Source organism: Staurois parvus, unplaced genomic scaffold (assembly GCF_062004578.1).
Source record: "Staurois parvus isolate SC_StPar_1 unplaced genomic scaffold, SC_StPar_1.0 ptg000439l, whole genome shotgun sequence".
NCBI classification, from domain to species: domain Eukaryota; kingdom Metazoa; phylum Chordata; class Amphibia; order Anura; family Ranidae; genus Staurois; species Staurois parvus.
The window spans coordinates 8,217,617-8,505,974 of NW_028318235.1; the positions used below are offsets into that span (position 1 = coordinate 8,217,617).

The following is a 288,358-nucleotide window of genomic DNA, read 5'->3' on the forward strand; positions in this document are numbered from 1 at the left end:
CTCTACAGGCGGGAGTCCAGGAGGTTGAGACACTTGTTGTGAAGTATGCCGTATTCCTCCCGGGAGGACCAACCCCTTATTCTTGTCTGCCAAGGAGATCACTTTACACGTCAAGACGCAATCACTCTGCTTGGGTTACTCAGGCCCCCTTGTGTGAACTTCTGGGAATCACAAATAAGCAATCCCATTACTCGATACTTGACTTAGCATCAATATAAGTCTTCAGCATCCCCCCCTACATCCAAAGGATTAACTTCTTGTCCATCTTCCAGATGAAAAGTAGGCAACATGATTTCTTGGCTTAAATGGAATCTTGAGGCCACCTCTGGAATAAGGTCCAGCATCTGAAGCAGAACAACTCTGTCCTCAAGGAAAGGCATATATGGTTATTTACGTCCTAGATCCACTTCAATTGGAGGTGTCAGCAGGAAGCATTAATAGTTTTAAAAAACTCTTGGACAGGTATCTTGACAAACGCAATATACAGGGATACGGGTAATGTTTTTGACATTAACACACACACCCACACAGGTTGAACTGGATGGACTGGTGTCTTTATTCAACCTTACCAACTATGTAACATGGCGACGGGAGCAGACACGCCTTAGGAGCTCCTGCGCTCCTAGCCCCAATCCACTGCCATCCGGGCCGCAGCGGACCCCAGCGGGGCCCCTAAGACACTCCCGGCCCAGCCCGACCACCAGGGAAGGCTCCTGGACTTTTTCCCGGAGCTCCGGGAATCGCGGCCTACCCGCGCACCTGAAGCCGCGGCCTCGATTTTTGCCGCGACCGGATCGCCGGACATCCACCCGGACCGTCTCTGCTCTGCCCACCGGGTCCCGCCGATCTGCCTGCCTGCCCAGGACCCTCCCCATCAGCCCTGGGTCCTCGATTACCCTGGACCACCAGGAACTGGCACGGCCTCACGGTCTCCCTGGAGCCCTCCCTACTAGCTCGGGGACCACCCCAGACCGCCCGCGTCCAGCCGCTGGCACCCTGCCGCCACCTCGGGGCACCCAGCATCCAACACCCAGCGGCCCGCACCCGGCGACCCTGCCTGGGAACTGCTTTGGGCCTCCCAGCACTCTGCGGGCTGCCCTGCACCCTGCACCAGCCGGCCCCAGACCAGGGACCTTTCCAGGACGCCGCCGCACCTCCGCTACCTGCATCGAGAGGGTAAGCCTCCCCTTTCGGGCACCTACCACTGAACTGCCCAAACCCTATCCAATTCGGCGGAGCCAAGCCTACCACGCGGCCTTACCGCTCCCACCGACGCAGGGCCCCTAGCACCCCCAGTCGCTAGCCCACAACATCCACTTGTGCTGCTCACCTCACCCATGGATGCTGAGCCCGACTGCGACTAACCCACTCTACCTCCAGACGTCGGTCCTCACCACCTCCTGCCAACGGCCCCTCTACACCGCCTAATGCCGGTTCCTTCAACACCTCCTGATGCCGGGCCCTTCAGCACCATCAGCGCCTCCCGACGCCGAGTCCTCTGCGCCTGGCCCTCAACATCCGCCTGTGCCGGCTCACTTCGTTCACGGACGCCGAGCCTACTACAGCTGCCAACGCCCAGCCTACTCCACCTCCAGACGTCGATCCATACCACCTCCTGACGACGACCCTTCCACTCCTCCTGACGTCGGGCCCTTCAGCACCCTCAGCGCCTCCCGACGCCGAGCCCTCAACACCTGGCCTCAACTTCTCCGGTCTCTGAGCCGCCAGCATCACCAGATGCTGCGCCTACTGCACCCCAGACGCCGCGCCCTACGACCCCTCGGCTCACCGAACCACCGCACCCACTGATGATGTGCCGCCACACCCACGGACACCAACCTACTTCACCCACAGACTACTACCAACCAGCTGCTATCCTTGCTGCCCTCCACTCTCCCTCTCCCCTCACAGAAGAACTCAATAGTCTCCTCCACAGCGCTACAGACGCTCTGCTTCACCATCCCGGACCTGCACCCCCTCACCTCCCACGGCATTTCGGACACTCTGCTTTGCCATCCCTGACCAGCACCCCTTCACCCCCCTGACCTTTCCAGCACCCCGCTCACCCCAACATGCCTCCCGCGCTCCTCCTCCTCGTCCTCCTCTCCTCCATCCCTAAAACCGCCTCTCTCTACCCGCCCACCCCCACTAAGCAGCTCTATATCGCCCCCTCGCTTCTCCCCTCTCCCCATTATGGCACCCACCACCTCCTCCTGCTACTCCACTTCCCCGTTGACCCACTTGCCACCACTTCCAGACCCACACGCTCCTACACCTCCCGTTCCCATGCCACCTTCCTCACCCTCCTCCTTCTCATATCAGCTGGGGACATCTCCCCGAACCCTGGCCCCCCTAGAGCCCCACCACCTCACCCCCCCCTAGAGCCCCCCCTGCTCGCGCCAGCCGACGCGACCCCCTCAACCTCATACATATACCCCTCCTCCCCATACCTATCCCCCCTCTCTTGGTTGCACTCCTGAATGCCCGTTCGGTTTGCAACAAGCTTACCGCCATCCATGACCTCTTCATCTCCCGCTCCCTAAACCTCCTAGCAGTCACCGAAACCTGGGTACAGGCCACCGACTCCACTTCCCCAGTGGCACTCACCCATGGAGGTCTCATCTGGACCCATTCGCCAAGACTGAGCGATCGCAGAGGTGGTGGTGTCGGCTTGCTTCTTTCACCACTGAGCACCTTCCAGGTCCTCCCTAACCCACCCTCTCTATCCTTCCCCTCCTTTGAGGCGCACTGCATCCGACTCTTCTCACCCACCCCCCTAAGGATCGCAGTGATCTACAGACCTCCTGGGTCCATACCCCACTTCCTGGACAACTTCGCCGCCTGGCTCCCCTTCTTCCTCTCCTCTGAGCTACCGACCATCATCCTCGGGGACTTCAACATCCCCATCAACGACAACAACCCGGCCACTTCCCAATTCCTCCACCTAACCTCCTCCTTCGCGCTCACACAGCACATGCAATCCTCCACCCACATCAGAGGGAACACCCTGGATCTCGTCTTCTCCCACCTCTGTACCCTCAACCAGTTCTCTAACACCCCCTTCCCTCTCTCTGACCACCACCTCATCACGTTCTCCATCTCCCCTTCCCCCAACTCCCCCTCCCAAAAACGCCAAACCATTACCAGCCGCAATCTCCGCAACCTGAACCCGGCCCCCCTCCACTCAGCCGCTGACCGCCTTCACGACAGCATCCTCCCACTGTCATGTCCTGACATAGCCACCACCTTGTACAACGACTCACTGTCAGCTGCCCTAGACTCTCTGGCACCCCTAACCACACGCATCATCAAACCCAGGCCGCTTCAACCATGGCAGAATGACAGCACGAAACGCCTCAAACGTCGCAGTCGCGCACTGGAGAGACTGTGGCGCAAAACCAGCTCCCCTCACGCATTCTCCCTCTACAAACCTGCCTTCCTCACTTACACCTCCTCCCTCCACGCTGCCAAGCAGGCCTACTTTGTTAACCTAATCAACACCCTCTCCTCCTGCCCTCGCCGGCTCTTCTCCACCTTCAACTCCCTGCTCTCTCCCCCCCCCCCCCTCCACTCAGTTCCTCACTCACCGCCCACGAGATTGCCACCCATTTCCGTAACAAGTTTGACGCTATCCGCAAGGACATTGTCGACTCGCAATCTACCTCCCCACCTATCCTCCCCACCCCTGTCACCCCTTCTTTTCCTCCCTCCTCTGCCCTCACAACCGCACTGCCCTCCACCTCTCCCGAGGCCCTGCCCACCGTAACCCCCCCTGCACTGCACTCCCTCAGCCCTGTCACTACTGAGGAAGTCGCCAAGGTCCTCTCAGAAGCCCGCCTCACTACCTGCCCCCTGGACCCTATCCCCTCTCAACTCCTCCGGTCACCCCCCTCTTCCCTCATCCGCTCCCTCACCCACATCTTCAATCTCTCCCTCTCTACTGGCGCATTCCCCTCCCCCCTAAAGCACGCACATATCACCCCCATCCTCAAAAAGCCCTCCCTGGATCCCGCGGACCCCAACAACCTCAGACCCATCTCCCTGCTGCCACTCACCTCCAAGCTCCTTGAGCGCATAGTCTATGATCGCCTAAGCGCCCACCTTATTGACAATAACCTCCTTGACCCATTACAGTCCGGCTTCCGTCCCCTACACTCCACCGAAACTCCCTCCTCAAAATCACTAACGACCTACTAAACGCCAAAGCCAAGGGCGACTACTCTGTCCTCCTTCTCCTGGACCTCTCTGCGGCCTTCGACACAGTCGACCACCCCCTCCTCCTTAATAAACTACTCTCCCTTGGCATCAGAGATACCGCTCTCTCCTGGTTCTCATCCTACCTATCCCGACGCTCCTTCAGCGTCACCTACAATGGTGCCACCTCTTCCTCCCTCCCCCTCTCTGTTGGGGTCCCTCAAGGCTCTGTCCTTGGACTCCTTCTCTTCTCCATCTACACCTCCTCCCTGGGCACACTCATACACTCCCATGGCTTCAATTATCACCTCTATGCTGACGACACCCAAATTTAGCTCTCCACCCCTCTCCTCACCCCCACTATCTCCGCCCGCATCACTCACCTCCTAAACGACATCTCAGACTGGATGTCGCTCCATTTCCTCAAGCTTAACCTCTCCAAAACCGAACTCCTCGTCTTTCCCCCTGCCCACACCCCCCCCCAGCCTATCCATCACCACCACCAACACCACTATCACTCCCTCCCCGCAAGCCAAAGTCCTTGGCGTCATTCTTGACTCGAACCTCTCCTTCCTCCCTCATGTCAAATCACTTGCAAACACCTGCAGGCTCCATCTCCGCAATATTGCCAAGATACGTGCCTTCCTCACCCCAGACACCACCAAACTTCTTGTACACTCCCTCATCATCTCACGCCTTGACTACTGCAACTCTCTTCTCACTGGCCTACCCAAGTGCAGGCTCTCCCCGCTCCAGACCATCCTGAACTGAGCGGCCAGACTCATCCACCTCACCACCCGCTCCACCTCTGCCACCCCCCTCTGCCTCTCCCTCCACTGGCTCCCGATTGCCCAACGCATCAAATTTCAACTTCTAATCCTGACCTACAAAGCCGTTCATAACACTGCCCCTGACTACCTCACCAACCTGATCCCCAAGTACCACCCTACCCGTACCCTTCGCTCCTCACAGGACCTCCTTCTATCCTGCTCCCTGGTCTCCTCCTCCCATGCACGACTGCAGGACTTCTCCAGGTCCTCCCCTATCCTCTGGAACTCACTGCCCCAATCCATCCGACTGTCGCCTTCCCTCCCCACATTCAGGCGCTCCCTCAAAACCCATCTTTTCAGGGAAGCCTACCCCACCCTCACCTAACGGCCTTTCTCCCTCATTCCTCCCACCACTTCATCCCCCTCAGCCACTTCATTCCCCTCAGCCACTTCCTATTGTTCCACTACCCCCTCCCTCCTAGATTGTAAGCTTGAAAGAGTAGGGCCCTCTTACCCCTCGTACGCTGTCTGTCTTTGTTGTACTGTGCCATGTATTGTCCCCCCTATTGTACAGAGCTGAGCAAACCCTTTGGCGCTATATAAACTCGATGTAATAATAATAATAATAATGTAACTATATAACTTGGAAACTCCCCTGGCTGATGCTACCTCTACTAGGAAAGCCATCTTTAACGTCAAATCCCATAGCAACACATCCCTTGTGAACTTTGGAGCAGACAAGTAGTTGAGTACTATTATGAGGTCCCATGTTGGAAACATGGGGGCTCTGGAAGGCCTTAGTTTTACTACATCCTTAAAGAATTGAAGAATCAATCTAGCAGAGGCCCACTGTGTCCCGGTAAAAACCGAGATAGTGAAGACTTGCCCTTTGAGCGTTCTTGTGCTCAGGCCCATGTCAAGACCTCTTTGAAGAAAACTGAAGACATGGGGCTTCCCTGGAGAAAATTCCCCTGAAGTAGCGCATTCTTGCAATTTTAGCCAGACCTTGCTGAAGGCTTTGTTCATGCTGCTCTTCCATGTTCTCATGAGTATATCTACCACTTTCAAAAAGCAATTTAAATCTGTAAACCTCCACCTCTCCAAATCTAGGCCACTAACTTGAGCTTCTCTGGAGCTGGATGGAGAACTGGAACCTTTGATGGAAGATCCGGCCTCGTGGATATCATAATATATACCAGGGGTGGTTGGGCAAGTCCAGCACAACCACTAGTATCTTGACATTCTCCTGCATCACCCTGGTTAGAAAGGGCAAGATGAGCAGTATTGGGGGGAAAAGCATAGGCTGTTTGGAAGGTCCACTTTGAGTTGAAAGCATCTACTAAGGCCATTTAGTGATGAAGATGTCTTGGGCAAAATATTGGTAGTTTTGCATTGTTCGGAGATTCAAAAAGGTCCACCTCTGGGTGAAAGGACCAGTCTATTAACCCAACAGTGTTTGCAGGCTTCATTCATACATGCAAGCAATAATAAATAAAAACAGTATTTATTTATTGATTTCTAATCACCTAATCATCATTTTTGATGAATATGTACTGTTCAGGACTTAAAATGGCGAGTCTAGACCTACTAGCCAGGCACAAATCTTACTCTCCACCAGTTGCCCCACCCAAGCTTGCCCAGGTGGGCCTCTAACCCCACCCCGACCCGCCACAACCCTGCCCCAAGCCCTGCCCCACACCACACCCCCTTAAAGCTTATGAAATTACATTTTTCTTTAGACTAAAGAGTCCAAAATATAAAAAACTGCAATTATAACATAGCTTTATTATGTCAATTTAAAAAATGTAAAAAAAATACTATTTTTGAATTTTTGCTATTAAACATATCCAGTAAAAAAATTTAAAAAATCAAATAAATTTACACCAAATTGTATTCTGCTACATGTCCCAATACTAATACTAGTAATGGCGGCGATCAGCGACCTATAGCGGGATTGCGGCGGGCATTCTGACACTGGGGGGGAACTGACTTCCACAGTGACACCAATACAGTGATCAGTGATAATAAAAAGCACTGACACTGTACTAATGGCACTGGGCAGGAAGGGGTTAACATCTGGGGCTATTAAAGGGTTAACTGTGTGCTGTGTGTGTTTTATTATGGGGCTGTGTGTGCTTTTAGAAGCCGTTGCTCCCCATCCCCAACACAAGGATGGCCACCTCCAACCTACTGGATCGCGTGCACACCCTACGACAGCCACCGATGCCCTCCTGCCTGACATGGCCTTCAGCGCTCGATTCATCACCTACCACTTCGATTCGTCACCTCCTGCTCCGAGCTGCGGCTCAGTCACCGGCCTCAGGATTTATGAATGAAGCTCGGAGAGGATGCCTTGCCCACCCGACACACGTGACTCTCGCCAGGCTGCGGGCAGGGGAGGTGGTGGTGGTGGGAGATAGCAGGAAAAGGGAAGCTGTGCACCTGAAGGCACGCACCGAGCTCTCCTCAGGGTGGGTGTCAACACACACTCGCCCCCACATTATTTTCACTCACCAAATGCGAGCAGGCGAGTGGAAATTTCAAGGCCTGCTGTATCTACACTGCTCAAAAAACTAAAGGAGCACTTTGAAAACACATCAGATCGCAATGGGAAAAAAATATCATGCTGGATATCTATACTGATATGGACTGGGTAATGTATTAGGAACGTAAGGATGCCCCATTGCTGGATATGAAAATCAACCTACAGAGGACTGAATTCGAAGGCCCCCCTGAAAAACAAAATGCAGCAAGCTAGTCTATTTTGCTGAAATTTCATTGCCGCACCTCAAAATGGTACTCAGTAGTTTATATGGCCCCCGCATGCTTGTATGCATGCCTGACAACGTCAGGGCATGCTCCTAATGAGACTACGGATGATGTCCTGGGGTATTTCCTTCCAGATCTGGCCCAGGGCATCACTGAGCGGTGTCAGATGGATTGTAACATGATTTCCCAGAGGTGTTCTATTGGATTTAGGTCAGGCGAGCATGGGGGCCATTCAATGGTATCAATTCCTTCCTCCTCCAGGAACTGCCTGCATACTCTCGCCACATTAGGCCGAGCATTGGCGTGCACCAGGAGGAGCCCAGGACCCACTGCACAATCGTGTCCAAGGATTTCATCCTGATACCTAATGGTAGTCAGGGTGCCATTGTCTAGCCTGTAGAGGTCTGTGCGTCCCTCCATGGATGTGCCTCCCCAGACCATCACTGACCCACCACCAAAATGGTCATGCTAAACGATGTTACAGGCAGCAGAACATTCTCTATGGCTTCTCCCGACCCTTTCACATCTGTCATGTGTTCAGGGTGAACCTGCTCTCATCTGTGAAAAGCACAGGGCGCCAGTGGCGGACCTGCCAATTCTGGTGTTCAATGGCAAATGCCAGTCAAGCTCTATGGTGTCGGGCAGTGAGCACAGAGCCCACTAGAGGATGTCGGGCCCTCATGAAGTCTGTTTCTGATTGTTTGGTCAGAGACTGTCACACCAGTGGCCTGCTGGAGACTGCTCCATGCTCTTGAGACTGTGCTGGGAGACACACCAAACCTTCTGGCAATGGCACGTATTGATCTGCCATCCTGGAGGAGTTGGACTGTGCAACCACTGTAGGGTCCAGGTATCACTGCTGGACTCACTGGACTCACTGCTGGTGGTGCTGTGGCTCACCTGCTCAATGGGTTGCAGTACCAGGACTTACCAGCAGTGCCTTTCAGCAGCCAGGATCTCACCTCCTGCAATCAAGCCATCACCTGAGGCTGATTGCAGGAGGTGTATTTAAACAGTAACCAGGCCTGAAATCAGTGCCTTGGTGTTTTGTTTTCCCATGAGCCTTTGTTGTCCTGTATCTGTATCCTGTCATCTACCTGCTTGATTCTCCTGCTCGATTCTGACTACGATTGAACTCTGCCTGCACCGACCCAGCTCTTCTTTCGACTATCCGTTTGCCTACTCCTCTGTACCTGATCTGCCCGATTGATCCTGACCCAGCCTGTCTGACCATTCTACCTCTCCAGCCCTGACTACGCTTTTGTTTCTGAACATATATATATTAGTTGAAGGTTTGGTTTTTGTTTGCACTGTGCATTTTTGTATACTGGTGTAGCTCACAATAAATTATATTATCCACATCACTCATGAAACCTGCTATTCCCTGTGTCAGTCCACACATCTCTGGTCATATCCGGGTTACTGACATTATCTCATGCTCCCAGTAGTAACACTGATCCTAGCCAAATGCAAAACTAGTGAAAAACAGTCAGAAAAGATGAGTAGGGAAAACAGTGTCAGTGGCCTCCACCTGTAAAACCATTCCTGTTTTGGGGGTTGTCTCATTGTTGCTCATTTAGTGCACCTGTTGTTAATTTCATTAACACCATTGCAGTTGAAACTGATTAACAACCCCCTCTGCTACTTAACTGACCAGATCAATATTTCAGCTTATTTGATTTTACTCTGATTAAAAAGTGTTCCTTTCATTTTTTTTGAGCACTGTGTATATATACAATATATATATATATATATAAATATTACTATTTACATATAATTTCTTCTTCGTTTTGCTTGTGTTTGTGGCGTCCAAAAGGACTTTGTACCAAGAATGCAATTTTAGTGTTGTTATAAGCTGGACATGGTACACAATAACATTTGTACTTTTTATTTACTGTAAAACTAAGCTATATATTTGTAAAAAAAATTGCTGTGCAAATGCCTCAAGTGTTCACACAGCTGTCACATTACATCCCAGTAACGTGTAAAATGTTTACTTCTTAAAATCAGAACTTGTGTAAAATTTTTACTTTTTTATGATCATCATCGCCATCTAATTGGAAATACCCCAATCAGGAAAATACTGCATTATGGTCTCTAGATTGCACTGACAATCATAAGAAGTAAATATATTACAGAGATTATTTCAGTGGCTGTGCAAATGCTTGAGACATTTTCACAGTGAAATCTTTATAGATAGACCCCTAATTGGTTTAAAACTAACATCAAGTAGTCAAACTAGGAAAAAGGTGTTTTTTTGTTTTGTTACTGTTTCTTTAAATTACAAATAAAATGTTTTTTACTTTATTAAATTAAATAAAAAAAAAGTGTACTACTTTAGTGTAATAATTAATGACAAAGTTATTGCTGTATCGATAGGACCATAGCATAATTGTAAAATCTGTTCTATTCCATTTAGGGTCTTGAATGTATAGGAGCATAAGTGGTTTAACAATAATAACTCAAATTATATTCTCGCTATGTATATATATATATATATATATATGTATATGCTCCATTTACAAATCCATATGCCATTTGGAAACAAAGCACTCTAAAACTTGCCATAATGCATGGCTTCGTTTCATGGTTGTATACATGTGGAAACATACAGTACATATAATTATGAATCAAGCCCCAGTCATGTAAATAAAAGTTAAAGCAATGTGCTGTAATAAATGGGGGAAATAGCTTTATATATAAGCGTATACATATTTTTTAGTGCGACATTCCTATATTCTACCCCCCCACCATTTTTTTTTGTGGTCTTTTAAATATATGTACTAAATTCCAATCCAATACACATATCATATAATTGCTTCAAAATCAAGTGAAGGACCAAAAACTACCTACATAGTCTTTACATACAGTATGTGAGATACAATATTCCTCCTGTGTCTTCTGTAGTGTTACCTCCGTGGGTGTTTCTCCCATAATTCACTTCAAAACCAAAAATTTTTAACCCTCTGCGTATTGCTATAACCCTTTCTAGTAAACTTTGCAAAAAGAAAACCAGGGATTTTTTAGTTCACATACACTGCAATACAGGTTTAAGCTGGCCAATTGCAACAAAGTAATCCCTCTCTGGTCAGTCCCTACTCTACTCTGTAAAATGCAAATGCACCAGAGGATAAAGTGTCAATATGGGGCAAACAGGCACAAGTTGGAGGAGAGCTACAGATGCAGCTTTGGTCACTGATATGGACTATGCAATTGAAATGTACTTTATTGAGGCCAGTGTGATAAGCTCAAAAAACAAGTATAAAATCAACACATAGTTTACAAATGTTCATAAACTTCCTGCAGATTCTATACATGCTAAATATGTGCCAATCATACTGATATTATCCTGTAATGATTAAAAATATGTCATTTGACTATACTTTAAATTTTAAAATGCTTACTGAGTTTATTATGTGCTAAATAATAAAAAAAAAAGGCTTAAGCAACTTCTACTATGAAATTAATTAACTGCGATCCACAGTAATCTTTTCCTTTATCCCTAACCCACAGTAGATTGCAAATATAGTACATATGGTACTGACAGGCTTTAAATTTAATGGTATCCAAGTGTGTCAGAAGGTAAAGCTTATGTTTAGACTCAGGCATCTGATAATGCTCATACTTTGTATGATTTTATAAATCAAAACAGAAAGACTTACTTGTAATGCGCCTAGCTATAGATTTCATCAATTCTAAATAAATAGCTAATATTCCCGTACTGCATGTATTCAGTTTATTAGCTTGGTATGGAAATACTTGAGAGAAATGTGTTTAAAATTCATTTGTGACTTGATTATTTTTTTCCTTTCTTGGATGTGCATCTTTAGAATTGAAAATTTAACTCTCTGGTGGTCCTTCTGTTGCATCTGAAGATTGTGGTATTGGTTTCAAGAAGCGGAGCTAGTATTGTTTGTCAGGTAAAAAATACCAAGAATACCCAGAGTTAACTGCACAGAATAAATGTACCTGCACAGAAATGGTTTATTTTACAAATCTGCTAATTATATTGTAATAGAAGGCCCTCTTTTTTGGGGTACCTGTGACTTCAGAGGGTTTTCTTAGCAAAAAGATGGAGGGAAGAGGGTACTATGAACTACACTATATTGACAAACGTATTGTGATGACTGTCTTTACACGCTGTGAGGGATTAGCTCACTAGCGGGTTGTGTTTGACCCTCTGGATGGGTCAGAACACCATAAAAAGAGGCTCAGCACGACAGCAGGTACTTGGTGAATAAGTTTTGTGCTTTTATTTACAAAGTCCAGTGAACACACAGTGCATAAAAAAAACCCAGCAAAACAAACAAAACAGAAAATAAAGCCTGGCCACACTGGGCTACTAACTACAACACACAGCTTTCCTATCTAGCGGTCTGTAGGCAGCCTACCACTGCTCAGACCCAGGGTGTGCACACAGTTCCAAAATCACAGAGATTGTTTCTCACCATAGGTTGGTTTGGTTGCTCCCCAGTCTGTCTTACACAGCCAACTGGTTCCCGGATAGAGCATTCTCCCTATGCAGCCTGGGAGTTTTAAAGAGCCCAGAGCACTTAACTCACTACCCCTGAGCTCCTTAACTCATCAGTGAGCCACACAGGATCACTACACAGCACAACAGGAGAAATAGTCTGTGTAGAGCAGGAACCTGGGACAAATATATCTCCCATCCTGAACACATCCCCTAGTTCTTCCTGACCTCCTGTCACAACGCACATGAACTTTAATGGTAACTTCATGTGCTGACCCTGCTCTGTCATTTTACATGGCTTACCACTTCGTGACTGAGTTGCTGTTGTTTCCAGTTACTTCCATTTTGTTATGATACCACCAACACTCTTTGACATATGGTATCCATGTAAAGGATTTGTAAATCTAAGAACAAAATTGAAATATTTCAGCTTACCATTCACATTCACAATCATTTGTGTCCTACATCATTCAAGCTCTATGTATGCGTACACTTTTGTTTAAAGTGCAAGCAAGTGCTTATATTGCATGCATTTGTAGTGTTAATACTTTTCACTATACTGTATGCCCAAAAATGTATGGACAGGGATCTTCAGACCTATATGAGCTTTGTGGATTTCACATTCCAAATCCATAGGTATTACTATGGAGATGGCTCCCCTTTGTGGAATATTGCAGTTTCAGTAATCCTTTAGAAGTGATTAACCCTTTGAAATATTTGTTGCAGAGGATGCCTAAAATCTGACTTTTCTAGAAATCAGTGAGCCGATCACAGAAATTTTTTTTTATGGGGATGTTTCGTACATGCACTGTGTACAGAACCCCTCGAGGTTGCCATATTGCATTGCATTTTACAGAAAATGACATCGCCTGCAGATTGCAAAGAAAAGTTAATTTTTAATAACAACCACATACAATATGGCTTGTACTGCAAATGCTATACTATTTTGTAGTTGAGAAATTGTGCAAGGAGCTACAACGATCTTGAAGTGAGCTGACTGCATGAGGGCTGGACATTTTTGATGATTTTAATAAAGTATTTTTAGCAGTGAGCACTATGATTTGCTTCTTTTCCTTTTGAGTTTGAGAGATAAATATCTCTTTGGTCAATCCTACCCATTATTGGAACTTGGCGTTGTGGTTCCTCTCATTGTATACACAAGTTGGAGCAGATTGAATAGTTCTTTTTGGGTCCTGATGACTGACAACATGTTATACTGACCTTTATAGTGAGGGCCAGTATTCCCTCTTGGGAAAGATGGAGGTTTCTTTTTTGAATCACACATATCCACACAGTTTTGATCATGGATTTTATTGCAATATTTTAATTATGTTTTCACATATTTGTATTTAGTTTTTTCAATGCAGTACATTTACACACATATTTTTTTATTTGTTATATTTTTTTTTCCATGAAAGTAAAGTTACCCTTCATGTTCCTTCCTATTTTTCACTGCAACATGTGTCCCTACTGGAAGGTTTCATCTATTTTCCTCTTCTGGCAAAGCTAATTTTTTTTGGACTTCCCACCACTTTCAATCCTGTGAGACTGGTCACCAGTACAAATAGAAAGAATGAAGAAACACATGCAGCAATAAAAACAATTAAACTGTTTTAACCCTTCCCTACTAAATCCAAAGCCAAAACAAACGTCTGCTCTTAAAGGCCGAAATCAGTTGGTATAGTAGATACCAACCAACATTCGGCCCTTCTGTTTGACAGAAACTGATTTCATAGCTGCCTCCTGTCAAATGAGCTTCTTGGAAAACCAGCAGCCGATCAGCATTCAATGAGCATTCTCAGCCAATGTGTTCTAGCCGAGGGGGTAATCGCCCTGTCAGAATACAATATCTCAGCTGGGAGATTTCTGTACTAACATCGAATTGATAGTACAGAGAACTCCTTGTGAGCTCCTCAGTCTTTTTTCATTCAGCCTGCTGGGTTGAACGAAAAAAAAACAAAAAAACCTTACAGTGTGTATCAGGCTTTAGATGCACATTAGCAGTATCCTTCAATGGAAACACCTGAACTCCATTATCTGCAGGGCCTTCCAGTGTACTTTACCTGCTGATTGTGTAGGTGTGATGGGCAGGTGGTTAACCTTTGCCCATATGTAATATACCATTGCCAATCATGTACCCTTGTAATATCCAAGAGTGTTGACTACTGGAGATATACTTTTACACATTAGCTGCTCTCCTATTATGTAGGTAAAAATGTAATATTGCCATAGTTAATGAGTTTGACAGCTACTTATTTTAAAACAATATCCCATCTTTTTAATTCAATTGGAGCAGTGGATATCTATAAATATATATTACCTTTGTTGACTTTAAGGTGAAAGTGACATGCACACATATGAACAATTGAGAGCAGTGGTATGATTAGAAAGAAGGATTTTACCAGCTCTGTCTTGTTCTTTGACAATGATTAAGCCCCTTGAAATTCTATTCAGTCCAACGTACTCCCTTAGGAAATTCTTTGCTGTTGTTTTCTGTGGATTAAAATCAATGGCATCTCTTCTGAGCTCCTTATAATCTTGTTTTGGTGCTGGTTGCTAAAGTTTAGGAAGGCTTTTCCCTTCAACACATCGCATGCCCCAGATGCAATTCCAAACTGTCTATTTGTTTTTAAAAACACATTGGTGTTTTAAAGAATAATATGTCAAAATGTCAGACATCATAATGCACAGAGTTCCAAGGGTTTATTGCAAGGTAATCCCATCCCTCCATCTTCATTAGTGCTCCAGGCTAGGATTACCTAACAGAAATACAACTTTGTGTAGGTCTCTGCCAAAAACATGTAACCTACATTTTATACTGCACTGAGATTAAGTCCCACCTACAGAAAAAGGATTAGACTGGAATGATTTCTGTAGTACCTTACCAGTAGAGGTGGTATTATGGGAGAATAGAGTAAAACGCTTAATGGATGCTTAAAGTGAACATCAGCCAGTTTTATTCTACTACTGCTGTTAAAATGTGAACTTGTCATTATTAAGTATTTAGAATTTTACAGCCTATTTATGATATTCAAATATATAAAGTATATATACTATATATACACACATACTGTGTATATACACACATATATATACAGTTGCAAGAAAAAGTATGTGAACCCCTTGGGATTACGTGGAGTTTTGCATGAATTGGGCATAAAATGTGCTCTGAACGTCATCTATGTCACAACAATAGAAGAACACAGTCTGCTGAACATAATACTACACAAACATTAGATGTTGCCATGGTTTAATTGCACATTACATGTAAACATTCACAGTGCAGGGAGAAAAAAGTATGTGAACCTTTGGATTTAATAACTGGTTGACCCTCCTTTGGCAGCAATAACCTCAACCAAACGTTTCCTGTAGTTGCAGATCAGACCTGCACAATGATCTGGAGTAATTTTGGACCACTCCTCTTCACAAAACTGTTTCAGTGTTGCAATATTCTTGGGATGTCTGGTGTGAATCGCTCTCTTAAGGTCATGCCACAGCATTTCAATCGGGTTGAGGTCAGGACTCTGACTGGGCCACTCCAGAAGGCGTATTCTGTGCTGTTGCAGCCATTGTTTTGTTGAATTACTTGTATGCTTTGGGTCATTGTCCTGTTGCATCACCCATCCTCTGCGGAGCTTCAGTTGGTGGACAGATGGTCGTACATTTTCCTGCAAAATGTCTTGATAAACTCTGGAATTCATTTTCCCATCAATGACAACAATCCGTCCAGGCCCTGAGGCCCTGTTTTAAAGTGGGGATGAGGTTTTGATGTTGGTGTGCTGTGCCTTTTTTCTCCACACATAGTGTTGTGTGTTCTTCCCAAACAACTCAATCTTGGTTTCATCTGTCCACAGTATATTTTGCCAGTAGTGCTGTGGAACATCCAGGTGCTCTTTTGCAAACTTCAAACGTGCTGCAATATTCTTTTTGGACAGCAATGGCTTCCTCCGTGGTGTCCTCCCATGTACTCCATTCTTGTTTAATGTTTTCCTTATTGTAGATGTGTCAACAAAAATGTTAGCATGTGCCAGAGATTTCTGTAGGTCTTTAGCTGACACTCTGGGATTCTTCTTTACCTCATGCAGCATTCTGCGCTGTGCTCTTGCAGTAATTTTTACAGGACAACCACGCCTAGGGAGAGTAGCAACAGTGCTAAACTTTCTCCATTTGAAGACAGTCTGTCTTACTGTGGACACATGAACATCAAGGCTTTTGGAGATACTTTTGTAACCCTTTCCAGCTTCATGCAAGTCAACAATTCTTGATCGTAGGTCTTCTGAGAGCTCTTTTCTGCGAGGCATGGTTCACATCAGACAGTGCTTCTTGAAACCAGTAAACCCAAAACAGGTGTGTGTTTTTTAAGGGCAGGACAGCTGTCAGCAACACATCCAATATCATCACACTGATTGGAGTCAAGGTTGGCTCACTCCTGGCTCCAATTAGCTCTGGGAGAAGTCATTAGGCTAGGGCCTCATATACTGTGAATGTTACATGTTATGTGCAATTAAACCATGGCAACATCTAATGTTTGTGTAGTATTATGTTCAGCAGACTGTGTTCTTCTATTGTTGTGACTTAGATGACGTTCAGAGCACATTTTATGCCCAATTCATGCAAAACTCCATGTAATCCCAAGGGATTCACATACTTTTTCTTGCAACTGTAAGGCCATTGGAATACATGGAAAACATTTTTGCATTTTTGATGCAAAAAAAGCGCACTGAATTGCATCTAGTGTGAACTAGCCCTGAAGGATAAGTTCACCTTTTAGACAAAAATAATGCACTTTTTTTGCAGATAAAAAAATTGACATTTATTATTTTGTCCAAAGGAGCCTGGAAAGCATTGCAGCAGTGATCAGTAGATCGCTGATGCCATGCAAGTCTCCTGCAGACCTGTCAGAATATCTGCTTGCCATACGGAATATACAGTCAAGCAGATATTCTGACAGGAAGCTTCAATGAATTACCGAGGCGCTCCACAGCGCTGTGATAGTTAATTGAAAACTACAAGCCAACAGGTGCTAAGGCTGTCGGGACTTGCAGTTCATTCATTCACAGAAGTCTGTGAATGAATGATGTGGCTGTGTGGGCAGAGCCCCACATGGCCACGCTGTTTTCAAATTTCACAGATAGTATGGGGAGATAGTAAGGGTAAATTCGCCTTTGGAACATGTTACATGTTCCATCCATTTTTAGTGTGAAACATATAACATATTCCAATAGTCACTGCTGCATCGGCTGCCCCCCCCCCTCCCTCTAACAGATAGTACAGGGAGAAGTCTCCCTGTACTATCTGTCAGATTTGAAAACAACATGGCCATGCGGGTCTCCACCCACAAGGCTGCTTCACTCATTCACAAAGTTCTGTGAATGAATGCCTACAAGTCCCGGCAACCTTAGTGGCTGTGGGCTTGTAGTTTTCTATGAACTACTGCGGCGCTGCGGAGCGCTGTGGTAGTTTATTGAAGCTTGCTGTCAGTATATCTGCTTGACCGTACATCTTGTACGACAAGCAGATAATCTGACAGGTCTGCAGGAGACCTGCATGGCAACAGCTTTCTACTGATCACTGGTGCAATGCTTTCCAGGCTCCTTTGGACAAAAATAATAAATGTGCAATTTTTTTACCTGCAAAAAAATGTGTGTTTATTATTTTTGCCCAAAAGGTGCACTTATTGTTTAACCTTACAAAGTTGCACTGCTACTTATTATCCCACAAGACTTGTGTTCATGACTGGCTAACCAACTGTTGCTGATACAATTAGCTACACACCCAGCCCATTTCCCATCTGTTTAAGTTTGGCTCATTCCCTCAGGCTTTGTCTGAGTAATGGCAAGTGTTTCTAGTGCCAGGACCTCCAGTGATTCAAAGGTTCCTAGTGCTTCATCATGACCCCAAGACTACTTCTGTCCCCTATACTCCTAGTGTTCTATGAGACTCCTAGTGACCTTGATATTTCTTGTGATTCTGTACCCGGGCCCCCCTTGTTCCTAGTGTTTGTTTGCAAGCATCAACAGAGCCTTTCAGTGCATTTCTGTACTCCTAGTGTCTTCCAGCCTGTCCTCATTCACTCTTCTGTGTGTTCATGTTTGTAACATGTATCTTTACACCTGTTGTGTCCTTTGAGCATTTCTTATTGTGCCTTGGTTTCTCTTGTGTGCTTTGGCCAGCATTCAGACTTCAAACCCTGCTTTTATCCCCTGTGAATTTCTGTCTGCTATTTATTAACATCTTCGGTGTCTAGTCTTGTTTCCTGTTCAGTGTCTCCCAGTGTATTTCAAGTATAGTGTCCCCCTGCACAACTACCTGTCTCTAAAGATTTTTGTTTGCCTCCTTGAAAATCACCCCTAATTGTTCTGTGAGTTTTTGTGCACCTATCCCCATTGTCTGTTTCCATGCATGCCTGCCATCTTGGATAGTACTCCCTATTGTCCTGTGATCCCCACACCTCAATGCTGCAAGGGATTCTTATTTATCAGCCCTTACTTCCCAGGAGCTTCCATGCTTCAGGAGCTCTGGAGAAGACCAGGCTATTCCTTAAGCTGGCCATACATTATTTATTTATTTTTTCATTCAACCAGTAGGTTGAATGAAGAAAAGTGACCTGATTCCTCTATCCACATCAAATTCCCATGTACTATGCTGTTCTGACAGCGGGGGGGGGGGGGGGGGGCTATTCCTGCCCTCAAACCACACTGATTGGTGTTGCCAGCTATAGCCGGTGGCACTGATCATTCAGGAAAAAACAGGCCGGCAAGTTTTTGGTAGATCAACTTCTGTACAACCAGTCTGCCTATACATCGATTGAAATTCAGCCGCTCCCTCATGAACCAGATGAATGTCTGTCTATGTATGGCTGGTTTTAGACTCTGCACCTTAGCCTGTTCAAGGGTACTTACCATTGCTGAATGTGTGTACATGCTGTGTTCTTCTCAGACATTACCAATAAGTATCCTTTCTGTCCTAAACTCCTTTTATACCACAACTGTATCCTGTGTACCTGCATTCCCTGGGACCCCTGTGCACCTCAGTGTGGCAATCTCCATTTCGATGACATCAGTTTTATTTAGAACAAGATCACAGAGTAGATTATGACTTCCACATGACTTGAAAGGTCAAAGGTTAGTTAGGGCAAAAATGGCAAATACATTATCCTGCAAGTAATCCAAGTTTTGCATTGATTTTGTCATGTCATGTCTGAGTTAAATTATCCAGTAAATGTAGGCAGAGTCTGCAACTTACTTTTGTCATATCTGAGTTAAATTATCCATTCAACGTAGGCAGAGTCTGCAACTTACTAGACCTTATTGCACTACATGTTAAAGTAAACTTGACAGGAGTATATGTGGCTAAAAGTGGCATTTACAAAAAAATAATAGGGTATTACCTATACAAATGTCTCACTAGAACATGCAAGTATCCCACACATGATTTTAAAACTTTGTATTAGACTGTGGTATGAATGTGCTTATATCAGACACTGCGTTCTTAGTGCAGCTCAGCGACTATAGCCACTAGCAATAATCACTGTGTTCTCCCTGCAGGGACGGCTCCTCCATTCTCCCGTCCCTATGGGAGAACACAATAGCTCTGCGGGAGGGATTTTCCCATTCAACACTGATTGGGCAATTTTCTTTCCTGCAACCCATGGTTTCAAAAAAGAAAATGTATTGTCTATAGCTGGCTTTATTGATCTCCCCAGACACTGTACCCATCACACAGACAGGCGCATAGCCAAGGAGTTTTGTAGTGGGGTGGGAGGAACCTGAATAAGAACTGGTTAACCATCAGGTGTGCCTTTCTTTTGAATGTCAGTGAATGGCAATGCTTGGATTCCGTAGGTGTGGCTTTGGCATCTGACTACTGCCATGCACTGCCAATTGAAATCAGGGTACCAATCCTCATCAGGCTTCACCCATACAATAGATGATATGTCTATGGAGAATAGCTCCCCATCAGGTCTGCTTCCCAACTGAATGGGGCCGTGGATGGAGCCCGGTGTCACATTCATGACAGCTTCCCAACACAGACATGCCCCAAACTAAGCACTTTTATCTCTTTGTATACCAGCTCTGAGTTGGTCTTAATGAGGGCTTTTTGAGGGATCAGAAAGTTGGGGCAGGTACTCACATCCTCCTTCCCCATTCCACCCCAAATGGTGGGTGTGGTCAGGGCTCCAAACTGAATATTGCACATGGTTCAGGAATGCATAGTGCACCGAGTATAGGGCTCAGGAATGCATATCATACAAAGCCCAGGACTCAGGAGTGGGTAACACAGGCCAGTGTATAACAAAAATTACCATAATATTTATTTATCTTTTTTTTTTTTAACAAACAGTTTTTGTTTTTTTTCCTCTATGCAAGGAGAGAGAGAGAGAGATACAGTGCATCTCTCTCCTCCATTCCTAGAGGAAAAAAAAAAACAAGGGGGGCAGGCTGTACAGTGACTGATCACTGTGATTGCCAATCAGAGCCTATCACAGCGATCATGTGACCCGGAATCGGGAGTCCCAGGTCCCGATTGTTAGAACGGGACCCGGGGCTCTCAGTGACACCCAGTTTTTGTGGTGGGAGCACACTGTGCAGAAAAAAGCTCAGTTCTGTGAGGTGTATATTTGTGTTATGTCGGCGTCAAAGGGTTTAAACTGAGACTGGCAAGTAGTAGTTGTGTATCTTTAAGCCGAGACTGGAAATTGAATTGTTAGGACTCTTCTGAAAGTGGCAGTAAACTCATTTTTTTTACTTTACCTACAGGTAAGCTTACAATAAAGCTTACCTGTGGGTAAAATGAATATCCCCTAAACGTGCACTGTTTAGGAGATATTCTCTCTTTTCTAAAGCCAGCGCATGTGCTCTGAAGGAACAGCATACCCGTGCTGTTCCTTCAGAGTTGTGTGCCGTGACCCAGGACTCCTGCGCATATGTGCAAACCCGGAAGGAAGACTGGGTGAAGATGGAAGTCTCTGCAGCAGTGACAGCGCACTGCTGGAGGGCTTAGTTTTAAGGTAAATTTTACTTAATGTGCTAGTATACAATGCATACTAGCGCATTATGACATTACCTTGCAGGGGACTTTTTTTTCTTTGTTACTACCGCTTTAAGCTCCAGGTACCTCTCTAGACAAGGAGCCTGAGAAGCATGAACTAGACTTCTCTGCACCTATAGCCATCCCAGGCAGTGAGCCTGGGAGACAAGGATCCCTGGACTCACATCCTCTCCAGGCGAAGCCTGGGAGGCAAGAAACCTTCTAAAATGTCTCCCTAGATTTTATATTCCTTTCTACAGCCTACATCACTGGCATAAACCCCTCAATGATTGGCCAAGATGTAAACAAAGCAGATAAGCATTTACAGGTAGAAGGGCAAGTCTTGTTTTTTTCAAGATCTCTGTGTGCTACCACTATTTGACACTTTCAGGTGGAACCACAGGGTACAAAAGGGGGGCACATTATCTTACACACCCAGAATTATCAGATTGTGGTGACAGTCAGAGCTCTTGATGAAATGGAGATAAGACTTCCCACCTGTTGGAAAGGTGAGTGTTTATGTGCCCTTTTCAAAAGTTAATTTTAACACTTATATTGTGGAGGGAACTGTTTCTACTTTTGACATTTTGGTAGTGAAAAATTGTTATTGTAACCTATGGTAGCTGGGGATAGGTAGCAGGTACAAAAAGCTATAGAAAACAAATAGGGGATCAGGAGCGGCCATCCCTTTAAAGGAGGACCAACCACAGTGTAACCAAACAAGAATAACGTTATTGAGATAAAAAATTATAAAATTGGTCAATACGACCTACAATCCTCCAGTCACCATTAAAACAAGGTCTGATAACGTTATTGCCTTGAATAACAAGAGCCTGGGCCCAAAACACCCAATCACACTGCCATTCATAGACTAGATAAAAATTCATGATGTTTCATAGCAAGCTGTCAGTCCAAGGAATGAGTGGAATGGAAATTGTGAATTAACACTTAACAGACTGTAACTATGGTCCTCCTGTCCATTACCTCACTCGATGAGTAATGATAACCCCTTCCCAGGGCTAATTGGTTTACCAAAGTAAGCTGCCAAGTAGTAGCCATAAGGCTAGTGAAATAATACAGATAACCACGTGTGGGTCTAAAATATATAGTATCCTGCTATTATACAGAGCATCAGCTGCATTAAATGGTCTGTCTGACGTGGTATGAGAGCAGATATCACAGCCTATAAAGATTGGCAGGACAGGCTGAAGAGACATATAACTTACCTGGATCACCACATAGCAGACCGCAGGGTAATCTTTCAGGTCAAATATGTCCAAAAGACTGCCAAAGTCCTTATGTCCATATATCAAGATTTCAAACTCTACTGTAGGCAGCTCCAATGAGCATGGAGAGCATGACTAATTGAGACATTCAGAATGTTAGTGAAGCATAACATAAGTACAGTAGGGGAGCCGCTGACAGTCAATTCATCTAGGTACTTATGTTTGGCCGTGACATGTGGGAATCCACACTCAGTCACCCAAACTGTGCCCAGAGGCTCTCACCACTTCGATGTTACAGTCGTATCTCCTTCATTGCTGTGTTCACTTCTGTTCACTCCACCACAGGATATACAAGTAATGGTTAACATCCACTTTCCCTTGGCACTCTACATGAAGATCCACGTGTGTTTTAGCTAAGCGGGATCATCCGCCATTCAATTCCGATGCAGCAGGCGGCCGCCAGTGGGGGCCGGACCCACGTCTCATTGACGCTGCCTACGTCAACACATTTCACCCACATGACCATGAGCTTCATCAGGACATATGCTCCTCCGGTCTCTCAAAGGGTCAAAGTACCATTACAGCCTATAGTGAGGGCCGAGAGAGGTCCCTTTCTTAAAAAGATAGCAATCATTGAACATATCAAAGCAATTCCTAAAATAGGAGGTACTGATCATTTTAATTGCATATAATTCTATAGTAAAGTGGTACCTCAGCCTGACCAAGACTCACCATCCATTCGAATCTTACATTTCAATTCAAAGCTGGACGAGGCATTCACAAAATAAAATTAACTTCAAAACAGGTATCCTCAAATGGAAAATTATATCCACATCCACCTTCTAAAAAGTAAATGGGGGATAAGTGGAGGAAATCAGAAATAAAATTATGGTTCAAGGAACACTTTTTAAACTCAATTCATTATTGAGTTCTTTAGATGTCATAGTCCCTAGCTTAAAGATCCAACTCTTTTGTTTTCTCAATAACACTGTATTAAAGTCTCCTCTTCTACTGGATAACCTCAGGGCATAAAAGTTTTTAACTTTCAGCCCTGTCGTTTGTCCCTCATGGTATTCAACAAAATGTTGGGTTATTGGTGTATCTTCATTCAGCCTAATGCTTTTTAGGTGTTCACCTACTCTGATACTGAGATGACATTTAGTTTTGCCTATGTAATATTTTTTACACGGACACTCAATAACATACAGTAGAGTACTCTAGTTGTTGCACAATTAATAAATTGTCTGATTTGATCATTTTTCCTCCCCTCAGAGTCGGTGAACATCTCAGTACAATCTACAAATTTACATATATTGCAATGCCCACAAGGGAACGTACTTTTTTAACTCTGGGAGATCAGTGAGACAATTCCTTCCTGATGTTTTGACAATCTCTGACTGTACCAGCATATCATTAAAGTTTTTTTCTCTTAGCAACCATGAATGGTCTTGGGCCTAAGATTGCTTCTAATTCATGTGAACGTGTAAGAATATGCCAATGACATTTTAAAATCTCCTGAACCTCATCCCATTGGGCCCCAAATTGGGTGATAATTCTCACTGGACGTTCAGTTCATGTATTCTCGACATTTGTCTCATCCCTAGATCTAAAGAGGTAATTTCTCTCCATACATGCTGTCCTTTTCTTGGCATCTCTTAGGGTGCGATGTGAATATCTCCTCTCTTTAAACTTACTATATAGGTCAATCGCTTCACTTCTATAGTCATCATTATCTGAACAATTTCTATGAATCATCATAAACTGTTCAACAGGTATGCCCTTAATAAAGGGATCTAGGGTGGTGGCTGGAAGCATGTAGGAGTGTGTTGGCTTCCGTCTGCTTCCTGAAGGTTCTTGTCATAAGTTTATTATTTTCAATCCTAAATGAAAGATCTAAGAATTATATCTCTCTAGCATCCACTACATGAGTTAGTTTGATATTCAGAGTATTACGCCCAAGTTCCTCCATAAACCTCTCAAGGTCACAGATAAGGCCATGCCACAGCATAAGGACACCATCAATGTACCTCAGCCATAGTCTCACATGGCTGAGTACATCAACGAGGGGTATGCTACATCCTCCTCCCACCACCACAAGTGGAGACATGCATATGCTGGAGCGTAGGGGGCCCCCATAGAGGTAATTCACACCACAGAATTGAAAAAAGTTATTATATAGCGCCAATTCCAACTGTTCAACAATAATCTAATTTTGGGCCCCCATACTTGGAAAATTTACATGAAGATAATGGTACACCGCAGCCACACCCCATTAATGCAGTATGGACGTGTATAGAGCCTCCATGTCAACACTTACAAGTAGTGGCCTTGCAGCCACTCTGATCTCAATTGTTTTCAAAACATCCTTGGTGTCCTTCATGTTTGAGGGTAACCTCACCACCATATCTTTATTCAAAGAGTCAATATATTTACTGACTCTCACCAGTGGTCATTTTATTGCCTGAAATATTAGATCAGCCTGGGGGATTACCAGCCAGTCTCTGGATACAGTTTGGGTGACTGAGTGTGGATTCCCACGTTTCACGGCCACAAATAAGTACCTTGATGGATTGACTGTCAGTGCAATGTGGTGATCCAGCTAAGTTATATGTCTGTTCAGCCCGTCCTGCCAATCTTTACAGGCTGTGATATCTGCTCCCATACCACATCATATTTTCCAGATGGACCATTTAATGGAGCTGATGCTCTGTATAATAGTAGGATATTATATAGTTTAGATCCACACATGATTATCTGTATTAGTATTATTATTATTAATATACAGGATTTATATACAGTTTGCTCAGCGCTTTGCAATATAAAGGGAGACAATACAGCAATGATACAGTTCAATACAAAAGGGTTAGGAGGGCTCTGCTCCTTGGAGCTTACAATCTAAGAGGGAGGGGCTGGTGGTACAAAAGGTAATAACTGTGGGGGATGAACTGATAAGAGGAATAGAAGATTCCGTTATTAGTTGAAGGCAAGATAGGCTTCCCTGAAGAGATAGGTTGTCAGAGATCGCCTAAAAGTGGGCAGAGTAGGCAATAATTGGATAGATTGGGGTAGAGAGTTCCAGAGGATGTGAGAGGCTCTGGAGAAGTCCTGGAGATGAGCATGGGATGAGGAGACGAGGGAGATAGAGAGCAGGAGGTCATGGGAGGAGCGGAGAGGATGGTTTGGGTGATATTTGGAGACAGGATTGGTGCTGTAATTTGGGTCAGAGTTATAAATGGTTTTATATGTTGTTGCTAATGCTTTGAATTTTATTCGTTTGGCAATGGGAAGCCAGTGGAGGGATTGGCAGACAGGGATGGCAGAAATGGAATGGTTAGTAAGGTGCATGAGTCTGGCAGCAACATTCATAATAGACTGAAGAGGGGATAGCCTATGATTAGGTAGGCCAATGAGAAGGGAGTTACAATAGTCAAGGCGAGAGATAACAAGGGAGTGAATAAGTTGCTTAGTAGTTTCAGAGGTTAAGATCTGGCATATCTTGGAGATGTTGCGGAGGTGACGTCTATAAGATTTGGGCAGTGATTGTATTTGGGGCTGAAAGGACAGATGGGAGTCCAAGATTACACCTAGTACCTTGGAATGAGGGTAGGGACTGATTATTATTATTATTATTATTACATCGAGTTTATACAGCGCCAAAGGGTTTGCTCAGCGCTGTACAATAGGGGGGACAATACATGGCACAGTACAACAAAAACAGACAGTGTACGAGGGGTAAGAGGGCCCTACTCTTTCAAGCTTACAATCTAGGAGGGAGGGGGTAGTGGAACAATAGGAAGTGGCTGAGGGGAATGAAGTGGCTGAGGGGGATGAAGTGGTGGGAGGAATGAGGGAGAATGGCCGTTAGGTGGGGTAGGCTTCCCTGAAGAGATGGGTTTTGAGGGAGCGCCTGAGTGTGGGGAGGGAAGGCGACAGTCGGATGGTTGTATTATTGATCTTGATGGAGAAGTCAGGGGAGGGGGCATGGGCTGGAGGGAATAGTATAAGCCGTGTTTTGGAAAGATTTAGTTTGAGGAAGTGGAGTGACATCCATGCTGATATGTCACTTAGTAGGTTAGTAATGCAAGAGGAGACTGAAGGGGTGAGATGAGGAGTAGAAAGATAGATTTGTGTGTCATAAGCATAGAGATGGTACTTAAAGCCAAGGGAGTTTATCAAGTGACCAAGGGAGAAGGTGTAGATGGAGAAGAGAAGGGGTCCAAGGACAGAACCTTGAGGGACCCCTACAGAAAGAGGGAGTGAAGAGGAGGAGGCAGAGTTATAGGTAACGTTGAAGGAGCGCTGCAATAGGTAGGAGGAGAACCAGGAGAGAGCAGAGTCTCGGAGGCCAAGCGAGTGGAGTTTTTTGAGGAGGAGGGCATGGTAAACAGTATCAAAAGACGCAGAGAGGTCAAGTAGAATACAGAGTAGTGGCCATTGGTTTTAGCAATTAGTAAATCATTAGTGAGTTTCAGTAGGGCAGTTTCAGTGGAGTGTACTGAGCGAAAGCCAGACTGTAAAGGGTCAAGAAGGTTGTTGTCAGTGAGGTAGGAGCTCAGGCGATTGTAGACTAAGTGTTCTAAGAGTTTAGAGGTAAACGGGAGCAGGGAGATGGGTCTTAAGTTGTTCAGATTGGTGGGGTCCAGCGAGGGTGTTTTAAGTATGGGAGTGATCTGTACATGCTTTGAACGGTGGGGAAGGCACGAATAGAGAGTAAGAGATTGAAGATGTGAGTGAGGGAGCATAGGACAGAAGAAGAGGGTGACTGTAGTAGTTGTGAGGGGATAGGATACAGAGGGCATGTGATGAGACGGGCTTCTGAGAAAACTTTAGTGACCTGTTCAGTAGTAGCAAGGTCAAAAGAGGAAAGTGTTGAGGGAGGTTTGGTATAAGGTATGCTAAGTGGGATAGATGTCGGTGTAGCGGAGATGCGCCTACGAATTGCATCAATCTTGTTTTTGAAATGATTTGCAATCTCATAAGCAGTGAGTTACTGGGTGGAGGTGGGGGTGGCGAAAGTAGAGAGTTAAAAGTAGAGAAGAGACGATGAGGACTGGATGACAAGGTATTAATAAGAGTGACAAAGTAGGCTTGTTTGGCAGCATGGAGGGAGGAATTGTATGTTAACCCCTTGACGCCGACGTAACACAAATATGCGGCCTCACGGACCTGGGCTTTTTTCCGTGGGGCCGCATATTTGCGTACCTGTCTTTGTGCTGGGAGCGCGCCGCTCGGCGCGCTCCCAGCACCAAGACCGCGGTGTCACTGAGAGCCCCGGGTCCCGTTCTAACGATCGGGACCCGGGACTCCCGATTCCGGGTCACGTGATCGCTGTGATAGCCTCTGATTGGCTATCACAGTGATCAATCACTGTGCAGCCCGGCCCCCTTGTTTTCTTTCTCTCTATGAATGGAGAAGAGAGATACATTGTATCTCTCGAACTCCTGACATAGAGAGATAAAAAAAAAGTTTGTAAAAAAAAAAAAAAAGATAAATAAATATTAAAAAATAAAAGAAAAAATAAAGAAAAATACCTAGATCAAAGTTTGATCTAGTTCAGTACCAGGGTTAGTGTTTGGGTCAAGGTCAGGGTCAAAGGTCAGGGTCAAGGGCAAAGGTCAGGGTCAAAGGTCAGGATTTAAAAAAAAAATTGGTATCAGTGTCAGTTAGTGTTAATGTCAATGTCAGTGACAGTGTGTTTTATGTAAAAAAAAAATTAAAAAAAAAGACAAAAACAAAATGCGCACTGTTGTTTCTGGACTGTACTACGGGTACAAACAACAAATAACATACACATATATGGTATCGCTGCGATCGTCAAGAACTGGAGAATGTATTTTGGGTTGTTCTTTGGTGGTAGGTTATGGTCGTAACAAGAAACACACAGTTAAATTTAAAAAAATGATTTTTTTTACTATTTTGGCCCAGTTTTCCTTTAATAATAAAAAAAAATTAGGAGCTATCCATGACCATTTACCACCAAATGAAAGCCCAATTTGTCCTGAAAAAAACAAGGTATAATCCACCTGGATGTACAAAGTAGTTGTGACGATATGTACGGTTTTACTAACACGTCAACGTTGCAGAATTGTGCTTAGGCATTTAGATTTGTTTTACCCTTAGGCGTGAAGGGGTTAATAAAGCAGATTTATATAGGGTGAATGCTTGCTGATATTTTACGCCACAATTGCTCCAGTACACAACTATGTCTTTTAAGATTTCTGGTGTCGTCAGTCTGCCAAGGCTGTAATGGTCGGGGCCTGATACTTCGTGTACTTAGAGGAGCAAGTGAGTCTAATGTGGATAAAAGCAAACTGTTGTAGACAGCAGTGGCAAGGTCAGGGCAGGACAGGGGAGAGATTCTGTCAGAGGTGGTCAGTTGCATAGTGGAAAAGAGAAGGGTTTAAGTTGTGAAGGTTTCTGTGGGTAATTGTTTGCTGCTTGGAGGGATAAGTGTTTGAAGATGAGGACACTGTGAAGGTGATGAGATTGTGATCAGAGAGAGGAAGGGGGGTGTTTGTGAGATTGTACAGAGTGCAAAGTAAGGAGAAAACAGGGTGTAATGCATTCCCATCAGAGTGAGTGGAAGCTGTTTATAAACAAAACAATTCTCCTCCCTGTCAGATCCTGCACTCACAGCACAGCCATGCAAAGCAGTGTGTTTACAGTAAAACACAGACAGAGTCCAGGTAGTAAAACAGCACACAGTTAACCCTTTGATCGCCCCACATGTTAACCCCTTCCTGCCCAGTGCCATTAGTACAGTGTCAGTGCTTTTTATTAGCACTGATCACTGTATGGGTGTCACTGGGGATGCCAGTGACACCAAGTCAGTTTCCCTCAGAGTTAGAATGCCCGCCGCAATCTCACAGAACTGCTATAAGTCACTGATCGCCGCCATTACTAGTAAAAAAAATCCCAGTATATATACCGCCATTTGTAAACACTCTATTTGTAGGAAAAAAGGACGTAAATTTCATTTGGATGCAGCGTTGCATGACCGCGCAATTGTCAGTTAAAGTAACGCAGTGCTGTAATACAAAAAATGGCCTGGTCAGGAAAGGGGGGTAAATCCTCAGGAGGGCAAGTGGATAAAGTGACTGTATGTTGAGATCCCCCTGAATGGGGTCATAAATCCTGGTATAGTATTAGTTTTATTTTTCAATATGAGTTAGCAGGTACAAAAGCTCTTTGGGGTGAGCACACTTGCAGACACAGTCCCCAATTCAATGGAGTAGTAGCAAACAGTAGTGCCTTTGTTTGTGCTGTTTACAAGTCCTTTTACAAGTGCTGTACAGTAAGGTAAACAGAAAAAGTAAAAAGAAAATGCAGAAAGAAAAATCCAAGTGGTGTCTCCGCACTAACTACACAATCACAAACCCTGACTATCAGGTTGTCCAAGCTTAACACCTCCACAAGCTCCACCTACACAGCTTGTTTGCTTTTCACCAACCTTCGATTCAATGGTACAAAAAATGGCCACTGCCCCAGTCTATAACTGGTCTTCACAGCAAGGAGCAAATGGAAGGGCGACGCATGTCAAACAACAAAAAATAAAAATTCCCAGCTCTAACTTGCTAGCCAGCCTGCAAACAAACAGAATTATCCTGTCTAACAGTATGCGTTAAACACAGGGGTTTAGTTAGAACACATATGCAAATACATACGTAAGCTACAGAGCCTCGTCACGGCACCCCAGTATTCTGTAGTTCTTAACTCTCTATGTATCGCCTTTCCATGTGCTCCTTGCTGTGAAGGTCAGTTATAGACTGGGGCAGCGGCCATTTTTTGTATTGTTGAATTGTTGGTGAGGGGGTGCACTGGACACCTTAGCTGCCATTGTGCTATATGCTGGGTGTCCAGTGCACTCCTGTACTTTTAAGGAGGGTGGGTCCATCTGACCTTTGTCTATCCATTAAATACATTGTTCGGAATTCGACCCATGTATGGCCTGCTTTATGCATGTATTTGCAAATGTGTGCTAACTAAACCCCCATTTTTAACGCATACTGTTAGACAGGTTAATTCAGTTTGTTTGCAGACTGGCCTGCTGGCAAGTTAGAGCTGGGAATTTTTCTTTTTTGTTGTTTTTCACCAACATTGCAGCTCTAACAGACACAACAAGGTTTATTTCCTAAAGCTGGAAAGTCCAAAATCAGGCTCACTTCTGCATAGAAACCAGTTTCCAGGTTTTATTGCCAAAGCTTAATTAACCATTTCCATACCGGGCACTTTTACTCCCTACCTGCCCAGGCCATTTTTCAGGTTTCAGCGCTCTCACGTTTTGAATGACAATTGCGCGGTCATACAACATTGTACCCAAACTAAAATTTTATCATTTTCTTCACACAACTAGAGCTTTCATTTGGTGGTATTTAATCACCGCTGTGGTTTTTATTTTTTGCTAAATTAACAAAAAGAGACCGAAAAGTTAAAAAAACAACACGTTTTTCTTTGTTTCTGTTATAAAAGTTTGCAAATAAATAATTGTTATTCATAAATGTAGGCCAAGATGTATTCTGCTACATGTCTTTGGTGAAAATAACCCAAATTAGGATGTATTTTTTAGTTTGTAGGAAAGTTATAGAGTTCACAAACTATGGTATAGATCTGAAAATTGATCAATCCTGAAGTACTGACAGCCAATCTAATTTCTTAAGGTCCAAGAATGTCAGAATAGTACAGATATCCCCCAAATGACCCCTTTTTGTAAAGTAGACAGTCCGACGTATTCTATACGAGGCATGGCGAGTTTTTTGAAGTTGTATTTTTTTGTCATAATTTTTCGGAAAATGAAAAAATAATTTTCACTATTTTTTTTTTACATACTGTCACCAGTGCAGTACAGCGTCATCATATAACTGGCATGGCGGTGATCAGGGACACTGACTGTTGACAGTATGAAAAAAAAATATATATAATTTTTTTAATTTTTTTTTTATTATTGTTAATTTTTTATTACATTTTTTTCTTTATTTTAAAGATTTTTTTTTTCATACTTCACTATGACCAAAGTAGTATAATGTTACCATAGTAACATTGTACTACTTTGGGGAAGTGATCAGTATTTGTTTTTTGTTTTTTTGTTTTTTTTTACACAATTTGCTTATAGCAAAGAATTACTTTGCTATAAGCAAGCATTTACCTGAATGACATCGATTCATTCAGGGTTTTTTTTTGTTTTTCTTTGTGCTTAGCTGTGATTTGGCCACGGCTAATGACATGTGCATGTGATCTCTGTGACCATTCACAGCTAGACACTAGTATACAATGGATGGCATGAATGAAGCCATCCATTGTATACAACTGTCATGTGTCCTGCTGTGATTGGTCACAGCAGGTCACATGGTACCGGCAACGGGGTCGGTACTCAGATCTGTCATCGGCCGTGTCCGAGGTACACGGCCAGTGACAGATCACGCGGCTCTGCAGGCGCGCAAACTGCGCATGCCCGGGAGGACGCCATATGGCGTCCACCCGGAATGCTGAAGGATTTTGCCGGCCGCCAAACGGTCATTGGCCGGGCGGCTAATGGTTAAACAAGCTGAAATTAGAAGCTGATTGGTTTCTATGCAGAATTGAGCCTGATTTTGCACTCTCCAGCCAAGTCACACCCTATTGTTCGCAATTAGAGTGGTCAGATCGGTGCAGTTCTGACTTGGAGCCACACCGATTTCTAAAGTAGTACATGTACTACTTTTGGCACGATTTGCATAGATATCTGTGTCAGATGTCTTGCAAACTGAACCTGAAATCGGCACCTCACCCGACTTTGAAATTGTGTGACTTCACTGTAAGTCGCACAATTTCAAAGTTGGGCTTGATGTGACTGGGGGGGTTAAAGTGTATGAGAGGAGCCAGGGAGATATGTAAACCACCAACAGGACCTTTCCAGGCTCCTTCTGGGACACTCTGCTACACTTGCCAGTGAATGTCCTACAAAATTCAGATTTGTGTAGTGCGTGTGTATAGTCAATGCTATAGTTTAAATCTATTAGTTGTCCTCAAATGTTGATTTACTTTTCATGGGAGCATCAGTTTTCTAGCACCCCTATGGGGTTATTTTTTTTTATCTGGTACTGATGGCTCTGTTTTCAATTACCTTTAACCTAGAAAACTGCATAAACCTCATCTAAATGTCATTGTTGCATGATGCCTTGAATGATTAATTTGCTCAAGGCCAGTTTAGTATAACAGAGCAAATTCAGTGTATTGAAATAAAAGTGACAGCTCATTGCCAACCATTTCTACTTAAAGAATGCATTCACACAGCTATCAGTAGTGACCACGGCTCAGAATGTAGTCACAGTGAATCAGAAAGTACTGCTACCAAAAGCTTGTGTCATAATGAGAACCTGCAAGTGTGTTTGGAGATTATTTCTCATAAAAAAAGGATACTTTATACCTTTATACCTTATACTTTATGTAAATAATCATTATGAGTACTTTTGCATTGTTCTATAGAGGTGAATGTTTACAGTAATTGACAATATTCACCACTTGCTGTCTGGCCATTGTAGATAAATAGCCAGGTGGCTGGCTCATGAGGGCATTTTAAAATGTCTTCCCGACTGCCCCACTTATGCGCGCCATCTGCCATGCTAAATGGCGGACTGTGATTGCTGTGTCCATCGGAGATGCGAGACTGGGGTAGAGGGTCACAAGAAAACAAAAGCTGCATATTGCAGCCAACACTCAAACAGGTATGGAAGAAACAAAATGTTTGCTCAGTGATTTTCAACAGTTTGTTTCACACATTACAGTGTCACAAGAGCAGGCAGCCAGTATTCCTGATCAACAGTCACCCCAGTAATCACGGACACTGACTGGCTGCTCTGGTGACACTGAAAGCCAATGCAACCAGCCACAGAGTTCCTGATCACTAGCAATCTCAGTACATTGTCATCATACCAGTTTAGCCATCCAATGTCCCCGATTGTTGATCAATAGCTATCCCAGTATAGTGGGATTTAGTGTGTGGTGGTTCACGAAGACCCAAGGGGTTCAGCTGCAAAAGGATGGCTAGACCCATATGGAAGAAAAATATATTTGAAATATATTTTAAAAATATTCTTCACAAATATATTGCCATATATTTGAAATGCTACAATTTTGGCCATATTAAATATATTTCAAAATATATTTCAATAAATATATAATATTATATATATATATATATATATACACACACACACATATATACTGCATGTTGAAATGCGTTTTTGTTACAAAATATATGAAAATATTTTTAAAAATACATTTCAAATATACTTTATGTCTTTAAAAATACAAATCTACATTTTTGGAATGAATTTATAAATATATGTAAAAATATATGTTAAAATGAAATTTTTGAAGATATATTTTTACATATATATGGAAATGCATTCCAAAATGTAGATTTGTATTTTTAAAGACATGCAGTATGCCCATGATGCGAGTTAGAAATATCCTATTAATTTACATATTTGCATAAAATATACATTTTATTTCTGCTTTTTCCAAAAATGTGTGGCGTTCAATCTTTTAAAGAGTCACCATGCCTCAAAACACAGGATGCTCCTTGGATTTTTGGGCTCCTCTTTGTGGTTAGGCTGAAAAAAGTCAGGAGCAATAGCAGAAAGTGTTTTGGGGTGTTATTCTAAGTATGCCAATGTTGTGAGACATATCTTAATAACTGACAGCAGTGTGTGAAAAACATAATGATAGTACTGCTATGTGTGATAGTAGTAGGTAGTTAGGAAATCAGATGCATTATGTATGCCCCTTGAAAGCCTGAAGGTGCTCCCTGGATTTTGGGCCCCTCTATAGGCAGCAAAAAAGTCTCGATCATGTGGCATTCCCATACTGAGGAAGAGCAGATTTTGTTTTGGAGTGTAATTGTAAGTATGCCTATGCCTTGAGTGAGAAATAACTTACTTTCTTAAGTTTAAAAAAAAAAAAAAACTTAAAAAAACTTACCATGTTTCTTGCTAAATACCTTAGAGTGTCTGTTTTACACACAGTGATAGTGAATAGTGTTGGGCTCAATGTTCGAACCGAACATAAGTTTGACTCGAACATAGGCCGTTCGTGTGTTCACCAAGCACTCCACGATGCATTGCATTGTGAGAGCCATGATTGACCAAAGCAATGCACCTGACCACAGTGACTTTGTTCAATCATGGCTAAGTCCACGCCCCACACTATATAAGGCTACTTACACTGCAGCCTTATGCAGTATGTTGCTGTACACTGGCGAAGACAGAGGGGAGAATATTCTCCCTGGAAAAAAAAAAATAATCACAGTAAAATTATATTAAAAAAACAGCATGTCCCCCCACCCCCACCCAATCCATACCAGGCCCTTTAGGTCTGGTAGCAAGCTTAGCAGGGATCCCACAGTAATTAGTTTTTTTTTAAGTGCGTGGGGTTCCCCCTTAAAGTCATACCAGACCCTTTAAGCCTGGTAGGACTTTTAAGGGGAAACCCACCCCAAAAAATGGTGGTCCTCCCTAAATTCCTACCAGACCCTTGATTTGAGCACAGGCCTTGAAGGGCAGGAAAGGGGGGGGGCGATCGAGTGCCTCCCTCCCTCCGGCTTACCCGGCCACGTGCCCTTGGCATGGGGACAAGGGCTTCTTCCCCACAACCCTGGCTGATGATTGTGGGGGTCTGTGGGCAGGGAGGCTCATTGGCGTCAAGGTACCCCTTTAAATAAGGGGCAACTTGATGTTGCACCCCTTGTCAATGAGTACCCCTACCCATTCACTAAAGGGTTATATTTAGAAGAAATAAAGACAGCATACTTTTGAAAAATTAATTTAATTGAACAAAAAACAAAACAACAGTTTTTGACAAGTCCTTTAAAGCGGAGCTCCACCCAAAAGGGGAAGTTCTGGGTTAAGTCTTTGTCCCCCACTCCCCATTAAGGATTGGCACCTTTGGGGAATGGGGGGGGGGGAAAGCAGGTACCCAAATTTGACAGGTACCCGCTCCCACTTCCGCTGCTATTGCCTAAGGCAATCAGAAGCGGAAGTTGTCTTCCCCCCTCCCTCCCCGTAGTCTTCTGGGACACATGACAGGTCCCAGAAGACTACGGGGCCATTCACAATGCGCAGTGGGCACCGGGCTGTGAAGCTGCAAGCCAGGTGCCCACAGTGAAGAGAAGATGGCTGGTGAAACCAGCCGTGGTGAGGACACCGCTGGACCGATTCACGGATTCCATGCAAATGTCCGTGGCTGCAGCCTGAAGTACAGCTGGCAGGCATTACGGAAGGCCCTGAACTTAGTGCGATTCCCGTTGAATCATTCCGGTATCGGAACATGAGGTTCTGGCATGGATGTAGCCCCTGCAACTCCGGCAGGAGTTCCCGGAGTGCTGACGACCGAAGATGAGGGACCCGGGTCTTGGGGTGCCGGAATGGAAGTGGTCAATGTTTGGATCCGACCTTCAAGGTGGGTATAACCCTCCTGTAGTGTTTTTACTGCCTGGGTTAGTGCCGCCAGGTGCTGACATATATCCTCCAGCGGGGAGGGTCCTCTTCCAGGCTCCAACATATTGGCCGTTTGGTACTGTTAGGATCCGCCTGGCGGTGTCTCTAGCAGCCCACAGCACGGAGTTCCTCAGGGCGTGGGGTCTAAGTCCCAATCTGCTATTCACCAGGGCCCCTGATGGTGGGGATGGACTTGGTGCAGACTGAGACCAGGTCGTGACCCCTGAGTGCGTCCGGCAATGGTAAAGAGCACCGTCAGAGGTGTGCGATAAACGGAGTCTGATGCAAAGAGGCTGGCAGACTTACTGACGGAGTGATTTGTGCGGGATGGATGATCTCTCTCTCTCTCTCTCTCTCTCTCTCTCTCTCTCTCTCTATATATATATATATATATATATATAAATAAAAAATCTGCTGATTAAATGCCACCAAAACAAAGCTCTATCTGTCTAAAAATAATGTAAAATGTATTCAGGTACAGTGTTGCATGAGTAATTGTCAGTCAAAATATCACAGTGCTGAAAACTGAAAAATGGCTTGGACAGGAAGGGAGTTTAACATGCTAGTCTTCAGTGGTTATAGTTGAACTCCAGATGGATGTAAAAACAATGATAATGCAGATATGCATTCATTAAAAATGCTAAAGTGTTTGTAAGGTAATTTTTTTTATATAACAAACATGATATACTTACCTACTCTGTGCAATGGTATTATGTAGAACCTCCACAGTGACCAGCGAACCTACTCAGCTCAATTTTCCCAGGCTTCTTTTATCTGAGCAAAAATGGTCTCAATGCTGCTGTCTCTGTTTTATTGTGGGAACACAGGTCACTATCTATAAACCGTCCAGGAAGAATAATTTTTGTACCTGCCATCACTGACTCAGGGGCGTGCATTTGCTTTGTGGACTCATCTTTTGCTCTTCAATATGAACTACCTGCGTAGGTTTCTTCCGGGTACTCCGGTTTCCTCCCACACTCCAAAGACATGCAGATAGGTTAATTGGATCCTGTCTAAATTGACCATAGTATGTGTATGTATGAATGTGAGTTAGGGACCTTTGATTTTACACTCCTTGAGGGTTAGGGACTGATGTGAATGTACAATATATATATGTAAAGTGCTACGTAAATTGACGGCGCTATATAAGTACCTGAAATAAATAAATAAATAAACTACCACTTTGTACTAAAAACAGGGGTTCTCAGTTCAACTGGCTGATGGCACGGGCATCAAGTCTGGGCCTGTGACTCAAGAGAATTTTCCCATTTTATGTAGTACTCTATCAGGGCACCCGGAGTTATTATATCTAGATGTCATACCCTAACCAATGTTCCTGGTCATCCTGAGAATGCCCTGATTAAAGGGTCATAACCTTAGTATTGACTTGGCTACCAGGCAGATGTCCTTCACATCCAGCTATTGTGAGAGACGCTGTTTCCAATTCCACTGTTCCACTCCTCAGTATTCATCCTGACTCAGAGCCTGCCCAATTAGTTCCTACTGTATACAACGAATATCTGGATGTATTTAGTAACAAGAATGCTGTTTCCCTTCTGCCTCATCGAACTTATGATTGCCCTATCGACCTGTTACCAGGAGCCAAAATTCCTTTCAGTTGAATTTACTCCCTTCCTGAACTTGAACTGGAGGGGCTTCATAAATACCAGGCCCTCTCCAGCAGGGGCTGATGTCTTTTTTGTAGTATGGACTACCGGGATCTTAATGGGGTCACTTTGAAAAACTGTTATCCTCTACCATCTATTCCTTAACCTTTTCAAAGATTGCAGGATGCATGAGTGTTTTCCAAAATGGAGTTAAGGGGCGGTTACAATTTAGTTAGAGCAGGATAAGTGGAAGACAACCTTCCGAACTTGAACTCAAACACTTTGAATACCTGGTGATGCCTTTCAGTCTCTGCAGTTCTCCAGCCACGTTTCAGCATTTTGTGTACAACATTTTCAGGGACCAGCCTGATCTATTTATCATTCTTTACTTAAATGATATTCTTATTGTTTTCTATTTCTCTGGAGGTCCACTGGGTCTATGTGAAGAAGGTGTTACAACAATTGAAGGAACACCATTTATATGCTAAACCAATAAAATGCAACCACATTTTTGGAACTTGTTATCTCCTCTGATGGAATTGCCATCAACCCACAGAAAGTGACTGCAGTATTCCCATGGATAAGAAAGCTGTACAGCGATTTGTGGGATTCAACATTTTTTACAAGAAATTTATTAAGGACATTTTGGGCATCATATCTCCTATCATGCAGCTCACCAAGCAGCATGTACCTTTTGCCTGGACTTCTGAGGCTCAAGCAGCCTTTGAAAGATTAAAGATCTTATTTACTTCTGCTCTCATTCTGAAGCATCATGATCCCACCTTACCCCATGTTCTGGAGGTAGATGCATCCTAGAATGCTTGTCGGGGTCATATTTATCTCAATGACAGGAAGCCAAATCACTTCCCTTGCCTGCTGCTTTCTTTACTAGGAAGCTCAGTTCCTCAGCTTCGAGAGGGGATTGAGAATTGCTATCCATTAAGTGGGTTCTTGAGGAATGGCGTTATCTGATGGAAGGAGCTTCACTTCCTTTGCTTACATTTACAGACCATTAAAACCTAGAATATTTAAGGACTGCTACACATTTGAGACCCCGTCAGGCCAGGTGGGCACTTTTATTTTTTTTAATACATTTCATATTACTTATTGTCCCGTTTGTCAAAGAATGACAAACCTGATGCCCTCTCACAGATGTTTCACAATGCAATCATACCTTTGGAATCTGACACTATTTTACTTGCTACAAAATTTATACTCCAGGCATAGTGGGGGGTTAATTTACTAACAGTGGAGAATGCAAAATCTGGTGCAGCTCTGCACAAAAACCAATCAGCTTAAGTCAAAGCTAAATTTAACAAGCAGAAGTTAGAAGCTGATTGGCTATCATGCACAGCTACAGTTTTAGTAAATCAACCCTATAGTGTCCCAGGTACAGGAAATGCACCTCCAACAAAGGGTGGGTCTCTGCTTATATGGTGATCAGATCTTTGTCCCGGAACAACGTCACACGATTCCTTATATGTGTCATGATCATCTGATGGCTTGTCATTTAAGGGCCTAAAAAACTTTTCATCTCAGACTCCTATCAGGTATGTGACAGTAAAATATAAACAATATTTTTCTTATATATAAATTCATTTTGTATGCATGATATATCATTTGTGTAAGCTGGATGAAAGTCCCAAGTGTAGTAGGATGTTTTCATATGATGTGAAATAAGAGATAATATAAGGATTCCAGCACACATGAATTACATACTGTGACAGGTTTCACCTGCTATATCATGGGTGTCAAACTGGTAGCCCTCCAGCTGTTGCCAAACTACAAATCCCATGAGGCATAGCAAGATTGAAAGTTACAGGCATGAATCCCAAAAGCAGAGGCATGATGGAACTTGTAGTTTTGCAACAGCTTGAGGGCCGCCAGTTTGACACCCCTATTCTATATGGATTTGCATAACACATAGAAGAATCAGACTGTAACACGCATACATACACAAACTCTCCTGCAGTCTGCCACACCCCACTGACTTGGAGTTCCTCCCATGCAATTTGGCTCATTGTGAAATAATTGCTTTCCATTGAACTCTGTCAGCTTCTGCCAATTCAGCTTTGTCCTTTGGACCTCAATGGTCTTCGGGTGTATTTTAAAGGTACACCACGGGGTTGTTGGTGGACTTCCTTGTTCCTGCTTTCTTCTAGGTTGTGGCATCCATTACATTGTGACTTTGGGTATGCGGTGGTTGGGTAGACATAGGATATGTCTGGCCAGCTGTAGTCTCTGATCACTGGCAATATCTTCTAGCATCAGCATAATACAGTGTTTCAAGGTTTCCTCATTTGTGATATGGTCTTTGTATGTGATGCTCAGAATTTACCGTGAATAACAACTATAGTGTGTAGGTGCAACTTCATAGTTGTAGCGAGTGAAACTTTACACTAGGTAGGTAAATGCTGGAACATTCCTGCTGCCTTGCTAATCCTGCAAAGGACATACAGTATTCTCTGTACCTCTTCTTAAGATATAACACATCAGAGGTAGGTAAAGTGTTTAACTTCAAGCATCAATTGCAAGCTTGTCTGTTGACTTCTCTTCAGAACTTTGGTTTTGAAGGTACTAATGCGCAGGCCAACCTTTTCTGCTTCCTGCTCTAGAAGCCTTATCATATGTTGCAGACCGTTCTTGTCTTTTATTGCAGCATTTGAGTTACTTCTCACTCTGTTAGTTCATGAACTCTATGATACAGTAATTCAATTTTTACTTGCAGCTTCTTGTGCTGCAGTTCTTTAATATTAAAGCCAATTTTTTTTGTCAGACCAGCAGCTTCATTTAGCTTTCTTGTCTAGGTCTTGTCTTGGTATTTGGCTTACTACAATTGCTTTTTTTTCTGATTTTGCCTTGTTCTGTTGGTGCTTGGCTTATTTTCTTTCATCAATTAGAGTCCAAGTCCTGTTTTGTACCTAGCTTTTTTTTATGTTTCTCAGGATGTCCAATTTCCTTCTCTGCGCCTTCCCTAAATGCTTGTTTGAAGAAGACCAATAAGCCATCTGTGTCAGCATAATCTTGTAACAGTTGGAACTGATTTCTTAGGACTGTAGGAGGTGGTGATCAGACCCACTATATGCTCCATGGAACACCCTCCTGTCAATTTTATTGTTCCTATTTACATCAGGTCTTCTTGTGGATGGTCTTATGTAGAAAGTATGTACAGTATTTCCAATGCAGAGGTTGTTATTATTACAAAAGAGCAGTAGGCACTCCCCATTTGCAGTTGGTAATTTGAGCATTTAAATTGCCATTGAGAAGCTTTGTGCTTGTAACTGAAAATTTCATCTAATGTTCTTTGCAATTGATCATAGAAAAAAATCTTGTTTACATTTCTCTGCATCTTCAGTAGGTGCGTGTAAGCAGGTTAGAACCAACTAGCTAGGTGCTGCCCCAGTAAGGGTTAATGTTTTTCCCGATTCTTTGGTATTTGGTAGGATCTTTGGGTCCGACGCACTGCTACTGTGGTTATAAAAAGGGACAGTGGGCCGAATCCTAGGGTTCCCCCCATAGGAGTCCGAGAGACTTGCTGCTGGTTCATCAGCTGTGTTCTGTGAGAAATAAAGCCATTTAGGAGCCCAAAGGATGTGAGAGCTATCCAACCTGGGGTTTGCCCTAAAGATAACGGCTACTGGGGAATGCCACTAGTGGACCTTTCTTCACATGGATTCTCCCTGTGCAGGCATACTGGGACAGCCTGATTAGAAGTAGGAACTAGGGTCTTATGAATAATGACTGTTTTAATGAAGTTCTGCTGGACTGTTTTGTCTGCTTTGGACTCTTTTATACTGTGCATTGTTTTCTACAACAAAATGTTGAAACTTTACCATTTGGCTGGTCTGAAGTCCTTGAAGGGAGTGCATTGAAAGTAACTGACCCACTTCCACAATTAGTCTACAGCTTGGATCATTAGCACATGGGGTATGAAGAGTCAGCATGTCAAGAGTCATTCTAGTGCAAGTTATACACGTGCTGCCCCATGGTCTACATGCATAAACGTTTGTATAATGGTTGTTTTAGCATGTCTAGTCAGTCCGAGGCTTCTGTTCCATCAGAGCATGGAATGCCTCTGCACAGTATCAGGCTGCCAATGTGCAGATGACATTCTTTGTGTCTGTTCTTTCTGTCACTGCTGATCCTACTGCTCCCAGACCATCTAATTTCCATGATATCCAAAATGTCCACCAGACACTGCTCTAATCAACATCTCTTTCCCTCCCTGAGCAGAGCTTTTGATTACTGCAGTGTTCAATGGGGGTTTGTCAGAGAACTGGGCTGCTACTAGTGTGTGAGGGACACAGTCTACCTGCACAGGGTTGTTCAATCCTCGTTTAAGGACTTGAGTGTCAAACGGGCCGGCCCTTCAGCTGTTGCCAAACTACAAGTCCCATGAGGCATTTCAAGATTGACAGTTACAAGCCCTCGAACCTCTCATATATTGTTTTGTTACTGTATTGTCTCATGTACTGTCCCCCACTATATTGTACAGCGCTGAGCAAACTTTTTGGCGCTACATAAACACTGTATAATAATGAATCTCAAAGGCAGAGGCATGATGGTACTTGTAGTTTTGCAACAGCTGAAGGGCCGCCAGTTTGACACCCCTGACTTAGGAGATAAGAAAGCAAAAAAGAGATATATTTTTTTACTGTATAGGCAGCCTGACTGCATTATATTAACAAATTAAGACTCAATAGAATTAAGGTTCAGTTGGGCTTTAAAATCCATTTTCAAGTAAATGCCAGAATGTGAGAAGGAGGACCAATATTTTACTGGAAGTCAATTAGGCTATGCTGCTGTGCACATGCGATAACAGATCACAATGATGATCCATCAGTGTTTAGCTGCTCATCAGTCCACAGGTTGGAGCTGTGTCCTGGACTAAACTATGCTGCTACCGTACCTATGTACCAAACAGTCTGGGACAGGCAAACGCAACCTGCATTTGGGGTGCCATTAACTTAAAGGATAAGTTCACCTTTTCGGGCAGAATTTCACTTTGCATAATAAATAAAAGCATTTTCCAATGCCATTTCTGGCCCAACCATCCCAATGTGCTTTTCTCTCACTTACCTTTTCTGCAGAAGGTTTAAAATCTTGTCAGTTTATTTAAATTTTTTAAATGATTTTCAGATTCCATCAATTCCTGTAGATCATCTCTCAGCATTCACTTCCTGTAGACCATCTCCTAGAAGCCTTCACTCCTTTGTTGCATCACAGAAGATGTGATAGGGTGGGTTCACCACTCTGGACTGCACCTCCCTCATTACAATACTACTTTCCACTCTCTTTCTATACAGTCTGATTGTACAATCTCCTTTAGATCTCCCATCAGCTATGTAGTACAAGAACTTGTTTGATTTAAAACAAATTGAATAGATTGTTCAGATGGGTCCCTCTATTCCATAGTTCTGGTAAATCTAAAGAAAATTGTACAGAGATTGCACAATCTGATTGCACAGTGTATGATCATCTTTATATAAGTACATAGGAGGGAGTGGATGGATACACTCAGTTGTCAGGCCCCATTCACATCTCTACATAGTGAAAACTCACATTCCCATATGCATTTGTTTTGGGTATTTTGGAGCATTTTTACTCGTCATGCATAGGGCAGCCCATTCACTTGAATGGGTTGCCGTACACACAACAATCGCCCAAGAGAAGCTCCAGAACTTTTTTTGGAGCAGAGCATGGTGCGTTACCGCAGTTTTTGCTGCGTTTCCCACACTTGGGGTGCCTTTAACTTGTAATGACAGCACAAACACGATGCACATGTGCAGCGTGTTTTTGAAACACATGGCAAAGCATGCATTTTCTGTGCAGTTTGCCATGTGTTCAGAAACACACAGATGTGAATGGAGCCTCATCGTTCTTGTGTAAATAAACTAATTTCACTTTCAGGCCCCATTCACACCTAGAATAGAGGGAACACATGTTTTTTGGCTCGTTTTTTTACAGACACACATAGGGCAGCTTATTGATTTCAATGGGCTGCGCTACACGTGGCAAAGTAGCTCATGGGACATTTTGGCATGGTGCGTGTTGTACATTTTTTTTACTGTGCGTTTTGCTGCATTTGTAACCAAAGATTGGGAAAGAGAGTAAACGGGAAAGAGAGAGAGAGATTGGGGGAGACCGAGCTTAACGCTGCCATTTTGGATCTCTCTGAGCTGTGGACGGAGAGCGAAAGAGGCAATACAGAAGCTGCTAGCACCTATGCAACTACAGGGGCTGCTCTTCAGCATTGTTTTGATATTCAATTATTGACAGAAACGCTCATGTTGGGGAAATAGACCCAAACAAGCTTCCAAAACGGAAGCGGGTTCCTACACCTTTCTGCATCCTCCTGGGGGCGCGGCTCCTCCTCTGACCCGCTGTTCACTTTAATGGGACGGCTGATGATGCTGCAGTGACACAACAAGGTGTGGGATGTGGCAGCAGCAGAGCTACTTAAGGTGGATTTTCTTTGATGCTGACCCTACCTGATGCCGGGTGTAAGTGATACCAAGGAGCAGTCCCTGTTAGCTGAGAGGGTTCCACTGAGAGGTCTGCAGTCCAACCGTGGGTGTACCACGCTCCATCGGAGTGCCTCATCCCCATCGGTTCCCAGATGACCACTAGTGCCCTTTTGATTATTACACGCGCAATATTATTGTGCGTCCAGTGAGTGCAAGCACACCTCTTTTTCCATACCACGGAAGTTACGAGCACTTTATTATTATTTATACAAGTCCAATAAGATGGATCGGTACCCCCAGATTCTGGAGTATTGATACACCATGTGAATGCCTCAACATTTTGCTATGGACTTATATGCGTTTATATTGTGCATTTATGTTATATACTTTGCTTTCATGAGACGATACACTGTTGTCACCTTATATCATATACCGTCTTGAATAAGACATCACATTGATTTCACCTTATAGCACACTACTTTTGCGCTCTGATTTATCACATATCACTTTATTATTCATATTTTTAGCGCTGCATTTTAAGATATTTATGTGTTAAAGGATCTAGGGGTTTTTCCTTATGCAAGCTGCTTCTGATTTTTCTATTTAAGAAGCGCTCGCTTTACTATTCCTATTTTGTAACCCATTTTTACATGTGGCAAAATGTGTGCTTGTTTCTGTGTATGTGTGCTGTTAACAATTAATGATACCAAAAGCGTAACTAGGTAATTTTAGGTATGTAAATGTGGCCATACACTCTGCAATCTGTTTGTACAATCTCTGTGCAATTTCCTTTAGAGTTACCAAAACTATATAATGGGAGGATACACCATCTATCCAATCACTCTGTATCCAATCAGGCAGGCCCTTGCACTACTTCAGGGGTGTCCTGTGGGCTGCATGCGGCCCCAGGGAGTTTAGCATGTGGCCTGAGCCCATGTGAAGGGATGCTGGGGAAGGCAGGCAAATGCACGTGTGGAAAGATGTCATGGATGCTGTGGAAAAAATAGTTGATGGGTGAAAGGTATGTGTGGATGGATATGCTAATGAGGTCCGCTGATAATCTCCTTCCTGTGTTTTACTGGCTTCTCTGTCCTAAATCTACATACCAGCAAGTAATGAAGCTTTCTAAGAAATACAGCAAGGGCTAAGGTAACACCTTATTCTCAAAATCAATTATTTTTTGGCAACAGAGGTACATTAATGGTATATTGGTACACAGGGGAGCTGGATTTTGGCAAAAAAAGGTAACTTAGCCTTTAACATTGACATCTGCTGCAGATCCAAACTGCAGTGCGATTTAAATGCTGGTTTCCTACACCGCATTCTGGTGTGAACGGGCCCTAAGAAGAAATTCACCTGTAATGTTTAAAGTGTATCTGTGGTCAAAATTTACATTGTATTTCAATTATTTCTAGCCTACTCTTATTAATCTGAATTATCTTGAACTTTGTAAACTTACTTTATAAAGATCCCCACACATTTACTTCCTTGAATTATGTGGCACGTATTCACTATGCCCTGTGCATAGGTACTGCTGTGTCACACATTTCACAGAGCTTGCCTTCTGAATTATAGAGGTGCTTAGAGGAAGAGTTTCTTTTTGGCAGGCTGTAAGGTACCATGGGATTTGTAGTCTTTGCACATATAAAGTAAACCAGAGGGAATGAGTGAAGGAAGAGCTGCAAAGCGTACAGGGAATCCAAGAAGTTACATAGTTAGTCTTTCTGAAAAAAGACAAAAGTCCATCCAATTCAACTATAAAAAAAAAAGTTATAATTCTACACCCACAGTTGATCCAGAGGAAGGCAAAAAACTCAGCAAAGCATGATCCCATTTGCTCCTGCAGGGAAATAATTCCTTCCTGATCCTTTGAGAGGCAATCGGATATTCCCTGGATCAACTTTACCTATAAATGTTAGTATCCAGTTACATTCTGTTCATCCAAGAAAGAATCCAGGCCTTTTTTAAAGCAATCCACTGAGCTGGACAGAACCAACTCTTGAGGGAGTCTATTCCACATTTTCACAGCTCTTACTGTGAAGAAACCTTTCCGTATTTGGAGATTAAATTTCTTTTCCTCCAGACATAAAGAGTGCCCCCTTGTCCTCTGTGATGACCTCAGGGTGAATAGCTCTACACCAAGTTCACTATATGAACCACTGATGTATTTATACATGTTGATAATATCCCCCCTTAATCTCCCCTTCTCAAGAGAAAATACATTCAGTTCCTCTAATCTTTCCTCATAGCTGAGCTCCTCCATGCCTCTTATCAGTTTGGTTGCCCTTCTCTGCACTTTCTCCATTTCCCCAATGTTCTATTTGTAAATTGTTGCCCAAAACTGAACTGCATATTCCAGATGAGGTTTTACTGATGATTTGTACAGGGGTAGTATGATATCTCTCTGGAGTCTATACCTCTTTTAATACAAGAGAGGATTTTGCTTTCTTTAGAAACCGCAGCTTGGCATTGCATGTCATTATTAAGCTTATGATCTACTAGAACTCCCAAATCCTGTGTTGTGGAAAGAGATATTTATCAAACAGACAGCACTCACAAAATGAAAAGAGATTTTTCAAGTAAGATTATATTGGACTATCACAAATAACTATTGTCTTTCTTACTTATAGAATGCTGTTACTATACAATGAAAGTATGTTCTGAATACAGTTAGTTTAAATTTTTCTTGAATACAGTATATTAAGGAACTCTGAGTAGGAACTCTGAGTAAATATCGCTTTTGAATCTGGCAGTTAAGACTCAGCTCCACTGAGCCCCTTCTAAAGAGTGCCTCATCTTATCTCTCCGACTTTTTGAAGTTGACTGGACTCTGAAGCTGAACAGCAGAGGTGGGAACTGCAACTTCCTAAACATCTTCTGCTAACTCTGTTCTCCCTTCTTGTTTACATCAGTAATCTGATTAGTTGTCAGTACTGACTCTTCCTCCCAAGAAGAGGTCCAAGAGCTGCTGTACAGGGGACTAAATCTAAAATTGATATTATGACAACTGAAGGTACTTAAAGCAATGTTAAACCCCAAACCAAAAATGTATTATATTGCATCTTACCAATCATTAGATGTGGCAGCTGCATCAGTTTTCTTCTCTTTTGCTTTTTTTCCCCTCTGGTTTCACTTGGTGATCAGGCCAGTAAAACACCTCCTGTATTAGTGAGATACCGCTTTGGAGGGATAAGCACAGGACACAGCAGACAGCAACACTGGCAGTCTGGGAGGAGGGTAGTGTTACATCTATTAGCAGATAAATAAACTAAACAAATTGAAGGAAATCTCCAGCTAACACATTATAATCAATTACAACCATCTTTTTTTTCCTTTTGGGATAAAGGTTTTACATGAATAAATCAAAAATTATAATTTCAATAATCCATGCCACTGTCAAAGAATATGTAAACCTAACATTTCATAGTCCTGATCTTCTCCTGCTGTACCATGTACTTGTATGAAAAGTATTATATTCTCCTTGTATTGCTTCCTTTGTGTGAAATCCCTGGTGTTCCTGCCAGTCCCTCTGCTTTCCTAATAAAAACTGGCCACATTAGGCATGATAGCACAGTGTGCTCCATTCTCTAGACTAGTGCTGGGAACTTAGTGTGCTCTCCTTCAATGATCAGACTTCTGCTGACAGCCCCCCCTCTATATTGCCATTCACTTGGAAGATCAGTGTGCTGCTGATTCTCCTCCCCCAGCTCTCATGCAGCTAAGAACAGAGGGTATGTGATCACTTATAAAAAAAAAGGGAAAAAAGGTGTAGATAATTTTTTTTTATATCTATACACAAATGTTTGCCTTTCATTTTTTTTGGATACTGGGTTGTTTTACAAAGTGAGGGTTTACAATCACTTTATGTGGTTTGTCTCATCCATGTAAACTGATACATTTTGCTGCAGAGCTTTTGCTTTTGAAAAACAAAAGATGTGTTGGATGGATCACTGGGTGAACATAGCAGAAAGAAAGCCTTATAAAGGAAACTAATACAATCACATCTTGGGCTCCTTTCAAACGGGACGGACTCTGTTTTGATCAGCAGGCGATCTGTTCATTGATCCCCTGCTGATCATAACAGAGCAGGCAGATGACAGACCTGTGTCTGCTCCGTTTATGAAGATTAAAAACAGACAGACTGGCTGACAAAGGAGGCATGGTCTAGCCTCTGAATCACATTGCTATTGTGTACAGAGTCCCAGGGTTTGAGCGCTCTACTGATAGCTTCTGACAGCTCTCTCCTCGTGGTGACACCTTAGTTGTTTGTCTGGATCCCTGCACCGCTTCCCACAGCGGGCTTGATATCCAGCGGCTTCAGCATGGATTGGACTTTTCCTTGGTGGTCCCACTTCGAGCTAACTTACTGTATGCCTGTCACCTCAGATGTTTGTGGTTGTATTTCTACTGTGTATTTCTGTTGGTTTTAATAAACTGTGCAACACCATCAGTGGCTTTGCACATCTCTTTTCCTTCTCTTCTTCTGTTTCAGTGCTCAGGTTCTCAGCCCTACAGAGAAGCCAGCCTCGCTTCAGCCTATTGTGATACCAGTGACAGACTCATTGAATATAGTTTATAACCTCCGGGATTATACTTCTATTCCTATAGGCACATAATTGTCATGCATCTTTGTTTTATATGGGTATAAAAAGCGTTTTTGTCTAACCAGTTCCCCATACACGATTCAACAGGGTAGAGCCAATTGTTTGTTGTTTTTTTCTCTTGAAAACAGACAGAGCTCACTCTGCTCTATGGAGCTGCCATGAGTAAATGGACTCAGCTACCTGTTTACACCCAACTACCTTCCAATGCGATTCGTATAGACAGAGGTGGAGGGCTCCCCTTCAGTTTTTGTTTTAGTGGACCAGATTGGGCCAGAGGTATGCAGGTGTAAGCGGACACAAGTCTGTTTACACCCCCCAGTCCATAGTGGTAATTGGGACATTCGATCAGGGCCATCTACAAACCTGACAGGCAGACCTGATCAGGCACTTCAAGTGAAAGGGGCCTAAGAATTAGTAAGCTGCAATATAATAATAATAATAATATACATTTGCTTTTGGGTTTATAGAATAATAATAATATATGTATGCTTTTGGGTTTATTATTTCTTTAATGTAGTCACATTTCAAACACATTTCATAATTTTTTTTCTGTAAATTTAGGTTTACATATTTATCACATTTATAATAAATGTATTTCATGTTTTGTATACCATGTGCCTGTTGGATACTTTGTTTTAGCACAATAATTTTATTTTATGTAGTACACAGTTAAGTACTGTACATATGTACAACCTGCAAAATGCATGCAGTTTCAAGCTAGTTTTTTCCAAATCACTTTTAACCTTAGGAGTAAGATTGATGGCTAAATAATTTTAAGGAAACAATTCTCTTCTCTGTTCAGATAACAGTGTTTGAAGTCAGGTAATGTTGCAAAGTCAAGCAGATTACCAAGCACACTCTTTTTAAAACTTGTCATGCCAGAAAAAATACGGTATGATTTAGTGAATTTTGCCCATGTAGAGTACCTTTAATACAGCTGTGCTAAGGAGATCCAGGAAATATTTTGATATGGTTTGGATTTGCACTGTCAGCCAAAGGATTCAATGCAATTTGTACACATAGATGCCATAGATGGATCAAAATGTGGTTGGTTCAGCAAAGACTAGCTGAATTTTGATCCATGTGTTGCCACTGCTGCTGATCTCTCGATAGACATCTACTGAATGGACGCTTGATTAGCAGCTGCAGACAATGGAGCATAACCTGCAGCTTAATCTGTGTATTCTGACAGTGGAGGATGCTGTCAGAATACAATAGTGCAGTGGAGAATAAAGACATTTCTGTAATTTGTCATGTGACATGTAGCTCCTGAATCCGTGATAGGTTGTCACCTTTGCAATAAGCTCAGCCATGACATTTCCTTGCTACTAAATATTCCATGGTCATCTGTTAGTGGTATTGTAACAAAGTGGAAGCAACTGGGAACAACAGAAACTCAGCCACTAAATGGTAGGCCATGTAAAACAACAGAGCAGGGTCAGTGCATGCTGAAGCTCACATAGCGCAAAAGTCACCAACTGTCTGCATAGTCAATAGCTAAAGACCTCAAAACTTTGTGTGACCTTCAGATTAGAGAGAGCTTCATGGAATGGGTTTCCATGGCTAAGTAGCTGCATCCAAGCTTTACATCACCAAGTGCAATGCAAAGCGTTGGATGCAGTGGTGTAAAGCACGGCGCCATTAGAATCTAGAGCAGTGGATATGTGTTCTCTGGAGTGACGAATCATGCTTCTGTGTCTGGCAATCTGATATATGTGTCTGGGTTTGGCAGTTGCCAGGAGAACAGTACTTGCCTGGCTGCATTGTGCCAAGTGTAAAGTTTGGTGGAGGGGGGATTATGGTGTGGGGCTGCTTTCAGAGGTTGGGCTTGGCCCCTTAGTTTCAGTGAAGGGAACTTTTAAGGCATCAGCATACCAAGACATTTTGGACTTTTTCATGCTGCCAACTTTGTGATGAACCATTTGGGGATGGCCCAACTCTACGGACTAAGACTGGGATGCCATTAAAGTTCATATGTGTGTAAAGGCAGGCATCCCAACACTTTTGGCAATATAGTGTATATATGATTTGATCATCTTCTATGCCAATAGAGATTGTGCTCTGAGCTTTCTAATCTTCCTCTATCCACTAATCTGAAGGGTGTTCTGGCCTGACTTCATTTATATAATTCCACGTGCCTTCTCTTATTAGCAGCAATTTCATCTTGAATGAAAGCTTTGTTGCAGCTGTGTTACTGGACATTTTCTTTTATTCTGTTGCAGTCTTCTTTGTGTTGCTGTATCTTGCAGTTATTTGCTGTAGATGGCTATGACTGGGAGACTGGAATTCCTATGCTTCTGAGCCCATAACCTGTTAGAGATTTTGTATATAGCCCTACAAAACCACATGTGCTTTCTGCACTGAAGCCCAGGAGAGATGAAATCTCCCATGCCTGAGTGAGATGTGGCCGAGTGAGTGAAGGGAGAAAAGCACATTCAGACTAAGCACAGTCTGTTCTGTAGGACTATGTACAGAATCTCTAAGAGTAACAGAAATTGTGTCCTTGTTATGGATGATTCTAAATACATAAAGTAAATAAATAAAACCTCATCTAAAATTTGACTTACCTATACTTGATGCAACACCGAGTCCTGAGTTATAGCTCTTTTTTACTGCAGAGTAGGAGGGTCCTTCCTCAGGTGTTTACATCACTGTATAATATATATATATATATACTTTATATATGTCTTTCTGTTCATTTTGTTTCATTTTTATTATAGCAACAAGCTATAACAAAAAGGAAACATTATTAAACATACACACACACATACAAACTGATCAAATGTATGCACACATGCTCACAAATGCTTACCCTCCTAGAATAAATAACCATGAAGAGAAGAATACTGTGGAGGCATCCTCAAGAAAAGAGAGTTCCCCCACTGGATATCCACCTCTACATATAGGGAAGGTATCTGAAAGCATAATACTGGGTTTATTAATCCCTAATAGGTCAAATATGGAAGGACGGCCCATTTACAACTTCAGTCTGCCAAGCCAGATTGCAAAGCATATTTAACCAGGGCTGCCAGATCTCAAAACAATTGGTGACATGGTACTTTTGCAAATCATTTTGAATTTAGGTAGGCGATACCTAAGAAGCCCTGCCAATAGTTTTGGGAGGAACAGTGTTTTTCATTATCAAGAGGAAATTTTTTATGGCATAACATAAAAAAAAAAGAATTAAGGGTTTTTAGTCAGGCAGAGAATTCAAGGCATCAATCAGCCACAAGAGACCAAGATCTGGTGATTTTGGACCCCTGTACCCTAGGCCAGCATCTTGAAAACCTGTCCAGTATGCAAAGACAGAGGTAAACATCCAGAATAGGTGAGTTACATCTACTGGTGACACAGAATATCTTTGGCATGCAGCAGTTGAGAGCAAACCCTATTTGTGCAGCCTTGCCGGGGTATAGTATAACCAGTGAATACATATAAAGCAAGTTTGTCGTATATAGAGAGGCCTAGTGTGTCATTGTGAGGTATTAGGCCTTACGTGATATAGAGAGGTATGAGGCAGTGTGTTTAATCAAGAGATATGTGTCAATGCATGCAACAAAGTGGTTTGAGGCACTGCATAGAAAAGAAAAGTTTTTAAGGTACATCATGTATCAGGTTAAGGCACAATTTGTAACAGAGAGAATTGAGGCACATTGTGTAAAAGAGATGTATGATGTGCTGATTGTAGAGAAGAGACTTAAATACTTTCTGATTAAGGATCATTATCCCAACAAATGGCCACATTGAACATTCATCCCCCATAGACTTCAGTGAGGTTCACTGCAAAGTTCACAAACGTTCAACAAGATTTGTGAAACTTTTATATATCATTTGAAAGATATCTTGAAAGAAAACAGTACAATAAAATATTTACAGAAAAGATCATGCAAAACAGACAATTATCAAACAATATACTGCAAACTGACAACAGATGCGTTTATATAATAAAAAAATTAAAAACCCAGTGGTGTTATTAAATACCACCAAAAGAAATCTCTATATGTGTGAAAAAATTATATTAATTCCATCTGTGTACAGTGTTGCATGACCTCCTAATTGCCAGTTAAAGTAACAGTGCTGAATAGCCAGAAATGCTCTGGTCCTGTAAGGGTAAAACTTTGCGGAGGTCAAGTGATTAAAAATACTTTACAAAGTTTGCCTAGTCTTTGGTTTTGTGCAGAACCCATTTCATTTGCACAGTATATCCAATCTGATGGACTAGATTCATGTGCATTAAATATCTCTAAGCATTCTTTCATAGTTTTGATGGTGAATGAGAACTCCTAGCTGTAATTGCAGCCATTATTTTATACCCTGAAAAAGGTGTTTACAGAAATAACATAACCAATCCAAGGGTGCCTAAGACCCATCTCCTTACTCTTATTCAGCAAACTTCTAGAATGCCTTGTCTACAACTGTCTGAGCTACTACCTCACTAACAACAACCTTCTCGGCCCCTTACAGTCTGGCTTTTACCTGCAACGCAGAAACTGTGCTCCAAAATCTTACTACAGACTTAATAACCACTGAAACCAATGAGCACTACTACTACTACTATTAAACCTCTCCACCGTTCATTTGACAGAGTTGATAACCTGATCCTCCTCAAAAAATATCCTCTCCTTTGGCCTCCAAGACTCAGCTCTTTCCTGTTTTTCATACTGCCAATCTTAAGTGTTCCTTCACCAACTCTACCCCCTCCTCTTCCTCTTTCTGTAGGAATTCCCTCAAGGCTGTGTCATTGGACCTCTTCCATTTCCTATTTGCGTCTCCTTCCTTGTCAGTTGATAAAATTGCATGACTTCCAATGCCATCTGTATGCTGAATCAACAAAAATCTATTCCTCCTCTCCTCAGCTCACCCCTTCAGTGTCTGTATGCATCACTAATTTACTAACTGACATATCAGTATGGATGTTACTCCACCTCCTCAAAACTGCACTCATAATGTTTCTTTTCAACCCCCATGTCTCCTCTCTTAACTTTTTCACCACGATCAGTAGCACAACTACCTTTCCCACCCTCTAGGTGGTTGGTATAGTCCTAAACTCTGACTTTTCCTATCAGCCTCACATACGATCCATGTACAATTTTTGCCACCCTTACCTTCATAACATTTCCAAAATATTCCAAAATATGTTACTTCTTAACTAATAGCACCACTAGGCTAATTATTCACTCACATATTATCTCTCATTTGCTGCCAGACTCACATACCTTACTAGCTAACCACTTGGTGTCCGCCACCCTGCTCTGCCAATTCCTACACTGCTTTCCAATCACCCAATATATAAAACTCAACATATTGACAAAATGCAAAGCCTTTAACAACTTTGCCCCAGCTACGTCATCAACGTCACCTCAAAACATCATCCAAGCTGTCCTCTTCACTCTTCCCAAGACCTCTTGTTCTTTAGTTCCCTTGTCAACTCCCTTTCTCTCTTTTGGTCCCTACCTTAACCCTAGCTCCTACTCTGTCTGCATTTTGGCAATCCCTGAAATCCGATCTCTTCAGGGAATCCTATCCCACCTCTACGTTTTGTTTCACTTGACCTTCCCTTTTAGATGTAAAGTTCTTGGGAACAGGATCCTCCAAACTAGGGGTGGACTGACAACTCATGGGCAATAGGGGATCATGGGGCCCCTGTGTCCTTGCCACAACTCAAAAAAGCCTATAAAAAAGGTACCAGAGGCATCTCATGGGGCTACCTACTGACCCCGGGCCCTCGGGCAGTGCCCGAGTTTCCAAATGGTCAGTGCACCCCTGCTCCAAACCCTCTTGACTTAAATTGTTTTCTAACCGTACTGTCTCCCTTTATTTTGTAAAGCACCGCACAGATTGTTGGCCCTTTATAAAACCTTTATAATATTAATACAGGGACTAAGAAGTATGCTGAAGAGGTGTTAAAGTGTTCAATGATGCTGCAGCAGACACTCCTTTAATGCCAATTTATTCTGACTATATTTACAGTGTATATATATATATAATTTTTTTTTACCATGTTATGCTCTCCGAAAGCCAACATATTATTGAACAGATTGAAATTATGATTTGGTAGACACCAAACATGATATGGATCTTATACATTTTGTCCTTAGGTAATGTGTCCCATCTGCCTCCTGTGCCCCATACTATAGACGTGTTTGGTGTTTTATTGATTGTTATTCTCTTTTACATTTGTGTAACCACTTTTTATGAATGTAACTTTAGAACAGTGGGAATTATGGAATATGAATAGATTTTTGCTCTGTTAGTTAAAAAAAAAAAAAAAGACAGATTCTGAATGTGTAATTGCTCAAAAAAACTTCAACAAACCATTTTGCTACTGGTTTACAGCAGAGCTGATTAAGGGTCTTTTGGGATTGGGGCTAATGAAAGTTTACAACATCCTGATCTGCTGTAGCTTGAGCTGTTTTAGTAGTTTTTGTGAAGGCTCTGCTTTTTTGTTAGATATGTCTTAAGCTGGCTGTGTTGTTTTGTTCAAGGGTGTTTCAATCTGATCTGTGGCTTAATAAAGTTGCCTCTTTCTCTGCTTGTGTAAATTTGTCCTAAAGCTGGTTCTAGTGGGGGATTATATGAAATGTGTCACATCTCCACCACAGACATGACCTCCAATTCTGACCAATTGAATCACTGACTGCACATTTTGGAGAAACAAGGTGTACAACTTCCCCATTCTCCACACTCATCTTGGGGCCATCAGACCTCACCTTGGGGCCATCAGATTATCCTCACAGCGAGCAGTGACACAGAATAAAAGAAGGGTTGAACAGAAAAACTTGGACATAGGAAAAGTAGGGAGGGGGTGTAGCACAGCCAGTAAAAAAGGGAGCTTGTGTGATGCAGAAGGGGAAGGTATATGATTTCTTGTGAGTATGTAAATCTCCAGTGGCTAGGAGCAACACAACTCCACATTCCCTCCAGAATTTTCAATACTGTAGGGGAGGAGGAATTGACAGTGACAAATAAAAATCTTCCCCCATAAAATAGGATAGGATTGGTTTATGTAGTGTGATGAGAATAACTTTTTCTGTGTGCTGGAATGCAGATCTTGATGGTAGTCTAGATACTAGGGAGGAAGCTATGTGTACTTAGGGGAAGATCTAATTGGCTTCTCCTCCTTCACTTCTTGCATGTGATGGAAATCAGTGACTTTGCTTTCCAAATACGTATCAGATGGATTCTGTGTTTGCTTGGCAGTTCTAGTTCACCTTATATTGGACATTAGGTTTTTTACCCTGGTTACATGTGGTTGGTCCTGAGGTTTTCTGCTCAGATGAATACTTGACCCCATTGCTGTGTGTTTTTAGAATTCCTAAATTATTAATTAAATTGTATAGTACAGAACCTCTGAATTCTGCATTCTTGTTTCAAAATAAATAACACTTGTGATAATAAAGTAGACAAAGGTAAGTTATGGGTCTGGCTGAAGTCTACACTAAGTCCTATGTCTTTCTATACACTTCCCATTACCACTATGCTGTCAACTAAGTTAATATCTTCTGATTTTTTTTTCTTTTATCCCTAAGCTTTTTGTGCCCGTTTTTCATGCCCGTTTTTCACATTGACATTTGGTACAGCAAACCTATGCTTGCAAAAACATAAAGCCTGCCATAGCTGACATCTCCCGTTGTACAGATCTAATGGCTTTAGTGCTTTTTGAAGTACTGACTTGGAACCAGTATGCAGCGTAGGAGCTCTGACTTTTCCTTTTCAATCTGTTTATTGGTTTTTAGAAGTATTTACAGAAAAGCACTTTAAGAACTTCAAGTGGCAAAAGAGATGAACAGAGGGGTTTATTTACTAAAGCTGGAGAGTGCAAAATCAGGCTCACTTCTGCATAGAAGCTTCTAACCTCAGCTTGTTCGATTAAGCTTTGGCAATAACACCTGGAAGCTGATTGGTTTCTATCCAGAAGTAAACCTGATTTTGCACACTGCAGCTTTAGTAAATAAACCCCAGAGTCACTCAACCATCTGGGATCACAGGTCTAAAAAACAAGGTGCAGAGAACCTGCATCAGATAAGTTAAATAACTTGGGTTTCTGAGAGCAATAAAAGGAGTCCTGACTTTTACTCAGCTCTGCTTGCTGCATACTTGTTCCATTGATTAACAGAGCAAGTCATGAAATCAGCATGACAGCCAGGCATCTAGAATTTTTTTTTATATGGAGGTCAGAAATGGCAGTCCTATATTTCTCTCAGTCTCGGCATGAATTTTCTTTAAGAACAATTCCAGACAACATGTGAATGTAATTGTGGAGCTGTTAATGATATCCAGCAAATGATGCATGTGTGCTAAAGTCAAAAAGTTCACAGAGTTTAATCTAAGCTCTCGGTAGTCCTCTTTATGCACATGCGCAAACTGCTGTAACAAAATCAGTGGGAATGCAGTAGAAGTGTAGTTCTTGGAGCCTGTGCTGTATGACCTCCTTGCTTATCTTGCATCATAAGTCACATTCTAGTTGGTTGCTGTGAGAAACACCTAAACGTTTTAATTGTTTACTTCAGGGATTCTGTATATGAGAGGCAACAAGGATCTTTCAGTGGTATTGCCTCATTAAAATCAAGCCTCACCAGATTATTTATAATACTAGTGCAGTACAAACAATGCCTTGACAAAAATGAAACTACAGAGAAGGTAGTTTATATTCCTTGCATGCACTTTTTGGTATTTTTTTTTTTCAGAGCCTATGTTATGTCCTGCTATTAACACCCTACACAGTCTTTGTACAGTATGTTTACTCCTTATCCTGTCATCTGTTTGTCTTAGACGCTGTGTACCTTGAGCCCCAGACCATTATTTCTCAAGTTTGCCTTGTTTTCTCCATTATGATCTCTGTATTTCTTTTGTAAAGGAGAGAATTAATTGGGTTGGAAATCCTGATGTCACTCTGTTTTAGCTGAGCACTTTAAAGCAGAACTCCACAAATATGTCATAGACCACTTAAAGGATAAGTTCACCTTTGGAACATGGTGTATGTTCCACCCATTTTTAGGGTGGAACATGTAACATGTTCCCATAGCTGCATCCATGCTCGCGGCCCCCCCCCCCTCCCTCTGACAGATAATACGGGGAGAAGTATCCCTGTACTATATGTCAAATTTGAAAACAGCGTGGCTCCGCCCACATGGCCACGTCATTCATTCATGGACTTCCGTGAATGAATGAATGAACCGACAGCCTTAGCGGTAGTTTTCATTTAACTGCCACGGTGCTGTGAAGCGCCGTGGTAGTTCATTGAAGCTTCCTGTCAGTATATCTGCTTGCTTGTACATCCTGTATGGCAAGCAGATATTCTGACAGGTCTGCAGGAGACCTGCAGAGCATCAGTGTTCTACTGATTGCTGGTGCAATGATTTCCAGGCTCCTTTACCTGCAAACAAACGTGCATTTATTATTTTTGTCCAAAAGGTGAATTTATCCTTTAAAGTTAAATTTATCAAACAAACAAAAAAAAAAAAAAAAACTGCTTTTGCTGCAATACACATCTTCAATCTGGAGCTGTCCCCTGCAGTACTGAGTTTCCCCCATGAGATGGCATCAGGCATCCACTACTCTGAGGCTGTTATGAATCCTTCTGATGCATACCTTCCTTCCTGGTTTGAGAGTTCTAATGCACTGAACAGAGCTCAAATGAGGAATGAAGAGTAAAGACCTTGCTAAAGACCTGTTTATATATATATATATATATATATATATATATATATATATATATATATATATGTATGTATGTATGTATGTATATATATATATATTTATTTATTTATTTTGGGGGGGGGGGGCTAGAGTTTAGCTTTACGTTCTCTCGGAAATGAGCCCTCTGCAGGTGAAGAGATTGCTAAGACCAAAAACCCTTTTTTGAGTACATTTGTATGGGTGCCAGGTGAGCTCTGCTATCCTTGTGGCTGTGTTTCTTGTCTAAGTACAGTTTCTGATTAATTCCTTTTTTTTGACATTTGACTTTCCCACATACATTTTCTAACATCATCCCTGGATATCCAGTACATTTTAGTCTCTGGTTACCTTACTCCAGCACTAGGAGGCTCCAAATTCCCAGTACACGCCTGCAGCCCTTTGATGGTTGCTACAATAATGTTGTGTGACATTTGTGGTTAGTTTTAAAATATGGGACAGTCTTAGCAATTGTAGGGCAATAAAGATGCATCCCATCACATGTTCACTATCAGTATATAACTTTCCCCTCTGTGAGTAAGGACTTTCTTTTTTTTTTTTTTTGTTCATCAGTGCTAGCCTCTATATTAAATGCTCATAATATTTGCCCTGACACTCTGACACAATAACTAATTTAATATTCTAATGATGACACACATTAGACTTTGGCAGGAGCAGTGATGTTCTGAATGACCTCATTTAACAACGCAGACAATTCCTTACCGTGACTCACATCTGATTTTCTTTTTACGAAGCATGAGTGTAAGGAAAAAAAAAAAAAAAGAATTTCAGGAAATGTCAGCAGACGTAAAAAGTAAAAACAGTGGGAATGACAAAAAGGGGGCAGCGGTGGAATAGTAAAGAATCCCTTCTCCAGTTCTGTAGGGCTTAGTAATTTTGGCAACCAATGTGGGCGGGGAAATGAATGGGACTACAGGCATATTTAGCTTGTCAGTTCTCAGTTGCTCAGACTTGCAAAAGGGTTTTCCATAACCTGCAAGCTGTCGGTTTCCTTTTTATATGCTTCAGTTGCTTCCATTGCACAAGCTGAAAAACCTATAGTATAGTAAAACCTCATAGACAAGCTACTTCCTTACAGCAGTACCTACAAGCAAAAAAAAATCTCCAGGAATTTACAAGATTCAAGGTGGAATTTTTTTTTTTTAAAGCGCTCAAGTGTATTCAAAAACCCTTGAAATATGATCGCTTTAGTGCTCCCATGGATATGCATGTTAATTGTGAACTCCTTGACTCGTAAGTAATATTCTTTGTATGTCTTTTAGGTAAATGCATGCACAGGTTTAACAGCAGTTTAAAGGCTATGATACTTTGACCACAGCAAAAAAAAAAATGATAGCTTTGAACTTACTATGCATTTAACAAGCATTTACTGTACATTAGATAATCTCTGCAGACAGATATAGCTATTTTTCTGTTATGAGTTACTAATTATTCGATATATTAAAAGGAATTATATTTATTTATTTCTTTAGCTCGTATATGTTGTTTTGATTTCAAAATCATTTATGTGTTCTAACTTAACGGTAAAACGTTGTGGACTGTATTAATGCTTTCCAAATAAATAAGTTAATAAACTGCCATTCTCCTATCATAAAATGGAGATAAAGATGAAAGCACCGGATACGAGATTGTACATATAAACAGTAGTGGTACAGCTCTCAGCTGTTTAAGTAAAGCTTAGAACATATGAAGGCAAATGCAGTTGTTCAACAGACTTTGTTAAATTGAAAAGGTACGTCCACATAAATCCTTCTGCCTGAGAATTGCCAGTGTTTCCGCTGTGCCTCTAAAATGCATGCTGAAGTTATTGTTTTAAGGCATAGTGAAAATATACAAAGCTATAAGATTTGCTTTTTAGTTAAGTAAAGCAAAATCACGTGTATCAACAAAACAACAACAACAACAAAAAAAAGTCAGTTAGATCCGGGTTCAATACGACTTTTCCAACTGATGTTCATATGCACAGGAGATGGAAAGGAGGTCTGCAGAAAAAACAAATGTGGAAGTTTTTGTGTGAATTCCTGATTTGACTTGCTTGAAGGAAAGCAGAAAATGTAATCTTCCTTGAGGTTCTTGGTAAGAAGGGTAAGCTGTTGCCTGCAGGAACATATTAATTGGAACAATAAATGGGGAACAGTTTTAAGTAGCATGGACATGGATGATGAGAAGCAAATAAGGCTTTTTAGGAAGCTGCTGCTTAGTCCCACTGCTGCTCACTGTTTTCACTCATTCATTCATTCTTCATTCATCCTTCACATTTGACACATAGCAGGTTCATAAATGGGCTCTGTGCACCCCTCATAATTTCCAAACACTGAAATTGGCATAGTATGTTTAATGAATGCTTTGTATGCGTGCGTCCTGTGCATATGAAATATTCTCTCTTATTAAATGCAGATATGCAAAAGTGCAATTTGTGCCATAGATGGATTAGATTACCTTATCCTTGTGTGAGGATTGTATGATTTGTGCACTGATTTGAAAATTAAATAATTTTTTTTATCATAATATACACAATTACTTAAAATGTGCATGTTTCTTACTTAGAATTCTGCAAAATATAATCCTCTGCTTTAAGGATGTAGGGCAGGTATTTTTATTTAATTTTGTTAAAATTGTTACGAGCAAGGAAGATTACAAATTATGGCAGAAAACTATTTTTAGTAGACATTTTAGTATTGTTTTATATTATAATATATATATATATTTGTGATAGTTTTGGTCTGGTGCTGGTAGCATGTTATTTGGTCTGGTGCTGGTAACATGCTATTGGGGTGCCTTTTATGAATGGTGTTTAAATTTGGAAACATTGTTGTGCAACTTGAACCAGTGTTTGGTGCTGTACGAGTTGCCTTTAAGAAACAATAATGCTTGGCTGAGGTATCATATTGTTATCATTAACACATCAGAGTCAGAGGATCTGCTATTATGAAAAGCATAAAAGAAATTTACATGTAAAGGCAAAGCATATCTGCAGCGTACCAATGAAAGCTAATGAAACCTTATGCACTTGTGCAGATTGTAGAAAAGTTGACACTTAAAGATTGCTATGCTTCTATAAAAATTGTAGTTATTGCCAAATTAATGTACATGTGAACAGACTGCAGCCATGTTGCATGTGTGTGTGTATACTGATCTATGCAGCAAGCAAAATGTTCAGTATAAACCTTACTAATCCTAGCTTACATAAAATATTTTTGCATCTGCTGCACAGCTAGCGACATAAAGGTGCATTTTCCTTTTTTTGCCTAGAAAAATGGTTTCAGACTATTTTATAAGAAACATTTTTATACAGTCTTAATGCATTAAAACATTGTTTTAACATTTGCAATGATGCAAAGGCAGGAAAATATATAGCCAGTCCTATCTAAAATAGTTTTTGTAGATCTCAGGAGTTTCATTTTGTAAGTGATTTCACTAATTAGAGTTGTGACATTGCATGCCCCTCATGTTGTACAGCCATAAACTTAGACATACCTTCCCTTCACAGTCCAGCTAAGACACAAAACAGCTCATACATGTGTTTGAAACATTATCATTGGCAAGTGTAATGTGTTAGTTAAAAATTATATTTCTGTTTTAGATTTTTCATGGTCTCAGTGAGTAAAATTGATGAACACTTAATTTGTGGTTTAAGTCTGAGAATGAATTCAACTACTCTGTCATTTGTGATTACAGATACTACAAGTATAATTCAGTGACAATCTTAGAGTAACAAATCTGCGGTTTGTGATAGGATCATTTGAATTGACGATTCTTTTTTGGGAGATAAGAGAAAATTTGAGGATTTGGCAGGAATTGCTCAACTTAACCTTAACTAAGCAATTTACATTACTGTATGGATCCATGTTTACATATTACTTGCTGAGGGACGTAGCCTACCAGGGTGTTAGAATTACTTGTTTTCTTTAACTATATACATAAAAGGAAATATAATAATGCAGGCAGTGCTTTTACGTTTTAAATTTCAGCCACCAATTTGGCCTGACTGTGATTTTGGCCAGCATCTGTGTCAATGAATACTGAAAAAGACTTTAATTTAATTTTCAGGTCAACGTTTGTACTGACTGTAAGTACAGACTGCTGGAACTACTCTCATTTCTTTCACTTTAACAAGTGGTCTGGTCTCTGCCGCTCAGTGACCAAGAAATTGTAATAAAATCAGTTTAACAAAGCAGACCTGGGGTCACATAGAATTGTACGTGTTAAAAACATCTTGTACTTGTTAAAACCATCTCCCTGTTTCTAAATTGCCTTGTTTCATCATTAGGAAACCTGCATAGAGTTCACAATACAAAAAAAGTCTTGAACAGAAGTTGGATGCTTTTTCCAAATTAAAGATATTTTTTCTTTTGGTCCAAAGTGGCACCAGATGGGATTTGCAATCGTATGTTATTTATTAGAGTCTATTGGTTTGCCGATGAGGCAAATAAGTAAAACTACTTCATAAATATGACATCCATTGATTATAGGTAAAATAATGTTTCACAATTTAATCAGCATTTCCATTGCATTCCTGACTACTGAAGTGTTAGTCTTTGACCCTGGTGTTATTTGTAATGTTGACTAAGCATTTCATTGTTTAAGATATATTGCTATGAATTCATTCTCTCTTTGTATACAAGTTCTGTGCATGTGCACAAAACACCCCATAGGAGCATATTTAATGAAGATTTTTTGCTTTTTTTAATTTCTGGCCTACAAATTTATATTCAGTGCAATTATGAAAGTCTGAACAGAATTCACTGTTAAAGTACACATGCACAGTGCTAAACTGTAGGACAATGTAATTGTTTACAACTCTTTAGCAGTTTATTTATTGAGAATCATATTAGATCAGAGCCAACAGTTGGTATCTGAAATAAGTAGAATGGAGTTTTTCAGGGGATCCTTATTCTTCTTTCCTGCTTTAGCGGAAATAAGTTGACACATATAGGTTACTTACCCAACGTGTACTATCCAGTAGATATGCATGCTGGGTAACAAAGCAGTCTGCTCATTCTATAAAGAATTACCATAAACCCTTGTGCATTAGTGCCTTTACTATGCTTAAACTTTAGAGATTTATGTGGATTAAGGTCATATAACTGAACTGGGCACTAACCTCCACCACATGTATAGTAATCATCTATAAGTGCCTTTTTACCTGGCTATTATTTCTCCTGAAAATGGACATTTTAGTGCATACAGGATCAGTGCAAAATCAGTGCACTCAACTAAATCCTTAAGGACATGACCACCCTACATTGACAGAATTTGTGTACCTAGACTAGAAAAATAATTGATCCGTGATCCACGCTTCCCCTCTTTCGGGGCGTAATTTGACTTGTGTTTCCCCCAAATGTTTGACATTGTAAGGTGCAACACTGAAGTACGGTATAAAAAAACTATATCTAAAGGTAAAAGAGATATTAAAGGCAAAGTATGCCAAAAACAAACAAACAAACAAACAAACAAACAAACAAACAACATTATGCCACATCAAGCTTTTTCTCCAGCATCCCTACACGAAAATGATTGGATCTTGCCAGCATTAGGATTAAATAAAATATAGGCGACATTTTTAAAACAGAAAACCAGTGAAAATTGTATTTAAACTAGTAAAACCTAATTACCAATTATAGTTCCCTGGATTAGTTTTAAAAAAATGGCAAAAATAAGCAAAGAAATTACCCATGACAGCTTTATAAATAGGTAAAAATAATGAATATTTCTAGTAATTGATCTGTGTTCTGCTGTGCTTGTTGTGTATTCTGCTAAGTGGGGTAAACTGGAAAAAATATGGTTTGCAATTTTTCATTAAAAAAAACACCTCCAACTAAGTAGGGTAATCTCTATTTGAAATGATCTTGTCAATGCCTTTGAACAATACAATGCCCATGCTAAACACGCAGTATCAATATTTAGAGTATGCTTTGCTAAAGGTTTACTAGGCAAGTAATCTACTTTCTCTTTAAATACCCATCTGAGGATGAGGGGAAATTACTTTTTTTACTTAATTGGGTTTCCTGTTTGAAATGCCTTAGCCAAAGTTGCAGCAATGAAGCACAATCTAACTAATTTGATTTGTACAGTTTTCATTTAGGTGTAACCTAAAAATGACTGTTAACCAGTTCTTAATACTTCCAGCGAAAGTACATCTTATACAGAATTAGGCATGTTTTTGAGTGTGCAGTACATCTAGGAGGGACAAAATGTTGACCATATAAACATATATATTTTTTGTTTGTAAATGTATTACTATGAATGTCTGCTAGGAACACATAATAAAAAGTTTAGAATGGCACAAAAGCAATGTGGATGCTTATTTTCTTATAATGTTTGGAAAAAAACTCTCATGCAGTAACAACACTGTGACCCTCCATACCTTTGCACTGTTTATAATCAGCTTTGGGGGTGATCCTTTCTCATACAAATGTTGCTCTTATATTATGCCACTCATTTACTATATAAGTATATTTTGCTGGCCCAGCAAATCTGTGCTCTTTTCAAACACCCAATTAGTTAAGGGGAAATTTAAAAAGGTAAAAACATCTTTGAACATAATTACATTTTTAAAGGGAGCAAAGGTTAGCAGGGGCTAGCTTAGCCAGCATACAAAAAACACTCCTTTAGTGAATCAGCAGCACTTGGGTGTAAATAAATGTGATTGGAGGTATGTCTTTATTAACTCCTTAGTTAACTGCCAGTTACCATCTACCTGTGAAACTCTGTTTTAATTTCAGTTTGATGAAATATGCATTTTACTGTACATCTTTTGTTAACACGCCAACAGTTTTTAACAGTTATGGAAGGATGTAAAGAAGGAAAGGTTTACTACTTAACTAACCAAACTGAGAGGCGAAATAGGATAGAAGATTTTAAAACTAATAAAATGAAGCATTCAGCATAACTAATATTACTTTGTACTGTTAGCAATATATATTTAAGAATATATAAAATAATGAAGGTGTTATGTATAGTGATTAATTTCAAGACATAGAAATGTATTAACACATGTATTTTGTATGTATTATTATATGTATTTTCTTAATTGTACTGTTTATTAACAGATAATCATACCATCAATACATTTGTCTAATTCAATGAACAGTTTATAGGGTATTTTTAGTTTAAAATTTCATAACATTGATATACACAAAAAAAAGGTTGATTTACTAAAAGTGGAGAGTGCAAAATCTGCTGCAGCTCTGCATTAAAACCAACCAGCTTCCAGTTTTTTTGTCAAAGCTTAACTGAACAAGCAGAAGTTAGAAGCTGATTGGCTACTATGCACAGTTGTCCTAAATTTAGCACTTTCCAGTCTTAGTAAATCAACCCCAAAATGTCCAACTTGCATTGCATATATAGAAGCATGATCAATAAAGTGATGATTTGCAACATGCAGTAAACTATATTGACTGCAAAGACATTTTCAGAAAGGTCTCTTTGGGTCATTGGCATTTTTATTTTGCACTTGGAGGCTTAACTTGTAAAAACTCATTGCAGAACCATACCTTAAATATGTTTTTTTATTCTATTAAAATGGACCCACCCACAGCTCCTTCCACTTGTATTCATTACTTTGCCAGCAGTGCTCCTTATGGTGGCTGTTTTTGAGATAATGGTGAAAATTTTCATCTGTAAGTAAGGCATTTTACAGGAAAAAAAAACTTTTTATGCATCAAATAAAAATGGTTGCAAACATGGGATAAGAGCAATTTACACCATTTTGTCAGCAATAAACTGACAGAGACTGGATTTCTGAATAACTTTTAAAAAATTGAAACATGATTCTCTGCATTATAGAGCTTAAAACTGATATGTCAGGTGACATCTGCGTAACATTGCTTGCACAGCGCCAGCACAGCGCCAGCAAGATTTTTACTAGCTATTGCCTGTCTGTATAGTTGTGACTTGCTACTTTTTGCATAAATATATATGGTGACTTTCTTTCAGCTGTTCTATTCCTAGCTATCCATAATGTAAAACCAAGCTATTAACATATTTTAAATTCATACTGGCAAATAGTAGGACTGCTAATGATTTTGACAGTCTAGAAAAGAGAGTATGGGTACATATTGCCCAATCCATTGTGGATCGATAATTATAAAAAGATTAGAAACTCAAAGTTTATAAGCATATTTTATGCCTTTGCAAATTGGCATAACAATTAGTGTAGGACCAGACCATACTGATATAGATTTGGCACCTTAAAACCTACATTTATGAACACATGTGCCCTCTTTATCTTCATGATGAACTTCAGGAGTCTCATTTATCAAGTCATCGGAAAGAAGAACTTAAGTTACTCCATAGCAACCAATTTTTCAGTGCAGGTTTGATAATAGGAAAAAAATGATTGGGAAAAGACAGCTTTTATTTTAGAAACTTAAGTGAGAGATAATAAAGCAGGATTTTAGTGAAGTAATATCATTTCATTTAGGAATAATATCCCCACAGGTCATTTATTTTGAGCATGATTAACTTCTCAAAAATGCAGTTTGCTTGGAACACCTGTATTTATCCTTTTAATTTCCTCGACCCATTTGACTTATTCATCATATTGAAGATAACATTTTCATTATGAAATCTTAAATATTTCTTTCTACTAAAAGTCATGCACTCAGGACATTTTAGAGATTAGGTCTAAAAATAGATCTTAGTGATGTTTTTCCAGACTTTGGATTTGGAGCAATACCATTTGGCAAGTAAAAGAGATAAAAATATTGTGTCAATGTTAAGAAATTCTGAAACATTTTTACTATCTTGGTCAAAGAAAGCATCTTCTTAAGCTAAAAATATTCTTTTATATACCTAAAATTCCTAGCATTTTTCAGTATCAAACCTCAAGAAAATGTGCTAAAATTGCAAAAGATTTGAAAGAGGATACAATCACTTCTAAAAATGGTTATCAGGAAGTTCATTTCAAATGCATTACAAATAAAAATAAAGAAGTTAAATATTAAACATAAATTCTTATTTTTATTGCAGGGTAAACTTTTACCGTGGTCTATTTAAAAATGTTTTGAAAAAGATTCACACAACATTCACTCGAGATTCACACACTTTTCAGTAGCAATTCAATTAAAAATGTGTGAGTCTTCTCTGAAAGTTGTGTAAACACATTTTTAAATCAATCCCCAAGTTTTACTTTGTTAAGCTATAAAGACCGCACGATAACAAGTAGTAAGTGCCATCTTTGGTGTTCATCCTTGAATAAATTGTTGGGGATTCTGCACTTATCTAATGACAACCTGGAAATGTAACAATATCTATGCTGGTTTCATAGATGTTAGAAAGTAACCTAGGCTGGATTTTCTGTAAATAACATTGCGACGGGTATTAGAAATAGAAAATCAGCTCACAGAAAAGAAGGTGTTCCTCCTAGTCTCATTGTTAGGGTTATAACAATGACTTTATGTGATAGCTAGTCGTTAGGAGACTGTCCAAACATAGAAAACATGTTGTAAATCCATAATATACGTACAGTATTTTGTTTGTAGAATTGTGTAATGCAAACCATGAATGGGGAACTAACTAAATTGACCAACAGAAAATGTGGCTTCTTGTCCAGCTTTGTTTTCTGGAGGCTATTTCACTTCTTCCTGTCCCCTAAGATTCTCATTAAGTATCTCAAGATCATGAGCATATAAAGCTTGGTTTAAAAACACCAGAAAATCATGCCCATGCTTGATGTGAAACCCAAGAAATTAGAATACCATCAGGTTGAAAAAAGAAACGTTTTAAACAGAACAACGTTGATGGCTGCATGGTAAAGGAACAATGCAATGCTACAAAGTTAAATTATCAACAAATATTTGGCTACACCATAAGCAACTGCATAAACCAATTGTATTTTTGCTTCTTACTATTATCCAGTATGCTCCTGGCAGTTTAAATGCTTGGTGTGGTTATAGTGAAGATTTTGTATGCAAATACGTATAGGTAAATTAGGTATTTTTTTTAAGACCATGTTCGGTTGGATGGTTAGCCGCAACCTGCGAAATTGTATGTGTGTGCATGTTGTATCTGTGTTTCTGTATTCATGACAGGCTCTATTTATGTTTATGGATGAATAGAGCTGTCATTTAGACTACATAGGGTACATGCATAAGCAGATTTCAGTGATAAAATAAAAGCATACACGCCATCGTGCCTAATATTTCTATCTGCATTTTGTTAATGACAACTCAATTTTTCCATAGACATAAATAGACACTTTACTACATGTGGAAACATGCTACAAAATGCAGTTTATCACCAAAATGAATGATGCTGGTGTTAGATGAGGATTAGGTGGTAAGCTGGTGACATCAATACATAGGAATTATACCATTATGTAGGTGAGAATCACAAATGTAACCCATTTGAACAGCCATAAGAGGATATATATCATATCATCACATTTCTATCTAGATATAAAATGATTTTACATTCCATCTTGATTCAATATCAGAGATAGGTACATTGATAGTCTAGTCACTGGTTGCCAAAAAGCGTCAATATAGATTCAGCTGTCCAGATCCATTCTTTATGGTAATTATGATAATGTAGACTGTAAATCATTTTTGTGTACTTTATTTAATATACTCGGGACCTATACAAGCTACTCAGATGGTTTCTTTTGGTTTAAGAAGTCATTGTGGACACTCACTGTAAAATTGTATGTCTACTCATAGCTTTAACTGTTATTTACTCTATAAAAAATGAATTCAGAAATTCATAAGTAAAGCTTAATATGTATATTTTACAATCTGCATTGCCAAATTGGCCCAATGAATACTTGGCACTACATAGCGACAGCTGTATTAGTAACTCTGCACTATCCTACAGGTACAGGAACAATGAGCATGCACATATGTTTCCAGAGATTATTTTTTTTCTGATTTAACTATATAACTACCGGCCATTGCTGCTTAAAAGAGCTAGTCTATGAAAAAATAGTGACAAAAGGAGTGAATAATGATGAATTGCCAGCAATTATATTTATGTATAATCCAAAATATCAACACTCATGGGTCTTGAGTAGTGAACATACAGTGTTGAAGTTTCAAAACGTTAGACAAGGCATAAACCTGAGGAAGATGAGTCTGTGGAAACACCGAAATAAAACTTTTGGATTATATGTACTTCATGCTTTGCTGAGCATACGGGCCCATTTTCTCTTGGATATGCATGCAGTGGCAACTACTGAATTTATATGGCTGCTGAAAATTAGGCATTTTGGGTTGCGTCTTAACTGTTAATAACAACCAAACATATACATACTATGCTATGCTGTAAGAAGTAAGTGAGCAGGTAGCAGGTCTGTATGTTAGTGTTCCCATATCATATAACACAGAGCTACAATATAATATTATATATGTCTAAGGAAAGTAATGAGTTACAGACCATACCATGCACCCATTGCTGTTCTCATCTTTGCGAATGTATTGTTATTTACAAAGAGCAATAGAAGACAGAGACATTTTGTATAAGAAATCCACCTCAATGCCGCTCTACAGAGGCTGTCTGCCACATCACACAAGCTGATTCAAAAGACAAAACGCCCAGGAATTGTGCTGGCTGCTTATGTGGAATGATTGCAGCAGTAGTACAGTTTTGTTTAGCTTCCAAGATAGATGATCAGTGTACAGGTTGTATTTCACATATAACAATTTTTGTGACATAAATTGTGGAATCCCAGTTGGGTAACCAGTTTATAGTCTTTCCATGAATTTTAATGTGGGCTTGTATTACAGCCAGATATAGACTTGGATTGAGGTTTTTGTTACTTAATTTTCCATACCTACGTAGTATACGTTTGTTTGATTTATAACAATGTTGCAGCCTATAAATGAATTAAAATGTAATTTGTTTTTAATATGTAATTTTCTGACCTTAGTTTTGGTCAGCTGTAATTTTAAACACATATACGGCTTCCTCTTAATTTGGCGTAATTACTTTTTCGCATCTTGCTTCCTGTGCTACATTTGTTTTTCTGACACATTTTCCATCTACCATAATTTCAAAAATCTTCCTGATTAATTTTTTGTCTACTCTTACTTTTTCTCTCTGTAGTAGACTCTTGTCGCTGTATTCAATTCCGGTAGATGTGATGATCATATTGATGACAGATGTGTGGGGTGGGACATTATACCCACCTTTAAAAGAACAGAAGTCACCATGACATCAAATAGAATTTGGTTATTTCCTAGCACTTAAGAATAAATTAGTGGATCATTAGCTGTTCATTTCAATATACTGTAATCTCATAAACAGATCCACATGGTGAAGCAATCTGTTCTTGCTCATTAAATAAAATAACATTACTCTGTCCCTCTGTCTTATTAGGAAATATGTTTGTTTTGCTTTAGTAATGTCCCATACAAAGTAGTCTTGTTTAACACATCCGTGGTGTTTAAAGACATGTGGCTGTTGTTAACTCTGTGAAAACTGTAAGAGGAAGGTGAAAAAATGAGTGAATAACAAAAAGCACATTAATAAATAGGATTCTGCATTTAAATGTCATTCACGCTATTACAGTTAAGTCAAGGTTAAGACTTTTAAATGCTAACAAAGAAGATAATATTTAGAACATAACTGTATTAGTGTATAGCTTTCTGTAAAATTGACTTAGACTTTGTATATCAAGGCAGAGATTAATATATAGCCTGCCTAGAAATCTGTCAGGTGTCGCCTTTTACTCTTCTGACTACTTTTAAATGATGAGTGGGTGCTATGGTTTACATTGTTGTTTCACTGTCCACATCCTTATGAAATTTATCTACATCTGTCGGTTCAATTTATCTTACACTTAATACTGCAGATAATACTTGTGAACATGAATGAACCATTGGGCAAAAATTTTAAACGGACTCATCTTGAGTAATCATTACTTGACATATACATTATAAAGTGCATATCTGTCAACAGCATTAAGTTCTGATTCCCAAGAGGATCAAGATGATCATTTCAGGCTTACCAGCAAGTGAGGGTAGCTCCTGATCTACATGCTTGATTAGTGACAATGAAAGCATTTAAGCTATTGGGTCAGCAAGGAAGCGAGCAGTTTTCAGTGTAAGTGATCATTAACGGCAGCCAACAAAATTCTCTTTTAGCCACATGCCCAGCAAAACTAAGGACAAATACCAATAGTAAGATATAAGTGCATCTGAAATTTTATTAAAGTAACCCAAAGTTAAATTCACAACCACAAACCTAAACACAGTGGTGTTCTCATCAAGCTTCATCTGATGCATTTTGTCAGTCCTAACTAGCTGATCACACCTTTCAAGCATTTGATACTACCTTTCTAATTTAGAAGGTTTAACCTTTTTGATGCTGAACCCCTTTTTATTAAAAAAATTAAATAATTAAGATCATATATAATATAGGATTTAGATGAAGAAATCATATACAGTATAGTACAAATATGTATATATATCAATTAGATCAGACCTATACATGTATTTGAAAAACCATCTTGTTATGTAAATTAGTTTTTACAATAACTGGGAAATCAGACAAGCTAGGTGAAGTAGTTTTGTTTAAAATGTGCCGCAGTCCAGAACTAGTACCCAGTATGGGGTCCCTCCTCAGTACTGGTAAAGGCAAATTATTTAATAAAAAAAAAAAGTATGTGAAAGTGTGAAGCCTTTAAACCTAAAGGTTTAGAAGTGTGTCTATGGAAATGTTTGACCATTCTTCCAGAAGTGCATTTGTGAGGTCAGGCACTGATGTCAGATGAGAAGGTCTGGCTCACAGTCTCCGCTCTAATTCATCCCTAAAGGATTTATATTGGGTTGAGGTTAGGACTTTGTGCAGGTCAGTCAAGTTCCTTCCCCCCCTAACTTGCTCATCCATGTCTTTATGGACCTTGCTTTGTGCACTGGTGCGCAGTCATGTTGGAACAGGAAGGGGCCATCCCCAAACTGTTCCCACAAAGTTGGGAGCATGAAATTGTCCAAAATGTCTTGGTATGCTGACGTCTTAAGAGTTCCCTTCACTGGAGCCAAGGGGCCAAACCCAACCCCTGAAAAACAAGCACACACCATTATCACCCATCCACCAAACTTTACACTTGGCACCATGCAGTCAGGCAAGTATCATTCTCCTGGCAATCACCAAACCCAGACACGTCCATCAGATTGCCAGACAGAGAAGTATGATTCATCACTCCAGAGAACTCATCTCCACTGCTCTGCAGTCCAGTGGTGGCATGCTTTACCCCACTGCATCCGACCCTTTGCATTGCACTTGGTGATGTAAGGCTTGGATGCAGCTGCTCTACCACAGAAACCCATTCCATGAAGCTCTCTACGCATTGTTGTTGTGCTAATCTGAAGGCCAAACAAAGTTTGGAGGTCTTTAGCTATTGACTCTGCAGACAGTTGGAGACTTCTGCGTACTGTGCGTTTCAGCACGTGCTGACCCCACTCTGTCATTTTACATGGCCTACCACTTTGTGGCTGACTTGCTGTTGTTCCCAGTTGCTCCCAATTTGTTATGATACCACTAACAGCTGACCGTGGAATATTTAGTAGCAAGGAAATTTCACAGATGGACTTATTGCACAGGTACCACGCTTGAATTCAATGAGCTCCTCAAAGTGACCCAATGGCAATATAGTGTATATTGATATCAACCTGATGTACACAAAAGGAAATGCACGTGAGCAGGAAGAAATTTCTGATAACTGAGTGCGTGGATAGACACATCAATTGTAATCGCCTTACTAGTTTGGTAAAGCCTATAGTCATGTTCCATGAATGAATTGCAGTCTCAGTTTGCAATATGTTTATAAAAAAACTATAGCATAACAAGTACCATTGCGTTCACTAGGGTATGAAATGTGCATGCGCTAAAAAAGAAGCAGCTACAAGAAAACTGTATGTTGCTGTACTGCAGAAATAAGACAACATATGTATGGGTGCAGTAAGGCCCCTTTCACATGGAGCAGACCCATCAGCAGACTCGCTTGCTCAGGGGGGATCTCTCCGCTGGTCCCTGCTGAGCAAGCGGATGACAGGTCTGTGTCCGCTCTGCTGCTGCAGAGCAGACACAGACACAGCCCGCTGTCCTCTATGGGTGGTCGGATGGAAAAGGACCGCCTTTCCATTTTCTGTCAGACAGCTATCTGGTCCGACAGACGAATCCCCACCCGTCTCTTTTTTGCAGATCGAATTGAAAATCGGCGGTTGTAAATGAACACGTCTGTTTACACCCACCACTCCATAGAGGAGAACATAGGTTCCGATTAGGTCTGCCTGAAAAACGGGCAGGCTGGCCCGATCGAAACCTCCATTTGAAAGAGGCCTTACACTTACATAGCCTTCCTGCAAGAGGTTTGTCAGTATTATAATGATCATGTATCAATATAAGTGCAGCACTCTACCTAATTTTCTCATCAACTAAAAACAAACACCTATATGTCTCTTCATATCACTTAAACAATCACCAACAAATAAAGACATATAGAAATGCCCTATATAAAATGTAATTCTCTATACATATATATTGATGCGTATAATGTACAAGCAATGCTCAAAAAATTAAAGCACACGCACAAAATCTGTGAAGTAACAAAAATGTGTCCTTTTATGCCCAATTTCACAGCCAATAATGATCAACCAATTCACAAATGGAAATTAACACATGAAAAACATTGTATGTATAATAAAATTCAATTAAATAAAAGAATACTATTAATCTTAGTCTCTTCCTCTCAAAAGTAAGCCTCTGAGGAAGTCCTTTGTAGGATGTAATGCATATGTGTGATATCATCACACAGGTGGGTGGAGCTGCTTGAAATCCTGTTGGGAGGGCTTGATTAGAAAGAGGTGTTTTGCATCACTGTGGATGCTGATCCTTCATAAATACCCTAGCTTGTGATACTAACTTCTTAGTAGCTGCTCACACAGAATGCCATTCAAAGCATTGTTTAACTAAAATTCCAAAATTAGCGCAGCTCTACTTTAATGTATTTAAACTGTGATTATATGATAATCCTATTGCCCAAATGATGTACAGTGCTGTAATATGTGCAATAAATCTTGTGTTCAAACAAAAGACTATTGAGTTAATATGTACACATCCAATCCAAAATAAAGTCCCTTGTGTTATAAAAGAAAAAAACTCCTTCCAACGCATTTCAGTACTTCTCCAGGGGAGTGGGATTCGGCAGCAGCATGTTACTTATATAGTTCTAGCAATAGAAGATAACTTAACACCAATTTTTTGGAGCAAAGCTCCTGTGCACTGACTTTTTTTTATTAAATTATACTGAATCATAGCATGCTCCTAAAATTGACATATTGATTTTCTCCTATATATGTTAGATACAGTATCCAGAAATAATGCATATAAAATGTGGCATAAGATTACAACCAAATATTTTCTTGTGGACTATACCCTATTTACTTTCAGCGCCATTTTCCCATAGAGAGTTGCATGTTTAATAGACTCTTTTATTAAATTTACCCTCATTTGTATGAACTAAAATATTAAAGTCACTTACGATAAATGCACAAAAATGTTTTAAAAGTGATTTTATTTGTTCAAAAAATAGTAATAAGAAGAGAGCACAAGATGTTCCATTTCATTCTTTGCTTGAGAGGAAAAGTCCATTTTAGCTGGAGGTAGTGAAAATTGAATGTGTGAAAAAGGAAGAGTCTGTGAAACCTTCCAATGCGGTGGCTTATTTGCTGGGATTTGATGCTACACCTCACAGGCTTTCTATGACCTCCTGTAATTTAAGGGGTCCATGTATGAGGGTAAGTATCCAACTGTTGTTACACGGGTGAAGGTGTTGGATATCAGAGGTGGCAGTGTCTTTGCTTTGGAGAGTAAGAGAGTAAGATGACTTTTACTATTTTTATTTAATTTTATTTTATTAAAGATATTTTTCATTCGTCAATTTCTAATCATGAATTGGTTGATCACTAAGGACTGTATATTTTGAGCATGTTGTGGTTTTTTTTTTTTGTGAACTTGGGCACAAAAGGACACATTTTTGTTACTTCACAGATTTTGTGCAAATACTATAGTTTTTATTTGCTTGGACATTATATGGATCACAAGCAGTGAGAGAAAGTTAGAAGACAGAGGTTTCAAATATACATACACCTATGCCACATGTGATGTGCTCTTTATTATCAAGCTGCAGTGGATTTACAGAAAACTTCAGTTGAGTTAGTGAACTTTCTGATTTTAGCCCAACTGCAGAATTCTTTGGATATCATTGACATTTTACTCCTTGGCTTTTCTTGTTGCCTGGATTTGCTCATCTATATATTGTAGATCCCTAGGGCCCCTAGAGTCTAATAAAAAACAACCTGCCCTCCTCTATCTCTCTGCACCCCCATGCACAAGAAACCTCATATGACATTTTTTGGGGGAACATACCTTCACAACAATGCACTAATGTGTGAATGGTGTAAATTCAGCCTTGACACATTTGAATGAATGATATGGCACAGTAGTTCTCTCCAAAGGAGCAGATCACATGGGCACCAGCTTGCATAAAACAGTGTGAACAGCTTTATGAAGCTTTTAGAAAGCTTCAAGCATCTTTTTTGATGGTTTTAAAGCCCCCTTCAGCTCCTGTTTGGAAACGTTAAACACAGATTGTAATGGAAGTGCTGACTGTGTTTTGAACGAGCTGCTAGCAGGTTTTCATCAGGCTTCAAGTAGCGCTGAAGACTCTCTGATAGTTTAAAGATAGGAAGATAGGAAGGTATATTTATTTATTTATTTCAGGTACTTACATAGCGCTGTCAGTTTACGCAGTGCTTTACATATATATATATTGTACATTCACATCAGTCCCTAACCCTCAAGGGGTGTACAATCTAAGGTCCCTAACTTACATTCATACATATTGTAGGGCCAAGTTAGACAGGAGCTAATTCACCTACCAGCATGTCTTTGGAGTGTGGGAGGAAACCGGAGTACCCGGAGGAAACCCACGCATACACAGGGAGAACATGAAAACTCCAGGCAGGAGGTGCCGTGGCTGGGATTCGAACCAACGACCCTAGTACTGCCAGGCGGAAGTGCTAACCATTTAGCCACTGTCCTGCCCATTATTAAATCTACTTGTTTTAAACTTTTTTTGACATTTTTTATTTGCTTCCTGGTCTCTGACCTAGGCTAAAATGATGTCACACATCCCTAGAGTCTTTGTGGGCATTTTTTTAATTTCATCTGGAGGAGAGGGGGAGTGGTTTTCTCAGCTGAGTGCACCACAATGCATGTCTGAGCAAAGGGCGGAGGGATTCCAGAAAGTAAATGCTACATGAATCATCTACTCTTTCTCAAGATGGATGCAGCTAGAAATACTAGAGGGCTGTTTTTTTAAAGTGATTTCTCAATAAAATAAAGCATGGAGACATGGATGTATAGGTGAATTTGGTTTGAATATTAAAAATGAATTAAATAGTGTTTTTAGTTTGAGGTGCTCAGATACAGTAAGCGGTTCAAATGCTTTGTAAATCACTGTTTTGCACTGCTCTTATACAAGTTGGAGCCAGGGTAAACTAGGTTTTTGTTTTACTCAGACTTGGGTAAAACAGCTTTAGGATTTGGAATTCAGATAAGTTTACAGTATAACTCCAACCAAAATGTATTTTCATTGTGTAGAAGGGGAAAGGCTAAAATCTTTGTCAGTATTCTAATGCAGTCTAATGTTCCCCGCTTTCTGTGTTGGTGATAACATTTTCATCAAGGCAGGGGATGAGAGAAAATCATCATTGAGGACACAGACAGAAAAGAAAGATGATGAGGTACTAACCTTACCCTAAGCTACTAAGATCAAAAAAATATATTTGTTGCTGTCTGTGGCCCTGTTGGAGATTTCATCTCCGTTCCTAAGCTGCTGTCAATGTTGTCTGTGGGATAGGAAATGAGGTGACCCTCCTCGGTAGATCTTTAGGCTGCATTAAACATTGAGTAGAGGTTGTAAACTTTCCCGAAAACTGAAAAGAAGTTTTGGGTGGAAACACACTTTAACATCCATCACCTTTGTCTAAATCAGGACCTTTCAGTATTTAGAAACATCTAAATGGACTTAACCATTTAACCCTATCGTCAGTAATAGGGAGTCAGTAATTTTTAAATACACCCTATCTTGGCCAATGATTGAATGAAATAATTTATTTCTGGTAGATAATATTCACACTTCACAAAATGCATGATGGGATCTGAGTTGTTAAAATGTACAGTAAAATTCATTTCTTTGCGGTTTGTTCATGCGGTTGCCATTGACTATAATGGCACAGATCTCATCATGCAATCTTAATTCAGTTTCACTGCACCAAAAATACAAAAGTGTGTATGGGCTTATATATATAAAATGCATATGCAAGCAACAAGCTCACCGCCATCCATGACCTCTTTATTTCCCACTCCCTCAACCTCCTAGCAGTCACCGAAACCTGGATCCAAGCCACTAACTCCACCTCCCCTGCGGCACTCTCCTATGGAGGTCTCGTCTGGTCCCATTCACCCAGACCGAGCGGCCGTAGAGGTGGTGGGGTCGGCATGCTCTTGTCACTGCTGAGCACCTTCCAGGTCCTCCCAAACCCCCCCTCTCTATCCTTCTCCTCCTTTGAGGCCCACTGCATCTGACTCTTCTCCCCCACCCCTCTGAGGATCGCAGTAATCTATCGGCCTCCTGGACCCGTATCCTGCTTCCTTGGCGACTTTTCCGCCTGGCTACCCTTCTTCCTCTCCTCTGAGTTACCCACCATCATCCTTGGAGACTTCAATATCCCTATCAATGTCAACAACCCGGCTACATCCCAACTACTCCACCTAACCTCTTCTTTTTCACTCACTCAGTGCACACAGTCCTCCACCCACACCGACGGGAACACCCTGGACCTCGTTTTCTCCCATCTCTGCACCCTCCACGACCTCACAAACACCCCTTTCCCTCTCTCTGACCACAACCTCATTACGTTCTCCATCTCCCCGTCCTCTAACACCCCCCCCATACCCCAAACCATCACCAGCCGTAACCTCCGCAACCTGAACCCGGCCCCTCTCCACTCTGCAGCTGACCGTCTGTACGACAGTATCCTCCCACTGTCATGCCCTGAGCTGGCCACTACTGCGTACAACGACTCACTATCAGCTGCCCTAGACTCCTTAGCACCCCTGACTACACGTAGCATTAGACCCCGACCACTTCAATCCTGGCAGAACGACCACACTAAAAATCTTAAATGACGCAGTTGTGCGCTGGAGCGATTATGGTGTAAAACCAGATCCCCTCGAGCTTTCTCCCTCTACAAATCCGCCTTCCTCACCTACACCTCCTCTCTCCATGCCGCCAAACAAGCCTACTTTGTTACCCTCATCAACACCCTCTCCACCTGTCCTCGCCGACTCTTCTCCACTTTCAACTCTCTACTCTCTCCCCCCCACCCAGTACCTCACTCACCGCCCACGAGATTGCCAATCACTTCCAAAACAAGATTGATGCAATCCGTAAGGACATCGCCAATGCTCAACCTACCTCCCCACCTAGCCTCCCTCCCACTATAACCCCATCAACTCTCCCCTCCTCTGACCTCACAAACGCCCTGCCCCCCACCACACCTAACATCCCGCACACCTTATCCTCCCCAACACTTGGCTCCTTCAGCACTGTTACCACTGAGGAGGTCACTAAGGTCTTCTCAGAAGCCCGCCTCACCACTTGCCCCCTTGACCCTGTCCCCACAGAACTCCTCCGCTCACCCCCCACCTCCATCCTATGCTCCCTCACCCACATCTTTAATCTCTCCCTCTCCACTGCCGCATTCCCCTCCCCCCTAAAGCACGCGCACATCACTCCCATACTCAAAAGACCCTCCCTGGACCCCACCGACCTGAACAACCTTAGACCATCTCCCTCCTGCCATTCACTTCCAAGCTCCTTGAGTGCTTGGTCTACAATCGCCTAAGCACCCACCTCACTGACAACAAGCTCTTCGATCCACTACAGTCTGACTTCCGTCCCCTACACTCCACCGAAACCGTCCTTCTCAAAATCACTAATGACCTGCTAACTGCCAAAGCTAATGGCCACTACTCAGTCCTCTTACTCCTCGACCTTTCCGCAGCCTTCAACACAGTTGACCACCCCCTCCTCCTTAATAAACTACACTCCCTCAGCATCAGAGACTCTGCTCTCTCTTGGCTCTCCTCCTATCTATCCCAACGCTCCTTCAGCGTTACCTATAACGCCACCACCTCCCCCTCTCTCCCTCTCTCTGTTGGGGTCCCCCAAGGCTCTGTCCTTGGGCCCCTTCTCTTCTCCATCTACACCTCCTCCCTCGGAAAAATGATACACTCCCAGGGCTTCGACTACCACCTCTACGCCGATGACACGCAAATTTACCTCTCCATCCCTCACCTCACCCCCTCCGCCCATATCGCACACCTACTGAACGACATATCAGACTGAATGTCGCTCCATTTCCTCAAATCGAACCTTTGCAAAACTGAGCTCCTAATTTTCCCCCCAGCTCATGCCCCCCACCCCACCCCATCCATCACGACCAACAACGCCACCATCACTCCCACCCCGCAAGCTAAAGTCCTAGGTGTCACTCTTGACTCAAACCTGTCGTTCCAACCCCATGTCCAATCATTGGCAAACTCATGCAGGCTCCATCTCCGCAACATCTCCAAAATATGTACGTTCCTAACCCCAGACAATACTAAACAACTCGTTCACTCCCTTATTATCTCACGACTCGACTACCGCAACTCCCTCCTCACCGGTCTACCTCATCACAGACTATCCCCGCTTCAGTCTATCCTGAACTCAGCGGCCAGACTCATCCACCTTACTAACCGCTCCGTATCCGCCAGCCCCTCTGCCAATCCCTCCACTGGCTTCCGATTGCCCATTGCATTAAATTCAAACTACTAACACTGACATACAAAGCCATTCATAACGCTGCCCCAAACTACCTCACCAACCCGATACCCAAATACCACCCTACCCGTAATCTTCGCTCCTCACAAGACCTCCTACTTTCTAGCTCCCTGGTCTCCACCTCCCACGCCCGACTGCAGGACTTCTCCAGGACTTCCCCCATCCTCTGGAACTCTCTGCCCCAATCCATCAGACTATCACCTTCCCTCCTCACCTTCAGGCACACCCTGAAAACCCATCTCTTCAGGGAAGCCTACCCCACCCTCACCTAATTGCTGATCTACACTCCTCCTACTACTCCATCCCCCACAGCCACTTCCTCATGTACCACTATCCCCTCCCTCCTAGATTGTAAGCTCGAAAGAGTAGGGCCCTCGAACCCCTCGTGTTTTGTCTTGTTACTGTATTGTCTCATGTATTGTCCCCCACTATAATGTACAGCACTGAGCAAACCTTTTGGCGCTATATAAATAATGTATAATAATAATATGCACCACAGCAACAAAATAACATTTCAAACTTCTGTCAAGCTGATATAACATAGATGTACGCTGCTCCAGGTGATAATTTGAAAGCTGTTTGGTTGTGCAAGTCTTCACAGGTGCTAGCTTGGCTCACCAACCATACTTCAAAGGTCAGGGATACATGGATTAGCTGCACTCTTCTCAGACTTTATCATACACTTCTCCTTAAGAACATCACATAGTGGGGTACAACAGGACAAGGCAAGATTGACGCGTTTGCGCTCCAAATGTGCTTAATCGTAACCAGGTTACAACTAAGCATTGTCAGTGCATGAAATGCATCAATCTTGCCTTGTCCTGTTGTATTACACCAGGTGATGTTCTTAATGAGAAGTGTACAATAAAGTCTGAGAAGAGTGCAGCTAATCCGTGTATCCCTGATCTTTCCTGTCAAGCTGACTTGATCTCTCACCTAGTACATGATATATTGTCCAAGGTTTAACCATTGTGTTATGGAAGACTGGCTTAATTGGTCATATATGATAGAAATCTTCTTTTGTCCAGCAATATTGGAAAAGAGTAACATATTATTAAAAACATATCATGACCGAGGATCTTATACCTGATCCCTGGGTCTACTTATTTCTTTTTACGGTTGCCAAGCCTTTAATGCCCAGATACTGGAAACAATCTGTTATGGAATGGTTAATCAAACGTATATAATAGCTCAAAAACTTTTGATTAAAAAAATGAATCACATTTTTATTTTATTTGGTCCTGGTGCAGGTGCTTTAAATTGATGGTGATGCTATGAACAGACAAAACAGCTTGCACCAATGTGACTTCAAATAACCAATATGATACTATACACCACCATAGAGTAAAAATTCACTATATAAGAAGCAGATCATGCTCACCCTGCAAAGTGAATATTGACTTTGCATTTGAATTTTCATTTAGCTTAATAAGTGGGGTGAACATTCACATTACAAAGACTATCCAATTGTGTGCAATGAAAGTTAATAAAACAGGATTTTTGCTTGTGATTAGACAATTTAAGTTAGCAGAGCTTTCACCTCAATCACTTGGCTAAGACAAAATTCCCTTACAAAGTGAAACTTCACTTTCATATGTGAACAGCCTAAATGCCCTTTAGTAAATTAATCCTATTACAATTTGAACAAATGAAAAAAAACCCATAGTAATCCAAATGACTTACTAATAATGCTTACATCCTCTAAGCACACGCAATGGAAATACATAATTAAAAGTAATCAATAAAACATCTTCTGTTGGATTTTTTTCGATAAGGTAAGAGAAGGCAACAATTCAAATCTCCCCAAAAATATACATGATGATGTATTAATATTGTCCTATAAAAATAATTAATCAAGAAATAAAAAATAGTACTTTCTTTTTTTATCAATAAATGCATGCATTAACCTATTACATCAATAAACAACATACTGTATATACTCTCATAAAATAAATGCATATTGCATTATTCATAATACATGCATCAATAAGTAGAGACTAATATATCCCTTTCAAGTTCTAGTCATTATTCATAAACCAATTTATACATATATTAGTATATTATTCTTCAAATATTTTAATAGTAAAAAGATCCGGTCCGACCATGTAGGCCCTTTACAAAATAATCTAGAGTGGGTGACTGGAGACAAAGAAAAGGCAAATTTATTAAATACCTTCTTCAGCTCTGTGTATACAAAGAGCATGGGGGAGCTCTTGTCCATAATGGACATGGTATTGACACAGCACCAGATGATCCACATTGACTCACAATTGATATGATCCAAAAATATTTAGACTGAATAAAGGTGAATAAAGCACCTGGACCAGATGGCATACACCCACGGGTCCCTAAAGAATTGAACTCTGTCATTTCAAAGCCATTGTTTCTAATTTTTAATGACTGGCATAGTACCACTGGATTGACGTAAGGTAAAAAGGGGTCAAAATCTTTACCAACGTATTTATAGACCTGTTAGTCTAACCTTTATAGTTGGGAAGATACTGGAGAGTTTAATAAAAGACCACATAGATGAGTTCTTGCTGGAAACAAATATTTTAAGCAACAGACGGCATGGATTCATGAAAGACAGAAGTTGTCCAACAAATCTGATTTATTTTTATGAGGAGGTGAGCAAAACCTTGGACAGAGGGGTGGCGGTGGACGTGGTATACTTGGATTTTGCAAAAGCGTTTGGCACAGTTCCCCACACATGGCTAATGTGTAAGGTAAAGTCTACAGGCTTGGAAAAATCAGTATGTAAATGGATAGAAAACTGGCTAAAAGATCGTATTCAGAGAGTAGTGGTAAATGATTCATACTCTGAATGGTCTAGGGTTGTCAGTGGTGTACCCTGACCTCAATGCACTGTTTAATTGGGCAACTATGTGGCAAATGAGGTTTAATGTTGATAAATGTAAGGTTATGTAATTGGGGGCTACGAATATTCATGATTCATACATACTAGGGGGAGTACAACTGGGGGAATCAATGGTGGAGAAGGATCTGGGAGTTCTGGTAGATCACAAGCTTAATAATGCAATGCCAAGCTGTGGTTTCTAAAGCGAGCAAAATCCTCTCTTGTATTAAAAGAGGTATAGACTCCAGAGAGAGAGAGATATCATATTACCCCTGCACAAATCATTAGTAAGACCTCATCTGGAATATGCAGTTCAGTTTTGGGCACCAATTCACAAAAAGAACATTGGGGAACTGGTGAAAGTACAGAGAAGGGCAACCAAACTGATAAGAAGCATGGAGGAGATCAACTATGAGGAAAGATTAGAGGAACTGAATTTATTCTCTATTAAGAAGAGAAGATTAAGTGGGGATATGATCAACATGTATAAATACATCAGTGGTTTATATAGTGAACTCGGTGTAGAGCTATTCACCCTGAGCTCATCACAGAGGACAAGGGGGCTCTCTTTACTCCTGGAGGAAAAGAAATGTAATCTCCAAATACGGAAAGGTTTCTTCACAGTGAGAGCTGTGAAAATGTGGAATAGACTCCCTCAAGAGTTGGTTCTGGCCAGCTGAGTGGGTTGCTTTAAAAAATGCCTGGATTCTTTCTTGGATACACAGAATATAACTGGTTACTAACATTTACAGGTAAAGTTGATCCAGGGAATATCCAATTGCCTTTCGGGGGATCAGGCAGGAATTTTTTCCCCTGCAGGAGCAAATTGGATCATGCTTTGCTGGGGGGTTTTTTTGCCTTCCTCTGGATCAACTGTGGGTGTAGTATAACTTTTATAACTTTTTTTTTTTTTAATGGTTGAACTGGATGGACTTTTGTCTTTTTTCAGCCAGACTATGTAATACTAAGTTCTTTTGGGCACACCTGTATATAGATCCATCATGTTTTAGCCTTAGAAGCCTCTCTGTTTGACATCTTGCAGTTACAGAAAATGTTTGTCAAGAAGATATTATGAGAATTATTTTTCAACAAACCAAAGAAGAATGTACTGTATTTTTAGCTCCATAAGACGCACTTTTTTCCCCCCAAAAAAGGGGGGAAAATGTCAGTGCGTCTTATGGAGCGAATATAAAGTGGCCGGTCCGGTATTTCTGCCGCCACCATGTCAGAATACCGGGCTGGCCGCTCAGCTGTTCTCTCCTGCAGGGCCTTACCTGTTCCTCGCTCCAGCGCTGCACAGTCTTCCCGCGCTGGCTTCTGTGACAGCCGGGTGCCCACTGCGCATGTGCTGCGCTGCGCTTTGTGAATGATCCGGTGTCTTCTGGGACACATGAAAGGTCCCAGAAGGCGCCGGGCCATTCACAAAGCGCAGCGCTTCTCGCGCATGCGCAGTGGGCACCCGGCTGTCACAGGAGCCGGCCCGGGAAGAAGAGAGAAGGACAACTCCGCGGAAGTGGGAGCGGGTACCTGTCAAATTCAGGTACCCGCTCCCCCTCCCTCCCCAAAGGTCTGCAGTCTCTGGTCATCCCCTGCACTGTCTGCAGTCTCTGGTCATCCCCTGCACTGTCTGCAGTCTCTGGTCATCCCCTGCACTGTCTGCAGTCTCTGGTCATCCCCTGCACTGTCTGCAGTCTCTGGTCATTCCCTGCACTGTCTGCAGTCTCTGGTCATTCCCTGCACTGTCTACAGTCTCTGGTCATTCCCTGCACTGTCCGCAGTCTCTGGTCATTCCCTGCACTGTCTGCAGTCTCTGGTCATTCCCTGCACTGTCTACAGTCTCTGGTCATTCCCTGCACTGTCTACAGTCTCTGGTCATTCCCTGCACTGTCTGCAGTCTCTGGTCATTCCCTGCACTGTCTGCAGTCTCTGGTCATCTCCTGTACTGTGTCTGTAGTCTCTGGTCATCTCCTGTACTGTGTCTGCAGTCTCTGGTCATCTCCTGTACTGTGTCCGCAGTCTCTGGTCATCTCCTGTGCTGTGTCCGCAGTATCTGGTCATCTCCTGTACTGTGTCCGCAGTCTCTGGTCATCTCCTGTACTGTGTCCGCAGTCTCTGGTCATTCCCTGCACTGTCTGCAGTCTCTGGTCATTCCCTGCATTGTCTGCAGTCTCTGGTCATCTCCTGTACTGTGTCCGCAGTCTCTGGTCATCTCCTGTACTGTGTCAGCAGTCTCTGGTCATCCCCTGTACTGTCTGCAGTCTCTGGTCATCTCCTGTACTGTGTCCGCAGTCTCTGGTCATCTCCTGCACTGTGTCCGCAGTCTCTGGTCATCTCCTGTAGTATGTCCGCAGTCTCTGGTCATCTCCTGCACTGTGTCCGCAGTCTCTGGTCATCCCCTGTACTGTGTCTGCAGTCCATTGGTTCAGAATATTTTTTTTTCTTGTTTTTCGCCTCTAAAACCTAGGTGCGTCTTATGGTCAGGTGCGTCTTATGGAGCGAAAAATACGGTAAATTAAAATAAAATACCAAGAACATAAAATGAAATGAAACATTATATCAGAAATTTGCTAAAAATATGTGAAGGAAATTATCCCTATTTTTTGGATATTATTTTTCTTCCTTCTGCCTTCCTGCGTATTATTGAATGTCTATTGCTCTTTGCTTTTGTTGGATCTTCCATCTGTTATGTCTAGGAATGCCACTTCTTTTAGGAAAGACCTTATTATCTCTTCCCTATTAATACCATTTGTCCATTTACTTTTTTGTAGTTCTCTGTTTTATCACATTTTCTTTTCATATGTACAACATATATATTGTTCTTTGAGAAATTAGCTGTGAAAGCTGGCTATTGGTAGGCTCTAACAATTTCAACATTTCAACAATTTTAAACATAAGAAGACCAGAACAACACTTATCTTTTGTTTTTATTGGTTTGTGTTCTGAAAATATCATAACCCTGAGGTCATTAATGCTTAGGCGCCCTATGTTATAGGTGAATCTGCTTGGTTTCGGTTTACAGACTTTTTCATTAAACACATCCAAAAGATCTGCAAATAGCGAACTGTAATGCAAACCCCATTGAAGTCAAAAGGAGGCAAATCCTGAAAATCAGTTCTCTTATTTTTCAAGGCTAGTTAGCAAAGGATTGTTAAAGGTAGGGCATGGGGAGCTGACAGTGGCCAGGGGGGACCTGTACCACTGCAAACATTTTATAAAAGATGCTGTGCAGTGGGGCTTAAAGTGAAAAATGCACAATTCTTAAAAAGAAAATGCTCGGTGAAACCTGAACAGTGGTACACATGTATGATGTACTAAAGCAAAAGTGACATTTACAAAGAAAAAAATACAATTTAAATTGCCAATAAATAACATTTCCCTGCCTCTTCTTCCTGTTTGTAAACAAAGCAGTTCAGATTCCCCTCAACATCTATACAGGACCCTTATCCTAGATGAAAAACTTGATGGGGGTCTGGTAAGGATTTTAAGGGGTGTCCCATGCAACAAAAAAAAGGAAAAAACTGCCAGAATCCATACCATACTCTTACCACGCCTTTTTCCAATTATGTAGCCTTGCTGGACAGGAATGTGTTGAACAGTGATACCAGACCTCATGCCCTTGATATTGGGTGGGTACTTTGCCAGGACCCCTGACATAGCACCTTGCCCTCATGTTGATGGGTACAAGGGCCTATTTCCAACATACTTGGCCCAGTGAGGGTGGGGGTCTGCAAGGGTGGATTAATCTTAAAAGATACCAAAAATGGATTGGATTTTTTATTTGAATTTTTTTATCTGTAAATCAATAAAATGTTACTTATGACAAGGGATATACAGTGTTCATAGGATATATGAATGTGAAAATACAAACAAGAATCCCTAAAAACAATAATGCAAGAATCATCATAACTGCTCACTAAGGTATGAAAAGTGTCTGAAAAGTGTATGAGCCATTGAAATGGAGAAATGCCAAAGAACCCAAATGCTATGAGCTTTTGAAGAACTAAATTTAAGCACAGTTGTTTATCATTACATCATAGTAAGTAGGCGCATATATAATTGTGTTTTGCGGCCACAGCATGTATGTTACCCACCGCAAAGCATACACTATTGCATTTTACTTTTGATGAATTTGTACAGAAATACTACCACACAGCTTATGGGGTATTTCTGCATAAGAGCAAATGTAGACTAAATATTAGAAAAAAAATCAGTTTTGATTCCAGACATTCCACAACTTAGCTGGTGGCCACTAAAGCTGGTACTGTTTCATTGACCGCATTTTCAAATACTGTAAATAGCCCTATGTGTGCTGTTTGTATCTGCACACAGTCCTATGAGAATTATTTGCATATAGTAAATGCTGTAAAGCTGGCCATAGGAGGATTGACATTCTGCTGGTTCAGCAGGGCCAGCTGAATTTCAATCCATCTATATCCGTTCCTGTTTCAGAAGTGTAAAATTTGTGTTCGATTGGCTTTTTTTGATCAGCTAGTTGGCTGATCAAAAAAAAAAAAAGAATCATCTATTTCCAGCTTAAAGGATAAGTTCACCTTTGGGAACATGTTACATGTTCCAACCGTTTTCAGGGAGGAATATGTAACATGTTCCCAATTCTGCAGCTGTTGCCCGATATCCTCCCCACACACACACACACACCCGTTCTGTGACAGAAGTATAGGGAGAAGATCCCCTGCAATAAATGTTCATTTATTATTTTTGGTCAAAAGGTGAACTTATCCTTTCAGAATACACTTGGATCATTCAGCTTGTGGGTCCCACAATTCAAAGAAGAACATGCATATTGTTTGGTACATTAGGTCCACTGCTGGAACCATCTGAAAAAGATTATCTTGTGCCTAGTGTTATTGGTGCACTTAAGTAGTTTGGAAATTAAACAATAAACTATCTGTGATAGTATATGTGTTACCGATCTGTTGAAAATGTTATGCCTAATGAAATATACAGGTATAGACATGACACCATAAAAAAAATCAGAAATATATATTTTATTCATTTTTTAAGACTCATGTTATTACATGGGAAAGGAGCATATGACTAGTTTTAATGTGCAGTAACCTAAACCTATAGCCACCACCCAGAATTCACTTTACTTATTAGCCCCGTACAGCACACATTCTTTGCTCTTTTAAATAAGCCAAATAATGTTTAGTTGCATATTTCTAGAATATTATTGAAAGGCATTAAACAGAATTTCTGAAACAAAAGTGATACAATACATCGTGATCTAAACTCACAGTTTTACATGTACAGACAGACCTGTAGAATTTGTAAACACAATTTCTTATGTTTTTCATTTTTCATCTTAATATATTAAATTATTGTAAAGTAAATATAGTCTATAAATTAATTACTTTTAGTTTGTTTTTTTTACACCTTTCTTATCTATTGTGGCATCTCAGCAATGTTAATCTCCTACAACCTCTTTGCATCCACATACTGTACTATCTATGATCTAAATGTATGCTAGCATTGGCCACATTGCATTTCTGATGGTATGAAAAAAAAACTTAAAAATATTTAATGTTTATATCATAGATGTTTAGCTTTATGTGTATACATGCCATGGCCCTGACAAACTATTATTATTATTATCATACATGATTTATATAGCGCTAACAGTTTGCTCAGCGCTTTACAATATAATGGGAGACAATACAGCAACAATACAGTTCAATACAAGAGGGATGGGAGGGCCCTGCTCATCAGAGCTTACAATCTAGGAGGGAGGGGCTAGTGGTACAAAAGGTAGTAACTGTGGGGGATGGACTGGTAGAAAGAGTAGAAGATTCCATTATTAGCTGAGGGCAGGATAGGCTTCCCTGAAGAGATAGGTTTTCAGAGATTGCCTAAAAGTGAGCAGAGTAGGCAATAGTCTGATAAATTGGGGTAGAGAATTCCAGAGGATGGGGGAAGCTCTGGAGAAGTCCTGGAGATGAGCATGGGAGGAGGAGACAAGGGAGCTAGAGAGCAGAAGGTCGTGGGAGGAGCAGAGAGTCTGGTTTGGGTGATATTTGGAGACAAGATCGGTGATGTAATTTGGGGCAGAGTTATAAGTGGCTTTATACGTTATTGTTAATGTTTTGAATTTTATCCGTTGGGCAATGGGAAGCCAGTTGAGGGATTGGCGGAGAGGGGTGAAGGACACTGAGTGGAGGCCAGTGGAGGGATTGGCAGAGAGGGGTGGCAGATACAGAATGGTTAGTAAGGTGGAGGAGTCTGGCAGCAGCATTCATGATAGACTGAAGCGTGGATAGCCTGCGATTAGGTTGGCCAATGAGGAGGGAGTTACAATAGTCAAGGTGAGAGATAACCAGGGAGTGAATAAGTTGCTTAGTGGTTTCCAAGGTTAGGAACAGCAGTATAGAGTCAAAATTATATTTGCTTGATAGTGCATCATTGGCCAATATAATTGCATGACCATGCAGATGAGTTCATCACTAGGACACAATTTTGTATTAGTGATAATTTAAAGACAATAAGTGAAAAATAAAATATTCTGATTATTTTTGCAGCCCACTGTTAAAACAATGTTAAAATAAGGCTATTTGGAAAATCAGTTCTAGAATTGAAAACAATTCACCAAATATATTCTAGGAAAAAGCAAAAGCATAAACATAATGCATTTCCAAATGGTGCATGCACATAGCCATAATCGCACACATTAAACACCACAGTGATTCTTCGAACAGTGAGTGAACATTAGGTGGCAACTAGGTGGGCATATGTATATTGGCTGCCATAAGGTATGATATGCATCATACTTCAGCCCTAATAAAATAATGTAAAATATGTTAAAGGTAATGATGGTGATTATTGTTATTATGTTATTATTATTATGAATAACCAAAAGATTATTATTAGCTAAACTATTGCTCACTAAAATTGTGTAAGATAAATTTCTACATATACAAAATTAATAATAATAATAATAATAATAATAATAATAATAATGCAATTAATCCAGAATTAAAAATACACAAAAATGTTGATAAAGGTATGTTATTTGGGGTCAGTCTTAATAATGTGGGTGAAGCACCCCAGATATATACACTTGGATGGAGGTTCTGATGAGAAAATATGAAAGCTAAGTATAACAGGCTCTATGACTGACTGGAAAGCAATAAAGAGTACACTGCACTATAAACATCTCTTATGGTACACAATGTACTAGATACCTTTATGGCTTCTTTGAAGCTAATGTTTAATGGTATGTGCATATTGATTTCGTAATTAAAAATTTGTCACTCACCAACAGTCTAGGAATCTGACTTCTCACTATGATAATGTACTGTATATGAGCTAACTTGAAAAATTCGTAATAGTAATTAAAATGAAAAAAAAAGGAACTAATAATTACAAAGCTATTTTGAGATAGATGACAGGAAATTAAACCATTTTATTTACAATTATACAATTACAGAAGATTTTACATTATTAAAATATAATGGTAGTACAGTACATAACAAATAGTATTTTCAAAAATATTGTCCTAATTATTTTTTATAGCTTTAGCTCAGGAACATAGTGTTAAACTATTAGCTGCAGGAGCAGCAGCAGTATTCCACGTTTTGTCCTAAAGTCATTAGTCTTCTTGATGTAAACAAATGTCCAAGGTGTTACCTCCAGTCTAGAGTGAATTGATATCTGAGGCTAAGTGAGAACTCAACAATTATAAAATGCTGCAGGCAACTTGATAATAAAAAAAAGGAAACCTGCAAGAAAGAGGAAAGGAAGAAAGACATATAAAAATGTTAGCCCTAGAGCTACAGCAAATAATGTTCATAGGAAACTTTTCTGTGATCCCGTCTTCTGTCTTTTCTGTTCAATATCTAGTCTGTTGAAACATAACCCGTAGAGTGAAAAAAAGGAGAAAAAATAGATCTTGTGTTGATTTGTGATTATTTGTAACATTTGCTGGCAGTTTTCAACAGGATTCCAGATGCAAAGCACACTTTTGATCCTTTTAAAGAGTGCTTTCCTGGGCTTTTTTTTAATCTTCCCCCCATACTGTAAAACATAGGATCTTGTTTCAAATATAATATTTTTACTGCTAATAACATTGTACTTTAATATGTATTTGATAGGGTCACTTTCAAATAGCTGACTGGTTAGCCTTATCCTGCTGTGTAGTGTCTATACACTGTAAAACAAAATTTTTTTTATGGATGTAACGAGAACGTAAGCAAGAACTGGAACTGTCCTGCATTTTTTCAACAAATAAACCAATATTGTTCTCAACTTTCATATCTGGTATATGATTGTTTTACTCTGGATATTTAAAATATGTTGGCAAAACCCATCACATATGCTTCTATCTATCCATCTGTCTATCTATCTATCTATCTATCTATCTATCTATCTATCTATCTATGATCTTGACCGCCCTTCAGATTAATGCAATTTTTTGCTTTGCAATCTAAACATAGGTATTTTGCAATGTGTAACTCTTAACTCTGGTCACTGATATGTTTGGTGCAAAGTAGATATTTGCTTCATGGTTCAGGAGAAAGATTAGTGTTTGGGGTTAAGTTATCCTTAGAATGTTAAAATGGAAGTAATGGCTACATATAAGTATACTTGAAACTACTGTTTACCCCATCTCTTACCTGTGCAAAAAAGATTTGTGTAAATACTTTGATGCAGATGCCCCTGTGTCATGGATTGCTCTAAAATGGGTCTAAATTCCAGGAGCCATGATGGCACCCATGGGCCCATCTATTGTCAGCACTCCCTCCACTCACCTGCAGCAGCCACTCCATGACATAGGGAAGCCATTGATTCAGCATCATGTGACCCGTCTGGGGCAGATTAAAATAAGGTTTTTACAAAGATCTTTCTGTTTTACCAGCAATATACACCATAGATAAGAGGAGAGGGAAATAGTAGTTTTACATTATAGTGGAATTAATGTCCGTGGTTGGAGGATTAAGTTTAAAAAAGAGGTTAAAATAACTCTAGTGCATGAGCATGATATGTATATATGCAAAATATATTGTATTAGGCTTTATTTTACACCCACTAAGCTCTGCCCAAGTTCTTCATATAAAGGAAGGGAAAGCAAGGCAAATCATATATTTGCTATATGCATAGCACCATCTAAAGGCTGAAGAAGAGAGTCACATTCTTATGGAGTAGAAGGGAAGCAGAATTTTTTTTTTACTTTTTTCGACTCAGGTTTAACTGCAGGGTTGTGCAGAGAAGAAGGAGACGCCACACAGTAAAGATGCATGTGTGAATGTTTCTGCAACTCAGGGACAGTTAAGCCTCATACACACGATGAGAATATCAGATGAAAAATACTGCTTTCAGAGTGATCGTCCGATAATCTGATTGTTAGTACACAGCTTTTGAGAGCAGACACAGCAGTTCATGCTAAATTTTCCAAAGGGACAAGCATGACATTTTTTCTCGTACAATACCAAAACAAACCAATTTCATGTAATCAGTACAGTATTTGTCCGAACAAAATCAAGTGACCATGACCACGAATTCTCAGAAACAAAAGAATACATTACAATACAATACATCACTTCTGAAATTGTATTCTGTTGTACGAGAATTTTCATAACTTTAGTAACTTCTTAATTTTGAATATGAGACTAGCATTACAAAAAAAAAAACAACAAATGATCATTCGGCCAATTTTTCTCATCATGTGTACTAGGCTTAAGAGCCATGTGGCTTCTAAAACAGTAAATGTTCATACAAAGAAGGCTGTTATGTCTTTGGAATTGCAGTGAGGATACTAGACAAGTGATAGATCTGATTGATGCAGTACTAGAGATAAACGGCAGGCTCTTTTGTTAGGTTTAGATGCTGAAAAGGCGTTTGATGACCTCAGCTGGCCTTTTCTCTTTGAGATTCTTAGATACAGTGGCTATAAAAAGTCTACACACCCCTGTTAAAATGTCAGGGTTTTGTAATGTAAAAAAAATGAGACAAAGATAATTAACTTCAGATTTTTTTCCACATTTATTGTAACCTATAAACTGTACAACTCAGCTGAACAACAAACTGAAATCTTTTAGGTGGAGGGAAGTAAAAATAAAAAAACTAAAATATTATGGTTGCATAACTGTGCACATCCTTAAACTAATACTTTGTTGAATCACCTCTTGATTTTATTACAGCGCGATGTTTGGGTATGAGTCTATCAGAATGGCACATCTTGACTTGGCAATATTTGCCCACTCTTCCTTGCAAAAACTCTCCAAATCTGTCAGATTGTGAGGGCATCTCTTGTGCACAGCCATCTTCAGATCACCCCACAGATTTCCAACCGGATTCAGGTCTGAGCTCTGACTGGGCCATTCCAAAACTTTAATCTTCTTCGGATGAAGCCACTCCTTTGTTGATTTGGATGTATGCTTTGGGCCATCGTCATGCTGAAAGATGAAGTTCCTCTTCATGTTCAGCTTTCTAGCAGAAGCCTGAAGGTTTTGGTATTTGGAACTGTTCATAATTCCCTCTACCTTGACTAAGGCCCCAGTTCCAGCTGAAGAAAAACAGCCCCAAAGCTTGATGCTGCCACCACCATGCTTCACTGTGGGTATGGTGTTCTTTTGATGATGTGCAGTTGTTTTTGCACCAAACATATCTTTTGGAATTATGGCCAAAAAGTTCAACCTTGGTTTCATCAGACCATAACACATTTTCCCACATGCTTTTGGGAGACTTCAGTTGTGTATTTTCAAAATCTAGCTGGGCTTGGATGTTTTTCTTCATAAGAAAAGGCTTCTGTCTTTGCACTCTACCCCATAGCCCAGACATATGAAGAATACGGGAGATTGTTGTCACATGTGCCACACAGCCAGTACTTGCCAGATATTCCTGCAGCTCCTTTAATGTTGCTGTAGGCCTCTTGGCAGCCTCCCAGATCAGTTTTCTTCTCCTCTTTTCATCAATTTTGGAGGGATGTCCAGTTCTTGGTAATGTCACTGTTGCACCATATTTTCTCCACTTGATGATGACTGTCTTCACTGTGTTCCATGGTATATCTAATGCCTTGGAAATTATTTTGTACCTTTCTCCTGACTGATACATGTTAACAATGAGATCCCTCTGATGCTTTGGAAGCTCTCTGTGGACCATGGTTTTTGCTGTAGGATGTGACTAAGAACATGTCAGGAAAGACCTACTAGAACAGCTTAACTTTATTTGGGGTTAATCAGAGGCACTTTAAATGATAATAGGTGTGTACTGACTTCTATTTAACATGATTTTGAATATGATTGATCAAGCTACATCCCCAGTTATAAGAGGGTGTGCACACTCATGCAACCAAATTATTTTAGTAAAAAAATTTCAGTTTGTTTTCAAATTGAGTTGTACAGTTTATAGGTCACATTAAAGGTGGAAAAAGTTCTGAAATTATTTATCTTTTTCTCATTTTTTTGCATCACAGAAACCTGACATTTAAACGGGTATATAGACTTTTTATATCCACTGTATATGGGGTTTAAAGACCCTTTTCTCCATTCAATATCCTATTTGTATTCCAACCCTACAGTACAGGTGAAAACCAATTATGCTGCCTCTTAGCCGCTCTGAATTATGATTGGGACAAGGTAGTCCTGCCCTTTTATCTTCACTTTTGTTTGAGCTATGCATGGAACCCTTGGCTGCTCATATAAGTAATAATTCTGATATCCAGAGCACTCCCGTTAGATGTAAGGAATTTAAAATCTCCCTCTTCGTGGATAACATTCTGCTTACAATAACACAAACTCATTTAACTCTCACCAATTTACATAAAGAATGTTATCTGGATATAAAATCAATCCAATGAAATTGGAGGTCCTTCCAATTAATATCCCCTGTGATGATATATCCTGTCTTTCTGCAAGTGTTTCCTACACTTGGAGGTCAACCTCTTTGAAATATTTAGGTGTGCGCCTTACTTCGATGAATGACACCTTATATAAAGAACTTCAGGAAGAAAGCTTTCAGGACCACCCTTTCCCATTGGAAAACTTCCCCCCTTTCTTTATTTGGCTGTATGGTCTCTGTCAAGATGAACATCCTTCCTAAGCTTCTTATATCTCTTCTAAACTTTACCAGTTTTGTTCCCTTCCTCTTATCTCAGAAAATTGCAATCTGACTTACTGAATTTCATCTGGGTCTACAAAAGACACAGGGTAGTGAAGTCCGTACTGCTTGCCTTGCACAGTGACAGGGGCTCAGCATTCCTGAACCTGTTAACATATTTCCATGTCACACAGTTATAAGCTATTGCCTTCTGGTCCTCTCTTTATATATATAATTGGTGTACATAGATTGAAAAAGTATGGCTGGCTCCAATCCACTCAAACAATCTGCTATGGAATGCAGAGGTGTCTGTGGTCCCTGACAGGTTTTGTCCTTCATGTCATTTCTCTGCAGATTGTGGAAGCTTTGATTCATGGATATGCACTTACGTCAGAGGCTTCGTTAATGATCTGTTTTTTTTTCCACCCCAGAGTGCTGGATAATCTGACCTCTTCAATGTCCCACCCATGGCAATGGGAGAAACTGTTTTACTTCCTCCTGTTGGTGGATCCAATTAATTGCAGTTTACTTTTGTTTCCTATTGCTAACTGCTTCCGCGCTGCCCTATAGCAGAAATACTGCTACAGGATGGAAAGTCTGTACAAAATCATGTATATATATGTGATTTTTCAAGTTTGGGTAGGGGGCACGTGTGTGCCGCGCATGCCCCCTACCCGCACCGCCATTCACAGCCTCGGCTGTCAATCACCAGGTCCCAGCTGCTGAATCTCTGCAGGCACCCGGCGATCGAGGGGAGAGAGGTTTGTAAAAACAACACAGATCTCTCCTGTCAGCTCCTGCACGCTGCTTTGTATAGCTCTGCATAATACAGCCATACAAAGCAGTGTGCTTACAGTGTAAAGCACACACACAGCGTACAGTTAACCCTTTGATCACCCCAAATGTTAACCCCTTCTGCCCAGTGTCATTAGTACAGTGTCAGTGCTTTTTATCAGCATTAATCTCTGTATTGGTGTCACTGGGTATGTCAGTGACACCAAGTCAGTTCCCGCTAGTGTCAAAATACCTGCCGCAGTCCCGCTATAGCTTGCTGATCACCACCATTACTAGTAAAAAAAAACAAAAACCAGTATATATGCCACCATTTGTAAACGCTATAACTTTCACTTAAACCAATTAATTTACACGTATTGGGATTTTGTTTTTAGCAAAGACATGTCGCAGAATACATTTTGGCCTAAATTTATGATGAAATTTGATTTTTTTAAATTTTTTAACTGGACATGTTTAACAGAAAAAAGTCAAAAATACTTTTTTTTTTCAAAATTGTTGGTCATTTTTGTTTATAGCGCAAAAAATTAAAAATGCAAAGATGTAAATTTTATTTGGATACAGAGTTGCATGACCACGCAATTAGCAGCTAAAGTAACGCAGCACCGTGTTGCAAAAAATGGCCTGGTCAGGAAGAGGGGTAAATCCTGTGAGGGAAAGTGGTTAAGAAAGATATAATCTACCGAATACAGATTTATATGGATATATGTTGATAAGACACTATGCCGTATGCATCACCCATACTCTACAGTTCTCTGAACCAACCTCATTTGAAAGATTAATGGCTGAAGGTCCCTCCAGTAAAGGTTAAATCTCTGATATTTACAAAATCTTGAAAGCATATCCCTTTCTAACATCTGGGAAACACACCTACATGTTCAAGTGGGAGAAAATCTTGGGAGAGAAACACACACTTGAAGCCTGCCAGATCGTTTGGTCCCAGGCGGCAAAGAGTTCTGTCTGCACCCTTTATAAGGAAATTTCATACAAAGTATTATATTTTTGGTAGAACATTTGCACACTATACAACCTGAAGTAAGTGACCTCTGTTGGCAATGCCAATGCAAGAAGGGCTTCCTCATTCACATTCATTTACAATGTCCATGGATCGAACCTTATTGGAAATCAGTGCATCAAATGCTACAATGCCCATTCGACTCTGTTTTCCCATTTACCCCTAAACTCTTTATGCTGGGTTTGCCTCCTCCAAATCTGTCTAACCTGAGCAAGAAACTCTTGAGGCACATCCTTACTTCAGCGAGATATCTAATAGCTCTCTGCTGGAAACAGACAAATCCTCCCTTTCAACTGGCTCTCTACCCCAGGATTAAGGATGTGGAGCTAATGGAAATGTTGACTTCCCAATTGAATGATACTCTAGACAGGCACAACAGAGTTTGGGAATTGTGGCATTTGTCTGATAATTCACTGTTCAACAGGTAAAAAGTTTTGGGCATAAAATTAGCTAATCTTACATAATTTTGGGGTGCTGAAAACGAAAATGACCCTAAAAAATGTTGATTGGCTCTAGTTTCCATGATATATTCACCCATCTAATGACGTAAGCCATTCAAAATTATGATGCAACTTCAGCTGCATATTGCGCAATTGATACTGGTGACCAATAGAAAATTGCATGTATACTGAGATGATGCAATATTAGCCTTTAATTGCATCACTTCACTGCATAAAAGCTGCAGTATCTGTAGCTGATTGTAGTTCGACAGCGTCTTTACATTTCGTTTTATGCTTATATAGGCTACTCAGTAATGCCTCGAACTTGTGTGAATAAAGCAGATAATTTCTGCTATATCTGCGGTGAAATAACTTTTATCTCACAAAAAAGGAGGATAACAGGAATGATTAAGAAAGCCTACAACTTGTATTTTGGCTGCAAGATAGGAGACCAGGACAAGAGCTGGGCACCACATATATGCTGCAATTCTTGTGGGACGGCACTGGAGCAATGGTTGAATGGAAAAAAGGCATCTATGCCTTTTGCTGTGCCAATGATTTGGAGAGAGCCAACAGATCATGTTAGTAATTGTTACTTTTGTATGGTGCCTCCAATTGTAAAAGGGCTAAATAAGAAGAAAAAGTTATCTGTGCACTATCCAAATATTCCATCGGCAATACGTCCAGTTCCTCATGGAGAGGGGCTACCAATTCCTAAAGCACCAGAATCCTTCGTGGTTGAGTCAAGTGAGGAAGAACCCGAAGCGTGTAGTCACGTGCAGTTGTAAGAGATAGCCCTTTCCTCGAATACAAGAGAAAAGCCAAGAGAAGCAAAACCGACACAAACTGAAGACAAAACTAGTGAGAATCCTAAGTATTAAAATGATTCAACTTAGCTTATGGCTATAATTTTTCTTGGTAATCCTATGCAATATATTATGCCATTTAGGCTTTGTTATGTAGTCAATATCACTTGCTTTATATTTGTGGAAAGACATCTATCTATATAATTATTGTGCATTATGTAGTCATTACGCCTATAGTAGAAAACATTCCGTTTACAGAAAAACTAGAGCCAATTGACAAATTTTATTGTTATATTTGAACTCAGAATGTGAAATTCATTAAGAAATGGATCCTTTTGTTTCCAAAACTGGCAAAAAATAAAAATTTGTTGAACAGTATAATCCACCATAATGGGTTGGTCGTCTCTTTTTTGGCTGGCTTAGTAATGGACCTGGGAGGAGGGTTCGGGTGGTGGAGTGATTTGAGCTATACTTGCTCTTTCTCTTTTTTTTTTCTCTGCTTTTTTCTTGGGAATTATTATTATTATTATTATACAGTATTTATAAAGCGCCAATAGTTCGCTCAGCGCTGTACATTACAAAGAGGGACAGAACATGTGACAGAACAGTAACAATACAATGCAAAACATGAGGGGATCGAGGGCCCTGCTCTTTCGAGCTTACAATCTAGGAGGGAGGGGATGGTGGCACAGGAGGAGAAAGCTGTGGGGGATGGAGTGGTAGGAAGAGTGGAGGTCGTCGGCAAGTTAGCAGGGGGTGGGGTAGGCTTCCCTGAAGAGGTGGGTTTTCAGGGTGCACCTAAAGGAGAGGAGAGTAGGTGGTAATCTGATGGGTTGGGGCAGGGAGTTCCAGAGGATGGGTGACACCCTGGAGAGGTCCTGCAGGTGGGCATGGGAGGAGGAGACCAGGAAACTAGAGAGAAGGAGGTCTTGTGAGGAGCGGAGTGTGCGTGCTGGGTGGTACTTGGATATTAGGTCGGTGATGTAGTTCGGAGCAGTATGGTGGATGGCTTTGTACGTCAGTGTTAGGATTTTGAATTTGATCCGTTGCACAATCAGAAGCCAGTGGAGGGATTGGCAGAGGGGGGTGGCGGAAACGGAGTGGTTGGATGAGTCTGGCTGCTGTATTCAGGATCGACTGAAGCGGGGATAGCCAGCAGCGAGGCAGGCCAGTAAGGAGGGAGTTGCAGTAATCGAGTCGTGATATGATGAGGGAGTGGATGAGCTGTTTAGTGGTTTCTGGGGTTAGAAACGTGCGTATTTTGGCGATATTGCAAATGGTCTGGAGTCTGCATGAGTTTGTTAAAGATTGGACTTGGGGCTGGAAGGATAGGTTGGAGTCCAGAATGATACCAAGTATTCTAGCCTGCGGGACGGGTTTGATGGTGGCGTTGTTGGACATGATGGAGAAGTCAATGGGGGGGGGGTGGGGTCCGGGCTGGGGGGAAGACAAGAAACGTGGTTTTGGAGAGGTTCAATTTAAGGAAGTGGAGCGACATCCAGTCTGATATGTCGCTTAATAGGTGTGTGATTTGGGCGGAGACTGAGGGGGTGAGGTGGGGGGTTGAGAGATAGATTTGTGTGTCGTCGGCATATAGGTGGTAGTTGAAGCCGTGAGAGTGTATGAGTTGGCCAAGGAAGGAGGTGTAGATGGAGAAGAGAAGGGGCCTGAGGACGAAGCCTTGAGGGGCCCCAACAGAGAGGGGGAGTGAGGGGGAGGTGGTAGCATTATAGGTAATGCTGAAAGAGCGTTGTGACAGGTAGGATGAGAGCCAGGAGAGAGCAGAATCTCTGAGGCCGAGGGAGTGTAGTTTTTTGAGGAGGAGGGGGTGGTCGACTGTGTCAAAGGCCACGGAGAGGTCAAGGAGTAGGAGCACTGAATAGTGGCCATTAGCTTTGGCGGTTAGCAGGTCGTTGGAGAGTTTGAGTAAGGCAGTTTCGGTGGAGTGTAGGGGACGGAAGCCGGACTGTAGGGGATCGAGGAGGTTGTTGTCGTTGAGGTGAGAGCTTAGGCGGGTGTAGACTAGGCGCTCGAGGAGTTTGGATGTGAATGGGGCAGGGAGATGGGTCTGAGGTTGTTCTGGTCATTGGGGTCCAGGGAGGGCTTTTTAAGTATGGGGGTGATGTGTGCATGCTTTAGAGGGGAGGGGAAAGTGCTGGAGGAGAGGGAGAGATTAAAGATGTGGGTGAGGGAGCATAGGATGGAGGGGGAAGGAGGTTGTAGGGGAGGGTCGAGGGGGCAGGTGATGAGGCGGGCATCAGAGAGGACCTTGGAGACTTCCTCGATGGTAGTAAGGTCAAAGGTGCGGAGTGTTGAGGGGGCTTCAGTATGAGGAATGTAGGGTGGGGTGGAAGTGGAGGTCAGAGCAGTGGTGGGGCCGTGGGAGAGGGGTGGTAGCTGAGTGAGGGGGAACAGGGTTGGAGGGAGTTTGAGCAGTGATGAAGTCCCTGCGGGATATGTCGAGGGAGAGGGGGGATGAGGGGGTAGCTGTGTGAGAGGGGACGGGTTGAGAGGGAGTGTGAGTTGCGGCAATGTCCTTGCGAATTGTGTCAATCTTGTTTTTGAAGTGATTGGCAATCTCAAGGGCGGTGAGTGAGGTGCTGGGTGGAGGTGGGGGTGGAGAGAGTAGAGAGTTGAAGGTGTAGAAGAGTCGGCGAGGATTGGAGGAGAGGGCCTTGATGAGGGTCAGCAAGTAGGCTTGTTTGGCTGCGTGGAGGGAGGAGGTGTAGGTGTGGAAGGCATATTTGTAGCGGGTGAAGGCTTGTTGGGATTTGGTTTTGCGCCATAGTCTCTCCAGGGCACGGCTGAGTCGTTTGAGGGTTTTGGTGTGATTAGTCTGCCAGGGCTGGAGCTGTCAGGGTTTGATGTTGCGTGTCGTTAAAGGTGCTAGTGAGTCAAGGGCTGTTGACAGCGCGTTGTTATAGGCAGTCATAGCCAAGTCGGGGCAGGACAGGGGGAGGATGCTGTCGTGGAGTTGATCAGCTGCAGAGTGGAGGGGGGCAGGGTTAAGGTTGCGGAGGTTACAGCTGGTAGTAGTGTGACATTTGGAGGGGTAGGCGTTGGAGGATGAGGAGATAGAGAAGGTAATCAGGTTGTGGTCAGAGAGAGGGAAGGGGGTGTTAGTGAGGTTGTGGGGAGCGCAGTGGTTGGAGAAGACGAGATCAAGGATATTACCGTCGGAGTGGGTGGTGGATTGTATGCACTATGCAAGTGCAAAGGAGGAGGTTAAGTGGAGGAGATGGGATGTGGCTGGGTTGTCGAGGTTGACAGGGATCCTCAAGGATGATGGTGGGTAGCTCAGAGGAGAGGAAGAAGGGTAGCCAGGTGGAAAAGTCATCCAGGAAGGGGGATATGGATCCAGGAGGCTGGTATATCACAGCAATCTTCAGGGGGGTTGGGGAGAATAGTCAGATGCAGTGGGCCTCGAAGGAGGAGAAGGATAGAGAGGGGGGGTTTGGGAGGATTCGGAAGGTGCTTTGTGGTGACAGGACCAGACCAACCCCACCACCTTTACGACCGTTGGGTCTGGGTGAGTGGGTCCAGGTGAGACCTCCGTAGGAGAGTGCAGCAGGGGAGGTAGAGTCAGTGGCCTGGATCCAGGTTTCCGTGATCGCTAGGAGGTTGAGGGAGCGGGAAACAAAGAGTTCGTGGATGGCGGGAATCTCTACTTCAATATATTTCTTATTCTGTTTCTTGTCCCCTTTTTTCTCTGTCCCTCTCTTTTTTCCTCTTTCTTCCTTCTTATTTCATCCGAGCTCTCTCTCTTTTAGCTGGTTGGTATAGTATTAGTAACAGCTTTGAATCCCATATTGCCGTCTGGCAAAGCATTATCTGCAGTGAGATATGTGGCTTTCTATATATAGTACTTTGAAATAGAGGTTGCCAGCACCTCAGCTGGCTACTAGGCTGTTTCATCTGATGTTAAATTTGTTTTTCTTATCCTTCCTGCACCACAGTATACTGGCTGTACTATGACAGATTGTGAAAGAGATGGCATTGTGTTCGCTTCATACTATTCTTTGGTATATGATGCTTATATACTAGCTATGCCTCTTTTGTTTCTCTAATGTTAATTGTTCAATAAAAAATATTATTTATAAAAAAAAGAATTTTCAGTGGGGTTTGTTAAAGAGAGAGAGTTTAGTTAAAAATAGTCATTCACCTTAAATGTAGGCGACATCCTAAGAAACTTCAATAAAGTTTCTAGAATTTATATCCTGCCTTCTGCTCTTCTTCCCCCTGTTCCCACTCCCTTTGCCACCATTACCAGCAACTATTGGCTGTCAAAATGACAGCTGGAAATTACTATGTTATACACAGCAGGAGCTGGATGTGAAAATGCAGTTTCCCCTATGTAAAATTACAGTTGTAGCTAGTCTGCACATCTTATTGAGTAATACAGTGTAGCAAAATATTGTTACACCATTTTAATTAAATCAAATGTGTGACTTTAGATCTGCATATGACATTAGTTAAAGAAACCTTACAGGAAAAAAATGTTTAAATAATTTCTATTTAACCTATTATTAACCCTTAGTTTAGCCCTAATCAGCCCTAATAAATTCTCCCTGCCATCTCCTAATAGCTATTATTTTTCTGCTGTTTCTTTTTTTTACCTTTCATACAGTATGTACATTTTTTTTTAAGTTATTATATTTTTTTTTGACAGCAGAAAAAGCAAAAAGGCATTTTTTTAAAATTACAACTTTGGCATGCTTTGTACCAGAAACATAATTTCAGTGTCACTTTACATGGGACTAAAAAAAATATTTGATTTAATTATAAAATAGTATATTTTTTATTCATAATAAAATTGCTTTTCTAATTGTACATTAAGGGACACAGGGTAAGAAGGAATTCCAAGGCAGTCGGGATATACTACCACCATTAGAAGAATTGGACAAAGAAAAACAAAAAGAGTGCTGATCAGCCAGTATAACCCCTTGTAACGTACATGTAAGATTTGAATAGCTGAGATGTGACATAAATATAAAGATTTGAGTAGCTGAGATGGGACCTGTAGAAAATATGACACTGTAGATTTAGTTTAATTCCTTGTCATTAAATAAATATTCAGTCATAGGTATTCAGAGACATGTGCTCAGCGATTAGCATCTGAAAAGACAGAGCAGCTTCCAGGCTGGAAGTGACACCTGGGTACCAATAAGATTTGTCTATAATCAGACTTTGCTACCTTCCTGAAGTTTAAAAGAAGAATGCAGACGTTTCGGCTTCATGACACCGATCTATCTGGGGAGCTTTAAAGTATATCACAGATGAAAGGAATAGATTTCATCTCTCATAAAAGGTAAAATATTAGTCGCAGAGAGATTATTATTATTATTACATCGAGTTTATATAGCGCCAAAGGGTTTGCTCAGCGCTGTACAATAGAGGGGGGGACAATACATGAAACAGTACAGCAACAACAAACAGCACACGAGGGGTTAGAGGGCCCTACTCTTTTGAGCTTACAATCTAGGAGATGAAAATACTTCCTTCTGATTGGGCACTCTGTGGGCTACATCTGCATGCAAAAACCATATTTGTGACCTATGTAGAATGCCAGAAAAATGCAGGAAATGGTTATGTGGTGCCGGATTGCGACAGCGGAACAGTGATTGGTACTGTCGCGATCAGACTGATGTGCTGGTGTCGGAAATTCAATCCCTGACTTGGTGATTCAAACCTTTCCTGGTCCAATCGACTTTGGGCATTTCAGCACCCAGAACATCCTGTGGGCTGGTACGGGAACACCCCCCAGAGTCAAATGGCCAAGGACTCATGTCCAGCCTACGTCCATATTCCTATAAATTGAGGACTTGAGGTATGGACGTTGTGATTCGTATGGAGCCAGTTCGATCAACTTACGGATTGCTGACTTTCCCTGACTTGCTCCAGTCGCAAGATAAACCTTGGTAAAAGTTTTATTTCTGTTTTTTATTCCCTTTTATTTTATAGTGAATAGTCAATTGTGTGTCTTCTTGTATTTTTTGTATTTTCTGTAACCTTTTATACTTTGAACATATTTTATGCACTGCCCACTTTGGGATATTAAATCATAAAATTAATAAGTGACTTCTGGGTATTTAAGCAGGGGCTCATATCTCCAGAGAGATTAGATTGTATTGTATTTTAGTGCCTTTGTAAGGGTAACAGATCTGCCAGATGGAGATCTGTGTGTGTGTGGTGTCCCAACAGACCGTTCTGCGGATAAACTGTAGGGTGGTGGCAAGCTACCGTTTGTGGTGTGTCTGGTGTGGGGGTGTGTGGACAGTGGAAGAGTGATTAACACAGACGTTCTAGCTGTAGGATAGCTGAAGGAATCCTAGAAGGGTGTGCCAATTGCTAGGTTGCTCCTCATCCCTTAGTGTACACCAGATTGTATGTAAGATTTGTGTCTGCCGATGTGTGTGGTTAGCCATCTGGATTGGAGTGGAGTCTCCCTCCAGTGGTGGCCAGAGGTAGTGCGGCCTGTGAAAGTGTATCACGGCCGGTCTTATATAAGTATATATATTCAAAGTTAAGTCCCCCTTATTCCCTCTTACCCCAAGTCACGGCCTCACGTGCAAGCCTCAGCTACCTAGTCACTGTGGGCATGGCATGTGAGGTGAACCGTGACACCCCTCTCACTCCTATTATGCTTTAGTTTTTGCTAGTGTTCCAGGAGAACCCATTTCACCGTTGTTTGGTTTTTATCAAGATCTTTTTTATCTTCAGTTAAGATTCCTCTTGCTGCAGTTTACTGCATCAGTTGATAATTGGCATTGCCTTGAAGGTTGTTCCCGAACTGGCATTGATGGAAGCACAAGGCCTACCTGTAATGGGATCTTCCAGTTCTGGACCCTGTTTCTTGTACTTTGCAGGCACCTAATGCTTAGTTAGCCACAGACTGCTGTACAGCAGGGCCATGATACACCAGCTGTCGAAATCCTGTTCCTAAAGGCTCTCTTTGGGAGTAAGCTAGAGGGGAAAAGACTGTCTGGCTATCTGATTGGGTCTTGAATTCTCACTTTATGGTACCTTGCTGCTCTGTCTGTTTATTCTCTGGGAGCTCCCCACTGTAGTAAATGAAGAGGGGCTTGCCTTTCTTTTTGTGGAGCCTGATAAGGCTCCCTTCTCTGCAGTATCTAATATTTTCTTCAGCTATGCCAGATTTTGTGAAATCACTGCCATAACAGCTAAAACACAATGCAGGAGATACAAACATAATTCTATACCTTGTCCTCCAGAGTTTGTCTCTGATATGCCTGCAGCTGCTTCTGCACATGCAGCTGTAACGGACAAGAAGTGCAGCATTTAATTTTTTGGTAATTTGTGCCTGAGTAGGGTCAGTCTGCTGACACTACTCCTAGATATAAAGATACAATTTTGGTTCTTGATGCACTGAGTACATGTCAGGATAACCTGCATCTGAATTCTCTAAAAATCTTAAAAGTCCCCAACCTGTCAAAGCTTTCACACAAATTACACTGTTTTGTATGATCACTGATTTACAAGCTTTTTTTGCCTCCCAAACATTTTGCTGTTACCAAGTAAATTGACATTTATTACTAAGTGGGAAATTCCCACTGTGGACCCTTCCATTTTTTTTGCCTAAAAAAGCACTGACCATTCCAGCTGAAGACAATTAAAGCGCTATTAAATCCAAAACTAAAACATGACATATTGCAGCTTACTAATCATTAGATGTGGTGGATGCATTAGTTTTCTTTTTTAGGTTTGTTTTTCCATCTGTTTATCTGGCCAGTAACACCCTTCCTGTATTAGACTACCTTCACTCTGGATGAAGGATCCACCAGGTCATTTGCTACTTTCCTCCTCCCAGGAGATTTTCTGACCTCTGTGGACACCAAGAATGCTTTCGCAGAGTTAAAAGTGTAAAATCAGGTGCACTTCTGCAGCTTCCAGGTTTTATTGCCGAAGCTTAATTGAACAAGCTGGGGTTAGAGGTTGATAGGCTATCATGCACAGATGCACCAGATTCTGAGTGAACCAATTTTAGTAAATCTCCACCTATATGTCGCCATCTTTCTAACACATCAGTGCTACCTTAATTCTGTTGTTGGCAGACAGCATTGCCTTACCTTTTGATTCGTCCACTGCATTTCAAGTATTCACCAAGGTGCTAGCCCCTGTACTTGATTTGCTGCATTCACAGGCCATTCCCATCATGGGATATCTGGACAATCTCCTGCTGAGAGAACAGTCTGCTCCAATCCTGTTAGTTAATATCCAAAAGAATATTCAACCACTACAAAGTTTCCATTGGATCTGCTCAGTCTTCAACAGGACAAACTTCTGACTACACTTTCAAGTTTGAACTCTGCAGTTTAAATTGTTTTTGTGTAAGAGTTCTGGATTTTATGGTGACTCTTATCTCATCAATAGATTGGACTGATCATATGATCATAGCAGGCACATTTTCCCACTTCTTTCACTTTGAGGAATCTATTGCAAAATCATGTGAAATGCTTAAAACTATAAGAAGACGAGGATTTGCATTAAGTATGATAAACTTGGTCACTAAAATCTCATAAAAGCTTTAACATGTTTATGTAAATTAGAAAGTAGCTTTCACATTTTTTTAAATCTGCAGATTTCATTAATTATTACCTGGTGATTCTTTCATGAAGGTCTTTGTAAAGTGACAATGCTCTGTCCCTGTCTCCAAATTTTGCTCCTGCATTGTCTACCTGTCACACAAGCTTCAGCTAGAGACTACATACTTTACAGAGGCATGGGCCACTGCGAAAGATTAGCAGAACTGAGATGCAACAAAGGTTAAAAAATGGTAAAAGCAAATATTTTATGTAAAAAAAATATACAATTTTGTATACACATTGCTTTAGCAAACTAAAAATCGTTCGGTTACATCTGCTTCTATTTAAAAAAAAAAAGTAAAAACAAATACTCTCTGCAACATAAATGCTTCAAACTCACCAGTCCCACTGCATTTGCTGCCAAACTCTGGTATCTTGAAGAAATAATCTTGCTGAAAAATCATCTGCATCCTTCACTTCTGCAAGTCTCAGATGCCTATGCTACCCACTGCACACTGTTTCCTTCTGTTGGCTGCTTCATCACTGTTGTGTCCTGCAGTAAAAAACTGGATGGCAGAAGGAACCACAAAGTACAGCAGGGAGCAGGCATCCACCATGCCTAGAAAGTCTGGCTGCGTGACTGGTAAGTATTAACCTTTTTCTTTGCATGGAGTATTTGTTTTTCCTTTTTTTAAATAGCAACATAGTTTCTTCAAGTTTGCTAAAATAAATGCTCTGAAGAAGATTGAGTGTTTTTTTTCTTCATAGGAGTTTCACTGTATGGAAATAGCGGTTCTATATGAGATTTTTTAAGTCAAAGTTTAGAGTGCTACCAAAAGATGTTAGGATAAAAAAGATAATTTTTTTATTAAGAACAGCTTCCCAAATTCTGTTTGTGCTTCAGAATATGTCTGCTCTTATATTGATTTACAAATAATTCTTAGACACCTGTGCTTAATAAATTGTTTTTTTTTTCTCTTTTAACCTCTTGTTGTAATTTATGGCTCCAAATGATATTTCTGTGTTAGTTTTAGCAAACTAATTTACAATCAAAAGTCTTAGTGTTCTGAAAATGATTTTTGAATTGTTAGCAATATATACCATATGGCATTATCTCTGATGCTTAGGTTCCTAACTTTGTGCAGGTGCATTTCTTTTAAGTATGTTATAACTGTTTCAGAGTTTTAATGGAGAGTGACATGCTGAATGTTATCATCTGAATCAGGACTTGAAAATATCTGTGATCAGATTCTTTGAAGCTTGATGTCTTCATTATACTTGCACTCTTACATCCAACTTCTACATATTTTAAACTGACACAGAGATCCCAGAAAAAATGAACTGTGCTGTACACATGGAAGTCTGTCTAGTGTTTATATTGCTCAAATCAACCTTGGAGTCCTTTGTACACAGAAGTTCTTGGTTATGATCTGGCTTACATTTGTTCCACTCTACTTGGTAGAAATGTAACTCCTTCTATGCTAAGGCCTGTTGTGACGTGGCTTCTGTGTGGTAGAAAATGGTTCAGTTTAGATCAACAAGAAATTGTTACCAGTTTATTATTATTATTTTTCACAAACTACACAACAAACCAAAGTAGTATATAAAACTATTTAATAGCGGAAAACCCGGATGACTGGCACTACAAGCACAGTTCATTATTTTTCATTCAACAGGGCATCAAAGACACCCAGACACACAAGGCTTGATTTACTAATGGGAAATGCTCAAGAGCTGGGAAAATGCATGGGGATGTTTGTGAATGCAGAAACATGATCCCTTATAAACAAGTATTTAAAAAGTTGCTGTCATTTATGATACACAGTGCTATAGAAACTAAATGGCATTCAGTTTAAGTTTACATGTACTTTAAACTGAACCACTCAGCTAAATCAAAAATGAAGCCCTAACTAATAACCTGACCTTAACATTTACCCCTTAGTCTACCCCAGTAAATGAACAATCTGACATTAAACAAAACTTAACATTTAACCTTGTGCATCCCCCCTATACAACCCTCAAACCAACCCTTAACCACCAGTGGTTTCACTCCTGTACACCCCCTATGAACCAGAGCCAGCTGTACATTTCTTCTGTGGTCCTGTTTAGTCAGCAATACTTTTCTTATAACTTAAGATAACAAATTATTTCATATATTGTTTTTAAGAACAATTAAGGTTTTCTTTTTCTGATATTGCCTTGCAAAAACATTTTATTTTTTAAGAAATCTATAAACATGCATATAAGAACAAACCTAAAAAAGTTTTCTAATTTATCAGTGTTAGTTGTAAGAAAAAAAAAATCATAGTGTTACTTTACATAAAACGTATAAATAATCAAACCACAAAAAACTTGAGAGCAGTCACTGAAAAGAAGAATAGGGTGCTACCATGTATTTCACTCTAATAAAAGTGCTATATGATAGTAAACATGAGTATTATGAATAATCTAGTTGCCATTATTTTGGGGCATGTACCTTCACTTCACAGAACCATGGAGCAAAGAAACTCTCCAAAAGTAAGGGAAAATCTCCTTTAACCTCCTTGGCGGTATTCCCGAGTGTAGCTCGGGGTAACATTTCAGTACCAAAAGCGGTAACCCCGAGCTACACTCGGGAATACCATGCGGCGCTGCTCCGGCATGTGTTCTTCACTTACCTTACCCTGCGCTCCCACGATGTGTCCCCTGCAGCGTCCCCGGCCATCTCCTCCGGCCGATGCCGGCATCCGGCTTCTGTGTCCTGTCCCTGTGACGTCGGGACGTACAGGCGCCGCCGCCGTCGGCGGCGGGAAATTTAAAAATTTTAAAAAATGTCATTTTTTTTTTTTCATTTTACACAGTAAAACATTGCTGTTTCAACCTATTTCACATACATATTGTCCCTAGTGCTTTGTCCTGTGCCCTGCCTGCATTTTGTCTGTTCTTTCTGCCTGGAAACTGAGAAATGTCCATGGCGTCCAAAAAGTGTCCCTTTAGGTCAAAAGCGGTTTAGATCAGCTAGAGAACAGCGATAGTAAATCAGAACCACTTGCAGAATTGAGTGATAATGATTCGTGGGGGAAATTCGTCATCAGAAACTGAAAACGATTTTGCGACTGAGCTCAGCAATGTGCGAACTTGGCGCTCTATTTCACATTTCAGTGTTTTTGGTTTGATTATATTATTGAATTAAATTTTTTATTATTTTTATATTATTTTTATGATTATTTATTAAATTATAATTTATGATTTTGTGTTTCAAATTTTATCATACCCGGGATGTTTACTAGACTCTTGTTCGGACAGATTTCAGTGAGTTTTTCCTAAAAATTACAGCCTACAATAAAAAAAATACATATTTCCATGCAAAAAAATGGTACCGCTTTCAGCACCAAAAATCTGAAATAATCATACCGCCAGGGAGGTTAAGTTGGTCATACACCTTCAGTTTGACTGAACAATGTTTTTTAAATTAGCCAGCAATTATGAAGTAAGAGAACCGACTTGATTATTGATTGGATTGTTTCAGTAGTTTTTCTGGTTTTGTTAGAGTGAGATTTCAATATGATACGGCAAGGTGTGAGACATTGCAACTAATGTCTTCATATGAATATGTCCCCTCTGTTTTATCGACAACTCAAAATTTGGGATTTTCTTTTACTTTATGTTCCTATAACAATACTTAGCTGGAAAAATAGAGACGGTAAATCGCTACCAGTGGGCAAACATATAGTTATAAACACTTGACAGGGATGGTAACACTTCCACAGTCTATACAAAACAGAAACGAAAAAATGTTTGCCTTTAGATACAGTATAACTGCTCTGATAAAGCACGCGCTGGTTCATGTAAATGTTAAATTTCCTCTTTGTGATGTGCATTGAAGCTGTTTTTGTCCCTTATACACATTTAACATGTATCCATAGCCAAAACCCTTATTTTCATTTTGGATAGAGTAGGAAAAGGTTAAAACTGCTGTAAATTTTTTGCCATCTGGTTCTTAGTAGTAGGATTTACCTTCAGTTCCTGTCTTGTAGATTTAACAGGAAGTGAGAGGATACCTTTCCAACATGAGGGACATCCCCTCTTAGACAGTTGAACCTAGAACAAATTCCTCTTCGTAAGATATTCCTTCTATTCCTGTCCTGGTATCATTGCACCTTTTTCAATTCACCCTCAATTTCATTTTGGGTGATGTCAGTGATCAGAAAAATTAGAGAAAGCTAGTTTCACACTCAGGAACACAGAGAGAAAAAAACAAACAAACAAAAAAAAAAGACCTTCTAATCCCTCACCCCTCTATACAAGTCTAAAAAAAATGTAACTTTAATTATACTTTAAGATTAATAAGGAATGTAACTATTAAGATATGGCCATAAAAAAGCACAAAAAATGATTGCTCGCCAAGTTATAAAAGGTGCACGTACCAAAAGATAGAGCAGCTACAAATAACAATAGGTTGTGTTTTTAGAAGGATTAAGAATACATTTTGTAATAGTTAATATAATATCTGAGTTTATTATATTATATCACATATTAACTATTACAACATGCATTTGCATGAAACAATATATGAAACTGTTTATGCAAATTGCAGTGGCTAGAGCATGCATGTATATCCATACGCAATGTATTATCTGTTGCAATTAATGCAGTATGACCCTTGTTTTACTTTTAGTGTTTATTACAAAAGTTTTGTAGTTTATTAGTACTTCATTTAATATTATTATTGCATGACATGTGAATTCAAAAGAGCTAACTGTTTTGGGATTGTCCCAAATCACATTTTCATTATAGGTATACCACCACATAGACTGAATACATTTGGACAGTGGAATATCCAACATTTGTTAGTGAATAGGACCTATGTACACTTCATATGTGGTTAATAAAAACTATTAGAGTGTAGCTTTACATTTTGTTCAATACATAGGAAATATATCACAAATAAACAGTATCCATTCATGTTTAAGGAACAGTTGTTAGAGACCAAAAATGCTGCTATATAAGGGTAATTTAACTGTATAATAGCCTAAGGCCCTATTCACACCTGAGCATATTGGAATCACAGCGAGAATCACACAATTCTTCCTGTGATTCCAGAATCACAGAAAAACCTGTGACGCTCTTGCAGTGCCATTATTTCTTAATGGCACCCCAAATGCGGTGTTATTTTGCTGCAACAAAACGCATGAAAATCATGGTAAAAACACGTAAATGCACCTGGATCAGTGCCAAAATTTGTTATATGAGCTTCTTTGGTGCATTTTTGGTGTGGAAGAAGGCCCATTTAAAATGAATAATATTGTTCCAGAAATGCACCACAAAACGCATAATAAATATGATACAGCAGCGTCGCTCATGTGTGAATGGGGCCTCATATTATGTAAGGATGCAATGTAGCACCAAAAAAAAACTGAAACAAAACTGAAAACAAAAAATAGATTGCTGTTAGGAATTAATAAACACAACCCCTATCAAATTCTGTATCTTCCCATTTGGACCTTACACAGGGCCGAGTTCTTTCCCTTCACCATTGGGCCAATCATCAATCAGCTCCGTCATGTGGTGTTAGACATATGTTTTTTGAATGTTATCCAGTAGCCCAGGCTATTTTCTCTCCTACTGTTGGCTGATTAGAAAATCAAAGGAAAGGTGAGTATATGCTGCTTGAAAGGAGGGGGTGGGAGAATGTTTTCTTCAAGCATGGTCAATGTTGGGCAGGTATGGATTAAGCCTGCTTTACAGAGACAATGCAAAAGCATTGATTGAAGTGCAAGAACAGTGCTGCTGGCTGTTGTGTGACAGCTGCATTGCCACCTACTGTATAGTTTTTGGATAAAGACTAAAGACCAAACAGTGAATAAACAACTTTAGTCTAGAGGCTACAAGCCCCAATAAAAATCTCATTGCAAACAAGCACGATACTGCATGAGCTTTGTACTTCAAAGATTTGTGACAGCTGAAGCCTTCTATGTGCAAGATTTTGTTAAGATTCAATAAAGAAGCAGTTTTTAATATCTTAAAAAATTTAAGAAATTTTAATTTTTTATAATTAGAAATACAATTATTAAAACACATGAATCCAACATTACAATTAATTTTCCACTTAAACTGAGGTATAACACAGACTTCAGCAATGTTATACTTTTTATATTGAGAGCTATTCATGTACAGTATAACATACTGTAGATCTGAATGTTTTTACCCCGACTGACTAGATTTGTCCTCTATTTGTCCTGGGTTTTATTGTCACTGAGATAGAAATTGAAGAGAAATCCAAAATGTTCCAGTTGTTTCCTGAACATGAGTTGAGGGAAAATCCTCCAATGGAGCCACCTGTAGTTGTGACAGTTCTCTGAGAAGGGAACTCTATTCATTTTTAAAAAATGTCTGCTGATTTCCTCTCATGTCTCCAGGACAGCAAACGAAGGAAAATGTCCACAGCAGGACAAATATGACAAAAAATAACCTACAGGGGAAGGTTAACACTTCCCTCCTCTATATAAAAACTACAAAAAATGAATTTAAATGCATGTTAAATGTAGGTCAAAGCACTCTGCTTTTTTTACTTGCCCATTCCTCAAGAGCTGGCATTGGTTATAGCAAAAAAAAAAAAAAAACTGGTGCAGTATTTACCCTATTCAGGCATCCTCTTCTAAGTTACATGAAAGTACCGTCTTCCATACCTGCAACATAGCTGAAGATTCAGGCTACTTTTGGCTGACTTTTCACTCTATAGTACTGAAAGTAGCATGCCAAACTCCTTCTCTTTTTAAATAATAAATTGCATAGTTCATAGCAAGCAAAAATACTTTCACATGAAAGACTTTAAGTAATTTAAACTAATACAAATGACTGAAATGCTGTTTTATTTTCTTTTCTATAGTAATTCACATGATTGTACTCATTTGAGTTTCTGGGTGCCCTGTTATAATTATGTTTAGCCTGAGCACAATGAAGCCACTCTAATCAACTTCAAATTACAACAATATGCTCCGTTAAAAGCCTTGTCAAAGCAAAATAAAAGATTCTGTATGGTACTTTCATGTCAGAAAATGAGACAGAGCTAGCAATAACATAGCTTTGCTATGAAGTATACCATCCTGCTTTATATATCCTGCAGAAAGCGTGGCTGAGCATGTGAGTAGTCTTGCATATAAATACATGAAGGTACATGTGGTACACCAACTAATATTTCAGAATTAAAGAATGCAAGGGTGCATCAAATAGCCAAATCAAATATCGATTATACTCAGTAGTAGACTCTGGCAAAGATGTGCCCTGTTCCTGAAAATGTATAATAAAATAGTTTACTTTAATCTTCAACAGCTAGTATACAGTATGCTTACTTAAAGTGTGTTTCATCATTCTGGCCTTTGCCCGGATTATTAGAGGAAGAATATTTTCTATTCCAAAGAATTATGTTTATTAGATATGTGAATCCTGGAGAAATCACAAATTGTGTGCCTACTGGCCCCAGTGGAAATCTTGTTTTGTTCTGTCCATATATGCATAATGCATTTATGTTTTAACAGGTTTAGTCTTTAAAGTGTTTCCTACTCCAACATTTAATATGTCTGTTATGTGTTAGGTTTACCCTGTACTTTTATTATAAAGTATCTTGTTCTCTTTGTATTGATTCTTTTTTTACAAAAAACCTAGAGATTCTGCCTGTCTCCCTGCTTTTCAATTTCAAACTGACCAAGCTGAAGAACATCCATCCCAGTGTTCCATCCCATCTCAGTTTTCATTTTTGCATTTTACTTTTGTAAACCAGTGGTCAGACTTGTGCTAACACACTCACCCCTGGACAGCCATGGATTGGGAAGGTCAGTGTACTGCTGTTTCTCTGCCCCCTGCTGCCATGCCCCCCTGCAGTCTCCAACCCTAGCTCTGTAAGCCATTTATACAGCTGAGAACAAAACTCATGTGATCACCTACAAAAAAGAAAAAGGGTATTTATAATGTTTTTTGTAGACATAAACTTATTGCCTTGCATTTCTATTTTACACTGAGTGTATTATTTCACAGGGTTTACATATAATTTAATAAGGGCATTTTGTCTTTTTAAATAACACTTTTTTTTTTAAAACATTGGAAAAAAATGTGTGTCACATAGAGAGCACACTAGCTTAGCATACAAGGTATGTGGGCCGGTATGCCCTTGTAAAGGGGACAGAAAGCAACTTGCCCCCTACCATGTCGATATCAGCCCACAAACCCTTAAACATTTGGTAAGGGGTGTTCAAAAGATTGGATATCCTTCCCAAAGATCTGGTGCCCATTGCTGATAAGAAGGGAGCTCTTTAGCATCCCCTTATACCTCGAAATAAAAGCTATCATGGACCATATGAAGTAACTCATTGTGCTTGTGATAAAGGATAAACAATGCACATGCTAAAATACAACTGATTGTAAGTTCATATTTTATACACTGCCTGTATTTTGACTAAAAACAAATATAAAGTCAACTGTAAATCCCAAGGAACTCCAAGAAGACATTACCCCAAACTCTTACGGATTCTCCCTCTTTTCTTGGCTGATGGTTCAGAAAAGAGGAATGGGGAGCTTTGTTTTTAAAAAAAAGAAAAGTAGGAAAAATTAAAACATTGGCTTTCCAAGTGTTAAAAAAAAAATGTTTCAGCACTTCGGAGAGCTCCAGACAGCACATTCGCCGCCTGGAGGGCTGTACCAAGGTTTTTTTTTAAAAATCTACTCCTGCATATTCAAATATAGAAATACAGAATTATTAGAGCTATTTTTTAACATTATGGACGTACTGGGGTTGATTTACTAAAAGCAAATATTTTGTTCACTTTTCAAGGGAATTTCCCCCTGGTGTGGTGAATGAGGTGAAGCTCTGCTGACTTCCATCATCCAATCATGTGCAAGCAAAAATACTTTTTTTTTCATTTCCCTTGCATGTGACTGGATATTCTTTGCAATGTAAATTTTTACCAAATTCAGTTGGCTAAGGGAAAATTCCCTTGCAAATTGGAAATTGGGTTGCAAGGTGAACAGCCTATTTAATTTTAGTAAATGAACTCCATTGAGATGTACTGAATGAAAATACAAGCCTGAGCTAAAGAAAAATATTTAACCAGCATGTACTCTTTCATTAATTTTCATGAATGTAACATAATTTATTTATTCATAACCACCATCAACTACACAGATAAAATCAGGTAACTGAATAGATCATTGTATAAACTATGTTCTTAAGATTTGTAACATCAGAGCTGACCAATAATATTCTTAGTCACTGCAACATTTCTGCAAAAATCCAGGCTTGACTGATCCCTTAAAGTTCTGTTAGAGACCATTGTACCTTTTGTTCATTTCCTACTGTCAATGCTTTGAAGTAATACCCTGGACTATATAGACAAGGGATATGGTCCAAAACCTTTTTTATCCTGTCCCATTCTCCCTCCTGATACTTTGCAGAAATATCTTTCTACCTCCACTTCTCATTGTCAGCAATAGTACATAAATCAACCATCTTAAGTCATCACACTTATACTTGTGGTAGAAATTAATACATGGAAATGTTTAACACATGAAAACACACATGAAACACATCAGCAAGAATAGCACAATAAGTTAGGATGGAGAACTCAGAACTATGTATGTTTTCTTATGTCGGAGAGAAACGGAAATTACACTACAGCACATAATAAAATACAAGCTAGAATTGACTTTTGTTCTATGGACCGTAAAAAAAACTCTTTATATTCTCCCATGCTATCACACCATCAATAGTACCTATAAAATTATAAAATAGCAGCTAGCCAGCACTCTAATGTGTTCCTCACACCATCAATAATTGCATCAAAACAAATATTGCAGCACCACTAGGTACCTATCTTCATATATTTCCCTATAATGCACTGCAATCCAACTCAAATGTGCTCCACCGCATGATCACATGTGCATAGTTGTGCCCTTCTGGTGGATGACCTTAATACAAAATGTCTAAAGGAGCTTCTGCTCCTTTGGGTGATCACCCCGCTTAACACCTCTGCTTCCTTCTTTCTATATATTAGCAATGTGCTAAAAAAAAGGGGTTAATTAAAGGGGTTAATTTGACGTATAAAGGCACTGACACTTTCAAGCCTTTTTATTGGTTTTCCTAGCTACTAGTATAGTTATATTTCCTCTATTGTTTGTTTTACCTTGTAATGATGGGCTCACGTTTTGGGTGCAGTTTGTAGTGTTATGGCTGATCAATTCCCCTATATTCATTTATTCATTCATTCACCTAGTTTGTCCCTATTCGCTTCTTGTTCTGGGTCACGCAGTGTGTAATTCATGCAGCATCGAGAATTTGGGAGTGCTAATTAGATGAAAACACATCTTTTCCAGCATGGTGATCTCTCTGCTGAATGCTCTGTCTGTTTGTGTCATATCTATACACTGCACCTGCACCAGCGCTAAACTGAAACCCAGAGTTTGAGGGATATGTAGTTTCTTCACAGTAAGTTCATTTCTGAAACTACAGACAGAGGTCATGCATTAACCCATGCAGTGCCATGCCGCACCCCTCATTTAAGCACAAATAGATAGTTCTGACATCAGAATGTGAAGATTTACTATACTAAAGGGTGTGCATACAGGGCAACAAATGACACCATGAAACTACATGATAAATGCACATCTCATTCAGGTGAAAAACACAAGGTGCAGGTAGGAAGGTTTATAATGCCTTCAAAGTTAGGGTTAAGTTCTGGGTAATGGTTCACTTTATACGTTCCAGTGCTATATATTTAATTTCTGGGCGTAATTATGGGTGTGATTACCATAAATTGACTTTTTGGGTGTGATCATTTCACTTTTCTGTGGACTTATCCTATAATGTCTGGAATGTATGAATGCTGAGCATACATACAGCTAAAAACTGCACATCTTTTCACAACTATTAATTACAACCTGCTCATAGATCGATCCTTATTGTATAGATGCAAAATGCCTTTTCTGAATTTACATCAGTCAAACAACTAATAACATAAGCATTGTAAAATGTGAGGTCTCTGATTTCTAAAATCAAGTAAAAAGATATTGGGTAAAAAAGTTCACACTGCAGCCTTGCTTTAGAGCAGCTTTAACTTTAAAATTGATGCTCTAAATTGGGGAGCAGTTCAGTTCTGGTATGCTATCTCAGATGGTGGTATTCTTAAAATACTTCCTGAAACTCATTAATTTTTGGTATGTAAAAAGGCACCATTTACTTCCATTTTCTCTTGTGAAAAAGAAACTCAATAGATAATATTTAAAATGTACAACACTCACTATATACAAAACTTTACAGCAACTTGTCATGTATCAGGCACAAGGCTTAATAGTTTCATAAACAATGGTCTAGCATTCAGTAGCTTGTTGACCTTCCAGACACATAACAATTTCTAGTACTATTCCATGGCTTTGACTATGTCATAGGCTATTATATTGTAGTGTGATAGCAGGTATTTTCTTTTCTCCTCAGTAAATGCTCATACTTAGCAGGAGTTCAAAGATAGAGAAATTCAAGGGATCTGTTTCTATTCTTTCAATGACCTTCTCCAAGGGTATTCAGCTTTGTAGATGAAGGATAGACGTGCTCCTAGAGTGTCTACGAGACTTTCTTTTGGGATTAAATAGGGGCTTATGTGCAATATGTGTACAAGACTTAAAGTTGTTACTTCCTTGACATCTTTATGTATATGCAGCATGGCATGTTTCTATTTAATTCCTAAAATGTGTTATTTATTACAGCTAAAGTATAATTCATTCTATATTTCAACAGTATGTAAGATGCTTTAAATTATACAAAATCAAACAGTAATTTGATCAATTTAGTCATTAGAGAACAGTCAGTTACCTGATTTCACAGTATTGTTCTTTTTGCATCCTCTAAAATGAATAAAAATGTGTAGGTCGTATGTCTTTATCAGGATATGATTGCCAAACAACTTCCAGGAAAATGAAAAACTTCTATTTCATTCCAATGAGCACTGTATATCTTGCATGACAGCCTCATAGCCTCACTGAAAAAGCAAATAAATCTTTTGTTGTATAATGATATGAAACTGATATATGCTGACAAAAACTTCTCTGATTCTGTACTAAGCTAGGCAACATTGACACCAGCACAAATAAACTGCATTTTAGAAACTAGATGTTAATAAGTCTAATATACTAAAGCAGTTGAGAATGCTCACCTAATAAATTCTGTGCAGATTCACTTCAATTAAAATGCAAAATGAAAATCCCTGTTAACTTATTTAATCTGCACATTACTGCAGAATTTAAGTGAATATTCACACAATTTATTGTATGAACATTCTCAACTCCTCAGCAGAAATTACTATACTCTCTAGCAGAAATAGCTGTCAGAGACACGGGACCTATTGCCTTTGGTGGAGTGTTAGTTCTGGGGGTACTCCCTCATTTCATTAAAATTCTGGCCGGGTGTGGGATGAGGTGGGGATGAAGACTTAATTGGATGATCTTTTGACCATACAATGGGTGGTTAAGGAGGACTAGAGCATGGTGCTAAGGGAGCTAGGCCATGTGTCTAGTTAGGTGGTGGACCACAAAGGTGACTGAGTTAGGCCCCTGTTTTGTACATATGATCCGTGGCTGGTGAGTACTATCGGCAATGCTTTTCTAGAGAGTGGGGTAAAGTGTAAAGAAGTATAAACTGCTAGTGAATAACAAGGCTGCTTGTGAATACCTGTATTTAATCTACTTCTACCAGCAGCATAAATGTTGCATGCCATACAAGGAGGTTTGCAATAAAGCTGCCAGTGAAGTTTTATGCTGTGTTAAGTTATGCATGTATGCTGTTATATTCCCTTGTGTTCCTATTACAATTCTTTAGGGGTACCTATAGTACAAGTATAGCAGGGCCCATAAAATTATAGGGTTTGAACACAAATGCTGATGTTCTTTATTTTTACAGTATGCTTAAAGGCCATCTAAATCTCTACTTTTTTCTTTTCAGAGAGAAAAACAGGCATTTTCAAATTAAGTTAGTATTTTAAGTGTCTTAAATTAAATGTTATTTATTTGTTTTTTTAATGGTAAAAGCAGCTGGATTTCTTATGTAGCGTGCTGTACAATTCTGCAGGGGTGAGAGGAACAAAACAGGGTTTCTACTTAATTTTCCTAAGCTCCTGCAGATATAGCGCAGAGTCCAATATAAAGAGCTGTTGGCAGAGCGGGGCATGGCTATTCATTGACAGGGTCTTTATCATTGCCAATATCTAAGTAGCTACAGAAGTAGCAATGGTGACATCTCTACAGCGATCTCACTGCCAAAAGAATAACATTGTCACTATCTTAAAAAAAGTGCCAATACAGTTTCTGGAAAGCAGAGGCTTTGCAGAATAACTATGCTGACAGTAGTATTTTCAATGTCACTTGATACTTGATGTTTAATAATTACATATTTTAAGGAAAAAGACTAAATTGACTAAATTAATGTTTTAACACAAAATATTTTCATATAACTTTATTGCTATCTAAAGTTACAAACTGTAAGTTATATAATAAAGCAAACGTTGCCTATTCTCCTTCTATTACAAATCCTACTGTAACAATTTTGTGTTTGAGCTTCCAAAACAAGTGGAAAAAGACTGGAATTTGAAATCCAAATGTATTAATTTTTAAAGAAGGGAAATACCCCTGCAATGCATCACTATTTATATAAACCAGTAGCAAACCTAGTGAATCCATCTGACAGTCATCACAGGAGTTGTGAGTATAGGCACACTAGAGATGGGTGTATCACCAGGTGCTAGAGCTGACATATCCACACTGCTTGTACCCAGCTGGTGATGATCCAAATGCTTCAGGTTGAAGTCAATGAGAGAAAAATCCTAGAAATAATTAATGGACATTTTCTAGGCTAAAAGACTTTCAAACAAATGGCATGGGGGGCTGTTTAATGTTCTGAGGAATGTATTACGGCAAAACAAAAGTTTATAAATTAGGTTAGGAAGCAGTGATTTTAATACTGCTTAAGATGAAACCTTATAATTGGAAAATTTCTTTAAATAACATGCCCGGATATGTCCCTGGTGGACTTATGAGCTTTGTTGTGAAACTACGGCTGCTGTTTCCGCACTTTTCCCTCTCTTTCTCCCTTAAACGTGGCTACTCTCCGAAAGTGGTATAAACCAGGTGGACCATTTTAATTCTTCATGGATCTAAGTCCACCTATGCCTCTTTTTGACAACCTTAAACTCCCTAGTAGTCTTGAGACTCCTGCTTTCTGTTCTTACAATAGATTGGACTGGTCTACTGCACCCATCATCTGGTGCTTTTGTCTCATGCTCCTCAAGTGCAGTTGTCCCTCTGAACTTGATCAAACAACTCCAACTCTTGGGTTTCTGTGTATCATTGTGCTCTTCCAGCCTAGTACATAGACCCTCCACTGAATTTGAGAAACTTTATCTCCTTCTGGAGATCCCTTGCCACGCTTTCTCCAATGTGTATAAAGCTCTTTTACTCCACTCTCACAGGACCTTACCTAACTTTACTACTTTATGGTCTAGGGACCTTGGATTCGAGATCTTCCCCGAGAAATGGAAAACAGCTTTCTCCATTACTCATAAGTCCTCCATCTTCTGCTTTACCGAGGAAAAAAGCTACAAATCAATCTCCAGGCGGTATAGGGGCCCTGTCTCTTTGCACCGTATTTTTCCCCAGAGCAATGTTGGTGTTTTGATCTATTTATTTTGGAGTAAACATTTCCAGTAATAAAAAGAGATTCATGATGAGTCTCTCATCCCATCCCCTAAAATTGCCCTTTTATCCATCTTACCAGGGTCATTCAGATCAAAAACAACTAGGCAGCTCATATCTAAATTCTGGAAGTCTGCTACCCCCCCCCAACCCAGTGGGTAGACATTATGAATGACATTATGTCATCTGACCTTTGACCCTGGCCTCGACCTTTGACCCTAGCTTTGACTTTTGACCCTTACATTGACCCTAAAACTAACCCCGGTACTATTTTTTCTTTATATTTTTTCAAACTTTTATTGTATTACATCTTCCTTACCTGCAAGGTACTATTTTTTCTTTATATTTTTTCCAAACTTTTATTGTATTACATATTCCTTACCTGCAAGGAGAGAAAGATACAATGTATATTTCTTTCCATTCAGAAGAGGAAGTAAACATATGGGTGGGCTGCACAGTTAGTGATCATTGTGTTAGCCAATCAGAGGCTGTCACAGCAATCAGCTAACCCAGAAATGGGAATCCTGGATCCTGATCTCAGTGAAAGCCTGGTCTCTGTACTGGGAGTGCGTTGTGCACTTACAGCACAAAGGCAGGTACACAGATAAAAAGCTACTTCTATGAGGTCGCATATCTCCGTATGGTTGGCAGGAACAGATTATGTTTTTATCGTTGCCTTCCTATTAGGGAGACTCCCTCTCTCTAGCCCTGGGCTCTGAGAAAGAGGAGATAGCCCCTTAAAACAAGTCAGCCGTTTGGAGGGTCCTCTCACATTTGGGACTTGTCTCGGTAACTAAGTTGCTTTAGACTCTGATATGCTTTTGTCATTGAAGTTGTTTGTGAGTACATATCTATTTTATTATATCAATAAAACTACCACTTAGGGAATGCACAAGGCTGTTGCGCCCTCTCTCCCTTGTTTTACAGTACTTCTTCTGGGTTCCCCTCCGACCCTTAGAGGGCAGCAAAGCCTGTGCCAGTATTGGAATTGCCAAGGATCCAAGATCTATCTATTGCCAGTACACAACTCTTGTTTTTTATAACATACAGTATTAAGGTTGGCCAGAACCAGCCCTATCCCACACTCTATAATATCTTTGGGTAAAGACTGGGCTGTTAAGAGCTACCTTGGTGTGTGATATCAAGGTTTTATTTACTTTTGGCTTTTTATTATTCAGGGATTTTTCACTTTTTTTTTAAATATCTCTGTGTGAACTTCTATATTCTCTCTCTTTTTTACTGTGAACAGAGGGGGAAGGTGTTAACCTCATGTATGTCTCTTCTGTCCATAAGGCACATTTTATGAGAAACAGCTTTGGTTCCCAGTGCTACAAAGGATAGACAAATATCTAACTGCTTGTCATTTTCAAGGAAACCTCTGAAGGAATATATATTAGCACTTCACACAAAGCAGTGACATGCAGTCAGCTAAGGAAACCCATACGATGTGGGCTTTTAGCAGACTAGTGTAATCAGACTAATGAAAGATCATTTCTAAAACATTTCTGAGAGTACAGCCCTTGCTTGTTTAACATGTTAAACTCAAGGAATACTCTTTACCACTTGCTATACATTAATAATCAGCATGTCCGCTACCACATTACTAATGCAAAAGTTGCTACGAGTTATTTCAGCTGTCCACCTCACACAAGTTTTCATACTGTCAGTTTTATTTCCACTTCGGCTACAAAACTAATTGCAGTCAAACTGATGCAATTATCCTGCAGGCAGTTTAGTTAAACGTGTTTTGCTTCCCCTGTGGACTGCCTCGCTGAAACGTTAAAAGGTGACAGCAAAGGGATAATCAGGTCTAGCTTTGACCTGAACCCTCAGCAGAGTGGGGTCCTCATGTATATTCCAATCCCTTAAATAATATAGGCTTTTTCAAGATGATAACTGCTGCAAACATTTTGACAGACATATGGTTCTACATGTCAAGACTATTATTATTTCAAGAGAATATATTCATGGCCTCAGGCTGACTGCTTGAGTTGAAAGGGGCATTTTAATGAATAGGGGCTACTTTATTACTAGACCTGCTACATTTTGATACAGAATACCAAGTAATATTGTTCTGACTCAAACCGTTGTTAATTTTTCTACTTGTCAGGGCACAAAAGTCACATCATATTTTGTTTAGGAGAATGCTCTTGTTGCAGATGGTGGGGTCAAAAGATTAATATAATACTCTAAACTACTCCACAGTAAGGCTTTCATTTTGAGGAAAGAAAAAAAAATATAGTATATGTATAGGAAAAGTTCAAGCGGGATAAAATTTATTGAGTATGAAAATATCAAAATACATACAAACATATCAGAAGTATTCCATGGTATAGGAGTTGCTAGTCCATTGTAGATTTCTTGAATTAGTCTGAGCACAGCAGATGCAATAGTCATGGATGAGTAAAGACTGTTTGGAGAGTTTCCCAAAGATTTGGGAACAGCTCTGAGAGCTTATATTTGCTTATATGAGGAAGAAACTCAAATGTGGTCATTTTTTTCTTCAGGGATTTCTAGAAGGCTCCCCTAAAAGCTTACATTTACTTGTTGCTCCATGTCTCCATGTAAATTTGAAAACAATTCAAAGTTGTCACTTACTCTAGGTAGTGAAACCAGTCCTCCAGTGAGTGGTCATACTAGCCTGAAACTGTTATACCATGGAATACTTCTGGAATGTTTGTACAGTATATATTTTGTTATTTTTGTACTCAATACATTTCTTGTGCATTAATCCTGCTTGAACTTTTCCTTAATGTGGCCGTGGGACAGCCTGATTGCTTTGCACAGTGAGATGACCAAGGTGCTGCTCACCACATCTGATTTGGGTATATATATATATATATATATATATATATATATATATATATATATATATATAATATGTGTGTACATACTGTATGTATGTATATATCACCATATAATAAATCCCTAGAAGACATGAATGGGCTGATCTGCTGTGATGTCTATGAATAAATGTTGACCTACTTCATCCCTAATTTCGAAAGTTAGTTTTTTAAGTAAAAAGAAAGCATATCCTCATGAAAAATATCCAACATCAAGTATGATATCCTTATGTCCTTTATGTAGTTCATAGTTACATAGTCTGGCTGAAAAAAGACAAAATTCCATTGAAAAAAAAAAGGTATAACCTATACCCACAGTTGATCCAGAGGAAGGCAAAAAAAAACCCAGCAAAGCACGATCCAATCTGCTCCTGCTGGGAAAAAAATTCCTTCCTGATCCTCCAAGAGGCAATCGGATATTCCCTGGATCAACTTTATCTATAAATGTTAGTATCCAGTTATATTCTGTGTATCTAAGAAACAAAGCAATCCACTGAGCTGGCCAGAACCAACTCTTGAGGGAGTCTATTCCACATTTTCACAGCTCTCACTGTGAAGAAACCTTTACGTGTTTGGAGATTAAATTTATTTTCCTTCAGACGTAAAGAGTGCCCCCTTGTCCTCTGTGTTGACCTCAGGGTGAATAGCTCTACACCGCGTTCACTGTATGAACTACTGATGTATTTATACGTGTTGATCATATCCCCCCTTAATCTCCTCTTCTCAAGAGAGAATAAATTCAGTTCCTCTAATCTTTACTCATAGCTGATCTCCTCCATGCCACGTATCAGTAATAGTAGTAGTAACTGAAAAAATAGATAACTATACATTTACTCAGACATCTACCTATTAGGGATTATCTAGTAGGAATATTGACATGCTCTCAGCAGACTGTCAGATTCTCAGTAGCAGTAGCTATATGACTTTACCACAGTAAAATTAAAGCATAACTAAAGGAAAAAGTTGTTTTAATGAGCATAGTGGAGAGGGGTTAGAACTACTGTAAGTTTTTTATTTTTGCTTCCCTATTAGGGAGGCTCACTCTCTCGAGCTGTCCTGATCACCAATGTCACCAGGAATAGAGGTAAAAAGAAAATTTGAACTGCCACTATAACAGAGGGGAAATCTTCCAATGGGGATATTTGTCCCACTTACTAGTATCTAAGAATATTTCCTTAGATACAAGCAACATGCTAATAAAAGGAAAGGGCAGAGTGACAGAGAAATGCACTCTGTAGTCTGATGCTTCTTCTTTCACTGTCCAGTTGCAATAGGGGATGGGGAGATACAAGACCTTTTGGTGTCATTTGACTATAGCAGAGAAAAATCAGATTTCATGCCCTGCCAGATATGACTGTACTGTGTGGCAGAGTTGTGTGCCCACAACTGGATGGGCAAAAATGGAAATCCTGTGACAGTTAAAACAGCCCTCTTATTTGTATTCCAACTTTGCATTTACTTATTTTCCTGGAGTTCAGCTTTAACCTTAAGAGAGAAAGTGGTATCACCCTTTAAACTGTACTCTCTGGCAGAGATGCATGAATCACAAAGGAGCTAGACAGAAATACAAATCCTTTGACAAGTAAAACAATTCACATAGGTGTTTTTTAAAGGTCTAGTTTTCTAGTTGCCTGCAGCTGAGAACCTGTATGCCACATAGGAAACTCCATCTATTTGTGAGCTGGTAGCATAAACAAGATGAGACTGTATCAAGAATTTACATTGGTGCAGAATTATTTTTTAACCCCCCTTAAATGTATGCCTCTATTTTGCAATTACTTGGTTGCTACACTATCTATCTATCTATCTATCTATCTATCTATCTATCTATCTATCTATCTATCTGTCTGTCTGTCTGTCTGTCTGTCTGTCTGTCTGTCTGTCTGTCTGTCTGTCTGTCTGTCTGTACCTATGTATCTATGTACCTCCCAATGATATGAGGCACTATTCCTCCCATCGACATCAACAATGGGGCATTATTTCTTCCACTGATACCAATGATGCAGGTACTATTCCTGCCACTATTACCAACTATGGGCACTACTTCTCCTACTGACCACCAACCCTGAGGCCATGTTTATACTCACTGTTGTTGGGCCTGAGACATTTTCTACCCCCACTGGCCACAATCCGTCCCCCCTAAAATCTGAAGAACAATAAACTGGCATTTTGTTTGAAAAGTTTGGAGACCCCTGCTCTATATTATATAGGTACTGGGACTTTCAGGTGCTATCATTATGAAGCAAAAATACACATTACAAATATTGAAAAGAATTTCTTTTATTGTAACACAAGGTAATAAAAACATTGACAAAAAATTGGTCATCCATGTTGTTATCTATAGCATGATAGGCCCCTGGGCAAAGTAATGCACTGGGGCCCCTATCAATTTGCCCCAATTTACCAATTTTCGCACCTACTCTCAAGAATTAAAGTATATACATATCACAATTTAAGAACTAATCAACCCAAAGGGCACAATACGGTAGAAGGGGGAGGCAGAAGGGCACAGTACAATGGTAGTCAGAAGGGCACAATACTGGGAACAGGAGGGTGCAGTCCAGGTTCTGGGAGGCTGCCTGGGCCATCCCGGGACAGCTTAGTAAAAAGCGTGACTGTCCCATCAAATCCAGGACAGATAACAAGTATAGTGTAATGCAAGATTATCTTGGGGTCCTCATGCATCTGGAGCCCTTGGGAAGTTCCCAGGGGTGCCCATGCATTAACCGCCTCCCACCTGCCATATAAGGAAATGACGTACGGGTGGTAGTTCTCTTGTTCTGGGAGGACGTCATATGATGTCCTCCCACTCTAACTGCGCATCACCGATCGGGACACAGTGGATCACCGATCAGTGGAAAGAGCCGATGACTTCGGCTTTGTCATGTGATCAGCTGTGTCCAATCACAGCTGATCGCATGTAAATAAGGAATTGCTGGTTATCGGCATTCCTCTCCTCACGAGCTGTCATGGTGACAGCTCATGAGGAGAGGAGAAACGGTAATCGGCATTCCTCAGAAGGGACATCTACACTGATCATCAGGGCACTGATAATCAATGTAGCCCCATCAGTGCCACCTGTCAGTGTCTATCAATGCCATCTGTCAGTGCCCATCAGTACCACATATCAGTGCCTACCAGGCCACATATCAGTGCCCATCTGAGCTGCCTTTCAGTGCCAACTATCAGTGCCAGTCAGTGCCACCTATGAGTGCTGCCGATCAGTGCCACCTTTCAGTGCCGCCTATCAATGCCCGTCAGTGCCGCATAATAGTACCAGTCAGTGCAGCCTATCAGTGTCAGTCAGTGCCATATATGAGTACTGCCTTTCAGTGTCCATCAGTGATGTCTGTCAATGCCCACCAGTGATACCTGTCAATGCCCATCAGTGCCACCTACCAGTACCTCCCCATCAGTGCCCATCAGTGCTGCCTATCAGTGCCCATCACTGCAGCCTCATTAGCACACATCAGTGAAGGAGAAAAATTACTCATTTACAAAATTTTATAACAGAAACTAAGAAAAAAATGTTTTTTTAAAAATTTTTAGTTGTTTTTGGTTTGTTTAGCAAAAAATAAAAAACCCAGAGGTGATTAAATACCACCAAAAGAAAGCTCTATCTGTCTAAAAAAATGACAAAAATTACATATGAGTACAGTGTTGCATGACCGAGCAATTGTCATTCAAAGTGCGACAGTGCTGAAAAGTGAAAATTGGCCTGGGCAGGAAGGGAGTGAAAGTGCCCAGTAGGCAAGTGGTTAAGACAGCCCTGATCTGTAAGTTATAACAGAAGCTGCTTCCACAAATCTTCATCAAGCAGTGTGCTTATGTTTAGCTTATAAGTTACAGCCACTTTAAATGCAAAGTCGGTATAATCTTTAAATTTGTTAAAACTGAATCTTAGGGTATAGCACTTACTATTGTAGACCTATTAGCTATTGAGTTTGATCTGTTGGTTAAGGTTACATCTAACATTTTTTAAACTGGCAGATCTTTTTTTATACAATAGGCAAGAGGGATACCTGTCAAATGATTTTCAAATGCAAGCATGCAAAATTATTCTTGACTGGGTGTTTGAAAACAATACAGCTTCCTTTGATCCAGATTTCATCATTTTGTTTACTAAACTGACATTTAAATCTAGCTTTTATTGCATATATGTGCAGATGTATGAATACATCAGGTTTACAACTTACACTTTCTTATAGCTTTCACTGACTTTCTGACATGCATGATGTGTTGTATGACACCAAAATGTTGCTACCAGTTGTACAGAACAGTGAGCTGTCACAAAACAGGGGACACGTGTTGCAACTGTCTCTCCTACTTCCAGGCAGGGACTAGGGTGCACTGCCACCTAGGGGCGCCTGCACACAGCACAGGCCAGCACTCTCTCTGTGTGGGATGCTGCCACGTCATGAAAGATCTTTCAGCTGAGGGGAGGGTGAGCAGAGGGAAGGAAGAAAGGACAGAGGAAGATGCTGGGTGTCTGGGGCCAGTGTAGCAGCTGATCTGCGGCTCCTTCCAGTGTTCCTCTCAGACTCAGTCCCTTGCTGTAAGCTGGCTGGTGGCTGCTGATCACTGTGGAGTTCCAGCCCTTCTCTTCCCATTCATCAGCGGAGGCGGAGCTGCTCCTCTGGAGAAAGGTAATGTCTGACTCTGATGTCTCATGTCTGTGTAAGTGTGACCCGGCCGGCCATCCATCACGTGGGCAATGTGTCAGTGAGTGATGACATCATCACAATCCAACAGGTTGCTCTTCTAGTGCCTGCTGATCTGAGTCAGTGTTAGTGGCGGTGTGTTTAGTCGGATCTGTCACCCTATGGGATTGCTCAGTTCAGCTGCCTGCTGTCACAGTGTTTTATCTCCCCCTGCTGCCTGAAGAATTCCAGTATGGGATCTGTCATAGTGTAGATCCATTGGTACTGGCGGCATCTTATGGCACTTGCAAAATAAAAGAAATTTACCATTTTAAAATAAATTTAAATGTTATTTATTTATTTTTTGTGGGGGAAGAGGGAGAGCGTAAGTAGCTGGTCTTGCCTAGGGCGCAAAATAGTCTAGCACCAGCCCTGCCTCCAGGTAGCAGTAATGTAATTTCATACAATGTATCTTAGATGCAACCTGTTAACAATCTTACCAGAAACTCATGGCTTTCACTTATTCAATTTGTAGGCAAATAGGAACCCAAACAGTGAATTGTATGTAAACTGTTTGGTTTTACTCAGTTAAAATGAGATAAAAGCTATTTCTTTCAGCTTTAGATAATTATTCTGAGTTCTCTGGAAGTGAAATAGTGTTTTAAAAAATCAGCACAAAAAATAAACATGGAGAATGAAGACTATGCAGATTTTATTTTGAAGGACACTTGGTATTCTTGCCAAATTAAATTACACTCCATATAGGGCTATTTCTTGACATGACTGTTTTATTCATAACTGTGACCTTGTCTTGTAAAATCAAGTTGTCTGAGCAGTTTAACTGCTCTTGACTTCACAAACAGAGAAGAAAGATTCCTGTGTGGCGCCTACATGGTCGCGATCTTTAATGCTGACATCTATACAGAGAAATATATATTTGTATATTGTCAGACAGCACACTGTATTAGACGACTACCAATAAAATAATTATATAAGTCCAAGAACTAAAAGATATATATGACTAGATACATTTTTAATGTAATAAGGAAAATTTGAACGATGATGCTAAAGATCCATTCTCAGGATATTTTCTAATCCATGTGTGTATACATATAATTTAAGTACCTCTGTGGGAAAACGTTTTGTGTCTAAGGAGCTGTTATCACATAAATCAGTAGAAAAAAGGATCAGCGATTTTAAACCAGCTAACTAATCAGGTAAGGATCTTCATATTCTAATTTTTGCTATAGGGCCTGTCTTGATGAGCTTTTTTTTTGCTTTAAGTGGGTTTTGCATTTTCATACAAGTCTATAGAATTGCAAAACCTTTTAAAGCAGGCAAAATCCAAGGTATAATGGCAACTGCAGGTCAAATGCACCTGTCAATAAATTATGGATGATTTTAGGATATTCTCAAACTGATGTCAAACGGATGCCATTGACATAAGTTCATCAACACAGGCCCATAATCAAACTGGGGTTGATTTACTAATAGACTACAAACAGACTGTGCACTTTGCAACTGCAGTTGAATTCTATTTCCCCTGAGTGTAGTGAATGTGGTGAAGCTTTGCTGATTTTCATTATCCAATCATGTGCAAGCATGAATCTTGTTTTTGATATTTTCCTTGTACTTTGGTATTCTTTACAGATTGAAGCTACAGCACATTCACGAAGATGGAAGATGGGTACAACTGCACTAGTAAAATGCACAGTCTATTTGCATTTAGTAAATCAACCACATGGGTTTTCAGAGGTAAAACCCTCTTTATGTACAGTCTTTTTTTTAATTAGACTCCTGATCCACCCCCATTAATCAAACAGAGCCTATAATAATTCCCTTATACCTTATAGATCAACATGTGAGACGTTGAATGTAAGAATCACATATGATCAAATCAATAGTTGTAAAAGTCAATTCAAATTATGAAAAGGCATGTTGATATAAATATATGTGTAGTATATTGCTAAAGGGCCATGAGCATTTGTATACCTTTCCTTTTACTCTTCTATATCCACCTATATGAGTGGTTTCAAGAGGTGTGCTTCTAAATTCCTGGTATTACCTTTCAAGTTACCAGCTGCACCAGTTGAACATCACAGGGGTCAACAAAATGTCTGTCTTGTTAACCAAAACTATCTCCCCCATTCACCAATATATTCATAAAAAATAGATCCATTAGATCTTTTATCATCTTCTGTCTTGTGTGCGGTTCTTTTCTATGAATTGTCAAAAAAGGTTAAAATTGGAATAGCATTTTTATCACTTTTCTCGACTTAGGAACTTTGAGCACTTTTGAGTGAATAATCGTGCTAGATTTCCTTGGCCCAGTACATACATAAATATAGAAATTTGATTCATTCATTAAGTAGGAATCTGCTTTTTAAAACTGGGAGATTTCTATTGCCAGTTCCCACAGTATTTTTAAAATTGGATCATTCATTTAGTGGGAACATTTGCAGTTACATTTCAAAAATGTTTCTGTTGAAGGAAAAAACCTAATTAATATGGTGTGGAAATAAGACCATGGGAATCAGCCATGTTCACATTTTCCAGTTGGTATTACTGAGAATCTCTATTACAATGTGTCAGCCAGGGGAATTTTGCACCTTTAGATTGCGGTATAAGTTTTTGAATGAAGATGTGATCTAAAGTGGAGGAAAACCTTTAGATATTTTTAATTAAAGCAGAAATGTAATCCTTTGTTGTTCTTTCATGTTTCCTCTCTTCCTTTTGCATCAAGAAGGGGGAATAACACCTTTCTTTAAATAAAACCTTTCTGTTTTCATTACACACTGTATTTTAGACACAGTGATGTAATCTCTAGGTCATTGTGCTTCTCTATGCAATGAAGGAAAGTTATGGCTGGTGGGAGGGGCTGGCAAGATGCTGTGCATAGTTTTCTGTAAACATTATAGAGCCCTGCCTCAGTACTCCTCTCAAGAACTCTCAGCCCCAATACAAGCAGCAGGCTGTCTCTTGGGAGGAGGTAAGCAAATATTAAAAAGCTTTGAATGGAGAAAGTCAATCTGGGGGAGAGGGCAATTCTTAGCAGGCTGCACTTGCATGCAGACCACCTTAGGTAATGTCCATAAGGGATGCTGAGTCTCTGTGATGGAAAGAAATTAAATCCAATGAATGAAAACGGTTGGGCCAGGGACAGTTAGACTGGGGAGAAAAGGACTATATGAGGCCTGCTCTGTCTGACTTAACTTCAGTTTTTCAGTGACAGAAGCTCACAGTGTGCAGTAAATCAGAGTAAGCAATTTCCATAGCCAAGAGGAGCCTGTACAAGACTGAAAATAAGTTGTATGGGTGTGTGAATAATATGCTGTATCTTATGTAAGTTTCTTATTTTAACTTATAATTTGTGTTGTGAAGAACATGTAAGAGGTTCAGCAGGTCTGGGAGACAGGTTCATTGCACATAGCCATCTCAATTCCTATATCATTGGGACAACGGGTGCAAAACATCATCAATTCAGGTGAAATCTTGAACTTGGACTCAAACAGAACTGTTGTTCTCTAGTGTTAACTTTATTCTGGTGATAGATTATAATGTATGTTCTGATGTACTAACACTAATGTACTGATTGTTCTAACACTAACACAAGTGTCATCATTTATGTTCTGGCTTATGAAAATGATTTGACAGTACCACTTTTTCAAAAGGCTGTTTTTCATACGTACATTATATGTCACTGTCAGGTCCTTACATCATCTTTAGATTTATCTACCACTCAGAGTATGGGCAGTTTTGCAAGTTATTTTTATACAAATTATTTCAGGGCATGCAAGCATTTTATAACGCCAACAGATGGCAGACTAAGCTGCAAAATAATAAAGTGCATTTATGAAAAACAAGAGCGCTGAATGAAAGAACGAAACACATAGATAAAAATGCATGGAAGTAAAGGTCTAGTAAGGAGATAAGCAAAAAGTACAACAGGCTGTAAGAAAAAGAAAATGCAATTAAATCAAATAGTTGTGTTGTTACAAATCAGACAGGCTTGTTCACTCCTCTGAACTGTTTTTTGAGCAATGTGTATAATACAGATATATGGTACATGATTATATAATATATGGTTTATATATACTGTATATGGTTTATAATACAGAATATGGTAACAGCTTTATGAAAATGGGCATCCTAAATGGGAATGAACTGGGTATATCCTCTTGTATATACTAGTTTCAATAAGAGCAAAGAACTTCTCTGATATTTTACAATATACAAGCAAAACTAGTGGCATAAGAGCATGGCCACAATTCTAAATAAATGTTGTGCCTAATTATTTCAATAATAATAGTATTAATTACTGCATATAAAAAGGAAGGAAGTGTACTAATCCTAGCACCTTACACATAAAGAAAGATCAAAACACGACCAACTTGTCTATTCACAGTAGACCCAGCCTATGTGTGGCCCTTACCTGTGTCATGCTAGTTTTCAGTTCCAACCTGCACCTCCCACACTTTTTGATATGCACAGCATCAACATAGGATATGGAGTGTTAGATGATCTCATTGTGAGTCATATGATCCATGGTTAATAAGTGATCCTGAGCATGCATGTTACTTGTTACTAGGTACTGTATTTAACTTGCATCTGCTTTACCACGGCTGCTGGTGCTCAACCCAATTTATTTTTATAAAAGGAGTACTAGCCCAGTGATCAGCAGCAGTCCACCTCTGTTAATAATGTTAACTGTGAATACTGATAGTTGTAAGAAGATTGTCAAGTTGTAAAAGCTATACAATCATTAACATTAAAAGATCATTTGCCAGATCTTTATATTGAATTTTGACATATTAGCCATCTTTATCAAAAGATACAATATTCAGGCTGAAATTTACATAATAAGCCAGTTCTGTCAAATCACTAAAGACATTCCTATTGTCTCCTGTCAACGTTCCACAGAGTCTATTTCTAGTACTTTTCAGATTTGTGAGCTTAATTTTTCTGGGATTTCTTTCTTTACAAAGAAGTAGGAAAAACCACGGTAATGAAAGGTGTCTGTGTATATGTATATATATATATATATATATATATATATATATACAGGGGCGGATTGACAACTCATGGGGCCTCCGGGCAATAGGGGATCATAGGGCCCCTGTGTCCTCGCCCACACCCAAAAAAGGCTATGAAACAGCCCATGAAAGGTACCAGGGGCATCTCATGGGGCCCCCTACTGACCCCGGGCCCTCGGGCAGTGCCCAAGTGCTCAAATGGTCAGTCCGCTCCTTTGTATGTATATATATATATATATATATATATATATATATATATACACACTCTATATTGCCAAAAGTATTGGGATGCCTGCCTTTACACGCACATGAACTTTAATGGCATCCCAGTCTTAGTTGGCCCACCCTTTGCAGCTATAACAGCTTCAACTCTTCTGGGAAGGCTCTGCACAAGGTTTAGGAGTGTGTTTATAGGAATGCTGACAATTCTTGAAGAAGCGCATTTGTGAGGTCAGGCACTGATTTTGGACGTAAAGGCCTTGCTCGCAGTCTCAGCTCTAATTCATTCCAAAGGTGTTCTATCAAATTGAGGTCAGGACTCTGTGCAGGCCATTCAAGTTACTCCACCCCAAACTCACTCATCCATGTCTTTATGGGCCTTGCTTTGTGTACTGGTGCACAGTCATGTTGGAACAGGAAGGGGCCATCCCCAAACTGTTCCCACAAACTTGGGAGCATGAAATTGTCCAAAAAGTCTTGGTATGCTGACGCCTTAAGAGTTCTCTTCACTGGAACTAAGGGTCCAAGCCCAACCCCCGAAAAACAACCCCACACCCTAATCCCCCGCCCAACAAACTTTACACTTGGCACAATGCAGTCAGGCAAGTACTGTTCTCCTGGCAACCATCAAACCCAGATACATCCATCAGATTGCCAGAGAGAGAAGCATGATTTGTCACTCCAGAGAACACATCTCCATTGCTCTAGAGTCCAGTGACAGCGTGCTTTACACCACTGCATCTGATGCTTTGAATTGCACTTGGTGATGTAAGGCTTGGATGCAGCTGCTCGGCCATGGAAACCCATTGCATGAAACTTTCTACACACTCTTGCTGTGCTAATCTGAAGACCACAAGATGTTTGGAGGTCTTCAGCTATTGACTTTGCAGACAGTTGGTGACTTCTGCACACTGTACGCTTCCGCATGTGCTGACCCCCTACCACTTCATGGCTGAGTTGCTGCTGTTCCCAGTTGCTTTCACTTTGTTATGATACCACTATTAGTTGACCGTGAAATATTTAGTAGAAGGGGAATTTCACAGATGGACTTATTTCACAGGTGGCAACCTATCACAGTACCACACTTGAATTCACTGAGCTCCTGAGAGTGACCCATTCTTTCACAAATGTTTGTAGAAGCAGTCTGCATGCCTAGGTGCTTGATTTTATACATTTGTGGCCATGGAGGTGATTGGAACACCTGAATCCAATGATTTAGACAGATGTCCCAAATCGTTTGGCAATATAGTGTATATGTAAGTGTGGAACTGCTAAAGAAATATAATACAACTAACAGTTGACTGTGGAATATTTAGTAGCAAGGAAATTTCATGGATGGACTTATTACACAGGTGGTAACCTATCACGGTACCACGCATGAATTCACTGAGCTCCTGAGAGTAACCCATTCTTTCCCAAATGTTTGTCGAAGCAGTCTGCATGACTTTTTTACACCTGTGGCCATGGAGGTGATTGGATCCAATGATTTTGAGGGGTATCTCAATACTTTTGGCAATATAATGTGTGTGTGTATATATATATATTTATAATATAAAACAAACAGAACACTTACCAGCTAGCTTACAAAAATAATTGAGCCTGTCTAAAAGTTGCACAATTTTGAAATTATATTATTGTGGAATCCTCACTGCCTCGCCAAGCTTCCTCTATATACTGTGGCCCTAACCCTATAATTGAGAGTTGGAGCACATATAGCAGTGGATACATTAAGGGCAGGTAGAGAAGAGAAGAGAGCCTACTCCTCCCTAAAGGTACAGGGACACAGTAGATGCCCAGCAAAAGCACAATGGCAGCTGAAGACATCCCTACAACAAGTCCAGTGAACAAGCAATACAAAAAGATGATGTCTTATACTGATCCAGTTCTATGGTTGTAAATGTTTGACTCTTTATTTTCAATAAACAATCTGAGCAAAAAAAAGATGGCAAGAGCCTCAAATTATAACTAGCATTTGCAGTAAGACTAGTTATAAATTGGGTTGCTTTCTATTTTTGTATAGCTTGTTTGCTGGATTTGGCAAGGGGACACATTGGATGTCTCCAAGTGTCATTGTGTGCTTACTGGAGGTCTAATATGTCCATGTGCCTTTACGGAGGAATGAGCCCCTTCCAGTCATACCTACCCTTGATTTATCCACTGCTATATACAGTATGCTCCAACCTGGAAACACTCAAATAGAGTTAGGACAACAGTATACAGAGCAATTTAATAGGACAACATTGCAGTGAAGCAAACAAACAAAAAACAAAAACTTTCTTGGAACAGTTTTGTTTTTTGTTTTTAAATACAGGGACCACAGTGTCTATATTTCAAGAGATACACGTATAAGTTTGGAAGTCTGTGATGCTTTGCTGTAGTATTTCTTGCACCCCATAGACCACTAGAATGCACATTTATACCGTAGGTTTTCTACAGTGCCATCTATTCTTAATGGCATTCCAATGCACCTTGCTAAAGTACAGGTATTGCAGTGCACCACAATCCATGGCAAATTATTACTATTCCTTGCTGTGCGCTGAGTATTAAAAAAAAATGACATGCATTTCTTTGGTGCAATTTCTGTGCATTGGGCACCCAATTATAATAAATGAGCTGCCCTAATGTAATGCACAGCAACACGCATAAAAATGATCATCAACCCTTGTCACATCGCAAAAGACCGAAGAGCCATAAGGAAATAGCTGCTTGTTATTTCAGTTGTGGCTACCACTTTGAATAGATACAGAAGAAGGATATAACTTAAAAGCTGTAAGTACAGAAGCAAGCAATTACATTTTGTAATGCTCAGCTCAGAAAAATACAGTATGTCTTAGAAGTGAGAGAACATGTTTAAATAAAAAAAATATATATATATATTAAATATATACGTAAAGAGCAAAAGCAATAAAAGTGTAGGGAATCTATTTTTCAGTATGTTTGGCATCATGCCCCATTGTTATATATATACAGTTGCAAGAAAAAGTATGTGAACCCCTTGGGATTACGTGGAGTTTTGCATGAATTGGGCATAAAATGTGCTCTGAACGTCATATAAGTCACAACAATAGAAGAACATAGTCTGCTGAACATAATACTACACAAACATTAGATGTTGCCATGGTTTAATTGCACATAACATGTAAACATTCACAGTGCAGGGAGGAAAAAGTATGTGAACCTTTGGACTTAATAACTGGTTGACCCTCCTTTGGCAGCTAAACCTCAACCAAACGTTTCCTGTAGTTGCAGATCAGACCTGCACAATGATCTGGAGTCATTTTGGACCACTCCTCTTCACAAAACTGTTTCAGTGTAGCAATATTCTTGGGATGTCTGGTGTGAATCGCTCTCTTAAGGTCATGCCACAGCATTTCAATGGGGTTGAGGTCAGGACTCTGACTGGGCCACTCCAGAAGGCGTATTCTGTGCTGTTGCAGCCATTGTTTTGTTGAATTACTTGTATGCTTTGGGTCATTGTCCTGTTGCATCACCCATCCTCTGTGGAGCTTCAGTTGGCGGACAGATGGTCGTATGTTTTCTTGCAAAATGTCTTGATAAACTCTGGAATTCATTTTCTCATCAATGACAACAATCCGTCCAGGCCCTGAGGCAGCAAAGCAGCCCCAAACCATGATGCTCCCTCCGCCATGTTTTACAGTGGGGATGAGGTTTTGATGTTGGTGTGCTGTGCCTTTTTTTCTCCACACATAGTGTTGTGTGTTCTTCCCAAACAACTCAATCTTGGTTTCATCTGTCCACAGTATATTTTGCCAGTAGTGCTGTGGAACATCCAGGTGCTCTTTTGCAAACTTCAAACGTGCTGCAATATTCTTTTTGGACAGCAATGGCTTCCTCCGTGGTGTCCTCCCACGTACTCCATTCTTGTTTAATGTTTTCCTTATTGTAGATGTGTCAACAAAAATGTTAGCATGTGCCAGAGATTTCTGTAGGTCTTTAGCTGACACTCTGGGATTCTTCTTTACCTCATAGCATTCTGCGCTGTGCTTTTGCAGTCATTTTTACAGGACGACCCCGCCTAGGGAGAGTAGCAACAGTGCTAAACTTTCTCCATTTGTAGACAGTCTGTCTTACCGTGGACACATGAACATCAAGGCTTTTGGAGATATTTTTGTAACCCTTTCCAGCTTCATGCAAGTCAACAATCTTGATCGTAGGTCTTCTGAGAGCTCTTTTCTGCGAGGCATGGTTCACATCAGACAGTGCTTCTTGAAACCAGTAAACCCAAAACAGGTGTGTGTTTTTTAAGGGCAAGACAGCTGTCAGCAACACATCCAATATCATCACACTAATTGGAGTCAAGGTTGGCTCACTCCTGGCTCCAATTAGCTCTGGGAGAAGTCATTAAGATAGGGCCTCACATACTTTTTCCTCCCTGCACTGCGAATGTTTACATGTTATGTGCAATTAAACCATGGCAACATCTAATGTTTGTATAGTATTATGTTCAGCAGACTGTGTTCTTTTATTGTTGTGACTTAGATGACGTTCAGAGCACATTTTATGCCCAATTCATGCAAAACTCCACATAATCCCAAGGGGTTCACATACTTTTTCTTGCAACTGTATATATATATATATATATATATATATATATATATATTTCCCTTGCTAGTCATTGGATATTCTTTACCACATATACTTAACTCTGGGGCTTATTCCTTTCCAACGTACAACCTCCCTTGCAAAATGAACAGACTATCAACCCTCCCAGCTTTCATGTTTTTGAATCTTTGAGTCAAAAATGTTCAAGTGATATTATCCTAACACCCTGAAAGTGTGTATTGAAGTACAGTAGATGAAGTGTTGTTGACATTATCTTAAGAATGTTTGCTAACTATAGCATTATCTAATAAGCTAACTGTTGAACACTGTAAACAGTGTTTTCTAACTGTACTAAGATCCCACAAGATGCATACAGACTACCTAATAACTTAACAAAAATGGCTCTACACAACCACAAGGACAAAAAAAAATCACAAAGACTTGAATACCACAACATAATATAGACATGAGGTTTAAGCTGAGTATACACTTGTAGAATTTCAATTTAAAATTTGTATGGAAATTCTCAGAACGTTGGAATGTCATTTGAAAGTATCTCAAGATTGTGCTTGCTTTTGACATTCAATTTTGACATAAATGGACTTTATATATTATTTTTTAATGGACCCCACTAATGTTTAGAAAAATGAACATTCTTACAACTAAAAATGTTGAACACAATTCTACTAGTGTATACCCAGCTTAAGGGCAAATATATGTTTATCCTGCAAATTCAGTTGTTATCTTGCTTTAGTATAATTGTTTAGTATGGAATTCTTGTACTTGTAAGATAAACATTTAGGTAATGTGCATGCTGACAGATCCGTGTTCTTCTTAAACTGATAAACCTGTGCATGCTTTTTCCCAAATCCTCCTCACATTCCTTAACATGTATTTCTAACCCTGTTTCATAATAAATTTTTAATTCCATTTTTTTTACAGATCCCGCTGTTATATCCCCACAGGACCCTACCTTAATGATAGGATCATCACTAACTGCAGCTTGCTTAGTGGACTCTGACTTAAACCTGAAAGCAGAGGACCTGTTCTGGACCCTAAATGGGAGAAGGCTTTCCACAGATTTGTATAAGATACTGAATGGCACAACCTTGAATGTGGCCTTGAATAATCTGAATGGATCAAAGCAGCAATCGGGAGACAACCTGGTGTGCCACAGCAAAGATGGGAGAATCCTTGCAGGATCATGTCTTTATGTTGGATGTATGTCTGATTTTCAGACAAACTGGTTAGATGCCCTATTCCAACAGTGTAGTCATAAGCCAAAATGATTAGCATAGTTGCTGAGGCACTAGCATATTTGGTTTCATTACAACTTAAGAAGGAACTGAATTAGGAATGGGGGGAGGGTGGTTATGTCTACAGCTAAGCCTGGTTTAGACTAAAATGATGTAAGTGGTCTCAATGCTGCTGAAATAATTGGCACCACTGCTAACATTTCAAATTATTCATTTTTGCTTCAGAAAAATACCCATTTTTCAGTGGGTAAATATTAAAATACTTTAAATATATGATTATACCATTAAAATTAGTAAGTGATAACGACTATACAAAATGTGGCTGATTTACTAAAACTGGAGAGTGCAAAATCTGGTGCAGCTCTTATTTGTCAAAGCTGCTATTGAAAAATTGATATACTCCTCTTTTATTCTTTACATGTAATTTTGACTCTGCAGTTCTTTGCAGTCTGTATTTCAGATAGAACATTTTTAAACTGAATGTTTCATATATCTCTCCAAACAAGAAAAATACTGCACTGTGTTTGACTGAGCTGGTGGAAATTGTTAGCTTTTTTTGTTTTAAAGCAGAACTAAAGACTCCATACTTGTCTGTCCAATGGCCGTGTGCTATTATCTTCTTCTAAGTGTCGGTCTTCATTGACTGGTGGGGGGTGAAATCACTACTGTGCATGTGCAGTAGGCTGACATCCCAGCACTTGGAGACTGTGCATGCACCGCTCAGTTTACAGTACTGGAGGAGACAGCAAAGTGGCAGGTAGGGGTGTTTTATTGCAGAAGAGACAGTGCATGTCTCTTCTGCAGTAAAAGCCTGCATGCTTGCAGGTGTTAACAGTGAGACTTCAATTCCACTTTACTGAGGGGGCAAAGGGCATAACTTCTGCGAAAGCCTGTAAAAAGAATTGTCCACAGCTCAGTGAGTCTATATGGTAAAATGGTGATCCTTGATGTATTATCCATGATGTCCTTGTTTTCTCCCTCCCCCCTTACCTATACTTGTCCATATTTTTAACTTTTACATTCAGACTTTTAATTATTGTCCTTATGGTTTCTCTTTTGCTGTAGTCCCTAGCCTCTGTTTTGTGTTGTGGTTCAAATCTCCGAGGAGAGCCCCAATAGTTTTGGTTCAAATCTTGGATGAGAGACCCCAATTGTATTAATTTGGAAAATAATGAAATTGCTGTTTGTCATATTCTTTTACTTTCAATTTGTGCTGCTAGCCTCTTTTTAGAAAGTTTGTGAACCATTTCCACCTGAGCATAGCCCTTTTCTACTTTCTACCTACATAACTTTCCATGAGAGAAGCATTGCTTTCTCCAAACTGTAGATGGCACTGTAGTATGATGCACTCCATGCGTCAAATATGTCAAAAGGTCAAGCTATGGTTAATTCGTATTGACATCGCTTGGATCCAGTGTTTGACAAGAACTCACCCAAAAAATGGGAACAGCTAAAAATGTGTATATTACCTGGCCAATAGTGCCAATAGTTTACATTGCCCAAATATACCACAACGGTATCTATTTCCCCACTGTATTAGAGTACAGAAGAACTAGTTTTGCGCAAACACCATTCTAATGGAAATTAGTGTTTCTAGTTCTTCTGTACTCTAATATAATGGGGCAGTAGATACTATTGTTGTATATTTGAGCACGTAGGAAGCTGCTGTAGTTGTAAAGAGGGTGAAGGCATTGGGAGTGCCATACACAGGATATGACATCAGAGACTGGTACTTCAGTGTGTGTGTGTGTGTGTGTCTATACTATACATATACATATATGTGTGTGTATATATATATATATATATATATATATATATATATATATATATGTATATAAAAGAAAGTTGGATTGCTGCATATATTTATTGTTGAAAAATCACCATACAAAAGGGTGATCCAAAAAAATGGACAAAGCCATCCATCATAGTGTTCAACAGTTGAACACTATGATGTATGACTTTGTCCACTTTTTTGGATCACCCTTTTGTATGGTGATTTTTCAACAATAAATGTTTTTATGTGCAGGAATCCAACTTTCTTTTTTATATATATGGCCTGTGGGAGGGCCTGATTGCTATGCACTGTGATTGATCATGGTTGTGCACTCCACCCATATTACTGCTATATATATGTATATATATATATATATAGTATCTCACAGAAGTGGGTACACCCCTCACATTTTTGGCAATATTTTATTTTATCTTTTCATGTGACAACACTGAAGAAATGACACTTTGCTACAATGTAAAGTAGTGAGTGTACAGCTTGTATAACAGTGTAAATTTGCTGTCCCTTCAAAATAACTCAACACACAGCCATTAATGTCTAAACCGCTGGCAACAAAAGTGAGTACACCCCTAAGTGAAAATGTCCAAATTGGGCCCAAAGTGTCAATATTTTGTGTGACCACCATTATTTTCCAGCGCTGCCTTAACTCTCTTGGGCATGGAGTTCACCAGAGCTTCACAGGTTGCTACTGGAGTCCTCTTCCACTCCTTCATGATGACATCACGGAGCTGGTGGATGTTAGAGACCTTGTGCTCCTCCACGTTCCGATGATAATGCCCCACAGATGCTCAATAGGATTTAGGTCTGGAGACATGCTTGGCCAGTCCATCCCATTTACCCTCAGCTTCTTTAGCAATGCAGTGGTCGTCTTGGAGGTGTGTGTGGGGTCAATATCATGTTGGAATACTGCCCTGTGGCCCAGTCTCCGGAGGGAGGGGATCATGCTCTTCTTCAGTATGTCACAGTACCTGTTGGCATTCATGGTTCCCTCGATGAACTGTAGCTCCCCAGTGCTGGCAGTACTCATGCAGCCCCAGACCCTGACACTCCCACCACCATGCTTGACTGTAGGCAAGACACACTTGTCTTTGCATGCCTCACCTGGTTGCCACCACACAAGCTTGACAGCATCTGAACCAAATAAGTTTATCTTGGTCTCATCAGACCACAGGGCATGGTTACAGTAATCCATGTCCTTAGTCTGCTTGTCTTCAGCAAACTTTTTGCAGGCTTTCTTGTGCATTGTCTTTAGAAGAGGCTTCCTTCTGGGATGACAGCCCTGAAGACCAATTTGATGCGGTGTATGGTCTGAGCACTGACAGGCTGAACCCCTACCCCTTCTACCTCTGCAACACCCCTTCTACCTCTGCAGCAATGCTGGCAGCACTCATATGTCTATTTCCCAAAGACAACCTCTGGATATGATGCAAAGCACATGCACTCAAACTCTTTGGTCGACCATGATGAGTCCTGTTCTGAGTGGAACCTGTCCTGTTAAATCGCTGGATAGTCTTTGCCACCGTGCTGCAGCTCAGTTTCGGGGTCTTGGCAATCTTCTTATAGCCTAGGCCATCTTTATGTAGAGAAACAATTCTTTTTTTCAGATCCTCAGAGAGTTCTTTGCCATGAGGAGCCATGTTGAACTTACAGTGATCAGTATGAAAGAGTGAGAGTGATAACACCAAATTTAACACACCTGCTCCCTAGTCACACCTGAGACCTTGTAACATTAATGAGTCACATGACACCGATCGAGGGAAAATGGCTAATTGGGCCCAATTTGGACATTTTCACTTAGGGGTGTACTCACTTTTGTTGCCAGCAATGTAGACATTAATGGCTTTGTGTTGAGTTATTTTGAGGGGACAGCAAATTTACACTGTTATACAAGCTGTACACTCATCACTTTACATTGTAGCAAAGTGTCATTTCTTCAGTGTTGTCACACGAAAAGATATAATAAAATATTTACATAAATGTGAGGGTTGTATTCACTTCTGTGAGATTCTATATATATATATATATATATATATATATATATATATATATATATATGTATGTATACAGTCTCTGATGTCATATCTGGTTTCTGGCACTCTCAATGCCTTCGCCTTTTTTGAAGCCTCTTCCTATGTGGACAGAAGCACAACTGACTGCTGTTAAAGGAGTGAAGTTGCTACTTATGTGCAAGGAACGTTACATAGTTACATAGTTAGTCTGGCTAAAAAAAGACAAAAGTCCATCCAGTTCTTCTTTTAGAGTATGAAATTGTGTTAATTCTGGCTCTGGTTGCCAATGCATGCTATTTTATTTTTCAAGTGTGTTGCTCCGTCTGGTTGTTCCAAGGATCTATGTATGAAGTTGACTGTCTATTTCTGTGTGCTCCTGTTTTACTAAGATTACTGCATATGATGTCTCTGATGAGTAATTATTACCTCTTCTAGTGATGTATTTGTTTTTAGATGATCTGTATGCTTAAATCCTTTTCTCTGTGCATTTTGGTAGCTTTTATCACCTCATGCTCACACTAAATGAAATTAGGTAGTTTCAGTATCTGTTCTTCTGACGGAGGGTTTATTTGTTGTTGTACACCCAGGAAAAAATAGATCACAGTGGGTGGTCCCTAAATCTGTAGATTCTGCAATTGTAGACCATGCTCATCTTCCTCAAACTTGAAAAAGCAGGACAAATAGCTTTTCAATGCTATCTTGATGTTCCCTCTATTGTTTGTGTTTTTACCTTTCCCAGTGATGCTCTGGACCTTTGAGAATGGTTTGAGGTGCAAATGTAAGGTGATAATGATCATTCTGCTTTCCCTTCTTAACCTGAAGTCATCATTTACTTGATCATTTGTTTCAGGGAAACCTGCTTCGGGAAGTGCTGAAACCTAATGTGGTGGCTTTAACGCTAAGCAGAGAAGTTGCAGCCAGGGGCAGACTGACCATTTGGAAATTCGGGCACTGCCCGAGGGCCCGGGGTCAGTAGGGGGCCCCATGAGATGCCCCTGGTACCTTTTTCATAGGCTTTTTTGAGTTTGGGCAAGGACACAGGGGCCCCATGATCCCCTATTACCCGGGGGTCCCATGAGTTTTCAGTCCGCCCCTGGTTGCAGCCCTTAAACCCATACTCCAGTTTTTGAAAAAAAAACCTCCAAATGTAATTGCCCGGCAGCCGCTGAAATAAAAAATACAGCTTTTACACTGTGCTCTACAGCATACAGAAGAGAACTTAAGTTGTGACAGTCAACTTTGTGCTACCAATATGACCAAAAGATAAGAGCTTCCATGATCACCAAAGCAATAGAAATCTAAATTCGAGGCTCTGCAATCCCAAATATATTAAGGCTGTCTTACTAGCAGCTTGCCTTCTTCCATCCTTTGCAGGAGTTTCAGCAGAAACAAAGAAGCTATCTGGTATCAAAACACTTTCTTCTGGCTCTAAAGAAAGGATGTGGTGGCCTCTTCAATTGATTTCAGGTCATCCCAACATCGTTCTTTCTAATATGCATCTGTTTTCTTTTAACTTTGTAGCAAGAGCATGGCTTAGAGGTTAGTTGGAACTTTTATAGCTAATAAAAGGGTCGTCCTGAGGGTTCCAGGAGATGGAACCAGCCATAATACAATGACACGAGGAATCACAAGAAAAGGGAAATTACTGTCATTATAAAAAAAATATTTTCAACATGCACATTTAAAGTATAACTAAAGGCAAAACTTTTTTTTTTAAGTTTTGGATAGAGTAGAGAGGGATTAGAAAGCTTGTCAATTTTTACTGCTGTCTGTGCCCTCATTAAGGAAATTCGCCCTTTCTAAATAGAACAAATGTATTGTTTACCATTATCATTGAAAGCTCTACCCAAAATAAAAAAAAATTGCCTATGGTTTTACTTTAAGTTATGTTGTTTCAACAACTATAATGCACATAAACTGCTTGCATTTCAGTAGGTATTTAATTTGTACTGCCAATGAATATAGAGACACTGTTTTATTACTATGTGGATTGGTTTACAGGTTGTAGTAATGTGTTTTTTTTACCTAGTTGTAGCATAATTGTCAACTGTCCTGGTTTGGAAACAGAGCAACATACTGTACTTTGCTGTGATTGGAACTTTGTTGTTTTTTTTTTATTTCTCTGACTGATGGTCACATAGTAGCATTTTATTTTTGTCTGAATATTTGCTGGTTTATTTCCAGAATTATATTTTCATCCATTTATAGTACAATATGTCATTGTTTCTATATTAATAGGAGAAAGGCAACTAGCAGCATTGAAATCAGGAGGGCAGGAAATGGGGATTATTCATTATAGAATGTAGTCACTAGTACAGCTTTAGGGAGGTGAGGATGGCTGCAGCTATTGGGTGTCTGTGTTCTACAACAGTCTGCTACCCTCCAATGATCTGTTTATAACTGGACTGAAAAACAAATATTGTAAACTTTGTTCTGATCAATAATACAAGTTTATGCAAGGGATAGACGGTTCTGACAGTACTTCAACAGTATCTGGGCAGACCAAATTATTTCCAACAAATTTTTGATTGAGAACCATGCTCATTTCATTCCAGGGAATAAACTTATTCCTACATAACAAGGGTTTACTGGCAAACTTTGTATTAGTACAAGCTATACGCAAAAGTTTGGACATCATCAAATGACATGTTTTGTGCATATACCTAATAGACTTTCCTAAGCAACTAAGTAAGAATATACAAAAAAACATATTTGATCAGATGTTCTAGCTCCTACTAAATGTACATGTATATTTATAATCTATTTATGGTGGTTGGCTGATCAGATTCTATGTGCACTAAGAAGCCATTTTGCTTTAACATACTTTAACTCTGTCTGCCTGGATCTTACTGTAAACTCTTGTGTACTGCTGACATGTCCTACACAGCAACATCTTCCAAGGCATTACCAGCTTGGATTCATTTACCCTTTTGAGTAAGATGCTTAAAATTGGTCTTCAAGGCCAACAAATAGTATATTCTTTAATTGTAAGGTTGGGGCACAGGTGTATAGAAGATGAATCCACAAAAATAGGTGATAAAACGAGCACTGTTAGATTATTTTTACATTGGCCTTCGGTGCACAGACCATGTTTTTTTGACCAGTGTTAGTGCTATTCCTCCTTCAGCAGACCTATCCTTGGATTTTACATTCAGTGACATAGTATAAAATAATGCCCCCCCCAAAAAAAACAGCATTACAAAGTACTCATACTCATATACAAAGTAAAACATGAGGATATATCTGTCTGTATTTTAATAAATTCCTTGGTTACAGAAGTGCATATGCTGTATTTTAATCCTTTCCTTCTAGCTTTCCTTTATTTTATAGAAAAGAAAAATGTAAGGCCCTATTTCTATATGTTATAACCAGTGCATTTGACTGCAAATTTGATCATTATCACTTTATAAGTGATCAGAAGCTACTATAACAATAATTGCAAGAATTTTTAAAGGATTATATTTGTAAATATTATCCTATTATCCCACCCTTAATAGGCCCTAAAGACTATTTTTTTTAATATATGAATGAGTAGTGAAGTCCTTTTGTATGCAGAGGCAGCAAATGGCAAAACAGCCATAGAATTCCAAACACTTAACAGACCACACTAATTGTTATACTGTGTATGTAGTGGAATTAATGTTGTGCTGTGAAAGGATCTTCACCATTGAATAAGGTGCAAGGTGATGTCTTGAAACTTTAATTTATAGCATATCTGTTGTGCAATGTTAAATATTCAGATATACTTTTTGCTTAGCCAGCCTGAAAAGATTCAGCAATTATGCACATTTAGTTCAGTAACAAATGACAGGACCTGTGCATTCACATATTTACTGAAATAAAAGGTATTTTTTCTAGTCTTTCCATTAACAACCATATGTAAAATAAGTGTTTAAGAGTGTGTATTATTTATTTTAGAAAAGAAGTATAAAATGTTTTACTGTTTCACTGATTAATGGATGAGGTTTATCCTAGTAATAACATTTGAATGTCATGCCCAGAAAATACCAATGCTTTTTTTTTATAACACTATACATAAGGCAATAAACAAGCAACACATAAATAGGTTTAGGATCCTACATCATATGTAATTACCTTCAGTAAAGTGGATTTGCAACTATTAGCTCTCTCTTTTTGGCTATTTGCTTAGCTATAGGTGTAGGTAAGAAACCTAAGTGACACATATACACCATTCACAGTCAGTGCCTGACATACCCTCCCTTTGTTCAAACATGTGGGAAGGAGCACATTTGTTTAATATTCCCATGCTGGGTCCTTGGCCTGTGTTCTGCATAAAATTTTAAATCTTGCAGAGTCAGAATCCATATTGTGACCCTTGGATTGTTCCCTTTGTTCTGTGCCATCTGGTATAGTAGAGAGTAGTCTGTAACCAGTTGGTGCTGTCTGCCCAAAAGGTAACACCTCAGTTATTTTAGTGCCCAATTTATGGTCAGACACTCCCTTTACAGTATTGAATAGCTCCTCTCTACAGGGGTTAGTAAAAGACTGAGATATATTACTTTATGGTCTTCCTCATTCATTTAACAGGCTACTCTCAGGTCGACCAAGCAACTGGTAAAAATTGTGAACTTTGTGCTACTCATGAGATGGAGTCAGAATATTGCCCCTAAAAAAACACCCAATTCAGCTATATCCAAATAGTATTCTGGTCACTTGGTCTCTGACTCACCCTTAAATAAATAACCGGGTGTGGTCCTCTAACACTAAACTATGAAACAACACCAAATTTGGAAGGTAGGGCATAGACGTCCTTTCCCCCACAGGAGTTAACGAGAACCACGCAGTGTATTTAAAATGACCAGTTTATTGAAAGTTTGAGCAAATAAATTAAACACTAGAAAAATATATATCCTCCACCTTCCAGAATGTAAAAGAATGACAAGGTTGTCATAACATACAATACCACATACACACTAGCAGGTCACATCAGCCATGAGCAGGTTGACATCAGAGGCATCTGTTTGTACGAAAAAATTCTTGACTGATGTTGGGAGTGGCTAACACTGGTCCCTTCTTTCAGCTCTTGAAAAGCTCTATCAGCCTCCTCATTCCATTACCACCATGGTCGGTTTGCTCTAAATGGAGCTGGTATAGTAGCAAAGAATCTAAAACTGCCTGGAACCTCTGTAGGTGGGAATCCCAGTCACAACTGAAAATGGTGACATCATCTACATATTCCAATGCTTATGCTTTGTGGGGCTTTAGACTGCTATCCATCATTCTTTGGAAGGAGGCAAGGACCCCACATAAGATAAAGGTGAGGATTATGTACTTTTACAGCCTGTCTGGTGTCATAAAATATGATAAGACAGGCTGTAAGATATAAGATATGGAGATCCCAAAGAGGGTAACAAACATCACAATTAAATAAAGTATAAATAACAAAGATACTTCCACTAATCACACCACAACACTCGCACTTCCCCGCCTAATGAAACATATTGCCAATTAATTTAATTAATAACCATTAGGGTAAATAAGATTTACTATGGCTAGTTTAATCGGCTTTTGTCTAAACTGGCCCTAGTATATGTATGTATGAATGTAAGTTAGGGACCGAGGTGAATGTACAATATATGTATGTAAAGTGCTGTGTAAATTGACAGCGCTATATAAGTACTTGAAATAAATAAAAAGTTAATAAATACATGTTTTTTGGATAAATTCCACTGTGGTCCTAGTATAGAACTTCTTTCAAATGGTTAACCCTCTTTGGGATGACCATATAATTTTTTGCTAGAGGTCAGGATTAAATTCTTAGGACCCCACCTTTATATATTTTAGTAAGTAAGTAATAATCAATAACCCCTGATAGGTATCATGGAGAATCCTGCAAATATTTGTACTAGTTTGGTTATTTTTGTCCTTTTCACTCTTTGTTAATGAAACCTGCCAATACCCTTTAGTATGATAGAGAGTGATAACATACCTGGGGGGACCCTACCTTTCTGTCAACTCATCCACCCAGGGCATGGGATGAGCATCAAATTTATATATTTCATCTAATTTCTTGAAGTCATTGTGTTTTAAATTTACAATGTCATGGTAAATTACTTTGTTTGGCTAGAGAATTCTAAAAACATCTTGCAATTTTTCTGCAAGAACTTTCTAACCTTCTGAATCTGATAAGGAGACAGGGCCTCTGATATTCTAACCTTGGATATTACTTTTGCTACTGATATTTTAGGATTGATTTTGGCTACTCCAATCCTTGATCTTCCCAGGGTTTTCTTAGGATAACAAGGTATTTGGAGGGACTCTGTTTATCCACACTCCCTCTCTCCTTATGAGGCTATTTACCCCTTGGATAATAAGGAACTGCCTTTCCTAAGGTTGATGTTTCCAGGGGTTACCAGCTTGGAGGGCAGATTGCGGAGATGGTCCTTGGTCCATCTCCACAAGGGACACAAGCTCATCCACACTCTTGAGGTCTTTATACATAATGCACAACTTTATGGTAAAAGACAAGGCTCTGATGTAACAATTGCAGACAACTTGCCCCACAATCTGAACAGGGTTGAGCACTTCCAGTTGCAACCAAATATTTGTAGGGTGGAACAAATCATGTAGTGGAGTGCCTACTTACTAATTATTTTCATTTTTAAATCCTTTTGCTACAACTCCCTGGTGTCCTGGACATGTCCAGGCAAAATACATTTCTCTGCTTCCCTCCCTCAGCAGCTCAGAGATGCTGCACCTGATAAAGCAGAGGTAGTTGGGCAAGTCATCTGCAGCCAAAAACAGCTACAAAACATCTGCTTTTCAGAGCCTCTAATTACATTCAAGTTAGTTCCTGACTAACATGCTGACCCTTAACATGTTTCCCAAAATAAGCAGGCAGCTTTTGTACCTTTTTTAGTGTTCTTTCAGTGCTCAGCCTTGCCACCCAGCAGCAGGCTCTTACAGCAAGAGGGAGTGAGGGAAAGAGTCCTGAGCATCAGTTATCTCACACGTAAAATAATGTTTTTGTACAAAAGAAGATTCTTAGTTTTTAAATGTGTAAACAATTAAAATAATTCAGTGATAACATTACAATTTTGGATTTCTCTCAATTTGTCTCTCAGGGACAGTGACTGACAGGACAAATAGAGGGAAGAACAGCAGCAGAGACATATTGTAGGTAGCAATAAAAAAAAATTACAGTGTGAGGCTGACTTACTAAAGGAGTAGAGAATGTTCTCTCAAAATAAGAGAGAAGATTCAGTTATCCAATCACGTGGAAGGCAAATTCCTGTTAATTTATTTCATCTGCATATGACTGGATTGAAGTCTTTTCCTGATTTAAAATTCTCATCATTCTCACTTTCAGCTTCATAGTCCAACTTTTTCCCACTGTGATCAAACCTAAAATAAAATGTCTTGCCTTTACATAAGCTTTAAAAAGATATCATTCAGTTAATATGCACCTGTATCTAAATGTAAAAGTTTTGTTGGGATGTGTTAAAGAATAGTAAAAAAATATTGAAATATGAATCTTTCTTGGAAGGATAGAAGCTCCAAATTGCCTCTATAGTTAGTCTCATGACCAAAGCTGTAGACCTTTGGCAATATGCTTTCTACAGATTGAGATCTTACCACCAAATCTTCTGCTGAAAGAAGGATCTGCATTTGACTTGGTTAATCCTCCCTTTCAGCAGAAGTGACAGCCAAATGCGTAGGCTTTTCCATGAAAGGAAACTGGAGTAGTATGTTCTCAAGGTAAGTATATTTGCACTTCTGTTTTATACTTTTTGTAATCCACTACAATAAAAATGTTAACATTTGTCAACCTTAAACCTCCTCTATCTAGCTGGTTTGAAAGCTGTTGCCTCATAGCATATACAGTACAGGCTGACATTTCTGTTTGTAATTAGGTACCTTAAATGAACTACTAAAATATGGTTTAATAAGTTAAAACAAAATCCATGAAACATAAAGTACAGTGACTCATAGGTTATAAAAGAGCACCGTTTATCAGTCTCTCCCATTTATTTGGCAGCTGCTAAATGTTACAGAATGTTATATTATCTGATACAATGACTGTTTACACATGATTATGCAGAACTAGATGATATAGCATCTTTTAGAGGAAATAAAAAATTCCATACAGTATGGCATTCCTGACAAGCTACTTACACAATTGATCAGGAGTTCTCAACTACTGATTAACACTGAAGTAGGTATAACCCTGATTTTTGTGACAAATGTTACCTGCAAAACAATCCTTTTCAAACTCAAATTTCTCCCTACACTTTATCTTCTTGCATGATTCTTCAGTACCACTGTAAATATTTTGCCATTAGAATGAATCAAAAAGATGATAAAACAGGAAAATAAGTAAATAATTTTTACATATAATATAACCCTGTTGTCATTTTATTAGCTCTTTTACGTGTTCCACTAACAAATCAGAATCAGAATCCCACCAACTATCTTGATCTCATTGCAGTTCACCTTATCTCACCTCTCCTTATCACTACATTTATATCTCTCTTTAGCCTTTTTTGCACACTGTCTCCTGCCCATTTTCTTTCAAGCATGTTTTATTTACCGGTAAATAATGGTTAAAAAAAACCTGCTCTGAACCCCTTATGTCTCTCCTGTCATCACCTGGTCTTTCTTCTCCCCTCCTCTAAACTCCTTTAAAAAACACAAACATATGGAAATGTCAAGCTCTCTTCCTTCAAACTTGCTTGTGGATCCTGTCCAAGCTGGCTTCTGCTCTCAGTTTTTCTCAAAAACAGCCCTGACTAATGTATGTAATGACTTACTCACCTCTATATTTAAAGGTCACCACTCTGTAAAAATACTACTAAATCTGTCTGCAACCTTCGATGTGGTTGATATACACTCTGTCTCTGAAAATAATTGTTGACCAATCCTGTGGAAGGGAGTTTTACAGCATGCTACCTTTGCCAATTGGACTATTGAAATGAATACAGCCTCACTTTATTTACTAAGCAATCATTCCTTATTCCTTTAGTAAATCAACTCCATAGTGCTAGTAAGCTTAATGTTTCCCTTGAATTCCAATTTTATTAACATGAAATTATATTGAAACCAATCTTTCTTCTCTAAAATCTCTTTTGAAACGAATGTCCCTGTTGCTGTGACGGCAAAGCTTAGTATTCATCAATACTGCACTGCAGCCTAGTTTTTAAGGCCACCCCTCTTGAATCACCTATAACCAGCAGGCATCGACATGACAGAGAGAACAACTTGCCCCCAGATTTTCAGTCAAAGGAATAGCTGAATAGTCTCCCTTACCAATTATACTGTATCTACCCTTTCGTCTTTTGGATTCAGGGGCGGACTGACAACTCATGGGGCCCCCGGGCAATAGGGGATCATGGGCCCCTGTGTCCTTGACCAAAAAATCAAAAAAGCCTATGAAAAAGGTACCAAGGGCATCTCATGGGGCCCCCTACTGACTCCGGGCCCTCGGGCAGTTCCCAAGTTTCCAAATGGTCAGTCCACCCCTGTTTGGATTACAATATTGTTGTTTGGCAGTGTTCTCTATCCCATTGTTTCACATAGTTGTGTATGTTTTAAAGTGGTTCTAAAGGCAGAAGGTTTTTTTTTACTTTGTACCTTTATTGCATTCTCTACATTAAGGTAAAAAAAACCTTCTGCAAACAGCATCCTCCTCAGCCCCCCCCCCCTTATACTTAAATGAGTCTGATCTCAATCCAGCGATGTGCATGAGAGTAAAGGCTGTCTTGGCTGTTTCCCTCCTCATTGGCTCAGACACTGTCAAGTCACACACAGGCAGTGAGGAGGGAGCTGGAGCAGGTAAGTATAACATTTGTTTTTTACATTTCTTTTATAATTGCTTTAATGTCAAACCAAATGTTTCTCATTGTTTCCCAGAGGGTTTTTAGTATCAAGACATCTTCCTAATCTGCCATCCAACCCACCACAGCCATTGCCATGTCAAGTGAGGCATTCTGCATAATGTAGTATAAAAAAATCCCAAAAGCTTACTTTTTTCCTCCAGCATTTAAACGCTCATCATAACAGGTTGTGGTGTTGAAGTGACTTAATAAAATAGTGATACATAGCTAATATGAAAGTCTTTATAAACTGACATAATGATCCTGCCTGTCAGAACTTCATATAAAGGCATCACATATCTCTAATATTATTCATTGTGACACTCATATGTACTTAATGTGCAACAAGATGCAAAGCACTGTAACCCATGGCGACCTCTCAAAATTCCTTCAAAGATCTGACTCCAGCAAACTGAAATGTGTTTAGCTAGTATGGGTTGCTGCACTCTGCACTTCTCTATTGCACTTTGCAATAGCTTTACTGAATATGGCACTCACCATGGTTACTTTTAGTGGTAAGAAAAATGATGGCACTGGGGGCACTTTGTGATTATTGCACTGTATTTGAAGCTCATTTCCTATATTAATAATTCAGGATCTGAAACATGCCTAAATTTCAACTTAATATTAATAATAATATTAATAAATATTAATAATAATATTTCAATATTTCAATATGCACTTAAAGATGTAAATAATAGTCTCAAACTGCCTACAGATGACCAGATATCTTGAATACCTGTCTTGCTCATTATAAAATGTATTTTTTCAGATTACCAACACAAAGTTTAAACTTTTGTTAATTACAAACATGCACTATTACAACAAGTTATAGGATTATTGGACGTAGAAAAGCCCATGCAAGTAAACATCAGGACCAGTGCAATGTAAAATACATAGGAAACATTCTTAGGCTTTTATACTAAAACATAAAGAAATCACCTTCACAAAAATTACAAGAGGTCTGCACCAAAATGTCAAAACCAAAATGCGTCCTTAATTTAACATCCTCAATCATAAACAATGCTTTATGTATTTAATTATCATACTTTATATATACATTTAATGGCAGTAAATATACTAAGCCACATTTACTGTTTAACACTTGGGAAAACAAAACATTTATAGGACTCAGTATGCGACTGACCTATTCAATGCATACCTCAGTGTTGATTTTACAGATCAACAGGAAAATAGAATGTCTTTGCTGAAAGAATTATTTCATTTTTTATGTCTGCCAATTTCTGTTTGTACCTTTTTATGAACTTGGTGACTGTTTTTCAAGAATAAATAACATTAAGCCTGTTTACAAATGATCTCTTCGATAAACCTGGATATTTGGACGAAATTAGAACAACATTATCCACAGTGTATTAAAGTACATAGTGTGAGAGAACAAAAGAACATATCATCCTTAGTACATCATATGAGCTAGTCAAGATTGTACTGTTTTAAGCAATCACAGAAGGACACATACCCAAATATTAAAAAAATTGGTTAACATAGTTAAACAAAATATTGTAGCATTATTGGTAGTCTTCTAGTCTCCTTGTAAATCTGCACAGATTTTAGAAAAGTAGTAATACTTTGAAAATAGTGTTATCTAAATAAAGTTGATATTAAGTATTAATATTAAGACTACAAGATAATATATTAAGACTCCAATAACTAAGACTAGACACAAAATTCCAGGAAGCTACTATAGCTCAATGAGAAATAAACATCTAGTCTAGTGTCAATTATTTCGACAATTACTAATATCTATTTGCTTGGTAACCTTGAAAAAATATTAAAAGCAAACAATGAAACTATTTTGTATTTTGTGCTCAGCAAATTGCACTTGAGTGATGCCACAGTGCAATGTTTGCAGATAGGAACAGTGGGCCAGGTTTTCCTAGCTGCAGGTAACCATCATGTATACTATATTACCAAAAGTATTGGGACACCTGCCTTTGCACACACATGACCTTTAATGGCATCTCAGTCTTAGTCCATAGGGTTCAATATTGATTTAGCCCACCCTTTGCAGCTATAACAGCTTCAACTCTTCTGGGAAGGCTGTCCACAAGGTTTAGGAGTGTGTCTATGGGAATGTTTGACCATTCTTCCCGAAGTGCATTTGTGAGGTCAGGCACTGATGTCGGATGAGAATGCCTGGCTCACAGTCTCCACTCTAATTCATCCCAAAGGTGTTCTATTGGGTTGAGGTCAGGACTGTGCACAGGCCAGTCAAGTTCCTCCACCCCAAACTCGCTCATTCATGTCTTTATGGGCCTTGCGCTGTGCACTGGTGCGCAGTCATGTTGGAACAGGAAGGGGCCATCCCCAAACTGTTCCCACAAAGTTGGGAGCAAGAAATTGTCCAAAATGTCTTGGTATGCTGATGCCTTAAGAGTTCCCTTTACTGGAAATAAGGGACCAAGCCCAACCCCTGAAAATCAACCCCACACCATAATCCCCCCTCCACCAAACTTTACACTTGGCACAATGCAGTCAGGCAACTACCGTTCTTCTGGCAAACATCAAACCCAGACACGTCCATCAGATTGCCAGACAGAGAAGCATGATTTGTCACTCCAGAGAACACGTCTCCACCGCTCTACAGTCCGGTGGCGGCTTGCTTTACACCACTGCATCTGACACTTTGCATTGCACTTGGTGATGTAAGGCTTGAATGCAGCTACTCGGTCATGGGAACCCATTCCATGAAGCTCTCTACGCACTGTTGTGCTAATCTGAAGGCCACATGGAGTTTGGATGTCTTTAGCTATTTACTCTGCAGACAGTTGGCAATTTCTGTAAACTGTGCACTTCAGCATAAGCTGACCCCGCTCTGTCATTTTACGTGGCCTACCAGTTGTTGCTGTTGTTCCCAGTTGCTTTGTTATAATACCACTAACAGTTGACCGTGGAATATTTAGTAGCAGGGAAATTTCATGGATGGACTTATTGCACAGGTGGAAACCTATCACAGAACCACTGAATTCACTGAGCGCCTGAGAGCGACCCATTCTTTCACAAATGTTTGTAGAAGCAGTCTGCATGTCTAGGTGCTTGATTTTATACACCTGTGGCCATGGAGGTGATTGGTACACCTGAATCCAGTGATTTGGAGGGGTGTTCTAATACTTTTGGCAGTATAGTATACTTCAGAACTTCGGGTAATCTGATAAAGTCCTAATCCAGCATAATTTGTGTTACCTAACCTGATAAAGTACATGGCACTTATTTATTTCTCATATTGATGTAGTGTTGAACTATTACTTAGCTCTTTACAGAGTACTTAGAGCCATTTTACATCCGTTCCTGTCCTTTAACGGAGATCACACACTAGTGTTTCCATAAAACCTAGGGCCAATGTGGGGGAAACCAATCAACTAATATATTTTTGGACTGTGAGTAAAACTATAAGCAAACATAAAAGTATAATCTATGTAGTTTGCTAGGTATGTTTGAATCCAGTAATACAGAGGTGACTGAGGTCTGAAATGGGTTTGAATCATTCATTTGGCATCAGATACATCAGCATCGGAGAGGTGGACAGGGCAGGGCACTGAGCAGCAGTAATCAAACAACTCTGCCAGTACTTACAATAGCTTGTACTTAACTCTGCACTGTCTAACTCTGCTATACAATAACTGTCCTGCAATGCCTCTTTCCTTATGCCATGCTGTACATTTCCTATTTTGCAATGGCTCATTCTATTCAGCTGCCAAATTCTGAACTCGGTGTTTTAGATTTTATATCTTATGTTGACCCATTCTGTACACTTAGTTATACATTTTATATTCCACACTGCCCCTTGCTCTGCATACCAGTCTGTACATTCCTTATTCCACATCGTCATATTCCATATTACATGCTATATATTCCCTATTCCACATCGTTGTGTTCTGTATGTCATTTGTTCACTATTCCACACCTCCTAAGTCTGTATGCCAATCTTTGGATTTCCTACTCTTCACCACCTCATTCCTTATGCCATGCTGTACATTTCCTATTTTGTACTGGCTCGTTTTCTACACCTGCTAAATTCAATACTCTGCTCTGTAGATTTAATTGTAGATAAAATGTAGATTTAATATCTGCAGTGGACCCATTATGGACAATTTGCTGTACATTGTAAATTCCACACCACTCATTACTATGCTCTGTGCTGTACATTGTGTGCTCCACAGTGCTCCATCTTATACTCTATACTATAGTTTTATGTTTCACATGGATCAATTCTGTACGCTGGGCAGTACAATTTACAGCATATTCCACACTAAATCATTCTGTATGTGGTGGTGTACATTTCCCATTAAATGTTGTCCTTTTCTGTATGCAGTACTATACATCCCCTGTTCCATACTGGCTCATTCTGTACACTGTGTTGAATGTTTTATATTTCTCATCACCTCATTCTTTCATTCACATTGTATGCATGATTCTAAACACCGTGCAGGGGCATTGCACTGGTGTCTGTAGGACTCCAAATCAAACCAAAGAAACTTGATTTGATTGCCACTGAACCCAATGTAAGAAGAGGATTTATTCTTAGAAAAAAAGCCCCTCTTAAAGCAAACCTGCCACTATCTTCTCCTGATGGCTCTAACCACCACCTTGTAAAAAAAGAAGATAAATATCTATCAGGACTAAGGCTGGTCAAACATTATACAATTTTCTTGTTCAATTCTTTTAGCTGTACCTGCAACTACTTAATGCAAGGGCCTGCCTGATTGCATATAAATTGAAAGTGTTTAGGCTTGAACTTATATTATACAGGTGAAACTTGAAAAATTAGAATATCGTGCAAAAGTTAATTTATTTCAGTAATGCAACTTAAACGGTGAAACTAATATATGAGATAGACTCATTTCATGCAAAGCAAAATAGTTCAAGCTGAGATTTGTCATAATTGTGATGATTATGGCTTACAGCTCATGAAAACCCCAAAAACACAATCTCAGAAAATTAGAATATTACATGCAATCAATAAAACAAGGATTGTACATAGAACAATATCGGACCTCTGAAAAGCATAAGGATGCATATGTACTCAGTACTTGGTTTGGGCCCTTTTGCAGCAATTACTGCCTCAATGCGGCATGGCATGGAAGCTATCAGCCTGTGGCACTGCTGAGGTGTTATGGAAGACCAAGATGCTTCAATAGCGGCCTTCAGCTCTTCTGCATTGTTCGGTCTCATGTCTCTCATCTTTCTCTTGGCAATGCCCCATAGATTCTCTATGGGGTTCAGGTCAGGCGAGTTTGCTGGCCAATCAAGCACAGTAATCCCACGGTCATTGAACCAGGTTTTGGTGCTTTTGGCAGTGTGGGCAGGTGCCAAGTCCTACTGGAAAATGAAGTCAGCATCCCCATAAAGCTCGTGTGCGGAAGGAAGCATGAAGTGCTCCAAAATCTCCTGGTAGACGGCTGCGTTGACCCTGGATTTAATGAAGCACAGTGGGCCAACACCAGCAGATGACATGGCTCCCCAAATCAATACAGACTGTGGAAACTTCACACTGGACTTCAAGCATCTTGCAGTGTGTGCCTCTCCATTCTTCCTCCATACTCTGGGTCCTTGGTTTCCAAATGAGATGCAAAAGTTGCTCTCATCAGAAAAAGAGGACTTTGGACCACTGAGCAACAGACCAGGTCTGTTTTTCTTTGGCCCAGGTAAGACGCTTCTGATGTTGTTTGTTGTTCAGGAGCGGCTTGACAAGAGGAATACAACATTTGAAGCCCATGTCCAGGATCCATCTGTGTGTGGTGGCTCTTGATGCACTGACTCCAGCCTCAGTCCACTCCTTGTGAAAGTCCCCAAGACTTTTGAATGGCCTTTTCCTGACAATTCTCTCCAGGCTGCGGTCATCCCTGCTGCTTGTGCACCTTTTTCTTCCACACTTTTCCCTTCCACATAACTTTCTATTAATGTGCTTTGATACAGCAATTTGGGAACATTCAACTTCTTTTGCAATTACCTTTTGAATCTTTCCCTCCTTATGGAGGGTGTCAATGATGGTTTTCTGCACAACTGTCAGGTCATCAGTCTTTCCCATGATTGTGATTCCTACTGAACCAGACTGAGAGACCATTTAAAGGCTCAGGAACCCTTTGCAGGTGTTATGGCTTAATTAGCTGATTAGAGTGGGACACTTTGAGCCTAGAATATTGCACCTTTTCACAATATTCTAATTTTCTGAGATTGTGGATTTGGGGTTTTCATGAGCTGTAAGCCATAATCATCACAATTATGACAAATCACGGCTTGAACTATCTTGCTTTGCATGTACTGAGTCTATCTCATTTATTAGTTTCACCTTTTAAGTTGCATTACTGAAATAAATGAAGTTTTGCACGATATTCTAATTTTTTGAGTTTCACTTGTATGTTTTAACAAATTTAAAGGAAAATTGTAGAATTTATGGCAGCCTTAAACATTCCTGTACTGCAGATCCCTGACTGGAACTAGTATCTGACATTTCTGGGTGTGTCCATCACCTAATCCAGCTATATGCACTGAGCTTTCCCTGACTACAGGATCAAGTAGTGTTTTAGGGATCTACAGGAGGAATCACAATGTGCATAGAGGAACCAGGTATAGGACACACCCAGAGACCTGCAATACAAAGACATTTTAGGCCTCTCTCGGACAGAAAGGTATTTATCTTTTTCCTTTGCAAGCAGGTCTTAGTGTCATTATGTTAAATTAATGATGCAAACTCTCAAAGAATCAGTGTACACATCAGTTTTCTCTAGCCTCTTGGGTGAATAAGACCCACCCTTACTCTTCACAGATCCATACTTACCTCAGCATTACTACCACATCCACTTCAGCTTTTCATCATCTGTCAAGGTAATCAAGGGGTTGTAAAATAGTGTGTTTTTTTTTTTATTTATTGGGGCCCATTAAATGTTTTTGTTATAGGGGCGTCTGATTTCTAGTTACAACCTGGTTACCACATGACATGAGTTTTTAGTCAGTAGTTGAATAAATGCTCAGTTGTACTGCTAAACAGATTATATCAGTTAAATCTGCTGTGTAGGCAGTTTGATCACTCCAGTAATAGCTGGGCTAGGATCCCATCAGAAATATGAAATGGTATCACTACTGAAAGAGTGTCAGTGAGAAAGCTGGCTCCTGCTATATTATTTATATAAATTTAAACGCTTCCTGACCAGCCTATAGCAGATATACTACTACAGTGCGGCACGGGTGTCGGGTATGTGATTTTGCATTTCCGGGTAAGGGGTGCCATTCACGGCCTTGGCTGTCAATCACCAGGCCCCGGCCGGTGATTACTCGCCAGTGCCCGGTGATTGCCAAAACAGTTCTCCTCCCTGTCAGCTCGTGCAAACTGCTTTGCATGGCTGTGTACAGCACAGCCATGCTAAGCAGTGTAATTACAGTGAAGCACACAAACATAGCTTACAGTGCAACACCACACAGCACATAGTTAACCCTTTGATCTCCCCTCATGTTAACCTCTTCCTGCCCTGTGCCATTAGTACAGTGTCAGTCCTTTTTCTTATAGCACTGATCAGTTCCACCCGTGTTAAAATGCCCGCCGCAGACCCATAGTGCCGCTATAAGTCACTGATCGCCACTATTACTAGTAAAAATAAAATAAAAAATTCCAGTATCTATACCGTCATTTGTAAATGCTATATTTTATTTAGCAAATACATGTAGCAGAATACATTTTGGCCTAAATTTATAATGAAATTTGATTTTTTAAATTTTTTTACTGGACATGTTTAATAGCAAAAAGTCAAAAATATTGTTTTTTTCTCAAAATTGTCAGTCTTTTTTTTATAGCGCAAAATAAAAAAACACAGGCGACCAAATACCTTTGAAAGAAAGCTCAATTAGTGGGGAAAGAAAGGATTTAAATGTAATTTGGGTGTAGCATTGCATGACTGCACAATTGTCAGTTGATTGTCAGCGCCCTAAAATGGCCTGGTTAGGAAGGGGAGTAAATCCTCAGGAGGGCAAGTGGTTAAAGGATAAGTTCACCTTTGGAACATGTTACATGTTCCACCCAATTTGTGCCCAGCCGTGCCACCCTGCCACCATATTTATACAGTGGCTGGGCGACATGTGGTTAATCTGCCCCATTATTCTGCAACAAACATATGGGAGAAGTATTAATTAATTGAGTTCAAAAGAGCATATCATTTTATTTTAAAATGAAGCAACTTTGATTCATTACTCTCTTCTGCGTTGACATTAGAGTGAATAATGATGATGGTGTTTATGATTTTGTTAAGTGATACAGTACAATTGTGCACATATACTGAACTCTACTATGAGGACATGCAGCAGTGTGAAATCATCTTTTGCTGCGTATAGCCTTTTATCCTTATGGATCAAACAAGGTACCGTGCAAGAATACCGTAATGTCAGAATGCTACGACGAGGGATTAAAGCTTATTTTGTAAAATCCCCAGGATACAAGAAAATCTTTCATCACATATGTATACGTAATACGATTGAATATTTTCTTTTAGAGGAATGTGTCTGTGTGTCATTCGAGCTTTATTTTATTTTAGCAAAATTGACTTACTTAAAACAACATTGTTACCTAAGTGGATGTTCCAACAAATCTTAGCTTTTCAGTGCTAGACAGTATGCAGTAGTTCCGGTAACATTTTTCTGGGTCTCTATTGAATGGACAGCTGTCAGTATTCAAAGGGTAACTCCACTTATGCGAGGAAAAAAAATAACAGATAAAAAAAATTAATATAGTATATACAATTGCAACACAAGTGATATTGTATATTAATGTTATTAAACATGACCTTGCCTTTTCAGTCTGCAGCGCTGTCATTTTCTGTAAAATGCAATGTGGCTACCTGGAGGTGTTCTGTACACAGATGGTGTACAGAACGCCCCCCAGAAATGTAATTTCCTGCTTTTGTGATTGGCTCACTGATTTTCCGAGAAGTCTGCACTAAGATACAAGTCAGATTTTGGGTATCTCCTGCAACAAAAATTCCATTTTTGGTGAGAAACTCAAAGGGAAATCACATCTAAAAGGTATGCAGACCCTACAGTTTTCCTCATTAGATCCCTGCAGGTGCAGCAGCTGATTGATAATTATGAAACCACTCCCATATAGATTCACTCTGAAAATGGACACAGACAAACAATCAAACAGCTACTTCTTCAGAATAACAAAAGGTAGGGTTCTGCAACCGTTTGTTAAAATCCTTGCAATGTAAATTGATGACCTAGAGAGAATTTTTTTTTTTTCAAACAAAAGTGGAGTTACACTATGATCTACACTGCTCAAAAAAATAAAAGAAACACTTTTTAATCAGAGTATAGCATCAAGTCAATTAAGCTCCCAAGATATTGATCTGGTCAATTAAGTAGCAGATGGGGTTGTTAATCAGTTTCCATTGCTTTGGTGTTAATTAAATTACCAACATGTGCACTGTATGGGCAACAATGAGAAGACCCCCAAAACAGGAATGGTTTTACAGGTGGAGGCCACTGACACTCTTTTCCATACTCATCTTTTCTGACTGTTTTTCACTAGTTTTGCATTTGGCTAGGGTCAGTGTCACTACTGGTAGCATGAGGTGATACCTGGACCCTACAGAGGTTGCACAGGCAGTCCAACTCCTCCAGGATGGCACATCAATATGTGCCATTGCCAGAAGGTTTGCTGAGTCTCCCAGCACAGTCTCAAGAGCATGGAAGAGATTCCAGGAGACAGGCAGTTATCTAGGAGAGCTGGACAAGGCAGTAGATGGTCCTTAACCTATCAGCAGGACCGGTATCTGCTCCATTGTGCAAGAAGGAACAGGATGAGCACTGCCAGAGCCCTACAAAATGACCTTAATTGTGCTCACTGCCCAGCACCATAGAGCTCGATTGGCATTTGCCATTGAACACCAGAATTGGCAGGTCTGCCACTGGCATCCTGTGCTTTTCACAGATGAGAGCAGGTTCACCCTGAGCACATGTGACAGACGTGAAAGGGTCTGGAGAAGGTGTGGAGAACATTATGCTGCCTGTAACATCCTTCAGCAGGACCATTTTGGTGGTGGGCCAGTGATAGTCTGGGCAGGCATATCCATATAGGGACACACAGACTTCTACAGGTTAGACAATGGCACCCTGACTGCCATTAGGTATAGGGATGAAATCCTTGGACCCGGTGTCAGACCCTAAGCTGGTGCAGTAGCTCCTGGGTTCCTCCTGGTGCCTGGCCTCATGTGGTGAGAGTATGCAGGCAGTTTCTGGAGAATGAAGGAATTGATACCATTGAATGGCCCCCTCGCTTGCCTGACCTAAATCCAATAGAACACCTCTGGGATATTATGTTTTGGTCCATCTGACGCCACCAGGTTGCACCTCAGACTGTCCAGGAGCTCAGTGATGCCCTGGTCCAGATCTAGGAGAAAATACCCCAGGACACCATCTGTCATCTCATTAGGAGCATGCCTCGACGTTGTCAGGCATGCATATAAGCAAGTGGAGGCCATACAAACTACTGAGTACCATTTTGAGTTGCTGTAATGAAATTTCAGCAAAATGTATCATTTTTTCACTTTGATTTTCTGGGTGTCTTTGAATTCAGTCCTCTGTAGGTTGATCATTTTCATTTCCATCAAATAATAGGGCATCCTTACATTCCTAACGCATTATCCAGTCCATATCAGTATAGCTATCCAGCATGATATTTTTCCCTAATGAGATCTGATGTGTTTTCAAAGTGTTCCTTTTAATTTTTTTGCACAGTGTAATTCTTCACAGTTTAGCTGACTTGAAAAATATTTCAGTATGAAAATTCTTTTCTCCTTTTATAGTTTAAGTTGTCATTGCAGTTCTTTTTAATCTACTACATGTATTCTCTGCATGTAAATTTCTCTTATTTAAAGTAAAAGCCAATGGATCCACTCTTGTACCTTTCACTTGAAATTCATTAAATGCTTTATTTAAAAGACTCAGGGCTCAATTCGGTAAAAGATAAATACCGCATGAGTTTTAGCATTAAAAATAACTGATGTGGTATTTATCTCTAAAGCTGTCAGTTCACAAAAAATGCATGCTAAATACCACATGCATTACATATTTTATCTTGTGGTATTTAACATGGCTTTTTTTCCAACTTACAGTTGTGGCCAAAATTATTCAACCCCCACTGAAATTGAGTGTTTTGGCCAGTTTGACATTGCTTTTGATCATTCAGTCATCTTGCTTACATTTACATTAAAGAGGCACTTGTAGGTCAGACAAATATAACATAACAGTTATAATGAAATAACCACAAATGTCTTTTCTGTGCTCACAGCATTATCAGTTTTATTCAACCCCCAAGTGACATTCAATCTTAGTACTTAGTACAGCATCCTTTTACAGTTATAACAGCTTTTAAACGTGAAGCATAGCTTGACACAAGTGTCTTGCAGCGATCTACGGGTATCTTCGCCCATTCTTCATGGGCAAAGGCCTCCAGTTCAGTCACATTCTTAGGCTTGCGCACTGCAACTGCTTTCTTTAAGTCCCACCAGAGGTTCTCAATCGGATTTAAGTCTGGTGACTGCGATGGCCACTCCAAAATGTTCCAGCCTTTCCTCTGCAACCATGCTCTAGTGGACTTGGAGGTATGCTTGGGATCATTGTCCTGTTGAAAGGTCCAACGTCTCCCAAGCCTCAGGTGTGTGACGGACTGCATCACGTTTCCATCCAATATCTCCTGGTACTGAAGAGAATTCATGGTACCTTGCACACGCTGAAGCTTCCCTGTACCTGCAGAAGCAAAACAGCCCCAAAGCATGATTGACCCTCCACCATGCTTCACAGTAGGCAAGGTGTTCTTTTCATCATAGGCCTTGTTCTTCCTCCTCCAAACATAGCGTTGATCCATGGGCCCAAACAGTTCTAATTTTGTTTCATCAGTCCACAGAACACTATCCCACAACTTTTGTGGTTTGTCCACATGGCTTTTGGCATACTGCAGTCGACTCTTCTTATTCTTTGGAGACAGCAAGGGGGTACGCCTGGGAGTTCTGGCACGGAGGCCTTCATTACGCAGTGTGCGTCTTATTGTCTGGGCTGAAACTTCTGTACCCACATCTGACAAATCTTTTCTCAGTTCCTCAGCAGTCACACGGGGACTTCTCTCCACTCTACGCTTCAGGTAGCGCACAGCAGTCGAAGTCAGCATCTTCTTTCTGCCACGACCAGGTAGCGTTTCAACAGTGCCCTTTGCCTTGAATTTGCGAATGATGCTTCCTAAGGTGTCTCTTGGTATGTTTAACATCTTTGCAATCTTCTTATAGCCATTGCCCTTCCTGTGAAGAGAAATCACCTCTTCTCTTGTCTTCCTGGACCATTCTCTTGCCTTCACCATGTTTGTAACCACACCAGTAAATGTCTAGAAGGAGCTGAGTATCACAGTCATTTTAAAGCTGCCTAATTGGTGCTTATTATGCTTGATTGCTGCTCGGTGACATCCACAGGTGTTTTCAATACCTGATGGAAAGCACCTGTATGAACCTCTGTTCTTCAGAGTGGTAGTCTTTAAGGGGTTGAATAATTGTGGCAATGAAGAAACCACATAAGAACCATTTACTACTGTATTACATAAACAATTGATGTCATTTTAGTTGCATTTGGGTAGTTACAACGTCCTTGTAGGATTTGATTCTGAATACAATTCCAAATGTACACTATAGTCCCTAAACCCCTTTACAGCATTGGGGGTTGAATAATTTTGGCCACAACTGTATTTTATTGCAGACCAGACTTGCAGTGGGATATGAAACATTTAACTAAATGTGAGTGTTCAGGTCAGTGATGCTGGTTGTTAAGGCAGGCATCCTACAAACTATGACCCTTCCCTGCTGTCAGCAGGGGATTCTACGATGACAGTAGAATGTAAACAGAAAAACTGTGTGAGGTCCCCCCCCACAATCCATACCAGGCCCTTTAGGGGCCATACCATCAGGGAGGCATGTGATTGGTCTCAAATGTATTCTGCAGTAGAACAATACAGCCAATGTCATTAAGAACTATCTTTAGCGTGAAGAAGAACCAGGAATCCTGGAAGTGATAGCTTGGCTCCCACAGAGCCCTGATCTCCACTCCATGGAGTCTGTTTGGGATTACACGAAGAGACAGAAGGATTTAAGGCAGCCCTACATCTTCAGAAGATCTGGGTTAGTTCTCCAAGATGTGTGAAACCATCCACCTGTCGAGTTCCTTCAAAAACTGTGTGCACAAGCGTTATGTGTACCTAGGAGAATTGATGCTGGTTTGAAGCCAAAGGGTGGACACACCAATTATTGATTTGATTTAGACTTTGCTTCTGCTCGTTCAGTTTACATTTTGTAAATTGATAAAAATAAACAATTAAGATTCAGTATATATTGTTGTAAGCATTCTTACTGTACATCATTTCTTTGTACCTGCCTAAATAATGTCTGTGTGTGTGTGTGTGTATATATATATATATATATATATATATATATATATATATATATATATATATATACATATATATATTAGCAGAGTGTCTCAGAGGGAGTGTCTCAGAGGGAGCTGACTCCTGGGGAACAGGCAAGTCGTGTTTAATGCCTTGTACACACGATAAGAATGTTGGACAAATGATCATCCGTTTTTTTTTGCATCTTAGTCTCCATATTTAAACTTAAAAGGATACTAAACTTAAGAAAATTCTCATATGGAAGAAAAAATGTTTGAAAGTGAAGTAATGTATTGTATTGCATTTGTATTGTATTTTCGGACAACTACTATGCTGATTAAATGAAAATTGGACGATCTTATATCGTACAACAATTATTTTCGTACTTGTCCCTTCAGATATTGTCGTATGGATTGTTGTGATCGGCTCTTGAAAGCTGTGTACTAACGATCAGATTATCGTATGATCAGTCCTGGTACGAACATTTTTGTACGATTATCTTATTGTGTGTACGAGCCGTTAGAGTGCTGCAAGGTTGGTGTAAGTTGTAAAACTGCATTTGTGGAGAGTGACAAGCATAAGGCTTGCTCAGTGTGTTAGTCAGAACCTGTATTTGTGTAATATGTGCTACATGGCTAGGATTTTGTTTTGTAGTTTTTCCCTTGTTTATTTTCTGGAACACTGTAAATAGCACCAATAAACACCACACTGTTTGTCACTACCTTACTGGACTGGTACCTATGCCAAAAAGCAGGGGGGGGTTTTCAGTGGGGACGCGGGCGAAGACAGTTTGGGCACCTCCAGCACTGAATGTATGTAATGGCAAGGGCTGCTGAAGGATTTATTGTCACTGAATGGTATCTATTTTTGTCTGGTGGTCTATTGTTGCTGGGGAGGTCTGTTGTTGCTGGTGGGTGATCTATTTTTGATGGGGGTCAGTTGTTGCTGGAAGGGATATACTGTTAAGGAAGGGGTCTATTGTTGTTGGCTGCTGGAGAGTACATTGACGCTCGCTGCTGGGAGATCTGTTGTAGCTGCTAGGGGACTATTGTTGCTGGAGTGGTATTTTGTTTTAGGGGCCCATTGTTACTGGAGGAATCTATTGCTGCTAGGGGGGGTTATTGCAGCTGGCTGTGGGGAGCAACCGGCTTCCTCCTCCTAAGCTGCGGCTCCAGTGTGGGTTCCTCCCCTCTGTCTCCTTCACATCGCGGGACTTCGGGAACACATGGTCCCTGCACTGACAGGCGTTCATCTCTTCCACTGCTCCCCTCTGAGCGGATGGGCAATCCATCTAGGAACCTAGCTTCTTAAAGCCACAGGCTGGTGGTTTATTCTATTATCCTGTGATGTTGTTATTAAAGGCACACCTCCACATAAGGTGTTTTATATGACCACAAAACGGCACAGCACCTGGCTCCTGTCAATACTCTTCATAAACCTATGAGTTTTTACCATGGCAGCAGTGAGTTTTTACCACTAATGACAGTTGACACTATTCACTTTTTACTTTGGGACACATCTGTGCGCTTTTATCCATAGTGTTTATTCTGTCTAAAAGTGTGCTCACCCCAGGGAGCTTTTGTACCTGCTACCTATTCCCAGCACACCATATGTATTGCCAAAAGTATTGGGACGTCTGCCTTTACATGCACATGAACTTTAATAACAGTCTTAGTTCGTAGGGTTCAATATTGAGTTGGCCCACCCTTTGCAGCTATAACAGCTTCAACTCTTCTGGGAAGGCTGTCCACAAGGTTTAGGAGTGTGTCTATGGGTATCTTTGACCATTCTTCCAGAAGCGCAGTGAGGTCAGGCACTGATGTCAGACAAGAAGGCCTGGCTCACAATCTCCGCTCTAATTCATCCCAAAGGTGTTCTAGTGGGTTGAGGTCAGGACTCTGTGCAGGCCAGTCAAGTTCCTCCACCCCAAACTCACTCATCCATGTCTTTATGGACCTTGCTTTGGGCACTGGTGTGCAGTCATGTTGGAACAGGAAGGAGCCATCTTCCAAATCTTTCCACAAAATTGGGCACATGAAATTGTCCAAAACGTCTTGGTATGCCGACACATGTTTGTAGAAGCAGTCTGCATGCCTAGGTGCTTGATTTTATATACCTGTGGCCATGGAGGTGATTGGAACACCTGAATCCAATGATTTGGAGGGGAGTCCCAATACTGTTGGCAATATAGTGTGTGTGTATGTATGTATATATATATATATATATATACACACAATGGTTTAGTTGGCAGCATTTAGTATTGCAATATATGCTGACAAAATTAGATAATTAATTAATTTTTAATTCTGTCGATAATTTGCTTTACAGCAAGGGTGTTATTTTATTTCCTCCTTATCATGCTGGGTTGCTGACATCTCTAAGCATGTTGGAGAAGTGACTTCTGGGTTGCTTTTTCAGTGTTATGTATTCTTTCTGTTCTGTGATATTGGTATACATTGCTATACTTTGTTTATAGATCCCTTTGAAAAAATGTGTTCTTTTTAAAAATGTGTTGGTCTCTACAAGTCTCATGTAATTTAAGTGATGCAATGTTTTTATTCCGTGCTTAGAATGTTTCTTTTTTAATTTGTGGGCATATTGTCTGGTTTTTAGCTTTGGTTTACAATGGTGCGACTTTGACCATTCCAAATCGCATGACAAGTTGCACCCTATTGCTGGCAATGGAACCGTTCAAATTTTGAAAGTAGCTGCTGCACTATTTTCACCGATTTCTGGTGTGACTTGCATAGAGATCTATGCATGAAGTTGCACAGATATCAGGCAAGTTGCACAGGCAAGTCGCACCTGAAATCGCACTGACCTGTGGCTTTGAAATCACGCTGCTTCAAGTCAAAGCCGCATTCAGTGAACCAGGGCTCAGACCTTCATCATATGGGCGATTAGGTGAACAGTGGATTCCAGCAGTAAGAATCAGCTGATTATTGCAGCTGGGAACAATGCAACTGTTCATCCTCAAATAGGCAATGGCAGGCTGAAAGGAGCTATCACTGTATCTGCACATTCAGTGGGTAACTATGGTTAGGGGCAGATGAGTGACCCTGGGCACAGACAGAGTTTACTGCATGTATGTAAAGATCTCTTTTGCAGAAACAATTCTTCCTCAAATTTATTGGACTTTTTTTCCGATTTCCAAAGTTAAGATCTATAACATGTTGCTGTGTGTGGCATTACCACACTATCTTAATTGTTCTTTTACTTCAGCTGAAATGTTAGCTTTTTAAATGCCAGGCTCTCTGCTTAGTCCAGGATGCTGATATTAATCAGATAATTGTAAATGATCACAATAGTCAGGGCAGCACAGTGGCTAAATGGTTAGCACTTCCGCCTGGCAGTACTAGGGTTGTTGGTTTGAATCCCAACGACGGCACCACCTGCCTGGAGTTTGCATGTTCTCCCTGTGCCTGTGTGGGTTTCCTCCGGGTACTCTGGTTTCCTCCCACACTCCAAAGACATGCTGGTAGATTAATTGGCTCATGTCTAAATTGTCCCTAGTATGTGTATGTATGAATGTAAGTTAGGGACCTTAGATTGTACACCCCTTGTGGGTTAGGGACTGATGTGAATGTACAATATATATGTAAAGTGCTGCGTAAATTGACAGCGCTATATAAGTACCTGAAATAAATAAATAATAGTCCACATGTCTCCTCCTTTTGGCATTTAAAGGATAAGTTTACCTTTTGTAACATGTTACATCCATATTCAGGATGTAGCATGTTACGATCTGACCGACCCCCGCTCCTCCAGATCTTCTTCCCCCCCCTCGCTAGCTGTCAAATTTTTAAAAAATGTGGCCATGCGGGGCTCTTCCCACCTGACCGTACCACTCATTCACTGCATTCTGTGAGTGAGCGACTACAAGTAGTCCTCAATGAACTACCACGGCGCTGTGGAGCACCGTGGTAGTTCATTGAAGCTTCCTGTCAGAATATCTGCTTGACTGTACATCCCATATGGCAAGCAGATATTTTGACAGGTCTGCAGAAGACCTGCATGGCATCAGCAATCTACTGATCGCTGGTGCAATGGTTTACAGGCTCTTGCATACAAAAATAATAAATGCACATTTTTTTTACCTGCAAAAATGTGCATTTATTACTTTTGTTGAAAAGGTGAACTTATCCTTTAAGACCCTTTTTTAACCCTATAAAACCCCCAAGTGGGAAAAATTCACAAGCTGTCGATCGGATCAAGCCTATCAATGCCACACCCAAGTTAAATTAATTCTTTCATCCTCCTGTTCATTAATAAACCCCCATTATATAGTCCCATATGAAAGAAAGCTTTTTTTTCAATTTTCTTTAATATTTCTAACATGGCTTTTTTTTATTTTATGGCACAGTACCGCCTGAAAAACCAACCAATATTACCTGTTGGTCGAAGAATATGAAAGACTTGACCTGCAAGTGGGTTCCAGGTAGTGAAGGAGAAACCTACCTACACACCAACTATACTCTGAAATACAAGCTCAGGTATCATGCAAATGGGAAAATTTAAGAAACGTGTTTACAAGTCTTGGTGTACAAAGTCAATTGTTATGTGTGTAGCATATGTTGGTGATCAGTTATGTGTACGCTGAATGTACCTAGCTGGCACTACTAGTAGGTAGGTTTTAATGTAATTCTAAGTGTAGTATATCAGTTGAGTGCTTTCTCCAGAATGCAGTGCAAAGCATAGTATGGAACAGCTCTCCCTGCAAACACTCTGTAATATATCTGTAATATATCACTACATTGTGTCTGATTCAACACCCACTGAACTAAAGGTTTCTGGGAACCTTAACCTTTGTACACACACAAATCCAAAACTAGTGAGGAAAATGTTGTCTTTTATAATTTATTGAGAAAGTTTTACAGAGCACCATGAGTTAGCGAAAAAAGTCAGTTTAGCAGAACTTTCTATGCATCTCTTTTTGATTAAAACCTCAGATTGACCTATCAATTAAAGAATAATGCAGGCCATAGATGGTTCCAAAATCTGCCGATTTTTCGTCCGAAAGAAAAATCGGCAGATTTTCATACCGTTAGTGGGTTAATTTGTTGGCCGTTTTTCGTGTTTTTTGCACTTTTGGATTATCGGTCATGTTGGAAAATGTTTGGAAAACTACTGATTTTCTCATCAATGATGGTCGTTTTTACGAAAAATGCATGCGCATGTGCAGTGACCTGGAAAGAAAAGAAGTTTTGCATGTACAAAATTTCTTTTCCGGGAAGAAGCCAGTCTTTGGACCATGCTCTGCTCTTCCTTGTTTTCTTATTTTTTTTCTCCTCCACTGATACCAAGCCAAGCACCATTATGGCAATTTTTCCTTTTGATATTTTTTTGGGCATTTTCGTAGAAGAAATACCGAATAATCGTACGTACGACACGATGATGATGTCTCGTTCCATCAGGCTCAGTAGAGTGTGGGAGGGTCTCAAAGGTCACAAAATGACATCATTTACTGGTATAGGTCATGATTTTTATTACTTGGTTGGCCGATTTTAGTAATCATTGGTGGTAACGTCGGTTTAATGACCAACCAATATTTTGTTTATCGAACTAATAATCGGCACATTTTCGAACCATCTATGGCCTGCATAATGCTGGGTGCACAAAGGAAGTTTTTTTTTGTTTCCAACCCAGTAGGCTGAATGAAAAGCAATGTACAGTTTGCTGTATCAACACATCCAATGTTAGTGAAGTGATCTGCCTGCTGAGCTATTGTGTTCAGACAAGGGGACTGCCCCCCCCCCCCTCACCACCAGCCAAGAAACACCAATCAGATGCTGACCAAGTGCTGGTTTTCCAGCATGCCCATTCAACAGAAGCCAGTCATGAGACTAGCTTCTGTCAGACAAGGAGCTGAATACGTAGGCCAAAAGTCAGTTGGTTCCTGCTGAACTGACTATTTTCAGCCAGTTTTTGGTCCATGAGTGCCCAACTTAAGTCACTGCTAATAGTCACTGGAATTAATCAGAATCATCCACTAAAACCTGTTTATGTAAAGTGCACCTGGTGACTAAAAATACCAATATCAAAACATATTTTATATATAACTAACTTTAAAAATAAAAACGTGTGTGTGTATGTGTATATATATATATATATATATATATATATATATACATCATACTTCCCTATAAAACAGAAAAACGCTACTCAAATCCTAAAAAAATTTAATATTTGGAATTGTTATTTCTATTGTGCTTCATTACAACACTTCAGTATAATTGGTCCTTTTTTTAAAAACAATGCATTTTCTTATGTCTGTGCTTTTTACTGGAAAGAACAGCAAAATTCATGAAAATTTCACAACGATAGTGTAAAAAAAATGGCAAGATAAGCAGTATTGCTTTCTCAGTTTGTACACCTTCTAATAAAATTCAACTCCTATTCCCTTTATACTCTGACTTTAAACAATACATTCATATGATTTGGTTTTTCTTTTAGCATTTTGTTTTTTATTCTGCATAGTAGTGTTTTGGCAACAGGAGGTTATCAGTGAGTTTACCATTTTTTATAAACAATTAAACACAAATTCTAATGTTTTAATGTGCAAGATATATATCAGAAATGTTGTACATTTGAAATGAAGTTCTCTATTATCGTAAAAGTAAAATGATGTGTTATTAAAGCACATTTGTCTGGAACTGTACATAGAATGTTCCCAGATTAAACAGCAAATTTGTGTATTTTCCAGGTGGTATGGCAGAGATAATACATGTCAAGAATATCATACCGTGGGTCAATATTCTTGCCACATTCCTAAGGATCTTGCCCTCTTCACACCATATGAAATTTGGGTGGAGGCTTCAAACAGATTAGGATCCATCACCTCTGACATAATTACCCTGGACATTCTTGATGTGGGTAAGATACATTAGAGCCTTCTGTATATTAATGTAATGACTTCAGCGAACTGTGTGTTTGTGTATAAATTCCCATTAACTGCTGATAGAAAATCTGTCAATTGACTTTTTAATTGCTTCTGTGTATAATCTTAAAGCTAAAGTGAGTGAGCTTTTTCTTACTAACGTTGACTACTTGTAGTGTTCAAGTAATAATGGTTCTAACTGCAGATTTCATTTGTTAACAAAATGTGCTTAGTTGACAAATTTGTATATATTTCCTCCTGCTAGACTATGCAGATATTGCATTTCATAAGTACAACCATTTTTACTTTGCTAAAGTAAATAAGTAAAATGCAGTAAATCAAAAACATCTAGCAGTTATCTTTCAATTTTTTTTAGCGCTACTGTATAAGATATTGAAAAGCTAAATATCTTTGGTTGCTGTAGGTACGCTATTTGCTTATCATATGCAGAATGACAGCTCTCACACAATTTTGAAAAAGTATCCGACTGAGAACCAGATCTGCTCCCTTCAAAGGCTACCTAGTTATAAGAATACTGCAGATGATAAGCATTTTGGAGAGAATTGAAAATTAAAAACCTTGCACATCACATTGCAGAAATAATATCATTGCTGAGTATTGCTCCTTCTTACTGAAAAAATTCAGGTATTTGATGAGCCAACAGTGGGCTTGGAACTGTGAATGTTAAACTGTTAAAGATTACTAAATGAAATATTGTTTTACAATGAGAGCCAAGTCAGATAATCCTCCTGATTTGCCACACTTTGTTAAAGAAGAGTGAAAAACAATACCTTCATATTGATTTTTTAAAAATACATTTAGAGTAATTAAACCATGATGTTGATAATATAGTGAATAAAGTGAATCAAACGCCATTGTTAAAGTAAAATTCTAACAAAATGTTTTCATTTATTCACAAATATGTCTAACTAATTCTGAAACTCTTATGACTGGTACAAATTTTACATTTTTAGCATTCTGTATATCAGATTACTCAACAATATTCCTTACTTGCTTTTCACACCAAATATATTGTTAGGATTTTTTTTAAAGCACACACACACTTTATTTTTTCAATTTAAGCAGAAAAAGGTGTGTGTGTCTAATATTATTATCACCAAAAGATTGTATCCTATCTATCCTGATTATAATTACACTAATATGTCCTAAGAAAACAATGGTGTGCGCTATTTTTCTCACGGTGTTAGGCTTTTCCTAATATGCAGATCAGTAAGTTCTAAAACTGCCCTGATTAGGACATTTAGTGTTTTATATATGGGCTTTAGCATTACAAAACTATTTGTTGTGGCCTATTTTATTTTTACTATATGTGACAAAAACAGTAAGAAACTGCATTGCATTTGTGTTTTTAAACTTGCCCAGAAACTTGCATAAAGCACATATAAAGCAATAGGCAAAGTTTTTTTGCATTGGTGATTTTCTGTCACCATACAGTCTTATCATTGGCCCAGCTATACTAAACTATTTAAATCACACCAAAACATAAGAAAAGTGAATACCACAGTGTAATACCAGAGAAATAGTGTTTCTTTGTTTTTCCCCAAATTTTTGGAGCATAGTGCCAAAATAATAGCCTTTTTACATAGGCAAAATGCAATAAATTTATTACACTTTTAATGTGTTATTTAGGAGATTTGTATAGCTACAGCTGCTTTTACAGATAAAAGGTATGCACTGAATGTGTGCATTACCAGCTGTTCGGAGCTGTTCTTGAATATGATGCCCCTTTTGACTTTCAGATTTCATTTTTCAAAGGCTAATTTTCTGACACTATGTTGTCTTTGCAGTGGTCCAGACTGAATGTAAAATTGGCTTAAATTCCACTGAAAAATCAGATGCAACAAAAATATTCAAGGGGACATATAATACTTGACAGATGTTCTTTCTTTCCTGAATTGGAAGACAAGTAAAATATAACAATGGTCATTTTCTCACTAGACAGAACATGTTACAATATATAACCACTTTGAATTGTGGGGATACCATCTTTCCTTCTAGCATATAAGGTCTGGGATGGTGTGTTTACTATACCACTAAGCTTAGTCTGGTAGGGAAGTAATGTTTTGGTAGAACAGGTTCTAATTACACATTTGGTGTATTATGATTAAAGCAGGATGGTAAACCACTTCAGTGAGTAGCTGGTTATTCCATAATATGTTACTGGTAGAATTTCATTTTTTTAGAATTGCCTTTTTCTGTATTACACTTTTTTGTTTTACTACCTCTGCAGATTATTGTCCAAATGAAAAAAAAAAATATAGCATACACAAGTGTTTAACAGATAATACAACTACAGCCATGGAATGGAAGCAAAAAAAATTCTTTTTGATTGTATTAAGCAAGTAAAAAGGCTTGATTGATATTTTTTCATATATTTCTCTTTTTTTGGTGAAAGCATTACCTGTGTTGTGGGTTGCAAACCTTCTTATACGTTTCTTTTTGAAGATAGTCAGCATACCATAAAATAAAAATGGCTTCTGAAACTTCACATTGAAATTACAAGGAAAATAGTTCACAGGAAAATTTGTAATGCACACCATTTGTTACTCTTTCAAAAATTTAAGCTGAAGACCCTGTTTATTACACTTTTTCTAAAACAGAAACAAATAATTAATATAAGAAATAAATAATAATTATAATGTAATCAATAATATATAATAAAAAGGCCTTGTCTTTGTTATTTTGGTGAATTTTAAACATAAATAAATACTATTCAAATGAGTAACACTTTTAGATATTACATTTTATTTTTAGGTTTTAGAAATAAAGTAACATACACCAATATTTTGCAGACAAATTCAAAAGTAACCAAACCTGAGAAGTAACATTAAAGAGGAAACAATTCTGTTATCCCTTCTGAATAGGTTTTGCCCGGAGTTTCAAGTTAGTAGTTTTTATATCTTAGTTAGTTAGTAAAAATATTTTAATATCCCCAGGTTCAATAAAGAAAACCTTTTTTCTCATGCACTAAATAGAGAGGTTGAATAGGTGGCACATGTGTGGATGTGTGGTTGTGTGAGTTGTGTGTTTGTGTGCATAACTGTATTCGAGTTTTTTGGGGTTTCTTGTTTATCATGGAATTCTTCTATACGTAACTGTCACTATTTTTTGAAATGGGCTCAAGTTAGCCCTGGCAATAACCCTTTCACTTTTTTCTTCCCTTTTTATGTATTCCTTACGCTTATGTTCTTAGATCGAGGCTCCTGTTGTTTGTTTTTCCTTTTTTGTTACTGTAACTGTTTTATGAAAACAAACTAAATAACACCTTTAAAAAAAATAAAGAGGTTTTTACAGGGTAAAAGTCAATGTAATTGTTTTGCTCTATTGTCATGACTGTTCTATATCAGTAGTTCCCAATAGTCCTCAAATATCCTCAACAGGCCATGGTTTGAGAATTCCCTTTTCATATAGCTGTCATAAATACCAGGCCAATGACAATGATCTAGAGCACTTGTGCAAGGTGAAAAATCCCTGAAAGCATGACCTGATGGGGCTACTTGAAGAGTGAGGTTAAGAACCACTGGTTTACATGGTTGAAAAGCATGAGAAAGTATTGGTTCCTTCATGCTCCTATTAATGATTAAACATATTGTGGAATAACTGCAGAATATAATATTTTCCATATTCTGTTTTTTCTTTATTTTTGTGTATTTCCACATTATTTACTTCTCTCTTTCTTTCTAAATCTACATTAAATTACTAAATGAAAACCCAGTCACCCCCTACACACCCACACATACACACACACAAATACATACGCACACACTCTAAAAGAAATATAAAATCTGGGTTACAAAAGCTGATGAAATAAAACTTAGTGGAAACGACTCTGGGACTGAAGTGTTTAAACTGTCACACAGGCATGATTTGCCTAACCTCCGACATTTGTGCTGACAAACACTTTCCAAAACACAAATGGGGATCTTGGTTTATCAGGAAGAGAACAAAACAATCAGACAAAAACCTATAACCTGTCTGACATTGATTTCCGCATAGGAGGCTCTGCTGCAGGCTGTTTACCTAATTAGATTGATGCCTGGCCTGACTGAATGTGGACACTGTCATTTAGACTCACTGAGGGTAATTTACTAAAACTGGAAAGGGCAAAAGCTGTTGCAGTTCTGCACAAAAACCAATCAGCTTCCAGGTTTTATTGCTAAAGCTTAATTGAACAAGCTGAAGTTAGAAGCTGATTGGCTAACATGCACAGCTGCACCAGATTCTGAGTGCAACAGCTTTAGTAAATCTCCCCCTATGCCCACCTACCCATTTTGTAAATGCTCGCAACAGCATGTGTTTTTGTGTGCTTTTACAAAACACGCTAAAAATGTGTATAACGCTTTCAGTCTATGAATGTAGCACCCTCCAAGATAGGTGCTAGGATTACTTAGATTAAGTGCTGGCTTACTGTGTTCAGTGGAGCTGTGTGTGTATTTTTGGTTAGGTAAATTCAACTAGCCTCACTGTAACAAATGTGGCTGTAATTAGTTTGTTAGGCAAATCTAGCTCTGCTCACTGTATTCAGGGCAGCTGATTAATTAGGACAGTTCAGTGTTCTGAGCTGATGCTAATCTGACAGTTCCCTCTGCTTTCAGAGAGTGGTAGAATTATCTGGAATATAGGTGTGGAGCTATGCACATGGCATATTTATTCAGCCCCAATCCCAGGGAGCAGGGCCCTGAAGAGTTCTGGGTAACTGAATAAATACTCTGATAGACTGGACTTCTGGGTCCCTTCTAGTTGAGGATCAGTCCAGCCTGGAGGGCAGCTGCCCTCCAGGGCAACAGTGCTATGTGCATGCTGTTCATGAGGCCTCAGGTGGGCGACCTGAGGGCCTGGATGCTGAATCTATGTAAATCTGACTGATGGGCTGTCTGCTGAAGATATAGTCTGGTGTCAATGGAAAAAGGTGTCACTTGGAAGTTGGCATGAGGCATCCAACTGTCCCTGGACATACAGACTGCTGTGAGAGATCTTAGAGACTTTTTGGCTGTTGCCACCCCTCTTGTGTCAGCGTTGTGTTTGCTAAAGGGAACATTGTCTGGTCTTCTGAAGAGCTTAGTCTATCTAGTTTTCTGTGTAGGTACTCTGCTCTGAAGGATAAAGCGTGTGTGTTTTTACTGCGTCTATTTCAAAGCCAAGTCCACATTTTGCTATTTGCAAGAACTTTTTCTTCTGCTCTACATTCGACTGTTTCTACCACAAGTCCACAGTTTGCTATGTGCAAGGACAGCTTTACTGAAAGGAGATTACTGTCCTCAACTTGTACGTAAGTTCTGTTTAAGTATCCCTCTCAATTCTCTCAACCGTATCCAAGTTCTTCAAACATAAAAACAACAAAAAGAAGACCCCTAGACTGCTTATTGAGGAAAAGAGTGACTGTGTTTGTGTGCCTGGCTGCAAGGAGCAATCCACTGGGAGAGAACCTGGGCAAATTTCCACTGTCGCCTATGAGAGTAAGCGCTACATATATATATAAAAATTTAATATAAATTTAATAAAACATCAATGTAGACTCTTTGACCATTGGTGTGGTTCTCCTATTGTATTTTTAGCTCATAAAATTAGGTCTTTATTCTGTTTGTGCCATAACTGGGAAGATTTCATTAACTCCATATCAAGATAATCCACTGGAGTCAAGCTAAAATATAAATGAAAAGCATTGGATAGATTTTTACCATGACTTATTGCATGTCACATTCTAATAACTACTAAATGCTTAACTGCTTTTAATTAGAGAGAGTCTTCTTTATTCATGGCTTATTTTCTTATTGTCCTCCTATTTTAAATTTAGAATTTTTTTCCATCTTCCATCTAGTTTCATTGTTTTTTTCTTTAATTTGTCTTTTTACAACATTTCTGTAATTTGCTAGGCCTAATTTTTTTTTAATTTAATGCCATTTTCATTTGTTCAATATAATGGCAAATACAATTTTTTTGTTTGTTTAAAGCCCAATAAATATACAGTTTTAAAATAACCAACCAATCAATCCATGTAATTATATATCTAGGAAAAATTACTGGTCTCCCTAAATAATCAAGTAAAAAATTATCTGTATTAACTGCTAAAAAAATATAAATTGTTTAAAAATTCAAACCTATACTTAGGTCAATATCAGTAACAAATAACCAAAAGATCAGTTTATAAGCTGTCCTACCTAATGAGTTAATCTTACATTCAACGAACAAATTAGTTTAAACACTTGTTAGTGAAATATTCTTAACCAAGTAAAATAACTAACATATCTAAACTACATTAAATCAATCATATCCGATAGCACCTTTCAAATCAACCCCTAACCTAGCACCCAACAGCAAATCACACAGACATCTAACAAAATATAAATTTGCCTAATTAATTATTATTTTAATGAATGTTAAATTGTTGTGAAGTTATGCAACAATTTACATTGCCAAAATCTCATATCATCACAATTTGCATTTAAACATTAAATTCATGTGTATCTGGCAAGCTAATTGACCTTTTACTGAAGGAGATCCATTACAAGTTACAAGTATTGTAATTACAGTATTGCTATTATTACTTCATTACTGCTTGAACATAAATAATTAGTGGAAATGACAGTGAAATAATAAATGAGTTTACATTCCTCCTGTTATAAATTAGAATTTGCAGATGAGTTCAGTGCCTTGAACATTTATATAGTCTCTATCCATGCTTCAATATGTTAACAAAGACACTGGAAAAAACATGCATATCAGGATGTTTATATTCTGGGTATGCATGCAACATGCTTATCTGGATCATTTATACAAAGACATTGCAGCTGATTTACAACCAAAGTAAAACATGTTCACTTTGAAAAGGGGAATATTCACTTAGAAAATGAGTTGAAGCTGTACTGACATCAATTTGTTTTATCTTGTCCTTGCACATGACTGGATATTCGTTGAAAAGTGAATTTTCACCACATTTACTAAGGTAAGTTAAATTTCCCTTGCAAAGTTCAAATTCACTTTGCAAAGTGAACATGCTCTAATCCTTTAGTAAATCAGCCACATCCAATCAGCAAAAGACTCAACACAAATGCACAAATGTGCAATGTGCAAATGCACCAAAAATACAATCTGATTTTACAATCTCCTTTAGATCTACCAACAGCTATGTAGTTCAAGGGCCTGCCTGACTAGATAGAAATTGATTTGATAGATTAGGTAGGTCTTTATGTTACATGGTGAGTTGTATGTGGTGACAAGCACATTTTTGCCTAATTTGTTCCATCTGACACGATGGCCACAAAAATTTAGACACTGATGGAGATATACATAGGGGAAAAAAGTAGCCTCTTTTTGCAGTATATAGAACCACAACCTCTTTAGAAAACTTATTTTAGTGAAAAGATAATCCAGAAGGATGACAAGTTTAACAGTGGTCTGGTCCAAAATGTATAATCAGCATTCTTTGACTTTGGAATGTGTTTTTTGTAACCACTTCAAGACCGCAATAAACATATATACATTGAGGTCAACGGTAATTTTCAAAATAAGTGAGCGCTTGAAAACAGCTAATGTAAAATCCCAAAGTAAAAGAAGAAAACAGCAGCTGAACACCAAAGAGGTACCATATGAACCTTCTCAATAAAATGCATACAAGGGAGAGGTGCAGCGCTAGCTATATGAATATACTTATATATCTGATAAACATACATATAAAAAAAGTGCTATTAAAGTGCAGAATGGTGACTAAATGATGAATTCAGTCCATAACGTGCTCAGAATCCAAGAGAGTCCTTTAAGAGCTTCAATCCCTGGATTCGTGGATGAGGTGAATAAAAGGTAAAATTGCGCACTCACCAAATGCGCAATTCAAATGCGCATTCAAAGCTGATATTCCGAGGTCACCATATGGATCTGGTCAGATCTGGTCACAGAAAGCCCTCCGCCACCTGGTAGTGTACTCCACACTTAGAGGAAAAGGCCGCTCTGCAGATGTAAAGGACTCCCTGGAATATTTGGATACATTGCTCTCCCCAAAAGGTAGATGTTCTACCTGTCACTCTGACTTCCTCCGTAGACGCGTCTACGGAGGAAGTCAGAGTGACAGGTAGAACATCTACCTTTTGGGGAGAGCAATGTATCCAAATATTCCAGGGAGTCCTTTACATCTGCAGAGCGGCCTTTTCCTCTAAGTGTGGAGTACACTACCAGGTGGCGGAGGGCTTTCTGTGACCAGATCTGACCAGATCCATATGGTGACCTCGGAATATCAGCTTTGAATGCGCATTTGAATTGCGCATTTGGTGAGTGCGCAATTTTACCTTTTATTCACCTCATCCACGAATCCAGGGATTGAAGCTCTTAAAGGACTCTCTTGGATTCTGAGCACGTTATGGACTGAATTCATCATTTAGTCACCATTCTGCACTTTAATAGCACTTTTTTTATATGTATGTTTATCAGATATATAAGTATATTCATATAGCTAGCGCTGCACCTCTCCCTTGTATGCATATATACATTGAGGTTTTGAAGTGGAATATTGAGGTTATGGCTGCAGCTGGATGCCATAACCCCAGTATTAATATTTTCTTCAGCCGCTGCTGTTTCTAATAAAAGTGATCCGAGCAGTTGATTAACTGCTGGATCATGTTTAAAAGTGGCGGGGGGGGTGGCACCCCCCCCCCCCCCCACTGCTTTCCTTTGGTTCCCTGGCTTACCTGGAGGATCAGTGAGCCCAGGAACTTATCCGGTTGTGACAGTGGCTGGGCATACAGTTTAGCTGAGGAAAGATGGCCTCAGCTAATCTCTATGACCTATGAGGACCAGAGCGACGTCGTTCGGACTTCCATTTCTAGCCGAATGTAAACAAGTAAATTTTTTTTGGGAAAGCATTAGATCAATGTTTTTTTCTTATGATCTAATGCTTTCCATTGTAGAGGAGAGATGTGGTCTCTGATCTCTCCAAAAAGAGGACCTGTCATAATATACTGTTACCACAACAGATGTTTACATTTGCTACGATAGCAATAAAAGTGACCATTAAAAAAATGTAAAGGGAAAGTGTAAAAATAAATAAATCATAAAATAAATAAAGAATTAAACATTTTTATAGTGTCCCCATCCCCCCTGTGCTTGCACACAGTGGCAAACACATACATAGGCCACACCCACATATGTAAGCAATGTTTGCACTACACATGTGAGGTATCGGAGGAACGTGAGAGCCAGAGTAATAATTAATAATAATAATTGCACTAAACCTCCTCTGTAACGCTAAACTGGTAACCCCTAAAGGCTTTTAGAGCGTCACCTTTTTTTAAGGTTTTTAAGTACCATCGTTTGGCGCCATTCTATGAGAGTGTGCGCAATGTTGAATCATGACATGTCAGATATCTATTTACTCAGTGTGATATCATCTTTCAAATTGTGTTTTTTTTTCTTTATTTTAATTCACTAAAAAAATTGCATTTGAAAAACCGCTGCACAAATACTGTATGACAAAAATTGGAACACTCACCATTTTATTCTCTAGGGTCTCTGTTAATATATATATATATATATATATATATATATATATATATAAAATGTTTGGGGGTTCTAAGTAATTTTCTAGCAAAAAATACAGATTTTTGCATGTAAACAAACAGTGCCAGAAAATGCTTGGTCTTCAAGTGGATATGAATATTATCGACAGGACGTGTCACAGGCACTTGATAAAGGGAGTCAATTAAAAAAACAAAACAAAGAAAACAAATTAAAAAAAGGGAAACATGGGCCATAAACACAATATAAAATACAATATTAATTCTGCCTTCTTAGCGAGGAGAATTTGTGTCATTTAAAAATTCTTTGAATGTTTACTATCTGGTGCATGTCAGCAGCAAAATATAGCAATGATGTGATAGAGCTTTACAGACATCTGTTAAAATTCCAACCATGTTTGGTATATTTATTCAGTTACCACAGACCCACCATCAGATGTTCACGTGAGTCGAGTCGGTGACTTGGAGGATCAATTGAGTGTTCGATGGAGTTCCCCTCCTGCTTTAAAGGACTTTCTGTTTCAAGCTAAATACCAGATTCGATACAGAGTAGAAGATAGTTCTGAATGGAAGGTGAGAATGTGGCTACAATGCATTCGCGCAAAGGGTTATGCCATTTTAAATTCATAGTGTACACAAGACATGAGATCCCCAGCCCTTTCACAGTTTCAGACTTTTGTTAATTTTTATTCAAATCATATACAATTTGCTGGTACTTTACAAAAGATGACAAAAGTGGAATTTACATTTTGCAAAGCACTTTCTTGTTGCACTGAAAGCTTTGAAGATCTAGCAGCTCCCCTACAAGATATGTCTCTCTCCAGGTTCAGTTCCCCCCTTTCTTCCCGGAGTCAAGCCTAGCTCTGAGTTCCGCTGTTGGCCAAATGCTCACAGTCCCCTGTTACATGTTTGTGTGCTTTTAACATTTTTACATGCCCCAGTATTGATTGGTTGTTTTGAATTTATACTTTTTCAGGTGGTAGATGATGTAGGCAACCAGACTTCCTGTCGTCTTGCTGGATTAAAACCAGGAACGGTGTACTTTGTCCAGGTTCGGTGTAACCCATTTGGGATCTATGGCTCTAAGAAGGCAGGCATCTGGAGTGACTGGAGCAATCCAACTGCTGCATCTACTCCAAGAAGTGGTTAGTGTTCTGCTGATTAGTTATGTTCTGTTTCTAAATGTTAAATGTCACATATACACAAATGAAATTGTTTAAAACATGAAATGTAGTTCAAGGGCACTTAAACAGTGTGATCTTAAGGTCTTTTTTTGTAAGTTATTTTTTTTATTCTACATGCATTGACTTCTATATAAAAAAGAAGAACTAAGCGAGCGCTGCAAACACAAAGTAGCTGAAACACCAAAGGTAACCATAAACCTTCTAGGAATAAATAAACATAAAAATGGGTGCAGCGCTAATAACAAATAAATATATACAAAAGTGCTTGATGCAGATGGAGAATGAGGACTCATTCAACTCATAAACATATAAAGTGCTGATAGTGCAAAAAATTCAAAATAGTGACATAAGTGTTAAAACATATGTAAATACACTGGATATAAATATAAAGTGCACAATGAAAACCACATACTGTAAAGTGGTTAAAGTGTTCGGTGAAAGTCCAATATATTGAATGTGGGGATCATGGAGGATCTCAAATAAGGTATTCCAATTTCTTATCCCAGAGTGGTAGATGGTGTGACCGATAATAGGTAAATTGCGCAGTCACCAGATGCGCGATTTAATCACGCATTTGCGATATACAGTAACGGTTTCATCAGGTCAGCCAGATCATCCACTATGGCAATAGCCAGGTTCCTGTTCCCTTCAGGGTCCTCCAATTAGTACCAGCAACGCCAGGTTTCCTCTAATGGTTAGATTCCTGAATGTTTAGATTCACAGAGAGCCCAAAAATGGATGCCACATAGCATGATACTGTATTTATCAGAGGATTTTTATTCCCAAATCAGGGTGCAACAACAGAAAAACAAACAAACTGACCATGTGTGTCCAAGATGGCCGCCAGTGGAGGCGTGACGTCAAGATGCTGTAGCTCCTCCCTGATGCATTTCATGCTCTAGCACATAGTCATAGGGGGTTATAGGGATAATAGCACCCCAACTGGCTATAAGAATAAAATACATCCACTTTAGGTTCAGATAAGGACCCCAGTTCTGCTTAACTCTATGATGGTTAAAAAAGACACATTCTGGCACTTCTAGACATTTCTTGGCTTATTTCATAAATGGTCTCTCTGGACTCCACACCTCCTTGTTCCAATGGGCCAAATAGGGAGTATAAGAGGAGCATTCGTGAATTTAAAACGTCTCTTGTGCAAAGATATCAGCTGAAGAAATGCCTATGATTGGCACGTGAAGTTATCGGTGAAAAGTAACTGTGCAAAAGCTTGTAAAAGGAAATCCACCCTTGGTACGGATGTACACTCAACAGAACATAAATTATAATGCGCATTGATTATAATACATCTGAGGGTGCAGTGGTATGCTGACAGCTACGAGGTCATCCATCCATTCGTCAGGGTGGGTGCCTGGTGGTCCTGGGGGGAATTAGCTCAGCCACAGGAGCCAGGAAGGTGCTTATAGTGTAGTATTATATTTATCAAGTAACATAAAAATGTATCCACATGGAGTAATAAAATATATAAGTAAATGAATAAAGTACCAAAATGGCAGGTCAGCAATAGGGCTCCACCCAATGCAATATTGCACTTTCAGCACTTTACTCACATATGCGTTTAAGTCACATGCGTTTATGGAATTTATGACATGCATTTTTTAGCGCTGCCCTAATATTTTAGAAATAGTGCTTTACATATATATATTGCACATTTACATCAGTCCCTAACCCTCAAGGGGCATACAATCTAAGGTCCCTAACTCACATTCATACATACACATACTAGGGCCAATTTAGACAGGATCCAATTAACCTACCAGCATGCCTTTGGGGTATGGGAGGAAACCGGAGTACCCGAAGGAAACCCACGCAGGCACAGGGAGAACATGCAAACTCCAGTCAGGTGGTGTTGTGGCTGGGATTTGAACCAATGACCCTAGTACTGCCAGGCGGAAGTGCTAACCAGTTAGCCACTGTGCTGCCCATAGTTCCAATCTTCCTGGCCATAGTTCCAGACTCTGTTTAGCTGGCTAGTCATACCATACACTATGGGTTATCACTATATCTGACATTTCCAGCTACTGTATCCAACCATACTGTATATTGATATAGAAAGGTTGATGGGAAGTAACTTGGCCACCACATCCTTGGCCATCACTTTCATATAGCAAAATATAATTGTTAATGGAATTGTAACAATCAGCCTCTTAGTCTCTCGTGTTTCACGATGAGCTTCTTCAGGATCATAATAAGGAAAACATTTGTTGGACTCTATATCATTCATGTATAATTTTTTTATATGTAATATGTTTGAGTTCAGCAAACCATTCTTCTAATGTGGGGCTTGCAGTTGAAACCCAATTAAGTACTACAGTTCCAATCTATGGGCTGCAAATAGAGATTGTCATGTCTGGTCTAGTTTAGTGTATTCAAAGCAACCTGGTATACAAGTAAGTAGGGTGTTGCTTATTGCTTATGTGAGTTCCTAATATACTGTTAATTCTAGACACGACAGTGAGACATCATACCACAAGTTTAGGGCATCTCCACAAGATGTTTGAGATCACCTTGATTTCAGTTGCATTTGCTACAGCAGGGAGTCCGTGTTTCAAAGAAAAATGACTAAATAATTGATTTGTAATATGCTACAGTAAGTAAAAAGCTGTTACTATTTATGTACATTTTAACAATTTTAGCATAAACATTTAACATTTTAATATTAGGATTTATTTATAATATGTCATTTTCTGACAAGATTTCTGCATACATAAAATGTATTTTATCTTAATAAATATATTCTGACCAGTTTACTGAAAATATTCTGGTGTAACTTTATACTAAATTATTTTTTGCACATGTTACACCTACAGGCTTATTCTAAAGATTTATTGAGAATCATTTTTTATTAAAAAGGAAAAAGAAAAAAATAAATAAGAATAAGAAAAATAATAATAATAACAAGAATAATAAAAAGTCACTATAGGTTACTCTATGGGTGTAAGTAAAAATTGTGTATAGAGTATATATGGATCAATCAATAGATAGATGGAAAGCAATATGGAGATAGATAGATAGATAGATAGATAGATAGATAGATAGATAGATAGATAGATAGATAAATAGATTCTTATGCTGCTTTCTTTCATTTAATGTCTTTGGAGGAATTTATTGGTTTATTTTAAAAGGGTATCTGCTGTTGCTAATGCTATTGCCATTTAAATTGTTTGGCACATGTTTTTTCTGCCTGTGAAATAACCATTTAACTGCATTTTAACATAGCTTTCAGGGAAAGCATTTGAGTATTTTACAGGAATTGTGGCCACAGGCCATTATTCCAGACCATTTGTTGCTGGTGTTCACTTCCTATAAAAGCAATGTCAGTCTTTGTTTTTCTTACAGAACAAAAGAACATATTTTGGCAATCAATGTAAAGCTATCTCTTTTTCATAACCAGTCAGAGAAATATCAAAACTATTATTGTACAAAAAAAAAATTTCATAGTGTTAAGTTCTCCAGGCTGGTGACAATGGCCATTATATTCATACTTTATTCCTGACGTATCATTTCTTCCTAAGCAGACAGTCTTGGTACTCATTTTTTTTAAATGTTGTTTACTTAAAAGGATAAAATGGGGCAGAATTTGAGTGCTCTATTGAAGGTGTATGCTCCAGATTTGCTGTCTTATACCTTACTTCACTAAGACTTTGTCCACACAGTCATTTAAAATAGACAGATGCTTTATATTTTTTAAGCTTTCTCAATGCTTTCCAAAGCCAAGAACTGTTCTGTAACATAAAATCGGATGGCCAAGTACACACACAAATCAGAATATCTTTTCAATTTACTTTGCATTTCTTTGATCTTGTCTGCAATATTTGGAAGATGTTGGCAACACGTGTTGCCTAATGTCTCAATTCATGTCAATGACAGCATGAGGGCTGAGAGGGGCATCAACATTTGACTAGTGTTTGCACAGTGCTCAATTAAATAGCTTTCCTTCCCCCCAAAAAATTTTACCAGGGGTTTTGAAAGCTTCAGGCAACACTTAAAACAGTCACACATATATTAGCGCTAGCCTATAAGCTCAAAGTGACTGTGTCATACACTCATTAAATACAAATGAAAACATCCATGATATGGTGCCCAAAAGAATATAAATTGCTCAAAAGTCACAATACAGTAGTCCATGATGCAAAATAGTCCTTAACACACAATCCTTCTGCTCCCAAATAAATTCCATCACAGTGCTTAGTGTACTCATGGGGAACATTAAAAGCTCACCAGAAAGTATTGATTCCTTATAATAAAGTGCATCAGATAATACTTTTCCCCCATAGAGTTTATTTAGACAAGATCTCAAGTACACTTCTCCCAGGCTTGGATGGACTGAACAAGGATTTTCTCCACTCTCTTAGATCCTTGGCTCAAAATCAACAAAAAGAAAACATTTTCATAATACAGTATCTTTCTGAAGCATGGAACCATATCCTAACAGTATCATACTCACTCCTCAGCATAAAAAACAATTCTAAAAGAACTTCCACATATGATGTAAGGACCCCTGTATAAGGTTAGGATAAAAGGCTCAACAGATGTAAGAATATCATATACATCATTCATAAACCTTCTCCAGAGTTTGAGCTGCCTAAACTTTTCTGTATTCATTTAATAGTTATATTTTATATATTTATTGAAAGTTTTTTTACATATTTATTTTTATTTTAATATGTATTATATATTTAAATGATCTGCATGCTGGAGAGAGAAAGGAGATGGTTGATGGAGTCTGCTGTAACATAAAAGGAATGGAGCCTTGAAGTATGTGCTTTATTCAGTATAAGATGCTAGATATTGATATCGACTAGTGATGCTCTCTATTTACATATTTAAAGATATTTTTGTTTTTAGCAGCTCTGTATGTATTGTAGTAAGGCTGTAAAATGTAATACGTGTGAGGGCAAAAATGGTACACAATATGACGCCAGTAAGACTTGCAGCGCTGACATCACATCCTGTTATCCAGTATGGGTAGAAGTAACAGCACAAAGCATTGTCAAATGCGACTGTGAAAATGGTACTTTCTAGTGCTGACATCATATCATGAGGAAGATGTATGATGAAACGTGTCGAGCAGAACTGGCGTCATAGTGCACGTGCACCTGGAAGTGTCAATTTTCTACATTGATTTAAAAGGGACATTGTTTTTACCAAAATATTAGTAGTATTTTATTGTTATTTTAACTGGTTTACACTATGCAAATGTTTAAATGGTCTGAGCTGAGTCTGCTTTTGGGCAGGAGAGAAGAAGAATTGATCCTGAGGCTTCTTGCTCCCATTCTGGAGAGGTGAAACCCTAGGGGACTCTGAAACACCTTGAGGGGCTTTAGAATAAGCGACACTTGACTCAATTTTATGTATAGGGGCTTAATTCATTTTGGTGAGCCTTCACTTTTTATTTATAGTATATGAATTTAATTTAAAGAGATAGTCCTATTTTGGAGAGCATTACTGATTCACTTATTGCAAGGTGGTCATTTACATCCGGTGAGCCTTAGTGAAATTATATGTTACAAAGTCCATTTAAAGAGATGGTAGTCTTATTTTGGAGAGCATTACTGGCTCTTTAAATACTGAGTCATATACATCTGTGAGCCTGATATTATAAGTGTGGCAGTTATGTGATAAAATAATATGTGAGTATTTTTTTAGATATTGATGATTTGAGTATTGATTTACTAAAACATGAAAGTCTTTTTGTTTTAATGCTGGTCCTGAGTACATTGGGAGAAAGGCAGGCTTTTGATGTGGAGAGTGTGGAGATCTTAATTTATTTGCAGACATTTCCAGTGGGACATCCTGGATTGTGTACATTGGTCTGTGGGAGACTCAAGTAGTCTTTTTACATCTGGTGAGCCTTTTATCCTAACATTATACAGGAGTCCTTACATCATACAGTGAAGTACTTTTTTATTTTCATTTTTTTTTGCTGAAACATGAGTATTATACTGTAGAGATATGGTTTCATGCTTCTGAAAGATACTACACTATGGATATGTTTCTTTTTTTTTTTTTTTTGAGCCAAAGATCTGACAGAGCAGAGAAATAGCAGAGTGGGACAATCCTAATTAAGCCCATTCAGATCTGGGACAAGAAGTACCTGAGACCCTGTCTAAATAAACCCTATGGGGAAAAGCATTATCTGACTCAATACATTCCAGAGAGCCTTTAATCTTCTCCAAGAGTACACTAAGCACTGTGGTGGATTTTTTGGGAGTTGAAGAAGGATTGTATTTTAAGGACTATTTTTTGTGTCATGACTTCACTAATACAAATTTTATTTTTCATAATTTTTGAGCATAATAATTGTAGATAAGAGTTTTGAGCGTGGTTATAGAGCAGTTTTCATTACTATATATACAGCACTTTAAACAAGCCTTCTAAAGCATCCAAACATTTCAAAAACATGTACTAATACAATAGGGGCTTCATATGCAAAAAGCTTTTTTTTTACACCCATATGAACTTATCCTAATTGGGTTATTACTTCGAATTACGGGCTTATTTATTATACTTATTTTCCATTACTCTGTACTTTTTAAACACCCATTCAGATTTAAGAAAATTTCTAATTTCAAATGTTTAAATTAATCTGAATTTGATTGACTGTGAACTCAGGCCAGTGTAAAATGAATTTGTTAGTAAACCAGCCCCTTATGTTTGCTTTCAGTATTGTCTTTGTCTCTATGTTTTGTCCTTTTTCTAACTACATAGCTTACAGTCTGGCAGCGTTTTTCATGATAGTAACATTGACACACTCTTATGGTATACCATTACCTTCTGAACTGTCAAGAGCTGACGATATTTGGAGCAGATAGGATTTTGCCTGAGTTGGCTGTACACTTAATAGTCTACAGACTGCTCTTTATTCTAGTCAAGAATGTCTTAACTATGCTTCGACACCTGGTGTTCTTGCGAAAAAGCCAGTTTTCAAAATTATTTCCCAGTGGGGAAATACCTCTTGTTTTTTATACCTTATCAGCTGCCAGCAGATTTCAACAGTTCTCTGTTCCTTAATTATTAACCTATCTCCATGTTATTATTTTCCGGTTTTTATAATCCTGGATATAAACAGGATTTGAAGAAAACAGCTTTGCTAACTCCCATGACAAGTTATTTAAAACATATAGGCATATATAGTTGTGCCTCAAATCTGAGTTGATGAAACAGTTATAAAAACATTATTTTGAACAATAATACAGCAGATACATATATTTTAAAATGCCTTAGCATGGACAGAAATGATTGCATTTAAACCTCCATCCTATACAGATGGGGATAATTTTTTATAAAGTTTAATGTCATACGAGAGCCAGGGGATTTAGCAGATGAAAATAAAAGTGTCTAAAATGTTTTTTTTCTGACAGAACATATCATTTGTTTCCCAAAGCCATTTTTTATTGCTCATAAGAATTTGTTTGACATGTTAGCTTTACGGAAAGGTATATAAGTTACATTTATACCATCAGGGGCTTCAAATATAATATTTTTTTTTATATGTGTATACAATATAATTTGCTTATTTGGGTGGCCAATGTAAGGTTTTGTTGTTGTAAGCCTGTGCAGAGTGGCAGTAGGTTTGTGAGTGAAATGTGTAGCAGGCTTCATGGAGAAGGCTCTTTAGAGCTCTTTGTTGCACTTGCTACAATGTGTCCTGGAAGACCAGCATCAGGGTTACCAGCCCTTTGGAGATGCCCATAATAAATAAAAAAACAGGGCAGCATGCAAAGCACAACTGTCTGGAGTGTGTTAATACAGACTGGAGATGTAGGAGGTGCAATATGTCACATACAGCACAACTCCCAAAGTGCAGTAGTTTAGCATATGTAACATACAGCACATCTCATGGAATCTGAACTATGTAAAGTACTGCTGCAAAACAAGTGAATTAATGTATCCATACAGCAAAGCATACAAAAAACAATAGTTTGGCGTATATAGTGTATAGCTGAACATACAGAAGAAGTGTAGAGAATGTAATGCACAGTCTGGCATATGTTGTAAACATCACAGCATATGGAGGGCACTGTTATGAAGTACTGAATGTAATCTACAGTGTAAAAAAAAAAAAAATAGTGCAGTATTGTAGAGTACTTCTGAAACAGTGGTCAACCACTGCCATATTACCATGCAGAGACAAATGTCACAATAAAGAATTGTGAAATACCTGAAAAGAAACTTTGAACTTTGCATGTCAAAGGTGCCATTGATTTGGTTGTTATTTGTTTGATGTCCATTACTAATGTCAAAGTTTGGCATATGTTTCAGTCAGCAAGAGAAGAAACAAGGTATGCATTAAAAGCGTTTTTGCTATAAGTCAGACAAATACCCCGTTAGTTTTGAAATGGTGTATGTCCTGTATACATTTATGTGGACCAGGTATCCTTCATCGTGATTGAAAGATCTGCATCACCTGATGACATGCTTGACAATAGCTTGATATCATGGGACTTTTTTTCAGGTTTTCTTTTTTTTTGTAATAAACTTGTCAAAAAGTGTGGTGTGTTTATTTACTATTCACATGTTATTGTGAATGAGTAGGTACTATCTGCCCCCTTCTCATTCACATGGGGGAGGGAGGAGGAGTAGCTGGTGGTCCCTTTATATTTGAAGGGAGCTTTCAGATTCTGATAAGCCCTCTGCCAGCAGAGCCCCTCAAACATCAGACCAGGGTTGGAGGGAAGAGGCCCTTGCTCCCATCAACATGGGAACTAGGTGTTTTGCTGGGAAGTTGCTGGGGGAATATTGCTCAGGATGGATTAAGAGGGGGCACACACTTGCACCCTCTTTCTTGGACTAACAGGCTGCATGATTGCATAGCAATCTGGTATAGGGTTTGGGGGAGTCCCATTCTTTGTAGCATGGGCCCCCTTTAACATAAATACCAGACCCAAATCAAGGATAGAATGTGTACAAGACCTTCATCTAGAGTCTGGACCTAGGGTCTGGTATAGATGACGGGAATCCACGGCTACTTTATTTACATAGAGAAGGAACTAGCAGGGAACTGTCATTTATTCACGATTGGTATGTCAGATCCATCAGCACCACGTCCAAGTATTAACATATACAAAAAGGAACAAAGACATAAAGGACTTTAAAGCTGCTCATATACACTCAGAATAGAAAACTTTGACACACTAAATGTATAAAAAATGGACTTTTATTACACATAGTAAAATTGATGTTTGTTACATTGTTGACCTTTTGGTCATGGTTGAGTATTGTTAGAAGAGGGAAGGTGTGAAATGAGGTTCACTGTACTGAAGGGTTCATGTTCTTACCCGATTTTATGGGAGGGTCTGTATGTTCCATTTTACTATGTGTAATAAAAGTCCATTTTTTATACATTTAGTGTGTCAATGTTTTCTATCCTGAGGGTATATGAGCACCTTTAAAGTCCTTTACGCCTTTGTTCCTTCTTGTATAACTGTCGTTTACCCACAATTTAAACATTTTTTTTCTTTGAAAATGTTGCCCTTTAAACATTATTACAATTGTTGCTGCCCAGCAAACACAATTGAAAACCCTTTTTTCTTTGCTTTGCTACATGTTCCCTAGAGTGGTGTTAAGCTCTTCTTCCCTCCAGCCAAATCCCATGCTATTTGTTGGACAATCTCTGGCCTATAAGCCTAAAAAATGTCCACTGCTGTTTTTTTGCATCCAGCTCCAACTGAATTCAATGTGGCTTGGATTCAGTAATGGTTGCCAAACCCGCTTCAAACCAAACCTAGATATAATCAGCTCATTCCTATTCCCTACACATCTTCAAAATTTTCTGGGGTATTTAGCCTAGGTCTACAGAGGCAATTTTAATCCTTTACTACTAAGAAATGTAGCTACTTGCTGGCATTTACTTGAATAGGCTAGAGAAAAGAGATTTGTGGTAGGTCAATCCTGCTTCTAATATTGCTAGCAATTTATTTATTAGGTGTAGAAAATGATGGCCAAACAAATGGTTTCCTATGGAAAGAGCTACACAAGCAACATACAGTAGCATCTTGCAGTAGTAAGTCACATATGAACTGTGTATAGTGCAGGATTGTATGCTATTGCATACTACTTTTGAAGCTCCCATTATAGGGAACCATTTGATCCCTTGTTTAGCAATCATTAATTACATATAGTAAATCACTAGCAATTTTAGTAGTAGGATTAGACTACCAAAATTTTCTTCGTAGCTCTAGCCTATTCTTACTACTTCTACCATTAGGTTTATCCTTTTAGTAGCAAGAGAATAAAATCACCGGTGTAGCCCAATGTTATCTGCGTATTCGTACAGATTTATAGTTTTCTTTACAAGGTGCAAAGAGAAACTAGTGAAGAAACATTAGGCTGTAAACTTAACTTGTGTGGGGATATAGATTATTATGTACAATAAGAACGTTATGCACAATTTTACAGTTAAAATACTTGTAATATTAAAACCCATAGATCTCAGTAAATCCAGGGACACTTAGAAATGTTGCAAATTTTATTGATTAACTCTGGCCTTCTTTTGAGTGTGATCTGAGAGATTGTAGAGTCAGGCCACTTTCAGCAGGCATAAGAAAAAAAAGTACATCAGGGATTCTTCTAGATGTCTAATCAGTTCTCCACAATTGGCTATCAGAGTTGATGTGGAAATGGGCTCAACTTCGCTAAACCCATACTGGGGTTGTTTTTTGCACAAGCGGGATATTTGTTTCTTCAGCTGTTAAATGGTTCCTTAGTGATTTCTGACAGTTCAATACACAAAAAAAGGAAAAATGTTTAGATCCTGACTGAATATGAATCGACAAGTGGAAAAGCGTGTTTTTTGTAAAAAATGTAGTTACTAGAACATTTGTCTAGAGGAAACCTCGATGCCTTTGTTATTTCCAGTCATCCTCTGAAGTCAAGCTACTTTGCAGGCAGCTGAATGTAAACAAAGTAATGTTTACACTGGCCTGTGTCTTTAGGTAATCTGCTCTACTGAAAGTCAAATTTAAAGCAACTTTTACAACTACTCTGGTCCTATAATGTGAGATCTAAAAACAAAGGAGAAGAAAAGAGGTAATAGGTTAGATTTACAACATTTCTTTGTGTTCCTAGATAGATTTTAAAAGATGTCATGTATTTTTTTAGGTCCAATTATCCTTTAAGTAAGCATAGGTCATTGTAATAAAACAGAATAATTGGAAGGGTGGCTGTCTAGGGTGTGCAGAATGTTTGTACAGATGGTCATCATTTGCCCACCAAGACCTTTACTCTAAAAGTGTAAAAACCACTTTAAAATACAGTTCACTCACTGATTATTTTGTCTGTAAGAGACTATGAAGGTGAGGCCTTCCTGCCATAGTTCCTCATGTTGAATCCTTACTCTTATTGCTACATTCTGCATTACATAACAAAATGAAAACATTATAAGGGAGAGTAAAAAGCCCTTCTCATAAAAAATCCCTTAAGTAACAGATTTGGGAACATTAGCACAGAGACCTTGCCACCAGTTACTGAGGCCCCATTCACATTTGTCAATTTTGAATTGTGGACAGAATCACTATGATTCTTCCTGTGATTCCAAGTCATGGAAAATCACACAATGCATGTTTGGGTGCCAATATTCTTAATGGCAGTGCAATTTTGCCATGATTGTAGAGCAACAGAATCATGGGCCATAGTGGCAAAATGAGTGTTTAAAAAACATACAAAACCTGTCATCCAAAAAGGAGCAGGAGCTTCTTTTGAGCAACAAATACACATAGGGTAGCCTGTTAAAGTGAATGGGCTACCCTACGCATGACACATGAAAACACATGTAGTTAATCCATTAAAAAAATTTCAAGCAGGAATGCTTGTTCCCACTAATGCAAGACCTGAATGGCGTCTGACAAAAGAACAGTACCTACTAAAACCGGAAACATCACCTTGGGATAGACTAAATATGTAGATTTGCTATACATACTTAAAAATATCACATAGCTGTTTTTCCGTAATGTAATCAGTTGATCTGTTTAATTTTATTTCAATCAGAGAGAATAACCGGTGTATGCGACCCCAAGAGTGGGGAGCAGAATTCTACTTTAAGAAGGGAATTAAAACAATTCTTTGGCTGGGTGAAGAAACATGCATATGGCTGCTCCAACCTTAGCATCAAATTATATGACCAGTGGAGGGTGTGGCTGCAGAAATCACACAAAACACGGAACCAGGTAGGTAAGGAACATTTTATTTTTACATTCTTTAAGCTATTACTTGACTGTTTCAGAATTATCATAGTGGTGGTGATCATTTCCAAGATAACAGTAAATGGCTCTTGCATCACATAAGTGTCAGAGGAATCATGTTCAGTGATGTCAATCATTAATTTAGAAACTGAAAAACTAAAACACTGGTCTACTTACGGTATATAAATGAGCCGCAAATATATGTACAGCAAAATGTATCAGTACTCAAGGGGTATATTGTGTTTATGGTGAGATATGTTTTCCTAAGTTTATAGAGGGTGATTTGGTGACATGAAGTGAGGTGAAATTTGCCTCATAATATTGTAATTTGCCATGTTCTGCCTAACTGAACTGTTGCTATAAATACACAAATATAGTGTCCACTTACTGTATATAATCAATAAGTTTCCATCCAGGCTTCTGTGGATTAATGAGTACAGAGGAAGTACTATCCTGTGCTCTACAGTCCAAGCATTTCATATTACTGATTTTATAAGGTTGCTAGACTCATCACAATATTTATTATTAAAAGATTAGTTCATCCTATCATCCTAATAAAAAAAAAACAGGTAAGGGGAACTTGAAAATAAAAACAAACTGTGCAGCTCTGACCAAAGTTGAATAATGCCCTTGTTATAGGTGTAGCCTATGTACATACCTCCGGAAGTGATGTAGTGAAGGAGGAAGTAGTGGTGAGGGTCAGAGTGAGCTCTCAAACACATACTTAGAGCTACTACTGTGAGAAAGAATGCATGCAAAGGGAATTGAATTGGCTGGGAGTGTCTTAGCAACATTCTAACAACAAGGCTGGATGGGATGATGCCATCTCTTGGAGTTTTGGTTAGATTTTGGAAGGTACATAAATGGCCTACAACTAAAATGAGGGCATTATTCAATGTTAGTCAGAGCTGCACAGATTGTTTTTATCTACAGGCACCTCTTACCAATGTAGCACTACTCCCATAGGAGCCGCAGGTATACTGTCCAGGTATTTCCCACCAGCTTTGCCCCACAGCCAGGCACACAGGCTCAGTTACACGTTTCTTCAATGACCAGTCTAGGGGTGTTGTTTTTGTTGTTTCTATTTTTGGAGAACTTGTATAGGGTTGAGGGAATTAGGTGGGATACTCCAAAAGCAAGAACTATGTACACTTGAGGACCTGAGTATTCTTTAGAACAAACTATATTAAAGTCTGTGTTTGTAGCAAAAAGTAGACTGCAGCTTTAAGGTAGTAGTAGTAGTTGTAGTAGTTAACCAAAAATCTCTTTCTTAGAGCAACAACAGCAGAGTCCCTTTAAGTAGAAGATTAGATAGACAAAACAATTGAAGACACCAGCCCATGTCCCCTTTAACAGTTGAGAACCAGACGGTTGGCAAAAGCACAAAGATCCCCAAGAAACATAAGGCCCAAGGACAGCTGGTTGCATCCTTCCAACTTCCAAGCAACACCTTTATCAGGTGATACCAGACCAGATCTTCAGCAAACAGCCCCCCGCAGCCAGCTCTGCTAAATTCCAGAGTCTCAGCATCCAGTCCCTCAGGTCACCCTTCTGAGGCCTCAGGACAGCAGACATAACAGCATTGCTTGGAAGGACAGCATGCCCCCTCCAGGCTGAACAAGTCCTTTTCAGAAAAAGGCCAGGGCTGTATCAATATTCATGCTGCCATCTGCATAGCTCCATACACATCATCCAGATACTTCTCAAGTTCTATGGATGTCGAAGGAGCTATCAGACTGTCAGCAGCTGAACACACTGAGCAGACCTGGCTAGCAGAATGCAGCTTAACTGAGTACAGTGGGCAAACTATGCATTTACCTAACAAACAATCACAGCCACACTGACTACAGTGCTATCTATCTATCTATCTATCTATCTATCTATCCCTAGAACCTATCTAGGAGGGTGCTTCATCTGTATAGACAATTGTTTTTGGCAAACCAACCCTTTAAACCAAGGGTGCTATTATGATTAGCAGGAGAAGTTCCTATTTTTTAGTTCATCCAGACATGAATGGATATTTGATTGAAACTATTTCACCTCACTTTACTTCTGTATATCATCCCTACTGCCTTTCTGTCCAGTAATCCTGTTAACCACCACTGCAGACTTTTTTGACTGGAATGGCAGATAAGATATATATATGAAAGAAGTGAAAATTAAAAATGAGTACTGGAAAGTATACATCAGACTCCTGCTCAGAGCTTCTGTTTAGCATCCAAGAAAAATGAAATCACAAGGCCATCCCACTGCATAAATTACACTTGTTGCATGTAATATGATGATTTTCTTTTACACAGAAGTTATTTTCCATCTTGCCTGCGGCATTCTGCTTGTTACTCTTTTGATATTTGTTGATTTTTTGAACTTTTTGAACTTTTTACTAAAGCTCTGTTCATGCTGCCTGCAAGGACAAGCAGTGTTCACTTTGACTTTGTATTCACTGGTTGATATTTTGAATAATACAACTCATAAGTACTCAATCAATAAAGAAACAAGTAATCACTACTTAATTCTTAATATTTCAGGCATAACATTCTTTTACGGCCAATTCACACCTTTGGGTACAGTGTGTTACTAAAATACACATTATGTGTATGTTGAGATGTAATTATTTTGAATGGCACTCCAATGCACTAAGGCACCATAGCTCCAATACACATGTGTTGCAGGTTACCACAGTGTATGGTAATGCACTGCTGTGTATTGTGATGTGCTGTATTGCCAAAAAATGAGCAGTCTATTCATTTAAATGTACTGCCGTAACACAGCGCATGTTGACATGTGTTAAGGCACTGCAGTGCAAAAGGTGGGAATGGGCTCTCAGCGTACAAATGGGAATACATTGAAAACCCTGCAGTACTCTATATCAATAAAAAGTAACAATAAATATAATGTGAAAGATAATCTTGTTCATTACCCATATTAATAATAAAATCTTTAAATGGCTAGATTGTAAATAATTTATATTCCTATACTTTAAGCATTAATGATGGTAAATCTTTTTTTTATGCTTAGCTGGTTTGAATGCAGGCTTTCTATTTTATTGATATAATTGGAGAATTATATAAGTTCATGAATGACATCTTGTGATACATTTGTAAAACAGTCATCATATGGATCAAATTCCAAATCAGATGGTTAGTGCTGGATGTGCGGTAATACAGTAGCTTGAGCTACATACAGTATATAGTATATATACAGCCCACTGGATGTGCAGTAATGTACATACAGTATACCACGCTGAGCCAAGCTGGCTCAAAACAAATGTCCCTATGACAGATTAATCTGTCAGCCTGCTGGATGTGTGGTATATACAGTATACTGAGTATATACCACTGTGGTATATTCAGTACACTGAGCCAAGCTGTTTCAAAATGTACCGGTACGTCCCTACTGTAATCAGCCCTCTGGATGCGTATATGTACCGTAGCTGCGGCTACATACAGTATACACTGGGCCAATCACGGCGAGCGATGTATTCTACTAATGAATACAAAGCCTGCTCAGATTGGCTGAGGTTGTGACATCATCAGCCCACCTCTCTGACTCAGCCAATCCGAGCAGGCTTTGTATTCATTAGTAGAATACATCACTCGCCGTGATTGGCCCAGTGTTTACTGTATGTAACCACAGCTACAGTACATACACGCATCTAGCGGGCTGATTACAGTAGGGACGTACCGGTACGTTCTGAAACCGCTTGGCTCAGCGCAGTATACTGTATATACCGCACATCCAGCGGGCTGACAGATTAATCTGTCATAGAGACATTTGTTTTGAGCCAGCTTGGCTCAGCACGGTATACTGTATGTACAGTATTACCACACATCTAGCCAGCTTGACCCAAACAAACTCAAGGTTCACATTTTATACCCCGCGTATAAGATGACCCCCAATTTTTGGGGTATATTTTTAAGTATAAAAAGTAGTCTTATACACCAGAAAATACTGTATTTGAACACCCTGCGATTTTGCAAGTTCTCCCACTTAAAAATCATGGAGGGGTCTGAAATTCACATTGTAGGTGCATTCCCACTCTGAGAGACAGAATTAAAAAAAAATTCAGGAAATCAAATTGTATGATTTTTAAAGAATTTATTTGTCTTGCACTGCTGAACATAAGTATTTGAACACCTAAGAAACTGCAAGAATTCTGGCTCTCAAAGACCTGTTACTGTGCCTTTAAAAAGGCCACCTCTACTCCACTCATTAATCTAACTTAGTAGCACCTGTCTGAGCTCTTTAAAGACACCTGTCCACCCCACAGTCAGTCAGACGCCAACTACTACCATGGGCTGTCAAAAGACACCAGAGACAAAATTGTGGACCTCCACAAGGCTGGAAAGGGCTACGGGACAATTGCCAAGCAGCTTGGTGAAAATAGATCAACTGTTGGAGCAACTGTTAGAAAATGGAAGAGGCTAAAGATGACTGTCAGTCTCCCTCAGACTAGGGCTCCATGCAAGATCTCACCTCGTGGGGTATCACTGATGATAAGAAAGGTGAGGAATCAGCCCAGAACTACAAGGGAGGAGCTGATCAATGACATGAAGAGAGCTGGGACCACAGTTTCAAAGGTCACTGTCGGTAGAATACTACGCCGTCATGGTTTCAAATCATGCATTGAAGGTTCCCCTGCTCAAGTCATCACATGTCCAGGCCTGTCTGAAGTTTGCCAATGACCATCTGGATGATCCAGAGGAGGCATGGGAGAAAGTCATGTGGTCAGATGAGACCAAAGTAGAACTTTTTGGTCTAAACTTCACTCGTCGTGTTTGGAGGAAAAAGAAGGGTGAGTTGCATCCCAAGAACACCATCCCTACTGTGAAGCATGGGGGTGGTAACATCATGCTTTGGGGGTGCTTTTCTGTGAAGGGGACAGGCTGACTGCACTGTATTAAGGAGAGGATGAATAGGGCCATTTATTGTGAGATTTTGAGCAACAACCTCCTTCCCTCAGTCAGAGCATTGAAGATGGGTCGTGGCTGAGTCTTCCAACATGACAACGACCCAAAGCACACAGCCAGGATAACCAAGGAGTGGCTCCGTAAGAAGCATATCAAGGTTCTGGAGTGGCCTAGCCAGTCTCCAGACCTAAATATAATAGAACATCTTTGGAGGGAGCTGAAACTCTGTGTTGCTCAGCGACAGCCTCAAAACCTGACAGATCTAGAAGAGATCTGTGTGGAGGAGTGGGCCAAAATCTGGTCAAGAACTACAGGAAACGTTTGACCTCTGTAATTGCAAACAAAGGCTTCTGTACCAAATATTAACACTGATTTTCTCAGGTGTTCAAATACTTATGTTCAGCAGTGCAAAACAAATAAATTCTTTAAAAATCATACAATGTGATTTCCTGAATATTTTTTTAATTCTGTCTCTCAGAGTGGGAATGCACCTACAATGTGAATTTCAGACCCCTCCATGATTTCTAAGTGGGAGAACTTGCAAAATCGCAGGGTGTTCAAATATTTCCGTTCCTCACTGTAAATACAGATTGACTTAAATAGTATCACAATATATTGTGCCTATAGAGGATAAAACATTCTCATAGGTCCTCCAACATTATGTTCTTCAAAAAATGAGTGATAATGCTCTTCCCTTGCTGAGTTTTTCTAGAAATAAATATTAGAATGTATTATTGTGTGTGGCACAAATTAGGCAATATCAAATGTGAGCAATCACTAGTACTATATATACATCACTTTTCAGAAAAAAATTTTCTAATTCAGTGTATTACTAAACCTGTATCTAATATATTATTCAGTCTACTCTGCTTTTTACATTTTGCACTACTGCACTTTGAACGACTGGGAATTAGTGAGACTGCATTGGGTTACTTGTGCCGCTGGCACTTTGGTGATCCCTCTAATATTTGGTGATCCCTCTGATATTGTTTCAAGTCACCACCTTATTTCAGTATGTCAGGCAGAAAAATCTGCAATGACAACTTCAAGGTATTGAGATCCCCCATGGCAGAAAAGGTTTAACAAAAAATGAATATATAGGAATTTCCTTTTCAATTTTGTCCTACTCACCTGGGTTGTCTGACAGAGCCCTTTCAGTTTTGTAATACCAGAACAGACTGTTATTTCTAAACGACAGTACAAATACTTTTCTAAGTGTCCGAAGTAGGGGAATGTGAGCTTTGGAGTAGCCAAAGGGCTTCAAAGGATTAGGCTAAGGATTTAATACAGGATGCAGTGTAACTTCATAGACATACAAGATGCTTTTACCCATATGCTCATTTTTGTTGAAGAGACAAGTTAATCTCTCTGGTATGGATGTCATGAAATCTACACAGATCACATTGTGATATATTATAAAAAAGTATTGTTACATTCACAGCATTTGATATAGGTAACAGAGGAACTCAGTTACTATGTAACAAAATCGTATCAGAGAGCCCAACTTCATATATACATTACTGTAAAAAGTTGTTTGCCCTTTTTCATTTTTCTAATACATTTCTTACATACTTTTTTTTATATTGGCTTAGATCTTCATGTTTTCTAAGGTACTTCAACACTAAGGTACATCTACAGTTCGAAAATTGAATCTTACAGAGCAAAAATTATACCATGGTTTGGTTATTATTTTTTTGGATGTGAAAATGGGCTGCATAATACGTCATAATGCGTACTAATAATTGCAATTCCAATAGTCAAAAAACAACAGCTTCTAAAGTAGGTTTTTAGTTTTGCCTTGAGAAAGTGAAATGCATGCTCAATTGGGTTGAGATCCGACGGTTGACTCAGCCATTGCAGAATATTCCACTTATTTTCCTTCAAAAGCTCCTGGGTTGCTTTTGCAGTGTGTTTTAGATCATTGTCCATCTGTACTGTGAAGCGCCGTCCAATCAACTTTGCTGCATTTGACTGAATCTGGGCTGACAGTATATCTGTAAACACTGCAGAATTCATCCAGCTGCTTCTGTGTTCTGTCACATCATCAATAAACACCAATGACCCAGTGCAACTGGAAGCCATTCATACCCATGCCATCACACTGCCTCCACCATGTTTTACAGATGATGTTGTGTGCTTTGAATCCTTAACTGTTCCAAGCCCTCTCCAAACTTTTTTCTTCCCATCATTCTGGTACATATTAATCTTAGTTTCATCCATCCAAAAATGCTTTTCCAGAACTGGTCTGGCTTTTTTAGATGTTTTTTGGCAGAGTCTAATCTGGCTTTTCTATTATTCAGGCTTAAGAATGGTTTGCACCTTGTGGTGTACCCTCTGTATTTGCTCTCGTGAAGTCTTCTCTTGATTGTAGACTTTGACAATGATAAGCCCACCTCCTGGAGAGTGTCCTTCACTTATGTGGATGTTGTGAATGGGTTTTTCTTTACCATAGAGAGGATCCTGCGATCATCCACCACTTATAAATACAATGTGAAAATGATAACAAAACACCCTTACACCTACACTAATTCCAAATTGGAAAAAACTTTCAACCCCTGAAAGCTTAAACTCAAATAGATAGGTCCAAAAAAAAGAATCTACCCTCTTTAAACAAATAGTCTACCTATATGTGCAACAACAAAATTTTCCCCATATAGTTATATACGTAAACTAACACAAAGTCATAAAGTCCAGTGTCTCAGTGATCCAAAACAAATAATAAAAGTCCAGTGTCTCGATAAAAAAGAAAATAGTAGAACTAAAAAAGATGTATTTCTTGCAGTGTTGATTGTTGTGAGAAAACCTCAAAAATAAAGAAACTCACAATAGTGCATTACCATAATATAATCAAAGAGAAAAAAAAAAAAAATTATATATATATATATATATATACACCTATATATACGTATACATGCACACACAGATGTGTATCAAAAAATTGTGCAACATTAAGTGATAAAAAAATAGTAAACACTTGTGAAAACCTTCCAAAAAAGGTAATAAAACACTCGTGCTCATAAATTATAAAATCCTGAAGTGATCCACTCAGTGATATTCCTACCCACATGTGACACTTCTAGTGAGTAAGGCCAATATACCCTTACCAACAGTAGAAAGAACCCACGCCTTAATCATATATTATGTAGAAATCCTCCAAAGGAACTTTATCCTCCTCTCCTCCTTCACTTTTTGTTAGGGTGATGTTAAAATGCCATCCACATTCACAGATCTATGAAGCATGACGTACCTCCATATATATTCAGAATTTTAATGAATCTGCTTGCATTTAGAGTTAAAAAATTAGCGGTTTGGACAAACCCCACTAAATGGGGATTACCAGGCAGTTCCCACAGTTTCCCAGGCAGTTCACACACGAGTATCCAGCGATTCCCCAACAAAGATGGCCACTGTAACACTTCCGGTTCCTGCTCCTTGCGTATGACGTCACTTCCTCTTGACGCGTTTCGTCACATCCGGGACTTAATTATAAGAGAGAGCCTCTTATGATTAAGAGGCTCTCTTATGATTAAGTCCCGGATGTGACGAAACGCGTCAAGAGGAAGTGACGTCATACGCAAGGAGCAGGAACCGGAAGTGTTACAGCGGCCATCTTTGTTGGGGAATCGCTGGATACTCGTGTGTGAACTGCCTGGGAGACTGTGGGAACTGCCTGGTAATCCCCACTTAGTGGGGTTTGTCCAAACCGCTAATTTTTTAACTCTAAATGCAAGCAGATTCATTAAAATTCTGAATATATATGGAGGTACGTCATGCTTCATAGATCTGTGAATGTGGATGGCATTTTAACATCACCCTAACAAAAAGTGAAGGAGGAGAGGAGGATAAAGTTCCTTTGGAGGATTTCTACATAATATATGATTAAGGCGTGGGTTCTTTCTACTGTTGGTAAGGGTATATTGGCCTTACTCACTAGAAGTGTCACGTGTGGGTAGGAATCTCACTGAGTGGATCACTTCAGGATTTTATAATTTATGAGCACGAGTGTTTTATTACCTTTTTTGGAAGGTTTTCACAAGTGTTTACTATTTTTTTATCACTTAATGTTGCACAATTTTTTGATACACATCTGTGTGTGCATGTATACGTATATATAGGTGTATATATATATATATATATATATATAAAAAATTTTTTTTTTTTTCTCTCTTTGATTATATTATGGTAATGCACTATTGTGAGTTTCTTTATTTTTGAGGTTTTCTCACAACAATCAACACTGCAAGAAATACATCTTTTTTAGTTCTACTATTTTCTTTTTTATCGAGACACTGGACTTTTATTATTTGTTTTGGATCACCGAGACACTGGACTTTATGACTTTGTGTTAGTTTACGTATATAACTATATGGGGAAAATTTTGTTGTTGCACATATAGGTAGACTGTTTAAAGAGGGTAGATTCTTTTTTTTGGACCTATCTATTTGATCATCCACCACTGTTGTCTTCCGTGGACATCCATGCCTTTTTATGTTGCTGAGTTTACTAGTGCTTTCTTCTTTCCTCAAGATGTACCAAACTCAATTTGGCCACTCCTAATGTTGCGGCTATCTCTCTGATGGATTTGTTTAGTTTTTGAAGCCTTACAGTGGCCTATTTCACTTGCATGGACAGCTCCTTTGAACGCATGATGTAGGTTCATAGCAACAGATTCCAAATGTAAATACCACACTTAGAATCAACTCCAGACCTTTTGCCTGCTTAATTGATAAAGAAGTAATGAAGGAGTAGCCCACACCTGGCCATGAAATGACTTTTAATTCAACTGTCCAATTACTTTTGGTCCCTTGAAAAAGGGGGGTGGCTATTCTTAAGAGGTGTAATTCCTAAACCCTTCCTCCAATTTGAATGTACATACCCTTAAATTAAACCCGAGTGTGTGCACTTTCAGCCCATATCCATTATATAACTATAGCTTGAATATGTTTTGGTAAATACCTGACAAATCTAAAATTCTGGTTGCATACTGAGCCAGAAGTATGAAAATGGTGCCTGTGTCCAAATATATATGGACCTACCTGTATGTTTTTCCATAAGGCAAATTTCCTAATTGTAGGTGGCTGAAGTAGTTTTTTTGAGAGAGCATGTGGTAGGGTGATTTACAGGCAGGAGATTCTGGGAGACCAGGAGAAAGCATGATTACTATGATTAGTTCTTTGAATTGTAGTGTTGGGGAACATTTTTGTATACCCTGCATGTGTGCACAGATCTGTACACCCAAATATTCTTTTACAGATCAATGTCTGTCTGCAACACCTTAGCTACTTTTTCTATTAAATGGGGTTTTCTCTTTTTTCCATTGTGTGGAAAAAAATGCAAGAACAGTCCCATCCCCATAGATAAAATAAAAGTTAAGCATACACTGCTTAGGCCTATTATTCCTATTTGAAATGTCCAACTGCTGGCAAATTTTAAGCTGGCATGTCCTCTTACACTGCTGTAATTCTTCTAGTAAAGGTCCTGCCAGTGCTCTGTTTTTTCACAACACCTCACTGCATTTTTAAATAAAAAATGTAAAAACACTCAAAACACAGTACACTCTCACCCCAGGTTATTTAAAGTCTGCTTCTCAAATACATATTCCCCCTGCTCAGCTAAAATCTGTCTTTGACATGACATGTGAAGCAGGGCAAGCAAGTACTTTGATTGCATATTGGGCCACCTCCAGCCAGTGGTGCATCCTTGACACACAGTAGTCCATATAAATGACCAAGTGTAAGTGTTTTCATTAGTCATGCCCTCCCTGTACATGTTTGGTTACAAGGACAGCCTTTCAAGGAAAAAAATTATGTTTTATTGTGACCTATCCATCCTTGATTGAGACCACCCATGTAGCTCCCTCTGTTTTTTCCTGGGTCTCCATGGGATTTGAATCTGGTTCCCCTGAGTTTTAAAAGCCACCTTTTTAAACCCACTAAAGACATTTCTCTCTATACTTTTTTTTACTTACAAGGTTGTATTCCCTGTAGCCATCATCTCTGCACGGTGAATGACACTTTTTTTGCTGCAAGGCTTCCTTTTAAAAGTGTGCTGCAAAGGTGATATTTACAAAGAAAAAAAATTATACAGTTTAAATTACTGGCAAATGACCAAAACAACAGCACACAGATTGCTCCAATGGTACCCAAAAAACATGCCAAACCCTTTGAAGGGCCTGTGGGCTGTTTTTCTTTTAAGAATCCGGTAATGGAATGTCACTTGCTGGCACTTTTAAACATTTTCTTCCTTCGTAAATTTCAGTCCTGCGGAAGCCCTTTCTCTCCATCACAGAGATGCGCCCCTTTGCAGGCACCTATCAGGTACGTTATTTAACCACTTGAAGACTGGAATGTTACACCCCCCTCCAGTCCAGGCCATTTTCAATTTACAGCACTGTCATGTTTTGATTGACAATTACTCATTAGTCATAAAAAAAAAAATGATATATATATATATATATATATATACACAATTGATATGATAGATCAACTTGTGTACAATCAGGGCTCCCATATATGGATTGAAATTCAGCTGATCCCTGCTGAACCAACCCGATTTCAATACACAAATGCCTGGATTTAGTGTGAAAATTATAGAGTCTACAAACAACTGCACTTGGGGGCTAAGAATATGCATGCATCATACATATTAGGGGGAGTACAAATGGGGGAATCAATGGTGGAGAAGGATCTGGGAGTTCTGGTAGATCACAAGCTTAATAATGGCATGTAATGCCAAGCTGCGATTTTTAATCGAGCAAAATCCTCTGTTGTATTAAGAGAGGTATAGACTCCAGAGAGAGATATATCATATTACCCCTGTACAAATCATTAGTAAGCCCTCATATGGAATATGAAGTTACATTTTGGCACCAATTCACAAAAAGAACATTGGGGAACTGGAGAAAGTAAAGAGAAGGACAAACAAACTGATAAGAGGCATGGAGGAGCTCAGCTATGAGGAAAGATTAGAGGAACTGAATTTATTCTCTCTTGAGAAGAAGAGATTAAGGGGGGATATGATCAACATGTATAAATACATCAGTGGTTCATATAGTGAACTCAGTGTAGAGTTATTCACCTTGAGGTCATCACAGAGGACGAGGGAGCACTCTTTATGTCTGGAGGAAAAGAAATTTAATCTCCAAATACAGAAAGGTTTCTTCACAGTAAGAGCTGTGAAAATGTGGAATAGACTCCCTCAAGAGTTGGTTCTGGCCAGCTCAGTGGATTACTTTAAAAAAGGCCTGGATTGTTTCTTGGATACACAGAATATAACTGGATACTAACATTTATAGGTAAAGTTGATCCAGGGAATATCTGATTGTCGGGGGATCAGGAAGGATTTTTTTCCCCTGCAGGAGCAAAATAGATCATGCTTTGCTGGGTTTTTTGCCTTCCTCTGCATCAACTGTGGATATAGGATTATAACTTTTTTCTTTTTTTGGTTGAACTGGATGGACTTTTGTCTTTTTTCAGCCAGACTAACTATGCAACTATGTAAACTATGATGTATATATCTGAAAATTGATCAGTCGTGAAGTTATTTTTTGAGGGCCCAAAATGCCAGTGGGCCTAAAATGACAGTAGAAATACCTTCAAAATTTGCACTTTTTGGAAAGTAAACAGTCCAAGGTATTTAGTAAGAGACATAATGAGTTTACTATAATTTTTTTGTGGTTGAAATCAATCATAGTGACTGCCACTGCTCTATGTAAGCCAATCTAATTTTTGTGATGCCAGAATATGGTGTCACTGAAAATGTTCATGAGAATCACAACATTCTGTAATTCCAATACACAGCTTTAAGACATCCCTTAACCTCCCTGGCGGTATGATTATTAGGAGGACTGCATTTTTCTAACCAAACGCATGTGAGTGGAAACAGTTTGTTATATGGAGTGTCTTGAATAAACAAATGGTATTACACTATGGGAAGCTCTGTTTGTGTCCTATATGACGTTTGAGAGGAGGTGGAGAGGAGGTCCTGTGATTCCTTACTGAGCTGCTTGGAAGCAAACGATTTCCTGGAGGAGAGTTATAGCCTTGTGGCCCTTTGCGGGTCGAGTTGGGGAGGTGAGCAGGCATTGCTGCCATTGGAGGATTTCTTCCCTTTCTTTTTTATGAGCACTAGAAGTGAAGAACACTGAGTGTCGTTTTCACCTTACTGCATGGACTGTGTTTGTTCATTTATGGACACTTTTTCATATTTGAAATATCACAAGTTCTAGTGATTTTTTTATGTAATAGTTTAATCTATGGTTTTTTTCACAATAATCACGTATATTTGATTGAGATTCACATTTTTTTATATTTTTTATTCTGTTAGGTTGTCACATTTATTATTAGAAATAATCACAAATATATTTATATATGGTAATTAACACAGTTTTTTATATATATAATTTTTTTCATCACTGTTTAATTTGCAATATCATGGATTTTTTATTTTTTAATGTTTGATTTGAAGAATTAATTTAAGGGCAAGGAAAAGTTTTTCCTTATATATTTTATTTTGTTTTATATTGATATTTTTTATGTCACGGATATAATTTATTTATGAGGTATGGTTTTCACTTAATATTATATGCACCGTGTGTGTATTTAGGGATTTATTTTAGCGCTTCACTATTTTTGGTTTTGATACTTTATTACCTATTGGTTAAGGCAGAGTGTTAGCAGCTGTTAGGATAGGGACTTACCCATACTAAGCGCAGGAGGATATTCCCAATGATTATTTCAGATTTTTGGTGCTGAAAGCGGTACCATTTTTTTGCATGGAAATATGTATTTTTTTTATTGTAGGCTGTAATTTTTAGGAAAAACTCACTGAAATCTGTCCGAACAAGAGTCTAGTAAACATCCCGGGTATGATAAAATTTGAAACACAAAATCATAAATTATAATTTAATAAATAATCATAAAAATAATATAAAAATAATAAAAAATTTAATTCAATAATATAATCAAACCAAAAACACTGAAATGTGAAATAGAGCGCCAAGTTCGCACATTGCTGAGCTCAGTCGCAAAATCGTTTTCAGTTTCTGATGACGAATTTCCCCCACGAATCATTATCACTCAATTCTGTAAGTGGTTCTGATTTACTATCGCTGTTCTCTAGCTGATCTAAACCGCTTTTGACCTAAAGGGACACTTTTTGGACGCCATGGACATTTCTCAGTTTCCAGGCAGAAAGAACAGACAAAATGCAGGCAGGGCGCAGGACAAAGCACTAGGGACAATATGTATGTGAAATAGGTTGAAACAGCAATGTTTTACTGTGTAAAATGAAAAAAAAAAAAAAATGACATTTTTTAAAATTTTTAAATTTCCCGCCGCCGGCGGCGGCGGCGCCCGTACGTCCCGACGTCACAGGGACAGGACACAGAAGCCGGATGCCGGCATCGGCCGGAGGAGATGGCCGGGGACACTGCAGGGGACACATCGTGGGAGCGAAGGACAGGGTAAGGTAAGTGAAGAACACATGCCGGAGCAGCACCGCATGGTATTCCCGAGTGTAGCTCGGGGTTACCGCTTTTGGTACTGAAATGTTACCCCGAGCTACACTCGGGAATACCGCCAGGGAGGTTAAGCTTGTTTTTAATCATTTGCTTTCAAGGTTTGTATATATATATATATATATATACATCCTGAATAGCAAGTGGTTATAGCAGGATCATGACTGTAGCTGCAGCCATGATCCTCGTATTATTTTTTTAAAGCTGGTAATCAGCCTTTGGACACCAGGGTAATAGGAGTACCTGTCACTAGCCGAAGCTATCATAAGTGGTCTTGTTCATCCCTGGTGATAGCAATAAAGTTAAAAGAAAAAAAAGTGTAAAAAAAAAATTTTAATTAAAATAAACAAAAATAGAAATGATTACTGGAAATGATTGTTTTGATGCCATCGATTTCATTGTGGTATGGATCATGTTTATCGAGCCAAACCCAAGTACCTTTGGTTCATCACTACTCATTGGAAGCATTTGCAGGCAAGTGGCTGGTCTGCATTCTTGAATAGAAGGAGGAGGAATATGATGCATTAGTAAGCATTAAGAAAAGTGTCTGCTCTGCACCCTTTAGGAGGAGGTGGAGGGAAAGGGCTCATAACCCTAATCAGTAGCACATCCAGGCAATAGACTACTCTCTGCTCCTGAGGAGAAGAAAAAGGGTACATTAGAATTATTTGCAGAAACGGGGAGGCAATAGTACTAGAAAGGAAAATGGCTCCTCTATGCCCTTGAGGGAGGATGGGGGGGGGGGTACAATAGCAGCAAAAGAAAAGAAAAAACCCTTCAGTAGGAGCAGGAGGAAGAAAAGGATGCATTCACAGCACTTGTGGACAAGTGGCTGCTCTGCACCTTTGACGAGGCGTGTCATGTACTTGTACAAGGAGCTTGATGAGCATGGCCTCTCGCACAATCCTCATCCGAGAACCCCTGGAATTTGGGGCAGGGCTGCTAGGGCAATGGAAGGGCACAGGTACCAGAAAGCTGGGAATGAAGACTTGAATCTGGGAGCGCTGATGTTAGAAGTATAGATTCCAGAGAGAGAGATATCATTTTACCCCTGTACAAGAAGCACAGCAAGAAGGGCACCATAAATTTGCCAAGTCACTAACCATGTTCAATAACAGCCAAGCAAGAAGGAACTAAATCAAGAGTAGGATCTGGTTTAGGGATGAACAGAGGCTGGGAATGTGCAGGCACAGAAGTACAGAATCATTAGGCAAAATCATGGTGAAGAGAACAGTAACTAAGGTAGGCGGCAAACATAGAAAGGGACTTTCAGGTCAGATGAAAGGTCATAATAATAACAGGGTCAAGAAGTTTCAGGATCAAGGAAACCATGAAATGAAGCTTAAAGACTATTTAGCAATGATCTAATGCAGGACCCTGCTTTTAATAGGCCTCTAAGCATTAGTATCTGTGATGGGGCATGCCCATGCATCCAGGTGCACACTGTGTGCTTGCACATTTTTGCCTGCTTTGTTAGTCTCCCTTCCTTACAGTTGACATGATGTTGCTGACAAAGTAGAAAAGGGTACATTTGCAGCATTTACAGGCAAGTGGCTGTTCTGCCTCCTTCAGAAGGAGAAAGGAAAGAGCACATGAGCAGGGCTAGAAAGGAAAGTGACTACTCTGCACACTTGGAGAAGAGGGGGAGACAATAGCACATTATTAGCACCTGCAAGCAAGTGGCTGCTCTGCACTCTTAAAGAGGAAGAGAAGGACAAAGGTGTAATAGCAACAGGAGGCCTTGAGCAGGAGCCTTGAGGAGGTGTAGGAAAAGGACTTATTAGCAACAGTTATAGAAAAGTGGCTTCTCTGCACCCCCGAGAAGGTGGTGGAAAAGGGTACATTAGAATAACGTGCAGCCAATAACGTATCTGCACCAATGAGGAGTGGGTGGTAAAGGGTTTATTAGCAGAACTTGCAAGCATGTGACTGTTCTGTTCCCTTGAGGAGGAAAAAAAGGGGACAATGGGAACACGAAAAAGGAAAGTGCCTGCTCTGTGCCCTTGAGAAAGAGGAAAAGGGAGCATTTGCACCTCTCAATGGCAAGCATCTGTTCTGGTCCCTTGAGAAGGGAGAAAAAAGCACCTTAGCAGAACTTGCAATCAAGTGGCTGCTCTGTGCACTTGAGGAGGATGAATAGGCACATTAACAGCACTCATGGGCAAAGCCTGGAATTGTTTCTTTAATAATTGGTGCAATTTCACAAGAACAGTTTAGTTTTTTTTTGTGAACTTGGTGTGTCATGAAACCTAGATTACATCATAATTGATAAAAACATCACAAAGAGTGAACTGCTGGTATTTTTACGTGACTGTCAATTATTTGGGAGATTTCCTTTCTGTCAGCTGGACAGAACAAGCTATGACATTCTCAAATTTATGATACATTTTGAAACATTAGTTTTAAACTAGCCATCAGTTTATAGAGTATCTACTGTGCTATACATGATGCAACATTTTAAATACATAATATTTACATTAATAGAAAAAAATGGCACATATATGATAAAACCCAAGTATAGTATTACAATAATTTTAATAGACCGCAAACAAGGATTTTCCCTATCAGCTACTTTATTTCTAAATCAGCTTAGACTTAAAGGCATCGAATTGTGAAATACGATGCTTTAGTGACTGATCTGGGACATGTATACTCTGAATAAAACCCAAAGCGTTATATCTTTTTATGACGTGAAATAAAATGTCATATTTAGAAAGCCAATGCATGTACCTATGTTTGTTGCTGTGGGAACCTGATGTTATGCCAAATTCACTAAGTTATTGCTGGTGAGAAGTGCCGTTTATGGTTGTGGGAGAGCTATTTCACCTTTTAAAAATGTCTTGTATATTTTGCTTTCAGATTTCTGATACATACCATGCCTTAATTGCTGCCTATAAACCCACAAGGCCTTCTCAGAGGTGAATACCCTATAATATACCTGCTTTTATAAGACCATAAAGACTTGAGTTACTGGTATGTTAGGCAGTTACACAATAACTCCTATTTATATAATGTCCTTTTCAGTGGTTAAAGGTGCCATCCCACGTAGTTGCTATGAAAACATAGTTTGGTATGGAATTTGAAGGAACAATTTCCTTCCCCCATATTTGGAATTCTCTTTTTCTGAATACATTCAAAGTGGATATATACAGTTTAATAGAATTGTTGTAGTGCTATCATTAATTCTTTTTTGGCAAACTTGGTTCCCATGATTACAAAGAATGAATGGAACTGGAACTACAATGACCTGAGTTTTTTCTACTAAAAAAATAAAATCAGAAAGACCTCTTCCTGCACTAGTATTGTGGAGTGTGAGAAGGTACTCTTGTACAGCCAGTAAAGCGCCTATGACTTTCAAGTTTGCCCTGCAGTGTACTGGTTACATTTATCCATGGTGCAGGGCCTTTCTTAGAATACTCCTAGACATAACATCACCATTTTCCAATCTTGCCTACAGTAGCCAGATTGGGAAATAATAATCTAGGGACTCGTGCACACTGAGCTTAAAAAAAAGGCTGCTTTTAGGGGCATCTGGTGTTTTTTTTTTAATTCGGTCTCTAAACACCCATGTGTTAGCCTATGTATTCAAGCATACATAGGCTCTTAGAGGCAGGGGCATTTAGAGACAGAAAAAAAAAAAAACACTGCCAGCGTGTTCAGGAGCAACACAGTTTTGGCAGAAAAAAACTCTTGATGTGTGTAAATGCGTTTAATCGCGGTTTATGGCTAGGTGAGTTTAGCATTGAGCGTTAATTCACTTCAATGGCAAAAATAAATTATTATTCTGGCCAATGAAATGAATTCATGCCCAGGCAGTAGACGCATTTAGACATGTTTACAAGTGCCAAGTGTTTTTTTCTGGAAAACCGTTGCTGCCAGGAGGGAAGAAGTTTAGGAGAGATGGGCAAATGCCCTGTGTGCCTGAGGCCTAATAATTCTCAGAGGAAGAATCTAATGGTCATTTTAAATTTGCCCAAATCATTCATTTTGGTTTTTTTCACAAGAAAACTGGCATCTATATTATCTTCCTATTTTACTTTCGTCTTTCTCTATAAGCATGCAAGCATGGGTGATGCATGCATGTTTAGGAAAATCTTTGTTTCTGCTGTTAGATTTGCCTGTCATCTGTGTCAATAGGTAGCTTAAGGGTACACTCCAAAATACAAATACTTTTTTAGCAGCACATACTAGTATAAAGGGCTTAATAGTACATAAGACTTAAAAATTATACAAATAAAAAATGCTACATGCTGTTCCCTGTTACAAGAGTTTTAATTTGCAGAGGTTACCATATCTGCCTTTCTAAAATATATAATACACTTTCCAAGCCTTTCATTCCTGTGAAAAAGTGCTTAAAAGTAGAAAATGTATACAGCATTTTACAAGCCGTTCCCTGCTCAATATCTAATGTGTTTATATGTCTCTGGTGATGTCATATTAAATGTTATAACAGAGTTCAGTGAACCCGTTCTTTTAAAACAAATCTATCTGAAAAGGATCTAGTTGCAGATGACAGTTGCAAAAGCAAGAAAATGGCCCCTAGCCTTAATTGTAATTAAGAGTGGTAAATCCACTCCAATCATGTGTTTTCTGTATTCTGCATTTACATTGTGAAACTTTCAGTACATTACTACATTATTTAGGAATACTTGATATTTTTCAGTGGACTCCAAGGACAATTATTTCCTGTGATTAATAGCATGTCTTATTTCATATGGCTAAGTTACTAACCATGTCACACTTGCTTAACACCACTCGGGAATCCACTGCTAAATGTATCAAGTAGATGGAGAGAGTGGAAATAGGGGAATAAAACAGGCTCCAGTGTGGAGTACTTTAAGGCACAGATGGTAAAAACACGCTGAGTCAGGGAAAAAAAAAGGAAACATAATGGGTGAAAAGATATACTGCCTATATACAGTCATGGCAAAAATATTGGCACCCCTGCATTTCTGTTGGACAATGCACCACTTTGCCAAGAAAATTGTTGCAATTACAAATGTTTAGGCATTCTCATGTTTACTACTTTTGTTTGTATTGGTATGACACAAAAATTTGGAGAAACAAAAAGGCCAAATCTGACGCATTCCACACAAAACCCCAAAAACGGACTGAACAAAATTATTGTCACCTTCTCAAAATTGTAAGAAATAATTGCATTCCAAGTTTGTGATTCTCCTGTAATTTGTAAATAAACTCACCTGTATCAATTAACAGGTGCTGACAATACAGAAATCACACCGGCAACCAGTTAAAATGGTGAAAAATGTACTCAACCTTTCTGTTGTGTGTCTGTGTGCCACATGGAGAAGAGAAAGAGCAGCAAAGAATTGTTTGAGAGTTTGAGGAAAAAATTGTGGAAAGCCTGAACAATCTCAAGGTTACAAGCCCATCTCCAGAGATCTTAATGTTCCTGTGTCCACTGTGCGCAACATTGTCAAGAAGTTTACAGCCCATGGCACTGTAGCTAATCTCTGTGGATGAAAGAGAAAAATTGATCAAAGATTGCAACAAAGAATTGTTCAAATGGTGGATAAAGAACCTCAATCAACTTCCAGACAAATTTCAGCTGACCTTCAGACACAGGGTACAACTGTGTTGCCATCTGAATGAAAATGGACGCTATGGTAGGAGACCCAGCAGGACCTCATTGCTGACATAGAAACATAAATAAGCCAGAATGGAGTTTGCCATCACTTACCTGAGGAAGCCAAAATCATTTTGTAAGAATGTGCTGTGGACAGATGAAGAAAAATAAAATTACAGCTTTTTGCTAAAGCCCATTATTCTACTGTTATTCAAAAAAAGCAATGAGGCATTTAAAGAAAATAATACAGTCTCTATAGTTAAACATGGTGGGGGTTCACTGATGTTTTGGGGTTGCTTTGCTTCTTCAGACACTTGATGTCTCGACCGCGTGCATGGCATTATGAAATTTGAAGACTACCAAAGAATTCTGGGGTGCAATGTGGGGCCCAGTGTCAGAAAGTTTGGTCTCTGTCAGAGGTCATGGGTCTTACAGCAGGACAATGACCCAAAGCACACGTCAAAAAGCACCCAGAAATAGTTTCAGACAAAGCCCTGGAGAGTACTGAACTGGTCAGAAATGAGCCCAGATCTCAATTACATAGAGCACCTGTGGAGAGATCTCAAAATAGCAGCTGGAAAAAGGAACCCTTCCAATCTGAGAGACCTGCAGCAGTTAGCGAAGAAGAGTGGTCCAAAATTCCAGTAGAGAGGTGTAAGAAACCCATTGATAATTACAGGCAGCGACTGATTTCAGTTTTTTTCCCAAGGAGTGTAATAAAATATTAAATTGAGGATGCCAATAATTTTGTCCAGTCTGTTTTTGGGGTTTTGCATGGAATGTCTCAGATTTGGCTTTTTGTTTCTCCACTTTTTTGTGTCATACCAATACAAACAAAAGAAATAAACATGAGAATGCCTTAAAATTTGTAATTGCAACAATTTTCTGGGCAAAGTATATACACTATCTTGCCAAAATTATTGGGACACCCCTCCAAATCATTGGATTCAGGTGTTCCAATCACCTCCATGGCCACAGATGTATACAATCAAGCACCTAGGCTTGCAGACTGCTTCTACAAACATTTGTGAAAGAATGAGTCAGGAGCTCAGTGAATTCAAGCGTGGTACCGTGATTGGTTGCCACCTGTGCAATAAGTCCATTTGTGAAATTTCCTTGCTACTTGCTACTGTTTGTTGGAATTTTAACAACATGGAAGCAACTGGGAGCAACTCAGCCCCAAAGAGGTAGGCCGCGTAAATGCATGCTGAAGAGCACAGTGCGCAGAAGTTTCCAACTGTCTGCAGAGACAAAAACTAAAGACCTCCAAACTTCCTGTGACCTTCAAATTAGCACAACAACAGTGCGTAGAGAGCTTCATGGAATGGGTTTCCATGGCCAAGCAGCTGCATCCAAGCCTTACCTCACCAAGTGTAATGCAAAGCGTTGGATGCAGTAGTGTAAAGCACGCCGCGAGTGGACTCTAGAGCAGTGGAGATATGTTCTCTGGAGTTATGAATCATGCTTCTCTGTCTGGCAATCCAAAGGACGTGTCTGGGTTTGGTGGTTGCCAAGAGAAAGGTACTTACCTAACTGCATTGTGCCAAGTGTAGAGTTTGGTGGAGGGGGGATTATGGTGTGGGGTTGTTTTTCAGGGGTTGAGCTTGGCCCCTTAGTTCCAGTGAAGGGAACTCCTAAAATGTTAGCATACCAAGACATTTTGGACAATTTCGTGCTCCCAAGTTTGTGGGAACAGTCTGGGGATGGCCCCTTTCTGTCCTAACATGACTACACACCAGTGCACAAAGCAAGGTCCATAAAGACATGGATAAATGAGTTTGGGGTGGAGGAACTTGACTGCCCTGACGTCAACCTGAAAGAAGACCTTTGGGATGAATTAGAGTGGAGACTGTGAGCCAAACAGTGCCTGACCTCACAAATGCGCTTCTGGAAGAATGGTCAAACATTCCCATAGACACACTCCTAAACCTTGTGGACAGCCTTCCCAGAAGAGTTGAAGCTGTTATAGCTGCAAAGGGTGGGCCAACTCAATATTGAACCCTGCAGTCTAAGACTGGGATGCCATTAAAGTTCATGTGTGTATAAAGACAAGCGTCCCATTACTTTTGGCAATATAGTGTATATATGGGTTAGACAAAAAAATGGAAACACTTGCCGGTGTGAAGTGACCACATGTTTCGCATTGAATATGGAAGTGTGATGAGACACCTAGCTAACAGGTGGGAAGCCTCACATTCATCATTCACTGCATGCGCTGCTAGTAATATGGAGTCATGTGAGAGCTCACTGAGCTTCAAAGAGGGCAAATTGTTGGTGCCCACTTAGCTGGTGCCTCTGTGACTGAAGTTGCCAATTTATTTGCCGTGTTGTGAGGTACAGTATCAAAGGTTGAGAAGGAATATACAGTTTCCAGGAAAACGTAGTCTGATAAGCAAAAGCGAGGTTGACATGGTCAACTGGCCGACAGAGACAAAAGGACATTACACATGATTGTGACCCGGAATAAGAAAACAACTGCTGCAAAAATAACAGCAGAGCTCAGACTCAGTCAGACAACGTTTTCCCGGAAACTGTATATGCCATCATAACCTTTGATACTGTACCTCGCAACACAGCAAATAAATTGGTAACTTCAGTCACAGAGGCACCAGCTAAGCACCACAGAATGGTTTACAGATTTCAGAAACAATCAAACAGAAAAAGGGTGTATCAATTATAAAAAGCAACTATACTCCATGATGCTGCCTGTCATAGTAGTACAATTACATAGTACAAGTCATACAGTATGGAAGACCCAGTCATTTCCATTCACTTTTTTCTGGAGGGCTTCCTCCTAATTCTCAATCCCCTGTTGTCCACACACTGGCCTTCCATATGCTTCATGTTTGTATTTGACAACAAAGTATTGAGAGAGAGTCAGCAGTTTTACTGCTTTGTGAATATGTATTCCTCTAGCACATTTACATAGTGTGTGTTGGGAGTATGTTTACCTTTGTGGGGATACATTGAGGTCTGTTTATGGTACTCAATGATCATTAATAATCTGGTTCACTTTCCTTTATTGTGACCTGGTCAGGTTGGCAGTTGTCCATCCATGGTTTTGGCTTGATAATGTTGTCTTTGCTGTGTTGTCTCTATTAGTAATAATGGGTTCAACTGTCAATTAAAGCTGGCATTTCCAAAAGTGTTATTAAACCAAAAAGCAAATATGTATTGTATTGCAGCTTGACAATTCTTAGATACAGTGGGTTTCTTTTTTAGGCTCTTTCTTTTAGATTCACCTGGTGATCTGACCAGTACGTCTGTTGATTTTCAAGAGAGCAAGCTGTTATTCAGATATAGCAGTTATAGGGTTGAGACAAACCATTTAATACTGACAGGGCTGCTTACAATGATCAACTTTTGTTTATTAATGTTAACCGCCTCCCGCCCCCCATATAAGGTTCTCTCATTCTGGGAGGATTTCATATGATGTCCTCCCGCTTTAACCATGTGTGCGCACCCCCAGTGGTGCGTAGCGCAGTGATCGATGGTGCGCTGTGTCCCTGGGATACAGTGGATCACCGATCAGCGGGAAGAGCCTATGACGTTGGCTCTGTCATGTGCTAAGCTGTGTCCAATCACAGCTGATTGCACGTAAATAAGGAAATGCCAGTTATCAGCATTCCTCTCCTCATGAGCTGTCACACTCACAGCTTGTGAGTAGAGGAGAGCCGGTAATTGGCATTTCTCAGAGGGGACATGTACACTGATCATCAGGGCACTGATGATCAGTGTGCCGATGATCAGTGTAGCTCCATCAGTGCCACCTGTTCGTGTCCATCAATGCAACCTGTCAGTGCCCATCAATGCCACCTGCCAGTGCCCATCAGTGCTCTATATCAGTACCTACCAGTGCACATCAATGCCACATATCAGTGCCCATCTGAGCTGCCTTTCATTGCCAGTCAATGCCACCTATCAGTGCTGCCAATCAGCGCTGGCTATTACTGCCAGTCAGTGATGCCTAACAGTGCCCATCAGTGTCACCTATCAGTGCCTGTCAGTGCCGCCTAGCAGTTCCAGTCAGTGATGCCTATTATAACGGAATCGACCCAGACTGCACTTGAGTACTTCCGTTAGACTACTGCGTCCCTGTCATAACACCAGCAACAGACACCACAGCCGACCATACAATACTAGATGACACCAGTCTGTCTGAACATGGAACTCTTTATTTTAAACTCAAATGGGCTTTTTAACACTCTAAACAGTAAGTTAATTAGGTTAGCAAGCTGGGTGACCAAAACAAAAGGTGAATGGGGAATTCACACCTAGACAATGGTTTGAGGAATTAGGATCTCACTACAGAGCAGACGGTCTTACTCCTTTAATTCACGTCTAGTTCAGAATCAACAATCAGGAATAGTCTTCATATGGCTGATAAATATTACTGTCCCATCTGAAGTAATTCCAACCGCATTCTCAGCGTCCATTAGTCACCCTGTGCCCCTAAAAGACACAGGGTGACATGCACATAAGAGGGACCTCTGCAAAGTAAGCTGGGTTCCATGAGCCCCCCCACCCAAAGTGACTCCCGTCACATATCTCCCCTTTCGGCATGAGACTAACACCGGAGGAAACCCCAGACAGGTTGACTTGGACGTTAGTCCGTAGTCTCAGTCCCCCACTGCCCATACCCACACAGTACCCCAAACACATTGTCCCAAACATAACATTACTCACCCAGCCAACCTCTGCCTCTCTCATATCACATACCCGCCGATGGGGAGCAGTGTGGCCTGGCCCTTCTCTCTGAAGTCCTTTCAGCTGCTGAAGAGCAGACAGGGTGGCTAGGCTCCATCCATCATGCTGTTGGGGATTTGGGCTGACTGCCCAGCATCCCTGGAGTATACCAGTAGAGACCGTAGTGGGAAATACATCTTTGGTTAGTTGAGGGCAGAGTGAAATCACATAGATGGTCAACCTGATTTCCATTCTCAACTGCAAGGTGTAGTTGTCCTCAGTGGGGGTGGGGCAGAGGTCATAGACTCTCTGTCCAGCTGCCAGCGCTTCGGTTGTATGGTTTTGAACATTCTGGAGCTCTGTCTGCTGCTGGGGAGAGTGGCCAATCTCCCCAGCTCCCTAATGCTGTGGAGACACTGTAGTTGCTAGGCTGAGGCCAGTGACGCTCTGTCCTGTTGCCAGTACTTCTGCTGGGGACCCCACATCTGCTCCGGCTAACCGTGGGGGAGGGAGGCCAGCTTCCTCCACTCCCAAACTGTGGATCTGATGCTGGGATGACACCTATAAGTGCCCGCCTATCAGTGCCATATATAAGTGCTGCCTTTCAGTGCCCATCAGTGATGCCTGTCAATGCCCATCAGTGCCACCTACCAGTGCCTCCTCATCAGTGCTGCCTATCAGTGCCCATCACTGCAGCCTCATTAGTGCACATCAGTGAAGGAGAAAAATTACTAATTTACATAATGTTATAACAGAAACTTTTTTAGTTGTTTTTGATTTGTTTAGCAAAAAATTAAAAAACCCAGAGGTGATTAAATACCACCAAAAGAAATCTCTATCTGTCTCAAAAAAATTATGAAAATTTCATATCAGTACAGTGTTGCATGACCGCGCAATTGTCATTCAAAGTGCGACAGCGCAGAAAGCTGAAAATTGGCCTGGGCAGGAAGGGGGTGAAAATGCCCAGTAGACAAGTGGTTAAACCATTATCCCAAAAGGAAAAAGCTGTTTCCCATAACTGCCTATAAAGCATTAGCCGAAGTTTAGCGGAAATTTTTTAGTGTATCTAAATTTGCTAGTACATCTAACATTTCCCTCCCCTGGATAAACAATGATGCTGTCCAAAGGTGACCCTATGCTCCTTCACCCAGAGTGAGTACAGGAGGTGTGTTACTGGTCAGATCACCAGGTGAAATAGCTTAAAAAAAAGAAAATGAATGTAGCCAACACATCTAATAATTGGTGAGCTGCAATATATAAAATTTTGGTTTTGGGGTTTAATACCGCTTTACCCCATTAGTCTGATTTAGAATTACACCTGGCTGCATCTGGACCTAAAAATGAATTCAAAGTACTAGTGCTATCATATGTCCCTTTCTAATCCATTTGTTCTTACAAATATAAGTATACTTATATAAGTAAAACATTCTCTTTCATATAAGGTAGTTTTACTACAATTTCTCTCTAATAAAAGTAAAATGTAATTTACTTTTCCTCTGATTTTGAGTCCATAGTCCCTAGAAGGAAGGTCTTTCACACAGGAACATGTCATCCTTTTTAAATGACTCATAGAACAAATTAAGTATTTTGCTCTATTCAGAAATAAAAAGTACTGTTACTCTTTTCAAAGTGTTAACTCGAATACCATGAACCTTTTGCAACTATAGTCTTCTGACAATAGAGAGTCGCATTTGGATTTATCGGGCATCAGGGAGAAAGCTTTGGAGGAGTGTAAGGATGTAATGCCAGGAATAGAAGTCACAGCTGGTCCAGACTGGCTTATTTCAATAAAGGAATTAATCTTAATTCCTTAAACAGGAAACAGACGTTAAATAATATTATCAAGCTTTCAAGAGCTGCAAAGGTTTCAGTTAAAGTGTTGAATGAAGAAAATCTAATATTATTACTAAAAAAAAAATCCTTAAAAGATACTGAAGTGACATTTTATAAAACAGTATTATTACCATTTTCACACTGATGCTCAGTGTTCTGCGATTTTCATACACACGCCTCCAGTTCAGATACAAATTTGGGCTCTACTTTACTCCACCCAGCAGTAATAGTATCTGTTATGCTAACAAACCATATGCTTTCTACACATACTGTTTGTTTTCTGAACTCAGTCCTTTGTCCTATTGTACAGTATATGTTCCTCAAAATTGAAAGCATGTGCATGTTTTGGATCTGTAAGGCATTTTCTGTAGCTGTATGTGTTGTTGGTATATCACCTGTTTCACATACAGGATGGTAGAACACCCAGCCTATTGTGGAATATTAATAGCAATATATGACTAAAGCTGGCCATACATGGATTTAAATTCGACTGGTTCAGCAGGGACTGGCTGAATTTCCATCCATGTATGGGCTAGCTGGTGGTACATATGTCAATCTATCGATTGACTTGTGTACAATCAGCTTGTCAAGTTTTCCCAGAACGATCAGTGCTGACATTAAGGAAGGCTCCCTGCCAGCAGATTACAATCGCTCAGAAGGAGTGATTATTTAAATTTTTTTCCTGATTGAACCAAAAAAAACCAAAAATCTTGTATGGCTTGTCTTATGGAAACAGGGAGAAAGGGCAGCAGGGAAAGAGGGGAGAGAAAGAAAAATGAGGGAGGAAGGAACAGGGTAATATGAACTCACACAATAGCAGTAAGCTACAGCAATCAAGGTTTTGCACCAAAAAGTAAACAAAGTAAAGAAGAAAAGAAAAAAAAATGGGTGACATCAGGAGCCCACTAAAGAAGACCATAAGAAATGGTGAAGTAGACAGAGACCCAAGCAGGACTTAAACACGTATGCCCTGAGCATCTATCCAACTGGCCCATATATTAGCAAACTTCTTAGGACAATTCCTAAGAAAAGTATCTTTCTACAGTGAAAGGTTCCTATTGATTTTTGTAACTTTTAGTGCTGTTGTATTTAAGTTCACATTATTTTAGAGGCCCACCACGCGAGCATGCATAATTTCAATACTGTATGCGCTTTCCAATACTGTATGCACTTATCCACCTCCTGTCGGAGCTTACTCTTTGCCTGTTGACAGAAATGGGCTAATTCATTAACACAGGAAAAAAAGTTCATAAATGGATAGCAGTTTCTGTTTAAACATTCTCAGAGAGATATCTCCCTATCTCTGAATGTTCAAATGTCTGTGAACGTATTAAGCTTTGGGTTCTTAGCTTAGTGTTGACACGACAGAAAGTGGTATTTATGTTCCCATTCTGATTTTGCTCCCATTTTGATAAACATTGCATAGAGAGTTTTCAACAAATTTACAATAAAAATGGTTTAACCAAAAGCATGCACTGAGAACATCTGTGCTAAATCACTCTTGGATTCTAAATATCACTTGAAGATTTACCAGCATCAGCAGTTTAAGCTAATTTACAATTTAGCTGAAGTGTCTGCCTGGGCTGGGTGGTCTGGGGACCGTCAAAGTAAAAGTAATCATGAGTGTGACAAAGTCAAAAGCATGGGTGCTTAATAAGAAGTGTGCACAAGGCCTTTTGGTCTGAGAGCCCAAGGCTGATTTAAAGATATTAACAAAACTGACAGCTGGAACCTGTTATGGGATCTACAAAGTGGTAGACTTGAGAGTCTGTAGAAGATGGTCCGTTTTCTTTCATTAGATCTCACACTTAATGTGGTCACTCTTTTCTAGTGTCACTAATTTTAAAAAATTAATTTGTTGCAAAAATTTCCATTTTTGCTTTGTTAAGCGGTAGCTGTGGAATACCTATGAGAACAGGGAAAAGTTACTTGGCACTATACATATTGTTGAAACATTAAAGGTCATATAAAGAGTTTCTCTGTAAATAAGGGCAGTAAACATCATTACTGTGAGAGATAGAGGAGAAACCGGCTTATTCCAGCAGATCAGCTAACACCAAGAACCAGGAATATAATGAATTTGTATATTTATTTATCTCTGATACTAATTTGGTGGGACAAAATCTCTGTACGAAATCATAATTGACATGTTGACTTCAGCGTTAGCTCTATTTACCTGAATTGTTGCTATTCTCTTTACTTAGTTTTAAAGATCTGTTTCAAACAGAGTTCAGCATAGTGTACCCCATTTTTTGTGCAGGTTACCTACATTTTGCTATAGACTTTCATTATATTGTGTGGTTTTGGTAAGTTTTCATGCATGCAGGACTTTTGGTGCTCTTTCAGTAAACGCACTAAACCACTTGATCTAATGAAAATCTATGAAAAAACGTGGGTAATCCACACAAGGACTGCAGGTAAACTGCTCTGCACCCATGCTACTTGGAAACTGGAGCAGATCAGTATCCGGAAAGGCTTGCCCATAGTGCAAATTAAGTTTCCCGGTGCATACATATGTGCGTGAGCAGACCGCAGACACTGTCCGGGCAGATGTGCACAAATATGGGCATAGGCTAGTGCCAAATGGCCTATTTAACTGGAGCTACTGCACTGGCCAATTGCTGTTTGGTCACTGTTGCTGACACTGGCTTGTGACCCGACTTCTTTCTTGCCTGCTGTTTATGCCTATGTCTCTTACCATCCTAGTTTGCCTTACTCATCCTGCTCATCTAGCCTGCTACAGCTCTTCAGTCCAGTTTGGTCTCATGTGGCTTATCTGCCTGTTACCAACCTGCCCTACTGTGACAGCTGCCAGCCTGTCTGCTACCAGCCTGCCTGGCTGTGACATCTGCCTGCTGCCAGCCTGTCTGCTACCAGCCTGACCTGCTGAGACATCTGCCTGTCTCCAGCTGCTCTTTTCCTGGCATCTTTCCAGCGTGTGTTGGCTACTACCCATGCAGACCACTGGTCTGATCACAGGCACTCATACTTTGCTGTGCTCTCGTGGCTACTGTTCCACTATCAGTGGCCCCTGAGCCGGAGCTGTAGGAGAGGCCTTTCTCTACCTGTCAGGCTCAATATCCAGGTACGTGACAGTACCAAAGAGCCATGTTTGAGCCTGCAAGAGGACACATCCTTTGGATGAGATCTGCCAGTGTCCTGTGGCCTGAACGCAAGCAGTTAAGACCATGCAGGTGGGGTATGTTGCAACGTGTGCAATCCCTGGCTACTTCATCAACCTCCACTGCCTCTGCTTCCACCTCCTCCACAGCTGCTGCTCAAACAGAGACTCCTGCCAGCCCTGAAGTAGTGATGCTACCTCCTGAACCCCGAGTGCAAACCCCTGAGAGGTTTTCTGGTGACCGGAGTAAGTTCAGAGCATTTTGCAACACGTCATCTCTACTTTACTCTGCAGCCATGGACCTTTTCCTTGGAATCTACCAAGGTAGGGTTCATCAAATCTTTACTCCAAGGTGAACTCCAGACCTAGGCTCATTGACTACTGGAGGAAAATAATGCACAGCTGAATACCATGTCCTCCTTCTTCGACGCTATGGCCCAGTTGTTCGACGATCTGCAGCAAACCACCACCACTGATGCAGTTTTCCATGCGCTCCAGCAGGGCCACACAGCTGTTGAGGACTATGCCACTGACTTTAGGTGCTGGAGTACAGATACCAGCTGGAATGACGCACCTCTGTGACAGCAATTCTGCTTGGGTCTCCCAGAGGGTCTTAAGGATGAATTAGCGTGGGTCAATCCAGATTGGTCATCTACGCTAACGCAGTCTAGAAAGATCAGTGCAGCAGTCCCGACCAGTGTGGATGATCTCCGAGATTCCTATCCACTCTAATCTGATGCCTGCTATTCAGCTCCATCTGCACCAGAGGCACCAGAGCCCATGCAACCTGACCTTATAAGTCCATCGTTAACCCCGGAAGAACACCAACGCCGCCGGCAGCACAATCTGCCTATACTCTGGGGAAGTTAGTCACTACATATGCACCTTCCCAGCTAAGCTGCGTAAGAGTCTTTTCACTTTTTTGGCTAGCCAGTCACCCTCCTCTGCCAGCTCCGCTTACATTGCTCTCCTGTTTTCTTCCAACTTCCAGGAAGAATCATATCGGTGACCACAATTATTGATTCGGGAGTTTGCAGCTGCTTCATTGCCCTGACTTTTGCAGTACAGCAACATATTGTATTACAGTCTAAGGAGAAAGGGCTCACTGTGTTTTTGGCAGATGGGTCTTATATAAAATCAGGACTGGTGACTAAGGAGACCCCACCATTACTGGCTATCATGGCCATCAATCATAAAGAACTATTACGGCTGGATGCAATCTCTTTGCCCTTGTTTCTTGTCATCCTGGGCCTACCCTGGCTACAGGCTCACAACCCACAGATTGATTGGAATTTTGGTAATGTCAAATTCCAGTCTGCATACTGTCAGAAACATGTCAGGACCAGCTGTGCCACCTTCCACCCTGTAATGTATAGAATTTGGTACAGAACTATGTCAGGCAGTACCAAGGGCGTATCATGAATACCTGGATGTTTTCTGTAAATGGGGGGAAGACACTCTTACCCCACACAGGCCTTATGATTACCCCATTGAGCTCCTCCCTGGGGCCAAAAGTCACTTTAGGCACATCTTCCACCTGTCTGAATTAGAATTGGGGACTTTGAAGGAATACATTGATGAGAATCTTCAGAAGGGATTAATTAAGGTTTTGGACTCCTCAGAAGGGTGGAGCCCAGAACCCTGGTCCTGACTCTCCAAAAACCCTGATCCTGTCTCTCAATGAAAGGGAACTGCACTGTCACAATACCTTGCTGAGCAATCACAGTTCATATTACATTAGGTCTTTTGAAGCCATAATCTTAAGAGGATCTTCACCAGCCCACCTCCTCCCCCTTATTTTCTTTTATTCTTCTTACTAAGTGGGGTGTTGAGTACATTTGAATACTCACCCACCCAGAGAACCAAGCGTTGTCCTGGTGAGATCCTCCCAGCGTCTATCACTGCTTGGTCCTGCGCTGCCATGTTTTTTATGATGTCATTGACACACCAGGTTCAGCTGGAGCGCCTACCGACAAAGTGATGCTGGGCAAGCCTACCTCCACTTTTGTGAGTGAAAGGCTATGCCTCCTGGAATATGTGATGTGCTATCCCAGGAAGCATAGTGAAGGCTGTGCACATTGTTCACTCAGGTGAATGATGTGTATGGGCAGACCGGGCTACACCTTTTTAATAAACAAAAATGTAAATAAACAAACAAACAAAAAAAGATAGCGCTGATCACATAGAGGAGGGAAGTACCTACAGAGGGTGAAGATCCACTTTTAGAGATACTTTCCTTGATGCAACATGTGTGGGGTGCATAAAAATCTCCTTTTTTTTATTTTAACTGCACACTGCTATCTCAGCCTGCAAGATTCCCACTAAACAGGAAAGTACGCTTTACTAGATGAGTTGAAAGGTCATGTTCTCAGGTCACACAAAATTCTGAACGCTCATGCAAACCCTAAGTAGGGTAGCCTATTAAGTAGATTAAATTGTTGGGCAATCTGAACAAATAATGCATAGTCATCAGGCAACTTGACTATATGGATGAGCATATGAAATCAAAGAAAAATAAAATTGTTGGTGATTTGATCATTCGATTGAAAATTTATAATTGATATACTGCTATTAAAGTGCACTTGCATTAGTTTGTTATATACATCCTTATTTTGGTGTTTGATCTTGTTTAGATGCTACTTGATGAACAACGTTTTAATTATTCCTCTGTATCACTTAATGTTGAATAAAGGTTTACAAAAACTTATGTTAAAATTAAATTAAGCTCCATACAGTATTATGGAAATGCCATTTCCAAGAGATTATCTTTTCTTCTATTAAAAAAAACACTGGTCAAGTTTATTGTCCCTAAGCAGACAGGAGCCAGGCTTTCACCATGGATGTACTCCTTCACCGCCTTTACTTCCTTCACCCCCTACATCATCTGTCCAGCCTTTTCCTACCTCCCCTTACAATACCCAACATACCTCTTCTTTCTGTCTCCTACCCCATGATATTTGAATTCATTTTTTCATTTCTTTTTGACAATTTTAAAATCTGGAGGATGCAGAGAGAAAATTCAAAAGCACCATAAGCATTCTGCTTAAGACTAGCACATAAACTGGTAATCAAGAGTGTATTATGACACTATACATTTTCCTATAAGTACAGTAGATATTGCTACACAGCAGCATTTTATGCATCTGCATATGCATGAACAAATAAACCAAGTACTGTATATTCATATGTCAAATTGTTCTAATCTGCTTCTGGAACAAAAAGATTAAAAAAAATAATTTAAGAAATGCATTCTAGTTGTAGATAGATTAAGACAACCAGTGTAAATACAACAGTGTACAGTACAAAATGTACACTGCAATGCTAAGCAGCTCACAGTCTATAAAATTACAAGTATGTATATATTTAATTATATTCAATTTAATCTAAGTTAAAACTATAAGCTATTATTATATAAAGAGTAATATGCTGACCATCCAAATACTGTACCAAAATAACCACCAAAAAAGTTTTCACATTTAAAACTGAAAAAGTGCCTTGAAGATATTTTCTATACTTTCAGGTTCTACCAGGTGATAAGTTATAGCATCTTATTTTAGCCGGGCAGGAGGACACAAAAGAAGCGGAGCTGAGGACTTTATGCAAAACATCAGCAAAACTTGAACATCGCTCCGAAGAAGACTTTTAAGTTCGACTTTTGAGATCACGATGATGAGCTTTGCTGTCCCAAGGAAAGAGAGTCCGACAGAGATGAAGTTATGTGTTTTCATTTCTACGTACATCGTATTCCCCTCCAGGTACCATGGTTTGAAGGTGACCAAATAGTCTTGGAAAAGACTGTCTTTTACAGAACTGTGTGTTTTGAATGCTTTAACTTGGAAAACTATTTTAATGCTTATTTAAATTTTGTAAATGTTGGCTATGTTTTTAATGCTCACAGAATTTTACTTTTTTATGATTTTATTTTGAATGGTTACATTTTCTTTTTATCTGTTTTTATGTTTTTTTATGAATCCAAATGTCAACAAAAATTAAAATGATATTTTGTCTAAACTAAGATTAAGGTGTCTATTTTTAATTTCTCAACTTGATATGTTTGAATTACTTTAACTAAAGTGGAACTCAAGAATGAACTGTGTGTTTTTGATTGAGTTCAAAAGCATTAGGGATTTTTATTGCTGTTTGTGTTGCTATGGGAAGGATTGCTCTCACTTCCTATATGTATAGGAAGTAAGAGCAATCCTTCTCATAGCAACACAAACAGCAATAAAAATCATTAATGCTTTTGAACTCTATCAAAGATACCACCTGAGGCAGAAAGTGAGGTGAAATGTTCCCAACTAGGACACAGATTAAAAAAAAGAGGTTTCATTAATGCTCAGCTACTGTATATCCAATAGTTTACAAAAAAAGTTTAATATATAGTTTGCTGTTTATTGACTACTATTTTGATGCTTCCATTTGTTGGATTTTTGAATTAGTGTACAACTACTTACTAGGCTTCTAGGATATGTATTGTCTTGAAATTCACATCTTATTTTGACTTTTAGTCCAGCCAAGATTTGTATTAGACACCTAGTCCTACTCATGGATTAATGCACTGAAAACACTGAATGCTTTCTGTAGCTTTAGGGATTCACCAGCAGAAAAGATATTCACTCTCAATGCCTCCTGGTAAGGGCGGTGGATGTAAAACAGATCACATCCTTTAATATTTTTATGTTCTACCCTTTTTTTAGAGAGTTTCTAGAACAATAAAAATTATATACTTGCTTTAGTGTTATCGATGTCTACTGGCAGCTTCCCATTGGAGACCAAACCACTACTAGTAGGAGAAAAATTACTCAATTGCGATACTGTCTAATGTATACTGAAAATATGATGCAGCTGAACAATGTCTATCTTCCTGCATAGATTTTTACCTTGAACCTTTGCAGGAAAAATGCCTTTTGTTCTTAGAATAGGTAAGGGTAAAAACCATTCTGTTTTTTCTGTCTGTGTCCCATTGTGGAGATTTATCTTTCCTGTCCTGAAGATGCAACAGAAAGTGAGAGGAAATCTCTGAAAAGTAAGTGGAATCCCCCAATTAGCTGTCACTGGAACAGGTACTCCCATTCAAAGGTTTACGTTCATTTCTTGTTCTGTGACAAATGTAAAATTTTGGATTACCCCTTTCTGCTTAGGTCACTAGTAGAAATGGATAGAGTGAATCTACCTAACAGGGACACAGGCAGCAATAAAAACTTAAAAAATAAAAGAGTTCTAATTCCTCCCTACACTATATAAAACACACAAAAATGTTTGGGTTATACATAAACTTTAAACTACACAAATTATAATGTGGCAGATTTTCCCTTTCATAGACTTAAATTATATGTTCATCATTTATAATTTAAATTAGATACATATTATTTTTAAGTCTGTCTTGTTGCCCTGATCATTAACAGTAGATTATTTCTACATGAGATGGGCTATGTTTAGATTTATCAGAGCCCTCTCTGTAGCCTTTCATCATATACAAGGCATATTGTACATTGTTTTTTTTTGCATGCGCTTGTTCTTTTACTATTAAATGCCAGATTAGGCTTCATTTTTTTAACTTATTTTCCCAGATTTGCTTACATGCACATCTTGATATTTTATCGACTTTTATTTATCATCTTACTCTCTAGTTTAAGGAAAAGAATACTATCTCATTTGTTTCAGTCAAATGCTTTACATTTTAAAGCAAACTAATTCTATTAGATATAACAGAAAATATATTGTTATGACTAAATGAATATGCTTTTAAATGGGTTTCATCTGTAGCATGTGAAAGGGAAATGCATGCAAGATCATGACATTAATTACTAACAATTACTAATCATAACCATAATTACATAATGACAGTTATTGATTTAAAAGCAATCAAGCCTTCAAAGCGGGAGTACCATGTTTTTGGCATCCAGCGGTCCTGTTGAGTAACATGTGTATCGTGGATCTCTCCATGATGTTATGTTGCTAAAAACAAACCAATTTGATTCAGATATCCCTTGTTGGCATCAGACAGACAACAAAAGAAAGGCTGGCTGACGTACAGGGAAACTCTTGCTTAGCTATGACTCACATATGTGGAAAAGCCATAACAATTATCTACTGGTATTAATTTCCAAAACACAGCTGCCAATATATTGGTTACAATGTGTTTAGGTTTCTATTATAGATACAGCAGCTATTCAATTACATATCTACAAAATCCAAATTCCTGGAAAACTGTGTTTGGGTGGTATGTTCTTATGCAAGTTCTCACTTATTGTAGAGAATGAAGCCAGTTATTGCTATTACAGATAATACTTTAGAGTGGAAGAAAAGCCTGTAGGTGTGCTTTTTTTTTCAGTCGGAAGCAACAGGTTTTAAAATCTCTGCCCTTGAAGTGCCTCAGAGTTTGGTTCCCCTTTCTGCTGGAGCCAAAAGGAGATGATTACACAAAACGGCAGCTCCTTCTAGGTGAATAATGAAGTCTGCACAGCCTGTCATCACGAAACACACCTTCCTAGCACGAGCTGTGTTAATTGCTGTAATCAAGATCACCCCTCCTTCAGGCAAGTTCTACCCATTTTATTAATAATCATAATTTATGTCTTCATGGTTTGCTTGCACTTCTATAGCAACAGAGCGATTAACTTCAGGTGTGTAGGGAGTCTGGTTTCCAAATGGAATCATGTATTTGTCACTTTATTTTTTTCCTTCATCCTGGCTTAAAGCAATGCCAGACATTAAAATCTACTAGCATTAGTAACAAAGGGTAACTAAGACAAAATAGTAGAAATGTTTAAGTTTGAAAAATTATTATAATGTGCTTTCTTTAAACATGAACTTCAGACACCAAGTAAAGCAGTTACATATCTATTAAAAATAATTAAATGTATTTTGAAATCAACTGGTGTGAGTTCTTAAAGTGTTACTAAACCCCAGACCCTGCATTCACTACATCCGGTTTCCCACAGTACAGAGAACATGGAAGTGCAATTACTTTAGTAAATATAAACTGCTAAATACCGTTTTTCTTCAGCAGTTAGAGCAGTTTTTTGTAAAGTTGAGCACATGTTAAAGCTTGTAGGAGGAGTTTTCATTTTGCTCTAGGAGGATGCAGGACCCCTGACCTCTGTCTGGACAGTGCTGATTGGTCCTGTGCTGATCACATACTCTCTCCCAAAAAAAACCCCCCTCTCTAGCAATATACACCAAACTGAGCATGTGCAGAGTAACTCCACAGGATATATCTTATCATGAGATAAGAGCGGGGCACTGGAAGAAGGGGAAGATTAGAAAAGTCAGGATCAAACAGCACTTTTACACAATACAGAGGATTAACCCCTTAGGTTCCACAGTGAGTATAACAAGCATGATTTACTTTATATACAGACTGATTTTACTGTTGTGGGTTTAGTAACACTTTAAATTCGACTTGATAACAGCCTTTTGTTATCCACTGTGCAATAGAATTCAGACTTGGATAGGGAGGGTGTTAGAAGCCATTCGGTATGCAGTTTTGCTAATCAGAGCATGTTGACAGGAGGACAGAGCAGAGACAGGACCTCATACGCCTACAGCTGTTCAGCTGTTCCTTCACTCTCCGCCACCCTCGCAAGGGCCGCTGGAAGATGATGGTCTCGAAAGGTTACCCTGACCTTGCAAGCCTCCCTACACCTCTGACACCCCGGGTACATAGTTCACAAAAGATCACAATTGCAAAGACACCAGACTATAGAAAAGCAACTGATTAATTACTAAGGTTTCTTAAGTCAACAGACAGAAAAGTACGTTAATGCAGATATCTTTCAATATAAACCTTTTTTGTCTTTGCGAGTATAGAACACAGATATGCAATGTAAAGGGAATCACAGTGAATCAAACAGTTATTACCAACAGGTCCTGAAAGAACGTATGACCTCAGGTATAAAAGGGAAGCGGAAGACCTTTCTGTGTAAAGCTGCTCCCTTAAAATCCTGATGGGCCCAGACAATCAGCTCAATTTTATAGAAACTCAATACGTGGACAGTGCAACAAGCAAATTCTGAGTAACAGTTCCCCTTAATACACACAGATGTAATACACTGAGTCCTTTATGTGGGGGAGGGTGAAGGAAGAAGAGTGAAGTCCTGGTGGTATAGGTGTTTAGAATCTTCAGCTAGCCCACTAGGGACCAGGAGACCCATAGTGAATAGCATAGGCAAAATATTTCCTGATAGAAGATTTTGTGTAAAGAGATGAGGTAAAGGTGTCTGCATGCAGTGTCTTTTGTAGAATCTACACAGTGTGGGCTTCTGCCCGCTCACCAATCCCAATGATACCCAGCAGACCCGGACTGGAAGAAAAAATAGGCCCGGGCATTTTAGACTAGGCAGCCCTCTTTTTTTTTTTTTAATCCAAATTACATTATCGATGTCTTTTAGTTATAATTAGCCTGCTTAAGTCACTGTAATATATTAATCATTTGGAATTATGTGAATATATGATAATAAATGAAAGAATGAATGAAATATATAAAGTGCTACAGCTTTAATGAATGACTCAAAACAGTAACAAATACAATTTTTGCCATATATTTTTTCTATTCAAAATCACAGGACAAAATAACTGCGCTATGGATTCAACAAGTTTTGTAGAAGTTCACTGGTTTCTGCAACTCTGTCAATGATCTCATCAGAATCAACGTTCATTAGTATATCCTTTTCGATTGCCATCAGCATCAAAGAGCTCAAATGCTCCTGAGATACAGAACTTCTTAGATGGGTCGGTCTTAATAAACTTCAACGTGGGGAAACTTCTTTCACAGGCAACTTGAGTGAATGATAGTGTAAGCAAAAATTTGTAGGCTAAATCGATGACATTCTTGGCATCAGTTAACAAATGATAACGCTGCAGAATCTTATAGCAGCAAATAGCACAGTTCTTACATGCCATGCAGGTCTTATTCAATAGTTCTGTTTCTGATAATTTGCTTTCCTGGTGTTCCATAGACACATCTTCTATAATGCTATATTCTTCAAGAGAAGATGTTTTCAACTTGTCCCATTGCATTGCAAAATTTGTCAGTTGGGAACGCAAATTTTCTGATGTTGCTCTCTCATCAAATTTAATTGTTTGCTGAGTTCTTCTATTGCTGTTGCTTGAAGTCCAGATTTTTTAATATCAGAAAAGCTGTCTGGCTCCAAGCAAGCTAAGTCAGCATAGAGAGTCCCACAGCTGAGAAAGTGGCAATTCATTCTCTCTGTGACCGTATCCAAAATTACATTGTGCACATGTATCTTATAAGCTGAAATAGCATCACACACTGCTAAATCTTCATCAGTCTCATCTACCAATCGTTTTCTTTTTCTTATTCTTTTTTGAGGCAGAGTGGTCTGTACTTCTAGGTGGTAACTTTCTTGTTCTTGAATCTTGTCATTTGTCCACTTAACAAAATTATCAGCAGTCATTTGTATGGAATCAAAATCTCTGGCAATTGTTTTAAGTTTTTCATAAGTTCCTTGTACCATTTAATAGCTTTTGAGATATCCATTTGAGTTGTTTGCAGATATTTGGACAATGGTGTTGTTAATTCAAATATTCTCAGAAACATTTGAGCTGTGAGATTGGTTTCATATTTGAGCAAGGATTCTGCATAAGCTTTTTCTCTAACACGCACCTCAGGTTTTGATGACACACTGTCTTCAATTCTGTTCAAAGTGTACAGTAGACTAAGAAACAAAGTGGAATCAGGATTTGAAAGTTCCCCAAAAACTTTTCTTAAAGCAGCATCTTTTGACCACCAGTGTGATTCACCAATTACTTAAATTCTTCCATGGTGAGGGTCATGTCTAACTTGTTCCCAGGCAGGGGCGGACTGACCATTTGGAAACTCGGGCACTGCCCGAGGGCCTGGGGTCAGTAGGGGGCCCCATGAGATGCCCCTGGTACCTTTTTCATAGGCTTTTTTGAGTTCGGGCAAGGATACAGGGGCCCCATGATCCCCTATTGCCTGGGGGCCCCATGAGTTGTCAGTCCGCCCCTGTTCCCAGGTATTTATGCGCTGATAACAATCACGAATAAACACAGCAATGTCATTCAACAAACTATGATGCACTTTCAACTAGCACCTTTTGTTGTATCTGCAAGTAGTAAATTCAGAATGTGTACATAGCACCAGATGTGAATTTGCCCTGGTGATTCAGTTGACAGCCAGGAAGAAAAACCATTGTATTGGCCTAGCCTATTTGCTGCTCCATCCATTGAATTACCAATGCAGTTTGTAATATTAAGATTGCATGATTTTAAGAGTTCCATTAGCAATTTAAATAGGTTTTATCCTGTTGAAGATTCACATTCAATAACTGCAAGAAGCTTTTCTTTGATGCAATCAGTCACATAGCGAACAATTATAGAGCATTGGTCTTTGGAAGTGATGTCTTGAGTTGTATCAATCTGAAATGCAAACATCCCGGCTTCCCTTACTTCTTTGGCGATATTTTCCTGGATGAGCATCCGGATAGTTTGTATTACGTTGTTAACAGCTGTTTTTGACAGCAAGGTTATCAAAGATCCTCTTCCTTTCCCTCCAGAAGACTGCAGTTTCTTGCTGTTTTCAATACATTTGTTTACATGATCTTTCAGACAAATGTCATATTTGCTGACAAGAAGAATGAGCTCTAAAAAATTTCCATGGTCTTTTGTCATGTCCTGTAAATTGTATGCAGCCTCATCTTTATCTTCTCTATAGCTCAAACCTTGCTTTCCTATAACTTTGACTACATCTACAACCTGCTGCAGTACTTTCCGCCTGTTTCTCACTTGTTCTCGCCTTACAGAAATTTGCTTATACAAAAGTAGATCATCCACACCAGCAATGCTGGATTTCAGAAAAAAGGCTTCTGCACACACATTGTGCATTGTACTCTTCTCATGCTCTTCAATTCTTCGATGAACATGATACATATCTGTCATTCATTCAATAAATGAATTTGTTTCATGTGACTTTGAAAAAGCCAGACAAACAGAGCAAAACATAGCTTTATTTTCATTACAGTAGGTAAGCCATTTGCGACTTGTTCCATCTTTACGCTTTATAGCCTTTTTTAATACTGGATCTGAAATATCCTGCCGTGGATGATATTTGAAGAAGACCGCAAGTTGATTTTTTTTTGGATGAGCAAAATAATTAAATTGGCACTCTGAAACATCTGTAATAACTCGTTTCCTTGGTAATTCAGTGTGTCCCATTATCGCTATGTTCTTCAGTGGATATATTTGATATTTGATCAGCACATTCCACTAAACCATTTTCTATTGTTAATTGTTCTGTTTGTTGCCTCTCTACTAGGCCCTGACATGGAATCACTGGAACTCCATGCATGAGGACTGAACATATCTGAAATTTTAGCACATTTCTGAGCATTGAGTTCCAAAGACTTTTATATTTCTCCCTGCTCCTCCTGGAGAATAAAAGTAAAGTAAAATTTAAACAAAAAACATACATAAAGAAAACTAAATTTCAATAATTCTGGGCAGGCAAGATTGTTCTCACAAACTTAGAGAGAGGAGGACTAAGACCCCCCAAGGGCTTATTAGAGGGCGGCAGACAAGTCCAGCACCAAAAAAGAAGAATAGAGACAGTATCTGTCTTTGCCCATAGTGTATCCTAAGCATGCTGCATAACTTACACAATGTATATAGCCTGACATATCTTTATTCCTCCTCCAACGCGTTGCCTGGGCTATCGGCCTACTATCCCTCCCTGAACGTTGGCATCCTCTACTGAGTGCCAACAACTGCGCCGCAAGAGGTGACATACTGCAGCAGGAGAATTACTTGAGCACAGCAAGTTCCTGCTCGTCTCACAGTCCCTCTCTGGAGGCCCGCAGCAGATCCGATATAGAAGTAGAAGGGTACTATAGGTTACTGTACATTATTATCACTCACTGACTTGCTGTTAGGGGGATGGTATCAGCAGCAGTGCTGGTGGGGGGGATAGGATGAGTGGCAGTAATGGGGGATGAGATAAGTGGCAGTACAGGTTTATTTATCAATAATGAATTTAATCACTTAACAATCACCCACCCGCAATGTACTGCTGTAGACAAAGCGACATACCCATAAGTTCCTGCCTACTTCTGGGTTCAGGGTGCACACATGCACACCCCCTGTCCAGCACTGGCTGTGATTGTACACAGCTGGAGCCTGTCAGCAGGTCCCGGCCAATCACTTGGCTGGGACCTGTTGATCGGCTATGTACAATCACAGCCCAGAGCTCTTGTGTTATTAATCAATGCAGAGCTCTGTACAGAAAGAATGATCTCTCTGTTTCTCATCCCTGCAAAAGATGCAAAGGAATGAGAAACTTAGAAATCAGATAGTAAAAACAGCACATAATACACACATTACACATAGTTAGGCCCACATTTAACGTCTTGATATCCCTAGATGTTAACCCCTTCCCAGCCAGTGTCACTAGTACAGTAACAGTGTATAGTATTATCACTGATTACTTTGTTAGTGCCACTGGTGATGTCAGTGTCAGGTAGCCATTTCCCCCCTTCCCACCCAGCATCAGTTAGTGTCAAATTGCCTGCCGCACTATCACAGTCTCATTAGTTATAAGTCGATAATCACCGACATTTGTAGTATAAAATAAATAAATAAAAATTCCAGTATATATACCATAGTTTGTAGATGCTATATCTTTAACACAAATTAATCAATATACACTTATTGGGATTTTTTGGGTCAAAAACATAGAGCAGAATACACATTTGGCGAAAAGTTATGAAGTAGTTACATTTTTTTTTTTTTTATGGGATATGTTTTATAGCAGAAAGTGAAAACATTTTTTTTTCAAAATGTTCAGTCTTTTTTCATTTATGTCACAAAAAAATTAAAAACACAGTGGTGATCAAATACCACCAAAAGAAAGCTCTGTTTGTGTGAAATTTTTTTTCTGTTTGGGTACAGCATTGCATGACCAAGCAATTACCAGTTAAAGTAGTGCAGTGCTAAATAGCAAAAAATGGCCTGGCCATGAAGGGGGTAAAATCTTCTGGAGCTCAAGAAGTTAAGCATACCACTTTCAACCAATACGATATTATTCCAGGTTTAAGCTGAACTCCAGTTGAACTACATATTTAGTACCTGATTTATCTTTTAAAGGATTTATCACTATAGATGTTAAATTTGCTGATGGTTGCTACCTTCTTCCTTACTACCCTTCCTGTGGATAGGTACAATATTAGCTGCCTGCAGCCATGGCGAACATCACCTGTTAGAAGAGATTGTTTAAAAAAATCAGTGTCACCTGGCACACTCATTTGCTGGCCGAGAATCCTTAGCTATGTAAATAAAGGGTGGGGATAGTGACTAACATTACTGACTAAGCCTGGGTTCACACTGATGTGGTCCGGAAATTGCAGCGTTTTCTGTGCAAATTCCGCACAGCATCAGAATCGCACCCCGTTCATGTGAACTGCTGTGGGTGTGTATGTTAAGTTAACAACACTCTGAAATTGGTCTGCAAAACACAATGCGATGTGCAGAATCAGATCACATAGGTGTGAATACACATGCAATCTGATTCTAGTGAAGACCAAAAAAAGGGTCCTGCACTTTTTTGGTGCGGGTGCGGTGTAATTAGAGCCATACAAAATGTATGGCTCCAATCGTACCAGACACAAATCGCAGGTGATTTGTACAGGAATGCGTTGTGGTTCCTGTGCGAATGACATGCGATGTACCGCACTGCATATATGTGAGCCCGGGCTAAATATGGTCAATGATGTCAGCCACCATCCCCACCACTAAGTTTACATTCCACATGGCAGCTTGGGGGCTGTCATTAGCAGCAAGAAGTGCAGCAGGTGTGGATGGGTCAGAGGGATTGGCAGGTTTTTGCTTTAGGCGGGCATCATTTATCATGACTGATGAGAATCTGCATCACTATGACATAATTTATGATGGATGCAATGTTTGATATTTACAAATTTTATTTAATAAAGGACTTGTATGTTTGTGTGTATATTTACTATTGTCTTTTTGTGTCTATTGTATTACAAAATAAATCAAGCATGCAGGGAAATGTAAATTAGCAGCAATTTAAGTGCCATTTTTATCTTTTTAAATGTCTCTTTTGCTGAAGTACTTTGCATCTTTTTATTTTTAAAAAATGTTTTACATTGGACTCTCAGGGCAGTACTTAGCCCCCAATGTCTTTTTTTTTGTCAATCCCTTGCTCGTTAGCCTTGAAAATGGGGATAGTTCATTTTACAGATTTAATCCCCATTGACTAAGGCTAACGTCATACTAGCTCACACTGTGCTTTTCTTTTCTGAGTGCGGGAATTGCATCGATTCCCGCATCTGCAAACACCTGCAGCCGAATCGCACTACTCTTGCGAAACATGTGGGGCTGCCATTCATTATTATTATTTTTAAAACGTGCATGCATTTTTTTTCTATGGTTCATACAGCAGAGCAACTGAATGGGCTTCTGTGCTTCTGTGCCCAAGCAAACACGATCCCAACTAGTATGTATTGAGGGTAAAATGGGGTTTTGGATACCACATTTGAACTTGTGATATGTTTGCCAAAAGTCCCACAAAGTGAAACCAGCTGCATGCTGTCCATTTCTAATTAGGGCCCACTGCTTCAAGAAAGCCACTTCATCAGTCACCTCTGTCTCTAGAAATCCTGAAAATGAACCTTCATCTCTACAGCTAATATGATTTTCATTCATTTCTGAGAAGACTGAATATAAGTAATTGTTTAAATAGTTTGCTACATCCAATTTTAGATAGAGTTAGGAAGGGCTAGAACTCCTGTCAGGCTTTTATTGCTGTCTGTGTGCCTTCTGGTAGGACACTTCCTGATGGGCCTTTAAAACTGAAAGTGAAGGGAAATCTCCCCCAACGAGACATCTGCAGACAGAAAAATACCTGACAGGGGTATAACTCTTCCCTACTCTATCCCAAACAAAAAAAATATGTATATGTATATTTTAAAATTACCACCATGAAGTAGACACCTTAAGGTATGGGAAGTATAAACACTAGTAATTTTGTTGGTAGGTGGCACAACAATATAAAGCAAAAGAAATGTTTACATTAAACTGTAAAATCTCTTGTAATTTACTAGCCCTCACAGCTCAATGCTAAAGAATGGTAGCCCTTATTTACACAGCTACTTCTCCTGAGTATGTGCATATCACACATGTGTATTATTTTCTGTCTGGACATTTTATAGGGCCTAGAGTTAATGGTGCACAATTTGCCTTTCAAGTTGCATTTTTTCATGGTTCATTTTTTGACCCATACTGACTTTGCAATGGCCCAGTGCTGCTAAAATATCAAGATAACCAATAAAATGACACTGCTAAAGAAAGTAGACATTTCAAGCTATTCAACAAGCATATTGTAAAACTGGCACTTTTTTATTTTTAAGCTTTTTGTGGGAATCTGAAACAACAAAAATGAATAGATTTTTTTTAGATAAAGATGTAATTTTCTTGCAAGCACAGCATGGATTTTAGAAAAATCATGGCAATAGCTTTATACAGTAGCTACATTGATTGAAGGATCCCCTTCAATTATATGTTACATTCTATCTAGGTAGGTTCGTTTTTGGGGACTATGGTTAATGTTCCAAATTTTACCTTTGAAAACTGCATTTTTTATAGTTCATCTTTTGACACCTTACCATCTTTGGATTTTCTTACATGAATGGGGCGGACTGACCATTTGGAAACTCGGGCACTGTCCGAGGGTCTGGGGTCAGTAGGCGGCCCCATGAGATGCCCCTGGTACCTTTTTCATAGGCTTTTTTGAGTTTGGGCAAGGACACAGGGGCCCCATGATCGCCTATTGCCCGGGGCCCCATGAATTGTCAGTCCGCCCCTGTACATGAATACAACACTATAAGAATAAAATGTACCACATTCAGCCTTTCCTTTCATTTGGATCACTATGTACCATGCCTGATTACACCTGAAGTCTACTTTCAGTGACACAGTGGGGTTGATTTACTAAAGGCAAAAAGCACTCTGCAAGTGAAGTTGCTCCAGAGATTAGTAAACAAAAGGACATTCTGCTGACTCCATCATCCAATCATGGCCAAGCATAAATGCTGTTTTTTTATTTTCCTTGCATGTGATTTGGTATTATTTGTAAAGTGAAGCTTTAACTCCCTTACTAAGCTCTGGAGCAACTGCACTTGCAGAGTGTCTATTTGCTTTTAGTAAATCAATCCCAGTGGGTGCAAATTTGATTGGCTAGTGGTTAAGCAGCAATGTTAGCACCATAATTTTTTTTTCTATTCAGTTACGCTAAGCAGTGGCACTAGATCGTTCACACCTTTTTCCTCTGATTTCCCTTGATTATCAATGTGAGCTTTTTAACCGCTTACAGTATAGCTGATATACTGCTACACAGCCGCATGGGTGCACAAAATCACATATATATATATACACGTGATTTTGCATTTCCAGGTAGGCCGCCATTCGCGTCCACGGATGTCAATCACAGGGTCTCGGCCAGTAATTACCCACCGGCACCCTGTGATTACCGACAATCACTGGCGGGGGATTTTTTGTTTATGAACAGTCTTCCTCCCTGTCAGCTCAGTGCACAGTACAGCCATCCCAATCAGTGTGCTTACAGTGAAGCACACACCCCCCCCCCCGACCCCTAGTAAAACACTTCCTACACATCGTTAACCCTTTGATCGCCCCTCACATTAACCCATTCCTGCCCAGTGTCATTAGGACAGTGTCAGTGCTGTTTTTTAGCACCGATCACTGTATTGGTGTCACTGGGGATGTCAAATTAGTTCTCCCCCAGTGTCAGAATGCCCGCTGCAGTCCCGCTAAAACTCGCTGATTGCCACCATTACTAGTAGAAAAAAAATCCCAGTATCTATACCGCCATTTGTAAATGCTATAACTTTCACGTAAACCAATTAATTTACTCGTATTGGGTTTTTGTTTAACAAAGACATGTAGCAGAATACATTTTGCCCTAAAATTATGACAAAATTAGATTTTTAAAATTTTGTTTAATAGCAAAAAATCCGAAATATTGTTTTTTTCTCAAAATTGTCGGTCTTTCTTTGCTTATAGCGCAAAAAATTAAAACTGCACAGGTGATCAAGTACTACCAAAAGAAAGCTCAATTTGTGGGAAAAAAAGGATGTAAATTTTATCTGGGTGCGGTATTTCATGACCACGAAATTGTCAGTTAAAATAACGCAGCGCTGTAACGCAAAAAATGGCCTGGTCAGGAAGGGGGGTAAATCCTCTGGAGGGCAAGTGGTTAAAGATGTTTTTTTATAATCTGTATACAGGTACACAATAAAGAAGAATAAACAAATATAACAGACAAAACAATCTCTCATGTCTAATTTTACAAGTACAGACAGCATTATATCAAAATATATTCAGCAGTCATGATGTCTATCTCCAGAGACAGTAGAACAAGTAAAGAAGTGTAGGAGTGAATGCATCCTAAGAGTCCTCAAATGTTATCAAACAGTTTTGTACAGTGGCAGGTTAACCAGTGTTTTCTAGGCATTTATGGTATGGAACATTAAAACAATTTCATAGACTAGAAAGAACTTTAACATATTTAGATAGCCGTAGGTCCCCAATGACACCGAACAGGAAGGATTTAGGGTGAGAAAAAGTAGGGAGTCCTGGTGCCAAAGCTTTATAGGTGCCTTCAAATTCAGATTAGTCCTGGTCTGTGGGCTGAATAAGTGGCATGGACCACCTAACGTGAGACTTATATTTGTTTGGAAACTGCACCAAAGGTAGATTAATATGTAGAGACTAATTTAAGAGTATTCAGCCTTCTTAATAACTGTTTAAGGGTGGGAAAGGGTCAAAGGGGCACTTTGTGCTTCAAACTAAGCACAAGTTGGATGAGATATAATGAAACAATCATTTTAATGGTGGGCTCTTCCTGTAGTTAAGAAAATTACTTAAGTGTCTTAGAGGAATATAGGGCAAGAACTGTATACCATATGAAGATCAGCAGTGGGTGTCAGGAACAGATAAGAATTCTGATGAAATGAGGAGTTTGTCCATAAAGTGTTATGCGGTGAACCTGACCATTTCTTTTTTTAAAAGAAACGGCAACAGAACAAAGAGGAAGATGGAGAGGGAGGTACTAAAGAGAATTTTTACTGAAAAGAGAGAATTGAATGCCAATATACTATATTATGTAGTATTATGTCATAAAGGGTCATTATAGTGGCTTCAGGTACAGTACAGGCATTTCCAGACCTTGGAATAAGTCATCCTATGGTCTTTTCTCACCTGACAAAGAGTTTCTCTTTTCTCACCTCAATATATTCTCACCTGACAAAGAGTTAGCCATGTCTTAGAAGGAAGTAGCAGCATAGGATACTTCTTGCCACCTTTACCTTTTGTACACCTAGATTTGTTACATGAACAACTTCTCTCACCATCACCATGACAAATGTTCATGGCACTTCTCTTGAAACTGCACATTGGAAACTGCTGATCATTTCATACAGATCTTCTTCCTTTTGAGCTACACATTAGTTACATGCAAAGAATACTATTCTGATGCTGTTTCCGTTGAAACACGTGGTACTAGTGGTGCTTCTCTACCGCTCATCCTGACATTATTGTTGCCTCAAGTTCTGCTCCTGACATATTTTGTTTATACGAGACAAGTGTTTAAGGCATGTGGCCTGGTATAGATCGGAGAAAAGGGGGCGCACACTCTGGTCCTCCCTTTCCTAGCCACCGAGGCTGAAAGGGATAAGGGTCTTTAAAACAAAACTCCACTGATGTAAATTCAACATCAATTTTGTTGTTCAGCAATGTAAATCCACATCAATAGCAATGATATGCCGACACGATGACCAGTCGCACCTGACAATATTCACCCGCCATCCTAAATGACAAATCTCAGCCAGTTACTGTATGTTAACAAATGGGTTGGCAATTATGAGTGATGTCCAAATTTGGTCAGTGACATTGCCTTGGATCCCTCGCTTGGGTGTTTACAAGCAGAAGCCGGAGGGAATCCATCACAGCTAAATGAGGAATCACTGTACTCTTGAGTACACTGAACTGCTCTGCAACTTCATGTGCAGGTTTAAAACTTCACCAAAGGTTGTTATTTAAAGGATTTATGTATTTTTATATTGCCCTTTAAGTTGCATTGAAATACTCCAGAATTGTATTTCTAAAAGATTTTTTTTTACAATCGTACATGTCCTCCATGGAAGTGCCCAGAAACCCATGACCCTTTTTTTTAACAAAGCTTGGAGAGTGGCATTGAAAAAAGAAAAAACAAGAAAAAAAATAAGATACAGCTCCCATAGATTTTAATGGGGTTCATTGCTATGTTTAGCATTATAGTCTTTTTTGCTGGATTTGCCTAACCTTCTGCAATCCAAACTTTGCCAGTTCCCTTATCTCTGTTCAGCAGCACATTGCTCCCCATATTGTGCACCATAACAGATCTTCAGTAGTTTGAATGAGCTAATAAGTTAATGGATAGTTTGACTTGAACTCTAGCTATTCAAGGTTTGCGAAGAAGGCAAACTAAAACACTAGGTTTAGCCTGTTTACCCATCCAAACCTCTGGCTATGGTACCTCTTGTTATGAATTCACAAAAAAAGGAAAATGTAAATAAACACAACAAAATGGACAAAGTCCTTTATAAAAAAAAGTGTGTATTGTAATTCCATTGTCAATCACTTTGTCCAGTGATGTAGAGCCAACATCAGTCATGACAAACAATGTCCTGATGACCCACAGGTAACAATTTTAGGCTAGCCTCGCCATGTCCAGGGGCCTATTTATTTAGTGAGCCTTTAGAGATTGGGTAAGACCACAGGTTGTGCTATGACTCTGGATCTGGAAAGCGCTTTGCAACACAGTACACAAAGAACTGGAAAACATCACAATACAGAACCCAGTGCCTGAAGCTCATATTCCAGGCTATCCACTCAATTTAAAGTCCAGCATGGTCTAGGTATGGCCTCCAAAGCTGTTGTAGAGGATACACTGATCTGGATTGCTGCTTTGTAGAGACTAACACAAGTAGCGTTTTTGAAGTCTTGATTGAAGCCACTTAAGAAAAAAATATCTACGGTGTACCAAGTATCTTGACTGAAGAAAAAAGATAAGAATAAAATGGCTAGCAAAAATATAATTATACATTTTCTTGGTAGAGCTGAGGGGAAGGAGTGGAACCTCCCAGAACACTATCAAAAAATGAGATATGACAGATGGAGGCAGAGTTATACAGGTGTTGGCTTAATGTGTTTTGTTTGCCAGTGCCCCACTGTCCCTTAATAGACAATAAAAAAATAAGATTTATAATTAGAGATGAGCGAATCGAACATGGCGAAGTGGAATTCGTTTCAAAGATTAGGAAAAATTCGATTTGCGCCGAATCCGAAAATTAGCAAACTTCGGATGCACGAATCGAATTTTCCCAAAAATGGCGCGACATGTGTGGCGACGGAGCGGGGATCTCTGGGAAGGCGCGCAGACAAGGCGCGCTGACCCATAATGCATTCATTCATGACATGTGATCGCATTAGCCAATCAGCAGCCAGCCAGCCAGCACTGTGTAATGGTGGAGCTATAAATCGTGGCCATCTTAGAATTCTCCATTAGCCTCCGGTCATTCAAGAGAGACAGACCTGTCTGTATTAGGGACAGAGTTAGGGCCACAGAGACTTTAGGGCCACAGAATCGTTACTCAGGGACACAGAATTGTTACTCAGGGACACAGAATTGTTACTCAGGGACACAGAATCGTTACTCAGGGACAGACACAGAATTGTTACTCAGGGACACAGAATCGTTACTCAGGGACACAGAATCGTTACTCAGGGACACAGAATTGTTACTCAGGGACACAGAATCGTTACTCAAGGACACAGAATTGTTACTCAGGGTTACTCAGGGACACAGAATTGTTACTAAGGGACACAGAATTGTTACTGAGGGACACAGAATTGTTACTCAGGGACACAGAATTGTTACTCAGGGACACAGAATTGTTACTCAGGGACACAGAATTGTTACTCAGGGACACAGAATCGTTACTGAGGGACACAGAATCGTTACTGAGGGACACAGAATTGTTACTCAGGGACACAGAATTGTTACTCAGGGACACAGAATCGTTACTCAGGGACACAGAATTGTTACTCAGGGTTACTCAGGGACACAGAATTGTTACTCAGGGACACAGAATTGTTACTGAGGGACACAGAATTGTTACTCAGGGACACAGAATCGTTACTCAGGGACACAGAATTGTTACTGAGGGACACAGAATTGTTACTCAGGGACACAGAATCATTACTGAGGGACACAGAATCGTTACTGAGGGACACAGAATTGTTACTCAGGGACAGAGAATTGTTACTCAGGGACACAGAATCGTTACTCAGGGACACAGAATCGTTACTCAGGGACACAGAATTGTTACTCAGGGACACAGAATCGTTATTCAGGGACACAGAATCGTTACTCAGGGACAGACACAGAATTGTTACTCAGGGACACAGAATTGTTACTCAGGGACACAGAATTGTTACTCAGGGACACAGAATCGTTACTCAGGGACACAGAATTGTTACTCAGGGACACAGGATCGTTACTCAGGGACACAGAATCGTTACTCAGGGACACAGAATCGTTACTGAGGGACACAGAATCGTTACTCAGGGACACAGAATTGTTACTCAGGGACACAGAATTGTTACTGAGGGACACAGAATTGTTACTGAGGGACACAGAATCGTTACTCAGGGACACAGAATCGTTACTTTCTGCTTCACAACCACTATTGTACGTTCAAAGAGTTAAATCCTGTTTTATGTTTGGGGTGCTTATTGAATTGAAGAGTATGTCAGACAACACGCAGAGGAGTGGCAGAGGAGGCAATGTTTCAGGAGCGAGCAGACGTGGCAGCAGAGGAAGGGGTCGAGGCAGCACTAGTCGCAGCCAGAGGCCAGTGCTCCCGGTGTCATCCAGCGGTCGTGTCTCCACCGACAACCCTGCCGTCATCGATTGGTTGACTCGGTCGTCTTCCTCTTCCCAGGTCACCTCTGACACCTACAGCCAACGGTCGGTGGGTACGTCAGACACAACCGTTAGTTGGCATGGCCCGGGAGCAAGCCCACTGAAATCACGTGTCCTCTACCTGCCCCTGTCCTTTGGTGTTCCCTCACCAAGCGAAGTATCGCATGCTGTGGGCTCAGCCCCACTGTACAGTGAGGAAGAGCTAACAGAGGGCGGTCAGGAACGGGGGGAGACATCCGCCTCTTCAGCAGCCAGGTGAAGAAGTACTGGCGAGGAGAGTGGCTCGGTAGCCGGTGTAGAGACAGGTCTGTCTCCTGACCCACACGCAGCCGAGGGGGCTAGTAGTGACGCGGAGACCCTAATTGATGATGATGAGGCTGATCGCACTTGGCAGCCTCGTCGTCATCAGGCTATTGCTTCCGCATCATCAGGAGAAGAGGGTGCCAGCTTGCCAGCGAGCAAAACAGTCGGTGGGTTGCCCAGGAGGCAGCAGGGTGGCAGCAGTGTCAGTGGAGGCAAACGGCCACGGAGTAGAGCACCAGCTCCACTGCAGCCTACCACCACGGCCAGTAGTGGTGCCGGTGTGCACGGAGGAAGTAGCAGTCAGCCAGTGAGGAGTAGCGGGGGCAAAGTTTCCTACTCGGCGGTGTGGCAATTTTTCGTCAAGCCGCCCGAGGAAGTAAACGTAGCCGTATGTCGACTATGTGGCCAGAAAGTCAAGCGTGGCCAGGGGGCCCATGTTGGGACTACAGCGTTGCGTCAGCATATGCAGCGTCACCATTCGGTGGCCTGGGAAAACCGTGATAAAGATACGGCGGTTCTGCCTGCCCCAGCCCCCGCTCCATCACCCGCTCCGTTACTTGCTCCGTCACCCGACGTCAATCGCCCTCTATCAGCCAGTCAAGGCTCCAACACCTCTGCTGAGGGGAGTTGTCGCTCGTTGGCATCTTCCGCTCATTCAGATGCTCCTTCTCCTGCTACTCCTCTTCACGGATTCCGTCAGCAGTCTTTCTTGGAATCCGTTTCCAAGAGACAACAGTTTGCGAGCACGCACCCGACGGTGCAGAAGCTGAACGTCCTCCTGTCCAAGTTGCTGGTGCTGCAGTCCCTCCCTTTCCAAGTGGTGGACTCAGCACCTTTCCGAGAAATGTCGGCTTGTGCCGAGCCGCGGTGGAGAGTGCCAAGCCGGCATTTCTTCGCCAAAAAGGCAGTGCCAGCCCTGCATTCACATGTAGAAGAGATGGTGGGCCAGTCTTTGAGCATGTCGGTCTCTGCCAAAGTGCACGGCAGCGCCGACGTGTGGAGCTGTAACTACGGTCAGGGACAGTACATGTCATTTACGGCCCACTGGGTGAACGTGGTGCCGGCACAGCCGCACCAGCAACTTGGACAGGTCACGCCGCTTTTGCCTCCACGTTTGCACGTCCTTGGTCCAGCAAAGATGTCCGCCTCTACCACCTCTTCTTCCGCCGTGTCCTCAGCCGCCACCCCCGTGCCAAGTCCCATTACCCGACCGGCATATCACATGTGCAGGGCCCAACGGTGTCACGCTGTGCTGCACCTGGTATGCCTTGGCGAACGTAGTCACACAGGGGAGGAACTTCTGAGTGTAATGAACAGAGAAATCGACAGATGGCTGTCTCCGCGCAAACTGAAAATCGGAACCATGTTGACCGACAACGGAAAGAACATGGTGTCTGCTCTGCGTCAAGGAAGGTTGTGCCATGCGCCATGCATGGCTCACGTGTTCAATCTGGTTGTCAAGCGGTTCCTAAAATCCACCATCCCACTGCAAGACATCCTTAAAATGTCACGTAAACTTTGCATGCATTTCAGCCATTCCTACACCGCAAAGCACACCCTCCTTGAGCTGCAGCGGCAGAACGGAATTCCACAGCATCGCCTGATCTGCGACGTTGCAACAAGGTGGAATTCAACCCTACATATGTTAGACCGCCTTTACGAACAGCGAAAGGCCATCACCGATTTCCTGATGTTACAAGCGGATAAAGGTACTCCCCTGTGTAACTTAGATGTCAGCCATTGGCAGCTCATGCGTGACACCTGCCGCTTGCTCAGGCCCTTTGAGGAGGCCACGCTATTCGTGAGTCGGCAGGACTATGGGATGAACGACGTCATTCCTCTGTTGCACGTCCTGGAACAAATGCTGTTAACAATGGCTGGTCAGGGTGCGGTAGACGTGGCGCACAGATCTCAACGCCACATGACCCCTGTGGGGGCAGGACAGGAAGAAGAGGAGGAGGTAGAGGAGGACATTGGTGCTCAGGAATTATTGAGTGAAATGGGTGGTTTTTCCACTCAGCGGACAGGAGTGGAGGAGCAGGAGCATCTGGTAGAGGAGGAGGAGGAGACAGAGGACCCAGACGCACCGTGGCAGTATGCTGTGGAGATGGAGGCAGGGAGTCCCTCGCATTCCTTGGCACAAATGGCCCATAGCATGCTCGGTTGCTTGCGTAGCGACAGCCGAATAATAACCATCAGACAGAGGGATGACTTTTGGCTGTCCACCTTGTTGGACCCTCGCTACCGTTCAAAAATGGTGGCCTTTTTCACACCTGCTGAGAGGGAGGCCAAAATAAAGTACTATAAAAACCACCTATGTAGTCAGTTGGTCTCTGCCTTTCTGCGCCAACGTCCATCCTCAGACACTGTGGGCCCTGTGCGCTCGCGTTCCGCTGCCATGGCAGCAGGGGAGGGGTGGGGTGGTAGGAGCAGTGGCAGCTCCACCAGCAGCGGCTGCCTCAGTCTGCAGTCGATGATGAGTAGCTTTCTTCACCAGCGCAGTGAGGAAACTACTAACCAGCCGCAGCAGCAGCAGCATCAGGTGGACCTGGAGCAGGACCTCAAACAACAGGCTCGGGCCTACTTGGACAGCACCCTGCCAACCGAGGTAGACAATCCCCTTGACTACTGGGCAACGAAACTTGACCTTTGGCCCCAACTAGCTGAATTTGCCCTTGAAAGGCTGTCATGCCCGGCCAGTAGCGTGGCATCGGAGCGCGTGTTTAGTGCGGCAGGAGGTATTGTAACTCCGCGGAGGACACGACTGTCCACCCAAAGTGTGGAGAGACTCACGTTTGTGAAAATGAATCAGGCGTGGATTAGTCTGGATTTCAAACCACCAGTTCCTGACACAACTGACTAAATCCGCCATGAATCATGCCCCAAACATGTTATTATTTTTAACATAGGCCTCTGTATGGCCTTTAATTTAAGCTGCTTACGCTTCGCCACTCTGCCATGGGCCCCTGTACCGCCTCCTCTTGCTGCTGCCAGGTCCAGAGTGTGTCATGGGTCCCTGTACGGCCTCCCATTGCTGCTGACTTCATCGCCAGACTCTGCCATGTGCCACTTTCAGGTCTCCTTACACTGTTGGTGGGTTCCATTTTGTGATAGGGTGCTGTATGGCCTTCCATTGCTGCTGCCTCCACCGCCACCCTGCGCCATGTGCCTCTGTCGTCTGCTCACGCTGCTGACAGCTTCCGCTTTTTAACCTAGGCCTGTGTATGGCTTCCGAATACTGCTGCCTCCACCGCCACCCTGCGCCATGTGTCTCTGTCGTCTGCTCACGCTGCTGACGGCTTCCGCTTTTTAACCTAGGCCTGTGTATGGCTTCCGAATACTGCTGCCTCCACCGCCACCCTGCGCCATGTGTCTCTGTCGTCTGCTCACGCTGCTGACGGCTTCCGCTTTTTAACCTAGTCCTGTGTATGTCTTCCGAATACTGCTGCCTCCACCGCCACCCTGCGCCATGTGCCACTTTCAGGTCTCCTTACACTGTTGGTGGGTTCCATTTTGTGATAGGGTGCTGTATGGCCTTCCATTGCTGCTGCCTCCACCGCCACCCTGTGCCATGTGCCTCTGTCGTCTGCTCACGCTGCTGACGGCTTCCGCTTTTTAACCGAGGCCTGTGTTTGGCTTCCGAATACTGCTGCATCCACCGCCACCCTGCGCCATGTGCCTCTGTCGTCTGCTCACGCTGCTGACGGCTTCCGCTTTTTAACCGAGGCCTGTGTTTGGCTTCCGAATACTGCTGCATCCACCGCCACCCTGCGCCATGTGTCTCTGTCGTCTGCTCACGCTGCTGACGGCTTCCGCTTTTTCACCTAGGCCTGTGTATGGCTTCCGAATACAGCTGCCTCCACCGCCACCCTGCGCCATGTGTCTCTGTCGTCTGCTCACGCTGCTGACGGCTTCCGCTTTTTAACCTAGGCCTGTGTATGGCTTCCGAATACTGCTGCCTCCACCGCCACCCTGCGCCATGTGCCTCTGTCGTCTGCTCACGCTGCTGACGGCTTCCGCTTTTTAAACTAGTCCTGTGTATGTCTTCCGAATACTGCTGCCTCCACCGCCACCCTGCGCCATGTGCCACTTTCAGGTCTCCTTACACTGTTGGTGGGTTCCATTTTGTGATAGGGTGCTGTATGGCCTTCCATTGCTGCTGCCTCCACCGCCACCCTGCGCCATGTGCCTCTGTCGTCTGCTCACGCTGCTGACGGCTTCCGCTTTTTAACCGAGGCCTGTGTTTGGCTTCCGAATACTGCTGCATCCACCGCCACCCTGCGCCATGTGTCTCTGTCGTCTGCTCACGCTGCTGACGGCTTCTGCTTTTTAACTTAGGCCTGTGTATGGCTTCCGAATACTGCTGCCTCCACTGCCACCCTGCGCCATGTGCCTCTGTCGTCTGCTCACGCTGCTGACGGCTTCCACTTTTTAACCGAGGCCTGTGTTTGGCTTCCGAATACTGCTGCATCCACCGCCCGCCCACTGCTGCTGCCAGGCCCGTAATCTGTCATGGGCCCCTGTACCGCCTCCTCATGCTGCTGCCAGGTCCAGAGTGTGTCATGGGTCCCTGTACGGCCTCCCATTGCTGCTGTCTCCATCGCCACACTCTGCCATGTGCCACTTTCAGGTCTCCTCACACTGCTGGTGGGTTCCATTTTGTCATAGGGTGCTGTATGGCCTCCCATTGCTGCTGCCTCCACCGCCACACTGTGGCTCCACCCTCTGGTTTTGGCCCCGTGACTGCCCAAATGAGTGAAGTGTGCGGTGATTCTAAGATCGACGGCACTCATCTGCATGTCATACTGACTGACAGTATTAGTTCTCTTCCCCAGCAGACTCCAAGGGCATTTAAATTAAAGGTACAGTGTTCTGCACTAATATAAAGGCTCTCTGAAGCCTAGAAACCCTTTTTATAAGTTAAATTCGCAGCGAATATATTCGCCTCGAATCGAATTTATTCCGCGAATTCGGCGAATCAGCCGAATCGAATTTTTGAATAATTCGCTCATCTCTATTTATAATGTTTTACTCATCAAACTTTAACAAAAAAAGCATTTGGTGGAATGCTGCTTTTTTGTGAATTTTGATGCTTCAGTAAAAGAGGTATAAGGATATTTACTTCAATGTGCTGGCCATTTTTTGGGCTTGGACAGTTAGAGGTGAGTTTATAGGGACGCTGGCTTTCAGCATTTTTTTGTGTTAGTCAGTGCCCTGTAAGCAGAAGCATGTAACCCAACTTTTTCAGAATTCCCTCAATGGACAATAAAAAAAATGTACATGCAGCATTTTTTCAACGCAACACACCATAATGTATAGCATTGCATTATAGTGTGCAGTGTGCACTGCAACCCATTTGTAGAGGAGCCACTTAAAATGAAAGGCACTGCAATGTGCTAACTCACATAAGGTGCATTAATGTGCATTAACTTGCATTGTGTAAACTGTGCATTACCACAATGCACTACAATGCAAAAGTTGGATTCAAATCTTTATTTAAGCTCCTATTATCCTGATGTTTGTCAGTTATCAGCTTTGTAGTTCTGTTAAACCTCTGACACTTTTGGAAGTGCCAAAGACTTTCTTAACCACACAAAGGCAACTAAGGTTTACAGCCTGGGAGTTTATGCTTTCAAGAACATGTTAGCAGAGGTAGCTCCTATATTTATGTCCATACGGGTCCAGACTGCTCTGTATGTACAAGGGGGTTTTGGAATCCATCCAAAGAACCATGGAGGCATCTAACAAACATCTGAATACTTTACAGTTAAAGGCAAAATGCTTTAAAATTATTCATGTGGATCAGTACAGGTTTGCAGGTTTGTACCTTCCCCCAGTTTGAAAAAATCAATACTTGCAAAAATTATAATCACATATCTGCTCCCTACTGTTTATCATTTAATTTTTCTTGGTTGACTATGAGGTAGGATTTATTGAGATGTTAATGATCTAATGCAAAATTAGCTGTTTTAAAGGATAAGTTCACATTTGATAACATGTTACATGTTACATGTTCCACCCGTTTTTAGTGGGAACACATAACATGTTCCCACTACTGCAGTCACTACCCGATTCCCCCCCCACCCTGTGATGGCAGTATGGAGAGAAGTTCCCCTTACTAGCTTTTCAGTTTTTTTAAAACAAAAAGGGACGATTTTTGAAAATTTGTGCACAGCATTTTATCCATTCTGCAGAAAAACAGAAAACTTTTAATAAGAGGTCAGTACAGTATATACTGACTTAAGATGCATGGTGCATTATTACCTTTCCTTAACTGAGGCTTAGCTGGCTTTGTTTAGCACTCTGCTATCTTTTTAATTGTAGCAGGATTACTAAAGGTCATTTACAGAACCTCATAGCAGAGTCCTCCCTTTCATCCTCTTTATCTTAAGAGAGAGAAAGGAGCTTGGCATTTAAAGGGAAACTCATCTGTCACCATATTCTAAATCCCAGACCAGCTTAAAAAGCAAAACCAGACTTATCTGGAACATATCTTTATCACCTGGGATTCAGTTAGGAAGGACAAACTGAAATGGTTGCAAAGTTTGGAAATTATGTTGTGATTTCTATTTGATTTAAAATAGTGTATATCAAACATCCAAAATACATAATGTAGAAAATTCAGGTATTCTTCAAAATTGAAACAACACTTTTCTCAGACCTAGAATTCTTCAAGTACAGTGGGGATCGAAAGTTTGGGCACCCCAACTAAAAATTTGTATTAATGTGCATAAAGAAGCCAAGGAAAGATGGAAAAATCTCCAAAAGGCATCAAATTACAGATTAGACATTCTTATAATATGTCAACAAAAGTTAGATTTTATTTCCATCATTTACACTTTCAAAATAACAGAAAACAAAAAAATTGCGTCTGCAAAAGTTTGGGCACCCTGCAGAGTTAATATCTTGTACTGCCCCCTTTGGCAAGTATCACAGCTTGTAAACACTTTTTGTAGCCAGCCAAGAGTCTTTCAATTCTTGTTTGAGGTATCTTTGCCCATTCTTCCTTACAAAAGTCTTCCAGTTCTCTGAGATTTCTGGGCTGTCTGTCACGCACTGCTCTTTTAAGGTCTATCCATAGATTTTCAATTATGTTGAGGTCAGGAGATTGTAAAGGTCTTGATGTAATCCCCGTGGATTTCGAGGTGTGTTTAGGATCATTATCCATTTGTAGAAGCCATCCTCTCTTTAACTTCAGCTTTTTCACAGATGGCATCAAGTTACCATCCAAAATTTGCTGAAATTTTATTGAATCCATTTTTCCTTCTACTCGTGAGATGTTCCCTGTGCCACTGGCTGCAACACAACCCCAAAGCATGATTGATTCAACTCCATGCTTAACAGTTGGACAGAGGTTCTTTTCATTAAATTCTGTGCCCCTTCTCCAAACGTACCTTTGCTCATTCCGGCCAAAAAGTTCAATTTTAACCTCATCGGTCCACAGAACTTGTTTCCAAAATGCATCAGGCTTGTCTATATGTTCATTTGCAAAGTTCAAACGATGATTTTTGTGGTGAGGACGTAGAAGAGGTTTTCTTCTGATGACTCTTCCATGAAGACCATATTTGTACAAGTATCTCTTTATAGTGGAATAGTGTACCACAACTCCAGTGTCTGCCAGATCTTTCTGGAGGGATCATGCAGTCAAACGTGGGTTTTGAATTGTTTTTCTCACAATCCTGCGAGCTGTTCTGTCTGATATTTTTCTTGGTCTTCCAGATCTTGCTTTAACTTCCACTGTTCCTGATGACTGCCATTTCTTAATTACATTCCGAACAGAGGATATTGACATCTGAAAACGCTTTGCTATCTTCTTATAGCCTTCTCCAGCTTTGTGAGCGTCAACTATTTTCAGTTTCAGTTTTCTAGACAACTGCTTAGAAGAACCCATGGTGCTGATTGTTGGGGCAAGGTCAGATGAGTCTGGGCATTTAAAACCTTTGAGATTGACATCACCTGGTCTTCCCAGACGATGATTGAGAACAATCCATGACACTGGCAGGTCTCAGCTTTGCAAAGGGGGCAGTGCATGCTATAAATTCTGCAGGGTGCCCAAACTTTTGCAGATGTCATTTTTTTGTTTTCTGTTATTTTGAAAGTGTAAATGATGGAAATAAAATCTAACTTTCGTTGACATATTATAATAATGTCTAATCTGTAATTTGATGCCTTTTGGAGATTTTTCCATCTTTCCTTGGCTTCTTTATGCACATTAATACACATTTTTAGCTGGGGTGCCCAAACTTTCGATCCCCACTGTATGTATGATTTGGCAAAGCATGTTCTCATATTTGTATGAATATCTATCTATCTATCTATCTAAAATATATTATAAAATTAATGCATATTGATAATAGACTCTGATACTGAAGAGATTTTTCCTACACACAAATCACTTCCATAATCTAGTTTTTGGATTTAGTCTATTTTAGTATGTATAGTCTTGGCTTTTTTGTCAAGAACATAGGACACCATTGTCTCTGCTCTCTCCTGACCTATATCATCACTGTTAGGCTGTGTTTAGACTTGCGTTTGGGAGGGGTGGCGTCACAAATACGTGGTTGAGCCACATTTTTGTCACCTGCAAAATGCCCCCCCCCTTAAGCTGCAATAGGCAGCAGACAGGGAATGTTTACATCCTGCAGATGAAATGCTTTGCTTTGCACTCGTGGCAAACTTCACATGACATGTAGTTATCAGAGCCATAATGATGCTACACAGTGAAGTAAATGGGAAAGCAACACAAATGCCCTGCAACCACTTGCAATGCACATGATTTCTTCATTGGCCTGCCAGTAGCCTCTGGCTCTGGTAGCCACCTGCGTTGAGCTGCGTTCATCTGAATTTATCAATGCAGGCACAACAACAGGATACCCTATTGCTGTCCATGTGCTCAGTTCACACCAAAGCAATGCACTAGTGCAAGGGTCTCCAAACTATGGCCCTCCAGGTGTTGAGGAACTGCAAGTCCCATGAGGCCTTGCAAGACTCTGACAGCCACAGGCAAGACTCCAAGAGGCAGAGGCATGATGGGACTTGTAGTACTTCAACAGCTGGAGGGCCATAGTTTGGAGACCCCTGCACTAGTGTATGCTTAGCCAAAATATAGACATACTCCAAGGTATTGTAGCAAAACCAACAAAAACACACAACAGTGAATATAAGCACATTGCAACACACGGCCATGCATAGAGTTAAATGAAGTGTAAGGTAAACTTGAAAAAAAAAAAAACCAAAACAAGCAAGCACTGCAATGTGTTGTAATATTGCACAAGAGCTAATATATTATGTGCATAAAACTATCGGTATTCCCATCACACACTTTCTGGAGTGGGTTGAAAACTAAATCGGTGCTGTAGCTACAACCAGCTAGAAACTGGTAACATCACAGATCAACATACACATTTTGCCAGCACATCAAGGATCAAAAACCATCCAAACCATGAGATCACATCACAGCAGAAAGGTGCAACATTTTGGAACCAATCAGGACCACTTCATCAGACACGTGGGGGTCCCATATGGCCCTAAATCATTACACTTTTCAGCTGTTATCTCTTGTAATAAAATAATATGGATGTTAATTGAAGATTCATGTTAGCAGGTGACAGTCTGCCTCGTATGTGGCCCTAACAGGCAGCCAGAGCACTATTAACAGAGACTAACCTGCCAGTATTCCTTGCCATGTAGCCCTCACTCTCTCTCGATTTGTGGGTGGTGGCTGGAGACCGGACCCCTGTCCACCTTCCTGGTTATCTGGCCATACCCCCTCACTCCCAGGGGTATCCAGAAGCTGGCCCACCTTCTCCTAGGGCTTGACAGCCAGGTGACATCACCGACACTCTTGTTCTCTCAATAGAAATAGAGCCATTTCTGGTCTCTGACCCCAACACAGTGACACACCATAGTGACACAGTACTACTTGTGGGGGTGATGAAGATTTTTTTTTTTACACTGATTGCTTTTACACTTTTACAAAGGCTGTAAAAGCAATCATTTCTCTTTCTCTCTGGCTGCATTCTTGCAGCCATTGAGAAATACTGATTATTACTGAATAATGTGATTGGTCACAGCTTGTCACATGGTACAAGGCTGTTATGAATAGCCTTGTACCATGTGATCTCTGTGATCATTCACATATTTCACTAGTAGTAAGCAATGATGTCAGAAGTGTCATCTTGCATATTACTATTCATGTGATCACTGATTGGCCAATCAGTGATCACATGATTGGGACCTCACACAGAGGTCCCGTACAGCGATCTGTGTTCCACACAGCGGGCATCGGATCGCGGTGCTAACATGGCGTGCGCCGTTTACAAATGGCAACCCGCCCCTGCACTGCTCCCCTCCGGCAGTTTATATACACGGGCCGGACGGGAAGTGGTTAAAGACAACCCTTTGTGGTTGTCGAGCTTTATCCATAGAGTTGGCAGTACTGAAATCGGGTGCCATTTGTGAAGGTCCAGTGGTGATTCATAAGGGGAAGAGTGCACAGAGGAGCAAGTTATGTGTTACCCCCACTAATAGGGGAGATGCTTTGTTTGTCCTGTGTCCACATAAAGGTCCATGTGAAAAGGTGAGAGTCCACCTGGAAGTCTATGTTCATGTTGTGGAGATTCACAAGTTTTTCACTTATTTGGATTTTTTTGAAGAATTGCATTTGTTTTTTGTTTCATTATCTTTTTAGGACTATCAGTCATGTTTGCAGCAGCTCATCTATTATTATTTTCATTATTTGGCAGCGCATGATTTTCTTTTGCCTTTAACATAGAACAATAACTAATATTGAAATTGTTATTGTTCAGCGTCACAAAGAAGTTATTAAGGGATTCCTCACTGCCTTGCCATAGGAGTAGGACATCATCTGTAAAGGTGTGTCCCCTGCAGACGAAATGCGTCTGATGGGGTCTTACATGCTGAAGTCAGGCCACCAGGCCTTTGTTTTGGATTGGTTTTGGATCGGTGGCCATCTTTTGGTCTGGCCACATTTGTTCTTTGTATTCTACATGGTCTATGGTCTGTGGCCCATTCAGTAATAAAAAACTACACTATATACCTTATCTTGGGCTTTGCGTAGTGAGAAACTTCCAAACAGGGCTTGGAAATTACCCGGAACAGTGATCTGTGGAGGTCCTTTGTGGTTGGAGTGTCTTGCTGGGCTCTATGACACCTAGTGTCAGGAATCCCGAGGTTTGCCACGGCGCGCGGGTCTGCGCACACGCGGTTTACCTAGAAGCACGAATCTGCGAGTACGTAGGATCCCGACAAGACCTACAGGCAGACGGGCACTAGGACCCAGGCGCGCCTGTCACCAATGATGGCGCCGGGCAGGCACTAGGACCCAGACGTGCCTGTCGGATCCGGTCAGGCTATTTAAACTGGCCAGTGCAATGTCCAAATTGCCTTATGGTCTTTCCTGCTGTTCCTGTTGTATCCTGTGAGATTGCTTTGTTGCCAACCCTGCCTGACCCTGATTCTGTTGACCGTCTCCTGCTCTGATCCCTGGCTTGTCTGACCATTCTCCTGTCTATCCCTGTACGTTTTGATCTCCTGTTAGCGAACCTGGCTTGTGACCCGTTTATCCCTCTGCCTGCTGCTTTGTACCGTCCAGTCTCCACCGTTACCGACCCGGCCTGTCTGACTTCGCTAGTTCTGCCTCCTCACATCTGGCTCTCACCTGCTACGTACCACTGGCGAGTGCTTCTACCGCAGCTGGTTGCACCCAGGGGCCACGACCTGGTTTCGGCCTGATCCAAGTCCATCCCCACCATCAGGGGCTCTGGTGAACAAGTAGGTTGAGGCTTAGATTCTATACCCTGGGGAATCCCGGTCTGTGGAGCGCTAGAGGCTACCGTCAGTCAGTCCATAACACCTAGTTTCTTCTATGTTACCTAGTTTCTGCTATGTTACCTAATTTCTGGTTAGTGTCTTTGTTTGGACACTATATGAACTGTCGTATGTAACTGCATGGGCACTTTTTGCTCACCTGGTGGTGTGTTTATCATTTCATCATAAAATATTTTAATGTGGTAGATTATTTATGTATGTATTTAAGTACACATATTTATTTTTATGCACACCTCACATCTCTAAGCGCTCGCTGTTCCTTTCGGTTTATGTAAGGATACATAATTGCTGACAGGATCAACAGGTATTTTTCTGTACTTGTTGAAAATGTACTTGGCTTTAAAAAAGAAAACTTATGCTGCCACCACATCTATGAACTTTTTTTGATCTTGAGTTTGATATACTTTAACTTATCCATTTACATTTAATTAGATCTTATAAGATAGGTTTCCTATTATTGCTTTGCCAACTTGCCATTGAAAAAAAAACATTTATGGCATAATCAAAATTGAGTGTATTTTTGGTGCAACTTGTCATTTCCTAACAGTGGTTTTTGTTAACTGTTTGATCTTTTCGGAAGAATAAGACATTATCTACAGTAGGTATGCACCAACTACATATGTCAGACTGCAAGCTGGAATTCCTTTAAACGTTTGGCTTGATATTTTCAGCTTAGATTGCTGTGTACTATCAGATGATTTAGAATAGCCCTGTAACTTTTCATTTGCATTTTGTCAGAACATTGAAGAGTATTTATTGCCATGAACTGCTGTTTTGGTCAGCAGTGTATCATCAATGCTTGTAGATGTCAAGATGTGGGGTGGGAAAGACAAAGTAACATGCATAGTGTTGCCTACTGTCATCTCTCAGGTTTGTAAGACTGGGGATCTTTAAACATTTGCTGTAAACACATTCAAAAAACAATGTCTACTCTGATTATCTTATTGAAAATGGAAAATTAAAAAATAGGGGTTATCAATAATAAAACATTACTTATAATGCATTAAGACACTTTTTTGTTAAAGCTTAAAAACATTTATTAATGAACACCTCGGAAAATAAACAGTGTCTTAATTTATACCTATAAACAGTATATCAGATCCCAGTTTTTGTGTACAATGACCCATTTACCAGACACTTAAAAACATAATGCCAATCAAACATACATTATATAAAAAAGGACAGATCAGTTCAATGAAAGTGCTATCACTCTTCAGTCTGCCAAAATTTATAGAAGGCAAAAACATAGTCCATGTCATCTGGTTTATTGTTTCTCCTCTGAGTCACAAAGTGTACAACATTAAATCTCCTCCAACTTTAAACCCTTAAAGTGTTACTAAACCCAGCATCCTGCATCCACTATGTCTAGCCTCCCACAGTACACACTGCGTGGAGATGCAATTATTTTAGTAAATATAAACTGCTAAATACCTTTTCTCATCAGCAGTTAGAGCAGTCTTGTGACTTCTATCAGTGTTTAGCAGAGCACTGGTTAAAGCTTGTAGGAGTTTTTTCTGCTCTAGGAAGATGCAGAACCCCTGGCCTGTTCTGGACAGTGCTGATTGGCCCTGTGCCTATCACATGCACTCTCCCAAGAAAAAAAAAACCTCTCTAGCAATACACACAAAACTGAGCATGTGCAGAGTGTCTCCACACGATCTGTCTTATCAGAAGAAAAGAGGAGGGCACTGGACGAAGAGGATGATCATTGAAGTCAAGATCAAACAGCATTTTTACACAATGCAGAGGATTAACACCTTTCATTCCTCAGTGAGTATATCAAGCATACTTTACTGCATATAAAGACTGATTTTTCTGTTGTGGGTTTATTAACACTTTAAGTAAGGACTCCGCACTTCTAAATTAGCTCTGTCCTACCACTGTTTAGTGCACAGTATGCCACATTGATAAGATAATTAAAAAACTTTCTACTCGGGTTTTGGGGGATCCCTTTTTACAAGAATGTAGGAAGGGGTTAACCATCTCTTTAAAATTGGGTCCCACCTTGAAGGAAGTGACATTTTAACTCCACCCCTTCTAGCAGATTCCCATATATAGGGTGGGTATAGTCTCGTAGTGGAGAGTAGAGTGTCCTGTCCCTCAGAGAAGCAAGATGTACCAGTGGAGTAGTGGAACCATGTTCTCTGTCCCCCAACATGGGCTCCCCACTGTCATGGGTTTACTGTACCTGACGCTATCTGCCAACCTGAAGGGAATGGTAACTCAAAGATAATGCCAAAGGACATTGAGACATGGACTTAAAAAGGAACTTAAAGTGCTTGCAAAAAGCCTTTTCTATTTCACCACTTTTGGAAGTTGTACTGTTTTGTTACAGATGCAAAAGAAGAAGCATATGGCTACTGGCTGGATGTGTTGATATTTACCTTGGTAAGAAAAATGCAAGAATTTGCAAGGTAAGTGTCTCTCTGACTCAAGGAGTCAGAACTGCGATAGTTTAGGGGGATGACATAGTAGGGTTTCGAACCTGCTATCCATGCACACCAAAGTAGACAGTAGGGGTCTGCATTGGGCACTGGGGGGGGAAGTAGATTAACAACCCGGCCTAGCTCTGCTTATAAGCACACTAAACTTGTTGGTTACTAAAAAGCCACTGCTTCAGGTCAGTCCGCTTATCCACACCACACACACCTGCTGATTGGGTGCTCACCCAGCTTGTAAGCTGATTAATGTATAGAAGAAAATTCTGGATGGCAGCACTCAAATAGATCCACTTTTACTAATATCAAAATCACAGACAGTGGGGGAACAAGAGTAAGGTTGACATAGTTTGCGCAGTAGCACTTACTCATAACCTCATCACACCGGCATTCATACAAATATATATATATTGTGCTCACAGCTGTGATAATTTAATCAGAACCGGCCCCCTCTCTGGGATGTTCAAGCACAGCTCAATAGAAAATCTGGCACAGACCGCCCATGTTCAAACCCCATAAACATACATGGTTTAAAAACTATGCAGATAAATTAAATATAACATCCCTGCTAAATTTGGTGAATGTATAAAAAACTGCATATCATGTACAAAAATATTTAAAAACACATCACATCATCCACACATACCCCTCCTTCCACTCAAACTCCTGGCACAGATTTATTAGATGCTGGGTGTCACACAGATAGCTGGGTAGATTCATGATCAATGGTTGCAATTGATAGTCTATCCATTGTCCCAATCTGTAAGGGAATCCCGGTGAGACGATTGGCGAATAGAAGTGTACATGCGCAGAGAAATGCGTGATCGCGCACACGCATGGGCACGTGCACTTGCACAGTGAAGATTGGCGCCAGACGGACTATTCAAAAGGTGCCTCTGCCTGTGCTGAGTGCTGATTGGTCTTCAGCTGTTCCCCGTTTCCTGCTCGATCCTGTGTGATTTCCTTGTTGCTGACCCGGCTTGTTCCTGACCTGACTCTTGATTACTCTCCTGCTTGTTACTTGTTCCTGACTTCATTTCTGCTTCTGACTTTGGCTTGCTTATGATTTGGTATCTCGCTGTCTGCCCGTTGATGACCCCAGCTATTCCTATGACATTGCTCCTGTCTCCCATCCCAGCTTCCTGCCTTGCTCTGGTGCACACCTGTCAACCTACCATACCAGCTCTGCATATCACTACTGATCCTGAATTGGAGGTTCATCAGTCTTCCAAAGTCTCCAACTGCAAGTCTCTGGTCATCTCCTGTATTATGTCCGCAGTCTCTGGTCATCTCCTGTACTATGTCTGCAGTCTCTGGTCATCTCCTGTACTATGTCCGCAGTCTCTGGTCATCTCCTGTACTATGTCTGCAGTCCATTTATTTAGAATATTTTTTTTCCTGTTTTCTGCCTCTAAAACCTCCATTTCTGTCCTTCCTCCATCCATTTCTTCCCTCCCTTTTCTTCCTTCCTCCCTCCATCCCCTCCCTTCATTCTTTCCTTCCTTTCCTCCCTTCCTTCCTTCCCTCCCTATCTTTCTCCCTTCCTTCCTTTTGCTCTCTTTCCCTCTCCTTCCTTCCTTCCTTCCTTCCTTTCTTCCTTCCTTCCTTAATTCCTTCCTCCCTCCCTCCCTCCCTCCCTCCCTTCCTTCATCCATTTTCTCCCTCCTTTTTTCTTCCTTCCTTCTTCCCTCCCCTCCTTCCTTCCCTCCCGTTCCTTCATTCCTTCCTTCCTCCCTCCCTTAATTCATTCCTTCCTTCCTCCATCTCCTCTATTCATTCTTTCCTCCCTCCCCTCCTTTCATTTCCTTCCTTCCTCCCTCCCCTCTCTTTCCTTCATTCCTTCCTCCATCCATTCCCTCCCTTTTCTTCCTTCCTCCATCCCCTCCCATTATCCTTCCCTCCCTCCCTCCCTTACTTCCTTCCCTTTCCTCCTTTCTCTATCCATTCCCTTTTCCTCCTTCCTTCCTCCCCTCCCCTTCCTTCATTCCTTCCTCAATTTGCTCATTCCCTTTTCTTCCTTCCGCCATCCCCTCACTTCATCCTTTCCTCCCTCACCTCATTTCATTTCCTTCCTTCCTTCCTTCCTTCCTCCATTCATTCCTTCCTTCCTTCCTTCCTCCATCCCCTCTATTCATTCTTTCCTCCCTCCCCTCCTTTCATTTCCTTCCTTCCTCCCTCCCCTCCTTTCATTTCCTTCCTTCCTCCCTCCCTTTCCTTCATTCCTTCCTTCATCCATTCCCTCCCTCCATTTTCTTTCTTCCTCCATCTCCTCCCTTTATCCTTCCCTCCCTCCCTACCTTCCTTTCTCTATCCATTCCCTTTTCTTCCTTCCGCCATCCCCTCCCTTCATCCTTTCCTCCCTCCCCTCCTTTCATTTCCTTCCTTCCTTCCTTCCTCTCTCCCTCCCTACCCTTCCTTCTTTCTTTCCTCCCTCCATCTATTCCCTCCCTTTTCTTCCTTCCTTCCTCCCTCCCTCAATCCCTCCCTCCCTTCCTTCCTTCCTCCCTTCCCTCCCCTTCCTTCCTTCATTACTTTGCCCATCCATTTTCTTTCCTTCTTTCATTCCTTCCTTCCTCCATCCATTCCCTCCCTCCTTTTTCCTTCCTTCCATCCATTTTCTTTCCTTCCTTCCTCCATCCATTCCCTCCCTCCTTTTTCCTTCCTTCCATCCATTTTCTTTCCTTCCTTCCTCCATCCATTCCCTTCATTCTTTTCCTCCCACCCCTCTTTCCTTCACTCCTCTTTCTTCATCCATTCCCTCTCTCCCTTTTTATTCCTTCCTTCCTCCCTCCCTCCCTCCCATTCCTTCCTTCCTTTTCCTTCATTCCCTTTTCTTCTTTCCCTTCCTTCCTCCATCCCCTCCCTTCATTCTTTTCCTCCCACCCCTCTTTCCTTCTCTCCTCTTTCTTCATCCATTCCCTCTCTCCCTTTTTATTCCTTCCTCCCTCCCTCACCATTGCTTTACTGACACCATCCACTGGCCACCCAAAAGCATTTTGAAAAAAAAAATGATAAAAAATAATAAAAATGATAAAACATTAATTTGTAAATAAAATCATAAAAAATTGCAAAAAAAATTAATACTAATAAAAATGAAGAACTACTGACACCGACTACTGACACCATCTTACACATAGTACCCACAGCCATACACTCCGCACTCCTCTCCCTGTACTTACTACCCACTGTCATACACTCCACACTGTACATTCCCTATTTAACATTACCTCATTCTGCACTATATAAGTCATCTCAGACACTATTTAACCACACCCCTTTTAAGCCATGCTCAATTTTTAGCGCAATTTAAACACAGCCCTCCTTTCCCATCCCTTCCTCTCTCTCATCCCTTCCTCTCTCTCTCTCACTCCCCCTCCTTCTCTCTCTCTCCCTCTCACACCCCTCCTCTTTTTCACCCTCTCACTCCCCTCTTTCTTTCACTTCCCCTACATGGCAGCCATCTTTAACACCTGGAAGTGCGCAGTGGCGTCTATGGAAAGAAGCCGGGAACATTCATGCAGACTTTGCTGCAGTAAATATTTAAATGCCCCTTTTATGCATCTGAGCTGCAATATGTAGGTAGGGTGTTGGGTGGGTGTGGCTTGAGTGTAGGTGGGGGCACAGGGAGCCCCATTATCTCTTACTGCCCAGGGGCCCCATTAGTTGTCAGTCCGCCCCTGGTCAGAACATAGTTTTTGCCCAAAATGGGGCTTTAAATTTGAAACAATGTACTTTTACAAATCTAGAAGTGAATTCTTCATTAGTGCTTCTTTCGCCACTCAAAGTATATGCATGTTGGATAGACTGAGAAGGTTTAGGAAGTCCGGTTGTGCATTTATGCCTATCCAGGTCTGTGATCTGTGTTCCTAATTTCACCTCACTTCCTGTATGGTAATACATTGTCAGCAGGACAAGAACGAAGAGGAGATTTCTCTGAATAGAAGTGAAAATCTGACATGGGTAGTGACCTTTCTCTAATCTACCAAAAACTAAGACAAAATGTTTTGGCTGAACATAAACTTTAACCACGTCATGCCCAGCCAATATATATATATATATATATATATATATATATATAAACGGCCGGGCAAGACAAGCATCATTCTGAGAGGATATCCCCATACATCCTCCCGCTCATGCACCTTGGGAGTGCCATCTGAGGACACAGCAGATCACAGACACAGCAGATCACAGATCGGGTTACAGGACCACTGTCATTGGCCATGTACCATTTGATTGTTGTGACCAATCACAGCTATCACAGTAGTAAAGATAGCAGTCGAACAGTGTTAGGAAAGTGACTGTCTATACAGTCGTCATGACATGACTATATAAGCAATCACAAAAAAAAAAAAAATCACCCCCAGAGCAGTACAGTGTCACTACCATGTATGGCTCTTAAGGGAGCACTTGACAGGTGGTGAGCAGGGGATATATTGCCTCTTCACCACCTACTTTAAGCCCTTGGACCCCAAATAAGCAACCCCATTTGATTGGGTTCACAATCTGCAGGGGTATAGGGGGTATTACTCCCATCACCGCTGCAAAGGGAAGCATAACAGCTGCAGGATGTATACACCCCCTGCTACTGCCTCTGCAGCTAAAGAGGGTAGCAGTTGAGGAGTGCTAAAACCATGGCTCAAACATGAGGCTTTGCCACCCTCCCAAACTCATGTATGAACAAGCCCAATAGTGCAGCCAGGCAAATTGTTGCTGATCACCACCACACCAACCACAGTGTTGCCAGACCAGTGTAGCTAGAATCAGTGTTCCTGATTGCCACCACACCAGACGAATGCAGCCAGCAACAGTTTTCCTGATCACTACCACACCTCAGTGTCACCAGACCAGTGTATGCCAGCAACAGTGTTCTTTATCACAACCATACCAGTCGCAGTGTCACCAGACCAGTATACGCCAGCAACAGTGTTCCTGATTGTTACCACACCAGTTCTAGTGTCACCAGACCAGTGTAAGTCAGAAACAGTGTGCCTAATTGGTACTATGCTAGTCCCTATTGTTAAAAAAAACTGTTTAGGCTAGCAACAGTGTTCCTGATCACTGCTACACAAGTCCCAGTGTCACCAGACCAGTGCAGCCATCAACAATGTTCCTAATCACCAGCATACCAGTGCAGTGTTGCCTCTGCCTGTCTCCTGTACTGACCCTGGCTTGTTTATTAACCATGTTCCTGCCTGCTGCATGGAGTGATCCTTTGCCTGCTTGATGACCATGTCTCTCCCTGCTGCTTGAACTGACCCATCTGCATGCCTGACTGACTATGGTCCTGCAAGATCCCAGTCCAAGCTATCCTCTACAGGCAACTACACTCCTGAAACCACAGGGACTCCTTTGTTCTTCCTTCCTTTGTTCCTTTCTTCAACCTCCTGTACTTTCAGATCAGCAAACATGGCATTCCTGGGGGGCAGCAACACACAGTAGGCTAGGCTTGCTTGGCTTATTGGAATGGGGAACTGCTATAGGTGATGCTATACTAACTTATATTCCCTGACCACTCATATAGCGGCAACCATTACAATACACTGGTCTTGATAACATTTGCTGATTTAGATACGTTTACTACATAATCAGTCCAAACACTAAAATCATCTCAGTCACATGGTAACACCACACACAGAATGAGTAGTAGCATGTGTCATGGGATGCCTAAGTATGGCTATGCTGTATGTTAGAAATATCTTGAAAACGTTATGGAAAAAATACAATTTCCTTTTCATTTCTCATTTTACAAAAGTTTGTGGCAAATTAAATTAAGTCTTCAAGAGACTCACCATGCCTCTTGAAAAATTGCTTTCCAAAATATGGTGGGTGTTTCCATTGTGCTCCAGGGCCTCCTAAAATGTAATAGGTAGTCAGGAATTTAGATGTGTGATTTATGTATTTGAATGTCTGAAAGTGCTCCTTGGATTATGGGTAGAGATGAGCGAAGAAATGAAAAATTCGATTCGACTGATTCGGCGAATTCGTGGACAATATTCGATTCGAGTCGAATAAATTCGCTGTGAATTTAACTTAAAAAAGGGTGTTTCTAGGCTTCAGAGAGACTTAATATTAGTGCAGAACACTGTACCTTTAATTTAAATGCCCTTGGAGTCTGCTGGGGAAGAGAAATAATACTGTCAGTCAGTATGACATGCAGATGAGTGCCGTCGATCTTAGAATCACCGCACACTTCACTCATTTGGGCAGTCACGGGGCCAAAACCAGAGTGTGGAGCCACAGTGTGGCGGTGGAGGCAGCAGCAATGGGAGGCCATACAGCACCCTATGACAAAAATGGAAACCACCAGCAGTGTGAGGAGACCTGAAAGTGGCACATGGCAGAGTGTGGCGATAGAGACAGCAGCAATGGGAGGCCGTACAGGGACCCATGACACACTCTGGACCTGGCAGCAGCATGAGGAGGCGGTACAGGGGCCCATGACAGATTACGGGCCTGGCAGCAGCATGAGGAGTCGGTACAGGGGCCCATGGCAGATTACGGGCCTGGCAGCAGCAATGGGAGGCCGTACAGGGACCCATGACACACTCTGGACCTGGCAGCAGCATGGGGAGGCGGTACAGGGGCCCATGACAGATTACGGGCCTGGCAGCAGCATGAGGAGTCGGTACGGGGGCCCATGACACACTCTGGACCTGGCAGCAGCATGAGGAGGCGGTACAGGGGCGCATGACAGATTACGAGCCTGGCAGCAGCAACTTGGACAGGAGGACGTTCAGCTTCTGCACCGTCGGGTGCGTGCTCGCAAACTGTTGTCTCTTGGAAACGGATTCCAAGAAAGACTGCTGACGGAATCCGTGAAGAGGAGTAGCAGGAGAAGGAGCATCTGAACGAGCGGAATATGCCAACAAGCGACAACAGTGGCCCATGACAGATTACGGGCCTGGCAGCAGCATGAGGAGTCGGTACGGGGGCCCATGGCAGATTACGGGCCTGGCAGCAGCTATGGGAGGCCCGTAATCTGCCAGCACCCTATGACAAAAAATGGAACCCACCAGCAGTGTGAGGAGACCTGAAAGTGGCACATGGCAGAGTGTGGCGATGGAGACAGCAGCAATGGGAGGCCGTACAGGGACCCATGAGAGACTCTGGACCTGGCAGCAGCATGAGGAGGCGGTATAGGGGCCCATGGCAGATTAGGGGCCTGGCAGCAGCTATGGGAGGCCCGTAATCTGCCAGCACCCTATGACAAAAAATGGAACACACCAGCAGTGTGAGGAGACCTGAAAGTGGCACATGGCAGAGTGTGGCGATGGAGGCAGCAGCAATGGGAGGCCGTACAGGGACCCATGAGAGACTCTGGACTTGGCAGCAGCATGAGGAGGCGGTATAGGGGCCCATGGCAGATTAGGGGCCTGGCAGCAGCTATGGGAGGCCCGTAATCTGCCAGCACCCTATGACAAAAAATGGAACACACCAGCAGTGTGAGGAGACCTGAAAGTGGCACATGTTTGGGGCATGATTCATGGCGGATTTAGTCAGTTGTGTCAGGAACTGGTGGTTTGAAATCCAGACTAATCCACGCCTGATTCATTTTCACAAACGTGAGTCTCTCCACACTTTGGGTGGACAGTCGTGTCCTCCGCGGAGTTGCAATACCTCCTGCCGCACTAAACACGCGCTCCGATGCCACGCTACTGGCCGGGCATGACAGCCTTTCAAGGGCAAATTCAGCTAGTTGGGGCCAAAGGTCAAGTTTCGTTGCCCAGTAGTCAAGGGGATTGTCTACCTCGGTTGGCAGGGTGCTGTCCAAGTAGGCCTAAGCCTGTTGTTTGAGGTCCTGCTCCAGGTCCACCTGATGCTGCTGCTGCTGCTGCGGCTGGTTAGTAGTTTCCTCACTGCGCTGGTGAAGAAAGCTACTCATCATCGACTGCAGACTGAGGCAGCCGCTGCTGCTGGAGCTGCCACTGCTCCTACCACCCCACCCCTCCCCTGCTGCCATGGCAGCGGAACACGAGCGCACAGGGCCCACAGTGTCTGAGGATGGACGTTGGCGCAGACAGGCAGAGACCAGCTGACTACATAGGTGTTTTTTATAGTACGTTATTTTGGCCTCCCTCTCAGCAGGTGTGAAAAAGGCCACCATTTTTGAACGGTAGCGAGGGTCCAACAAGGTGGACAGCCAAAAGTCATCCCTCTGTCTGATGGTTATTATTCGGCTGTCGCTACGCAAGCAACCGAGCATGCTATGGGCCATTTGTGCCAAGGAATGCGAGGGACTCCCTGCCTCCATCTCCACAGCATACTGCCACGGTGCGTCTAGGTCCTCTGTCTCCTCTTCCTCCTCCTCTACCAGATGCTCCTGCTCCTCCACTCCTGTCCGCTGAGTGGAAAAACCACCCATTTCACTCAATAATTCCTGAGCACCAATGTCCTCCTCTACCTCCTCCTCTTCTTCCAGTCCTGCCCCCACAGGGGCCATGTGGCGTTGAGATCTGTGCGCCACGTCTACCGCACCCTGACCAGCCATTGTTAACAGCATTTGTTCCAGGACGTGCAACAGAGGAATGACGTCGTTCATCCCATAGTCCTGCCGACTCACGAATAGCGTGGCCTCCTCAAAGGGCCTGAGCAAGCGCAGGTGTCACGCATGAGCTGCCAATGGCTGACATCTAAGTTACACAGGGAGTACCTTTATCTGCTTTTAACATCAGGAAATCTGTGATGGCCTTTTGCTGTTCGTAAAGGCGGTCTAACATATGTAGGGTTGAATTCCACCTTGTTGCAACGTCACAGCATGAGGAGTCGGTATAGGGGCCCATGGCAGATTAGGGGCCTGGCAGCAGTTATGGGAGGCCCATAATCTGCCAGCACCCTATGACAAAAAATGGAACACACCAGCAGTGTGAGGAGACCTGAAAGTGGCACATGGCAGAGTGTGGCGATGGAGACAGCAGCAATGGGAGGCCGTACAGGGACCCATGAGAGACTCTGGACCTGGCAGCAGCATGAGGAGGCGGTATATAGGGGCCTACGGCAGATTAGGGGCCTGGCAGCAGCTATAGGAGGCCCGTAATCTGCCAGCACCCTATGTCAAAAAATTCAACACACCAGCAGTGTGTGAGGAGACCTGAAAGTGGCACATGGCAGAGTGTGGCGATGGAGACAGCAGCAATGGGAGGCCGTACAGGGACCCATGACAGACTCTGGACTTGGCAGCAGCATGAGGAGGCGGTATATAGGGGCTTATGGCAGATTAGGGGCCTGGCAGCAGCTATAGGAGGCCCGTAATCTGCCAGCACCCTATGTCAAAAAATTCAACACACCAGCAGTGTGAGGAGACCTGAAAGTGGCACATGGCAGAGTGTGGCGATGGAGACAGCAGCAATGGGAGGCCGTACAGGGACCCATGACAGACTCTGAACTTGGCAGCAGCATGAGGAGGCGGTATATAGGGGCCCATGGCAGATTAGGGGCCTGGCAGCAGCTATAGGAGGCCCGTAATCTGCCAGCACCCTATGTCAAAAAATTCAACACACCAGCAGTGTGAGGAGACCTGAAAGTGGCACATGGCAGAGTGTGGCGATGGAGACAGCAGCAATGGGAGGCCGTACAGGGACCCATGACAGACTCTGGACTTGGCAGCAGCATGAGGAGGCGGTATATAGGGGCCCATGGCAGATTAGGGGCCTGGCAGCAGCTATGGGAGGCCCGTAATCTGCCAGCACCCTATGTCAAAAAATTCTACACACCAGCAGTGTGTGAGGAGACCTGAAAGTGGCACATGGCAGAGTGTGGCGATGGAGACAGCAGCAATGGGAGGCCGTACAGGGACCCATGACAGACTCTGGACTTGGCAGCAGCATGAGGAGGCGGTATATAGGGGCCCATGGCAGATTAGGGGCCTGGCAGCAGCTATGGGAGGCCCGTAATCTGCCAGCACCCTATGTCAAAAAATTCAACACACCAGCAGTGTGTGAGGAGACCTGAAAGTGGCACATGGCAGAGTGTGGCGATGGAGAAAGCAGCAATGGGAGGCCGTACAGGGACCCATGAGAGACTCTGGACCTGGCAGCAGCATGAGGAGGCGGTATATAGGGGCCCATGGCAGATTAGGGGCCTGGCAGCAGCTATGTGAGGCCCGTAATCTGCCTGCACCCTATGTCAAAAAATTAAACACACCAGCAGTGTGAAGAGACCTGAAAGTGGCACATGGCATGAGAGACTCTGGACCTGGCAGCAGCAGGAGGAGGCGGTATAGGGGCCCATGGCTGATTAGGGGCCTGGCAGCAGCTATGTGAGGCCCGTTATCTTGCAGCACCCTATGTCAAAAAATTTAACACACCAGCAGTGTGAAGAGACCTGAAAGTGGCACATGGCAGCAGAGTGTGGCGATGGAGACAGCAGCAATGGGAGGCCGTACAGGGACCCATGAGAGACTCTGGACCTGGCAGCAGCAGGAGGAGGTGGTATATAGGGGCCCATGGCAGATTAGGGGCCTGGCAGCAGCTATGTGAGGCCCGTAATCTGCCTGCACCCTATGTCAAAAAATTTAACACACCAGCAGTGTGAAGAGACCTGAAAGTGGCACATGGCAGCAGAGTGTGGCGATGGAGACAGCAGCAATGGGAGGCCGTACAGGGACCATGACAGACTCTGGACTTGGCAGCAGCATGAGGAGGCGGTATATAGGGGCCCATGGCAGATTAGGGGCCTGGCAGCAGCTATGTGAGGCCCGTAATCTGCCTGCACCCTATGTCAAAAAATTTAACACACCAGCAGTGTGAAGAGACCTGAAAGTGGCACATGGCAGCAGAGTGTGGCGATGGAGACAGCAGCAATGGGAGGCCGTACAGGGACCATGACAGACTCTGGACTTGGCAGCAGCATGAGGAGGCGGTATATAGGGGCCCATGGCAGATTAGGGGCCTGGCAGCAGCTATGTGAGGCCCGTAATCTGCCTGCACCCTATGTCAAAAAATTTAACACACCAGCAGTGTGAAGAGACCTGAAAGTGGCACATGGCAGCAGAGTGTGGCGATGGAGACAGCAGCAATGGGAGGCCGTACAGGGACCATGACAGACTATGGACTTGGCAGCAGCATGAGGAGGCGGTATATAGGGGCCCATGGCAGATTAGGGGCCTGGCAGCAGCTATGTGAGGCCCGTAATCTGCCTGCACCCTATGTCAAAAAATTTAACACACCAGCAGTGTGAAGAGACCTGAAAGTGGCACATGGCAGCAGAGTGTGGCGATGGAGACAGCAGCAATGGGAGGCCGTACAGGGACCATGACAGACTCTGGACTTGGCAGCAGCATGAGGAGGCGGTATATAGGGGCCCATGGCAGATTAGGGGCCTGGCAGCAGCTATGTGAGGCCCGTAATCTGCCTGCACCCTATGTCAAAAAATTTAACACACCAGCAGTGTGAAGAGACCTGAAAGTGGCACATGGCAGCAGAGTGTGGCGATGGAGACAGCAGCAATGGGAGGCCGTACAGGGACCATGACAGACTCTGGACTTGGCAGCAGCATGAGGAGGCGGTATATAGGGGCCCATGGCAGATTAGGGGCCTGGCAGCAGCTATGTGAGGCCCGTAATCTGCCTGCACCCTATGTCAAAAAATTTAACACACCAGCAGTGTGAAGAGACCTGAAAGTGGCACATGGCAGCAGAGTGTGGCGATGGAGACAGCAGCAATGGGAGGCCGTACAGGGACCATGACAGACTCTGGACTTGGCAGCAGCATGAGGAGGCGGTATATAGGGGCCCATGGCAGATTAGGGGCCTGGCAGCAGCTATGTGAGGCCCGTAATCTGCCTGCACCCTATGTCAAAAAATTTAACACACCAGCAGTGTGAAGAGACCTGAAAGTGGCACATGGCAGCAGAGTGTGGCGATGGAGACAGCAGCAATGGGAGGCCGTACAGGGACCATGACAGACTCTGGACTTGGCAGCAGCATGAGGAGGCGGTATATAGGGGCCCATGGCAGATTAGGGGCCTGGCAGCAGCTATGTGAGGCCCGTAATCTGCCTGCACCCTATGTCAAAAAATTTAACACACCAGCAGTGTGAAGAGACCTGAAAGTGGCACATGGCAGCAGAGTGTGGCGATGGAGACAGCAGCAATGGGAGGCCGTACAGGGACCATGACAGACTATGGACTTGGCAGCAGCATGAGGAGGCGGTATATAGGGGCCCATGGCAGATTAGGGGCCTGGCAGCAGCTATGTGAGGCCCGTAATCTGCCTGCACCCTATGTCAAAAAATTTAACACACCAGCAGTGTGAAGAGACCTGAAAGTGGCACATGGCAGCAGAGTGTGGCGATGGAGACAGCAGCAATGGGAGGCCGTACAGGGACCATGACAGACTCTGGACTTGGCAGCAGCATGAGGAGGCGGTATATAGGGGCCCATGGCAGATTAGGGGCCTGGCAGCAGCTATGTGAGGCCCGTAATCTGCCTGCACCCTATGTCAAAAAATTTAACACACCAGCAGTGTGAAGAGACCTGAAAGTGGCACATGGCAGCAGAGTGTGGCGATGGAGACAGCAGCAATGGGAGGCCGTACAGGGACCATGACAGACTCTGGACTTGGCAGCAGCATGAGGAGGCGGTATATAGGGGCCCATGGCAGATTAGGGGCCTGGCAGCAGCTATGTGAGGCCCGTAATCTGCCTGCACCCTATGTCAAAAAATTTAACACACCAGCAGTGTGAAGAGACCTGAAAGTGGCACATGGCAGCAGAGTGTGGCGATGGAGACAGCAGCAATGGGAGGCCGTACAGGGACCATGACAGACTATGGACTTGGCAGCAGCATGAGGAGGCGGTATATAGGGGCCCATGGCAGATTAGGGGCCTGGCAGCAGCTATGTGAGGCCCGTAATCTGCCTGCACCCTATGTCAAAAAATTTAACACACCAGCAGTGTGAAGAGACCTGAAAGTGGCACATGGCAGCAGAGTGTGGCGATGGAGAAAGCAGCAATGGGAGGCCGTACAGGGACCCATGAGAGACTCTGGACCTGGCAGCAGCATGAGGAGGCGGTATATAGGGGCCTATGGCAGATTAGGGGCCTGGCAGCAGCTATGTGAGGCCCGTAATCTGCCTGCACCCTATGTCAAAAAATTAAACACACCAGCAGTGTGAAGAGACCTGAAAGTGGCACATGGCATGAGAGACTCTGGACCTGGCAGCAGCAGGAGGAGGCGGTATAGGGGCCCATGGCTGATTAGGGGCCTGGCAGCAGCTATGTGAGGCCCGTTATCTTGCAGCACCCTATGTCAAAAAATTTAACACACCAGCAGTGTGAAGAGACCTGAAAGTGGCACATGGCAGCAGAGTGTGGCGATGGAGACAGCAGCAATGGGAGGCCGTACAGGGACCCATGAGAGACTCTGGACCTGGCAGCAGCAGGAGGAGGTGGTATATAGGGGCCCATGGCAGATTAGGGGCCTGGCAGCAGCTATGTGAGGCCCGTAATCTGCCTGCACCCTATGTCAAAAAATTTAACACACCAGCAGTGTGAAGAGACCTGAAAGTGGCACATGGCAGCAGAGTGTGGCGATGGAGACAGCAGCAATGGGAGGCCGTACAGGGACCATGACAGACTCTGGACTTGGCAGCAGCATGAGGAGGCGGTATATAGGGGCCCATGGCAGATTAGGGGCCTGGCAGCAGCTATGTGAGGCCCGTAATCTGCCTGCACCCTATGTCAAAAAATTTAACACACCAGCAGTGTGAAGAGACCTGAAAGTGGCACATGGCAGCAGAGTGTGGCGATGGAGACAGCAGCAATGGGAGGCCGTACAGGGACCCATGAGAGACTCTGGACCTGGCAGCAGCAGGAGGAGGTGGTATATAGGGGCCTATGGCAGATTAGGGGCCTGGCAGCAGCTATAGGAGGCCCGTAATCTGCCAGCACCCTATGTCAAAAAATTCAACACACCAGCAGTGTGAGGAGACCTGAAAGTGGCACATGTTTGAGGCATGATTCATGGCGGATTTAGTCAGTTGTGTCAGGAACTGGTGGTTTGAAATCCAGACTAATCCACGCCTGATTCATTTTCACAAACGTGAGTCTCTCCACACTTTGGGTGGACAGTCGTGTCCTCCGCGGAGTTACAATACCTCCTGCCGCACTAAACACGCGCTCCGATGCCACGCTACTGGCCGGGCATGACAGCCTTTCAAGGGCAAATTCAGCTAGTTGGGGCCAAAGGTCAAGTTTCGTTGCCCAGTAGTCAAGGGGATTGTCTACCTCGGTTGGCAGGGTGCTGTCCAAGTAGGCCCAAGCCTGTTGTTTGAGCTCCTGCTCCAGGTCCACCTGATGCTGCTGCTGCTGCTGCGGCTGGTTAGTAGTTTCCTCACTGCGCTGGTGAAGAAAGCTACTCATCATCGACTGCAGACTGAGGCAGCCGCTGCTGGTGGAGCTGCCACTGCTCCTACCACCCCACCCCTCCCCTGCTGCCATGCCAGCGGAACGCGAGCGCACAGGGCCCACAGTGTCTGAGGATGGACGATGGCGCACAAAGGCAGAGACCAACTGACTACATAGGTGGTTTTTATAGTACGTAATTTTGGCCTCCCTCTCAGCAGGTGTGAAAAAGGCCACCATTTTGGACCGGTAGCGAGGGTCCAACAAGGTGGACAGCCAAAAGTCATCCCTCTGTCTGATGGTTATTATTCGGCTGTCGCTACGCAAGCAACCGAGCATGCTATGGGCCATTTGTGCCAAGGAATGCGAGGGACTCCCTGCCTCCATCTCCACAGCATACTGCCACGGTGCGTCTGGGTCCTCTGTCTCCTCCTCCTCCTCCTCTACCAGATGCTCCTGCTCCTCCACTCCTGTCCGCTGAGTGGAAAAACCACCCATTTCACTCAATAATTCCTGAGCACAAATGTCCTCCTCTACCTCCTCCTCTTCTTCCTGTCCTGCCCCCACAGGGGTCATGTGGCGTTGAGATCTGTGCGCCACGTCTACCGCACCCTGACCAGCCATTGTTAACAGCATTTGTTCCAGGACGTGCAACAGAGGAATGACGTCGTTCATCCCATAGTCCTGCCGACTCACGAATAGCGTGGCCTCCTCAAAGGGCCTGAGCAAGCGGCAGGTGTCACGCATGAGCTGCCAATGGCTGACATCTAAGTTACACAGGGGAGTACCTTTATCCGCTTGTAACATCAGGAAATCGGTGATGGCCTTTCGCTGCTCGTAAAGGCGGTCTAACATGTGTAGGGTTGAATTCCACCTTGTTGCAACGTCGCAGATCAGGCGATGCTGTGGAATTCCGTTCTGCCGCTGCAGCTCAATGAGGGTGTTCTTTGCGGTGTAGGAATGGCTGAAATGCATGCACAGTTTACGTGACATTTTAAGGATGTCTTGCAGTGGGATGGTGGATTTTAGGAACCGCTTGACAACCAGATTGAACACGTGAGCCATGCATGGCGCATGGCACAACCTTCCTTGACGCAGAGCAGACACCATGTTCTTTCCGTTGTCAGTCAACATGGTTCCGATTTTTAGTTTGCGCGGAGACAGCCATCTGTCGATTTCTCTGTTCATTACACTCAGCAGTTCCTCCCCTGTGTGACTACGTTCGCCAAGGCATACCAGGTGCAGCACAGCGTGACACCGTTGCGCCCTGCACATGTGATATGCCGGTCGGGTAATGGGACTTGGCACGGGGGTGGCGGCTGAGGACACGGCGGAAAAAGAGGTGGTAGAGGCGGACATGCTTGCTGGACCAAGGACGTGCAAACGTGGAGGCAAAAGCGTCGTGACCTGTCCAAGTTGCTGGTGCGGCTGTGCCGGCACCACGTTCACCCAGTGGGCCGTAAATGACATGTACTGTCCCTGACCGTAGTTACAGCTCCACACGTCGGCGCTGCCGTGCACTTTGGCAGAGACCGACATGCTCAAAGACTGGCCCACCATCTCTTCTACATGTGAATGCAGGGCTGGCACTGCCTTTTGGGCAAAGAAATGACGGCTTGGCACTCTCCACCGCGGCGCGGCACAAGCCATCATTTCTCGGAAAGGTGCTGAGTCCACCAGTTGGAAAGGGAGGGACTGCAGCACCAGCAACTTGGACAGGAGGACGTTCAGCTTTTGCACCGTCGGGTGCGTGCTCGCAAACTGTTGTCTCTTGGATACGGATTCCAAGAAAGACTGTTGACGGAATCCGAGAAGAGGAGTAGCAGGAGAAGGAGCATCTGAACGAGCGGAAGATGCCAATGAGCGACAACTCCCCTCAGCAGAGGTGTTGGAGCCTTGACTGGCTGATAGAGGGCGATTGACGACGTCGGGTGACGGAGCAAGTAACGGAGCGGGTGATGGAGCGGGGGCTGGGGCAGGCAGAACCGCCGTATGTTTATCACGGTTTTCCCAGGCCACCGAATGGTGACGCTGCATATGCTGACGCAACGCTGTAGTCCCAACATGGGCCCCCTGGCCACGCTTGCATTTCTGGCCACATAGTCGACATACGGCTACATTTACTTCCTCGGGCGGCTTGAGGAAAAATTGCCACACCACCGAGTAGGAAACTTTGCCCCCGCTACTCTTCACTGGCTGACTGCTACTTCCTCCGTGCGCACCGGCACCACTACTGGCCGTGGTGGTAGGCTGCAGTGGAGCTGGTGCTCTACTCCGTGGACGTTTGGCTCCACTGACACTGATGCGACCCTGCTGCTGTCTCCTGGGCAACCCACCGACTGTTTTGCTCGCTGCCAAGCTGCCACCCTCTTCTCCTGATGATGCGGAAGAAATTGCCTGATGACGACGAGGCTGCCAAGTGCGATCAACCTCCTCATCATCAAGTAGGGTCTCCGCCTCACTACTAGCCCCCTCGGCTGCGTCTGGGTCAGGAGACAGACCTGTCTCTAGACCGGCTACCGAGCCACTCTCCTCGCCAGTACTTGTTCGCTTGGCTGCTGAAAAGGCCGATGTCTCCCCCCGTTCCTGACCGCCCTCTGTTAGCTCTTCCTCACTGTACAGTGGGGCTGAGCCCACAGCATGCGATACTTCGCTTGGTGAGGGAACAGCAAAGGACAGGGGCAGGTAGAGGACACGTGATTTCAGTGGGCTTGGTCCCGGGCCATGCCAACTAACGGTTGTGTCTGACGTACCCACCGACCGTTGGCTGTAGGTGTCAGAGGTGACCTGGGAAGAGGAAGACGACCGAGCCAACCAATCAATGACGGCAGGGTTGTCGGTGGAGACACGACCGCTGGATGACACCGGGAGCACTGGCCTCTGGCTGCGAATACTGCTGCCTCGACCCCTTCCTCTGCTGCCACGTCTGCTCGCTCCTAAAACATTGCCTCCTCTGCCACTCCTCTGCATGTTGTCTGACATACTATTTAATTCAACGATTAGGTGTCCCTGAGTAACAATTCTCTGGCACTCAGTAACAATTCTGTCTGTCCCTGAGTATGAATTCTGTGGCCCTGAGTAACAATTCTGTGTCTGTGCGAGTAACAATTCTGTGTCTGTGCGAGTAACAATTCTGTGTCTGTGCAAGTAACAATTTTGTGTCTGTGCGAGTAACAATTCTCTGGCACTCAGTAACAATTCTGTCTGTCCCTGAGTAACAATTCTCTGGCACTCAGTAACAATTCTGTCTGTCCCTGAGTAACAATTCTCTGGCACTCAGTAACAATTCTGTCTGTCCCTGAGTAACAATTCTCTGGCACTCAGTAACAATTCTGTCTGTCCCTGAGTATGAATTCTGTGGCCCTGAGTAACAATTCTGTGTCTGCGCGAGTAACAATTCTGTGTCTGTGCAAGTAACAATTTTGTGTCTGTGCAAGTAACAATTTTGTGTCTGTGCGAGTAACAATTCTCTGGCACTCAGTAACAATTCTGTCTGTCCCTGAGTAACAATTCTCTGGCACTCAGTAACAATTCTGTCTGTCCCTGAGTAACAATTCTCTGGCACTCAGTAACAATTCTGTCTGTCCCTGAGTAACAATTCTCTGGCACTCAGTAACAATTGTGTGTCTGTGCAAGTAACAATTCTGTGTCTGTGCAAGTAACAATTTTGTGTCTGTGAGAGTAACAATTCTCTGGCACTCAGTAACAATTCTGTCTGTCCCTGAGTAACAATTCTCTGGCACTCAGTAACAATTCTGTCTGTCCCTGAGTATGAATTCTGTGGCCCTGAGTAACAATTCTGTCTCTGTGCGAGTAACAATTCTGTGTCTGTGCAAGTAACAATTTTGTGTCTGTGAGAGTAACAATTCTCTGGCACTCAGTAACAATTCTGTCTGTCCCTGAGTAACAATTCTCTGGCACTCAGTAACAATTCTGTCTTCCCTGAGTAACAATTCTCTGGCACTCAGTAACAATTCTGTCTGTCCCTGAGTATGAATTCTGTGGCCCTGAGTAACAATTCTGTCTCTGTGCGAGTAACAATTCTGTGTCTGTGCAAGTAACAATTTTGTGTCTGTGAGAGTAACAATTCTCTGGCACTCAGTAACAATTCTGTCTGTCCCTGAGTAACAATTCTCTGGCACTCAGTAACAATTCTGTCTGTCCCTGAGTATGAATTCTGTGGCCCTGAGTAACAATTGTGTGTCTGTGCAAGTAACAATTCTGTGTCTGTGCAAGTAACAATTTTGTGTCTGTGAGAGTAACAATTCTCTGGCACTCAGTAACAATTCTGTCTGTCCCTGAGTAACAATTCTCTGGCACTCAGTAACAATTCTGTCTGTCCCTGAGTAACAATTCTGTCTGTCCCTGAGTATGAATTCTGTGGCCCTGAGTAAGAATTCTCTGGCACTCAGTAACAATTCTGTCTGTCCCTGAGTATGAATTCTGTGGCCCTGAGTAACAATTGTGTGTCTGTGCAAGTAACAATTCTGTGTCTGTGCAAGTAACAATTTTGTGTCTGTGAGAGTAACAATTCTCTGGCACTCAGTAACAATTCTGTCTGTCCCTGAGTAACAATTCTCTGGCACTCAGTAACAATTCTGTCTGTCCCTGAGTATGAATTCTGTGGCCCTGAGTAACAATTCTGTCTCTGTGCGAGTAACAATTCTGTCTCTGTGCGAGTAACAATTCTGTGTCTGTGCAAGTAACAATTTTGTGTCTGTGAGAGTAACAATTCTCTGGCACTCAGTAACAATTCTGTCTGTCCCTGAGTAAGAATTCTCTGGCACTCAGTAACAATTCTGTCTGTCCCTGAGTAACAATTCTCTGGCACTCAGTAACAATTCTGTCTGTCCCTGAGTAACAATTCTGTCTGTCCCTGAGTATGAATTCTGTGGCCCTGAGTAAGAATTCTCTGGCACTCAGTAACAATTCTGTCTGTCCCTGAGTATGAATTCTGTGGCCCTGAGTAACAATTGTGTGTCTGTGCAAGTAACAATTCTGTGTCTGTGCAAGTAACAATTTTGTGTCTGTGAGAGTAACAATTCTCTGGCACTCAGTAACAATTCTGTCTGTCCCTGAGTAACAATTCTCTGGCACTCAGTAACAATTCTGTCTGTCCCTGAGTAACAATTCTCTGGCACTCAGTAACAATTCTGTCTGTCCCTGAGTAACAATTCTCTGGCACTCAGTAACAATTCTGTCTGTCCCTGAGTAACAATTCTGTCTGTCCCTGAGAATGAATTCTGTGGCCCTGAGTAAGAATTCTCTGGCACTCAGTAACAATTCTGTCTGTCCCTGAGTAACAATTCTCTGGCACTCAGTAACAATTCTGTCTGTCCCTGAGTATGAATTCTGTGGCCCTGAGTAACAATTGTGTGTCTGTGCAAGTAACAATTCTGTGTCTGTGCAAGTAACAATTTTGTGTCTGTGAGAGTAACAATTCTCTGGCACTCAGTAACAATTCTGTCTGTCCCTGAGTAACAATTCTCTGGCACTCAGTAACAATTCTGTCTGTCCCTGAGTAACAATTCTGTCTGTCCCTGAGTATGAATTCTGTGGCCCTGAGTAAGAATTCTCTGGCACTCAGTAACAATTCTGTCTGTCCCTGAGTATGAATTCTGTGGCCCTGAGTAACAATTGTGTGTCTGTGCAAGTAACAATTCTGTGTCTGTGCAAGTAACAATTTTGTGTCTGTGAGAGTAACAATTCTCTGGCACTCAGTAACAATTCTGTCTGTCCCTGAGTAACAATTCTCTGGCACTCAGTAACAATTCTGTCTGTCCCTGAGTATGAATTCTGTGGCCCTGAGTAACAATTCTGTCTCTGTGCGAGTAACAATTCTGTGTCTGTGCAAGTAACAATTTTGTGTCTGTGAGAGTAACAATTCTCTGGCACTCAGTAACAATTCTGTCTGTCCCTGAGTAAGAATTCTCTGGCACTCAGTAACAATTCTGTCTGTCCCTGAGTAACAATTCTCTGGCACTCAGTAACAATTCTGTCTGTCCCTGAGTAACAATTCTGTCTGTCCCTGAGTATGAATTCTGTGGCCCTGAGTAAGAATTCTCTGGCACTCAGTAACAATTCTGTCTGTCCCTGAGTATGAATTCTGTGGCCCTGAGTAACAATTGTGTGTCTGTGCAAGTAACAATTCTGTGTCTGTGCAAGTAACAATTTTGTGTCTGTGAGAGTAACAATTCTCTGGCACTCAGTAACAATTCTGTCTGTCCCTGAGTAACAATTCTCTGGCACTCAGTAACAATTCTGTCTGTCCCTGAGTAACAATTCTCTGGCACTCAGTAACAATTCTGTCTGTCCCTGAGTAACAATTCTCTGGCACTCAGTAACAATTCTGTCTGTCCCTGAGTAACAATTCTGTCTGTCCCTGAGAATGAATTCTGTGGCCCTGAGTAAGAATTCTCTGGCACTCAGTAACAATTCTGTCTGTCCCTGAGTAACAATTCTCTGGCACTCAGTAACAATTCTGTCTGTCCCTGAGTAAAAATTCTGTGGCCCTAATAACGTTTCTGTGGCCCTAAGTAACAATTCTCTGGCACTGAGTAACAATTCTGTCTGTCCCTGAGTATGAATTCTGTGGCCCTAACTAGCGTTTCTTTGTCCCTAAATAACGATTCTGTGGCCCTCATTAACAAGTCTGTGTCCCTGAGTAATGGTTCTCTGTCCCTAAGTAACTTCTCTCTGTCCCCAATTCTCGTTTCTGTGGCCCTAACTCTGTCCCTGTCCCTAGTACAGAGCGGTCTGCCTCTGTTCAATGACTGCAGGCAAATGAAGATTTCCAAAATGGCCGCTATATATACCTCGACCATTACACAGTGCTGGCTGGCTGGCTGCTGATTGGCTGATGCGATCACATGTCGTTGAGGAATGCATTATGGGGCAGCGCGCCTTGTCTGCGCGCCTTCCCCGACATCCCCGCTCCGTCGCCGCACATGTCAGCCGCCATTTTCGGAAAAATTTCGATTCGCGCGTCCGAATTAGGCTGTTTTTCGGATTCGGCACGAATCGAAATTTTTCCGATATTCGACTCGAATTCCACTTCGGATACTTCGATTCGCTCATCTCTAATTATGGGCCTCTTTAGATTGTTAAAAAGTCTCACAAGTAAGGAATAGCAGAATGTGTTTTAAGTGTAATTCTAAGTATGCCTATGATGTGTTTAAGAAATATTTTATCAAGTGACATTTTCATTTTCTTTCCTGCATTTTCCAAAAAAATTACAATTTTCAAAAGACTCACTATGTCTTTCTGAAAATATCTTGGGGAGTTTGCTTTCCAAACTTTTTGGGTGTTTCTCTTGTCCTGGCACGTCAAGAACTCAAGAAATATTATAGGTAGTTAGGAAATCAGATGCACAATTTATGCTCTTTGAAAGCCCAATCAGGCTTATTGGAATTTATGTCCCTCTATGCTTCTAGGCTGTGGAAAAAACAGGTGGCATATCCATATTTCATAGCAGAATGTGTTTTGGGGTGTAATTGTAAGTATGCCTATGTTGTGTGTGAGAAATAACTTAAAATGACAACTTTGTGAAAAAATGTTATTGGATTTTTTTCATTTTCCAAAAAATTGTGGCAAAAAAATTTAACTTTTAAAAACTCACATGCCTCTTACTAAATACTTTGGACTGTCTGTTTTACAAAAAGGGGTCATTTGAGGGGTATTTGTACTGTTCTCAAGAAATTAGGTAGGTAGTCAGAGTATCAGGACTGATCAATTTTCAAATATATACAGTATATACCATATTTTTTAGGCTTCATAACTTCCACCCAGGCTAAATATTATACAGTAATTTGGGTTATTTTTACCAAAGAAATGTTTTGACCTAAATGTATGAAGAAAGATTACTTGTGTGCAAAATTTTAAAACAAAAGTTAAGAAAAATAATTTTTTTCAAAATGTTTGGTCTTTTTTTCCCTTATATAGCAAAAAAAGCTCAGTAGTGATTAAATACCACTAAAAGAAAGCTCTGTCGAAAAATGATATAAAATTAATGTGGGTACAGTGTTTCAAGTGTTTGAATTGTCATTCAAAGTGTTAGAGTGCTGAAATCTAAAAAATGGCCTGGACTGAAAGGGGGCGATACTGTCTAGTCTTGAAGTGGTTATTGAATTATTATGAATGTTATTAGTTGTGAAATATATGTCAGTAGAAAAGCAAGAATGAATGATTGTTTTACCCTTATCACTAACATACTTTCAGGCATGAATAAATTAAAGCCCAACTCCAAGCACAATAACAAAATTAAGCCCTTGCAGTGGGGCATCCCCAACCTACATGGTTTAAATGTTTAAGTCTGGGGGATGCATGAGAGACTCTGTTACTTTTATGAGTCCCATTCCAGCAGGCTCTGGTGCTGTTCTCCTCCCCAAAAGCTCTAGTTTGTGGGCAGAACCTTGACATCATGATGTACAGTGCAGGGCTCTAAACTCCACATTGTACATGGTGGAGGAAGGTTTGTGACCAAGGCTCAAGAACAGTGTACAGAGAAGTCTGCTGCCAATCAGCTGCACATATCCTACTGGAGCAAAGAATAAATATTACAGCCTCTTCTGCAACCTCTTTAGACTTAACAATATTTAACCTTTGCAGTGCAGGGGTTTGTGCCTGGGTTTGGGATTTAAAGGAAATCTACAGTCACAGTATATACATTTAGTATTAAAAAAAAATATCTGTCACTGAAGCAAAATTTTGTATTCGTTTTTGTAAATGTTTTAGACTTATGTTAAAAAGTGCCTCATATTGCACCACTGTCCATATAACTAAGGCTACTATTGATACTTAGGGATTTTCCTTGCAGGCAGTGGCCCAGCTAATATGTTCCACAATGTGCCATACCAGAACTACATGTTCCATATCTCCTTGCGGCCCATGACATAGAAGTGGATGTTCTCAGCTCTAATGGCATGTTGTATGCTCCATGCGCAGTTTTACAGAGTGGCTACAAAATCATGCAGTGTACGTGGACAAATACACTTGTAGTTTCTTCTTTAAGTGCTTAGGGGTGGCTATGCAGGAAGATATTCAGAAGTGAAGCTACAGCGTAGTCACTAATCTAAAAGAAGGATGTGTTTTTCTGACATAATGAAAGCTAATTAGGGGGACTAAATGGACACCTAATTTAAAGGAAAAATGATAAGAGAAATGTAGAGAATTTATTTCTGCAACATACTGTATATGTAATTTTACCTTTGACTTTAGATACACTTTATAGATTAGTATTTTTTTTTTTAATCCAAACAACTTTTATTGTCAAGATAATAGAGAAAATGGAACAGTACTTACAGAATCTACAATGACATTAGTGCAACAGCAGGATTACACATAAATAGAACAACGTGGATATGCAGGTCCCGTAATAAACAGAATAACAGAAATGGTAATCAAACAAAACGATTAGTATTTTTTAACCGCTTCCTGACCGCCCTATAGCAGAGGTACTGCTATAGGGCAGCAGGGTGGTGCAAAATCATATAAATATATATGTATATATATATATATATATATATATACAGGGGCAGACTGACCATTTGGAAACTCGGGCACTGCCCGAGGCCCGGGGGCGGTAGGGGGCCCCATGAGATGCCCCATGAGATGCCCCTGGTATCTTTTTTATAGGCTTTTTTGAGTTTGGGCAAGGACACAGGGGCCCCATGATCTCCTATTTCCCGGAGGCCCCATGATCTCCTATTTCCCGGAGGCCCCATGAGTTGTCAGTCTGCCCCTGTATATATATATATATATATATATATATATATATATATATAGTGATTTTGCATTTCCAGGTAGGGGGCGCGCAAGCTGCCTTATCCGCTCCGCCATTGGCGACTACAGATGTCGATTACCGGGTCCCGGTCCCAGATTCCCCGCTGGCACCTGGCGATCACCGAGTATCACTGCTATAGGAGAGACCTCTAAACAACACAGGTCTCTTTCCTGCCAGCAGTAGCATGCTGCTGTGTATTTCAGCAGAGAAATACACAGCAGTATGTTTCCCTAGTAAAACACACACAGTGCACACAGTAAAACAGCACACAGTTAACCCTTTTGATCACCCCAGATGTTAACCCCGTCCTGTCCCGTGTTAATAGAGTGTCAATGCTTTTTATTAGCACTGATCCCTGTAGTACTGTCATTGGGATGTCAGTTGCAGTTAGTCAGTTCCCCCCCCCCCCCAAGTGTCAGAAGTCGCTGATCGCTGCCATTACTGGTATTAGAAAGAAAATAAAATTCCAGTATATATCCCGCCATTTGTAGACGCTATAACTTTCACGTAAACCAATTAATTGGGATTTTTTTTATTAGCAAAGGTGTGTAGCAAAATACATTTTGGCCTAGATTTATGATGAAATTTGATTTCTTTAAATTTTTTTCACTGGATATGTTTTATAGCAAAAAGGAAAAAATATTGGGTTTTTTAAAAAAATTTGTTGGTATTTTTTAGTTTATAGTGCAAAAAATAAAAAATGTACAGGTGATAAAATAACACCAAAAGAAACCTCTATTTGTGGGAAAAAAGGACATAAATTTCATTTATGTACAGTGTTGCATGACTGCGCAAATGTCAGTTAAAATAACGTAGCGCAGTATAGCAAAAAATGGCCTGGTTTAGAATCCTCTGGAGGGCAAGCGGTTAAATAGTGCCAAATTTTAATTTCTCTAAAATGACAAATCCTGTTTGTCATTTGCACATAAATCAAAACTTTTTTATACGTACATTTCTACATACATTTCATGGATTAAACATTGATTAAACCTTGTTGTTGCCTCCAGTTTAGGGTGATAATAAATGCAATGTTTTGACTTGTGACTATTTAACCTTGTTTGGGCTCCATCTAGTGGCCAAACCAAACTATCTCAAAATGGCATGTAAAGCTGTTTTGCCATTGTTTTCAATCCTGAAAGACCTC

General features: G+C 40.8%; 1 protein-coding gene across 3 annotated transcripts; it reads left to right on the forward strand.

Moving 5' to 3' along the window:
- The first annotated feature begins 59,140 nt into the window (after positions 1 to 59,140).
- CRLF1 (cytokine receptor like factor 1) lies at positions 59,141 to 230,476 on the forward strand. 3 transcript variants are annotated; one of them, XM_089687846.1, is made up of 8 exons: positions 59,141 to 59,539; positions 139,646 to 139,924; positions 171,386 to 171,515; positions 173,726 to 173,895; positions 183,839 to 183,996; positions 184,400 to 184,568; positions 196,614 to 196,792; positions 230,019 to 230,476. In XM_089687846.1, exons 1-8 carry the CDS (start codon positions 59,485 to 59,487, stop codon positions 230,049 to 230,051), a joined length of 1,173 nt encoding a protein of 390 aa, XP_089543972.1. In that variant the 5' UTR covers positions 59,141 to 59,484; the 3' UTR covers positions 230,052 to 230,476. The 3 variants fall into 3 exon arrangements, with proteins under 3 accessions (XP_089543972.1, XP_089543974.1, XP_089543973.1); XM_089687848.1 differs by having other exon boundaries at positions 59,144 to 59,539; positions 196,614 to 196,796; positions 229,982 to 230,476; XM_089687847.1 differs by having other exon boundaries at positions 59,146 to 59,539; positions 229,982 to 230,476.
- Positions 230,477 to 288,358: the final 57,882 nt, after the last annotated feature.

Coding starts and splice junctions, on each gene's coding strand:
- CRLF1 (XM_089687846.1), top strand. CDS start 59,485: ATGATCGCTTTAGTGCTCCCATGGATATGCATGTTAATTGTGAACTCC. Junction 173,896..183,838: donor CCTGGACATTCTTGATGTGG/GTAAGATACATT, acceptor ATATTTATTCAG/TTACCACAGACCCACCATCA. Junction 184,569..196,613: donor TGCATCTACTCCAAGAAGTG/GTTAGTGTTCTG, acceptor TATTTCAATCAG/AGAGAATAACCGGTGTATGC.